Consider the following 243,793-nt stretch of genomic DNA (forward strand, 5'->3'; position numbering starts at 1 on the left):
GCTCTGTATCCTCTGAGAGCAGAGACTTGAGTCGCACTGAGGCCTCAGACCGTGTTGTCCACTGAGAACAAGGAAGGAGAACTTCCCCCTAACCACCCAGCAAAGTCACATCCCACATCTGCACCATCAGGTGGTGATGATGCCAGAGATTCTCTAACCTGCTTCAGAGAAAGAGATTCCTCTTCTCATGTAAAACTGTCAAAAATTTTATACAGAGTGGATGTGGCTTCAAAGATGAGCTCCTTTACTTTTTCCCACATAATCTGATCTTCTCAGAGCCACCACCAAAGAGAACAAGAACATTTGGTCCTATCATGTCATAGCAGACAGTGCTCTACTCAGATTAGCTTCTGATATCAAATGTTTTAAGGCACCTAGCTATCGCCTCTTTTATTCTTACGTGCCTTCTATGTCAAGGTTTAATTTCTTGTAAGGACCCAGATCTCAGACTGTTTTTGTTATAGAGGGCAAGCAGGTGGTATTCAAAACAGCAGAAGAGAAGACTTTTGGTTTCCAGTTCCACAAATATGGGCTTGAAAGTCACCACTGTCCTAACAAGTAGAAATCTGAACAGATGGGAAAAAGAAAAAGTCAACTCTTCCTGAATCCATACTAGGGAGAAAAGAGAGCAAACTGCTGCTCCCTAATTTGGAGAGACAGGTGAATTCAGGGAGTTTATTTATTGAAGCAGAGATTCACAAAGGGGAATACCCAGGGGGTGGGGGGAACCTGAATTGTACTTGACCAATTTCTGGAAGTTGACTACAGACAAGTCTGAGACTAAAGAACTTCAGGGGGACCCAGCCATAAGGAACCCTCACAATTTCACGGCATTTACCTCCAGGAGCTCAACTAGCTTCCTGCAGTAAGAATCTGAGACAATTCCCCCTCCTGTTTCTGGCCAAGGGAGAAGAGGAACCATTTGAAATATCCCACAACATTATGTTCTTCTTAACAAAGCCTGCACTCAGGGAAAACTAATACACCAGAACCTGGCTGGCTGGGGTATTATCTGAGCCTAACTGACCTGAAAGAGAAATACCCAACTCCACTCTAGCCATCATGACCCACCTACAACCTAGAGGGATTGAAAAACAACTGATAAACATGTGTGAACTTCGTAGTTCCAAGGAAAAGGATCGCTGAAACCCTGAGACCTAATCATATGGAATGCTTCTCCCACACCTCACCACATTACCCAAGTCCTATTTACAGCAATTTCTTTTACCCAGTACATGATGTCTATCATTAAAAAATTACAAGGCATACCAAAAGTCGAAATGGCAGAAAAAAACCACATTACTTTTTATATTATCTTCATTATACCTACCTTGTTTTCTTTTATCAATCCCCTGCATGGTATGGTTCCCACCACTTGGGCAGAACCAAAATGACCCTGATTCCTCAATGAACACCAAAATCTACAGAGAAAAATCTACTCCAAATGGCCAATGCATGGGCTCATTGGACTTCAAAGTAGAACTAAATACTCAGGGCACTTTAGCAAAAATAACAAGTCAACAGCGATACTAAGCCAAAAGACACTATAATAACTATTATTAAGGAAAAAAATATGATCCAAAGATTTTATAAAACAATGAACTAACTTTTACAAATATGTCTACAAGCTATTGTTAATACATAAGACTCAGAATACTGCTCCAACAAACCCTTCCTTAGAATCCACTAGAGGACAAGGTTAGAACAACCGAAATGACTGGTAAGATGCCAATATCGAGATTCTTGTCCCGGCCAGGAATTAGTATTAGATACACAGTGCACAGCAAGTACCAGGAAGAAGTGTTTCTATACTAATCACTTGTCTACTGCTCCCCTATAATGACCTAGCTCAGCCTCTGGGTGGCTCCCCAACAGTGGGCTCCCTCTAGAAACTTCTCAGCATGGCCCTTGTCGAACCTTTAGTGCATTCCAGAAGATGCTGCATTGGGTCTTGTAAGAACATGGCAAGAGATTTCACATGTTGTTCATCTTGTGATTAAGCCCAAAGGCTAACATGCACACAGTGAGGAGTCACATTCCTGGGAGAGGCGTAGAAAGGTATGGCATGAAGGAGGCAAAAGAGCCTTACCTCCTCCTCTTGTGTCCTCTTCCTCTAACCACAATACATTACCATGTTGAGGTCATGTCCACATCCCCTCCAGTTCCCTTTTACCATTTTCTCTGTATCCTCTCAGCTGGGCCTCTCATGTGACCTGCAGGGGTAGCCTTGGTATCTCTTCCAGATCACTGCCCCTGGATCATTTGACCTCTTTTGCATGTACACCCAAAGATCCAGATGTGCCTGAAGGGTTCTACTTCTCTCCACCACCGAATAAGGGTATAGTAACTATTGACCATCAGACATACAACTTTGAAAGCCCCATTCCCAACTGAGTGTAGTTTAGTTTTCCTCCATGGGATCCAAGTGAATAATGGAATGCATAGGATTTTTCCAGAGATCAGTCATCCTTGGCTTACCTACAAACTCCTATCCTGCCTCCCCTTTCTTCACTGTTTTCTCCTGGGAATGCTTCTTTAATTACTTCTATACAAATCTCTCCTGGTCTGTTTCTGAAAAGTTCAAACTAAAACTAACACATTTGGTCTCATTTGAGATTCATGACAACTCATAGCATTTTTTGTTTTGGTGATCTACTTCTTGATTTAGTAGTGTTTGAAATTAGACTGGATGTTCCCCTTTATAGTTTCAGGCTTCAGGGAAACCTATTAGAGGAAGACACTGCTCAGTCCAACCCTCCTTAGCCCCTTCCCAATTCCAGGCATAATAGCTCCTGATGATTTGACAGCCAACACAGCCATCGCTTGTGTCTTTGTTGTGGGGGCAAAGAGAGGAAGGGACTGCAGGAAGAGGGCCTGAGGACACAAGGGCCTGGAAATTTATGTTCCCCCAGTTGCAAGCTTTAGTCCAAAAGGGATGGGTGAGATGGTATCAATACTTTTCTTCCTTTTCCCTTGATTGGAACTGAAGTATGACCTATGTTGTCTCCAGCGGTCCTCTGCCATATTGACCTATGTTTGTCATCTGTAGGACTCAACTTGATATTGCACCTTTGCTTCACCTCCTCTTGCCCCTTATACATCTCTACTATCCTATGGAGTTTTACTTGATTGTATATCCTCACTCACAAATTCTCATCTTAGGGTCTGTTTCTACAGAGCCAAGCTTAACACCCATTCAACACTCCTGGCCAGACACTGACCCAGTTAAATCTTTCACAGACAACACCTGCCTCTCACCACAGGCTTCCATGTACTCCAAGGTAGTACCATCAACCCAGAAGATGCCGCCAACCACCTGGTCAGTTTGTATCTGAGCACCCTCTACTGGACTTCTATTTTGACTGCAAGGATATGACCCTAGAAAGCATGAGTCACTTTCTATGGGATCTAGTAGAATAAAGTTGTGAAGACAAGATTCCAAAGACATCCTGAAGTTGCTAAAAGAGTCCATCTGCTGCACCCTCTTCCCAGAATAAATGGAGTCACATCGTGTATGCCAAAGATCTGAACTTTGTCCTCATGGATCCATATACCCCGGATTCTGCAAACCATGAATATGCCCATCCCTGTAGTTACCTGGACCACTACTTCCTGGAGGAGAGGAAAAGGCCTCAGGAAGATATTTGCACCATCTGGTCAGGTGGTCATCTAAGATAAGCCCAGACTAGGTGGGACGTACCTTTGGGAAGCAACCTCAGACATGGCAATGACCACCTGAGCTTAGCAGCCTTCACTACCAGCTTCCCCATGTTGGCTGTCCGTTATCCAGCATCTTAGTGTTTTTGTGTCTTGGACTAATTTGGTATATTTTAGGTGGAGTAAAATCAACCCTTAAATATCTCCAATGTCATTATCACATACATCAAGTTATACTTTAAGTTGAAAAAGAGCCATTATCTAGTATTTTGCCCCAAAGAGCTACAATACTATCTATAATTAATAGGGTGTAATGGTCACAGGAGCCATACTACCCAACAGCCACTTAGGGAAGGGTGCTTCCTGTCCCTACAACTGCAGGGCCTGCAGGATGAGAGGTTCTGATCCCCAGGAGAGTAAGGCTTCCACCGTAAATATAGAATGGGTTCCAGAAAACATAAAGCTACAATTGGTCATGCAAGACACATGGCAGCAGGCAAAGGGAAGAATTACTGATATGGCAGGGGTCGTTGACCCTGAGCATTATAAAAAATAAAAAAATAGGTTTCTGCTAAAAAATGAAGGACTATGACTAGACTTGTGAGGTTGATAGGGTGCCTCTTAGTACCACCATGGATGACAAAATACAAGTATTGCAGCAATAACAACCTGACAAGAACAAGATAACCAGGTGCCCGGACCTCTTATGGTCTGGACACCTTAGTGGTTAAGCATTCCGATCCAAACTATTGATAGAGGCAAAGGGGAATCTAGAATGAGTAAAGAGGGAAATGAATATCCATTACATTACTAAGGATTAGTTTCAGGACAGTAGCTTGTCACACTAATCATCTTATTTTACATTTACTTAAGGTTGATTCAAGATGGTAATCAGTTAAGACAAGTGAACTCAATATGGGGCACAAGCAGATCCAAATGTTTATGACGTAGACTGAGCAGATACCTAGCTCCTCTTGCTTATTTACTCAGCCCACCCAAACTCACCTGCCAATAGTTCTACAAGCCAGTTGCTTTCTGTGTCTCTGCTAGTGTTCTGCCACAGGACCAGCTTGCCAAGAGTGCTAGGGGTGAGTTCCCCAGTGAGAACTCCCAATCAGTGAGGGGAAGGAGTTGGTCCTCTGCCCCCTAGCAGTCTACATAGATCATTCCCCAGAACTATCCCACCAGTGGGTCATCAGGAGAATTGGCCCAAGTTGTCACAGTGGTCACCTACTAATACAGTTTATTGTTGTAAAGCCCTCCCTGTGTCACTTCCCTAAACTCACTGCACTTCCAAGAAATACCTCCTCAGTGAGTTACTGACACCCAAATCCTTTTTTCTGGGTCTGCGTTTTGAAAACCCTGACTAAGCAAGAGTTAAATCTTAATTGGGATGAAGGCTATGCTCAGGTAGAAACAGTCAAAGTAGCTCAAGTAATTGACATTTAACTGGAGCTCAAGAGTTGAGGTCATGTTAGGAAGAGAAAGGATGTAGGATTTTTGTCCACCTCAGCATAAGATAGATTTAGGCATTCTAGACCTGTATGTCTGCTTTTTGCCTCTCATCTGCAAAGGAAAGTCTTAGCCGTTAGGAAAGCTGTGTTGAGGAATTAAAGCAGGAGACTTGATCTTTTTCCTCCTTTTCCTTTTTTGGACTCTATGGAAGCTTCTTTAGAAGTGAATTAAGGAAAGATCTGAAACCCATAATCTGTTTCACCCACAGTGATTTTTCAGTTAAGTTATGCATTTGGTTTTCCATAGAAGAATACCAATTCGGCTTAAAGAGATCAAGGATAGTTTTCCACATACAGCAAGTCAGGAGATGAAACATTATTGATAGTTCTGCTGCTCAGTGGTGTCTTTAAGCACCCACACTTTTTCCATCCTCTCTTCTGTCATCTTTTGAATGCGGAATTGCCAACATGCTTTTAATTTGGGCATAATAATATCCAGCATCACAAGCATACTGCAGGCACAGATACAGAAAATAACTAAAGCCTTTTCTATTTCAACTAAGAAATGACTTTCCAAGAAGCTACTCAGTAGTTATGTTTGGGTCTTAATTCTCACTTTTCTTGGCTCTTTTGAAGCTAAATGTAGCAAATAGGTTTAGTTTACACAGCACTTTAAGGCCGAAAATAAAGGGGTGCAGGGTGTGACTGCTACATTAGCCAACCAATAACGAATACTCATGGAGGATGTGAACCTAATTGGAAAGGCCCAAGTTTAGAGTAGTAGGTTCCAACTCTGCTCCTAGGGCACATAAATCCCTACTCTCATTGCTTAGTAACTTTCTTTGAGGCAAAGAAACCACAAGTGCCACAACGACCTACAGACCAACGTAAGTGGACTCTGGGTGCTGGGGACTAGGCCCAGCACGAGGCACAACATACTCCCTCCCCCTTTTAGCCTCCAAGAGGTCACCTTTGAAGTGCCTGCCCAGAAAGCCCTAGCTCAGAAGAGGAACTCGTTATGCTATCACATGTACTTTGTTTCAACTGACCCCAGACACTTGACCCAGCAAGGCCAGTCACAGCATAGCTCAATTTCCAGGTAACATAATCTTGCCTAAGGATCACGTATGCAAGTACAAAGCCCACACCATGGACTCAGGCTTATCAGAAGGCCCCTGGCAGAAAATAAGAGGAAGTAACTTCCTGCTACTTATCCCCGACTCCTCACCAGGACTGCCTGAGTGTAACCTCATACCCAAGCCTTCTGTTTACATCACTATAGCCTATGAAAAACAGAATACAGAGGGTTTTTCTACTAAACCACGTCCAGACCAAGCAGACAGTCACACACTGCTGATTTACCTGGGTGAGCTACTAAAGATGCTATCAGCCTCAGAGGCCACAACCTGCATAAACACTAGTGTGATGGGTGCTCCATAGGCCCACGCACTCTTGGTGATGTTTCAACAGGAAGTTCTTCAGTTGTAGAATTCCACCTGAACCTGACTTTAGCAGATGTCTGACTACTTCACTCAGAGCCACACTGAGCTCTAAGCCAGCTAGCTAACCTTAGAGGGATGCTAGTGCCCACCATATATCACCATGGGCAGCACCAACATTGTAGACTGCACTCACATGACACCTTTCATGAGCATCTGCCCCTTTACAAGTGGAGATCACTTCCGATAGCCTTCTATAGTAGACAGAATAATAACACCCAAAATGTCTACATGCCAACTCCCAGAACCTGTGAATATATTATGGTTACATGGCAAGGAGGAAATTAAGATTGCAGGTGGAATTAAGGTTGCTAATCAGCTGACCATAGACTAGGAAGATTATACTAGTCCCACTGGGATAATCATAACGGTCCTTAAACGTGGTAAAGGGAGGCAGAAGGGTCAGTGCCAGAGTGATACGATGTAAGAAAGGCTCAGCTAGCCATCACTTGTTTGAGAAGGAAGGCGGCCATAACCAAGGTACATAGGTAGTCTATAGTAACTGAAGAAGTCAAGAAAGTGGATTGAATCTCTCATCTAGAACCTTCAGAAGAGAATGCAGCTCTTTCTACATCTTCTGCCTACGAGATGCATTTCACATTCGACTTCCCAGATTTTAATCTGCTCTTTTAAGCCCCGTTGTTACGTAAGCAATAGGAACCTCCTATCTTCTTTCTATTAGGACTCAACAATCTGTACCAAGAACCTGGCATACAAAGAAAGGCCCATTGAGCTAGAGTTTTTCCTAAGGCATGTCTAGCTCCACTGACTGCATTTCCCAGCAATTCTAAGCTGATGGTTCATTCAGCAGTGGGAAGCTCCATAATTACCACCATGACCACCTTCTGCTCAAAGAGCTTCAGACTCACAAACAAGGACAACATTTAATGAGCCTGAGTGATGCCCTCAATGGACATCTCCCCAAATGCCCAATCCCTCGACCCATACTACCCCAGAAATAGTCTCAAAGAGTCCCTTATACAAACAACTCTGATTTGGATCAGTGTAGATAGTACTCACCAATTTGGTAATTGAAAAGGCAACTCATCCATCAGAAAAAGTTTCAAATCACAAGGAAATGATTTGCATATCAATGAATGGCTCATGTAAGGAAGTGATAAAAACTTGAAGTTGTACAAGTGCATGAGGCCTGTATATATAGTATTTACATTAATACTTGAAGTCCAAAAATAGCACATTTTAAGATCAGTGAAAAGCCCACTAACGCAAGTGTTCCAGATATTGGATAGCTAAACCTCTTCAACTTTTAATAGATATTAGGTTTTTTCACAAAAGCCCCTCAAAACTCAAAGTGGATTCCTTTGTGTTGGGACCGGGTCCAAGAGCAGTAGAACCAGGCTCTCGGTCCCACATGGAAAAGTACTGGCTTGGTTATGTAACCCGCACATGCGCAGGACACATCCCTATGTAAGGACTTATGTAACCAGTCGGCCATCAGCTTTAACCTGTTGGCCATCAGCTATAAAGCTATTGGGGCTGCTCCAGCAAGTGCGGATGCTGGCTTCCTGTGACTCTCCCGGCTGCCTTGAGAATGTAACTGTAGTATGAACCCTCTCTCTATGGCTCCGTTGTCCTCTTTCGGCTTCACTGTGTCCAATGTTCACCTGCCAGGAGCTGAGCTCCTGCATTACACCTGGTGTTACAATGTGGTGTGTTTAGTGCCACAATATTTATACTTTTGTCAGTGATTTTGCTGTTTTAAGGTTGTTTCTCACACTTTGTTAATCCATTTGACACATTTAAGGTGATATTTTCCTTTAGAAATACTATACCAACCCATTTATCAGCTGTGATGGCTTTTTGGGGGGTGTTGACATGGGCAGGCCATAGTCCCCACTTATTCAGACACTACATATTGCTGTGAAGGTATCTTGCAGATGTAAGTAATGCCCGTAAGCAGTTGACTTTAAGGAAGTGTCTTCAACAATCTCATGAGCCTGATGTCATCAGTTGCATCACCTTAAGATCAGGGCTGTGGCTTTCCCTGAAAAAAAGTCCACCTGTGGACAGTAGCTTCACCTGTGCCCATGGGTTCCATCCTGATCATGATTTTCCTTTCCTGATTTCCTGTGGGCAATAGCTTTGTTCTAAACCATTTAGTTCTCAGCCTGCCTGTGGTCTTTTCATCTTGACTTCCTGCCCTAGTGATTCCAGACTTGCTTAGCCAGCCCCCGCAGTCACATAAGCCACTTCCTTTTATATCTATGTAACATTTATACTATATACACATATGCATATGTACACATACACATTCTACTGGTTCTGCTTCTCTGGCTGAAACCTGACTGTGAAAACTCCCAATCTTGAATGGGGCCCTGAAGAGAGGGCTCTGCAACAGGCTCAGGTTGTGAGCCACTATCCTAAACTCAGGTCATGACCAAGAAGAAACAGTGCAGGGAGAGGGCAAAAGTGGTACATTCATGATTGGACTTGTAGTCCAGAGACTAGGCGGAAACAAGAAGCCTGAATACCCTTCCACCTACCTCTCTTGTACCAATTCCTTGCGTTCAGCTCAAACCTATGTGTCTTGGGGATCAGGAGGAAGAGGAGTTTGTCAGGTACCTAAAGGAATAGAATTTGAAGATCAGGAAAAAGTCCAGGTAAGAGGCATGTGCATCTACTCAAGGGAATAAGCACAAAATCTGCATATCACTGACAGTAACTACCATAGAGGCAACACTGATCAGGGAAGCTGAGTAACAACCTTGGACCAACGACTCATTTCAAAGTTAAATGGGTGAGACAATGGACACATAACCATAGTGTCTACTTGTCTTTATGTGTATACACACCCCATCACCTAGAAGCTGATGGCCTTACTGATGGGTCTTCAGGAAGGCATTCCTACAACCTAAGTTGACAGCTTAGTAACAGCCTATGGATCTTGGACACTGTCCTCCAGAATGCCCTCTACAAGTTGAACCAATGGCTACTAAATGGTGCTTTGTTTCCAAACCCATGTGTTATATGTATTGATGACAAAGCAGTAGAAGTCAGTTTAGCCCCTCTCACCCTCACTCCCAATGATCCATGTGAAGTTGTGCTTGAGGCTCTGAGTGATTATATGTGGTTTTCTTTGATGGATTGGAGAGAGCTTCCAGAAGACACAGAGTTCTAATAAACCTAGAGTTAAGCAACTTTTTGATCATTTGGACTCAAACCATTACCCCAGCAGTGAAGGTAAGGGTTTGCTTTACTGACAAGCATCATTAATCCTGATCATCATGAGTTTGGGTACCTGCTATTAAATGTTGGCAGGAATTAGTATGTCCAGAACTCAGAATCACAGGAGAGTGTTCTGATGCTCAGTGAGAACGGACAAACTACAGCAACCACAGCCTGATAGTGAAGGTAACTAGGGGCTCCAATGGGAGGTATGAAAGTGAGTATTCCACCAGGCTAGAAATCTAGTCCTGCATAAATTCTGGCCAAGAATAAGGGGAATCTATAATGAGTGTTAGAAGAGATAAATAATGTCAATTACATCCTGGGACCAACTACAGAAGCACAGAATACAACTTCCAACCAACACTGTTGTTATAGAGATTGTGGCCGGCAACCATCTTGACACACCAGTAACTGACTACACTCAAAGGCAAGACAAAGCAAGGCAAGGCAGGGCATGGATGATCAGCTTTCTTGAAACTTTATCCTTTATCTCCTTGGCCAAGTTAGTCTGCAGCTGAAGTACAGTTCCACCACTTACCATCGGCTTTCTACCTTAGGCACCCACAGCTCCGATTCTCTACCCAAGGGTTTTCTCCAGCACCACGTGAGCTTTCTCAGCCTGTTTACTAGATAGCCTGCTTGCAGAGACAACCATCAGCAAGTGAACAGGAAGACAGTAATTGGGTGATAAGTACTTTAACTTCCCCATGCCTCTGAAGAACAATTCTGAAAAGCATGATTTCACGGTCCCTCTGTCCCCAGTGGGCTGTGCCCCAGTTGCCTATAGCAGTTACCCACTCAGTGTGCCCTTGCTGGCTTTACTCAATCTGCTGTCACTTTCCATACTCCTTCATTTGTTTTCTGCAACCATCCCTCAGATAAGTCACTTAAATCCTCACCTCAGAACCTTCTTTTAGAGAAGTCCACACTAAGGTACTCAAAAACGCAATACAAAAGTCACGTGATTGTTCGTAAATTACTATATAATCACTTATAGTTGTCTTCATGATATTTGAGGACAGGAGTGGGCATAAACTGGAAGCATAAACTATACACACTGAAGGGTGGGCAAAAAGCACTATAGAAATATAGAGATGGATTTTTTTCAGTCCTATCCATTGCTGTTGTCTTGAACAAGTCACTTCAACTTTTCATTTAAAGAGGTAAATTTTATTTTTCTGTGAATTCCCTCTTCAAAAGCTATCTGCAACAAGCATAAAAAAAAAACTTTAATGCTCTAATTTCAACATTTTAGGAACAATAAACTTAGGGATTCATTAACAAGGAAGGTAAGTATGTTATCACTTTCACAGCCATCAATAATGATTTATATTAGCATGTGTAGACCAACAGCTCTGTGCCAGTACCTATTGACTTTGCCACAAAGGCCCTATATGCAAGGCTTGAACCACAGCTGGTATGAGTCTTTGCCGAACACCCCCTGTGGACCAGCTGCAACCGGAGAACATTAAGAGGCATATGAGGAGCATCCCATCACTTCCCCATGTATTAAGGAGGCTGTCATGAGACAGTTGTCCAGTGTCTCCAGGGATTTATTGAAGTATGAACAGTGTTCATGGAAATCAGATTTTACTAAGGAATAGACAAAACCTCAATCAACCAACTCTGAAAAGAGATGGCCTCAGAATGTCAGGTTCACCTCTGTCTTATAGGCTAGAGTCAAACTTAAGAGGCAGAATCAAGAGTATGAGGAGCCAGCATCACCAACCAGTCTAGGTCTCTCGTGAGAGCTATGCTGCTAAAAAGCAGAAAGACTAGTGGGATAAGCCTTGAAGCCCATGGTGCAGGCCCAGATGGAGGTGCGGCAGCTGCACATGTTGGGAATACTCAGTGGCAAGCTTGACTGGTTTGAGTGAAGAATTCCTTGTTATCCAGCCACTGAACATGACGTGCTAAAAGAGGGACAATGCTAAGTTGGCCTCTTCTGATTTGGGAGGCAACATACACCACAATTAGATGTGCTACTTCAATTTGCCAAGTAACCTAAAAGCTTGAGGCCTTGAGAAAGCTTCACAGCAAGTTCAGCTTAGTCTGTCTGCATGTTTTGAAGAATAACCCCTAAAATTTTGTAGGCTCCAATTCAGAGTCACTTTCCCTAATAAGGACAGGCTCCCATGTCAGGTACTTCACAATAATAAATTTGAGGATTCTTCGATTCTCCCTGTAGGAACATGGTTCACAGAAATTATACAAGTAGTGTGACAAGTAGGCCATTTTTTTTTCCTACAAGAATCTTCCAAGAAAAATCAGAGACTAGCCAGTGGTTTGAGTATCAGATCCAAATATGTTCATATCTAAGTAAAGAGTGAAGAACAGAAAAGACAGTGCCTCTCCTGAAGCAGAGGTGAGCACAAGATACACAAGGCAAAGCAATAGAGTAAGCTACATACTTTAAGTAGAGTTTCCCACTGCTGCAGTTGGAATGGAACAGTGCCCTGGCACAGTCTCCTTTTATTTTACCAACATTTCTGTGCCTATTCAGCATAAATATTGCTGGTGATCTATAGCTTCCTGGAGATGTTTGGCTATGCCTAGAGTTCACCTTAATTTTCACTGTTCTTTGGGTGTTCTCCCTGTTTATATTTAATAAGGTTGTCAAGGCTATTTAGTTTCAAGATACTGCTCATGTGGCATTTCAGGTGTTCAGAAGGAAGCCTCACGGAAGCCTGCAAAGTCTCTCTAGGTGACCTTATTGACCCGTTTCTTCTTTCAGCTTTTGAAACCTTTGCTATTGCTAACTACTAACAAATCCCCTCTATTGAACTCCCTGGAATAGGCTCCATTTTACTCACTTGATCCTACCTGATACAGAGTGATGAAATCCACTCATGGAGCACCATAATGCTGGTGTAGAACAGTCCCTTTGAGGGCACAGGGAACTTACTGGTCATGAAGGATTTAAGGGCTCTCCTACCTTGACTCTGGCCACAGCCAAGCCATTTGGGAATTCTAACCCTGTTATTTTTGCCCTTATTTTAACCCAGTCCACTCTAGCATTCCCAGTCCACTCTAGCATTCCCCCTGTTAATGCTGGACACCCCCAAGACCATGGAGGAGGCCAGTCCTTTAGCAGTTTCCTGAACTAGGCTCTGCTGCACTGAGCTTAGTAGAACCCAACTACTCAACATGATGAAAAGGGCTGAATGATGCCTATCTTCATCCTGGAGTAGGCCTGTCCCCAGAGCCATCTCACTAGCCTACCAGAGCTTTAACAAACAGAGCTGAGTAGTGTGCCCGAGTAAGCACCAACACAAAGGCAGGTCTCTATGGCCCTCAGCCCACTGAAGTTGAATCTGGTATAAGGAAAGCAGGTACCTTGAGGCATCCAATGGTAAAAAGTAACATCAAGAAACTAATGGAAAGTTCTTTAAGACTTTTCTTCATGAAAGACAGAGCACCCTACAAAGAGTTCATCCAGAGAAAACTGCCCGTACCTAGAGAAGTGCTATGGTTCTAGTAGTAAGTCTAGGCTGTAGTCTAAGGTGCCCTGCATGTGCCTTTCTCTAGCAGACCCAGTGGTTCTAGAGGTATTTATGATGCATAAAGATTCTCTATCAATTTCTGGGAACACCTAATAGTCAAGTACTTATAGAATGTAGACCCCTTAGGATTCCCGAGTAAGGCCACATCTTCTGCAGAACTACTCTCCATTTGAGAGTATACTACTCTCATGAATTATACTACTGGGCTGTAGTAGAGATTTAGTCTTGAACATGACACTACGTGTTGCCTTACAGCTGCAGAACCGTTTGTTCCCCGTTCCTTTCCCAGGGTTTCACAAGGGAGTGCCTCAGAAAACTGAGACTCGATGGCAAGATATCGATAAAGCTCCTTTGAGGGGAAATCTCAGCAGACTGAGACCCAATGGAATAATTCAGCCCCTCCCCTTCAATAAATGGCGATGCTATCCCTTAAGGTTATGCGTGTGTGTGAAGGTACAGTGTGTGCTGGAGCACAATGGGGACTTTCAGAAAACAGCCAGCAGGCACGTAACTCACAGACTTTGAGATTAACAAGCTTTACTTCCTCATTTGTTAACTAATAAAAGCTGTGCGTTGGCCTGGGGCTCAGTCCTTGAGTCTTGAGTCCCTTAGCCCCGCTTGCACTCTACTCTTGGCTACTGTCTTTCTTAACCCTGTGCCGTCATTCTTGTTTCACACAGCTCTTGTCATGCAGGACGTGACATCTGGCGCCCAACGTGGGGCCCGATTCTGGGGCTCATTTGTGGGGCTCAAGAAGGAAGTTCGACTCCCAGTTGAAATTCAAAGAGGTTTCAAGGCATGGAGCCTGGGAGAGGTGGTGGCAACTACTGCTGGTAGGGTAACTCCCAGAGAATTTAACCAAGGTAAAAGGGGAATTTGTTTCTTTCTATGTGCAAGAGAGTGAATGTGTGAATGTGTGATTATAGTTCCACGGCTAAGGCTACGGAGCTTGCTTGAGCCCTAATCTGCAATTCCGTGGTCCAGTCATAAGGCAAAATGGTGACTTAGCGCCTGACGGCGTTAACCAGGCCTGGGGTTTATACGGGTGAACGATAACCAAGACAGGCTTTAAAGTCCTGAGAAGGACACGGCCAGACGGGCATCTGAATCCATTCAGAGTGAAAGTCTTCTTCCTCTCTATCCTTTTCTCTGTACATAATGGGAAATGTTAATAGCCAATATAGGTCTTATATTTGTTTGCTAAACACCTTCTTAAGGCTGGAGGAGCTCAAGTGTCAGATCAGAAATTAGAGGAGCTTCTCAAAGTAATTGAAACTTATTGTCCTTGGTTCCCAGATTTAGGGACGTTAGATTTAAAAACATGGGGAAAAGTTGGTACAGAACTCCAGGGATTATATCATAAAAGAGTTTCTCTCCCAGTAACCATCTGTTCTATGTGACAATTAATTTGGTCAGTTTTAGAACCTTTACAAGCTGATGAGGAAGATGCTTCCCACAGCTCTTGTCATGCAGGACGCTACAGCCAAGCAATATCTGATCATTGGAACCACCCTTGGTGAGCTGGATTTTATTGAATCTAAATCGTAAGATCAAGTAGAACAATATTTTCTTTTCTTTTTCAAGCAATCTTTATTTCTTTTTACTATAAAGACAATATATGCTGATTATAGAAATTTTAGAGAGTAAAACATGACCAAAACTAAAAATCACTGATTATTTTACTACCCAGAGATACTCAGTGTTAACATGTTAATATACAGTTGACCTTTGAACAGTACAGGTTGGAACTGCATGGAGGACAATAATTTTCTTTCCTTCTAAACTCTAGCATTCTAAGCTCTTCCCTTCAGCCAATGGTACTGCTATGTTCAGGAATGCCCATACTGGAAAGCTGGAAGCTACCTGTGATCTCTTACTTCTAATTCCAACAGTCACTTTTCTACTTGAAATATTGCTATAATGTTGAAGATGCTAGTCTGACCATAACTCTCCCTTGCCTAAAACCACCCAATGTCTTCCCTTATCTTTTAGGTTAGCATTAACACTCATATCTTACAAGAATCTGCTCCTCTCCTCAGCTTGGTACTGGTAATACCAAGCTGCTTGCAGCTCTCCATAAGATTTGTTCTTTTTGTCTAGGTGAAAGACACTTTGTTCTAGACCTCTATCTTTTCATCTGGGCAAATACTTCTCTAGATTTATTTCAGGGCTTTCTTTCCCTGACCCTACCCCCATGACTGACTTTGGTGCCTCTTCTTTACTATTAGCTAGATGATCTCTGGTCATCACCACATTAAACTCATTCCACAACAGTTATCTTTTACCCATTAGGATTATTCATTGCAAGACAATATCAGGCCTTATTCATATTGTTCTTAGTTTCTATGCCCCCAGAAGGAAGATTCTGGTGCCAGGAGCTCTAGAGGTACAGCTGGGGACCAGATCAGTTGGGCAGGCAAAGAGCTCTTGGAAGCAATCTGTTATTACTATAGCTCTTTATTCACATTAATATACACTAAAATGGGGGATTCGAGAACTATCAAAAGTAGGATCTGAGTTGACATTGATTTCTTGAGACCCAAGTATCATGATCCCATGTTAAAGTGTAGACATGTGGTAGGGAGGGGAGTCAGGTCTTAAATGGAGTCCTAGCTGAGCTATAGCTGACAACTGGTCCAATAGATCTGGGAACACACCCAGAAGTTATTAACCCTGTCTGAGTGTGTAGTTGAGATTAACATTCTTGGCATTTAGAATAACCCACATGAGATCCTTGGCATGTAAAGTAAGAGCTATCACAGTGGATAAGGCAAATTGTGAGTTTCTGAAATGTCCCCACCCCAACCAACATATTAAGTCAAAAGTAGTGCATGGGGGATGGCCAAGTTTAGTTTTATGCTTAAGATTCAAGCAAAAAGGTTGGTGGTCCATATATCTCAGTTTAATTCTATTTTCTGGCCCATGAATAAACTGAATGGGTACTGAATAATGACTAAACTACCTCAACTTCAACCAAGTATTAACCCTGGCTCCCAAGTGAGTGAAGTTTCGAGCAGTACATCTAGGTCATCTACTTTGTATGGAGAAGGGGCCTGAGGTGAGAACATACATTAAAATATGGGCAATGGGAAAGGCCTAACCATCTGGTTAGCAGCCTAAAGGGAAGAAGACTGAAACATCAGGGACACAATATTCAGTAGAGGGATAAAGATGGATATAGAAGGATTGGCCCACATTAACACACACCAGAAAGGATTCACCACAGAAGAGGTACTAAATAGCCAAGTAGATACAATGACTGCCACCTGACATTCACCAATCTTTTAGTCACACAGTATTTGGAACAGCAGATATGTGACTGAAGTGGCTACTGTGGCAGAGACAGAGACCAAATATGGGCTCAACATTATGTATGTGCTTTTACCAGCCAGTCTAGCTACTACCACCTATGGATGTCCAACCTGCCCGCAATAGACATCTTGCCACTTTAATCTCTCCTGCCCAGACTTGGCCACAGCAGAAATATTTTTAAAGGGTTTTTATTTCTGCCCTCAATTTATCCCACCCAATTGATATTCCCTCTTATGGCAGAAACCCAAGCCTCTAATACCTTACGGAGGGCCTTTCCTCCAAACAACCCCTGATGTAGACTCTGCTATTATGAGTTCATTTTTGACAGATGCAGTAAGAACTAAATTCAGCATGGGAAAGGAAGCTATGAACACCATCTTCAACTCACACTATCACACATAAAGCTTTTCAATACCCCAAGACCTTATCAGACCAGACCCAACAGATGTCATAGCCTATTCTCCCAAGAGATTATAGACTTAGATGCTTGTCTATCCTGGGAAGCCAGGACCACCATGTTCCCAAACCAGTGTATCTGGGAAGACATGCTTATCCAGAATTTCTATGCAAGAACACATTACAAGAACACTCGACTCACTTTCACATGCAAAAGGAACTGGCTGAGTTCCAGGTCTATCTAATCCCAACTTTACAGTAACTGCCTGGAATAATTTTATCCCCACCGTGTGAAGTAGAGCCTGTCCCTGCTGCTCTGTTGGAGCCACAAATTGTCAGGAGCACCTGGGAGCCTTGAAAACCCAGAGTCTGGCCACAATTCTGCATATCAATGTGGAGCCATGGATAGGAGACCAGCAGCAATGTGTAGCTGATGTGCCTCTCTAAGCTATCTTGTCATGGCATCAACTCAGACCCCAGGCTGGTATTTGCGGTGCCACTCACCTCTCTTTCCCCAGGTAGTTCTGAGCAAATTGAGAACTAACCAAAGTCATAGATTCAGACTACCTTTGTTAGTTACACCGGATCAGAGAACCAAGTTTGGAAGAAATAGTCCCCCTGAATCAGGCTGAATGAACCTTCTGACATAGGTGGAGAAGGCCTGCTTGATTTCACACTCTTCTGCACGAACTGAAGAGGACAGACAGCTCTAAAGTCTCAAGAGAAGGATTCAGCTACATATATCCCATGAATTGTTCCCAGTCTCATTAACCCAATTCTTCTTCTTCCCTTGGATGAGACGTAATAAGGGGAAGAATAAACCATTGAAAGGATGTATTAGCATTCCTCTGGGAAACGTTTCTTTAGAAGTAAAGAAAGGAATGGAAGAAATCTTCCAATGGAACTACACAAAGAAGTCAGGGGTGGGGAGAATATACCTTGCAAATTCAAACCTGTGTCAGAAGAAGCCAAAGAGGAACAGCAGGCTGCAGGTGAACCAAGAATACAAAGAACCTCAGAGGAGGGATCAGAGAAAAAGATCTATGAAAGATGACCACGCCTCCTGTCTACAAAAGACAGCAGTAAGGCAATGAAAGAGTTAGACTTAAGAGATCATTCCTTCATTCCTCTGAACTGCCACAAGTCAACCTTCACTGAGATATCATGGGAGCCTGGTGCCATCAAACCTGGGCACCAAAGGCCTGAAATTAGATGCATACAAGAGACTCTGCTTACCCTAATCAAACGGACATTCCTGTCACAGCAAAGGGGGCCAAGAGTCTGACAAAAATCACAAAGAAAATCAAAGGGGGAAAACGACTCTGGAAAGTTCTGATCCCCCTGAAGTGACTGCTCCCTCTGAGAAGGGACCCCTGCCTTTGAAGGCTCTACCACTCTCCTTGGAGGAGTGGACAATGTTGTCACGACAACTTCTGCCCCGGAAGCTGTGCTTGCCTCTTGGGCCAGAAGTGCAGCCAGGACTGGAAAGATGGAAGGAGTGGAGAGGCCTCTGGCATCAGGTGCCGTGGAGTCCATGGGCAAAGTCTCCTTGCACACACAGAGGGTTAGGTTTACCTACAAGATTTGTGCTGGGCAAGCCTGGGTTTCTGAAAAACAAGGGAGCGCGTGTACACACTTCTTGCTACCTGCCTGCCACTGTCCATCCCCACACCTGCAGGACAACATGTGTTGTGCCCAAATGTGTTCATAAAAAAGGTGTTAATGAAAAGCTTCCAATGAAATTACAATGCTAGGAAAAAGGGTACAGCTATGATTATAATTAATGGTAGAAAGGTGACTATAATCAACTCCTTGGTACCAGCGACAGCTAAAATCTAAGCTGTTCCACAACCTCTATGCTTCCTGCTTACAGGGTACACAGGCTAGTGGGTTGCAGATGTTACTCTCAGACTCACAACAGTCCTGAGGCTTTGTGGGTTGGGGTACAGAGACTCTCATTGTAAAATGGAATCACATTTCACAAGTTAGCATTCATTCTGGTTAATCGAGATGAAAAAGTTGTTTATACTACCAGATGATGACCCTTCTGAAATAGAAGTGACCTCAGCTGTTCTTTTAAAGTGGGAACCTGAGCTGAGCATTGTGAAGGGGATTTCCCGCCTCAGCATTCTGACTTTGTTAGGGGCTGCCGCTTTCTACATCTAAGTTTAACGACTTCAAAGTGTTGAGTATTTTAAGCCAAAGGGAAAGCTGTTCTTCTCTCCACTCCCCAAAACACATTCTTAATATACAAAACATTTTTCAAAGTTTCTTAACCTGAGATGTATAAATGGTGAGTCTCTGGGATAAAGACACAGGGCATTTTGCTGATATTCTTTCCAGTTGTAGCTATTTTGTATACTTTTGCTGCTTAAAATTTTTCAATGTTACTTCTGAGTTGTAAATACATAATATATTTAAATGTGTATAGAAAATAATTCATCTATTGTATTTAGGAAACTATATTCATTGCATGCAAATTATTAATATTCTTATCTCAGTAGAATTAAGCCAAAAAGCATGATTTTCTTAAAACCACTTTACTGAGGTATTATTGACATGCAAAAAGTTGTACACATTTAATTTATACAACTTGAGTTTGATTTGTTTTTAATTTATGTACTTAAGTGTGGGTTTTGGGAAAGATCAAATGTTTTTCACTCATCTTGTGTTTTCATGGTGATTTCCAACATTGTTCTACTGTTATGAATTGTAGGATTATGGGATTTCTCTCCCCTCCAAAATGGACTGGAAGGAGTGGTAGGATTGGAAAGAGACTGACTAAGGAAATAGGGAAGCAGAAACTAGAAAATAACCTTCCTAGTATTTCCAAAAGAATAGAAATTCTATTTCACAGGGACAGACAAGCCACACTGTGAGCCACACTTTTTTTTTTTTTAAAGCAGTAGTCTAACTCACTCACCCAATTCCACTGCCCATTCCAAGGGACCTCTTTAAGGTACTCTAGGTACACATTCCAATGTATTCTGGGAGAGCAAAACTGACTTTACCCACCAATAAAAAATCATCTTTTAATTGAATGTGTCCTTCAAGGAACTAACAGCTGACTCTTACAAAACATTGCAACAAAACTTATATTTGAGTTGTTGTTTTTTGTTTGTTTTTTCATTTGACCAACAATTACTGCTATGGTGGTCCAATACTAGAAACCCTACTGGTCACATTACAGATCCTTACACTCTCTTTCCCCTCTCTTAATATTAATATAAACCTATTAGATAATGCTACTGGGAGCTTTATGCCTACTATATCATTTGGTCATGGCATGGCATGTAAAGATGTAATAAGACTATAGGGAGTCAGCCCTACAAGGAATACATGGCCAAGCAGCTACAGAGTAGCCTTCTTCCCCCCATTTCACTGCTTTCTCCTCAATTCTACATGGTCTTCTGGCACCATGCAAACCAGTGGCCACTGCCTCCATCTTCCCCAGCTCCCATGTGTCTAGTGTTTCACTATTTCACTTCCCAGTTAGTCCAGGAGTCTCACGTCCTTTTTTCCCCTGTAAAAGCAGTGAGACAAGAATTTATTCAGGTAGCCCTTGGCTCCTTGCCTCTCGGGAGTCAGCTAGAGTGAGACAGACCCCGTGAGGATAACTAATGCTGTGTCCCTCCTCTAGCCCCAGTCTGGAACACAAGGCATCCCCTCACCTGAAGGACCTAGGGAACTTTGACCAGCTTAGTCTCAGTTGTCAATTCTGATATTGACCATAATTGTATGCAGGGTTTTTCCACACTTCAATGTTGAAACCTATCTTCAAAGCACAATTTAGAGAAAGCCAACATAGAAGAGATCTAGTCATAGCTGTCCTTATACAGGCACATACCGGAAAGGTCCCAGAGCCCATGGCTAGGCATGCCTTTCAGTTACAATTCATAACCACTGTTTGATCAAAGACCCCTGAGCAAGGTAGAATTACTAAGTTATGACTCTTCATTATAACAAGATGGTACATTACAAGGTCATATCATTACCTGTGATATTTCCATTTACTTTCTTTCCCTGACCTTAAGTCACACCAAAAGAAACCCCAAAGTCAGTCTAATTTTGAGTAGTTGAGAATTTAGATCTAATACCACCCTGTATCCTTATTTTATAGATGATCAAAGTGAACCCCAGAAGCAGCTACCTGCCCAGGTCAGAACTGATTCATGGTCGAGTTCAGTGGTAGAACAAGCTGTGCCAGGATTGGTCAGGACATGGACACTACACAGGGCAGCTATGCCTCCGAGACAGACAATGCATGAGATCACATCGTGCATTGCCACGGACCTGGAAGACTTTGGGATCTAAGCAGGGATCCAGTTCCTGGGGCTGGTGTTCGACATGGGAGCTTAGAAAGCAGGCAAAACAGGAATCGGTCACTAAAAATTTATAAATTTCAGCATAGAACCAGTAGCAGATCTGACAAAGCTGAGGGACCATTACACCATAAGAAATAGAATTGGCTCTAGATCCTGAGTTAGCTGTACAGAGGGAAGATTTCCTGCCCAACTCTGCCTTCCTATTAGCGCTGATTATGTTTAAGAATGACTTTGACCTCCAAGTTTCCCTAGTGTGCAGAATATAGTCTGATATGTACTGCTTTTTTCTAGCAAGTTTTTTCCATCTTCAGAGACATATTCTCCACATAGAACAGACCCTTGAGCAGAACTTCCTACCTATGGAGCCACAGCACAGTGGGTTATACTGATAGGAATATGATACAGATCTCTCATTCTTCAGGACGGCTGGGGCCTGCAGCCATGAGCAGCTTCATCTAGCTTCCCAAAACCCCTCGTATATGTTATACAATTTTTTTCCATGTGGTCCATGACTAAAAGTGATTGGCTATGGGACACTCATTGGTTTAATTTTGTGAACATGTTATAAACATTCCCTTTTTGTACAGGCTCTGGATTTTAGCCACTCTTTCTCACTTCCATTCCTTTTACTATCCAAGAACCTCATCTTAGACAACTATAGTTGCAGACTGAGTCCTGTATCAGGCCAAAAAATAACTCCCCCAACTTCTGAAATAATCCAACTATTTCCTCATCCTATGCAAAATTTCCTCTGTATACTTTGTTTCCAACAACCCTGCTCTCTATTTCTAACCAGACAACTGAAGCTTGGCGAGGATGACCGATTTGCCATAGGTTATACAGCCAGAAGACAGAAGATTGAGAACGCCAGCTCAAGCTAGGCTGCCAAGCCTTGTGTTCTAATCACTAAATTATGTCACCTCCCTGCAAGACTCAGACTATCCCATTGAAAAGCAGCACCTATCTCCAGAATTCTCATATAGGGTGGGCTTAGGGAACGATAGCCTGGTTTGCAAGGAAAAGCAGATCAGGAATCCATTTTGCAAAAAGATAACCATAGCTTTAACTGTAACTGTCTAGCGATGAAAGAGTGAAGGTGTGTTTTTTTAAATACAGCCTTCCTTGATTTATTTTGTCTAAGTTAAATATCTCCAGAGCCTGCTGTGATGGATTCTTCCATTCTGATCAACATACCTATATAAGCCTAGTCTCCCTACGAGAATTATTAAAACAAAACAGTACTCTATGTTATTCCTTGTGAGTAGCATCACTGTCAATCCAACCTAGATTCAATAAATTAAAAGGCAAACTCACGTGTCACATTAAAAATTGAGTGCTTCAAGTATTATTACCAGTATTCATTCTGCATAAGAACATTTAGTGCAATAAATTATACTTCCCATTCTTGATAATACTAACCTATCATTATACAATCATAATTCTTTAAGTCACCTGTTATTCTAATGAATGTAGAATTTATATTTCCTCCTCTTTTGTGCTGATGTTTATCGAATCTAGTGTCATTGTGTATTGCCTAATAGAATCTGGCCTTTATTTTTATGATTCATTTTACTGTATTTTATGAAGCGTTGACCCATGACAGCTTAGAAACTAGTCCTACTCAGATAGTCCAAAATGCACCAGTCAGGGCTACCCCACCCTTATACACTCATTGTATAAAAATGATTAATACTGCCTAGAAAATTAACAGTTTTATTTGTGTCATCTCATTAGCCCCCCAGGTCCTAAAACTCCACCTTAAAATAGGAAGGTATTATTGAGAGGAAAGGTTTTTTGTGTTTTTTTTCCAAGATCAATCAGCAGCTAGGTTCAGGGCCCCGACGGGCCCCAAATTTTTGTTCTGCCCATCTTAAGCAAATGAGAACAAAGCAAATAGCCTTTGGTGGGAGGAATGGAGGGATGGTATTGGTAAATATCAACCCCACGAGCATCAACCTGGGTAAGAGACCCAAACAAGGAACAGTCCCCGACAGTGAAGACTGTGGCAAATACATATCAAAGCAAAGGCATCAGGGGATGACCGAATGGGGTCCAATGTCATTGCTTCACGTTTGCGGATCCTTGGTTTCTATTCAGGGATTACACACAGGATCTTGCTCTTTGATCATTTTAGGGCACAACCACCAATTAGGGCTTTAAACACATCTTCCAACAGGGGGCACTTAGTAACTGTAGGAAAACAGGAAAGCTTTAAGTTGTGAAACCATGACTGCTTTTGCTAACTTGCCTGAATTAAAATATTTGGGCTGAAAGTGTGGATATTATCACTTTTTAGAGGAATTTGATTTACCACAGTGATAGATACAGGAAACATTTTTAGTTGGAGTCCACTAGAAGTTACTTGTTCTTGATTTCACACAATCTTCCAAGAAAGGTGAGCCATGGGTCTCTGCTGAGCTAGTTAGAAATACAGTCACCGAAGCCCTCATTATTAGGACAAGTCATCCAACATAGTTTTGGAACTTTGTCATGTTCAGAGGCCTAATGTCTCGGACTACTTTGGGGAGTTTGTCACATTGAGTCTCATTGTCCTAAGGGCTCTGTATGTCCTGCTGCTAGAGACACAGTCCCAGGACTTAGCCTAGCCTATAGCAGTCAGATACCAGAGACTGATTCAGCAAGATGTCAGTGGGAAGAACCCATCTTAGAGTATGGCACCTACTTAAGTTGGTGAGTTTAGTATAGAAGAACAGGTGAGAATTAGACCAAAACACAAATTTCAACTTCTGCTACATCAATTTGTGGTTATTAATGCATGTTTTACCAACTTATTTATAATCTTTGAAGGCCAAAAAGAAGTTTTTGTTATGAGAACAAAGCAAAAGTAATCTGTTTAAGAGAAGTCTAAGCTTAAGATTGTCCAAAAACCCTGTTTTTCTGGTTTCTCCCCCCTCTTCCCCTCTGCAAGTGTTTGTCAGTAGGGAGAATCAAGTCAGTGATAAGTTTAAGGCATGAATCTACCTTATTCATTCTTTATGACTTAATTACTATTACTTAATTATTCAGTTTATTAATTCATCCAAGCTCTGCCTTTCCAATGTTACAACAGAGTAGATACTTTGATTCATGCCGGGATAAGGTTTATTAGAAAGGCATAACAAATAGAGCTATACGATTACTTGGGAAAGAAAACAAGCTAACAAGGAAATAGAGCCAGCCACTGGAATATTGAAATAAAGTAAAGGATGGTCAACAGACTGGCGGTCCCTATGAAGACACAGAACAATCTTAATAGGACTGAAGTGTGAATAGTTGAATAAGCAAGCTAGAAGATAAGGTCGATGAGTGAAGCAACTGGGTTTGTTATTTGGGAAACAAAGTGCAAGGTATTAATCACCCGTTCATAAAGAAGTAGAGAAGAAGCAATGGACAATAAGGTGAGTCAGGGTATGAGAGAGGCATTACCATAAACATCCCATCACCTTTTCATGTAAAACTAGTATCTGGCTTTGGAAGGAGACCTGGAGTTCAAAATCCCACTACCTCTTATAAGTGAGACTCTGGGCAGTTAGTCTCTCTACACATCACCTATAAAAGTTAATAACTACCTAGGACTGAGTAGTTGAGATTCATTTATCTGGCAGTGAGCCAGTACTTAAATGCTTTCTTGGGAAGTCAATGGAAGTAGAAACTGTTGTAATACGTCAGAGTAAGATTTCTACATCAGTCAGAGTAAGATTTCTACATCAGTCAGAGTAAGATTTCTACATCAGTTCTAGTTTATCAAGTGATGGGTACTGATTGCTTCACCGAATCAGATAAATATTCTGTTAAGGGAATCTAGATTTACTATTAAGTAGGAGAATTAAGTATATGCATGTATTAATCATGTATGCCAAACAGCAGCCCTTAACTGGTTTTATACTGAAACAGCTCAGATCTAGTAGATGGAGTTGAGCCACAAAAAAATAAAGAAACAGCAAGACTTGTTCTACGTTTTTATGACATTTATTTTACCTTTTTATGTCTATTTGGTCATCTAGTCTGATGCAAATGTATACATGACTAAGCTCACGACACTTAACCAGTCACCTTGCCACACCAAAAGCTTCCATTACACATAATGGTGGAAGCCCCATGTTACCCAGAGTTGACATTTGAGTCAGTGTACAAGAGCTGGGTAAGCAAATAGGATTTTGTGATACAGGAAATGACTGTTATTCCCCTAAGACATCTAATTTTCTGCTGAGCAAGGTAGAAATGACATCTACCTGATTATATGTGGGTTTGGTTTATTTTAAAGATTTGGTTTGGTGTTTATGATACTTAACCCATAAGACCAATATTAAGCATTAGGTGAAACATTTGTTCTATAATCATAAAAAGTCATTCTAAGGTCAGTATAATTATACAGATAGGAAATTATTCATTTTAGGTTAAGTGTTTTAGTTGAGAGACTGAGAAATTGACTTAACCTGTGGCTCTGTTTGTTTTTTTTTCCCCTCTATGAAATAATGAAACCACCCTATAAGGTATTTACTAAGGAATAAAGCAACTAGTATATTTAAAGCATTCAGAACAATAGCATCAACTCTTAGTTACCGTTGTTACTATTTCTTGTCCATATTCATGTTTTATAGAGTTAGTTATAACCTTTATTGCTCACATAACCATCACTGTGGTCCTAGATATTTAAGCAATGAACATGTACATACACTAACAATGTATATATACTAAAAATGACATAAGGAAAGGGTAGCCAGAACCATCAATATCCACTAGAAATCAAAGCTAAGTGGTTAAAATGTATTAAGGATACGGAGTACAGTACGAACATAAATGGTCAAGAGAGGTAAGGGGAAACGTGGTATAAAGTTAGGCAAGAGTGTGACTAGTATAAACAAGAGACTGGAATCCGGAAAATACTAAAGAACCCAAACAAAAGTTATCTAGGTTTGTTTTAAAAAAGATCTCTACTTTGAGTGGACCACTAAAGTAGGATAACTTTGTTATGTGAAAACAAACCAGTAGAAAGAAACTTGATGAAAAGCTGCCTTCATTGGGGAATTTATTATGAAGTATACTGAATAGAGATAAACCTGGCTTCCTCGACCTGAAAAGCCTCTCCTGTGATATTCAAAATATTATCACTGCACAGCTTGTATGGGGTGCCCATGGCATTGTTTCAGTAATCCTCCTTTCCAGTTCATCAGGGAACCTGTGTCATCTATTGACCTGATAAATCTCCCTCACCCCTGTGAGATATATGGGAACCTTAAAAAAAAAAAAAAAAAAAAAAATCTAAAATACACCCAATACCAAACAATGGGTGTGGGTGGAAAACAGGAAGACACGCAATAGCTAACACTTTAAAAAACTTCTAAATGCCCCTTCTGATCTAACAGATGGAGCTGTTCATTCAAGTTAGTGTTTCCACAGAACCACAGGAACATGCCAATACCAATCAAGTTGCAAAAGTTCAGGCAGTTCGTTTAGTACCTGATCATAATTGAAAATAAGCCCTGTAAAACGCAATTTCAAGCTTCCAGGTTTATAAACTTCAAGAAAAAGCCCTGTGGTTGGACACCTGAAACTTATGTTATCAAATATTACCTCAGTAAGAAAGTCAATGAAAAAGAAAAAGCACTGTGAATGATGGCTAGGATTTAAAGTATCTATTTGAAGAAATGTATTACCAAACAAGGTCATTACCCATTTGCCCAAATCCCATAGATTCTTGGACAAAGCAAAATATTGACTGGATTTCATCTGTTAGCACTCCCTGAGGTGACAAGCTGGGTATTTGTTTGACAGCTGGAGTGCAGCAAGTTATGTTTCTTTCAGCCTGCCTAGTGTTGAATCAAGTCAGATACCCATCAGTTTCCGCGTGCCTAGGTCCTTTGTCTATTGCTGGGTTTAGGCATTTACATCAAGACAGGTTGTTTCAATAGGCTAGGGCGGTTACATGAGAGTACATGTGTAAGAACTGCCTTCACCATTACGTCACATGTCTCTGGCCCCACTCTTGGATTTCATCTTTCAAAGTAATCACATTACATTACCTCAAGACCATAATTGGTATTGGCAGACATCTTAGACTGGATGTTTTTTTGTTTGTTTTATTGCTGAAGTAGTGACCAAAGCTTAGCTTGGGAAAAAAGCACTCAGTCTTGTCTAAAGATTGGGTAGAGAAGGCCACTTATTTTGTTCTGAGATTTGAACTTTTCCGGATAATTTTTTAAAGGAATACAAAAAGGAAGTGCTGCCAGTAAGAACAGTAACTCCTCAGAGGTAAGTTGTCAAGGCATCAGGTTGTAGGACCCCTTCCAGTTACCATGAGGGATTAGCTGCCTAAGAGCCTAATTGCTGAAGGAAACAGCAAGGTGAAGGAAACAGCCTTGCATCACAATGAACTCTGAGTCACAATTTGGCCCAGTCCATTAGGTAAGCTAACTGGTTAAGAACTCACTCGGAAAGCGTCTTAAGTATCGCACATAATTTAAACACTGACCCAGACAAAGCCACAGCCGTCAATACTTGTGTTGATAGTGAGGGTAGTAAAGAATCTCAACGAGAAACAATTCAGCATCGCAGAGGCAGCACAGTGAGAGGAAAGCCCCTGAGATTCCAGGTCAAATGGAGTTACCAGTGCGTGACAAGGTAAATGGGATTTCAGCTTTCTCAGCTATGAAAGTACAGGCATCTTACGAGCTTAAGAATTCTTAATAGCGATGATATTCAAGGTACAAAGCAACCAAATCAGTGATTTTATAGTAATTCTGCCACCAAGTAATGTAGCATAAGTTATTCAAAACCATTTTAATAACTCCAAGTCAATGAGTTTTATTGTTTTGCTACTAGTAGCTGAATCAAGCTCCTGCCTAGCTATGTATGACTTAACAAAAGCTATTATGTCCAGATGACTTCTCTATTGACCTAATGATCATTAGACCTCTGAAGATTTGTTGCAGAGGGAAGGTGGCTGGGCATTCTGCCCAAGATGTGACGAGGTGCATATCTGCATGCAGTCAACACGAGGTCTAGATTTTAAAGTCTGTACCTCACCACTTGAAAATGCCACCAGTATGCCTCTCCCCTCCCAATGCTGGCAAGTTCCTGAGGATCAGACTGATGCGGCACATGCCCGCTCAGCCACCCCATATATCTCACTGGTGGCCACCTGGACCATCAGCATCTGTACAAACAGCTCCTAGGCACCCATTCCCCAACCTTGGGGCTCCTGCTGGCCAGCATCACTAGGGGACTTGCAGTCATAGCAAGTAGAGAGCTTCTACCAATGAAGTAGTCCCTTAATTAACACAGGCATACAGCATACCGACCTCTGTTTGTTCTATAGCTGCTCAAACATTACCCACAAAAAGCTTTGCATTACGCATTATTGGGGATGTTGTGCCTATGAACTAGGAAACCCCAGTTTGCTCATGTTTCAGCCCCCTAGGACTATAAAGGAGATCACAGTAGTGGCAAAATCCAAATCGTTAGCTCAAATCTTCCCTACTGCATCCTACACCGTGGCCCTATACAGCAGCCCAGCTTGGGCCTAGGGCTCAATCTCTCATGGCCTCAGCCTCACCACAGCCCTCTGAAGCAGATTCAAGGAACAGACACTCCTCTCTTCTCCACCATCCTACTTCCAAGACAAAGGTTCCCCCTTGGCGAAGCATCTGGTGAGTATAAACACCTGGGGAAAGTCAACCCCGTTGTTCTAAATTCCAATCCAGGCTGAATCAGTTTACCTAGAAAGAAGTGTTGAGTCAGGAGTTGTGCTATAAAGACAAGGATCCCCCCACCTACCCTCCAAAGGAGGCTTCATTCTGTTTGATATCCATTTACACGGGTCCTTATACAGGCATATCATCATCTCAGGTCCTCGTCAGGCACCTTCGCAGCTCTATACTCCTGTTGGCTTGCAAGAGGTCTCCTTAACATAGCACACTAAGCCTAAGTTGAGTGTAGCAACAGGAAGAGGCATAGTTCTTCCCCACCAGGAGGAAATGCTGGTATGTGTTTTGGAGTAGGGGGGTGGAGTGAGGTCCTGGCAAGGTAGATACTAAGTGCTTAAATACTTGATCTTTAAGATATTTTCTAACTCAATTTGGAAAACACTTAAAGAGTTACTCGTGGTATTTTTCCAGTGTCCTGTACTTAGGACAGCCATGAAGTACTAAACTAAGCTTTAGGATGTGTGCTTTAAGTATACATGGCAGAAAAAATTCCAGGACAAAGTTTTCCAGCAATAATCAAATAAAGTGATTGCTAGGGGTGTGGAAGATAGCCATATTGCTGATGTAGGATTGTGTGAAACAGAAAGGCAGTCAATTCTGACAAAGTCCAAGTAAATAGCTTAAATGGTTTCAATGTTGTGGTTCCTGGCAATTTCTCTCTTGAAAGGTTTGCACTCAGCTGACAGGGATACTGAAACTACCTTCTATGCAAGTCATTTTAGAGCAAGTCATTTTAGACCAGCAGAGCTCTCTAAAACAGATAGCAAATAAATGTTTAAGAGGAATAGTAGGCCCCAAAGTTACCTTTTCTTTTATCTAGTCCAACTTGACAGCTACTAGCCAATGAACACTTGATATGGGGCTAGGCTGAATTGAGATGTGCTCTAAGTTTAAAATGCATACCAGACTTCACACTACTGAAAATATAATCTCAGTAGTTCTTATTGAATGTTGAAATGATAAACATTTTATCTTTGGGTTAATATTAAGTTCCACATGTGTTTGTTTTTTTTAATGGGGCTACTATAGAACCTAAAATTACATAAGCAGCTTGTATTAGTTTTGCATGATGGGTCTCTTGGACAGCACCATCCTCGAGTTTCCTATAAATTCCCTGTAAAGACAATGTGCAGAGAACTCTGATCTAGAAGCCTTCCGCAAATGCTTTCAGGTAGAAGCTGAAGGTTCTTAGGGATGAAAAACCTTGATTACAGAGACCTAAAGATCACCAAGTTTTTCAGTTCAGACCACATCTCACCTACCTGGGAGTTTTTAGACCCCAGACCCAAAAATGATATTAAATAGAAAGACAAAACAATTAGACGAAATTAGATCTCTTCAGACAACTGTTGCTTGTCCTTTAGTTGACTACGCCGAATCTAAAACATCCTCTAAAATTTTGCCAAACTGCTTCAGAAACCTCACCAGCAGTAGCACAGACCAAAAGCCATCCTGGGCTTTTCCAAACTTCTTTATCTCAAAACTTAGCCTTGCTTCCACCAGGCCATCGCATTAGGGAAGTGAGAGCACACTTCATGGTCATCTGCAGGGCTTTCCTGCTATGGAAGAGAAGCTCCATTCTCCTCCATAATTTTTTTGTAATTTAATTTTTTTAACTTTTTAAACCTAGTTTCAAATATACAAAACAATGTAATAGACATTTATCATTTATATTCCTCACACAGTGATAACCCCCCTCCCCCATCCACTACCCCTCTGACATCACACACAGCCATTATATTTCCACTGTCTCTATTCTTAATGCTGTACTCTGCTTCTTGTAAGTGTATATATAATTGTAGTTGATATTCATTATTGTTTAATTTGGGGAATGTAATCGATAATGTTATAAAGATTTTGTAGGGTATCCGTTGGACACTTGTGTCATTAGGGAGACCACCTCAGGGATGATGTAGATGCCTGATCACTGCACTACACCTGAAGCTGAAACTGAACATTCTCCTCCATATTTAGTAAGTTCTTCTCAAGCACCTTCTGTCACCTAGTTGAATAAGATTGTGCCCGGATTAGACACCAAAATTTAGACATAAAAGGGCATTACAATGAAAAGTTTAGGCCAAAGATGAAGTCCACTCCAGCATCATTTTTAAAGTTACTTCAAAGAAAAGCAGCCAGACTTGAAAGTCAGTTGGAATTCCCAGCCAGCTTTCCCTCCCCCTTTCCTTGGGGAGTTATGCACTGCCATTGATTAAGCGCCTCGTCACAGCTGGGTGTGTGTGTTTCCTCTGAAGCTATGCTGCAGGCTCCTACAGGGGAACAAGGCCTCCCTTCCGAGGATGCTCAGCACGGGGGTGTTGACAGTAATAGTCACCATCACAAGTCTCACATAAAAAGCCAGCTGCAAGGAGTCTTGTTTGCTACCAGCCAGTCACTTGCTTCAGTCACTGGTCTCATGACCATGGCTCTCTTTGGGAGGTGGGGGAAAGGGCAACTGCTTGACCTGCATAACCTCGGGCGACTCTGGCTGTCTCCCACAGGCTTCTAAAGGACTGGTTCCCCCAGAGAGGAAACATGCCAGCCATTCCAGTTAAAAAAAATCAGATGCCTGAAAGGGTTGTTTGCAGGCAAATTGCTTTATGGATCAAAGGACTCAAACCATAGTGAAGGCCCGAGCTCCCCACTGAGCATTCCTCTCCAACTTCACCTCCATCCCACTGAAGATCAGCCATCATGGAAGCCGTAAGACCCAGAGTGATCAATTCTACGTAAGCTTAACTTTGCCACAAGATAGATTAGGGCTAGATAAGGAGTTTTCCTAGAGGCAGCCTGAGAATCTGGAGAAGATAATGTTGTAACCACAGCTGCAAGCTTGAGAGCTTAACAGGGACTGGTTTTTAATACCTAATGGTTGTGTCGCGTTCCGCGACGAGAATTGTGGGGAGCGAGGAGGGCGGCGCAGGGTTAAGAAAAGATAGTAGTCATGAATAGAGTTTAAGCAGACCAAGGGACCCCCAGTCTCAAGGACTGGATGCCCCAAATCGGGCCTAGCATCAGCTTTTATTAGTTCGGTGGGGAAGTAAAGGAGATAAAGCTTGTCAATCTCAAGATCTGTGAATCCTAGACATAGTAGGAAACCGATTTAAGTCAATCACCCTTGCCTTCAGGCAGCTGGATCATAAGTCTCAACTTCCCCAAGGGACAAAAACCTATATGCACATGAATAGATGGAGAGCACATCATTCAAATCACTTCCCTTGCAGGTTTTGGGAAGGAATGCAGCCACAGAGGCAGAGGCTCTCCTTAGCATGAGGAAGGTGCGGGGCTGTGCCCACCTCTGTGAACCCCATGGGTTCTCCTGTTGATCCCCATGTGACTGCGTCTGGCTTGAGTTGTTCCTTCCGTGAGGAATCTTACTCGTCATTGACTGTCCAGTCATCTTTCTGGGACCAAACAGGGAGGCATAAGGTGCAAACACAAAGGTTTAGCAAAGTCCCTGAAAGGATCCGTCTTACAGACTTTTTCTTTGGGGGCACGTTCAAGGAAACAAACGGTTAAGCTGCTGCGTGGTGACAGGTGAGCATCGTCATCAATAAGATCAAGTATTGAAACACTTTCAAGCTGCGTTCCCCAGTACCTTAGATATTCTCTGGGCCTGTTGGGGCAGTAGGCTAGAGAAGGGGTTCTGCATACCTTCTCCCCTGCTGCTCCTACAGCAAGCTTTTTCTTTGTTATGTAAGAATATTACACACATACACACACACACACTCAAAAGCTTCAAAAGACAAAGGCTTGAGTTACAACATCTAATATTGGCTCCCCTACAAGTAGATTTACGGGGATGGTGGGAGTCATAATCACGGAGAGCTACCTTTAACAAATCCCTCCAAAGAAATTAACAGCTTCTCCCAGAGACACAGGTTATAGTTCACCTGGTTCCAACTTCTATCATTGAATTCCCTCACCCTTGACCGTTTTCCTGCTACCCCCTTTTCATTGCTTAGTACTTGTCTGAGTGGCATATTACAATTAAGATATACTTTGATCATAGTTTTAGGTAGATTTGGTGCTAAGAAATACAATATATGGCTACAACCAGAAAATAGCCACTGGACTTTATTGAGCAGCTCTAGGTGAACACTGGATTCTAAGCAGAAAGCTGTAGAATGAACCCAAAGTGGCCTTGGCACACAGAGGAATTTCAGTTAAGGCCACCCTAAAGGTTAGTCAGGGTTTGAACTATTAAGAGCTAGTCAGACAAGTTTTAAGAGAAAATGTAAAGAGGTTCAGGCTGAACTATGCCCAGTGGACAGAAAGCAGGTAGACAGCATTTGAGACCAAAGTTCAGAGGTATCCACACAGGAAATGGCCTAAGGCATGGCCAGATTCCCACTGGCAGAGGGGGATCCTGCACTATCCCATGTCTTGTTCTAAAAGAAAGTTTGCAATTAAGCTTATTATTCCACCTTTTCTCCCACCTCTCCAATTATGGTTTTAGTTATAAACTTGTCTCCTAACCCATCACACCATAGTTTGATATCAAGAGCCATGTGGCTGGCTCTCCAGAAGCCTGTGCAGTAACACCAACTACATATAGCCACCAGTTTTATAAGATTCACCTGCAGCTGAGTCCCTTAATTGATTAGGTGGGTACAAGTAGATGGCAATTGTTTTGCCCTGCATTTCTAAAGTAGGAAAGGTGAACTTTTCAGTGTCTCCACTGTTAGTACTGACTTCTCAATAGAATGCTCTTTTCTTTACCCAATAATCCATTGGGGTATCTTGTAGATTTGAAGTGAAGTTGTATATATAGGTTGGCTTTATTTTATTTTCCTTCATTTTTATAGTGGTTGAACAAATTTACAGAAATGGAAAGGGGTTTAGTACACAAAGGATACCATGCATTATTATTTTAGACTTCACTTAAATTTAACCAAGTTCCTGGTTGACAGGATTAAGTCACTAGTACACCCTCTTTTGGAATTCCTGGAAGCAAAGTTTTGCTATCAGTAAAGCGACACAGTTATAGGTGAGAACACTACAGGATGAGTAATCAGAAAATTTGTTTTTAGTGTTGTTAGGCAGCAATAGAGAAGCAGAGTCACTCACTGTTGCCCCTGGGCTTCATCCTGCAGAATGATGGGTCCCACACCACATGTCTCAGCATCCCAGTTCTAGTTATAACCATTAACTAGCAGGGACTCTCAAGATCCCAAGTCTCATGTGTCAAGTAATTCCATGTCAAACACTGTGGCCCAGAACTATGCATCTTTTGAGCCGGGTATCTACATGAAGCCAAATTCTTTGCTCTTCTCTTTCAATCCTGGTTCTTTCACAAGTACAGTGTAACAAAATAACTCCCCACTGATGGGATGGGGGTGGACAAACTTGCATGTCCTGACTCTTGTACTTTTTCTTCACTTTTCCTGGGTTTTATTTTAACCCCCTTTTCTTCCACCTCCTCCCCCCACTTCGGTTCAAGCCATTGTTTCTCAGTCTAGTTGTGTAGGACGCAGCTCCCTGACCCATGCTGGTATTATGAGCCTTGTATTCCCCCCGGCTGAGGCAGTCACTAGTCATCGGTTGGCCGCTCATAGCAGCTCATGGCAGCTCTCTCCAGCTGCCGGCCACTCACGGTAGCCCACGGCAGCACACAGCAGCCCACAGCTGCTCACGTTGGCTGCCGGCCACTCATGCTGGCCACCGGTGGCTCATGGCAGCACACAGTGGCCCATGGCAGCACACAGCAGCTCACACCAACCTCCGGCTGCTCACAGCAGCCCAGCTCCAGAGAGAGCTGTTGTTCACAATCTTAGCTGTAGAGGGCGCAGCTCACTGGCCGGTGTGAGAATCCAACAGGTGACCTCGGCATTAGAAGCACAGTGGTCCAACCACCTGAGCCACCAGGCCAGCCCTTCCTGGTTTTTCTTAATGCAGGTTGTAATGCAGGGACTCAGCTCCCACTCCCTGCACAAGAACGCAGGATATGGTGAGGCCAAAAAGGAACACCAATGGAGCCATGGATAGGGGTTTCATTCCACTAAATTCTCGATGGCAGCTGGTCAAGACACAAAAGCCAACATCTACCAGCACCCCAACAAGTGGTCTTCCTGCACCCCAGTCTCACTGGTGACCAGTCGAGACACAGGAATTAGGATCAACACGATCCGCCATCCACTTCTCTGCCAACCAACCCCCCAATGCAGTCACAGCAGCCATACCAGTGGCCAATGGCTAACCGGTAACAGCTGACGGCCAACCAGCCACAGCTGATGGCCACCTAATAACTGAGCCAGCACCTTTCCACGTGAGGCCGAGAGCCTGGAAACTGCTCTCTGGGACTCTGTTCCCACACAGGTTGGGTATAGTGTGGTTTTTAAAAGAAACACCTTTGTTTATATAGTTGACATGACAGTTTGCTATATATAGCAAACTGAACCCTTGTGAAATCATCAGTCAGGATAACAAACATATCCATCACATAGTATGCCCTCAATATGTGTCACAAAGATACCATATTATCCCCTTTCCCTATGTCAGACGTTTGTCTCTTATTAAGCACAAGAAGCCTCACCATCCTCAGTACTCTGGGTAACCAGCATCTAACTAGATGAAGTTTCTTCACTATCCCAACTGCAAAAGTTTCTCCCGACCCTTCACCTTCAGAAAAGTGCTTTCAGATGAGCAAATCTGACACCAAATGTAGAGCCCAAAGTGAGGTAATAAATTTCCTCCCCACCTCCACATCCAGGTGGAAAGTGAGCTTCAGCCCACAGGTTTTATATTGTCTTCACATTAGACAGCTGCTTTTCAGAGGAATGTGGTTAAGAGTTTAACTCCTTGGTAAGAGGGCCCAAGATGCTCGAAGTTCATTTTAGTTTTTTCTTCACTATCACAAAGGAAATTTCCCTCCCTCAAAGAAGCCTAATTCAAAAATAGTACATGCTTTCCTCCAATGTTTTCACCCAAGCTGATCCAACCTTTAATCTCTGAAGCAGGGAGGAAAAAAGCTAGTTTTTCCTCATTTTCTGCCATGATTCTAGATAGCAGCTTGTCTCCAACAGAGATTTTAGGATTCCAGCTGAAGGCTAGAAGGTAGACATTTAGAAGCTTTTCATGAAGAAAACAAAATAAAAGTTTGTTTTAAGCTCTAAACTTGTGTATTTCTTTTAAAGGGGGTTTATAAAACTGCAGTAAGTTTTATAAACCTACTAGAAGAGTGATTTTGCTGAAGTATCTTTTATGCTAGAGGCTAACAGAAGTCAATAAAAAGCAGGTGAGTTCTCAGAAAGATTTGAGCAGGAGAGAAGAAAATTCAAGATTTGAATTCCTCAAAATTCAAGATTTGATCTTAAGCTTAAGAACTCCCTTTAGAAACCCCAATAGTTAGAAAGTTTTTTTTCTGTATTTCTAGAAAGAAGACAGGCCTGATAAAGTGATTTCAGGAAGTTGCAGGGACCTCCTATTTTCTGTCTGCACAACACTGGTTTCCCTTCTTTCTAGTTCCTCAATCTGTATAGATTCCCTTTGCCTTTTTTTTGTTGTTCACTTTTCACTTCTAAAGTAAGCTAACCAAAATTTCCCTTGTGATCTATGAAAACTTTGGTTCTTTCCACCCACCCCTCCTCGCCATCAGAGAAATTTGTAGCACGAGAATGCCTGTAAAACTTTGGACTACATCATCCACTGCACAGCCCACACCCAGCACCAACAGAACAATCAACAGCCTACGCACAGCCTTCCTCTTTTTTATACCCAAAGCCCCTCCTTCTTCTTGGGTGCAGACCAATGAGAATGACCAGGAGCTGCTTCAGCTCTACAATTGGTCCTTGACTTCTGGCAGGTGAAAACAAGCCTCTGGATGCCTCGTTGCCCAAGGGCCTTTTTTTTAAGCTAAGCTTCCTATTTTAAAGAGGCACTGCTCCCCTGGCCTGCTTTTTTACTATGTTGTGTAAAGTCTTCTGAGTTGTTAAAGACATATTTTGAGGGAATAGTTTAGAGTCATCTTCAAAAAGTGGCTGAATCAACTTCCCATCTAGCACTTAGTCTTAATAGCTATGAAAGATTTTTAGTGTGCCTTAAGGAATTTCAAAAGGAGACTTATGAGTAGCTATAAGCATACCTCGATTTATTGTGCTTCGCTTCATTGCACTTCACAGGTTTAGTGCTTTTTACACACTGAAGGGAAGACCCTCCACCAGCAAAAAGGTGAGGACTCACTTTATTGTGATACTCATTGTATTACAGTGGTCTAGAACCGAACCGACAATATCTCTGAGGTGTGCCTATATTTGGTCAGATACTGGTATTAGTTTACCCTCAGACAAAACTGATGATCTTTATTGCTCACCTGTGTGGGTCATTCATTTATTATTTCTTTCACAAGTATTATTAAAGCCTATGATTCAAAGGAAGCAAGGAAATGAGCTAGTGGGGCTTGGGTTTTGTCTGTGCTTATCAAACTGCATGCTTGATGTATGAGACACCTCACGATACACATGCTTCTGGAAAGGCAATTCCTCTTGTGGATGTGGGGGTAAAAAGATTGTTTTACATCAAGATAGTAGAATCCAAACTGATATAAATAAATCACTTATTTAATAAATAGGGGAGAAGAGACCAATCTTCTTTACAGAAAAATTTCACAGTGTATGTCTGTACTTCCCCATCCAGGAAGTGGAGTTTCATTCACCTCCCTTTGAGTGTGGTCTGGACTTAGTGACTCATACTTCTAAAGAACAGAATAGGGAAAGGGTAAAATCATAATGTTACAGTGAAGAAACCTGGCAAACACTATGCGGACCAAGTGATCCAGGTGAACACTACCAATGATAAATCGTGTTGCTATTCTGTATCCCCTGATATGAGGTGATAAGAGCACTGGACCCCACGGTATTTCTTCCTCAAAGCCCATAAGTCCAATCTAATCATGAGAAAAACATTAGACAAAAGCAAATTGAGGGACATTTCACAAAATCCTGACCAGTACTCTTCAAAATGGTTCATCAAAGTCATGAAAAAAAAGAAGAGATTGAGAAACTGTCACAGACCACAAGAGAATGAGATCTAACTAAATGCAATGCAGTACCCTAGGTGGAGTCCTGGAACAGAAAAGATATTAGTGGAAAAATTGGTGAAATCCAAATAAAGTTTAGAGTTTATAGTAATATATAAATGTTGATCTTTTAGTTTTGGCAAACATACCAGCGGCATATAAGATGTTAACATTAAGGAAAACTGGGTAAAGGTAATAGGGAACTCTCTTTACTATCCCTGTAACTTTTCTGTAAATCTAAAATTATTCCTAAATAAAACATTCATTTAAAAGAAAAAATAACAAGAAAAGGAAATAATTACGAAATCTGCATGAATTTTTAAGATAAATTGTAAACCTTCAAAGAACTTTTATGCTTATGGAGAACTGTTTTAAACTATGCCCCCACCCCCAGACTTGCTGGAAGCATTTTTCCATTGTTAGGAGTAATTTAGAGCAAAAGTTTGAGAAGCAGCATTTTTAGCAACATAATCCAATAGCTGCTTGGAGAATGGATGCAAGGAGGATAAGACTGGGGACTGAGAGGTCAGCTGAAATCGAGCTGACAGGTAACCATGTTAAGGCAATAAGTGAATAAGCAACTAGGAACAAATTGACTTATTTATTCCTGTGATTGCTACCAGTGCTTCCTGGGAATTTATTAATTCCAGCCATCCATTTTATCTTGAGTATTCACATAGCTGTAATTAGGAGAAAGGAGCTCCTCTTCTAAGGTATCCAGATAGCATCAACAAAAATGCCAAATATGCTGGAGAATAATATATTTTACAAAAACAACCCCTACAAAACAAAACAAACAAAACACAACAACTACGATGGGAGACATGGTAAGTAGTAGTTAAGAACATGGACTTTGGAGGCAGATACACAAACCTGAGGTTAATTCTCAACTCTACTGCTTACTATGTGATCTCACACTAGTTAACCTCTGTGAGCTTCACCTTCCTCATCTGTGAAATGGGGATAAAAAATTGTGTTTACTCATAAGATTGTTGTGAGGATTGATTGATAACATGAATGAAAAGCATCTAGAATCCTGACACAAACCCACTTGCTATTACTCAGATATGTTCTACATGTTATACATATTGACTCACTTAATCCTCACACCAATCCTATTATTAGTCTTTATATTCCACATGAGGACTCTGAGCCACAGGAGGATGAAATCATTAGCCCAAGGCAACACAGCCTATAAGTATTAGAGCTTGATTCAAGCCCAAGTAGTTGGACTCTAGAATACTTGTTTTAGCCGGTGCCCTGAATTGCCTCTTCCATTATTAGAAAAGAAGGAGGAAGAAAAGGGACATGACGTGCTGGGCAGTCCAAAAAAAAAAAAAAAAAAAGGTACCTTATAAAAGGGAAATGGTCATCTTTACTGTGCATTGCAAAGGTGTAAATAATGCCGGAACGAATTGGGAACAATACCAAATTCTTGTCCAAGAGCCAATTGGAATGGTAGCACTTGCTTCTGCAGGCCAAAAAGTCAATGAGAATATTTCTCTGAAAGTCATGTAATAACACTGTAAAAGAAACGCTTACCGAATTAGAGAAGCTCCCTCCCCACATACTTATCCCAGTGTTTTCTCAGTTGATTTCCTGGACAGAAAGCTCAAATACCAGATAGTCTAGATCAAAACTAGATGCATGACAATCCTCACTGTGGAGAAGCCAGCCAACATTCTGGAATTAATCATCATTCTTCAAGGCAAAAGCCAACCCAAGCCTAAGAACGTGTTCTTGAAGAATCCCACTGCCCCCAGCCTAAGGAGATGGCAACCACAAAAGCATAGGCCCAGCTTGGGTGCCTAATTTGACCACCCCATCTCTAATTTACTGTTCAAATATTAAAAGTTACTATTCTTTGCGTCCCTACTCTGAGCCAGGTAATCTACATACGTTGGCTCACTTAATCCACTCTTAACCCCCGTGATATAAATATTGACATTCCCATTTATGAATGAGAAAACTCAGGTTTGGCGGGATTAAGCAACTTTCCTCAAGTTACACGTCTAGCAAGAGGCAGAACCAGGATTTAACCCCAGGTGGTTCAAATTTCAAGGCCCTGCTCTTAATCACCAAGTGCTGCCTTTGGGGTTGTCAAGAAAGTGAGCCTAAAGGGCTGTATGGGGCTGGCAGAGCCAGTAACAACTTGTCATGACCTTATGATTCTTTTTTCCAATGAGAGATCCCAGAAACCTACAAGAGAAGAAAGACAAAAATACTCTTCCTGCCATAAGAACTAGCCTTGGGGGTGGAGGCACAGAGAGGACAGGTGTGGGGAAAGCCATCCAATTTTTATTTCAACAGCTTTATTTCAGTTCTGTGTCTTTTGAGCCAAGGCAAACTGCTACAGAATCATAATCCTATCCATTCTTTTTCTCTTCTGTCTCATTTCCGCACCACCACCCAAAAACCTGAGTTGCTGGAGGAGAAGACAGGGAGGGGAAATAGGGATCATGTAAAAAACAATTCTAGTTTCAGTTTTCTTAACTCAGATTCTGAATGGGACTAATTCACCAGAACTTAATGCCCCTTGCACCACCTTCTGATGTCTGCCTGATTCCTGGGTCTGTTCTTTGAAGAACAAACGCAGCCAGGGGAATACCATCCTCGCCAGCACAGTAGGAAGAACTCTGTGTTGGTGGTCTGCCCTTTGGAAACTTGGATTTGTCACTTATTACTTGGATGGGGCTGGTGGTATCACATATACAGATATATCATGGTATTTATTTGATCTTTTACAACATTAATATGGTTGTGGACTTCAGAATGTACAAGTGTAATTTAGCTTATAAACAGACCTAGAACTTTTCAGTTCCTTGCCTTGCCTATATTTCTCTATGCCCTATCAAAAAGTGAGAAGGCAGCTGCAAGTACTTTTTTAAGAAGCCTACTCAAGTAGACTTTCTCTTGAGTCCCTCCCTCCCCAGTATCTACTCTGCTACTACCCTGGTTTAAGCCCTTATTTCTCACCTGTTCTTTTGCTTTACTCTCCCAACTGTCTTAACTACCTTCAGAGTTCCACTCTCTAGACTATTGTCCACACTGCATCCAGAGAGGTCCTTCTAAAACACAAAAGCCTTCTCCGGTTTTCTATCACATTCAGGATAAAGATAAAATTCCTGCCATGTGGGGAGAGAGAGAGAGAGAGAGAGAGAGAGAGAGAGAGAGAGAGAGAGAGAAGTCAGGTCATTTACTGACTGATCCAGTCTTCCATCAATCACTCAAGTGCCATCCGTACTCTGTCCCCCTCCAGTTGGTCCTTCTAACATTTTTCCAAAGCTGGCCCCTCCTCTAGTTCATCCTCCTCTCTTTTTCACCTTCCCAATCCACCTGGCTAATGCCCACTTATCCTTCAAGGATAGACACAAGTTTTGTCTTCTTCAGAAAGTGTTTCTCTGCTAGACTCCCCAAAGTGAGTTAAGAACCTCCCTTGTGTCCTCTGAGTAAAAATACTAACACATCTCTCATCACAACTCCACCGTCACCATCTGTTCACTTGTCTGTTTCCCTCACCAAAGTCAAGCTCATGGAAAATACATCTTCTTATTCACCTTGTGTCTCAGTCCCTAGACTAGTTCCTGGCCTGAAATCATTACCCAACCATGATATTTGGGGGAATGAAGGACTGAAGGGATGAATAAATGCCTAGGTTGCTGTATCTAGAAACAAAACATACACTCAAATGGTATAATTGAGGAGCATTTACTAAGGGAACTATTTATAACGGTGTGTACACAAGGTAAGGGAAACCCATAAGAGAAAATGAAGCATCCCTGAGATCAGCTACAGCAGGAGCCTGAAAGTGCAAGTAGAGTGTAGCTCCGAGAGAGACAGAGACAGAGAGACAGAGAGACAGAGAGACAGAGAGACAGAGAGACACTGCAGGGGAGGACCAACCGACAAGAGACGTGGCCTTCAGTAGATACACATCCAACCTGCAATGACCTGACATGATGGAAGCAAAGGGATTAAAAAAAAAAAGTCACTCACCTCCCATCCTCCAGCCTCCTGATACTGCCTCTCACTGGCCAAACCAACCAGAAGCCAGACAGCAAGGGAACAAATGATGCAATCACCATGGTCTACCCACCAGGGCACAGAGCAGAGTGGGGAGGGGTTGGGAAGGAGCAAATGGGAAATAGCCAACAGTTTCTCTCCAAGACCAGAATCATTGACAATATTCTAAAGGTTAAGCCTGTCAAGAATAATGATCAGAGAAAAATTTATCTTCTGAGCAGCTGGCAAGAGAATTAATTCTAAAGAGAAATACTTTGCTGAGCCAGTTGTGACAAAGAAGAGAGCAATAGGCTGGCACCTGGGTTTCTTGCAGGAAGCACCTTCCTCTGGATAACAAAGGAAGGAGAATGGGGTTGAGGGAATTCTTGGGGTAAATTTAAGAGGAAGAAGAAAACAATGTCTGAGAACCAGAAAGGAAGAATTGGGAGAAGAGACAAATCTAATGGAAATTTTTCAAATGAAATTGTGGGCACTCTCTGTGATATCTTCGTATGAATTACAAACCCACATTCAGAATAAAGAAAGAAATCACGATATGCTCAGTGTGAATGGATTTCTTGTGGAAGTTAATGAAGAGACTGAGTATACATCAAGATTGGTACTGGGCTGCCAAACACAAGGGTCCAGGAAGAAACGTACATTTCTTAGTTACACAGAGAAGAAACTGGGCTTCAGAGAGTTACAGTGACTGAATGAAGGGGACAATGTTAGAAAAGAGAGCAGGACTCAAACCTGGTCTGTCTGACTCCAACTTTTGGGTATTTTCATCATCTATCAAGCCAACTCCTTCCATTTTGTCTCTGACGCAGAAGAGGAAATGTGGGCATGTGAGAAGACTTATGCCTGCCTGAATATAGAAACTATGGCTAAATAATTCTTAAAGTTTATAAATACATACTAAATAAGGGCTAGACTTTATCGAGTACATACTGTGTGCCAAGAGCTTTATGTGAGTTATCTTGCTTAACTAAAGTAGCCCAAGAAAGCTTTTATTACTATCCTTACAGGTAAGGAACTAGATTAGAAAGATAAAGTAACTTTCCCAAAGTGCACCGTTAGAATTCAGAATTTAAGCTCAGGCAACCTTTATTTCCAAATAATCTCAACAGCTACCCTGAATACATTTACTCATTTTAAGCATTTAAATCAAAACCTACAAATTGAGTTCTTTGGTGAAACTAGGTGGCTACCAGCAACAAAATACTATGAATCTGTTGTCACAAGTATCCCTTAATTTTCAGCCCCAATTCCTACTGCCTTGCATATCACAATAGCTGCTGCCAGTTGTATTTTCCACATTTTCTCTTTGATATGAGACTACTAACAATGGCAGCTTTGGAACCCCACAGAGCTTCCTTGGAACACCATATGTTAGAAGAGATCCCTGCAATGATCCCTGCAGCAGCTCATCTCCGCTCTTGATCCGCTCTCTGCAGGCCGACTTCAGGTCCAGGTGCTCAGAAAAAGCACAGGCTTCTTTCCAAAAAGAAAAGGAAGAGGGAACATTGTTATTCTCTGTGGCTCATGTTCCTAACAGTGTTTTTTCTGGGCACTTAGATTTTGGTAGTATTTAATCCCACTATTACTTCATTCAGTAAGAGTGATGTTCTGCCCGTATCTGGAATGTTCTTGATGAGCACCACGGTCAAAATTGCTGGTTTGACATGTCTTAGATTTTTCCTTAAAACACTTTAGCTATGGACCTTAAAGCATGTGTTTCTATTGTCATTACATTTTACACCATCAGTGAGTTTTGAGAAAGTTCCATGTTATAGACAGTAAGAAAATGTCACACAGAAAAGTAAGTGACTTATTTAAATCATAAGTCACTGGGAAAACTGGGACAGATATCCAGTTTTCCTAACTCCAGATGAGAAAAATTCATCTAAAAATATCTGGGTTTTATTTCTCCATGTGTCCACAGTCACCATTACCTATAGAATAAATACCAGTCCTTTAGTAAGTACCAGTATCTAATAAATAGTACCAGTATCTAATAAATAGTAAGTACCAGTTCTCTCATGCTATATGTTAAAGTAAGAAGCCAGAATCAACCTTCCATTACAACTCTGTAGCCCAGTGGAAAAAAGCATTTGCTTTGGAGTAATAAAGAACAGAATTTGAATCCCAGCTCCATCATTTACTATGAGTTTGGGGGTATATTCCTTCCTTCACATCTTTGAGTCTTGGTTTTTCTATAAGATGGTGGACTCTGCTAGTTGCGTGCCCAATGTTTCTTCCCCTTTCTGTCTTCTACCAGAGACCTGACTTGGTTCAGAGCATCTGTATGCCGGGTAGAAACACTTGCTTCCCCAGATTCCCTCACAGCTAGGGGTGCCCACCACCCATGTGACAAAGTTCTAGGCAATGATTCATAAACTGAGGGTTTCTAGAAAGCTTTGCTTCCCTCAATACATGCCCACCCACTGCCCACCTCTTCTTCCTACTTGGTCCCACTTTCCTTTTTCTTCAATACTTGAATACTCATTTCCATATATATTTCCATTACGTTGTCTCTTGGATGAAACAATCATTTAACTAGTTGAAATGAGAATTCTTCTTCCTTCAACACCAGCCAAAGGTATATTTCCAAACACCCTCCTCAGCACTCCTGGGACAGCCTGCTGAATCCAAGTCTTTCCTGAAAGCCTGAAGATTTTACTTATTTGTGTTTTCAGAATCTCTCAATTTTTAAAGAACAAGTTACACCATCTGCAGATGACCCAGGCCCAGTTTCCTTGCCTCTCTCTTCCTTGTCTTAGTCCTGGAGAGATTCAGCACCGTATCTGCAAAGGGATAAATAAAGAAAAGAATAGGGTATCTTCTCCTTGTCCTTCAGATCCACCCTTGGCTCTTCTCATTGTGCTCTCTACTCACAAACAGAACTGATGGACCACATCAACAGGGCTCTATGCTCTCTGGCTTCTGGCTGGGCCAACGGGGAGCCCTTGCAGAGATTGGAAAGAGGAGGGGGTGTCAGGTCAGGATGTTTATTCCCCTGGTTTCCACCCTCAGGTGAGCTATGCCCCCTCAACCAAAGTCACAGATCATCTCTCAAGTTTTCTACACAACTCTCCTTTTGGTTTCCAGGAAGAATATATCCTCCTTTCATCTCTTTGGGTCTAATTTCGTTACAGCTTTGCTGTTTATGCTCTGGCTCACGACACTACCCCTTGTGATTTTCCTACACTCTACCTTCGCCTTTGAAAATAGTCCTTTTATGAAACCCTTTTCAAATTATCCTAATTTGAGTGTGTCATCTATTTCCCTGAGAGCAGTGACTATACAGATGAGAAAAATCAAAACAGTCCATTTTTGCCTCTAAACAATGTTTCTCAGATTTCTCAGGGGTCCAGGGCCCTCAAAAGGCAGGGACAGATACCCAGAATTCCCTCTACTGCAGCCCAGCAATACCGTATTCTCACCGCATGCTTTCTTCAACCATGTTTAAAATTTAACTATTCTGTATCCTTTCCCCATGACTCTGTCTCCCAATATGACAATTAATGAATTTGCTCATGGGTGCTAATATGTTAATGGAAGAAGGCTGACACAATGTTTAAGAGTCTTCTATTTTAAAAAAAATTGCATCCACTAGACATCTCCCTAGACAGTGCCCATTGGCTTTCATGGTCTGTATAATCCATTGTTGTCCCACAGACTATAAGTAATCAAAGCTGAAGATGCACCTAAGAGGTACAGGATCTCTTTCATTGCTTCACTGCAGAAAAACCAACCAAATAGGTTACAGATTTCAGGTTTTTAGTGTTTTAAAAATTGGTGCTAACTGGGACCTATTGCCTTAGTTTACCCTGGGTTTGAATAAATGTGAGACCTCTTGCTAGGATTGGAAAGCACAAGCTAAGGAAGGATATTAAGTGAATACACACTGTCACCCTTTTCCAGGTTTACTTTAGTTTTTCAGATCCTAAAACTAGTTTTTCAGTGTATTCAGTGAATACTGATTTCACCAGGACTGGTTAACTCTAACCAAAGTAATAAGAAATTGATATGTAAAGCAGAATGCCAACTTAATCATTTATATTAAGATCTATTATATGGAAATTTTTATATATATGCTATAAGTTATGGGAACCAGGCAATGTGTGTATCAGTTAGCTTCAAGTAAAGGGTGGCAGGGAAAAACAATCGATTAAACCATAAAAAATTATGGTTTATACAACAAAAAGAGTCTTATCAAAGTTATCAAGGCACTACATCCTTTAGCATATTTGCTTATGGCCTCATGGGAACAAGATGACTGCCACCCCAGACATCAATACTGCTTTCAAAATCTTAAAACAAATAGCTGGTTGGGGAGGGGAAAATACTTTCTTTTTATAAGGCTTTGTCTTTTTACCCAGTTAGCTTCCCAGAAGCCTCATTGGCCAGAACTGGGTCATGTGATCATTCTAATAGGGAGGCTGGAAAAGCAAGCATCTAACTCTTCAGCCACTATTCTATAGTGAGAGTCACCATGAAATAAGAGATTTGGAAGTGGCTTTGGGTAGTGCGGCAGCTGTGGGAGTGTGTCACACAGATCTTCTTCAAGCGAGCTCACAATTCAGCTTCAAGGAGGGCAGTTGGCTGACAGTTTCTCGCTGCAGTGCCTTCAGGATATACCATGTGTGTAAGTTGAGGCCACGCTCTTCCTAGGTAGCCCCCAGCCACTATTCTGTTCCAGCTGGGAGTACTGGGGTCTGGCCATGTCTGCCCAATGCAGAACTCCTCTATTCTTTGTCCCAGAGCTCCCTATCGAGTTGGTAGAGACTTGTTCAGATCCACAGCACAGTCTGAAGCTCTGCTTGCCCAATTCTGCTTCCTTCCCTTTTCCTTTCAACAGGTGTCAGATCTGCATTGTAGTCTGAAGACTTTTCCTGCCCAATCCTATGTCCTCCCCCTTTATATTACATGGCCATTACTCACATCCACCCCCAATAAATCACTGTCCTCCTAACTCCACCTCAGCATCTGCTTTCTAGAGGAGTTGGATTTACAGCAAAGGGCTACATCAGCATAACTGTTTCCTATAAAGAAATCTCCATGGAAATCAAATATTTGTGCTAAAAGAATATAGTATCAGAACAAGCTAGGCTACTCTGACTAATCTATTTTCACTGTGAGGATATTCCTAAAGTGGGTGTTTTTCTCTCTTATTTCAGAAAGGACATCGACACCCCCAGCCTACACTGGTAAACACTGGCAAAGTTGATTTCTGATTTTCTGACTCCTGTTTTCTGTTTCCATTCAAATCATCCCTGTCCTGTTGGTTTATGCTTCATGTTGATTCCAACATGAAATACTATATAGCCAAGCCCTATTTTCCCCACCTTTGGGCCCAGAAGACATTCTGTTTTCTTTTTTCTTCATTTGTTTACTTGTTTAGTATTATCCTTAAGGAAAATTCTCCAAATACCTGCTCTCTTCCATCCTGTGTTGACTTTACGATTTCAATTCTCAAAGTTCTGAAGAAGCCTCACTGCCACTCCCTTTTACTTTTTATACAGTCCTGCTCTAGTTCTTTGAAATAGCATCAGTTCTAGAGCATAATTTCTTCTGAGGAATCTTCAAGTAGCTTCATTTGTTTATTTGTTCATTCAACCTTCATTTATTAAGTCGCTACTATGTGACAGGATCCCGGTAGGTGCTGGGCTACAACAATAAAGAAGACATAGGCAATCACCCAAGAAATTCATGGAAGCTATTGTTAAGTTAAATGAAGCTAGGAAAAAATCAGGAGAGGTGAGATGTAAGCCAAAAGAAAAACGAGTCACTCATCAGAGCTTTTCTACAACCTAAATATTTTAAGCTTTCCACCCTCCATGGGACACAACTGCAGAGATTTTTCAGACCAGTATAGCTTCTCTAATGCACTGGATATTAAATATGAATGTGGCTATTTTCTGTCAATCTATGCTGCTTATCACTGTCTGGTGCCACCTTCAGATCCCCTCTGCTGATAGGACTGCCTGCCTGAGACGGCTTCTCTCTCACCAGGGCTTGAGAAATAATGGTGTTGCCCAAATGCGGATATTTCTGCACCCGGCACACTTGCAGCATATTTCCTAGTGTGTCTGTGTTAAGGGCATTATCCTTGTCTGGTTTGAGATTGTGTTTGTGTTGAATGTGCTCATTCCTATTCATGAATGCTTATAATTCCATTTTCCCATCATAATTATTTATACAATCATTTATTAGTTCTATTCTTTTAAGTAAAAATGAACAATGCTCAAGACAGACTTGACTGGATGTAACCCAAATCTTAAGACAGACTTAACTGGATCACAGGCTGGATGTAATCTTTAAAAAGATTACAACTAGGAATTATGACAGTCCTGTAGTCTAGGTTTTAAGAAATGCTTTCCCAGAAGACGAGAGACATGAATTGCTTTATCATTTTCTTCTAAGTTTTAGGATGAGAATGGCAAAGCTACAATGGACCTCAAAAAGTTACTTAGCCCAACCCCCTCATTTTATAAAGAGGAAAGTTTTATTCCAGAGCAGTCAGCTTTGACAGATATGGGACTAAAACCCAAGATCCCTTACTCCCCACCCAGGCTCTTTCCGACAGCTCTCCCACACTGAATTTGCCTGGTCTTACCATCTTTCACAGCTAATTCTTCTCCTTCCATATTTTAATCCCCACCACACCCCCTTTTTTTTTTTCATCTTTTCTCCTCTGCCGCTTCCTTTCCTTCCATCTTCTCCCTCCACAGGATGATGTACGTTCCTATGAGTCCTGTGTGTTCCCTCTTCCTGAACCCTTTTATTTTGGGGGTATTTTGTGTGTGTGTGTGTGTCTTTGCTATCAGTAAAGGAAGAAAACCAGCATGCGTGTCTGTCTTTGTATCTTCTACATTTAGTACTAAAAAAAAAAAAAAAAAAAAAGAAAAAGCTTGGTGTATATGGAAATTCTGAACTATCTTTAACATTACAATTCTATAAATACACTATAAAGTCTACTGGAAAAATAATACTACCAAATTCCCAAGACTTAATACCAAAGCACTTCTGGAATGTGGAATGGCAGAGTAGGTTTTGAAACGATTGCTTAAGGGCCCTCAGGACTTCGAGAAAAGATATAAAGTTCCTATAGAGGAATGACAATCTTCTGTACTATGTATGATCAGATCAAAATGTAATGGATGATATTAACTCTCTGTAGTAGCAATGGAAATGAATGACTGAGGAGAGTAAAAAACAAAGTCCCATCACATTAACTGGAGAAAACCGGAGCAAGCTGCTTCACCTTGTCATCCTGTCTGGATGGGACAATGCGCAGAACCAAACCCACTACTTGTTCCCAGTCCATTCCAGTGAACTCTCTGGTTACAATTAGTTTCCCGTCTATGCTGCCAGCAAAGACAGGCATGTTTTTGTTGGCTGACATTCACAGTATAGATCCAAGGAAGGGAAATCCTTTACTATAGATTAATTAGTTGGTGCCCCCATTTCCTTCCGTTAAAGGACTGTTCTAGTCCATGTGTTAGACTCTAGCTCTAGGCCTGCAGAGCTGAGGGTCTGACCTCAAAGTCTGGTGACTCCATGAAAGTGTTGTCACCATGCGCTCTGCCCTAATGTCCAGCCAGCTTCACTCTTTAGCATTTGGGGACCTTTTCTAGCTTCTGCAAGTTGATAAAAACAATATCTATTGACCATAATTACATGGTTTTTACTATGGGAGGTTTTTTGCCCTTAGAAAGTGGACAATCTTGTTGATTTAAACAAACCGTAGTGGGTACTAAAGATTTGAGGAAGTGGGTAATTGGGTCTACTTCCCTCTGTGCCATCTTTTTTCATGTTCTTCTAACAGCATCCAGAAAGGAAGGGGAAGCAATCCTGAGAACCTGCTGGGGCTGGCCCTGGGAATGCAAACACACAGTTTTCTCTGCTCCCCAAAGGAGAAGCACCCCTTGTAGGACCATTTCACTTCTTGCTTAAACCAGCCCTGTCTATTCTCAGAACTCAGAGTCCTGGAAATGGCATAAAGGAGCTATGTCATTGAACCTGAGACAGGGCTCATGCCCTAAGTTCAGACAACAGCTGTTCAGCGTCTGTACCATTGTGTCCTAAGCTGCTTCATGTAGATGCAAAGGAAAAAGGGACTGGCTCTGAAACTATGTGGAAAATGCAAACCCCTGTGACAACAGCTGGCAGGTAACATATATCATGAAGATATTTGTGGCATTAGAATGAACACATAGTGGATGAGCTTTAGATTTGGATTTTAAATTTAGGATAAAAGTTATACACTCAAATCTTTTCAATTTAAGAAAAATTAATAAGGGGAAAAGAGAGAGAGAGAAAGGGGAGAGCCCTGGCAGTTGGTACAACACAGGAATGGAAGCAGGTACAATGTGATTCCCTGTCATCCTCACCTCCTTCCCCCGCCCCGATGCCCCACCCAAAAATAGCATGAAAGGTTTCCTTGGAGCAACCAAGATAAATGTCTGCTTCTGGAGCCAGGCCCCAAGTTCAGGCACAGCACCACTTCTGAGAGTTGGCAGCTTGTCTAGCCTTTGAACACCTTTCCTTCGTGGGACACGTCAATCTTGCTCCTCTTTAATGTACAAGATGGGACAAGAGCTTGGGCCAGGCAGGTATAGCTGCAGGCAGGGCTTTCTCCAACTTTGTGCAGAGAGGCTTGTGCCTGCCCAGGCCCATGGGAGCTGCTACAGTTGCTTGCCTGCCACATCCTATGAAAAGGACTCCTGGCATTCTGGTGCCTTAGGATGAGTGGCGCTGGGACCAAATGGAGGCAGGCAGCAGGTTACTTTCAGTCTATGCTTCTCCCTTAGCCCCTTTAGTGATACCTTCCTCTGAGACTTTTAGGAATTTCATGATCCCATTTGATTTTTCTGAGTCCTTCTCTCCCATCCTCAGCAACATCCTCTGTTGCAGAAATAAGGAAACTGTCATTGGCATGCATTACTGATGCGAGTATAAATCGATATATCCTTTCAGGAGAGCAGGTCAAAAATTTATAAATTTTGAATATATATTCCCTTAGAATAGACCCAGGAATTTCACTTCTAGAAATGTATCCTAAAGAAATTATTGTATGGGTAGGCAAAAATGTACATACAAGAATGTTTATTGATGCTTTTGTTAAAAATACTGAACCATTGGAAACAATGTAAGTATCCATTAGAAGGGGATCTTAAATAAATTATTACATAATCATTCAATGAAACACTCTACAGCCATTAAAAAAAGGTCATAGATCATATCAACTGACACTGACATATACCCCCGTATATTATTAAATGAGAAAGGCAGATTATAAAAGAGTATAGAGTAGGATCACATTTATGTAAAACAAAATGTGTTTTTACTTGCCTGAAAAGAATGAAATGATAAAAATCATTCCATAAACAGTAGTATCTCTGACAGGCAGCGTTGTAGGCATTATCCACCTTCACTATACTGTTTACATTTTTAGAAAGGAGATATATTAACAAAAATATACATATTTCTATGTATTTTTCAAAACCCTCTCTCAGGAAAATATGTGCAATGCCTTCACACTGACAACCACTTGTATTTGTAAAAAGCTTGCAGTTTACAAAATACTTTTGTTTTCTTTATTAGCATGTTCAGCCCTCACAGCCCTGGGGGTAAGAAAAGCAGGTCTTAGGATTGTCAAAGACCAGGAGGAAAAAGAGTTTCGGATGTTCTTTTTTGGTTTTTTGTTTGTTTGTTTTGATTCCGACGTTTTAAAGGGAGAATGAGGATGAAGGGAGGAGAAGCAAGTGAAGACTCAGTGAAAAATTACAGCGAGTTGGTGAGTGTAAAAGTGATAGGCCAGCTGTGTCTACTAGCTGGCAATTAGGGAAGTTAGGATTCCATCTTTACACGGAGACTGGGAGACAGTGGCCCTGTTCTTTCTGATGATTATATTTCAAAGGAATGCCTTTCAGATCCTCGAGAAAGATACTCCTGAGTTATAGGAAATATGTATACATCTCTAAGGGACAGAAAAATATTTCACAATTGTAAGCCCTTTTTAGTAAATGCTCTCAGAAAGAGAGGTCAGGTATTGGCTAGAACAAACAGTAAATTCTGTTGACAGCCCTGAGCTTTTCCAGACAGGAACTCCTAAGGGCACTGGGTTGACCCAGAGATAACCCCCTTAGGCTGCTAGAAGTCCTAACAGTTTGGTCAAGTCTCTTGTGCAGGGGTTTGAATAGAGTGTTCTTGCCAAGAGACAGTTTGACAGTTCTCAATATCTCCCTTTTTCAGACTGAAACTCTAGTTCTCAGAGAAGTTATGGGGTGTAGCACCTTGGAGCTGTACCCCACAAGTCTGCCCCCAGAGAACACCTGCCATTCAGCTGCAATGAGGGCAGGAACCATCAGCCTCCGGCTGCAGCCCTTCCAGGAGCCACCTCAGCCTCCCAGCTGAAGCCATGCTGTTCTTGAATAATCCTCAACCAGCCACGGAGCACTGGGCAGCTAGGCCTGGCTGTGCACCCAGCATGGAGCTCTTCTAATGGGCACCTTGTGCTCCCAGGTCCCAGGTGGTCAGATCTGCATCACAGTCACGGTGCTCTGGTGCTTCTCCCCTCCCCCCTACTTGTTCATTCACAGGCGTCACCCCCAACAAACCTATTGCATTTCTGACTTCATCTCAGGATCTGCTTCCTAGGGTACCCTAAATAACAATGTGGCTTGTCCAAAACCATACTCACAGCGGACAGGTGCTCAACCCCTGACTCCAACTGCAGTTTCTGAATTCCATGGAGGAATTCAGAAAAACCCTGTGGGAGATATCTGCATTTTTACCAGACTCAAAATCTTTAGCTAAAGGAAAGTCTTTCTCGAAATGGGAATGACAGAATGAGCTGGAGGGAAACAAGGATGGAGGGGAACTGGGGAGAGGATGGGCCATGAGGACCTCTCTGAAATCACACCAATGGGTCTTTTAATTCCACCCGGAAGATTAGAGAATCCATGCAGAGGCAGGGTCAGAATACTAACACGGGGCCTCGGACATATTTCTATTACTGTGCTTCGTACATTGCCATAGCAATTGATATGTCTGCCTCTTCCTTTACAGTATGAGCCCCTCAGCCATAAGACCTGTGCTTTGAGTCCTTTTGCATCCTCAGTGCCTAAAATAAAACTCAATACGTCACAGCTTAATAATAGTTGAATAAATAACTCAGTCTTACCTCAGCAGGGAAGGAAGAGAGTAGGGACAAAAGTGAGGTAATAGTTATTATAGCCAGTACTTACTGGGTGCATACCAGGCCTTGTTCCAAATGCTTTATCATGTATTGTCATGTCATTCAGTACACACAGTAACGCTACAAGGCAGTGTTGCAGGTGGTATTGTCAAAGCAGGTTCTGAGAAGTAGTTTAGGGTGCAGGATGTTTAAGAAGCGCCTTTGGATCAACACCCATGGCAGGGAGGGGAAGGATGCAAGGTTGGGTGGAGCGAACGGAGCCACAACACAGGCCCAGGAGCAGCCTCCGCCAACCCCAAGGGGAGCTCTGGAACCAAAATGATCCAGCGCGGTTGTCCTGTATTGAACCAAAGTGACCAAGCCTTTATACTTCCTTCTACCTCAATAGGTCATTAGATGTGGGCTTCCGGGGCAGGGCATGACCTTGGGTCAGGCTGCTCTCTGGGTGGGCAGCCCTGAGGGAGCTGTCAGCTGAAGTCTGTGTACCGAAAGCACCCCAGCAGCCTGGCATCTGGTAACACATTTCTGTATCCATCACAGGTAGCTAATGTTATTGACCCCTTTATACAGATGAAGAAACTGAGACACAAACACTTTAGTTAACAGCCAATCCGGTCAGATAGTGAGTGGCCAAACCAGGATCAAACCCTGACAGCCTGTGTTCCCCGTCACTATATCTTATTCTTGAATAAGGTGCATGATTTTAGCCCTGAACTATGGGCCCCTGTCCGCCCTAGCAATGATTTGGAATCCTAACGTCGGAGAGGGTGAATTCATTCTTGCATGCACGGAAGTTCACCTTTATGCACTATGAATCACTGCAATCAGGAATGAAAAAGATACGGTCAGGTGTGATACATGTAGAAAAAGGTTGACATGCTTTTACCCAACATATGCCAGGCACCTTGAAGGATATAAAGGAAGCAGAATATACGATCTCTTCTCATGAAAAGCTCAGAATTCAGGCAAGGGGATGAACCACAGACACATGAAATAATTACTGGAAAAATCCCAGAACAGCCAATGAGTAAGTGGCAGATGATTGCTACGTTGGATAATAGTGAAACAGGCAAAGAGCTAGCAAGCCTTTGACAACAGTCCTCTATTGTTACAAAGTCCCACCCTCATTAAAACCAAATGACTATGGGCCTTGGAACCCAAGATAATGATAACATACAAACTATAACCTAAGTATAGAAGGAACTAGACATACAAGGGTTGGGAAGGGCTCACAAGCCTGAGTATGAAGAAATTTCCAGGGCAAATTAAAATCCCCAGCTTTTGATGAGGCTTCATCTTTTCTACCACTATACTGCCTTGAATTTGTACATTACCATATGTGGCTCCTGGGTGATTAACTACAATTTCTTAAATTTAATTAAAGTTAATTGGGGTGACATTTGTTAGTAAAGTTACATAGATTTAAGGTGTACAATTCCGTAATACATCATCTATACATCACATTGTGTGTTCACCACACAGAGTCAGTTCTCCTTCCATCACCATATATTTGATTCCCTTTACCCTCATCTACCATGCCCCTCCGGTAACAATGAGCTATTGTCTGTGTCTATGAGTTTCTGTTTCTCATTTGTTTGTCTTGTTCTTTTGTTGTTTTTGGTTTATATACCACATATCAGTGAAATCATGTGGTTCTCTACTTTTTCTGTCTGACTCATTTCACTTAGCATTATAATCTCAAGATCCATCCATGTTGTCGCAAATGGTCCTATTTCATCTTTTCTCATGGCAGAAGAGTATTTCATTGTGTATATATACCACAACTTCTTTATCCATTCATCTATTGAAGGACACTTGGATTGTTTCTATGTCTTGTCCACCGTAAGTAAAGCTGCAATGAACATTGGAGCACCTATGTCTTTATGGATAAATGTTTTCAGATTTTTGGGGTAGATACCCAGGAGAGGGATTGCTGGGTCATATGGCAATTCTATTCTTAATTTTTTGAGGCACCTCCACACTGCCTTCCATCGTGGCTGCACTATTTTGCATTCCCACCAACTGTATACGAGGGTTCCTTTTTCTCCACAGTCTCTCCAACACTTGTTACTATTTGTCTTGTTGATGATAGCCATTCTAACTGGGGTGAGGTGATATCTCATTGTGGTTTTTATTTACATTTCTCTGATGATTAGCGATGTTGAGCATTTTTTTGTATGTCTTTTGGCCATTTGTATGTCCTTTTTGTAGAAATGTCTCGTCAGGTCCTCTGCCCATTTTTTAATTAGATTGTTTTTTGTTGTTGTTGAGTTGTATGAGTTCCTTATATATTTTGGATAGTAGCCCCTTATTGGAGGCATTGTTTGCAAAAATCTTCTCCCATTCAGTTGGTTGCCTCTTTATTTTGTCGATGGTTTCTTTTGCTGTACAGAAGCTTTTCAGTTTGATGTAGTCCCATTCATTTATTTTAGCTTTTACTTCCCTTGCCTTTGGAGTCAAATTCATAAAATGCTCTTTGAACTCAAGGTCCATAAGTTTAGTTCCTGTATTTTCTTCTATGTAGTTTACTGTTTCAGGTCTTATGTTTAGGTATTTAATCCATTTTGAGTTAATTTTCATACATGGTGACAGCAAAGATGAATTTTAACTCTAAATCTAAATCTTAGCCACTTTTTTTTTCTATAGGTGAAAGCACTTAAAAATCAAACAACAGAATACTGTGGTTCGTTTTACAGATATTATGAGTAGAAAAAAAAAGTTCTTTTTTTTATTGTGGAAGAGGAACAGTGTGTACTTCCAGGACTTTTTCCAAGTCAAGTTGTTGTCCTTTCAGTCTTAGTTGAGAAGGGTGCAGTTCAGCTCCAGGTGCAGTTGCCATTGTTAGTTGCAGGGGACGCAGCCCACCATCCCTTGTGGGATTCCAGGAGTCGAACTGGCAACCTTGTGGTTGAGAGCCCGTGCTCCAATCAACTGAGCCATTGGGGAGGCAGCTCAGCTCAAGGTGCTGTGTTCAATTTTAGTTGCAGGGGGCGGAGCCCACCATCCCTTGTGGGAGTTGAGGAGTCAAACCAGCAACCTTGTGGTTGAGAGCCCACTGACCCATGTGGGAAACGAACCGGCAGCCTTCGGAGTTAGGAGCATGGAGCTCCAATCACCTGAGCCACCGGGCCGGCCCTAGAATATTCTTTATAAGAACTTATTTCATTCATTCTACAAACATTTAATGAGTACCATCAACGTTTGGGTAGTAGTTTAGCATTGTGGTTAAGTGTAAGGTTTGCCAGACGGACTTGGTTTGAATTATAGCCCTGCTACCTACTAGATATGCGTCAAAGTACTTCTCTAATCTTTAGTTTCCTCATATGTAAATGAACTAATGGCAGTACTTGTCTTGTGGTGAGGATTAAATAATTCATGTAAAGTGCCTGAAACATATTAAGTGGTCAGTAAACCACTTAGCAGTAACCGCAGGAGAGGAGGAGTTTGGGCCAGATAGTACGTGGGTGCTGGGAACTCAAAAATGAACCAGAATGACAAGCAGCCCCTGCCTTCCCAGGGCAGACAGGCAAGGTAAGCAGACAAGGGAGACAAACAAGGTATTCATTGTTGGATAAGAAAAATATAGAGTTTTATGGAAACATGCAGCACTAACACGGAGAGGAAAGTCAGGGAGTTCCAGAAAGATTTCTTTGGAAAAAGCTCATCACAACCTGAAAAAGTATGTTATTTGCTGTGCATTATTTGGTTCCACCATTAGAATGTTAGTTGCATGACATCGGGGACATTGTTCATTGTGTTTGGTTTTACGTATCAAGCATAGTACGGTCCCTGGCACAGAAGAGGCATTCAAATACTGTGTTTCCCTGAAAATAAGACCTAGCTGGACCAATGGCTCTAATGCAGCTTTTGGAGCAAAAATTAATAAAAGACCGAGTATAATATAATATAATAAATATAATAGTGGGTCTTTTATTAATTTTTGCTCCATAAGAGCTGACGGTCCAGCTAGGTGTTATTTTTGGGGAAACACGGTAGCTGGTGGGTGAATGAATGAGTGAATGAAGTGACTCCTAGAGTGATAAGTAGGAGTTTACTTAAGGAGTATGACAGGGAAGGTTCCAGGTAGGTGAAACAGTGCATGAAGGCACTGAAGTGAGCAAAAGCATGGTGAGTTGGCGGAGGTGAAATATTAGGTTGGTGCAAAAGTAATTGCAGTTTTTGCAATTATTTTTAACCTTTTAAACCGCAATTACTTTTGCACCAACCTAATACAATTGAGCTGGAAAGTGCCATGAGAGAGAAGGTTGAGAAGGGAGCAGGAAACAAATCAAGTAGGCTCTTGTGAGCTATGGTAAGGGGTTTGAACTTGATGCTAGGGAGCAATGGGAAACCATTAAGGATTTTAATCAAAGGAAGTATATAATCAGTGTTTCTAAAAGTTCATTCGTTATTCTGTTAATACACTAATAATTCAAATCAATTTTAGGAGGAAAAAATGGAAACTACAGACAAGCATCGTTAGAAAAAAAATCACCTATAATCTTACCACTCAGATATGACCACCATTTGACTATAAATAACAAGCAAACTTTCTCAGCTATCTATTGCAGTGTAACAAATCATCCCAAAACCTAGTGGCCTAAAACAATGACATCATTTTTCATGAGTCTCTACGTTGACTGAGACCCACTGGGTGGTTCCTCTGCTCTTTGTGGTGTAGCTGAGGATACTCATGCAAACTCATTCATCCAGAAGCTTAGCTGAGGCTGGAACATCCAAGATGGCCTCTTCATCCTCAGGACCCTCTCTTTACATCACCTCTCATCTTTTCAGAAATCCAAGCTGAGCTTTGCAGCATGCTGGCTGGCTTCCAAGAGGGATAAAAGGAAGCTGCCAGTCCTCTTAAAGCCTAGGCTTGGATGCGCACTGAACTTCTTCCACTGCACTTTAATAGCCAAAGCCAGGCACAAGGCCAACTGAAATTCAAGTGTAATAGACTCATCCTCTTAATGGGAAAAGCAGCATGTGTGCACAGAAAAGGGAAGGCTCATTGGCTATTGGGAAAACTATCTACCATACAATCTGATTTGCTGAACACAAAGGCAGTAAGATGTTGCCCATTTCCTATACAAATAATTAGAAAAAATGAGCTCAAAAGTGACAAATGCAAACTACATGGTCTTTGTCCATATAAGACTCTGGTAAGTAGGTTACCTAAATAAGCTGACAATTTGCATGTGTACAAGGGAAGGTGGAAGGCAGCGGGACCATATCTAAAAACTCAGTATTGTAATGAAAGGAATTGGAGGGCACAGTCAGATCCTAGAAAAAGAAAATGGTTTAAAATGTTGCGAGAAGTATTCTGCAACCAATGCCTCTATAGTTAACTCCCTGAGTATTAACTCTGAGGGGGACCGGTGATTAAAACATGTTATTTGTCTAGTCTCACTTTCTGAAAGTCAATTCGGTGGAGACCAGGGACTGGGCAGAGTGAGTGATACTTCAGCATGCACAATGGCAGAAGCAGCAAAGTATACATACCACATCCTGGGAAAGTGCAGAATCAAAACCTGAAAAGCCAAATCTCTTGCCAAGTCAAAGAGTTACCAAAATGGTAGCCATCTCCTCACTCTGCTCTGAATGGGGCAGGAGGCTGAAATCTCAATCTTATTCATCAGTCCTGGGAAAGCCACCTGGTTGAACAGCCTGAGGCGGGCATTACCAGGCTTCTGGACTTGTTTTGTCCGAGTCTCCTGATAATGCCTCCAGAGAACGGATGATGCCTCTCACTTGCCTCCTCTTCCTCGTCCCCACTGCCCCTTAGTTCAGTCCTTCATCACCTCTCTTGGGTTTTTGTAGGACTCCTGACCAGTCTCCCTCCTCAGCTCTACCTGCTCCAGTCCATCTTCTACAAAACTGCCAGAATTACCTTGCTTAACACACATTTCCTAGCTCTAGGAAATGGCAAGGGAAAAAAAAAGCCAAGGACAGGTGTAGTGTTCTGATTAGGAAAAGACTTGTAGGTCATGATAAATTTATCCTGATTGAGGTATCTACTGAGGTATCTATTGAACAATTTTTCAGGAGAGACATACCACATTTGCATATTTCAAAAGGATATCCAGGTGGCAAGGGGATCAGGAGCAAGCCTGGAGGCTGAAAAATCACTGATTGTAGTAACCCTGCTGATAAAGACTGCAGGTCTGAAGGAGGCCAGTAGCAGAAAAGAGGAGACAAAGCAGTTACACAGTATAAATGAAATCATATCAATGATAAATGGTGACCTCCAGCAAAAAGGTGGGAGATGAAAATATCACCTAAGTTTCCAATTTGAGTACCGGGTTTCCCGAAAATAAGATCTAGCCGGATAATCAGCTCCAATGTGTCTTTTGGAGCAAAAATTAATGTAAGATCCAGTCTTCTTTTACTTATTATAGTAAAATGACTGTATCTTATATAAGACTGGGTTTTTAATATAATATAATAAATATAATGTTAATATAATATACTGGGTCTTATATTAACTTTTGCTCCAAAAAAAGCATTAGAGCTGATTGGCTAGATCTTATTTTTGGGGAAACACGGTAGATGGAATACCTTTTCACCAAGATAGGTATACAAGAAGAGCAGGTTTGGGAGTCATCAGAAACCTCCAAGTAGGATGGCCAGTTGTGAATGAACAGGTTGGGAACAAGGTAGAGAGGTCTAGACTAAATGTACTGAAAACAAGAAAGGGGAAGAGATGAAGCCACGTGTGGGCAAATTCATGCAGAAGGTCCAGTAAGAAAAGCAGTGAAACGCTGGAGGAACTGAACATTTCCAGATTTGGAAAGCCACAAGTAACTTTCACATGTCAACAAATCAAAATCTGAAAGCAGAATACATTGTCTACTATTTAGCATAATTATTTAATAAGTGAGGAAGGGTCATCCTGAAGCAGAGATTCTCCACTGGGAGAGTTAGAAAACTTGCCCGTATCTTCAGGGGAGAAGAGATATTACATGAAAACCACATTCAGTATATCTGATTTTCTAACCAACCAGAGAAAACAAAAGTTCTATAAAATCAAACTAGATGGGGAAACCTATGCCAAAAAACAAACAAAAAAAATTCCTACTTGGGAAAGAAGCCAAAGGCTTGGAAAAACAAGTCCACAGAGCCAGAGGCTGGCAGGATCCAGTCAGAACCAATAGCTCTGTAGTGCTTATTCACCAAGCAAATTTCTTTCTTTTTTCTAAGGAGGGCACAGTGGCCCATGTGGGGATCAAACCGGCAACCTTGGTGTTATTAACACCACGCTCTAACCAACCAAGCTAACCAGCCACCCCACCAAGCAATTTTCTGATTAGAATTTGGCTTGTCTGCAGAGATTGTACCGATGGGCCAACCTGAGTATTCTGGTCAACTTAATACCTGTTGCCTTTCACTATGAATTAATAGGCCTTTTGTTTAATATGAATCCACCCCAGAGAGAGGTCAATTCTCAAATGAGATTCGCTTTTGGTATCTCCAAGGCTATGGGCCAAACTGTGGTGGGGAAGTATTACCTAGAGGACTTCTAGTAACCAGAGGGCTTACACTGGAGGCAATCCAGCCTCACTTTGTTTTCCCATTGAAATATGGCAAGCATTTTTTGGATGTGATTGCAAACAAGGAGTACGATTAATATTTTTATTTTGAGTTGTAATCTATTATTACTTCAAAAAGATCCACTTCAGAAAACATACAATGGATGTTGACTTACCATTAAAAAAGTAAGTCATCAATGTAGGGTTTATAATACAGAATACACAATAAATTATATTTACATGCAATGACTAGACTATCACACAAGGTAAAAAAATACAGTATTTTTATGTACATTTTTTCAGATTTACATTTTTATATACAGTTTATAAAGTTAAAAAAATTCCCTGTACCAAACTTCATGTGTACAGTTTATAAATCCCTACTCTTATGGCTGTACCACCATACAGATAAGCTTAAAACTACAATACTACACACACTTAATTTTTTTAACTTCATATTCAATCTTGGCACCCATATACTAATACCACTATTTTTGAAATGTGAACTACAAAGGAAATAAAACGTAATCATGCAGATTTTTAAAGTAAGAAAATGAGATAAAATGTGCTACTAGATCAACATTTATCAATGCCATAGTTACCCAGTTCTGTTCAACTTCCTGCACTGCTTTCATACAGATGCATGCAAAACTAGCAGATCATGGATTGTTTTATAACATTGAAATACTATAGTCTGACAATACTTAGGCATTAGGAATGCAACTATCTAACAACCGTAGCCTGTTGATTATTTCTGCTTCGGCAGAAACCTCAACTAACACATTACATACTAACATTCACAGAAATGGCAGTATTATGCCTAAGTTTATGGTCTGCATCATATAGTAAGTGATCATTTGAAAAACAAAAAAGGTGTTTGACATTTAAGAGTATATTCTCTGTTCTGAGAATGGGGGAGAAGGGGAAATCTGAGATAAACCATTGAAGGATTATCCATTGTCCCTGCTAAGGAAGCACTTGCACACTCCCAATCTGTTTAAATAAAGACACCTGAAGGCTTTATAAAAAGTTTAAGACTAGCTACACTATTCATCTTTAAAATTTCTTGAAAAGTAATAAATTGAAGGTATCAGCACCTTCCCTCCTCCCCCAAGTAGCTAAAGATCAACGAGAAAAATAAAGTGCCAATGTCTAAAGTACTGTTAATTGTTTCATAGGCACTAACCCATTTGATGGCTTAGGATTAAATATGAAAATAAGCCAGATCTGATCTGAATAATAAATAGAAGGTAGGTATTCCAGACTATGCAATTCCTGCCTAGATGGGGGTTGGACCAGAACACTACCTACTCCCCCACTTATTGCTTTGACACCTGTACACACACTTTAAATTCTGACACAAAACAATCAGATGTCTAAGATGGAAAGCACAATTTCTGTGCCACTTTAAAGTTGAAAAAGAAAGTGCTCTCTTGATCACTTGGAGGAGAGCTGCTAAGACTCTCTTCTCCACAACTCATATCTTCACAAGAGTCCTCACTGAAAGGAAAAAAGAGACAAAGAAGAAGATTCCATTATTTAGAATACATTTAAATGTGTTACAGGCAAAATAAAACTGCTTAACGAGTATGTCTAGTCTCAGGATTTTTATCTTCAAAATTAAAGCTTTACAGAGAGAAAATTTAACTTATAAGGACTTCCTAAAGTGAAGTCTATTGTAATCTCCTTAGAAAATACAGATTTTAAGAGATTTAAACAAATTACTATTCGCCAAATTATTATTCTTGGACCAATTAAAAACTATCAGCAACTAAATGTATTCTAAGTATTTTAAGTCCAATAAATGCAGACTGAAGACAACATTTCTCCTATCACATGGTTTTGCTCTTTCTTACATTAATAATTGCATCATGATACTTTCAAGAATCAATGCAAGAAACCAATAAGCTACGAAAATGGAACTTCTGGTCCTTTACCCCTATAGTATAAAATAATCTAACTTAATAAACAGAATAACTCATTTTACAAACAAAAATTAACTCTGAATAAGACAATAGCATTTTACAAAACTGTAAAAATATCTACAGAAACCTGCCACATTAGTGGTGGTGGTTCCCTTTATTTTCCAAGCTCATTTAACTCACTCATAGTTTCTTTCCATGTACATTAGGAATTCATACTAACATTGAAAAGCCCAGAATACTGTTTCACTTTTTTTTTCTTTCTTTTTTAAACTAAACTGTATTTCAAAGAGCAGAGATGAGAAACAACCAGTTTTTTAACAGGGAAGGAGTAATATGTCAGTCAGAGGAAAGACAAATACTGTATGATCTCATTTACATATGCAATCTAAAAACAAAACAACTCAAAAAATACAACTCATAGATGCAGAGAACAGACTGGTAATTGCCACAAAGGAGGTGACTGATGAAAGTGGTCAAAGGGTACAAATTTCCAGTTATAAATCCTGGAGATGTAATGTACAGCATGGTGTTTTGGCTTTCTTTCTTTTTTTTTTTTTAAATAATTAAATTATTACCTATTTTAATAATTAACTACTTCAGGTTAATTTTCTCACCTGAAAAAATGATGCTACTAGAGTAGGGGTTTTCTCCAATGCCTTATGATATTTCCAGGTTCCATTTTGAGCATAAAATCAGTAATACTTAGTCTGGGGAAGTCTAATTAGTCAAGGAACCTGCTTACCTTTCACTTTCATCAAAACAACCCCCCTCTGGTATCGTTGGCAGCTCTGGGACACTATAATAGCTGTTGTGGAGGTTCTGGGCTGTGCGCCTTGAAACAATCCAAACCAATTTCTTAAGATCTGGTTTGCAACATTCAGGAGAAGAATATTCGGCTAGGCATTTAGAAACTAACTCCCTCCAGTAAATGAACTCGGTGTCATTAACCTGGAAAAAAAATAGTTTAAAGAAGAGGTTACAACAGTGGTTCCCAAACCCTACTGCACCTTGAAATCACCCTGTACTCCTTAAAAAAAATACTGATGCCTGATTCCCACCCATAGGTTGCTATTCTTATTTAATTGACATGGGATGTGACCTAAGCATCAAGAGTTCCTAAAGCTCTCCAGATGATTCTAGTGTGCAGTCAAAATTGGGTAACTACTAGTTTAGAAGAGGCGCACCATAGGTATAAAAAATTCACAGGATTCAATACATAGAAAATTTTGCCTATTAAGAAAACACACTGACCTACAAACACTTGGTCTGGTAATAAATCAGTCATCAACGATATTCTTTAATAGTCTCAATGCAAAGGAATTTAACGTAACAGAGCACTGTTTGGATTGCCAAAAATATGCATTTACATTAAGATACCAGACATCCATTAATGGAGAAGTTAGCAGTGTAAGAGGAATTTCCCCCAAACAGGGGTAGTTCCTGCACCACTAGGGAGTGCCCCAATTTAGTTCAAGGAATCACATTTCATTGAAGATGTTTCCAGATAACATTGTTATAAAAGGTGGATTGAAACTAATACATTCATGATCAAACAAAAGCTAAAAGTCACCTGTTAAAAATAAAGTACAAATACTTTCACCACTAACAGAGGATAATTTTTTATCCCCATGGCCTCCATTTCCACCAAATCCAGCTACATCTTGACCCCCTTGCATTCTGGTTTCTATCACTCCCTTCTCCCTCTACTGACATCACCTCCCGGGTATCCAGTGACCCTCTTCAATTCTCATTATACTGCACCTCTTACCAAAATCAATTCTCTTGACGACGTCCTTCTTGAAAACCTCTTCCCAACCTGACTTCCCAAGTACTCTTATTTTTCTAGGAGACCTTCCCTTACTTGGCTCCTACTGGGGAAACTGCCATCCCCCAAAACCCAGAATTTCAACTAATCTCTATGCAAAGGACTCCCACAGGTTTCTTATGGTTTCAACTATTATTTCCTCATAAAAAATTTCAATTCTTGATCTCCAACTATGATTTATCTTCTGAGTTTTTATTCCAGACTGCCAAGTATCTGCTAGACATTTACCTACCTGGAAGGTAAAATCATACTTCTTTGATCACAAACTAAATTCTCTCAAATTTTCTTCAATAGTACCAATATTCTCTCCATCACTAGGTCCAAATCTTGGACATTTGTGACTCCTTGCCCTATTTCCATGCTTGGCTTCGAAAACCACTGTTTAAGTTGGATATCCTCACTCCTGCTTGTGACTATCACCTAGATAGAATATCTGTCTACAAGCCTACCCTAAAATAATTCCCAAACCCTTCTAGTACACCGGCATCCTGGCCATAAGCCTCTGCTTCCCAAACTTCCACTGTCTAAGATTCTTTTGATTCAACCAGGCTCTCAGTCATAGTCTATGCCTCTCTCATAGTTTGCCTCACTTCTCTGCTAACAAAACCCAAAACTACTCCCTATGTTCAGTATTATCCGACACTCAGACACAGAATAATAAATGACAACACACCACCTCATGTTAAGCCCCATATATCTCCAACTAAGCTGTTAGTTTAAGAAAAAGGACTGTGCCTTTTGTTGTTTTATATCTCTTTACGATTACAAAAACTTACTGGGCTGCCCTGAGGGGTTTAAAAAGAAAAACATAGCTGATGTTATTCTGGTAATGCTACTAATGGGATGATTCAGCCTGAAGGCCGCAATGGAACACCATTAGTGCATTTACTAAGTCTACTTCCTAGTATGCATTTTAGAACAGTGTGCATGGGGTAACATAGATAACTGTATTACCGAATGGAAAGAATACTACATCAGAATGCAGAAAGAAGCTAGGCTAAGTGACTGCTTTCCCTTCCAGCTTAATACTGTCTGGGGCAAGGCTGCATTTTGAGAACTTTAACACTTGAGATACAAGAAAAAAATGAGTATAAAAGTTAAGAGCCCCATAAAGTGTTACTTAATTTTTAAGTCACCACAGGGAGAAACATAAAATATTAGGGAGGAAACTTGCTTTAAACAGTAAGAACTGAAGATATTTACCTTGGAATGTTTTTTCACAAGCAGAAGAATTTCCAATAATTCAATAGATTGCAAAGTTTCTACTTCCAAATTGAGAAGGCACAAGGCTAATACAGATGGCTACAAGAAAAAAAAGTCAGAAAAATAAATATATATTTTTTAATTCAAAATAGAAACTGAGACATATGTAAGAAATTGACTTACTTTTGCTTTTGAAAAAGTAAGTCGGCAGTTGCAAGCTTTCAGCTGAGCTTCTAGTTTATCAAGGCTCAGTATTTCTTTCCTATGTAACAAAAAGAAAGGACAAAATATTTATTAAATTTGCAAAGATTTAAAAGATGTTAAAGTCTTGCCATTAAAAGTTGAAAGTCTGGAGATGGTAAAAATATAAATTTCATTGGCATTCCAATTCTTCACTGTTAGCTATAGCAATGCTAAAGTACAAAATTTTTATTTTGAATCCCACTGACCTTTCTGAAGTATGACAAAGTACAATAGTATGGTATAAGTGCAAAAAGTTTAAGGCAGTAGTAGCTTCCAATTCATAGTGCAATTTTTCTGAAATTATTTTTTCCATCCGTTTTATGTCAGAAGCAGTACATTTACATTGACTAATCCGGATTACATCATGAGTGGATGGAATATTGCATTCTTCTTCAACTATTCTAGCAGCCAGCAAAAAACAACAGACTCCAATGCAAGACAAATGTTTAGGTTTCACCTAGAAAACAAAAACAAAAGGCTTCTTCTAACAATTGTCACTTTGATTTAGCAAGCAGACACTTAAAATAATATTGTAATAATGCCCTTCCTGTTAAGGCAGAACACAATCAAGTGGCTTCCCTGTGTTTATCCTTACCCACAATTATATTTAATCATTTTCACAATTTAAACTATCTTAACCTCCCTTTAAAAAAAGGCATTTTGAGCATTTAAATTACTTAATTTAAATGCAGGTAAAAATAATTTTTAATTCAAGTTCAAAATCTAGGTTTCTAAACTGAATATATTTTGAATTTCAAACTTATGAAATTCATAATACAGTAGTACCATCTCCCCCAAAATAACAAAGTTTTCAACACCTAGAAAATATATTACTTTGGATATAAAAACAATACGTTCTTTTTTATCTACTTGTTTTTTTATCTTCTTATCTATTTATGTTTAAGAATCATTCCATACTTTAATGCAAATTTGCCCAAGAGAAATATCGCATCAGTTGTGCAGACTGGAGCGTATGTAAAAACTGCCATGGACAGATGGCTGCCCTTTTCTTTTCAGCGCCCTGAAAACTGACCCAGCAGCTGACATCAATCCTATTGGCAGAAGAATCACCACATTTTTGTAACAGTTGCTGGTAATTGTTAATAAGACTGTGGCTCCCTGCTTTGAAAAGATTTCTCATAGGGCAGGCAGTAGGTCACCTTTAACAGACTGCTATACTTCCACTTATGTTTCAGTATTTAAAACATCTAGCCTCCCACAAAATCATGATGGGACATGAAAATATGAAAACCTTATTTTGAGGACTGTATACATCTATAGAGAATACCTAAAATACAGTAGTCTTCATTTTGTCACATCTTCAAAGAGAAGGTATGTAACAGGTATAACAAAACCTAACTTAAAATACAACAATACATTTAATTTTGTAGTCTCTTAATCTAGCACTCAAGATCACAATTCCAATTATTAAAAGTATTTATATATAGTGACATAATATATTCATTTGCCAAATATTTGTTGAATCCTTCTATAATACACATTGTACTAGGCACTGGGTATAGAAAAATGAAGATGTATTTATAAAAATGATTAAATACCTTCATAAGAGCCAAGAATCTGTCCAAAATATTAACCGCCAGGACAAAAGTTTCAGTGCAAAATCCAAAAAAGTTAGTTAAACTCCTTAAGTCTTCTACTTTGGCATTTCTCAGTCTTGAACACAAAGTGTTATCATTCTGCAATAAAAACCAAGAGCCAAAGTTTATGATTTTCTTAGAACTAAACAGATAATACACTGATTCAAATAATTTTTTCCTTAATCTTCAAGAATACGTAGGAAAGAATGGTATCACTTAACTAAAGTGCTATACTTTTTCAGACACAAAACGTGTATATGTCATTGCTTTTTAAAAATATACATCATAAAAGAGCTTTGGCAATTCGATATAAAGTGAATTGTTGCCAGTGGGTTATAGCAAATATAATTCAATTTCCCTATAATGGACTTGCTCGTTTGGGGGGTGAGGGGTTGTTTGTTTGTAATCATTTAAGAACCTACAATAAATTTTTCACAGGCAGAGGGTATTTCCACAAATGAACTGCTCAATTCCCAGGGAGTCTCCCACCCAGAAGCTGCACTGGGAAGCCACATTGGAAGAAACACTTCTCTAGATTTAGTATCACTCTCATTCTTAAAGCTGGACCCAATATTAAGATTTCTCTTACTACTCCAGGAAGACCAATTTTGGTCTTAAGAAACTTGGGAGCCTTTAGTTTTAGTTTTGATTCAACTGAAAAAAAAAAAAAGCTATATCCTCCCAAGTCCTATCAACTGTTTGAGCAATTTATCTTTTCTGGAAACTTACCTCCGAGGTAGCCTCGATTAAGCTCAACCCCTTTTCTCGAGGTTGGAATCTCTGTTCTTGTTCTAGGTAGAGGTTCAACAATCCGAAAAGCTGGACCTCTTCACGACCCGCCCCCAAATCCTTCATCTGCAGCAAAGACACCAAAGTTAGAGTGCATCTTGGGGGAGGTGTGGGAGGTGAAAAGAGGGCAGAAAAGAGCTGGTGCCAATACCTCCAGCGAGGGGCGCCCCAGCACACCAGGGCGAGGAGCGGGTGAGGGGCTCAGTCACGTCCCAGGGCGAGCCTACCCTACCACCAGGGAGGTGTGGCATGGGGAGGAGCCGCGGTCACGTCCGCGGGCCAGCACTGGGTCAGACCAGCCAGCCCCAACTTCCCTGCCGTTTCACAAACAGGAAACCTCCCCGGGCGGCGGTGTCCTGAGGGCCCGCCCCACCTGAAGCTGCGGGGAAAGGGACTTCTGCCCGGTAGAAAGCACCCGAGCCAACGACTGCAGCGGGTTCTAGAGGTGCGGGCTTTGCACAATAGGGAGGAAGGGAGAGAAAGTCTCGCGACTGAACAAAGAACCGGAGGGAGGAGACTCCGGAGCCCCGCCCCTCCCGGGAGCCCGGCTCCAGAAGCCCCTCTCGCAGGAGTCCAGCCCCCGAGCCTTCCCCATCCGCTTCGGCAGCACCTACTCCGGATGTACCCGAATGACAAAGACCCCGGTCCGAGAGAGCGAAGGGGTGGCGCGGCCCACCCAGTGAAGGACAGAAGATCAGCGTCCCGACAACACCGGTCCAACCACTGATACCGGGTTCCGCAACTGTGCGGAGTCCCGGGGCTGTCAATTCAAGAAGCACCACCCCAGCGAACCGTGGCAAAATGGGGGGGGGGGGGCGGGGGGCAAAGAATTGTCTTGAGCCTCCTCGACTCTCCATCCATCCCACCAGCATGTCCTCAAATCCAGGCGCCCATTCCCCCGAAGCTGGGGCTGAGGGCAAGACCGGAGTCGCTCCAGGGGCTGATGGGTGGGCACTGTATTGCAATCCCAACCCCCAAGTCCTGACCGTGAACAAAGAAACCCCGCGATCCCGGGTGGGCCGACTCACCGTGCCGGAGACGCGCCTCCCCCGACGCCCGCGGCGTCGCGGTCCGGAGGCGACTGGGCGCGGCGGGGGTGTCCGGACCGGTCTCCGAGGTCGAGGACCCGCCGCCTCAGCGGTCCCCCGGGACCAGCATCCGACCCCTTCCCCCCGTCACCGCCGCCGCCGCCGCCTCACAGCCCTGGCTTCATCCCGCTCCCTGCGCGCCCACCTTCAGCTGGAGCGCTGCGCCGGCCCCTCAAGCCCAGCCCCTCTACCGGCACCGCCGCGGCGGCTAACACCGAGGCCCAACCAAACCCCTTGTTTTTGTTTTGAGTTTTCGACACCCCCAAGGGGGCGGGACACGTGACTCCCCGCGGAGGGATCCTTCGCTGCCGCAACAGACTTTGAAAAAGAGTTCCGTCTCTCATCACAGTCCTCAGCCGGTTTTCTAGCCTCATCAGCTCGATGTTACTTTATCGAGCCACTCCTCCTCGCTCTCCATTGCAGGCAGAGGGTGGAATCTGGGCGTCGGCTTTGTTCTTCGATGGATCCCGAGGGGAAAGGAAAGGGAATGATAGGGTTGCGGGGCGGAAGGAGATAGTTTCTGGTCGCTTTGCACCTTTTAAAGGTCCCTGATTTGTTTTGTTTTCTCCGTTTTGAAAAATCCGCCCAAAGTAGCCGGCTCTCCGATTGGATACTGATGGGGGCGAGCAGAATTCTGAGGACGGCTTTCACTCTCGAGTGTGGATTGGCTAACTGATTAGTCTTTAAGCCCTCTGATTGGCTTTAACCGTATCCTGTGCCTCTGTCTTCCTTGGGGCCTTAGCAACGCTGGTGCCTGGATTGCGCATGCCTGGTGGGGGGGCGCCTTGAAGGAATTTATGGACCTGTCCCCGGGGCCTAGTCCTACCCCCTGGCCCCCCAGCCCCACCTCCACCCCCACCACCTCCACCGGTCCCGGAGGAATGCCGTGCTTGGTTCTCATCAGAGCCAGAACAGCTACCGTAGATAACCTTTGACAGTCCCTTCCACCACGGGAGAGTTTTCTACGTTCCTTTTTTTATTTTGTCTTGCGGGCCCATTTTGCGATAATAAATCTAGTTGTTTTAAAATTTTCAGGATGCTTACTGAAATATCTACGTGTAAAATGCTGTCATCTTTGCTATTTGCTTTAAAGTTTTCCCGACCAAGAGGGGAAAAAAATGGAGAGGATAGTTGAAACAAAATTGTAAAAAGTTGAGAAGTTGACGGTGGGGATGGGTACAAGAGGGTTTTTCTACTTGTGTGTACTTGGATATTTTTCCGTAATAAAAAATAAATGTTCACTGAAGGGACTTTAAAAATATATATACTGATGCACATTGACGAGGGCACATAAACGTCTAATAATTATGATAGTGTACCCCAGAGGTTATAATTGTGCCGTTGTTTTAATGAAGGCTCCGTCCAAGAGGCTTGATCCTTGGTCACCATAAATTATCATTTATCGTCTACTTTAATTAGTGTTATTATTGAAAGGTGACACCTCTCCTGGGGCGGGGCAGAAAGCAAAGCAAAGGAGTCCTTAGGCTGGAGAAATTTTCACACGGAATATCTTTGCGGGATGTAGGAAACTCCCCTTCAACATTTATAGTTAACTTTCTTACTTTCTCCCTCCTCACTTCCCCACCGCCATCAGCCAGACACACAAATCAGTAAATAGAACATTCTCTGAGTTCTAATCTAAATCAGATAGCCCCTAGGAACAGATTTCTCTTTTCTGCTCTTGTGCATGTTTTTTGTGAATTGTTTTGTTACTTGTAAAATGAGAGAAGGCACATAAAACATAGCTTTAGCAGCAGCTTTCTCTTCTTTCCAGAGCAGCAAAGGAATTTTTGAAATAGATCCCTTTGCGTATTAGCTGAGACTAGACGCAGGCATCTGGAGCACAGAGCCATGGGGGAGGGGAGCTCAAAGAGCTAATCCTCCTATTTCAGAGAGGTGTGGCCTTGTTCAGGGTTTTGGAAAATAAAATTACATTAACAGACCACTTTGAAGTGATTTACAGGTTGTATAATTCTAGTCAATGCTTGTTTGATCTTTTAAACATTCTTAAAACTTATTTGACATAAATCTCTTGCTAGAAATGTATGCTGAAAAACACAAATGAGGCTGCAACTAACATGGAAAAATGGAGCTAAGATTAGAATTACATAGATGACAGTTCGTTGTACACTGTACAAAGAGGCTCAGTGGACAGAGTCCAGAGAGGGACAGGAAGCAGCTAGATGAAAAACATACACCATGACAGAAAGTTTGTGATGGAAACATAAAGGAGATTGGGGACTTTTTTTCAAGTAGGAAGGCAAAGGTAGAAAAGGAACATAAGATATAAAATAAGTGATATGAAAGAGGAAATGTAAAATTATGTGGTAGAAGATTTTGTTTAAATAATAGAGAAGACAAAAAGGAAAAGATGGAGAAATTGTCCTTTGCTTAGTTCACTAACTGTTATAAAGTTATAAAAAAAAATGTATACTACATATTGCATAAGTAGTATTTTATGTATCTTTAAACAGTCAGCCTCTTGAATGATGAGCAGTTCTCTCAAGAGTAAGAAGAGAAGGCTTTGCAAGTGGTGTTGAATTTCCTGATCCTGGCAGGCCCCGTTCAGTACAGAAGATAATCAAATTGTCCAATATGGAACCCTTTATCCATGTTTGTCCACTTACCTTTTTAAGATAAAGGAAAGCAATCATTAGAAAATATTGGTCCAGTAGTTACATCATCCTTCCCTCCCCCTCCCCGCCCCCACCCCAAAATACCTCCTTTTAAAAATAGTGATATTCTGGGGTAAAAAATGATGCAAGTTTTCTCATTTTACCCTGCTGGTTTGTTTGTTTGTTAATATATCCCTTATTTTTAACCTTTTTAATTAAAAAAAATTTTTAATGACAGTCTTTCTCCAGGCTCTATTTATCTGTCTTTATCACTTTGCTGCAGTTCTAGGTGTTATTTATTAAATAGACATTCTCCCCTAGGCTAATCAGCCTTTACCTGTCAGCTACCTTTCAGCCTTTCCTAAGCTTTCTCCAGGGCAACTTTCATGCATCATGCACATATACAAAATAGGGAATGAGAAACTTGGCAGTCTCCAAAAAAGACTTTGAAGGGATTTATTTCATTATAAGATACTTGGTCTTCTACAGTACCATGATAGGGGCCCAGTGATACTCTGCCTCCAATGACTCCTTGTAAGGCCTGACAGGGAACCTGTTGTCCTCAGTGACATCTGAGACTGTGAAACTAGAAGGTGGGCACAGAGCATGAAATAAGCAGCAGCACACCCACAGAGAAAACAATGCCTTCATTTAGCAAGGATTGAACTCTGAGGAGTGTGCTGGGAACCTACCACACTTGTGCTTCTACCTTGAAAAGAAACTAGGGCATTCCCCAAGCTGCTGCTACAGTGCTTCCCTAAATGCTTTAGACTCGGACTTCCCTGACCTTTGTAAGAAAGGCATCAAAATTCCCTCACAGCTTTCCAGAGACCATCTTCCTCCTCACAGATAGCTTTAGACAACAAATCCTAGCTTTCTATTCAACAGACATTTAATGAATACCCACTAGATGCCAGGCATGGTAGTAGGCCTCGGGGGATACAAAAACAGATACAACACAGTCCCCAAATACACCCTGGTACCTCTGAGATGTAACAGGCAAAAGCTGTAGCTGAGGGATCTGAATGCCTGACGTTGAGTTCCAGCTTTCATCTTTACTAGAGATAGTGCCTTGAATAGCTTGAATAATTTGAATTGCTTTGAGCCTCAGCTTTCTAATCTGAAAAAGCAAGCAAACAAACAAATGCGGCGGGGGGGGGGGGGGGGGGGGGAGGCTCCTTAAGGGGTAGTTGTTTCTACTTCACATGTAAAGATTAAATACAAACATTTGTAAAAGCACTTTTACTTATACTGAAGGTGCCAAAAAAATGTATACACATGACTTGTATTCATCTTTTGTTATCGGTATATATTATTACAATTTTAATACCGCTTTTTCCTTTCTTAAAATGTGTATACATTTTTTTGGCACCCTCTGTGTACACATAGGCCGTTAGGACTTTCACAGTGCTGTGACTTCAAGAAGAGAAAAGAAGGGATCATCCTGATCTCTCAAAGGAATCTGGTGGAGCAGCCCAGAAAGGAAAGAACCTCTGGGTCAAGACTGGTAAAGGTGACGTGATGTTCTACTCCCTCTTCCCCTCAATTTCTGGCTCCCTGCCTAGGCTGTTTTCTGTCGGTAAGGGTTCATCCTACTTAGATGCACCTTGCTAGCAGAACTGCACAGGAGACAGGAATGCGTGTCAGAGAGAGAGCAGCAGGGAAGGCATAACCTAACCCAGAGTGCCACCTTGAAGTGATGCAGATTTTTCAACTAAGAGCTCGTTTTAAAAATTTGAACTTGAAAGAATGAGGCAATTTACATGCAAAATTAATCCCATTCTTCAAGTAATCAGTGACCATCTCATATATTCTCTTTTCTGACCTTCTCCTGGACAAGACCTCAAATCTGAAATTAGCAAATCCAACATTTTACAATTTATTTACTATATAGATATTTTATTGCTGTTGTTGATAATGAAAAAATAGGTCGTTATCTTTCCCAGGGAGTGTTTGTTTATCTATGCAAGGGTTAGTGGTTATTCACAACACAGTTACTTCTCACATATTGATGTGTTCAGCTTTGGAATTGTGGGAATTATCCTCACTGTAGAGACCAAATGAATGACCACAGCAGGCGTTTTTTTTCACCGAGCCAGGTTAGCCTCTCCAAGTTCTACTAGCCTGCAAGTAAATTACCTTCGTGCAAACTATCTCTGAAACAGGAGAACTCAATGCTCATGTGGCCCAACTCCTGACTTCAGTATCCAGAACTCTTTCTGTTACATTAAAAGTCAACGAAATAAATGTAGTATCTTTGATATGGCGTGAAAAGACTGGCTGAGGAAAGTGCAGCTGAGATTATGGTGATTCCTGAAATATGAGCTGATTATCTCAAAACAGTGGGTCTGTCCCAAAGCAAATATAATTTAAGTGGCCCAGACTGCATTCTGGGATATTGTACATTATTATTTACATAACACATTCTTCTTTTATGATGTGTTCCAAGGACCATAACCTAAATCGCATATTTCCTGTCTTTTCTTGACATCACAGTGCTTTGGGAAGTTGACACTGTGGACAAAGAATCATTTAGGAGACATCTGTTGAATATATCATCTTATTTCTGAAGAATGTTTTTTTTCTGGGAAAGTAATTATCTCTTATTTTGACGTCAAATGAAAAGGCAATTGACATTTGAAGTGATATGTATAAGTAACATAAGCTTAAATTTTGCTTTTGTTAACTTTTTAAGTGCGTCCAAATTGAAGTTTTTTAACTTTTGAAAAGAAAAATTGCTTTATTTTACAGATCCTCAGAATTGTTTAATTATATATTATCATGTTTTTCAACCACATTCTGAGCAAGAAATTGGCTAAATGCAGGAGCAGAACTAGATTTGGGGGCAGGGAAAGGATTGAAGGTGGTTGCAGCTTTAATTTTGGAGCAATTCTCTCTAGGAAAAAGAGTAGAATTTACAAATACAAAATTAGATATAAATGTAACTATTTTGATTATTTAATTTTAAATGAGGCAAAGCAAGAAAAATTGTAAATTTTTAAAAGTTGACGTATATTCACTGTTCCAATGATCTATTGTTGTGTAATGAATCACCCAAAACTTAGTGGCTTAAATGACAATAATTTTCTTATCGTCACTCACAGTTGAGTGGTTGGCTGAGCTCAGCTACGGTAAGCAGTCCTTGCTCAGGGTTTTTCATGAAACTGCACTCAGATGGTGGCCGGGGCTGGAGTCATCTTGTGGCTCACTTACTTACATGTCTGGAGATGATGCTCTCCATGGGCTGGGACCTCAGCTGAGCACATGATCTTTCCCCTTCTGCATGGCATGGTGACGAGGATCAAAGAAAACCAGTGACCACTGTATCTCTTTTTATGAACCACCTTTTTGCAGTCACATAGCTTCTATACTAATTTCATATTACTATTATAACAAATGACTACAAATTTAGTGGCTTAAAATGACACAGATTTACTATCTTATACTTCTAGGGATCAGAAGCTTGAAATGGGTTGCACTGGGCTAAACGTAAAGTGTCGGCAGGGCTGCATTCCGTTTGGAAGTTCTATGGCAGGTACATTTCCTTACCTTTTCAGTTCTAGAGACCACCACATTCCTTCACTCATGCCTCCTTCCTTCATCATCAAATCCAGCATCATAGTTTTTCAAACCTTTCTCAACTGTGACTCTTCTGCCTTCCTTTTTCCCACTTGTAAAAAGATCCTCGTGATTACATTGGGCTCACCCAGTGACTCCAGGATAATTTCTCCATCTGAAGGTCATCTGATTCACAACCTTAATTGCATCTGCAATTTTAATTCCCCTTCACTGTGTAACATTACATATCTGTAGGTTCTGGGGATTAGGAGATGGACATCTTTGGGGAGCCATCATTCTGCCTTATTCAGCATTACTTCTGCCTAAGTAGCATGTCTGCTCAGACTCAAGGCTCAAGGAGAGGGAACATAGACTCCACCTCTCATCTAGAAGAGCATGTGGGGTGGGAGATATGCAGGGATCATCTCTGGAAAATAAAATCTTACACTTCACAAACATTAAAAATCTGGGAAATGCCATGATGTTTTTTACTGATAAACTGGCTGACACGTGGCTATACAACTTTATGCCAGTATTTTTGGTTGGAAACTCTTTGATCACCTCTTCATAAGATAGCAATATTGTAATATTTTTCTATAAAGAAGTCTTTTAATTTAATCATTCCTCTAGGATGGCTGATCAAAATTTTTTTTTTTTTTAAATTTTATTGGGGAAGGGGAACAGGACTTTATTGGGGAACAGTGTGTACTTCCAGGACTTGTTTCCAAGTCAAGTTATTGTCCTTTCAATCTTAGTTGTGGAGGGTGACGTTCAGCTTCAAGTTGTTGTCCTTTCAGTCTTAGTTGTGGAGGGCGCAGCTCAGTTCCAGGTCCAGTTGCCGTTGCTAGTTGCAGGGGGCGCAGCCCACCATCCCTTGCGGGAGTCAAGGAATTAAACCGGCAACCTTGTGGTTGAGAGCCCACTGGCCCATGTGGGAATCAAACTGGCAGCCTTCGGAGTTAGGAGCATGGAGCTCCAACCACCTGAGCCACCAGGCCGGCCCTGGCTCATCAAATTTTTTAATTGCTGATATTTAAAAATATTTGTTTCAGTTTTACAACTTCTTATTAATATATTATATTTTAGGGTTGATGTCTAATTTGAAAATATCTTTGCCAAGTTTTTTTCATGTATGAGCTCTGAAAATTCAGGGCATCAGTGAAAACTGGCCATACTCATTAGATAGTTGTCTGTTTATTTGTTGCAGAAGCATATTTTGAGTTTTATATTATCTTTATCAATGTCAGTATTTTGTATCAAATCAGCAAGAAATTTTGATTTTTTTCCAAATGATATTATGATTCCTTTCTCTCCACTAGCTAGGGTATCAAAGAATCTAAGAACCTATTTATTAGTTCTACTAAAAATGTCTCCTCCTTTTAAGGAATCCCTGCTTTAGAATGATCTAGGACAAAAATCTGTTGCAATTTGTTTCTTGATGTCCAAACACATTCCATTGATTTCATCATGCATTTTTATCACTTTTATTTCATATCTCATTAATTTTTTATCAGAATTTTCTCTTCTCTAATAAAAGCACTTATAGATGACAAAGGAATGCACCTTCCTTTTACATCCAAATTAAGAGTCTATAATTCCTCGGTTGTTTTACTGAAACATCCCAAATTGTGTCTCCAAATTTCAGTTGAAATGGTATGTCCCCAAACTCAACTTCCCCTTAGCCAGATCCCAAAAATACAGGTGTACATTCAAGCACCTCCAAACACAAGGGGAAATGGTATAGTGCAATTTGACATGCAGAGAAATAGCAGCCATAACTGATTGCGGTTAAAATGTCTTACTTTTGCAAAACGCAAAAAAAACATATGTAAACACTCTCCCAGGGCCCATATTGAGACTTCAGAAGGAACCTGTGCAAGTGAGGGGCCCTGAAACTAAATTTTATTAGCTTCACAATAAATCCACACTTAGTAATCAGTAATTAACCGTCAAGCATTGTACTAAGTGATTTATATATATTGACATAATTTAATGCCCATAAAACACATAAGTGGTAAGTACTATGTTGCACAGATGCAGAGTGTTTAAGTAACTTGATCCCACAGACAAATAGTGGTGGAATCAGCATTTATTTAATAGAAGACAATCTGACTCTAGGACCCACACTCTTTTTTTAATGAATAAACGCCTTTATTTATTTATTTAAACTTTTTTTTTTTTCCCATTCATTTCAGGTATACAAAACAATGTAATAGTTAGACATTTATCATTTATATCCCTCACACAGTGGTAACCCCCCTCCCCCCTCTACTACCCCTCTGGCATTGCATGCAGTCATTACATTTCCACTGTCTCTATTCCTAATGCTGTACTCCACTTCTTGTAACTATATATATATAATTGTACTTGATATTCATTATTGTTCAGCTTCAGCTTCAGGTGTACAGTGCAGTGATCAGGCATCTACATCATCCCTGAGGTGGCCTCCCTAATGAGACAAGTCTCCATCGGATACCCTACCAAGTCTTTACAACATTATTGATTACATTCACCAAATTGACTTTCTTATCCCCGTGGCCATCTTGTGGCTACTACTTGTGCTTTCTAATCCCTTCACCTTCCCCCTTATGTGCACCACCCCCATCTAGCAACCCTCAGTTTTTCCTCTATGTCTCTGAGACTATTTCTGATTAGTTCATTCATTTATTCTTTTCTTTAGATTCCACATATAAGTGAGATCATACAGTATTTGTCTTTCTCTGTGTGATTTATTTCACTTAGAATAATGTTCTCTAGGTCCATCCATGTTGTTGCAAATGGTACGATTTCATTCTTCTTTATGGCTGCATAATACTCCATTGTATAAATGTACCACAGTTCCTTAATCCAGTCATCTACCGATGGGCATTTCGGTTGTTTCCATGTCTTGGCTATTGTATATAGTGCTGCAATAAACATAGGGGTGCATATATTTTTTCAAATTAGAGTTTTGGATTTCTCCGGATAGATACCTAGGAGTGGAATTGCTGGGTTATAAGGTAGTTCCATTTTCAGATTTTTGAGATACCTCCATACTGATTTCCACAGTGGCTGCACCAATGTGCAATCCCACCAACAGTGCACAAGGGTTCCTAGGACCCACACTCTTAACCACTGTGATTCTGGTGTTCAGGAAGATGAAGGAAAACAAAACTCCAAACTGGACATAAGCTTGATCCATTCGGCTATTATTTCTATTAAATTCCCTCAAAATGGTTGCATCTGTACTTTAGATTAGTCTAAACCAAGGCAATTTGGACTTGGTTGTTTTATTAGGAAATTTCATTAATAAACTATTCACCTGCATAGGATTCGCCTGCCAGGATTAACTGCCTTTGCCCTGAAGTTTGGGATTTACATGTTTCTAACAAAGTAGGCCAATTGTTTCAGCCCAGGAAAGCAATAGGGGGAATAAGGGGTGGGGGAGGGAGGCTCTTTCTTTTCTGCCTTTCTTTAGATAGCACAAAGAAATGTCTTAAAGACTTTTGAAACATCATGTGAGTGTCATACCAGTAGTTTGCAATTACTTAGGTGCCTGAGGGAAATTGGTGCTGTTTACTTATTGAACCTGATAAAGGCTATTTTGCAGATATTTGAGCTGTTTTCCATCTTATGACACAGAAGCTTTTTTTTTTTTTTTGTCTTTATAACAGAAGATTGTAATCAGGAAATACTCTGATTGCCCTACATGGCTGGGCTTGCTCTCCATTTGGACCAGCCAATTGACTTCTGCTTAGCGTAGAAGTCAAGGCCCAGTGATCTCTCACAGGCAAAATCAGCAAGTTAGAGCTCTACAGCCTGCAGTGGACAGACGGGAAGGTGGAGATGGGGAAGGTGGCACAAATAAAATGTGTGGAAGATACTTCTCTTGGCAAGTACCCAAAAGTTACCAATTTATTGTGCTTATTGTGTTGTGCAACGTTTGTCAACTTTTTATGATGGACATAGTAATATCTCTAGAGCTTATATTTAAACATTATAGAAACATATTGAATCACTCTGCATGAAGATTAGCGTCCTAGAATATTCAGTTTTCTGTAGCCATGTATTTTATAAATGTAGCACACATTGCCTTTTGAAACTTTTGCTGCTTCTTTTGTTCAGTTTAATAAACATTGACTGGGCCGCTACTCTATTTGAGACACAATGGTGAAAATAGGAGATACAAAGTGACTATAGTTAGACCCTGCCCACAGGAGTTCAGAGCCTAGTGGAGAAGAGCTGAGTCAACAAATAACAATATAACTATATCTGTGAAACCACAGGAGTGTGTACAAAGTATAACAGTAAAATGGGGAGAGAAGAGTTATCTCAGGAGAGGGAGAGAGATTAGGGAAATCTGTACAGAGGAGGTGGTTCTTGGCTGCTTCTAAAAGAAAAAAGTTGCTTCTACTATGTGACTGTCTTTTCCCTTGAACCCAGATGTTATATTCATTTTTTAAAATTGAGCAGCTTCTGCCCTAAGAACACTCAAGAGTACATGTTGGTAGAACGTCCACCTTCAGGATGTCCTTTTAACACATGTATCTCAGATATTTGTGAAATTCATTTCCTAACTAAAACTACTTCGTTGTATTTTGTCACTTATTTAGGTTAAGTCATTATATTGCCACTTCCCCCATGGATTATTTTAATTGTGAAAATAATAAAAACACATACAGAAAATGTGGACAAAGGAATCACCTATAACCAACCTGTCTAACATAACTAATGTTGTTGGGGTGATGTGAAATCTTCTGGTCTCTTTTCTGATATATTTTTTAGAAATTGTATTGTGAAATATACATACAAGTGAATATATATAGTTTATGTATAATTTAAAGACTATTGATAAAACATGTGATTGTATATCCACCACCTACTATATAGTTTATAGCATACACCTTTGAAACTTCCTCAGACCACATCCCCCACTTTCTCTCCCTACAAGTAGCTCCAGTACCAAATTTTCAGTTAATCATTCCTTTTCTTTTAAAAATAGATTACATGTATCCGTGAGTAATACATTGTGTAGTGTTTGGATTTTATGTAAGTGGAATCACATTGAATGTATTTTTCTATGACTTTCTTTTTCAACATTATGGTTTGTTTCCTTTTTGGGTAGAGGACCTGATTGGGAGCTGCCAGAGAATACTGGGTGCTGTCAGCATTTACTGCCCTGCACCACTTAACACATTGCGTACGGATCACGAGAATCTTCATTTTTTTTTCTGAGCCATGCGTTAAGGACGGATAACGAGAATTCTCGTTTTTACTGTTGACTCTTTACTTTGCATATTTTATTGAATTATTTGTAGAATAATTATTTATAGAATAATTTATTTGTAGAATCTATTATTTATAGAAAAATAATAAATGACATAGAAGCATTTACGCTTTAAAGAGAAGAGTGCATTTTAAAGTAGTTTCTTTTAAAAACCTGCCAGAACGGAGGGGTATGAGGGATTTAAACCCCGCCATACACAACGTGTTAACATTACATTTTGGAGCTTCTTCCATGTTTGCCTATAGCCATAGAAATTTGTATTGCTGTGTAGTATTTCAATGTATGAAAATATCACACTTCATATGTTCATTCTACTGTGGATGGACTTTGGGAATCTTTCCAGTTTATTACTATTACAAAAAATGCTGCAATTCGTGTTTTCCCCCCTCTTTTTTTGCACACATCCAAGAGTTTCTCTGCCATAGATACCTAGAAATAGAACTTCTGGGTCTCAGAGCCTGAGCATCTTCAACCGGACTGAGAAATAATAACATTAATCAGTTTCCAGAGCACTTGAACCAATTTCCACTTTCATCAGCTCTCAGTGAGGGTTCTTGCTACATATACAGCTTTGGTGTAATTAGCACCACGCTCTAGCCAACTGAGCTAACCGGCCAACCCCCACCTGTTTTCATAATACTTCTAAACAAGGGCCAGAATGACATACTGCTGTATCTTCCTCTTTATGTAAAGCTAAATGCAGAGCAGATGCTCAGTAAAAATCTTTTGGTTGTTTGATTTTGAAGAATATATTCAATACAGTTAAAGACTATACTGTACTGAAACATATAATTATTATTTCCATATATAAGTAAAGTCTTTGCTTTTAAAAAAGAAATTAATACATACATACATACATACATAAACATATATTTAGACACATGCACACACAAGGAAACACGTAAATACATAATACATGTTTATTAACACAGGAAGTGGGAGCAAGGAAATCATATTTTTTCAGTTACAAACAGACATTCTGAAAAAAGTTTTTCTTACACATGCACACACACATATGAATGTAGTATGTGTGGGCATGTGTGGGCATGTGTGTATGAGTGTGTGTACTTCCTTAGATATTTGCATCTGAGAATAAAATGGGTTTTAAAACAGTCATTTAAACATAATAATTAACTTCAGAAGCTCTTCATTTGGAAACACTGATTAAAATTCTCAATTGTCAATTTGTGTAGAAATCAAATTAAAAATACATAGTTTAAAGTAAGCTTAAATATGCACCTATCTAAGCAGAAATAGAGCTTCAGTAATTACTTGAAACCCTAAATTTTCCTTTTCTCTATCTGTAACAGATTTTCATCCTTCTACTTCACCCACCAATTTAAAACCACCTTTGTTTTAAAATATAAACGTTTTGTTCATCTGTCAAAGCTATGTCAAGACAAACTTTGAGACTTTTAAAGCTACAAATAGTGTATTTGTGCAATTTAAACATATTTTTTAACCAGCAAAATATAAAAATTTAAATTATAGTTCTAATAAGAGAATGAAGTAATTTCTTATGAGCCAAATACCTAATTTTCATCTAAAATTTAAGTAGTTACTAAATAATAATACATTAAAAAGAGTAGACAAATGTATTTGTTATCTAATAATTTTGAGAATTATTAGGAAAAAATTCTTTTCAGATACTTCAATTGCAGAGAAGTCGTGTTCCATCAGTTAGGAGATAAGTAGCAGAGAATACAAGCTTTTGAAATAAGTAGCAGAGAATATATTGTTATTATAGTCTCTGCTACTTATCTCATTAGGTTTCCTAATGAGATAAGGTATTATATACCAATGAGATAAGGTATTATATACCAATGAGATAAGGTATAATACCAATATAAGGTATTATAATGGGTCTCATATTTAAAATATTACATTTTTTATTGATAATATTTATTTAGGGGTTTAATTTTAATAGGCATAAATGGAGAGGCAGGGCCCTGAAGGGCCTGAAAAATCTGGATAATTATGAAATCTGCATTTCATTTTGTACAGTACAGACTTTAACTTCACAATAAATACACATATACCTGACCTCAGCTGTCTAATAGTTGAAAGACCCTGAAATCTGGAACCAGCACACAGCTTTGAATACGGTCCTTGACACCTGACAGCTACGTGACCTCTCAAAGCCTGCATTCCCACCTCCTGACTATCTCACAAGACTGGGAAGATTAAGGGAAAAACTGTATGCAAAGGCCATTAGTAAACTATAAAATACTGAACAGATGTTTACTACTATTATTACTATTGGTTCAAATTCCAGCTTTATTATTTAATATCTGTATGGCTTATATGGCAAGCTGCTTAACTTTTTGAAGCCTATTTCCTTACCTGAAAATGGCAGTTTATGAGAATTAAATGAGACAATACAAATAGAAAGCTTAAGCACAGAGTAGATGCTAAGGGCTTGGTAAGGGTAACTATTATTTCTTATTGTTACCCATTACCCCTATCAGGAGAAATACTGCTTTAATTCATTCATCCAATAATAATAATAGATTATAGCAAACTTGGAAGAGACCTGAATTGAATAGCACATAGCTATGGCAAAGGAACAAATCTTTTCTCTATATAGAGCTAACTGACCAATGTGAAAACTGACCTTTGTCCTTATTAGGTAACTGGGTGAACCAAACCTGGACACAAACTATATAAACAAATTTCACATGCAAAGAATATTATTGCAAAGCCCATGGATCAGCGTCTACAATCTGATGAGTATTGCACTCATAAAATATTTGGATAAGAATTATCATTGCCTGTTTATTCCTTACAAGGACACTTAAATCATATGACCTATTTTTTTTCTCTTTGCTTTAGTTTTTGTATCACCCTGTCCTTGAAAATCTGTACTCTGTACTTCCTTATCACCCATTTCTGAAACCAAATGCCTTTGGCTGTCTCCACCCAGCTGTCTTTTTTCCATGTTTTTCTGAGAGGTTGAAAAAGTGGGTCACCATGGAGAAAAGTCATGTGCTACCTCTCAGAGGCTTAACTCACTTTCCCCTACAGCCCTTGAGGTCAGATGTCTCCAAAATGTTAATGACCTAAATTCAGATCAGCAACATGCCAGGGAAACCAGACAGCTGTATGGGACAATTCTGGCTCCAAATGATGCTAACTCTTTATGTGATTCCTGTTTTTCGTTTTGGTTTGTTTTTTAAGTGACAGACAGTTGAAAAGTATAAAATTTTTGGTGTATTGCCATAGCACATAGAACAATAGTAATGTAAACCAAGCAGTATTGTTTTATTTCTCCATAAGTATTAATGCATAGCACTGTGTGTTCCCAGGAGCCACTGAATCATGGTAACTTCTGATCTTATCCCAACCAGTTGCACAAGTACTGGAAAACAAACACCTGTTTATTTGTTAATGCAACTGAGGGAACTTGATCATTGGGTTTCAATGACTCTAAAATATATACTCGTATTATATTTCAGACCAAACAATGTATTTCCTTTCATATATAGGTTTGTTGTAATAATCAATTTCTTTTTAGAAAAACTAGTTTCAGGTGTATGAAACAATGTAATAGTTAGACATTTACACCCCTCACAAAGTGATAACCCCTCTCTCCCAATCTACTACCCCTCTAACATCGTATATAGCTGTTACAATTCCATTGACTCTATTCCCTATGCTGTACTCCACATCCCGTGACTATACTCACATATGTATATATATATATATATATATATATATATATATATATATATATACGATTATAGTTGAAATTCAGAATTATTCAGCTTCAGCTTCAGGTGTGCAGCGCAGTGGTCAGGTATCTACACCGTCCATGAAGTGGTCTCCCTAGTAAAACAAATGCCCATCTGACACCCTACCAAATCTTTACAATATTATTGATTATAATCCTCAAACTGCCTGTCATATCCCCATGGCAACATTGTGACTACTAAATTGTACTTTCTAATCCCTTTGCCTTGTCCCTCATTCCTCACCCCACCTCTCATCTAGCAACCATCAGTTTTTTCTCTGTATCTGTGAGTCTGTTTCTGTTTACTTTGCTCATTTATTCTGTTCTTTAGATTCCACATATAAGTGAGATCGTATGGTATTTGTCTTTCTCCATCTGACTTATTTCACTTAGCATAATATTCTCTAGGTCCATCCATGTCATTGCAAATGGTAAGATTTCATTCTTCTTTATGGCCGAGTAATAGTCCATTGTATAAATGTACCACAGCTTCTTTATCCAGTTGTCTATTGATGGGCATTTCAGTTGTTTCCATGTCTTGGCTATTGTGAATAGTGTTGAAATAAACGTAGGGGTGCATATATTTTTTTGAATTAGTGTTTTGGGTTTCTCTGGACAGATACCCAAAAGCGGAATTGCTGGGTCATAAGGTATTTCCATTTTCAATTTTTGAGATACCTCCATACATACAGTTTTTCACAGTGGCTGCACCATCAATTTCCTATTTGATTGATGATCAGGAACTGAACAGGAGATACTATTTTCTATGATTTCATAAGACATATGTGAACCAGAGAATAGGAGATAAACCCCATGAAAATTCAGGGACTCATTGCCCACAGGAAGTTCCTGGGAATCACATGGTATGGAACATCTCAAGGTATCTCCTCCAAAGTGAAAGATAAATTGCTGCACTTTGCACAGTCTTCCACTAAAGGAGAGGGACTAGGTGGACCTTTTAGATTTTAAGGGTAACATATACCACATTTGAGTGTGCTCATCAACCTGATGTCATTGAACACAGAGCTGGAAAGAGAGCCACACAATTGCTCTCATGAGCCAGTACCAGCCAGTGCCAACACACCATTGCCTTATTAAAAAATATTGAAGACCTGAATTTTAGTTTATGTGGATTATATCTATAAATATTTCTAGCATTAGGAATGAGAACTGAGAAATTCTTAAAATTTATTTATTTGTACTATTAAAAATAACAATAACCCCACTACCTAACATAAATATCATTGTTTATAAAACCTAACTATATTTTCCAAAACAAAACAAAACAAAAAACAATTAGTGAGAAGAGGACCATTGTTTTATATTTTGGCAAACCTTTTAATGTCTGGGTTAGTAGAAGACAACTGGATTCTCATATTTCCTTCTACATCATTCTGTTGTGATATGCTGTTTTAAGTACAGTATATGAAGAAAATCTGGTCCCACACAGATATGTTATTAGAAAAGAGAGGAGTGTGTATTTTAGTAGCCATTTTAGATCATTGTAGATATTTTTCTTTAATATTACACTAAAACTCAAAAAGTGGCAGTTTCTTAAAGGTTAGTTATAATGTAGAATCTGAAACCATGTACTGAACTTTTAAACGCTATTACAATAAAGTCCATTGGCCTCTCTTGCATTTTGAGTGGATCTTTTACCCACCATGATTCTATGACATAAAACATTGGTGATTTGGAAAGTATTGCTTCACTGAGTTACGCAAATCTTCCAAATGTTGACATACTTCATTATATAATGTTAAAAATTATATTCACTAATATCACCACCAATCTCACCAGTAAAGTCCTTAAAACTATTGGGAAACTATCAAGCTCACAGTGGTGGATACAAGTTTCCCAAAATCCTAATTTTCATTCCAATTTTTCTCATTGACAATAAACACTGTCAGTTGTTTTCCTTGAAGTAACAGTTTCCCTTCATGAATCTTTAAATAAAATGTTCATCTTCTCAATGTCCAGATCTAAATAACCATCGTTTTCTGTCAGCCATTTTTTCAAGTAAAAAATGATGTTCCATGAGAAAAGCAGCTAATTCAGCACGTAGCTCAATCACCCAGGTGCTTCCACTCAAGACAAATATTGTACTTCTCAGTGTGTAGCCAAAGTGTTTATACATATTTTTCATTTGCTTACATAGAATATTTTAAAAATGCATAATCGAGTGTCAAGATTTAATTAAATTAGTAATTTTACTGCTCCATCCAGGACATTCTTAAGGCAAACTGGCTTTTTACCCTCTGGGGTTTGGTGTTGCCTGCAAGTGCATGAGAGTAAGAAAACACAGTAACTCCTAGTAGTACAATTTGGTGCCACTGTGTTGAGTCATACTGAGATTCCATTTTAACCACATGGCTTCACACCATTAGAGTAAATGTCAGCACACAGAAACAGTGTTATAAGATTGTTCCATTTTAGTATGATAACAAAAATAATTCCGGCCTCACAGACTCCAGAGAGGATCTCCCCAGGGGTCTACGGACCACATTTTGAGAAGTGCTGCACAAGAGAACTGAAAAAATATCCAGCCACACATCCTCTTCTGGGACCTCTGCATACATATAAGGACCATACAAATGTGAAAGATTGAACATTTCTGGAAAGATGTTTCTGCAGGTTACTAGGCTGTAAAGAAAGAAGAGAGGAAGAAAAGGAAAAAAGAAAAGGAAGACTTATTGAGAGCTATATGAAACAAATGTATCATGTCCATAGTCCCTCTTGAGGAGGCAGGTCTAGACTGCCATGATTTACCATGAGACCATATGGCTGTTTCATAACACCCGTCATCCCTGTTACCACGCAGCTGTAACACTGGACTGAAGACATCCAATACAGAGGCGCATAGAAACCGGGATATTATGAGGACGTGAATGAAACAGCTCTTCTGAAACAGAGATTAACTGAGAAATCAGACTGTCTCCAAAATTTAAGAGGGGAAATTTAAAAAGAAAGAAAGAAAAGAGGAAGGGAGGGCTGGAGGGAGGGAGAGCAGGCGGGAGGAAAGGAAGAAGGGAGGGAGGAAGGGAGAAAGAAAGGAAGAATCTGTTAAATGTAGGGGACATAGACGCTAGGAGAGAAAATGACACACAGATAGGAAACCGGGTAGTCAGGGCTATGATAGCTCACAAGCATACAAAAGTTATAATAAGCTGACGTTACAAGGAAGGAGACGTAATGAGTTAGGAAAAACAGTGAGGTAGAGAAAGGGGGCTGAAGAGAGTGTAAGCAAGTTGGTCAGTAGAGGCAGAAGCAGTAAAAGCCGGGACGAAGAGGAACCAAGTCACCATGATGGTCAACAAACTCCTGCTACTGAAAGGCTAACTACAATAGAAAATCCGTTTCTGCCAGGCCTCATCTCTTAGCTGAGATTCCTTTTGTCTATGGACAGCCTTCCAAACACCCACTGTTTGTTGTTGTTGTTGTTTTGAAGTAACTTGAGTAAGTCTTTGTTCCTTGTATCCAACGGAGCCTAATTAACTCCTAACTACTTGGGAAGGCATCATGCTAGGTGTTTTTGCATCATTATCTCAACTTTTTGTTATTTTATTTTATTTATATTTATATATTTTTTATTATTAGTTTCAGTGTACAAAACAATGTAATAGTTAGACATTCATACCCCTCACAAAGTGATAACCCCCCCACCCCCAATCTACTACCCCTCTGACATCGTATACAGCTGTTACAGTTCCACTGTCTCTATTCCTTATACTGTACTCTACATCCTGTGACTATATATATATATAAAATTATAGTTGATATTTATTGTTCAGCTTCAGCTTCAGATGTATAGTGCAGTGGTCAGGCATCTACACTGTCCTTGAAGTGGTCTCCTTAATAAGACAAGTGTCCATCAGATACCGTACAAAATTTTTACATTATTGATTATATTCCCCAAACTGTCTTTCGTATCCCCGTGGTAATCTTGTGGTTGATTGTGCTTTCTAATCCCCTCACCTTCTCCCTCATCCCCACCCCTCCTCATGTAGCAATCTTCAGTTTTTCCTCTATGTCTCTGAGACTGTTTCTGATTAGTTTGTTCATTTATTCTTTTCTTTAGAGTCCACAAATAAGTGAGATCATATGGTATTTGTCTTTCTCCGTCTGACTCATTTCACTTAGCATAATGTTCTCTAGGTCCATCCATACCGTTGCAAATGGTAAGATTTCAGTCTTCTTTATGGCTGTGCAATACTCCATTGTATAAATGTACCACAGTTTCTTAATCCAGTCATCTACCATTTCGGTTGTTTCCATGTCCTGGCTATTGTGAATAGCACTGCAATAAAAAACAGGGATGCATAAATTTTTTCTAATTAGTGTTTTGGATTTCTCTGGTTTGTCATTTTATTTTTAATTATCTCAATTTTAACTGTCTTTCTTGATTTAAGCATATGTACCAACCATGCTCCCACACATCAGGTGCAATGGGAACTCACAAAGTTGACATGATTTTCATGTTCCGTAAGCCGTAAGATACTTAAAATATAGAGGCCACAGGCCAGAGGGAAATGTGTAGTTGAAGAATTTGTTGCTTTTTCTTCCCGGTTCAAAAAGAGAAAAAGAATTGAACTACATAGCAGTAGGTTGTTGATAAGAGAAAAGGGTGTACCCAGTTGGGATTCTCTTAGTTACAAAAACAAATTCAGTTGAATTAAATTCAGCAAACAAGGAGAATTTACTATAAGACTACAGAGGTATCTCACGGAAGCATAAAGAAATGCTCAACCTCAGAAATAGCCACACTTACATCTCCTCTGTGTCTGTTTCTCTAACCTCTGCTTCCTTCTGTCCACGTACCCTAGCTTCCTCTGTTTTCCTCCCTGGCAGAATAAGGAATAAGGCTCCACACAATTCCTGAGTTTGCAGGTCACCGGGCTACCTCACAGGGAAATTGAATCAATCTCTTCCTTCCCTCCTTTCTTCCTTCCCTTTACTCCTCATCCACCTCCATTCCAAATTTATGAGGAAAGTGTTGGTCCAGCTTGGGTCAAATATTCATCGTTGGTACAGTGAACTGCAGATGACAGGCAGAGTCAAGGAACCCATAAAATGGGAATGACGATGGAGTAATAATATGGGGATTAGGGAGTGGTTGATCTTATCAGCTGGGATCAGCAGATTGGGGCAGTTAGGTAAAGGAGGGGTTGGGAGGCTGTTTGTTAATAGTTGGCTAATTCCAAAAGATGTCTACTACACATATATACACCAAGTCAGGCAAAACAACGTTTACGTGATCCCAATGGATGCAGCTCCATCTTGTGACCTTGCGAAAGGACATTCCAGATTTACCACCCTCAAAAAACCCACAAAAATCTGCTGCCCCCCCAGCAATGATGTCAGAATGAGTTTTAAGGAATCTGTCCCTTTGCTGGCCTCCCCCTACCATGTACCTGTGCTTCTCAGAGCCCACTTTGTACCAGACACGCTCAGCCCCCATGCAGTACCCCACATGCCAGACCTGCTCCTTTCCTTTCCTTTCACTCAAGCAAAATCTGTTCCATGTTACAGTCTTTTGCTCCAGGAGAACAGCTGGGAAACTCACCTGTGTTAGAGCTTTCATGGTCTAATACTGTTAACCATTCCAAAGAAGAGTAATGTTTATTAGATATAATTTCATATTTTAGAGGAGGGGTTCTGATGATAGCAACAACCTTCAGCCAATTTGAAAAAAAGAAAAAGTTACTTTAAGAAAGGAGCTCTACCACTGTACTACTTACCATGCAACCATCTCATTTAAAATGTGGGACTTGACCTTTCCTTCTCTTTCCTTTCCAAACTGGCAATCTTGTTTTCCAGACCTACTTTGTAACTGCTGTCTCTGAGTTTTCACATAATAGCCATCATACTGTATTCTTTGCCTAATAAATAACATTATAAATCAAAGGCACTAAATGCAAAATCCTAAGGAGTCTGCATTTGTGCAAAACAGTCTAAAACCATCAAGAATGAACAAATTCAGTTTTTAATGTGCCCTAAGAGAGTTTTCAACGATGAGAGTTTTCTGAAATTTGCAATTTCTCTCCTCTTAGCATGCAAATATACAATTGTCTAGTAAGAATTGTTGTTGTTTTTTAAGGAAACATTGATGTTTACGTGCATTTTAATAAGTATGAACAGTACTTTCAGTTCCCTTTTCATTTAAGATGCTGCAGAAACTGACCTACTTAATCTAAAATTCCGTCTGTAACTATGGTACACTAACTAGTGAGATGAGGTTATAAATTATTCTGTCAGACATTCCAGCTCACTGTCAGCTGAAAAATCTCTACTCAGATCTTAGGCTTTAATTCTCCATAGCTCTTGCACAAAAAGGCCATATGTCTTACTGGTTAGACAATGGATTCACTAACCAGACTTCCTAAGTTTAAATCCTTCAGTCAACAGTTGGGAGACTCTGGGAAAGTTGTTTAAGCTATCTACGCCTCAGTCTCCTTACCTGTAAAATGGGGATATTATCTACTTATATGATTATAAAGATTAAACAAATTAATATCGCAAAGCTCTTAGAATAGCAATTGGCCATACTAAAGGTTAATTATTATTCCACTAAATTTACAACCTCCATTGATTCTTAGTTACTACTGACAAAGACTCTCTCTACTTGACCTAATTTTAACCAGGCTCCTGTGAGCTCTCTGCTGGATCAGGCCAGACCTGTGCTTCCCTCTCTGTCCTTGTAGAATCCATTTGAAGAGGAATCATGCTACACAGTTTAGCAAAAATCCCCCACCCTTGATATCTTATCACCCTGGCCTGCCTTCAGCAAGAATTCTGTTGAGTCTGCTAGCAAAACCCCTCCTTTTCCCTGAGTAATTTTCCATCCACTGACCCCTACCCTCTTCCTTGGCTACAAATCCCCACTTGTTCTTGTTGGAGTCTGAGTTGAGTCAGATCTTTCTACCCCACTACAAAACCCCACTGAGGTGGTCCCCCTTGATTAGTCTGTCTTACTGTCACCAAGTCTTGAATAATTTTTCCTTCAACACTGCCCTGTCTTTGTCTTTAAATGATCATTTCTTGTGCAGAGTGAGAGGAGAAGCATATTTTGGAGATGGCTCTAATGTTTTAATCGTGTCTCTAATAAATTAGCCTAATTTATTAATATTTAAGATGTTGGTAGTGAAATATTTATGTCTTAAGAGAATCATAAGAGAATCAAAAATGAGACTATGATTGCTTTGAGGGACCAGCGTGTGAGACAGGAGAATGGACAGTGGGAGTTGTCCACCATAAAAACTGGTGTTATAATAAAACAATTAATTTTGATAAGGTTTGCATTGGTATTGTTCTTCATCATGCAGTCATGAGCTTACTTGTTGAGATGCATGAGTAAGGAACACAGTACAATAGCTGACACTTCCAGCATCTTACTAGAGCTTTGCTAAGAATTATGGCCTCTACAATAAGACTACCCATTACCCCCTAGATAGTTTTTATTCTACTATTCTGTAAGGATTGTGGGAAAATGTTGTTTGACTGAAATGGATTTTAATGACCACACAATTGTAGGAAAGTGCTGAAACACGTATCATTCACAGAAGGATACATACATATTTACTGTTCTGTTATTCCATTCCCAAAGAATAGGTCTTAAGTGCCAAAAAATATTAACTAAAAGCCCACATTGAAAAACTAGATTGTTTAATCTTTAGAAGAAAAATAGAAGGAACGTGGGGATAGCATGTTAAATGTCCTATAGATAATAGAAAATGTTAGGGTCTGTTAAAGCTTATAGACCTGCATATTGTTATAAATCCTACCCTAGACAATGCATGTAAGGAACTGCTCAGTAACCTAAAGCAACACCAGTTGTCTTAGCTTGGGTTTTGTAGAAGCAGAGCCTAAGAAAGGGGCTGTAGCATTTGTACTTTATTGAGTGAATGCTCTTTAGGAAAAAGCTGCAAGGAGGAGAATAAGCAGGATAGGAAAGAGCTGAGTAAGGATACGGTCGCAAGTAAAAGTTTGGGGAAGAACATAGAAGAGTGGAAATGAGTCATTCCGTGGTTACCCTTGGATAGGGGAGGAAGAGTATAACCTCTCATCAGTCTCAGGAAAGGGCTCCACTTAGTCTCTAGAGAAAGTCTCAGGTACGAGCTCTTAGCCAAGCCACTCACAGCCGCTGAAAGAGGGCTGCCCCAGCCTACACAGGGGGTCTGGGCTGGGCAGCGTCTACTACACATCTCCTCATTGTTCTTCAGTGATGGTTTTTAACACATGACAGTGAGAACTTCATTTTGTGCATTCTTTGTATTCCTGGCACGTATCATGGTACCCAGCAGACGATAGGTTTTTACCAAATTGTTTCTTTCATTTAAATTACACATTGAGAGCCTCCTATTGAATTTACAAAGCAATTTCTTAACAGAACCATCCAAATTCAGATTTTGTCTTGCTAAGTAACATCAAGGTGTTTCCCTTCAAGGCCTTGTGATCACCCCCACCCCCACTGCTTAGGTTTTACATTCTTCTCTGCAGAACAATAGGAGACAAAGGAAATTTGGTCTTGTGGTGGGAAGAGTCGCTTGAAAACCCAGAGACCTCAGCCTTACGCTCTCTTCTGGATGCCCAAGTGAAGTCACTGAACTTACCAAAGCCTCCAGTTTGGGGAAAGGAGAATAGTAAATACTTAAAATAGTCTGTTTTACTTCAGATTAGCCATATTGTTCATACTTCTCTTTTTATGTTTACAGAACATATTCCTGGAATCTTCAAATCCTAAGGTGCTGGGCTTGCACACTCTACTGTGGTTAGAGAAGAGCTATGATAAGCTTGTATTTGCTCATCCACTTTGATGCACATGGGAAAACTGACCTCATTCTGCGTGTGTACGTGCATAGAGGATATGCAAGAGGGATCTGAGGGGTGAAAGCTGATGAGGTTACTCGCAAAGGGACATTGCTCCCTCAATAGAGGGAGCATGGGGCCCCTCCAAATGCCTCTTTAACTCTCCTTTAGATTTCATCCACCTAACCATGAATGCCCACAGAGTGGAGAGCTGGATCATGTCCAAGAAAGCCCCCTAATTTCTTGAGGGGATGGAGATAAGCTGCCCAAAATATCGTGGTATTGAAACCATGTAACCGAAGGCATTAAATCATAGAAAACTAGGGAATAAGGACCAACAAGGAAAGTACAAAGATCTTATTGCAGAGGGTATATAAACCCCAATACTCTAATGGAATTAATAGCCTAATTAAAATGTTTGCTCATAAATTACGTCTGGATTAAATTATGGATTAATAAAAGCTTTTTTATAACCACAAATTATACCCAGTATTTACTTCATGAAAATTCCACTAGATTCCACTAGAGCTGAGGGTGGTTGGACTCGGGGAAAGAAAAGAGGGCCTTTGGAAACTGACTTAGGGAGAAAATTTCTGAATGTCTCTGCATGTGTGTGTTCTCAATGTGTGTGTGGATAACTAAATGTGTGAAGTGGGAGGGAAAGCTGGAGTTAGGAGGCGGGAATAAAAAGGTAAAGGCATACTTTTGGAAGCAAGTAAACAGAAAGTTCGTAACCTCAAAGGATAAATCTTAACTATTTCAAAAAATTTCCTACGTTGTTGTCTATTCTCCTCTCAGAGACTAGGTAGAAATCAGATCCTCCTCTCTAGAAACTGATGCTCATGGGAGAAAATTGCACAATACCCATCGTTACACAGTGGCAGGGCCAGAATGCGAACTCTACTGCCCTATCTATCACACCATGGTAGGGCTGGAGAGTAAATAGGTTTGGGGAAGGGAAGGTTGGTTTCTGCTGGCTTGTCCCTTCTCAAGCATGAGAATCTCACCATTGAGATTTAGTTCCTTTCCATATATCACACCCCCTATCCAAACCCTCTCTTTTTTTAGCCTCTAAAATGCCTCAAAGAGGGTTCGATTAATTTGCTAGAGTAGCTCATAAAACTCAGAGGAATGTTTTACTTACTGGATCACCAGTTTAGTATAAAAAGATATAACCCAGGAACAGCCAGATGGAAGAGATGCGTAGGGCAAGGAATGAGGAAAGGGTGTGTAGCTTCCATGCCCCTTTGTAGTACACCACTCTCCCCAAATCTCCATGTGTTCACCAACCCAGAAGCTCTGTAAACCCTGTCTTTTGGGGGTTTTATGGATGCTTATTACATTAGGCATGATTGATGAAATCATTGACCATTGATGATTCGTTCAACTTCCAGTCTTCCTCCCCACCTGGAAGTCAGGGGGTGGGACTGAAATTTCCAATCCTCTAATCACATGGTTGGCTCCATTGGCAACTGGCCCCCATCCTTAGGTGCTTTCCAAGTCACCTCATTAGCATAACAAAAGATACCTTTGTCACTCTTTGGGATCTGTGAGCTGGAAACTGTGGATGAAGACCAAATATATATAAGAAATATATTTTGTTCACCTGAATGACCAAATACATGTTTCTTGTAAATGACAATATTACATATATGTTGTGAGGACTCTTTCATTAAACCTGAGTAAATATAATGAAGTTAAATTGATCTGAAAGAACAGAACTGTGACTTACTTGGTACTTGAACACAATTCCAACTTATTTTGATAAAACAAGTATTTGGTTTGGGTTCTCCATCTGTTTCTGTATTACATTTTATTATCTCCAAAAATAATTTGAAATTTTTAGGCAAGCCTTCATAAGATTCCCATTGAGGAAAATTGATTCAGTGTCTAGGTTATACATTTTGAACTGATTTGAATAACAAATAATGTTTCTTCCAGGTTTTCTAAGTATTTATTTTTGGAACTAAAATTCCAAAGATTAGATAAACTAATGGGTGTTTTTTTCTTTTTAATTTTATATATCTTAATGTATAACTACTGCATATAAGCATACTGATGGTTTCCCTGTTGCAACTTTAAGTTTTTGTGTTATTTGAGTAGCTTAAAAACCTTCATGAATTTTGGGCAACATGCAATATATTGTAGATGCAAAACACCAGACAATAGGCCCAAAATTGAGTTACTTATGCTAAGCCCCAAATCACTAAACCAAGACTTAACATAATTCCAGTTTCAGCTCTCCCAGAAATGGAATCTTAAACCAGCCAATCAGGAATCGCCAAATCAGCACTAGTGAGGTGATCTGCCTGATACACTCCTGTCATCCCCTAAAGGAAAGTGACCTTCCCATAACCAGTTTGCTTTTTTGTTTAGTATAACTTTCCTGTTTCTGCTCCCTTCTGCCTAGAAAAGTTTTTCATTTTGTACAGCTCCTCAGAGCTCCTTTCTGTCTGCTAGATTGGATGATGCCTGATTCATGAATCATTGAATCAAGTCAGTAAGATCTTTAAAATGTACTCAGTTGACCTTGTTTTTTAAACATAGATTATACCTTGATCTATGTAGTATTATATATATAACCTATACAACAAGAGGCTGCATTATTACAATGTTTAGAATCACATGGAATAACACATGGAGTTATGCAAAAACTTGACTTAGCCTTCCTCCAATATCACATTAATAACCTAAGGTGTTAACTAGGAGGGACAACCAAAGAACTGAGATTTCATTGCCGCTCTGCTCCTCTCTCATGTTGTTTATGAGTGTTAAAGAACAATAAAATGGTCAAAAGGGAGACAGCAAGAGAGAAGTCAGAAGAAACACAGAAGTTGCAAAAAATACAACTTGAATAGCCAGTACCTTTGTAAATTGGTATTAATGGTGTTCACAACTACTGATTAACCAAGCAAATGAATGGGGAAGGAGTTCCTGTTTCAGTTTGTTAGGGCTGTCATAATGAAGTACCATATGCTGGGTGGCTTAAACAACAAACATTTATTTTCTCACTGTTCTGAGGCTAGAAGTCTGAGATCAAGGTGTAGGCAGGGTTGGGTTTTCCTGAGGCCTTTCTCCTTGGCTTGGAGATGGCCATCTTTTCCATGTGTCTTCACATCATCTTCTCGTTTTACATGTCTGTTTCCTAATTTCCTCTTCTAAAAAGAACACTAGTCATATTGGAATAGACCACTCTAATGGCTCATTTTAACTTAGTCACCTATTTAAACACATTATCTTTAAATACAGTCACATTTCAAGGTACTGGGGGTTAAGACTTCAACTTATAAATTTTAGGAGGAACACAATTCAGTCCTTCACGGGGTCCTGACCCAGCCACCTGCTGACAACTGCCAAAAATTCTATATATAACATGCAAAACATCTTCTTAAATGCTTCAAAGAGCTAAGTGGGGAAAAAAAGAAGATATACATACAAGCCAGAAACTTAATAAAGGGAGCAATGAAACTTGTTTCCCTTTTGAGGGCACTATCAAAGCCTGGTGAACTTAAGCCTCAGTTTTTTTATTGCGTTTTTGTTTTTTCTTTAATTCACAGAGAAAAGAGAGCAGGGAATGAAATCCAAGATCTACCCAAAGTAAGGAATCTAAAAAAGCTTCTCCAAACCAAAGAGACAAATACTCAGTGTAAGCATGAGCTAGCTATAAACCCGTCTTCTACTCATACTGCCAAACCATGGGACCACGAGGAACAGCGCCACTCATAAACCATGCCATTGGGTAGAGGGGGAAAAAACAAAATCTCTTGTAATAATTCATAGCTACACACCAGCCCTAAGCAGGTTTGTAGCCTGAATTTATACTACTTTTGTTGCCCCCCAAACGCTAAAGCCTAAAATTTAAGTTGAAGTAGTCTTAGGTTTGTCTTATCCTTAGGTACCTGGCAGAAGTATTCTGGTTATTGATTGCTGAATAAGAACCCATGTTCTCCCAAACTCAGTGTCATAAAATAGCAGGGATATTATTATATCATGGATTCTGTGGGTCCAGAATTGGAAAGGGCACTACAGAGACAACTTGTCTTTACTCCATGTTGTCTGGTGCCTATCTGAGAAGATTCAGGGGCTGGAAGCAGCAATTTTCTGTAAGCTAGCTTACCTGCATATCTGGTCATTGGTGCAGGCTGTTGGCTAGGACTTCAGCTGAGGCTATTGGCGAGAATACCTACATATGGCCTTTCTATGTGGCTGCATGGGCTTTCTCACAGTGTGGTGGCTGGTTCCAAGTGCAAAGCATCCCAAATGAACCAGAGGGGAACTATATTGCCTTTTATCTCCCAGACTTGGAAGTCACATTGAATCACTTCCACTCTAGTCACAAGCCCTCCCAGATTCAAGGAGCAGAAACATAGACCCCCACTTGTCAATGGGAGGAGTGTCAAAATCACATTGTAAGAAGAACATATAGGATGGAGATATTGTTGTCACCAACTTTAGAACATACAATTCGCCATCCAGAAGCAAATGCAAATTCTGAAAGGACATTTTTTTCCACTCAGGCCTCAAAGTATTTCCCCAGATAAAGGTACAAGAAAAGCAGCACAAGAATCACAAAATGCATAAAATTCATAAAGAAAGAAGGCATTTTATGCAATAGCTGGCAGAAACAGAAGAATCAGACCCACAAACCTTCAGGTACTAGCTTATTAGACACAGAAATAAAATAAATATGCCCAATATGTCCAAAGGAATAAAAGAAAGGTTTAAAAATACAAATATGGAAGAAAAGACTATAAAAATAACTAAGCAGATTTGAAAAAGAACCAACCAGAATTTCTACAAATGAAAACTATAAGGATTAAAAGCTAAAGTTTAATGAACAAGCTAAATAGCAGATCGGCCACAGTTAAAGAAAAAAAATCGTGAACTGGAAGATAGACCTGAGGAAATCATGCAGAATGCAGCACAAAGAGTCAAGAAACGGAAAAGAGAGATTAAACAACATGGAGGATGGAGAGAAAAATCTAATAATATACCTACTAAGAGTTCAAAATGGACAAGAGAGAGTGAGGTAAAAGCAATATTTGAAGAGATAAAATCTGATAATTTTTATGAACCATTGAAAGACACCAGTTGACAGTTTTAGAATCATCCATGAATCACAAGCAGGCTATATAAGAGGAAATCCACATCTAGACATATCACAATGAAACTGCAGCAATTCAGAAACAAAGAAAATATTTTAAAATCTATCCTTCCAAGAAGTAACAATTACGCTGACATCAGACTTCTCAACAAATACATGAAAGCCCTAAGGCAGTAGAATAATATCTCCAAAGATGTCAACCTAAAATTATATACCTAACAAAAATGTCATTCAATAATAAGGGTGAAATAAAGGCATTTTCAGAAACAAGAAAATGCAAGAAGAGTTTATTACCAATAGATCTTAACAGAGGATGTTCCAAAAGATTAAAAGCAGGAACGTGATTCAAGGTGGAACGCCTAAATTCAAGGATGAATAGTGAGCAAAGAAAGTAGGTAAAACTAAATAAATATTGACCACATATTATAAATACATATTTATATCTAAACATATTATATTTAGATATAAAACAACAATATCTTATTGTGTTAAAAATACCCCAAAACAATTGCACACAAGTCAGGAGAGGGGTAATTACAGCAAAAGTGTTCCAATGATCCTCCTATTGTTTAAGAGAAAGTTAGACACGATATGATAAATTTCTAAAGTAGCCAGTGAAATAATAGGCAGGGAATGGATAGGATAAGAAAAATTGCTCAAATGATCAAATAGCAGTCATGATAGGAAAAGAAGCATAGAAAATGTGGGACATAAAATAATATCTTAGAAATAAATTACACTAGTAATCTCAATAAATGTGAGTAAATGAGCTAAACATTCCATTAAAAAAAAAAAAAACTATCAGACTGGATAACAACAACAAAATCCAGCTATGAGTTGTTTACATGTGTGAGGGCTTTTCTCCACTCTTGTCAGCCTAGCTATGGGCCCAGCTTTATGCTCTGCAACGCCTGATGTCCTTTGCCTTCTGGTTGCATTTGGCCAATAGCAGAGAGTGGCAGGTGATCACAGGGTGGGAGGAGAGAGAAATAGGGGTATTAATTCCTCCAGTTTTGCTCCCTGCTGGGCCAGAGCTTTTCAGTGGTTGTGTTACCTCTAAGCACAGATCCTACAGGTGCCCTGTCTCCTAGCAACAGCTCATACTGGGTGCTAGTAACACTGCTCCCTCTGTTGACAATTCAGGACTAGGGTATAAATGCTTTTCCTGTTTCTAGTGCCTGAATATTTCACCATCTTTTATTGGTTCCCTTAATGCTGTCTGCACCTCTCTGAAGAATTTCTTCATTAAACTCTCTTCAGTTAACATTTTGAGTGCACTGCCTATTTATATCCTGCCAGGGTCAGGACTCACAAGAGGAGACACACCTAAAATATAAGAATATTGAAAGGTTGCAAATAAAAGGTTGGAAATTTATAGCATGCAAATACCAACCCCCAAAAAGCTGATGTCACTATATTAAAATTTAAGATATTTATACATATATATATATACACACACATATATATATACACACATATATATGATAAAAGAGATACATGATGAACAGTTCACTTCACCAGTATATAACATTACTAATACCACAGCCTCAAAATAGATAAAGTGAAAAAGTTGGAAAAAATTAGACAAATCTATCAAACTAATGGAGAGTAAAAAAGATACTGTGCGATAGAACTGGCTCCATCTTGAAAAGCTGACTCCACTTTAAAACTAACCCACCTGAACCCGACCCCTACCGCTTATCCCCAAGTGGACTGTGGAATGTCTACAGAGGCTCCACATTAATCATGAACTACCATTAATCCTTCCTCCACCATTTACTCCTTCCTCCCAGGCAAGGCGCTGTCAGTGTTATCTATCTTTTAACTGTTCTGGCACCAGCGTCCCCCGTGTGCGGTCCCTTTGTTCCCCCTGTATTAGTCCTGCATTCCTTTCTGACTATGTAGGTCCATTCCTTACTGGGTATAAAACAGGTGTGTGGTGGGGGGGTGAACAGTGTGGGGGTCCATTTGGTCCTGCTATCGCCCAGAACTGTGTTTCTGCATGTTTGGGTACGTTCCCTATTAAAATTCTTTAAACCGACAAGCTGGACTTGTCTGCTTCATTTTTTGGCCTACTGTGTTTCCCGGAAAATAAGCCCTAGAGTGATTTTTCAGGATGACATCCCCTGAACATAAGCCCTAATGTGTCTTTTGGAGCAAACCTTAGAATAAGACCCGGTCTCATTTTGCGGGGAACACGGTAGGGCATTTGGAGGCCACTTTGCATACACAACCTTTTCACGAAACAAGTAAGAATGATCTACAAATTACAGTTTGTTTTTAAAAAGTACACCATATATTTAAATGGCTTTTTATAACAAGCCATTTAGTTTCCTAATTTTGTTTTCTTAGAATAATATTACCCTTAGTTTGCATTTACCTGAGAAGATATTGATTGGCAGCAGAGAAAGACAAGTACAAACGTAGAGGGTGGTCAGAGGAAGCTAATTGTGGTTTAAAAACTAATCTGCCTTGTAGTGAATATGACTAAGAATTGATATCATTAATATATCGATCTAACAAAACTACTAAAATTCCAAAATGTAAATGGACAAGAAAGTAAATAACTTATACAAGAGAAGCTAAAAATGGCTAAATAAACAAATGGAAAAATGTTCAACCTCAGCAAAGAAACAGAAAATGAAACAATACATTATTTTCATCTATAAAATTAACAAAAAAATTTTTAATTAAATATAATATCCAAAGCTGTCTAGGATAAAACACTGTCATATACTGCTGGCGGGAGTAAAAATTAAGACACGTTATTTGGTTTATAACATTTGACCCAGTAACTCCATTTCTGGGAATCTATCCCAGAAAATAATCTGAATTAACGATGAAGATTCAAGTACAAAAAGGAATGTTATTGATAATATATATTTTTTAGAAAGTAGAAATGCTCTTCTCCTTCTCTTTCCCTTTCCTCCTCTTGCTCTCTTTCATTCAGTTGTTTACTTCCTGAGCAATTCAATCCAAATCCCATTAGACTGGGGCTCAGCTAGATAGGTGTCCCCATGGGTGAGTAAGGGAAGAGCCATGGTAGCCCACACGGGATGGCAGACTCTCACTGGAGTGCTAGAGGCATCTCTGCAAGGGAGCTTCTCAGCTCAGGATGCAGGAGCCCAGCAGTGAGAGGAAAGCATCTGGGCGAGGTAGAGGAGTAGCCCGGGGCTGGGTGTCAGAGCCCAATCAAGGTGAGGAGGGCAGCGGTGAGAGAGTAGTGTCAGTTAGAACTGGTTACATACGAGGGATTGATCAAATAAGTAAATATATCGAGGACAGGGGAGTCAGGTTTCTCACTGTGAAAAAAACAAGTTAAAATTGCAGAAAGGGAGACAATAAGAATGAGGTATTGGCTTAGAATTGCAGAGATCGGTGTGGCTTTCAATACAAAGAAATAGAGAAGATAAAACTAAGCATAGATACAAATGTATGCACTATATGTACATATGTCCATTCTGAGGACCTGGGAGCAGTGTCACCCCAATGGAAATGAGCCCACTAGTGCCCAGATGTTGGTTTATAAATATTTTTCTCTGCTAAAAGGAACCAGAACTCTTTGAAGAAATAGCTGATTCCAGGGTAAGGGTTAGGAATGTACGATAAGGCTGGAGCATCTTATGCCAGAAAGTAAGGATAGCTTCAGAGAACAATGGGAACATCTCAAAGAGGACATATAAGTCATTGACTAAACTAGAAGAGCATTAGTCCATACTCACCCACATGATATAAACAAATGGATTAACTGACCATTTGAAAAGGAATGACATTTACATAGTCTCCAAGTATCTCCCTACAAAGTATGTATGTATGTATGTATTATTGTTTTAATTATAAGGGGGGGAAAGAGTAACTGTGCAGTGGAAAAGCCTGGCAGACACCACCGTAAGCAAATGATCAAAGTTAACATCACCAGCGATGGGACAAATTAGAATCACGAATCACCTGATAGGAGACAATGAGAAGAACACAGCATTGCTTCTGTAACCGATCAAAGATGCATGACCTGAATCCAATCATGAGGAAACATCCAACAAACCTACAGGGTGGGGTATTTTACAAAATAACTAACTTACAATCTTTAAAAGGATCAAGGATGTGGAAGTCAGGGAAGGCTGAGGAACTGTCCTAAACTGAAGGAGACTACGGAGACACAACAACTAAGCACAGTGAAATTGAATGGAAGAGGATGGGGTTGTATGTTTAGCATGGGACCTTGGAAGCAAAGATATGGAGCCCTTGAATTGGGTAATTTGAGAAGAGTTTATAGAGTTGTGAGCAAGGATTGGGAAGAACAACATATGCTGCATCACCCCAGGACTAGTAATGGGGGAACTATTACCATCCATAGGCTTGACGAAGCGAAAGGAGCACTTTCTGGAATCCAGGGAAAGCTGTTTGGAGAGGACCACTTTTAGGGAAAAGGACAGAACCAACCTGCAGGGAGCTGGTAAAGAAGGAGCTGGAGGGGGGGATAAGTAATCTGACCTCACTCTCCTCTTGCCCTCTAGCTTTCACCTAAAGCAATTAGCTGAACCCAACTGGAGGCTGCCATGCAAGGGAGCCATATTGTTGCGATTTCATGGACCTGCTTCCTAGAGCACAGAGCAGGTTAGAGAAGATGGAGAATGGATCCAGCATGAGTGTTTAAGAAGAGTTTGAAAAAGGTTTGGCAATGCCATTGTGAGAAAAGGGAAGGGTCGCCAAAAGATGGAAAAGAAGTGCCGAGCTTCTCTAGAAGATCTGGTAGATGTTAGTATTTTAAAATACAAGTGTTTATTTTATCTGCTTACAAGGATCATATATAGTCATTGTAGAACATTTCAGAAGTATTAAAATCAAAGGAGAAAATTAAAATGACCCAAAGTCCCACTCTCCAGTGCTAATTACTTTTACTATTTTTGAACATGCACAAATAAACGTTTTAAAAAACAAAATGAGATTACATTGTACCCGAATCATCTAAGGTTCTTTGGATATAAGCAACAGAAATCAAATCAGATTAACTTATGCATTAATTAATTAATTCAATATTTCTTGACTGCCTACAATGTATAACGAATTTTATAGCATTAATGAAACAGATTAAGTTTATGATTTCATGGAATTTACATTCCAGTGGAGAAATAGACATGATAAGCAAATAAACAAATCATACAATATTTTAGGGAGTCATAAGTGCTGTAAAAAAATAAAGCTAGGTAAAGGGATAGAGGCGGGAGGCTAATGCAATTGTCCAGGTGAGAAACAGCGGTTTGGACGAGGAGGCTAATGAGGGAGGTAGTGAATGAGAGTTGAATTCTGGATATAGCTCAAATTTCAAGGTGGAGCAGACAGATTTGCTGAAGCAGGTGCCTCAGGATTCTCTGATTGCCCCTTTGATCCACTCCCCACTGCCAGCCCTGGCCGGAAGTCTGACCTCCACAGACCACACACCTGGACTCTCCTGTCTTCCTTTAGCTGAGTTCAGACAATGAAATGAACTACAAGGAGATTGGAGGGCCGAGGAGAATAAGCCCAGCATGGGTGTTCTCCTGACTCCTTCCCTGCCAGGCTACAGTTTGCCAATGGCTGCCCTTCTCTACTGTAACTACAGCTCTTGCTGGTTCTGGTAAACCCTCCCCTCCTTTGGCTTCTTCCAGATTACTGGTGGTTACGGCTTGCCACTGACTACCTCTTGGGTGCTTCACCATTTATTAGTTTCCCTTAACCTGACCACATCTTTGTAAATAATGTATTAAATTTTTCTCACATACTTTTTTGGTGTGCTGTCTGTCTGGATCAGCAGTGACACAGGATGTGAAAAGAATGAGGGATCAAAGAGGACTGCAAAGTTTCAGGTCTGAGCAACTGGAAGAATGGAGGTGCTATTTACTGAACTGGGTGGGTAGGGCGGGGAAGATTAATAATGTAAAATGAATTCATTAGAAGGATATGGGTTGGCTCACAGAATAGAATAAAAAGCAGAAACGTAAAGGGGTGGGTTGAAGCTCCAGTCCTGCTGAGAGCTCAGGTTCAGAAGTTGCCAGTGATTAGATCAGACCTCCTAAAGGGCAAATGGGCTCAAAGCATTCTATGTAAGGGAAGGGGGCAGCTCTTATTGCTTGAAAGTGGATATAAAACAAAACAAAACTTGTCAACTGCTGCCTGGGCTATAGCGTTTAGCAAACTTCAGGCCTAGAGGAAACCAGAGATGCTGCTAAACATCCTTCAAAACGCGACAACTCTTTCAACAAAGAATTAGCCCAAAACATCAATAGTGCTGAAGCTGTGAAACCTGCTCTATATGAAGGCTGCTGTGTGCTTCCATTTCTACGTCTCAGAGAACTCTAGACCCAGGGCCTCAGACTCTATTGGAAATCAATTTTAAAAATGATAGTGGCAAATATATGGGTACCGTCCAAAAGAAGCCGTGCAGGAATAGGCACCACATTTGGACATTTTTGTCTGAGAGCCTAGACTTTAACTTTACAACACTATGGAAAAGTGCAACTGCACAAATGAATACAACCCCACTCAGTGCAGCACAGGTTTATTGGTGGTTTAAACAGAGCATTCTGTATGTACTCAAGTTTGCGGCTAAAATTAATAAGGTTGTAAATCATGTTACAGCTTTAAAACTCATTCAGGAACCTTTCCAGGAAGCAGAGAGCTATGGCATTGTCTAATGACAGGTTCTGAAGCAGATCTACAACAGGGCTGCATTCATCTGGCACAACATGCTTTCTGTGTCCCCAGGATTCTCTTGGGACTACTGATTTACCTGGAGGAGGAAATCAAATGCACTGGAGAATGCAGCCTACACTCCAGACGTGCTCCTCGTGAGCACAAAGGTGGAACTGAGAACCTGGGCCTGGCTCAGGGTCAGGGAGGCACCGATAGCAGATGGAGCAAGGAAACTTGGCAAGCGAGCCACAGAGCCTCAGGGCTTGGACAACACAGCTGTTTCCTAACATTCTGGCAGAGAGAAATTTTTCATAAAGTAAGAAAGATTTTTTTTCTTTCCGTTTGGAGCTAGAAAGTTTTGTTTCTAAGATAAACATGACTCATATCTCAAGAAAGCTGTGTTCTAGAGAACTCTGTATCCTTGGCTGATGTACACTTCCCAACCCCCTTAGAATCTGATTTCTGATTCCCAACTCTTGAGGTGATACCTTTGCCCTTTATTTTCAATGTCCAGGAGGACCTGGACCCTCAGGAGGAAAGAGTCTCTGCGGTAGAAATTGTATGGCAAGTCTGTCCCAAGACTTTATGCTCCAATTAGGAGAAAAGGGAGATCATTCTATGGTTTTCCCCACCTAGCTAGTACCTCTGGAAGTCCCCTAAATTTATTTACCAGCATTTCCCTGATTTGACGTTGTAAAATCAGGCTTTTTTTTTTTTTCGTAACTCAGGAATGTTTTAATTGTAAATGTGAATTCCACAGAGATTTTGCTTGAGTACAGCAATTTAGGCTGTTAAATTAGTTTTATGATTTAATTTAGTCAACTCCATTAACTGGTTTTTTCTATCACAAATAAATATGTAGGTAATTACTTCAGATACGTATGTTTTGAACTTTATATTAGCAATAAGTTAATGTGATAAGACCATTAATTCACTCAAAATAGTATTCTTAACTAATAAGATTGACCAAAGTGTATTTATACTATTATTAAATCTGTGTGTGTGCATGCATTATACATGTATCGTGAGCACTTGTGAAACAAATAGAGAATTGTTATAGAATACAATCATTGTGGTATTTGGAGTAATTTTTAAAAGTAAATCTCATTTTAAAAATATATTTATATTCATGTGCTTATTTTTTATGATACAGAAAAATGACATTCATGGGCATTTTCTCCCCCAAATAATGTAAATATCCTGGCAAATATAATGATAGTCATTATTATCTTTTGCAGCTTCTGATTTTCCTTCTCTTCAATGGCTTATTCTTTCTGGTTGTAAAACAGGTAAATAAAAATAGAAGTTGATGACAAATTCCCCTTAAACCTTGCATACAAAATTTGTATTCTTTTTTTCATACAGTGATAATTGGAATCCTTAGTAAATGTACCAAAAAAAATCAATAAAGTCTTACTAATTCACTATAGTGGTCACTTATATTATCTCAAAATGTGGTATTCAGTCTACTTGAGACTGCAGGTGCTAAAAGGTAGATTCAGGACCTCACCTCAAAAATTCTGATTCACTAGGTTGGAAGTAGATTCAGAAATCTGACTCCCCCCCCCCCCAATGTCGGAAGCAAATAACACTCCTACAAACATTTTTTCTTTTTTTTTACATATGTGGGTTTTTTACCAGCTTTTTGAGATATAATTGACAAATAAAAATGTAATATATTTAAAATGTATAATGTGATTTGATATATGTACACATTGTGAAAAGATTCCCAGACTCGAGTTAATTCACACATCCATCACCTCGTATATTTACTTTTTTTTTTGGTGAGAACACTACTCTCTCAGTAAATTTCAATGATACAATACAGTATTATTAACTATAGTGACCATGTTACACATTAGATCTTCAGAGCTTATCCATTTTATAACTGAAAGTTTACACCCTTTCACCAACTTCTCCCCATTTCCCCCACACCCTAGCCTCTGGTAACCACCATTCTACTTTCTGTTTCTATGGGTTTGGATGTTTTCTTTTCTTTTTTTTTTTTTTTTAAGATTCCACATATAAGGGGCACCATGCAGTGTTTGTCTTCTCTGTCTGGCTTATTTCACTTAGCATAGTGCCCTCCAGATTCACCCATGTTATTGCAAATGGCAGGATTCCTTTATTTTTAAGGCTGAATAATGTTGCCATATACAGAGGGTGCCAAAAAAATGTATACATATTTTAAGAAAGGAACAAACTGTATTAAAATTACGCTGATGGTAACCACTGTGAGCACCTCTTGTGGTTGCAGAAGTCAAACGTGACTTGTATTCATCTTTTGTTATCGGTATATATTATTACAATTTTAATAGTTTTCCTTTCTTAAAATGTGTATATTTTTTGTATATATATATAGATATACACACACATACATATATGTAGATATAATTTTTGTATACATATACACACACATACATATATATGTATATATATGTATATATATGTAGGTATAATTTTCTTTACCATCATCTGTTGATGGACACTATGCTGTTTCCAGACTGTGGCTATTGTGACTAATGCTGCAATAAACATATATCTGTTCGAGATAATGATTTTGTTTCCTCTGGATAGATACCCAGAAGTGGGATTGCTAGCTCATATGGTCATTATATTTTTAAATTCTTGAGGAACCTCCATTCTGCTTTCCATAGTGGCTGTACCAATTTGCATTTTCACTAACAGCATACAAGGGTTCCCTTTTCTCCACATCTCACCAGCATTTGTTATCTTGCCTTTTTGACAACAGATATCATAACAGGTATGAGGTGATATCTCATGTGGTTTTGAGTTGCATTCTCCTGGTGATTAGTGATGTTGAGCACCTTTCCATGTACTTGTTGCCCATATGTACATCTTCTTAGGAAAAATGTCTATTTAGGTCCTTTGTTCATTTTTTAATTGGATTAGTTGGTTGTTTTGTTTTGTTCTGCTATTGAGTTCCTTTTGTATTTTGTATATTAACCTCTTATCAGAGATGTGTTTTGCAAGTATTTTCTCCCATTCCATAGGTTGCCTTTTCATTTTGGTAATGGTTTTTGCTGTGCAGCTTTTTAATTTGATGTACTTCCACTTGTTTATTTTTGCTTTTGTTGCCTTTGCTTTTGGTGTCAGATCCAAAACAATCATTGCCAAGACCAATGTCAAAGAGATTTTCCTCCATGTTTTCTTCTTACAGTTTCAGGTCTTACATTCAAGTCTCTAATCCATTTTGAGTTGATTTTTGTGTATGGTGTTAGATAGGAGTCTGGTTTCATTCTTTTGCATATGAATATCCAGTTTTTCCAACACCATTTATTACAGAGACTATCCTTTACCCATTGTACATTCTTGGCACCTTTGTAAAAGAATTAACCATATACGCATAGGTTTATTTCTGGGCTCTCCATTCTGTTCCATTGATCTATGTGTCTGTTTTTATGCCAATACCATACTGTTTTGATTACTATAGCTTTGTAATATAGTTTGAAATCAGGAAGTATGATGTCTCCAGCTTTGTTCTTTCTCAAAATTGCTTTGGCTATTCGGCAATTCTTTTTGTGGTTCTATGCAAATTTTAGGATTGTTTGTTCTATTTCAATGAAAAATACCTTTGGACTTTTGATAGGGATTGCATTCAATTTGTGTATCACTTTGGGTAGTATGGGCATTTTAACAATATTAATTCTTCCAGTATTCCAATACAGAATATCTTTCCATTTATTTGTGTCTTCATCAATTTCTTTCATCAACGTTCTATAGTTTTCAGTGCATAGATCTTTCACTCCTTGGTTAAATTTATTCCTAAGTATTTTATTCTTTTTGACGCTATTATAAATGGGATTGTTTTCTTAATTTCTCTAATAGTTCATTGTTAGTGTATAGAAATGCAACTGATTTTTGTATATTGATTTTGTATCTTAAAACTTTACTGAATTTGTTTATTAGTTATAGCAGGGTTTTTAGTGGAGTCTTTAGGTTTTCTATATATAATATCATATCATCTGCAAATAGAGACCATTTTACTTCCTCCTTTATGATGTGGATGCCTTTTATTTCTTTTTCTTGCCTAATTGCTCTGGCTAGAACTTCCAGGGCTATATTGCATAAAAGTTGTGATAATAAGCCTCCTTGTCTAGGAATCTGTATTTTAATATGATTGCCATGCTATTTTTTTGCCCAAAGAAATTTAAGAACCATTTATTAAAAAGATACCTGTTGTGTTTCTTTTCTCATTTGAAATAGAGAATCAACTTCCCTTTAAGTTTGTCTTGATAATTTTATATTCTTTTTTCTTTAAAAATGTCTCTAAAACTGTATGAGCTTCAAGCCCCACAGAAACCTCAATCTACTTCTTCTGTAGGTCAATTTGTAATGTATATTTTTGTTTCTAAATAATACCCACAGATCACATAATTCAAAGGAATATGATGAGAAACATGAAAGATTTCAAAAAGAGATGTGAAGAAGCTATGTCCACAATAAGAAGGAATCCAGGGGTTTAGATGCACCAGATTTCCAGAAGCTAATACTGCTGTAGAAGAGTCTGAAGCTGCCAATTCTTGAGCGTGAGTGGATGAATGCAAGAGGCAGCAAGTTATATGGTCATGAGAGGGGCTGACCTATAGTGCCCTTTGGGGAATCCACCCCTGGTAACCAGTTATGGTATTTGGTCAGATGGTATTTTGTAACTAACTAGATGTTTAACTGTAACACTATTCCAGGATGAACTCTGCTCATTCCAAATGTGGATTGGGGTTAAAAATATAAAAAGATTCTGTTTATACTGGGTACATCAGTCATCTTCCATTCACAACCCATTCTAAGAGAATCTGCCTTCTCCTCTTTGGTCATGCCTGTTTCAGGTGACTCCACTTTCCTGGCTACAACTGATTGAACCAGGGGTAAACACCAGACTCAGGCTAAGCCAATTAGATTTTCTCATTTCGGAAGTTGGACCAAAATACAGAGAAGCTCTCAGCTATGGAAGCATTGGGACAAACACAACACCATGGCAAATCAAAGCCTCAGGCGAGAATTGAGTGAACCTCAAAAGCCTTGGAAAGATAAAAAAATAGATGGGCTAGAGGAGATGGAACAAATGGACATAACCAGAGAAGCAGAGATGAGAGATCGTCTGATCCCAGAAAGCGTAGCTCTTGAATGACTTTCCACTTTTCTGCGAAATAGGACTCTATATTCTGAAATTATATTCCCTGATATCCCCCAAATCCCTTCAATAAATATCCTTCCACCTACATGCATAGAGATGAGTTGAGGGTGTTTCTGTTCCCATCAGCAGAGAACCTTACCAAGACAACGGTGTACTTATCAGTCACAGCATTCCGAGTAGGAAGGAAGGAAACACATCCTGTGGAATGTGCATAAGACTGAAGGGCTTCCCGTGGGATGCAAGTAGAGTGTTGAAGCTCAGCCTGGTGGGGATCAAAGAAGCAGGAGTTTGAGGGTCAACAGGGCATGAAACTAGGCTGATGAAGACCCCAAACAGGAAGACTCTCTACTGCAAATTATAAAGGGCAAATTATTGAGATTTTAGCTACATAGAAAAGGGGTACATTCCACTTCATAGTTTTACTTGTATTAGTTATATCTTTAATATGTTATAGTATTACTATACATTCAGGGTATGGTGGTCAGAGTCATCATTTGGCTCTTTGTGACACTCCATGCTGAGGTTACACTTTTTGCTGTGACACTATAGGTATACCACTGTACAATGGACTGAAACAGGTCTAAAAACTTTTGTGTTCTTACTACTTCCACCCCCTGCTCCAAATACTAGTAAGAATCTCAAAGGAACTAGGATGGAAGTAATGCATCAGCCAAAGCATCAATTGCTAGTGGTTGCTTTTCAAAAACATTTTTTTAAAGAGATCTGGATCATATAAGTGTGTGGCAGAGTTTGCGAATTGTCCACAAAATATCCTTTATCTCCCAGACTAATAATGGTTTAAGCTAGATCCAAATATGGCATAATAAATGGAATGTAAGCAGACGTAATATATGCAACTTACGGGTCAGGCGCTTCCTTCACTATTTTCCCTTCAAGTGGGCCTGGAATCAGGATGTGGTGGTGAGCCATTTTCAGACACAAAAATGGAGCCAACTCCCTAAGGATGGGAAGCAGCAAGAAGCACAGAGCTGGGTTCTCTGTTATAGAGCCACCACTTTGGTGTCTGTATTTTTCAGGCTATCCTTTCAGCCACCTAGCCAGTATCCTAAATAAAGCCATCATTATGCAGACCTTTCAGATGATACTCTCCATGTATATTGGAACCTGACATAAATATAGGAGAAGAGCACAGAACATGTTTAGAGACGTAACAGATACACCACTGCACAATGAACCTACACCAGGGGCAATCAACAGAGGACTGGGAGGTGAGATAGATCCACTAATATCTTAATAGGATCTTCGAATAAAGGAGAGCATTTAAGAATACTTGGGAAAGTGGAAACTCTAAATATTTCCTAAGAATACCTAGGAAAGTGTGAGGAGAGGTACAATTGTAAATTTGATGTAAGGGGAAATAAGGAGAATAAAAACACAAAATAGTTGACAAGAGACCGAGTTTCTCGATGATAGCATTTTGGTTTTTCCCTTGGGGAAGACATAATTTGGGGGTCTCCAAGAACATAAAACCTAGTAAAGCTGAAAGGCCAAGATCCTAGTTATTAGAAAAGCAGTAGAAAGCATTTGCTCTACTTACGTCAGAAAAATTTCATACCAGACCACTGGAAAATAGTAGATTAGCCTATGTGCTATTGGGCATTTGCTTCCTTTCCACCTGGTCTAGTCCAATCCTGGAGAATTTTAAGCACAAGCCCAGTCTGACATTGGAATAGATTTTAAAAAAAGAAAAAGTCCTCCGAATTAAGAACTCTATGACTTTATGAATAATTTCATTTCAGATGTATACAGAAATTTATAATTTTGTTACACAAAATATTTGCATAGTTTTCCCCAAATTTCCTTTAAAATTTTGATCACTGCTTATTTCCCAATAGGAATACTTGTGTTTATAACATTATCTCCTGGTTTTGTGGTCGTCTTGATATTATAATTCAACCCAAGGCCTTGTACACAGTCAATGCTCGATAAATATTTGGATATTTGTTGAGTCAGAAAGCCTCACATAACTCCAGCTTTTACTAGTAAAGGTGGCTTGCAAACCAACTGATATTATCACCGTCTGTCTGTACTACACAATGTACCACGTTGTGCTTAAATGTGCCTTCGAGAATTGATTGCACTCTGAGTCATAATTTCAAAGTTACTTAAAATTCACTTTTTAAAATGCTTACTCTTGGATTCTTCCCTATTCAGTAGACCCTATTCAAAAGGCATAATTTCATCAACTTACTGGCAAAAACAACATGGAATGATGTTGCTATGGCCAGAATACTTCATCCCAGTTAATAATTCTTCCCAGCTGCTTCTCTGAGGATCCTATTCAGAAAAGAGGCTTGACAAAAAAAGCTATTGAATGGGGTAGCTGGGTGGCTCAGTTGGTTAGAGCGCAGTGCTCATAACACCAAGGTTACCGGTTCGATTCCCAGCTGAGCTGTGCCCTCCACAACTAGATTGCAAACAACAACGTGACTTGGAGCTGAGCTGTGACCCCCACAACTAGATTGAAAAAACAACGACTTGACATTCTGGAAAAACACGCTGTTCCCCAATAAAAAAAAAAAAAAAAGACACAACTTAAAAAAAAAAAGCTATTGAATGATACTGAATAACTGTTTATAAAAACCCAGTTAATTCTGAAAACTGATTTGGTTGATCTAACTAAATACAGAAAGGTTTCTGATAAGAAAAGTAAAACTTAGAAAACGAAATAATAAAGACTGATTTCAAATATAATCTTCAGGTGTAATGCTTTTTCCTTATCTCTTTCTTAACCATATTAAATGAAGAGTTGATTATTTATATTAGTAATTCTATTAACGAATAATTGTAAGTCAATTATAAATAAAATCTTATGTTCCTACTTCTTTTTCAGCAGAATTTTTCTCTTCAAAAATTAAAACTTACATTTAACATGGGAGCTTTCTTTACTTATGCACTTTAGAAAGAAGGCCACCAGAGGCTCTAATGGGGGGGGGGGAGAGAGAGAGAGAGAGAGAGAGAGAGAGAGAGAATGATTACTTTGGAACTCACAATAGTCTCCATAGGAAGGAAACAGGGGAGGCACAGAGGCTGCCCCCTAATTTCTTTGGGGTGACCTAGAGTAGGCAGGGAACTCTGAGTAGGTACAAGTTAAAGAATCCAGACACTTCAGGGGTTGGTTAAGTAGTGTCACATTAAATATTACCTGACCCAGTCCCACAGAAGTTGATGAGAGCATAAGAGCTAAGAACAATAAGGAAATGTGTCAACATAAGATTTAACACTGTGAGCTTTATAAAAATAGAAAGCAAGACTGCTCTGTTTAGGAATTCATTGAAAGGATTGTAACACCAGCAGAGAGAGGTTCCCCATTTCTCTCCACTCCCCTTTTATCTAAAACATCATAGACATTGACAGTCAGGGACCTAATCGAACATCAGCAATGGTGACAGTGATGACTGGTAGGTACAAACTATGAGGCAGTGACCCCCCAGTGCCATGACAAAGTCGTATACATCTGAAGAGCGCCAGCAAAGCAGCTGTGCAAAGCAACCGGGCAGAGAACAAAGATGGAATTTTTTAATGGCTATCAGAGATTGAGTCAACTCTTCTAGGACCCACAGAGGGAAAGGAAGAACTTTGACTGCTGGGAGGATTGGGGGTGCCAGCATTTACACAAGAGGAGGGCCTCAGGGCCAGAAATTCCCATTGTCATAACACTTACCTGTTGGCTATCCCTCATGCTGTGGAAAATGAGAATATGTATTGATTGCAGCAAACTTCACTGAATTTTTAAATGTAAAATGGTTGGCTCAATACAAAGAAGGCCCTCTACTCAAAAAAAATCTTCTGAAAATCTTTCCTAATGTTTGCTTTTATTCTAATTTAACTCTTCTAACATTAGGCATAATTTTAAGATGATGATAAAGGATCCTGGCTTTGTTAGCAGAGGAAATTACATTTTGTCTTGGTTCTGTTTAATGTATATCAAACTAATAAAAGTCAAAATATACCACTTGACATTATCATTTTTATAAATTCAGTTTGAATTCAGTGACTATGAGAACTTAGTGAATAACTATTTGGCTTTTGAACAGTTTTAGGAACAAAAGCAGTAATATATTTTAAAGGTAAAAACAAATAGCAAAATACTACGTGTAACTATGAAAGCAATATTAGTAACATAGCCTTGTTTTATTCATATGGATAAGAACCAGTTTCAATGACCTTAGCTGTAACTTTCTACAATAAGGAATATGGTGCATGTATTATAATGTATGTGGGAGTAGCCGTCAAAGGAAGCCTGTTCTAGTCAACAATTCTCTGGGTGAAGAAAACCAGACTTAGCATTCAGATCAGCCTTTTAATATTCATTATCTATTTATATGTATATTATAAATTCCTGATAGTGGTCAGGAGGGCAAGTTTCAATGGTCCTATAAAAACTGGTCAGTGGCCCTCTCTAAGAGGCAGGATGGAGAGTTATCTGATATTGAAGGAGGAAGGGATGGTCCTGGAGAATACTGCAGATTCTTTGGCATATAGGTTGATTCCTTGCACCGTATTTCTCCAGCATTGTTTTTCCACTGTACCCAACCTTATCCTCAAAGCATTCAGAAGACATTTTGGATTCAGGAATGGAAATTATCATATACTTCAGAGTAGTGGATTTGGGGTTTTTTGGGGTTTTTTTTGCTTTTAAATGTAAGTGATTATAAGTATAAGTGAGATTTAAGTCAAAATTAGCTGATCATTTTCTCTGTCATTGATCGAAAGAGTATTTTGTATGGTTGGATCTTTGGGTCTTAGTTTCTGCTATCACACAGTTCAAATGAATAACATTAAGAATAGCTTCGTGAAATATGCAAAGGAACGCAATCTGAAAAAGGAGATTATTCCTTTGGAATGGATTACTTCAAGAATTTATAGAATACCTCCATAGGCAACCTTTCAAGATAAAATAGGAAAACAATTTGTCCAAGATGGTTTGGGTTTAATTTTATTAAAGACAGAAAGATAAACTATCAAAATCTTCTCCATATCATTGACATACTATTTGTGTCGATATGTTAGAAAATGAAAGAAGCTAGTTTTGGTAAAACCTTTATTTATTCCTTCATGCTATTAATGAAGCCCTTTGCCTGTGGCACTAAAGATGGAAATCACACTAAAGTGAGTTTGTAGGATGATAGGTACAGCAATGGGAGGTGGGTGGAGGGTGGAGGGGAAGGAATGGACGGGAGCTGGAGAGAGAAAGGAACACAGAGTAGCACAGACACATTAAATGTCCTTTTAGGAAACTAGCATTTCCTTTGCATGGCACTGATGTCTTCTTCTTTCACCCACAAAATCTGCTCACCTAATAGAACTCACCAAACCACCTAGTGGTGTTACCCCTCCCACGGATGCTTTGAAACTCACAAATTATATCTTGCTGTTCTTAAGAGGGAAAGCTGAAGATGGGCTATATCCATAGAACTGGCTCCCAAACTCGTGCTATGCTTTACCACCATGTCTCAGCTCCTATTTATGCTACAAGTCCTGTTCTCCTTTCCTTTCCACCTTGTTGTACCTTTTGCTGTATTGGTTTTCTAGATTTTGCTTCCTGCTCTCTCCTGGTAGGGTGTATTCACAGACTTCTATCCAGATCACTTTTGAACGGCCTCACAACACACTCCAGCCGTCTCTTATCTGTGTCTTGTCCTCGGTGGGTACCCAGATGGCAGTGATCAAAAGAAGAGGCTGGAACCCTAGCAACTTTAAATCATGAGGCTCCAAGAAAAATGTTAAGAGTTTCCTGATTTACATAAGCTATCAAGAGAAGTAGGAAGGTTGAAACAGCTTTTCTTTTATGTACCATATGCAAAGAAATGATGCCTAAACAATAATTATTACTTTGGAATCACCAAGTCCAGCTGTTTCCACAAGTCCAGTTTGTAGAAACTGGGTTATTTAGTTCCCACTTACATTGTTGTCTTCCTTCTTAATTTCGTATTTCACTTTGGTAGGAGGCATGGCTAATAGGAAGACTTGAAATAAGGCATCAAAGTGAAAGAAAAAGCTAAGAGAAAAAGATCCAAATAGGAGAGAATAAACAATAGGGAAAAACATTTTTGTAGTGAAAGTCACTGTTTTGAAATACGTGAAAGGCTAATTGCTAAAAATATGTTAACTTGCAAAGGAAAATACTGAAAGCAGAAAATATGTTAATAAAAACCAGATTTGTTATTTGTCAAGACAGGATTGATGATCAAGCACAACAGGCAAATATTCCAAGATACATTCTTTAAAGGAGTTACAATATTCTATGGAAAGACCAATATCAGATGTTCAAAGTCATGTCTCTTAGAGCAACTGGTCAACTTCCGTCAATTTACAAACTGCTTAGTCTGGCATTCAGAGACCTTTGCAATCTGAACCCCAAATTATCACTACTATATAAGGTAGTATGATGGCTAATTTTATGTTATCTTGGCTAGGCCATGGTGCCCAGATATTTGGTCAATAATTATTTTGGATGTTTCTGTGAAGGTGTTCTATTAGATGAGAATTAACATTTATAGTGGTGGACTTTAAGTAGATTACCCTTCATGTGGATGGGCCTCATCCAGTCAGTTGAAGGCCTTAACAAAGACTGACTTTCCCTGAGCAAGAAGGAATTCTGCCAGCACATATCCTTTGGATGCAAACTGCAAATCTTCCCTTCATCTCCAGTCTGTCAATCTACTCTGCAGATTTTGGACTTGCCGAGCCTCCATAATCATGTGAGCCAATTCCTTAAAAGAAATCTCCCTCCCTCTCTCCATATAGATGTAGCTATGGATATAGATATGTATAGACACCTCCTTTTCTATTTTTCTGGATAACCATGCCTAATACAGGTAGTGATAAGATCATGGATTCTATAATCAGAAATATAGGTTCAGGACCTGGATCTGCCATTTCCTAACTGTATATGTCGGGAAAGTTACTTTACCTCTCTAAGCCTCAGTTTCCTCATCTTTAAAATGGGTATAACAATAATCCCCCCAATTCTCTCGCCATGCTAGATTATATGCCATGTAATTTAGTATCTCTAATTCCTGCTTCTGCTCCTCCCTTGCCTGTCATAAATTTGTTCCTTTCTACTTAGTTAAACCTCACTTTTCCTTTCATACCTGTGGTGGTTTTAAAAATATGTTCACAAAATTTTTGACATTCTTCCCTTCAAGTTTAATTCTCCTCCCTTCAGTATAGGCTGGACTCAGTGAGTTGCTTAACATGAATAAAATGTAGCAGAAATGAGAGTACATCATTTCCCAGATTCAATGACTTGCAGCTTCCATCCTGGTGTTTCTCTCTGTCTCTTTCATTACTTGTTATGGAAAAGCCAACTGCCTGGTCATCAGCAGCCCTATGGAAATTCCCAGAGGCAAGGAACTGAAGCCTCCTGCCTACAGCCACATGACTGAACTTGGAAGCAGCTCCTCCAGTTCCTTCACAATTTCAGCTCCAGCCAACAACTTCATTTTAACCTCATGAGACCCTGAACCAGAACCACCCAGCTGAGATCCAGTTCTTGAGCCTCAGAAATTGAGATACTAAAAACTTGTTTTACACAGCTAAGTTTTGAGGCAATTTGTTATACAGCAAATTATTAATGCCACATTTAGTTCAAGTCTATAAAAGACTTCTCTGACCAACCCGCAGAATGTCTCCTTTCTCGGTTTCTCCATAACATTCTGCATATCAGTACCATAAAACTTTTCATGTTATATTAAAAATGTTTATGTTTTGTCTCCCTTGCAAGACTGAGAGCTGCTTGAGGGTGGCCCATCTTTAACTGTATTAAGTGGGGAAAAAATAATCAAAGTAAGCCTGGCACATAAAGGACTCTTATAATAGTTAAGGTGACAATTAGTGTTTCTTATGCGTTATATGTTGTTCTAAGCCTTTTGCAAATGTTATCCTATTTAATCCTCATAAAAACCTAGGAGCTATATTATTACCCTCATTTAACAGATGATGAAACTGAGGTCAGGTTATAGGGAAGCTGATTAAATTGCTCATAGTCACACAATTAGTAAATGTTGCTGAATTAAAGAATGAATGAAAGTGTCTTATAAACAGGACTATATATGATTCACTTAAGAATCTCTTTACAGTGCCTAGTCCAGCATGGCACTGGGTCAAATACCGGGGATGCCAAAAAAATGTATACAAGTGGACACTTTGGTCAATGTTGCTCAAGCAGTAGTTCGTCGTAATCAGAAGTGTGTGGACTCTGATGGTAACTACTTTGAGCACCTCTTGTAATTGCAGAAGTCAAACGTGACTTGAATTCATCTTTTGTTATCGGTATATATTGAGTATTACAATTTTTATACAGTTTTCCTTTCTTAAAATGTGTATATAAATTTTTTGGCACCCTCCGTATTTACTAAATCACTGACTGGTAATAAAAGCAGTTTAGTTATGTGAGAAGGAAGTCTTGGAAACCCTGACTGTGGATAATTTAAATTGATTCCCAAAACATAACTCTTTTCCTTTACCGAGAAGAAATAATGGCTACAGTAAGCGTATGTTGTGAAGAGACTAAAAATACACTTCGGAAGGTATTTACATTTCTCTCCACACCTTCCCCATAAACGCTTGACAAGAAACAGTTTGGTAGTTTGATCACATAAGATGTATAAAAAAATTTTTTTTCTGAATTTACTAAATTTCACGGTCCAAGATTCGAAAGTTTGTGAAAGAGTAAACGGTGTTCTTTTAATGGTGTATTTTTCTTTCAACATCACCAAAAAAGGAACAAAATGTTTCTACTTTTGATTTACAAATTTCCAGTAGGTAGCTCCTATTTGACTTCTGAGGCTCCTCTTAATGAAGCATGAGACCAATGATCCCTCCTGGTGATGTTTTTTCTAAGTAAGTACCTAAATATGAGAAGCATAAAGCCAGTTTACTTTTGGAGTTGGCAAAGTCTAGAAAGTAGCTTGAGACTTCCTATTTTAGAATTTTTGAATTGTTATCTCTGAGTGCTTCCTCCCCACTCAGTAAGTAGGAGGTCTTTGTATTATTTGGCGAATGGAGACTCCTTTTCTCTTGATATCTAGGTATTTGGGATGTTTATTCCTCTTACATTCTGTCTCTGTAGAGACTAATGAAAACAAATATATTTTGGGAGCTGTAAGAAGGATCCTTAGGTGTTGGCAGATGTGAAAGATAAATTATTTTAATGATAATAAATGACTTCCTTTGTTTCGGTAGGCCTTAGTTTTTCTCCTGCAAGTACCTTCATAAATTGTCTGCTGGGAACATTACCCTAAAAATTCCATTTAAGACAAGACTAGAAATTTCTGTTACTAAAGATTAAATAGCCTGGTCTTCTATACTCATAAAAATATAAGCAGTACATTTCTAATTATTTTTCTTGAAAGATTAAGGCTAGCGAACGAATGACTTTGTGTTCATCAACTTGATTCCCTTTCTTTTGTTCTAGACTCCTGGAGGGGGGTCTCAATTTGTCCTATTTTGCATTTCAGAACAGAGTCTTTATTATCACAGCACACTGTTTCTCAGGTGCTTCCTTACTCTGCCACTCTGCAGCTGAAGCAAGGCATGTTTATATTTCAAGATTCAATATTCCAGTCATGAAATAAAATCAGTCTAAAAAAATTCTAATAACCTCTTTTCAAGCAAAAATCAACTCTCTAGAAATGAATATAAACTACTTGCTAAAAATGCCTTTAAAAAAAGAAAATTTGTTCCAAGATTAAAGACAGGCCAAAAATAACCTTAGGATGAGTATTTTTGTTCGAAGATTTAATGCAAGCCAGAAATACCCACCGGGTGAGGCAGTAAAGGGTAGTGATTGAAAGCACACCTGACTCTGGAGGCAGGCAAGCTGGGCTTGAAACCTGGCTGTGCCTCTCCAAGCTGTGTGACCAATCTTGTGGATTTACTTGACCTGTTTATCTTCTGCAAAATGGAGACAACAAAAATACCTTCTGTAGAGAAGTGCTGTGGGGATAAAAATGAAAGAATGCAATAGAAGTGCAACACATGGTACATAGTGAATAAAAAACATATTTTAGTTCTTATTATTCTCAAATGCCATGTAGAAAAGTAGTTTATTTTTACTAATTAGGACATAAGGGAAACATTCCTAAAAATATTTTTAAATGAAGAAATATGAATTCCTTACCAATACATGGATATTAATATGTTTTCTTTATATGCCTCATTTTCTTCCAAGGGAATTTCAAAGGCTTTCCATTTTTTACAACTACAATTCATTTTAAAAGCAATATTACAGTTACTAAGAAAAAAGAGAGAGTGATCAAAAGTAAGGTCTTATAAGTGAATAGTGAAGAAAAACAATGTCCTTTTTTTTTTTTAGGACAACTGGAACTTGTTCCTTATCACCTATTAATTGCTTGTAATTATACTTATAGTATTGTAGATTACATTGTCACTGGCAATCTCATAGGCAGTAAGATAGTTTTAATAAAACTAAACTTCAAACATGGTAAGTATATAATGAAGTGGGAGCTCTTAAATATTCTGTTACATTTTAATTGGTTCAACTCCTCTGCCTAACAATTTGGTAAACTGGTAGTCACCAAAAGCCTTAAAACTGTAAATACCATTACACCCAGGAATATTCCAGAAAGGTTATGCATGAAGATATTAATTGTATTTTTTTCATTTTTGGGGTAACATTTAAAGTGTACAACTCAGTGGATTTTAGTATATTTAGAATTGTGCAACCATCACCACAATCGATTTTAGGACATTTTCTTCCAAAAGAAACCCAACAAACACTCTTTAACTATCATCCCCCATCTCATCTCTGCCCCCAGTCCTAAAACAACCACTAACCTACTTTCTGTCTCTACAGATTTGCCTATTCTGAACATTTCATATAAATAAAATCATTATTGTAAGTAAAAGAAACCAGTAACAAAAGACTGCACATTATATGTTGTCAGGTTTCATCCATGGTACCCCATGTATCAGTATCTCCTTTTAAATGGCCAAATAATATCCCACTATATAGACAGATATACCATATTTAATTTGTGCATTCATCAGCTGGTGGACATTTGTGTTGTTTCACCTTTTGACTATTATGAATAATGCTGTTGTAAACAAACATTCATGTACAAATTTTTGCGTGGACATGTTTTCATTTCTCTTGGCTACATATCTAGGAGTGGAATTTATATTAATTATTATTGGATTGAAAATCATGGTCCTATAATGTAATTATGCTATACTCTCAAAAGCAGTATGCAGAAATGCCACACTTTCAAGAGTATTATGCAGGAAAATGTCGGTTATATAGAAGACCACATTGCAATACGGAAAAAGGCTACATGAAGTGAAAAAAGCAGAATACAACCAACCCACTTAAAATCCTTCTTGGGCGTCTCATACCCTGCTCTGTCCTATGGCCCTATGGACCTCCGCTCTCACTCCCTCAAGTTCTCTTTCAGAGATTTTTAGACCGAGTCAACTTCAGAGCCTTTGCACATGTTGTTTCCTATGCCTGTATCACTCTTTCCCTGCTTCTTTGCCCAGTGGTTTCAAATCTCATCTTAAATGTCACTTCCTCAAAGAAACCTTCTCTGATACCCCTAACTAGCTAGGGTTAAGGTTTCCATAGCAGCCTGCAATTTTCCATCTTAATACTTTTGATACTGATAATTGTTTATTCAGTCAGTAATGAAATACTGAGAGCCTTTTACATGGAGGGATACATGGTGAAACAAAACATGGAAGATCCGTGCAATCCTAGACTTTATATTCTATGGAGGGAATACAATGTACAAGTAAACAAATCAATATATTGGGTAATTTTAGATAGTGATAATTAGCTGAATGTTTATTCTGTTTGGATTGTAAATACCGTGAAGATAGGAGTCATTTCTGTCTGTTACTTCCAGTTCGGTAGAGCTTAGCACTGGGTCTGGCCCACTGAATAAAGCTCAACACATTTTTTAACTTTCCGTAATTCTACGTATTTATAATTGAAACAATTAAAAGACGAGCAAAAATTACTCGTGAGTAAAAGAGCCCCCAAATAAAACACATTTATATAATACTACAAAGTCGTTAAAGACTTGGCAATAAAATCTGGTCTGAAAAACTCATATGTGTTGGTTAAGTGGATAGAATCCCCCTGGCGCATTACCAAGCAGGTTCCTGGCCATCAGCAGTATAATTTACCGTTTTAAAAGAGGCCTTAAGCAAAAAGGTGCTTAAGGATACAACCCCCCCCCCCCCAATTTCCCTATTTTTAAAACGCTTTAGAATCTCCCTGCACCCAGGACGTGGCAGAGAAAACACCGCAATTCTTTTTACACGTCAATGGTAAGAAGAGAACACATAATTTTTTCCGAGGTCAACAAAGGATACAAGATTTTACACAGCAGATCGCCAGCCCCTTCCCAATAAATCCTCCTACCAGCCCTAGAGACAAGTAGGTTGGATAAAACCGGGTAGGTAGCTCTAGATTTCGGCCAGAGGAGCATCCTGACAGACCACCACCCCCGAGCGAACCGCTCAGCCGCCTTTCATCCCCGGGGCGCATGCGCAGCGCACTCTCCGGCCACCGCACGCCTCTTCCAGGGAGCTGACGGGGCGCTTACGTCACCGTGCGGGTCATACGGCCCCTTCCGCTCCCCCAAGGAAAATGAGTCCACGCACCTTGGCTTTTCTTAACCCACAGAAAATGTCTTGTTTTTCTACCCCAATGTCAAAGCCTTCTCCATCCCGTCTCCCATAGCCCACCTTTTGGCCGGATTTCCCTGTACGTTCGTTGGCCGGGGAAGGCAGAGGGGAGGAACCAGGCTAGGGTGAGAGAGACCAACTCAGCGTTGTTTACAAGGCTAACTACTCTAGGAATCGGTCCGCGAGGGCGGAGCCGAAGAAGCCGGCACTTCTTCCTTCCCCCTCCTCCCTAGACTTCCCCGCGAGCGGACGCGGTAGCGCCTCTGTCTCGCTTTTTCTTATTTTCTCCCCTTTCCCCTTCCTTTTTTTTTTTTCTTTTTTCCTTTTTCCCCCTTCCTCCCTTTCACCATTTCCCCTCGGAGGTGCATCCCCCGGGCAGGGGCAGAGCCGGTCTCACCCCCCGCCTCTCCCCGGCCCCCGCCGCCCTATGGCGAAAGGGAGCCCCCTCCCCACCCGGGCACAAGTGGCGGTGGTTGGAGGAGCGGGACTGGCGGTGGCGGCCTCAGGTTCACAGTCGTCATGGAACTAATTCGCTGACCCCCCGGCTGCAGCCGTGCGTCCCGCTCCAGCGCCAGCGCCCGCGCCACCCGGCCCGGTTTCCCCTCTTCTGCCTCCTCAATCGGTCCGGTCCTCGTCCTGCGCGTCCCGCCGCCGCGCGCTGAGGAAAATGAGGTGGTAACGGGCTCCCGGATGACCCCGCGTCACCACTGTGAGGCCTACAGCTCTGCCTGGGAGGAGGAGGAGGAGGAGGAGGAGGAAGAGGAGGAGGAGAAGGTGAGCGAGCGGGGGCGGGGGGCTCGACGCGTCCCCGCGACCCGCGCGCGCCGCCCAAAGGGAAGCGCCGGAGCCGCGCGCTCCAAGGCCCGCCCCCCGCATCTGCCCCCTGCGCATCCTCCTCTGAGGGGAACCTTCCTGCCGCCTGCGCGCCCCCGCCACCAGTACAGCAACGCACCTGCCCAGTTTGAAACGGCTCTGCTGAGTTCCCTTTCGGTCCAGTTTTTCTGTCTGCGACTAACTTTTTTGTGGGAACAGCAGATCGAGCCTGTATCCTACACAAAGAAGGGGACACACTCCCACCCTTAGACGTCAGCGCGCCTGCGGGAGCTACAGGAAGATGATTTGCTTGGCCAAACGGAGGGAATGCCACATGAATGGGGTGAACCGCCAGTGCTGCGGGGACTCGGTGAAGGGGAACGTTATCCAGGGGTGGGGGAAATTGGAGGGGAGGGGAGATTTGAGTTGCAATCTGACGGGCAGATTTAAAAAGAGCGAAATTTTGTAAAGAGGGCAGAAGGGCCTCTGCTGAGCTCGAGGTTCCATTGCAGATCATTCTGGCAGGAGTTAGAATTGGGTAGCAGAATAGTGGAAGGGATCTCTTGGGAGGTAGGATGAAATCAGACTGAAGATTTCTGAATGCCAAGCTCAACAGCCTTTATTCTGTTAAGGCTGGGGAGTGGGGAGACACTCAACGTTTGAGGAGCAGAGTGTGACCCTATGATGTTAATAGTACCTGTTGAACCATATCTGACAGGTATTGTTCTAAGTGGTCTGCAGCTCATTGAATCCTGCACGTAGTTCAGGAGTCTCGTTGTACAGATGAGGAAAACAGGCTTCACAAAAGAAAGTAATTTCTTCCTTGGATAACACAGAATCTGCTGGCCAGAATTCAAACCCTAGCAATGTGTGACTATGCTATATGTATAGTCTTTGTCCCAAAAATGTATTTGTTGAAAAGATTAACAATAGTGTTACCTGCTTCCTAGCTTTTCCAGGTCATTTGGTGGCAGATGAAATAGAAGGGAATGGACAGGATTTAGATTCTCTAATCTGGGACCACATGGGTGAGACATTCTGAGCTTCTAGACTAGGAAAACTTTCTTAAATACTGGTAAAGAGCAGTTAGTAGAATCAGCGAGTGTTGGGAAGGTGCAGTAGAGGTGATTTGTAATTACAGTTAATTGACTTGATGGGGCAGTGTGACATTCCAGTAGGTTAGAATGGAACTCCAGAATGTTTCTTGGTCAAGATTGGAAGCTAAGAGTGTATGTACATGTTTTATTCTGATTTTATAATACTTTCAAAATGAAAAATATTAACTTTTCTGTGCATGTTTCTTCATTTTTTAAACGGGCTTAATAATAATACCAACTTCATAAGGTTGTATGAGGATTAAATGAGTTAACATGGCATAGCACTCTGAACAATACCTGGCCAAGTAGTAAACACTCATTGCTTTCATTTGTTAAGCACTTAAGTGTAAGCTATTATTATTATTTATTAGGCCTAGTGTTAACTCAGACTATTTGCCATCTACAAATAATTATCACTGAGCAATTAAATGGAAAAGTAGAGTTATGTCCAAGTACAAATGTAGGAAGGCAGGGTACCATTCTCTGATTGATGTAAATGACAGCTCTGTAGGAAGGGAAGTGTGAGCTAGAGAAGACATTTCAAGTTGAAAGAACAGTGTATGGAAAGGCATAGAGATTGGAAAAGAGCAGCCTGTTTTGGAATTACAAGTATCTGTAGTTCATTGTTAGCTTAGGGGCATAAATTTAGTCAAGGAGGTAATATTAGAACATGAGGTTAATAAATCCATCTTACTTGGAAGAGGAACTTAAGATCCAGAAGTCAACACCAGTACAGAATTATTAAAAGGGTTGGTGTTATGACGATAAATGTAGTAATTTCATATTAATGAAGGTTTTTCTGTTGTATACCTAGCACTTCAGCACTTCCTCAGATGAGCAGAAAGCTGTCTATGTAGATTTATAATATAGTTTATGCTGTACAGTAAGGATTTTATAAGCTTCACTCAGACATTAAGCTATTTGATAAACAAGCAGAAGTAGCAATTGCAAGGATGAGAGGAGAAATGTGAAACTATCATAGTTAGGAGTGTGTGAAATTTGCCAACCAAAATACAGTATTTTTGTTTTTAGTTCCTAAAGACTCTTCTGTCTGTGCATTCAAAATTCTGGCTGTAATCAACAATTGGCATAAAATAACAAGATACGACTATAACTTTCTATTTAAAACAGTAAAATTATATTTTAAGTGTTTGTATTTTATTCATTAGCAGGATTCATTATTCATCTAACTTAAATATTCTGTTTTATACATTAGAAAATAGGCTTGTGTTCTGTCAATAAAAGAAGTAAAACTCAAGCCAGTGCTTTCTCCAGTGTGTCATATTATGTGTCTTATTAGAAACATAAAAAAAGAATGTAAAAAATACTCTGATAATATAATCATTTGTCATTCCTCCCCACCCCATATATACATATGTGTGTGTGTATAAGTTGCATACATTATGGCCCTTTCTAAATTGCTTAGTGTGTATTTCCTAAGAATAGGGATAGTCTCTTACAGAATCACAGTAAAGTTATCAACTTTAGTAAATTTAACATTGATGCATTTACTCTAACCTATCCTTTGTCCATGTTCCCCTTATGTCAATCGACCTGTTTAATGACCTTTATAGCATTTATCTCCCTCCAGGATCCAGTCTAGGGTCAGATATTGCACTTTCATTTTTCTCTAGCCTCATTTAATCTGGAATATCCCCACAGGTGTTCTCTCTCCTTTTTGTCTTTCACTTGCATTATTTATATCTCAACTTTTAAAATTTAAGACAGTTTGAACTTTTGCCTATGCTACATTTCCCTAGTGTGAGCAAAAAATGATTCCTTTTTTTTCTTCTGTTGATATGGTACATTATATTAATTGATTTCTGAATGTTAAACCATCTTTACATTCCCAGGCTAAATCACATTTGGCTATGTTGTATAATTCTTTTTATGTTGCAGGATTCAATTTGCTAGTATTTTGTTGAGTTCTGTGTCTATATTTAGAAGAGATATTGAGCATAGTTTTCTAGTGCTGTTGCTTTGTTTGGTTTTGGTAGCAGGTTACTAACTGGCCATGAGTTGAGAAGTGTTGAGAAGTGTTCCTCCTCTTTACTCTTTGGAAGTTTGTGAAGAATTTGTATTACTTTTTCTGTAAATTTTGCAGTGAAGCAAGCCATTTGGGCATAGGCTTTTCTTTGATAATAGTTTGTGTACGAATTCAAATTCAATCTTTTTAGTTATATGGGTTATTCAGCTTTTCTGTTTCTTAAGTCAGTTTTGGTAGTTTGTGGTTCTAGGTATTTGTCTATTTCATCTCAGTTGTCCAATTTATTTGTATACAGTTCATAAAATTCCTTTATAATCCCTTTTGTTTCTGTAATGTAGGTAGTCATGTTCCCTCTTTATTCCTGATTTTAGTAGTTTAGCCTCTGTTTTTTTCTTGGTCAGTGTAGCTAATGGTTTGATAATTTTGTTGATATTTTCAAAGAACCAACTTGTGGTTTTATAGGTTTTTCTGTATTTTTTTATTCTCTGTTAATCTCCTCTCTAATATTTTTTTCTTCTGGCTTGCTTTGGGTAGAGTTTGCTCTACTTTTTCCAGTGTCTTCAGGTAGAACATTAAGGCATTGATTTGAACTCTTTTTTTAATATAAGCATTTACAGGTTTTAATTTCTCTCTAAACACTGCTTTCATTGCATCCAGTACGTTTTGGTATGTTAGGTTGTATTTTTCATTCATCTCAAAGTAAAATTTCTCATTGCTCTTGTGATTTTTTCTTTGACCCAGATTTCTTTGTTTTGAACAAGTTGATAAAGGATCTAAATATTTGAAAGTCTGCTAAGGACCTTAATTGTAGGAGATTGGAGAACAGGAATCCTTTAAACCTGAGATTACTCTTCTTTACATGATTGTATCCTATATGTCCTTGTGTTCCCCCTAAAAGTAATCTTCAAAGAAAACCTTGCAGGGAAAGAGTCATCACTTGGGGCAGCCAGCCATTGGAGTCTGTTGAGAAGGCTGGAATCCTGGTGAGCTACCTTGGGTGTAGCTAGCTAATGCAGTGAGATAGAGATAATTAGTGAAATAATGTTGAAGTACTGACAAAAAAAGTTAATAAATTACAGACTAAAGTTAGGTTTAGAAGAACTTAGAATATATGAAGTTCAGTTTCCATCCAATATAGGTGTTTCTTCTAAATATCTCTTGACAGATGGTCATCTATTTTATACTTCATTTCTAAGGTTATTATTCATTTCTAAGGTTAATATTTATATCTGCTTTAGGTGAAATTATAGTGAGTCTGTTCATTTAATTGTGGAGAATCTGAGAAAAGTACCAAGGCAACAAAATTGGAATCTTAGAACATCTCAGCAGAATATAACAGTAGATGAAATCTAATAAGATAACTTTTTTTTTTTTTTTTAAGAAAATACATTTAAGGTCCTAAACAAGAATGTATGAAAGACATCAAAACCCCACACACAGTTGGGTGGGACAGGTGGAGGGAGCGTTTGCCTAAGAGTGTAACTTAGAAAGTCTTAAGAGTTTTTCAGTTGACCATAGATTCTACCTGAATTGATAGTGTTGTGTGGTCTCCAAAAATATAGCTAATGATCTTAGACTCCGTTAATAGTTAAACTGGTGCTAATTTAGAACAGCAAAAATTGTGTCATATGAGGAACCTTGAACAGTTTTTCAGCTATAGAAAAGACGAATTGGTGTTATCATTAGCAGCCTTCAAACATTTGAAGGATTGGCTTGCTAAAGATAGATTAAATTTGGGTTTGTTTTGTTTTCTTCTGTTTTGGGTTGTTTTTGTTTTGAGCCCCAAAGGTTGAAAGGAACCTTTGGTTGAGTCCCTATTTCATCAGGATACTGTGCTGTGAGCACAGTGAGTGATAGATAAAAAGATGACATTGGTAGATGTGACCACAAAGGAATTTATAGGAGGAGAGATAGTGGGCAGCTGCTTTCAGGAGGGAGAGAAATCACACCAGATTAGAGAATCAAGAGTTGGAAGAAATTATTAATACCTGAAATGGGCCCGTCAGGGTAGTTATTATTTTTTTCCCCTCTGTAAGTTATTTACCTTTTTTCTGCTTAGTACGTAAAGTACACTGTGCTCATAGAAAATTGGCAAAAACTCAGAAGTTTAAAGAAGCAAAAAAAAAAATCATAATCCAGTTAACTAGAGGTAGTCTGCAGTAGATCGAGTAGCAAGTAGGTGAAGTATGTGAAGTAATAGTACAGGAAAGAAGAGAAGTAGCTAGAGTTGGGGGATGTGGAAATTGAAAAAGAGGTTTGTTATTTTTTTACCAAATTTTACATTTTTATCAAAAATTTGGAACTTTGCACATGTTAATTCTAGACATTTAATTTTTTTTTTAAGCCCATGAATCTGAAGCACGTATACATGCAGGTATGCAGTTGAGAACGTGAAATAGTTATATGAGGTTTATAATGAAAAACAGTATTCCCCTGCTGCAGGCCTTCCTTACCCTTTTCTCACTCCCTAGAGGTTAACTACTCTCAGCTCTTAACCTGTTTCTCTTGTTATTCAAGATCATATTTTCAAATAACTTGCTTTACTGTTTTTTTTTTTTTTTTATGTTTTAGTTTTAGGTACTAATTATGATTTTCCTACTATGAACGTAAAGGTGCTCTCATTCTGCGGTCTCCCAACACCCTTCATGGTCCCAATATTTGTTGAAATCCCTATTTAGTATTTTCATTATTATTGCTATGTAAATACTGTGGTTTTTATATTTACCTTCTTGCATAATTTTTCTGAAGTTAATTACCTTTTCAGTTGCTTAGCTTTCATCAAATCTAGTTAAGTCTTTTGACATTTTACATAAGTTTGATCCAATTTTCTGCACATAGTCGTAACCCTCAAATCTGTAATTTCCTTTTTTTAAAACTCAGAGATCTCTCTCTTGGACTCGCAGTTGCCTTTCACAGATGTAGACTGTGGTTTTTAGACCTGTGCTCCTTTTAAAGTGCTGGTCACCTTACTTTTGAGTTTTCTTATCACGCTGTTCAATAGAACTTCTGCGTTGATTCCGATATTCCTCTTCTGCACTGTCCAATGCAATGTCCACCAGCTACACGCAGCTGCTGAGCACTTGCAATGGAGCTGTTGTGACTGAGTTATATTTTAACTTTATTCAATTCTCATATAAATGGCCACATGTGAGGCTAGTGGACAGACACTGTATTGGAAGCTCATTTCAAGATGCTTTCATACTGTTTATGCTTTTTGTACATATTTTTGAACCATGAGAATGTATTAATGAAAAAAACAAATAAAACTTTTAAAATGGAAAAAAGATGATTTCATACTTAGGGGGATGGTTTCATACTGATTAAGTGGGAACAGGTAGGATTTAATATAATTGATGTAACTTTAATGAAGAAAAAGGTTAACAGCCCATACTGATTAGATTTTAAGGGGAATATTTGGGACAACTACTTCTAAGAATTCCTAGTATAAACAACTCATGACTTAAAAATTTTTTATATAATAATGTCTTGATCAGAGTCCAAATAGTCTATCAGTTATATGGCCGTGTTTTTATTCTCTTTATAACTGAGTTTTAAATTTAAAGTGAGAATGTTTTAGATAACTTATTGTAACATTTTAATATGTATTTTAAAGAGCTATAAAATCCTATACTGCCTTGTAACATTCTTATTTTGTTTTATGAATTGCTTAATAAGAACCAACATATTTATGCATTGTGACACTTATTCTATAATTAAATAAAGAGCATTGTTTTATATTTGATTTTGTAGGTAGCTACATCAAGCTGGGAGGCAGGCAGATCCAAAGGATATCATGAAGTTTCCAGGGCCTTTGGAAAACCAGAGGTTTTATTTCCTGTTGGAAATGGCAATCTCTAGGGAAGCCCAGATGTGGAAGGTAAATGTGCCGAAAATGCCCACAAACCAGGTAATGATTTTTCTCTTCACTTTAGATAGACGACTTTTATTAGAAATAAGTGTGTACTACTGTAATATATAGTTGTATCTTGATAGGTACTGGAGAAACATACCATGGAAGGCATGCTGTATTCTTTGTTAGAGAAACATCTTGTTTTCTGAAACTAGGAATGAACTGTTATTGTTTGCTTGTTTTTTGTTTGTTTGTTTTCTACGTTACAGCTTTAGGAAAATAAATATCTATTGTCTTTCCTCATAATCCAGTACTAACAATAGTAAGTCACTTTTATTTCTACATACATCATGGTCTTTAGGGAACACAAATTGCTCTATCTTTCTTGAATATCTATAAGGAGTTTAAACTACTAAGGTAATGCCAATGTTGGAAGCTTCTAGGAAGATACCCAACTGACCTCTTAATTACTATTGGTCATATGCCTTTCAGGAATTTTTATACTTCTATTATATCATTTATTTTTTACAAATAACTATGAGGTTTATTCACTCCAAAAGCTTACTGTATAAGATGTCTTACACATATTTTTATCCCTATTATCTAGCACTGTGCTTGGGATAAAGAATGTGGCCAAGAAATTTTTGATATGTGTAAGTGAATGAATAGCAAATATCTAAGTTCCTCCTGTGCTGGTTTAGGTTAACCTTTGTTCATAGGTTATTGCTTTTACTAACTCTAGCCTGCTTCTTTCATTCTTGCCCACAAGCTGAAAAATGTTTTCCATTTACTGTTACTTATTTGTCATTTAGCAAATTGAGGATTCGTTAACTTGAATGAATAGCTTTTATGCGAGGAGCGTTTATGTGTGCTGTTACACTTAGTATCACACTTTATCCTTTGAAATAGACAATAGTCCCAATTTGCTCAACACTAGCTAATAAATACCCAGTAGAGTTATACTTTGGGCCTGAGGCAGTTTTCTTCCCATTATTCTTTGTTTTCCATTTTTTATTTTCATGTGCTTGTGTAATTTTTAGTATACTTAGGGATTCAGTTGTTCAGTCAGTACATATTTATTACGTATCTGCTACATTCCATACACTATTCTAGGCATTGGGGAAAACAGAAAAACAGAAATTCCTGTCTTTATGTTCCAACATTCTAGTAAGCCGCAAAGCTTTATTACAGCTGCCCTTAAGAACCATTCCTTTCCTCCTCCTCCTGAGTCGGCATGTAACCAACAATGACGTATTTTTGCAGCATGGTCTTTGAAGGTGATATTCTAAGAAGTTTGTAGTATGTTATTGCTATATTGTCATTTAATCTGTCCTGTTTCTATAGGTGATTTAACAAATATTACTGAGGTAATACCAGAAAACAGAACAGTATCAACTTCTAAGAGGGATATACTTAAGGATTTGCCTTTAGAAGCCATACTTAATTCTTGTGAAATGTGGGTGGGCTTGGCCTGGTGGGGTAGGAGATAATAAGATAGGGATGGGACTAAAGAGCTATAGGGGCTTGAGCTTTTTGCTAGCGTAACCCCCTGGACACTTCTGTATTCTAGTTCTAATTCCTTTGTTTTCTTCTGCCATTCTCAGGGACTGGCTTCTCTACCTCTCTTTCCACTATTGCTTCTAACCATTTCCTTTCTTCTTGATTCTTTGCGGAAGAGAAACACAGTCTTGCCTCTAAACTATACACGTATCTTTTCCAACTTTTCTAATTTTTTTTTCATTATTTGCTTCTGTTGTTTGTGTAATTTGCTGTCTTCAGTTCTAGAATTTTCCTTTGTATTTTTTTATAGGTTTCATTACTGTAGTGAAGTTCTTCATGTTTTTATTTTTCTTCTTTTCCTGTATTTTCTTGTATATTAAGTCTTTTTCTGATAACTCAAAGATCTAGACCTTTTTGTCCCCCTCCGTTTTTTCTCTTGATTTCAGTCATTTCGGTTTTTTCTCATGTCATACCTGCTAATTATTGATTGGATGCTGGACATTATGGAAAATTGTAGAGGCTCTAGAGCAGGGGTGTCAAAACTGCGGCCCGCGATCCATTGTTAATTGGCTCGCAGCAAATTCCAAAAATGTATTTAGTTTACTTAAATAAACCAGGTGAGGCAATACGTACTTCACCTCGAGTGAGTGGCCCGGCTGTTTGTATATTTTACCACATATGGCCCTTGGTAAAAAACATTGAAAAAAGTTTGGACACCCTGCTCTCGAGTTACCTTTCCGCAGGAAGGTTCAGTGTTCCCTCTAGTGGGCAAACTGAGTAGGATATTAATATCTAATCCAGTGAGGGATTGTGCTGATTGGAGGCTGGTTTGCAGTTGGGTATGACTTCATCTACCTTTGGCTTGCCTCAACTCCTAGATTGTAGCCAAGGATTCCAGCTGAGAGCCTGGAGTCCTCACTAGGACCCCTTGTTCCTGAAAGGCGCTGAACTCATTCTTGCTTTTCAGAGGTTTTCTGCTTAGCTTCTTAGATCCGTATCCTTCCCAACCTCAAAATTTCACTCAGAAAATGTGTAAGGGGAAAATCTACTGAGTGTCACATTCATTCAGATCTCTGACCCTAATCCTCCCTACTAGGTTCTTGACTCCTCAAGTCTCCAAATTTTGTCTCTAGCCTTGTAAGACTCCCAAAAGCCCGTATTCAGCCTCTTGCCATACTCACAGGATGGGCAAATGCCCTGAAAGAAAAGCTGCTGCAGAATGTGGACTCATCTATTCTTGTCACCTCCTCTCCGGAATCTAGGCTCCTTAAGGTCTGGTTGTCCTAGCGGTTCTGGTGCCTTTAACACAGGTTTTGATTTTTGTTGTTGTTAATAGTTATTCTAGTTGTTTTCAGCTGGAGTGTAGGTTTGCTGCTACCTACTCCATCATAGCCAAAAGCAGAAATGTAATTTAAGAAAAAAAATGTTGAACTTAACAGGTGTGACAAGAGATCTGTGGGGACACAGGAAGGTACTTAGCCTAACTTGAGTTATCAGGGAAAGTATCTGGTGGGGAGTGACCACTGAAATAATGAAGGATACGTAATAAGGCAGGTAAAAGAGAGGGAAGTGTATTCCAATCAGAGGGAACAGTATGAGCAAAGGAACAGTGACGTAAAATAGCATGGTAGGAGCAAGGAAGAACCATAAATACAAGTACTACTCTTCCAGTATGAATTTCAGGGCCAAAAGTGATGAAGGTGAGTGATGGTGGCGTTAGGTCGTAGAGGGACTTATGCCGCGCCTGGGGGATTGTACTTCCTCTGTCAGGTGATGGTGAACATTGTAGTGTTTAAAGTTGGAGAAGATTTATCTTTTAATGATCAAAGTAATAGCATTTAGCGTATAAAACCTGGGGTTTTCTATGTTGAGTCAATTCTGTTCGGGAATAGTTGTTAATGAACTTAATGAAGCATCCTAACCCTAGCTGAGCAGTCCATTATAAGAGAAAGCAGATCCCCTGACTAGGACATACAATACTGCCGGCGTTAGCAGGCGGGTAGGCGGTAGGCCACCTGGCCTCCCTCCCTGCCGTCCTCCTGAAGGGCATTGCTTAGGCACAGAATTCAACTTTCATAAATCTATTCTGAAAATATTACTGCTTTTTTAGTACATGTTTGAATTGATTTGAAAAAGTGATCTTAGAATCATTATCAGTTTACTAAGAGTGAGTCTTCTCAAACTATTAGCTTGTGCATGTTTTTTGTTGTTGTTATTGTTAGTTTTGGCTCCTGATGGTAATACTAGCCACGCAGGAATGCTTTCTTGTCCCTATTCTCAAATTTTAACATCAGGTATATTAAAGTTCAAAGATATTGTTATGATCTCTTTCGTAACTATTGAATTGGTTTAAAAGAATTATTTACATGTAATATTTCATAAATTTGTTTTTTCTGGCATTATTAGAGCATCACGTATTTTTAGAGGTGGAAAAAGACAAGACTAACATCTGAGTACCTTTTGTATTCTGTTTGCGATTTACATAATTTACATCATTTAGTTATAACTATGATATGGAAATCTCTATATAACTCTATTCCCTTGTGTCATATACACTTATAGCACATTACGCCCATCTTTTGTGACACTTCTTACAATCCTATGTTTATGTTTTTGTTTAATGTGAGACACCAAATAGTCACATTATGTAATGCAATCTGTCATTTAGGGGTGTTTGTGTTCTATACCCATCTGACCTAAAGGTGGAATTAATGGTGTTCTTGTTCCTCATTGCTGCTCTAGATCATTGTTCTCTTGCCTCCCGGAAAGCCTCTCTAGTTTCATTAGATTATATCACCATTTACCTCTCCTTTTGTGAATTTATTTTCTTGTCATTGATTTGTTTGGATGGCTTAGTTAACATTTTTCTTACTTGTTTTGGCATTTTAGATATAAACTCATCTTGGTAGGAATTTTATTTCTCTTGAATGCTTAACTTTCTTCATCTAGAAGTTTTGTGACTGCCTTCACTTGGGGCCTTTAGAGACCCTTAGTCAAGAACTAGATCTTAAAGTAGCAGCACAGGGCTGTATGGAAAATGGGATATTGTAGAACCAATGGCCATGCTAACTAACAGCTGCTTTACCCAGGGCCTACCTGTAGGGCTGTGTCGGCTGCCTCTCACCTTCCTGGAGAGGCCATAGCTTCAAGTAGCAGTGTTTTACTGCCTTTTTCAGACTCTTTGTAGAGGGAGAATCCAACTCCTGGCTGTAGTAGCCTAACTCCAGTTTCCTCTGTCATGCTGAACAACGGTCTCTGCTGGACATAAATTTCCCTGCTACCCTCTGCTCCCAGAACCTGTTAGACTCACAACTTCAGTCCCATGAGCCTCTCTGTGTTTCTTTTTGATTTGTGCAATTGTATCACTGAGTTTCAGAGTATGGTTTCTAGCATCTTTTCCACCCACCTTAGTTTTAGTTGGAAGTTGGAGGAGTTTAACAATAGGTTATTTATTGCTTCCAGGTTGATACCATTCCTATCCTTCAGAGTAAAGTTCAGACTCAAAAATGTGGTTCTTTCCTTGCTGTGCAAAATACTATTCCTTCCCCTTTTTCACTTTAAGATTCAAGTTAGTTGCTGTCTCCTCTAAGCTTTCACTCTACTCCCAGCACTGGGCCAAGTGCTCTTTCAGGGTATATCCCGAGCGCCCGGTGCATACCTCTGTTTTAACATTTCCCGTAGTTCTTTTCACATTTTCTGATTGTTTGCCTCACCATGAGACTTTAAGTTTTGAAGTTTAAACGGGGAGTTTTCATTCATCGTATTCCCAGGACCTGTCATATGACAGACACTTAATGTTTATTAATGTGAACTGAATTAAATGTTGATTGCCAGATGTTTTCAGATTATTGTTCATAGTCTTAACACTAGCTTAATGGTGAGATGTTAATATAAGAGGTTGTAAACCATCTTTAGCTCATTTTCTTGTCAGTATTTCTTGTGCAGTATTCTAGGGTCAGTCTTTATTTGACAAAAGGAACTGACCAGAAGGTGAATGTGAGATGTAAAAATTATATGTGTGAGTAGTTGGTTTGGCCAATATAAAGAAACACTACCTTGTTGTGCCAAAGCTAAAAAGTGACAGAGGACTTGGGATAAGATAAGAAGACAAATTAGCCCATGGAACGGCAGAGATTATAATGAGCAAGTCATATATTCCTCACAACATTAAAGAAATCCAAAAGGAAGGAGAGAAGAAATTCCAACTGAAATACCTGTTTGAGGAGATACATTGTCAAGATATACAGCCCTTCATGCTTTACTATCTCTTAATGCCCCCCTCTGTGATAGGAACTAGTAATAATTTCATAAAGTTGATCCTGACTGATCAGGAAAAAGGTTTAAGCTATGGTCTCTATTTTCTAAAGAATGGTGTAAGTCATATATTTTTTTAAGTTTTCCATAAATGGTTTTGAGTGCAGACCTTGGATTAAACCTTTACTTGTTTAGAGCCTTCACTGAAAATATTCTTCCACTGCTCAGAGTAATTTCTGTACTTTGTTGTGTTTACCTGGCTGAAGTACTGGTAGTACTCATACGGCTCTGTTTCATTTACTATTAGTAGATTAAGTATTATTAGGTTTGTTTTGTTTTATTTTTATAGTGCCTGCAAAACTCAAGAGTAAAGGTATCTGGATCATCATTGCTTTAAAGTGTGTACTTTCTGAAAATTAAGCCTCCACTCAGCAGTTAAAAATAATATGTAGGAAGATTAAGACAACAATAACGTTTTATGTTTGTGTAATAATCTCTCCAGTGGTTAAGTTAGTTCAGATGAATTTTCCCTTTCAGTATTCTTTAAATGTGTAATTTGTCTTTTGTTTATTCCTGTTGACTTTAGTTTTGTTTTTAATGGGCTTTCATTTTGTTATCATAGTCCATTTATATTTCCTAAGATTGTTTAATGGCTGTTTGCTGCCTTAGAAAGTCACAATATTTTCTTATTCTCAAGAATTAGGAGAACTTAATTCCAAAATTACTATCAGTTGATAACAGTGTAACGTAAACTTTAAAATGTTATATTCCCTGAACACCTCAATTTAATTAAAGTATAAATAAATGGTGAGATGACATAGTGAAGGTTTTATTTGGTAAAGAATGAGAATATTGGATATTGATATTAAATGCTACAACCAGTACATAAAGTTTTATCTTCATATATCTCATTTGATATGTTTTGAATAAACATTAAAACATTTTTTTAACATATGAATATGTATTCCATAGCATTTACTAACCTTTTATAAGAGAGAGTTCTAAACATATTCTTGATGATAACTTGAAACTTTACTTGTTCTCTTTTAATTTTATCTTTCAATTGTTCCTTTACAGAATGTTTCTCCGTCCCAAAGAGATGAAGTAATTCAGTGGCTGGCCAAACTCAAGTATCAGTTCAACCTTTACCCAGAAACATTTGCTCTGGCTAGCAGTCTTTTGGACAGGTTTTTAGCTACTGTAAAGGTAAATATTTCAGGATACACTTAAACATAACCTCTTGTGTGAGGGTTTATGTGCTAAACCAGGTGCCCTTAGTAAACATTCTATAAGATGGAAAGAAGTGGAAAATCTTCGTGGACATGATATATGTACCTACGAGAAGACATGATGTCTTCAACTGCTTCAAATCTTCAGAAATGTTTCTAATTGTAGTCTGTTATTTATTTTTTTGCTACAGGTATTCATAACTTTATATTTAACCTGTAAAGTTTTTTATCTGATTTTAGTACAAGCCATATAGCATTGTTTAGTCATCTTCTAGATGTGGACAGTCAGTCAGGCTAGAGAAGTATAAGCTATTGCACATTTTTCTCTGTCACTTCCTATTTATTGAATATTGTGTGGTTTTCTGGAGAATGTGTAAATACTTTCTAGAGATATACATTTGGAGTATAACAAGATGAACTGAACTGTCATAAACTAACTGGTATGTTTTTGTTGAATGGTAGCATACAAATATGTGAATAAGTTTTATATTATTCCTGTTGGTATATTGATGGTTGTATTATGCAAAATGAGTCACAGTAGACCCTCAACAGATTTCAAACAGAAAGTCAGCATTTATTTAATGGCAAGGCATGAAAAAGTAGAAAAGCAATTCAGTTGTCATTTTGTACACCTAGGAATATGTGAACTGGGAGAACTATGGCTCTGCTCTTTGTTATTCAGTATAAAAAATAGAAGCCATAGAATTTGGATAGCTGTTCAGTTACCTTTTTATGTTTCAAACTTCTACTTTTAAGAGACCTAAAGAGCCCTTCATTATAATGATGCTGATTGCCTGAAATCTGGGTTATTTGAGATGCCCACTTTTATCTCTGTCAAGTCCCTCCCCTCCTCTCCAGCCCCCTACGACAGCTAGCCTTCCTTTCACAGAGAAAGATAAAGATGCGTTTAAGGTCAGTCCTTCTCTTGGGTTATTGTTCAAAAATTATTAATGAACTTATTGTAGCTTCTATCAAAAAAGATTGTTACTTACCTTAATATTAAACATTTTAAACAGATTTGGGCAAGTTTCTAAAACAATTAGAGAATTTAGCCAAGTATAATCTCATTTTTTCATATTTCTTAATGGGTCCTGTCATGTTATTAGCATCAGATACTCTTACTTAGGCATAGTCTATATTGAAACACAGAATGTAGTCATAGTTTAAATAAAGACACTTCAAGAGGACCATGAAAGAGCTCCAACAGTGAATGGAGCCTCACTCCTAACTGCACAATAAAGTGCTATGAAGCTCTTTCAAAGTGTTGACTCTGAGCCCTGTCCCAGACCCAATGAATCTGAATCTCTAGGAGGTGAAATCTGGGCGTCTGTATTTAAAGAATACATCCTGATGTATATTCAGGACTGAGAACTACTGTTTATTTTTTTAAAAAAACATCGCACACTTGCTATTTGGATTCTTTTTACTAAATTTATTGTGCCCCTGGTTTAGGGGTTGCATTGCCTACCCAAAGTTGTTAACTCTTGGGCTCTGTTCTTTGTAATGAAATCTGATTACCTCTGGATTTTGGGTTTGATGTGTTGTATTCCTGGGGAAATAAGGGAGCCTAGAAAACTAGCTTAGCAACAAGTCTGACTCACTTCCTAGATTACTTGTGTGGTGTCCCTTAACTTCTGAGACTTTTCTCAGCTGTAAAAGGAAGACATAATAGACATGACAATATTTATGGAAGTACTTTCTAAACTGTAATGTTTTTATTAGCATTAATGGTTATTTTAAAATTAATAGTCTTGAGCCAGCTTTTATTATCTAATACAAATAGAGGATTGTAAATATTCCTAGACAGTGTGCCACTTACACTGCGGCAATGGTCCTTGGCATGTTTACTAAATAAGTTAATTAATCAAGGCTGTACTGTAGTTATCAGAAGGCTTCTCCAGTTTCACAGGAATTAATGTAATATTTAAATAGAAAATACATGTTGAAACAGGTTTTCTTTGTGTTATATAACTTAACCTCTGTGTCACTCAATATAATTGGACTAAATTGTTCTGATTATTTAAAACTGGATGCTGATGCTGGATTGGCAAACCCTTATTCTATCAATAAGGTAGAAAGTGGGCCAGTCTTATTGTAGATAAAGAAAAACAGGTAAATAAATTCAAACCCTCCTGTTGGTGTCAAACTCAAGAACTTTTTTCTCCATTAATTGATTCTGTATATATTTAGGAGCATTTTGTTTTTACCATGGAACTTTAATAAATAATTTTTTTGTGTGTGGGACACTTAATTAGAAAGTTTCTACTCATCTACTTTCATCCTATAATTTTTAAATCATTTTAGATATATTAATAACCTTTTTATATCTCTTCTTTCTGTTTAATTCCACTAATACCTAGTATGTTAATCTTACTGATACAATACGTAAAGGGAATAAAACTAGCTTAAAAATAAAAAATACACATACACACACATATATTTTTTATTTGGGGGATTTTATTTATTAAATTAAAAATTGTTTTCTAGAATCAAGCTCTTCTCTGCTGGATAGAAATGATCTTTGGCTACTTAGCATTGGTTGAACTTCCAGTAATGGAATGATCCTAGTATTTCCATAGAATATAGTTAGGGTTGTAAAGTTAAAAGTTAGCTCTGATCTTAGAAAGCAATGGGTGGGAATCTGATTAATTGAATTCTGTTGAATGTATGCATACTTGTGTCATCTGCATATCTGGTTTTTCAAAATAAACTTTTAACTTTTTGAAGAATCACTGAAGTTGCTTTTTCCCCCTCTTCAAAATTTTAGGCCCACCCGAAATACTTGAGTTGTATTGCAATCAGCTGTTTTTTCCTAGCCGCCAAGACTGTGGAGGAGGATGAGGTAAATATTTCCTTTAAAGATTAGTTATGTCTCTTTTTTGAGAATTTCTCTCCATTTATTAATTTGCTTTTTGTTTACCAAAACAAAAATTAAAAATGAGTTTATTTTTTTCTGTGCTTTCATCCCTGCCCCATTATCCTTTGCTTTGGATAGAGAATTCCAGTACTGAAGGTGTTGGCAAGAGACAGTTTCTGTGGATGTTCTTCATCTGAAATTCTGAGGATGGAGAGAATTATTCTGGATAAATTGAATTGGGATCTTCACACAGCCACACCATTGGATTTTCTTCACATTGTAAATATACCTGAAGTCTTATTTGAAAAGTAGTCCTTTTCACCAAATACACAAATTTGTTCCTTATTTCCTAACTTGGAAAGTAGATTGCCTGCTCATTTGTTTTGTTCCGATTTTTAGGAAAAGGGAAATTATTGCAATTAGCCAAGGAAAAATTAGAAATTAGGATATATGTCAAATCACTGAAGCTAAAATTGCAAACTTAAAAATTGAGTAATACCTGAGGTTACATCAATTTCTATACATACTTTATGTAAACATATAAGTAAAACCAGAATGATCTTGAGATTTTTTTCCCTCCCTCCAGTTCCATGCCATTGCAGTGTCAACTAGGCCTCAGTTACTGTTTAGTCTGCACAAAGCGAGCCCATCTCAACATTTGGCAGTCCTCACCAAGCAACTACTTCACTGTATGGCCTGCAACCAACTTCTGCAATTCAAAGGATCCATGCTGGCTCTGGCCATGGTTAGTTTGGAAATGGAGAAACTCATTCCTGATTGGCTTCCTTTTACAATTGAACTGCTTCAGAAAGCACAGGTAGGTGTCAGTTTAATTAGTGTTCATTTTAAGTGTATCTCTTATTAGATACATAGGATTCACCAGATAGTTATAAAATTATGACACATTTCTAATCTTGCAATGGCAAACTTTTTAAGAGTAAAGAGTAAAGTAAATGTACACTTTAAATTTACAGGCTAGTCGTCCTTTCTCTTGTAAAGCTTAGATATTTTCTTGATTCTTTCCAACCCTTTTATATTACTTAAAACCTTTAAGAATCTAGAAAAATTAGTATGATTCTCAATAATATATTCGTTAGTTTTGTATGAACAAACTTCCTAGCTACATATGTAGGTTTCATTATAGTACTTCTATACTTCACTCATTTTGTGGAAGATAAGTCAAAAACACAAATTGCAAGAAGTTACTTTTCAGATAAGCAATCATTTAGTGTTGACTAGAAAGTGAAGTATTTGTATCAGAATTTGGCAAGTAGAAGCTATCTTTCTGAAAGAGGTTTTGTCCTGGTAGTTCCTATAGTTGCCTGAGATTAGTCCATAACTTGTATTTGCAAATTGATGTAAAATGTTATGGGTCAGTTGGATTTTTATCAACTATCTATATAAAATGTAAGGGTTTAGAGGAGAAAATTCTCATTCACATGGAAAGTTAGTAATGATATTATATGTTAGCAACTACTTTGAGAGCATTCTTGTTGGTTCTATTCTTGTCACCAAATAGAACTTAAAAGTTTAAATCTGCAAACTGTACGCTGCAAACTGAATCCATAGAAGATTTATGGATTTACTTTCCCTTTATCTGTCTCTGTTTATTCTCATTTGTCAGTAGTGATTCTGATTTGTTTCATTGGATTTTAGAGAAAAGGCTTAAATTCTGAGCTTAAAAACAGTTTGTAATATAAAAAGACCTAATTTTAGCAAAGAGCTGCAGTTTGAATAAATAAAACTTAGAATACTATGAAAGAAAAATGAGAATAATACTTGAATTTGGTGTTTTGTAAGATAGTTATAATTGATGATCTTATAGATGCGACCTATAATAGTTAGTAGACATACAAGAAGTACCTTAGTGCTATACCTCTCAGCTCTGAGAATTTCAGACCCTGGTTTGTAAGCAGAAAAGGACTGAGAGACTTTTTCTAAAAAGGATAATGATCAGGGCAATATATTAGTTTCCCCGAAAATAAGACTTAGCTGGACAATCAGCTCTAATGCGTCTTTTGGAGCAAAAACTACTATAAGGCCCGGTCTTGTATTATATAAGACCCGGTCTTATATATATGACCAGGCCTTACCGGTCTTATATATATAAGACCGGGCCTTATATTAATTTTTGCCCCAAAAGACGCATTAGAGCTGATTGTCCGGCTAGGTCTCCCCCCCCCCTTTCTTCCACTCCCCCACCCCCACTCCGGTTCAAGCCGTTGTTTCTCTCTGTAGTTGTGTAGGACACAGCTCCCTGGCCCATGCTGGTATTATGAGCCTTGCGCTCCCCCCGGCTGAGGTAGTCGGTCACCAGTCGTCGGTTGGCTGCTCACAGCAGCTCATGGCAGCTCTCACCAGTTGCCGGCCACTCATGGTAGCCCACGGCAGCACACAGCAGCTCACGCCAGCCTCCAGCTGCTCACGGCAGCCCAGCTCCAGAGAGAGCCATTGTTCACGATCTTAGCTGTAGAAGGCGCAGCTCACTGGCCCATATGGGAATCAAACTGGTGACCTTGGCATTAGGAGCACAGCGCTCCAACCACCTGAGCCACCGGGCCGGCCCTGGCTAGGTCTTATTTTCAGGGAAACACGGTAGATGGAGCCCCATCCCTCTTCTCTGTGCTTTATTCCACTGTTTTTAGCATGGTTCAGTTTCTTTTACATCCCTGGGACATATGACATTAATGTAACACAGTCATTTCTCCTTTGTAAGGGATATATGTTCTTTTAATAGCATATCTTAGATTGAAATAATTGAGAGGTGTTTCTTTCCATTGAAATAAGTGCTGTAATGAAAATAAATCCTAGGAGATAGTTGCTAGTATTGTTTTGCCTACCTAGAGTCTTGGAAAATGAAGTTGAGTATTAATCATTACATTACATTAGACCGGAAGTGGGGGAAGGGACATTAATAGAAAACTTCCTACATTATGTTTTTCATTTTCTTATTGGTACAGATGACATATCTCTAAATGCCTCCTGACTTGGTCTGTGCCTGTTCCCTTGTTATATGAAGTATCACTGTTACAGAGAAAGGACAGACCGAAGCGTCAGTAATAAGAATGTTGTAAATAGCGTGTGTATTCTGTAGCTTTGAGGGCTTGTTCTCTATAGAAGAACGCGGGAGAACCTGCTCATCTCTCGTAAGTCTCCTGGTGCTAGAAGAAAGAAGTGTTCACTAAGAAGAAAACGTTCACTGAAACGTGTTTCTCCCTTTACTGAAGGAGTATCACACACTTGGAATTTGAAGGAATCTTAGAAATCATTGAATTCAACTCCTTTATTTTATACCTGCAGTCCAGGGAACTCGAGGCTTTCCCAGAGACACACAGGACTACTTAGCAGTAAAGAAAACAGAAGAGAACCAGTGCTTTTTCCATACCAACTTTAAAGCTGCTAGTCAGTGTTTTTTGGAGTTTCTTTTAAAACTAGAACCCTCCCTCACCCCCGACAAAACCTTGTACACACACAATCCCAGAATACAAAGTAGAAAAACATTAGTGAAATACTTGGGGCAGAGTCCTGCTCAACATGGCCTCTTTCCTTCCATAAGCTGTTTGGACATAGTTTGAAAACCACTGTTCCATTCTCTTAAATAATATGTAAATAATTATATTCAGAAACATTTATTGAGAAATCTATGATCTAGGCACCAGGATACAGTAATTGTAAAAAAAAAAAGGTCTCTGCCCCATGTAGTATTCCAGTTATAATGGGGAAGATAGTTAAAAACAAGGAAGTTTACAAAACTAGAGATTTTTGGTCTTAGCAGTTTTCTAAACCTCCTGGGTTTCTGATTCTGTGAGGGGGCCACAGTCACTAGCTCTGCCTCTGTGCCCTCTGGACTTCAAAAGACAGGACAGTGAGTGTCCCCTGGTTTGAAAGGTAACGTCCTCTTGTCCTTCCTAGTTGCCCACCCCCCCCCAACCCTGCTTGGCCTTGTGCTGCCTGTTGGCCACGACTCTGGGTCAGCTAAACCTTTTCCTCTCCTTACCCCTTCTCTCATTGCTCTACTTCCGTGGCTGTACTCATGGCCTCCTCCTTTTGACGGCTGTGGCCACCCTGATAACCTCAGGATGCTAGCCCTGCCCAGATGAGTGCGGTAGTCTCGCTAGTCACTAGCCAGGCAGTGGTCACATTTGATGATCCCTGCTGTGGTGTAACTTAAAATTAGAGTAGGGAGTTAGAGAAGCAGCCCTGCTCACCAGGGTCTCCCAGTTCTTCTTGAAGGTGCCTAAGGTCAGACTACTGAGGTAGGTTTCTCAGTGCTTCATGCTGTCCAGTGAACCTGGGTCCATCTGAACCTATCACTTATGTCATGTTATTCTGTTCCCCCTTCCCATCAGTAACCTATTTGAATGTCTTCCTTTTAAACGTTCAGTGTTTAATCTCCAGTGCCTCTCTAGCTCTGTCATTTTTCACTAGTCCTCACCTCTAAAATACTAACTCCCTATTTACTTACTTTTTTCACAGAGAAAGATTATAGTGACATAAATAGGCTTTTACTTGAAATGCATGCCTTTTGCCCCCAGGATTCGGCTGTGGTATTATGCCTTATGACCAAGGCATTAGAATATTTGTGGTGATACTTTGTTTTTCTAGGTCACTAAGTATCATTCATTTGCTAAAGAACAGTTTATTAAATTAGGTACTTTTTAGAAATAATTTTAATAGCCTTCTGTAGTTGCCTAAAATAATAGCCTTCTTTTCACTTCCCAGTTTCTGTCTTTCATTTCTGTTATCTCTTTTGTAGGCTTTTTGAAGTGTACTGGCTAGGGTATCAATCGTCTTAACTGTGAAGCCCTATCCCTCTTCTGTGTGCTTTGTTCCACTGTTTTCTTGAGTTACAAGAATGAATATATTTAGAGATAAAAATAATTTTGTGACCAAATGTGTTTTTGCAGAGCATGTTGTTTTCCTTTGGTATTGCAGATAGTCATGCTGTGTGCTGCAGGTTATATACGTGTGAATAAGACTTGGTTAAGAAATGTTCAAAACTGCTTATGAAATACACAAGACGAGAAAGTGATCCCTGTATAGTTAAACAGTCAAGATAGGCTTCCTGGAGGGTGGTGGCAGTTAGCCCAACCGGGAATGAATAGTTAATACAACTTCAATAAGTAGAAAAAGGGTGAGCGAGGATAAAGTAGAAAGGGCAAGGATTGTACAGAATAGAGAGCAGGCCAGTTTGGCAGGAATGTGGAGCACAAATTGAGATACGCTAGAGAGAAGGCTGGAAACGGTGGTGGGGTCACATTGTGGAGCCTTATTATCAAGGTTAGCTAGCTTCGGGCTGGTAGGCATTGGGGTGCCACTGAGAAATTTGAATAAGGGAGAAATCTATGTCGCTAGAGTAAGAGTATTTTGACTGCAGCTATAATTACAGGGAGAGGAGAACAGCGAGACTAGAATAATTAGACTCTTTACCAGAGGTAAGATTTTAAAGGCCTTCCATGTACAGTCATTATGCTAGAAACCTAAGGAATAAAAATGAATGTGAAATAATCCTACCTCTTAGGATCTTGTAGTCTATAATGGAAAAGCTAAATGTTTAAATAGATTGTTCTAATATAACGTGGTAAGTTTGATGACCAGTTCATATAGAAACAGATGACCCTGGACTTTGGGTGTGTAGGAGTGAAGGGTGGCTTTAGAAAGGATGGATACCTGAACTAGTCTAAAGGACAACATGGAATTAGTGTAACCCCAAAATTAAGCAAAAACATTTCTTAGTATTGTGAAGCCTGCTGTCTTCTACAAAAACGATTTACCAAAAGTTCTCATTTTCCGTTTTATTCTAAAGGCCAGACAGCCTTCCCTATCCCTTATTTAAATTTTTTCTTGCCTCTGGCTTCTTCCTTAAATTCTTAGTGAAGTTTGTGTTTATCTGTACTTTGGTCTTCACTGAAGAGACTAGAAGAGGCAAAATATGTGGGTTGAAGGTCCTCCTATACAGGGGGACTAGACTGAACAAAAGCAAACGTTGGACATATACATAGCAGTGAACAGAAGAGTTTCTGCCTGCATGAGGATGTTCAGCATGCAAATGCAAATACAGAATTCAAGTTCCAAAGAGATTTACATTAGAAATACAGATTTGGACATAACTCCTAAGGCTGGAGGAATAGATGAGTTTGAGGTAGGAGATAGGGGGTGGATAAAAAGAAACGGGGCACCGGGAGGGAAAATGGCCAGCAGATGACAGCGCAGCCCACATTAATCATCCCTTCTCCCCTTCCCAGATGGATAGCTCCCAGTTGATCCACTGTCGGGAGCTTGTGGCACATCACCTTTCTACTCTGCAGTCTTCCCTGCCTCTAAATTCCGTTTATGTCTACCGTCCCCTCAAGCACACCTTGGTGACCTGTGACAAAGGAGTGTTCAGATTACATCCCTCCTCTGTCCCAGGCCCAGATTTCTCCAAGGACAACAGCAAACCAGAAGTGCCAGTCAGAAGTACAGCAGCCTTCTGTCATCATCTCCCAGCTGCCAGTGGGTGCAAACACACCTCTGCTAAACGCAAAGTAGAGGAAATGGAAGTGGATGACTTCTATGATGGAATCAAACGGCTCTATAACGAAGATAATGCTTCAGAAAATGTGGGTTCTGTGTGTGGCACTGATTTATCAAGGCAGGAGGGGCATGCTTCCCCGTGTCCACCTTTGCAGCCTGTGTCTGTCATGTAGCTTCAGGTGTCACTACTCTGCGATGGGAACGTGGAAAACCAGGGAAGGCTGTATAAAGGTATATACCTTACGGGCTGATGTGAAGTGAGCCAGGAATAAAAAAACCAATTACTTGTGTGGCTAATTATAATTCAATGTTATTTAAGCATTTAAAGACCAAAAGAGTGTAAAATTCAAAAGATCCAACAATTTTTTTAAAGTAAAAAATTTTTTTTATATTTTTCAGTTCCACCCTTCTCTGCTAAAATGTAATGTAGATTGCCCCCAAGTCAAAAATTCATTCAGTGCTTTTTTAAAAAAAACAAAAAACTCCCAAAATTCTTAGCTAGCAAACCCAATCCCCAGTGTCCTGACTTAATTTTCCTCTTGCTTTTGCTTCTTCATTGAATACTTAAATGAATTTTATGCATGTCGATCTATAGCCTGACTTCCACTGATTAGGAAACCCTTGAAATTATTTTTTAGCAATTTAGTGAACATATTATTTCAGTTTGACAGCCATGTTTTAATCCATGATTCAAATTCAAATTAATCTGAAAGGGTACTTCAAAATTGCCCCATATGAATTAGAGGTGGTTAATATAAAAAGGACTCACATTACCACGTTGATTTTTGTGTTTGTCTTATTTCAGTATCTAGAGTTTGGAAACAAAATTGTTTTTATCTTAAACTGAAGCTTAAAAGTGTCATGTAATTAGGACACTCAGATTTGTTGAAAGCATTTTTGACATTTATACTAAAATTTGTGATAAAGTTAATATATCCAGGTGCTCACCAAAGAAACACGTAACAAGTAAAATTTGATTTTTTTATTTTTTGGGTAACTGCTCAGCTCCTTTTCACACTATAATCAGTAGGAGGGCCGGTCTAGATGTTAGGGCAGCTCTGTGATCTGGGTCTCTAACATGTAATAACTGAATTCAGTGCCCTCGTTTTATGTTAAGCTATTAGGATTTTCTCGATAAAAGTCATTCCCTCTGTCTCCCGAGCCTGTCTGTATTTCTCTTACTGACTTCTGGATCCTGAGCTTCCTGTGCAGTCTGAATAAGGTATTGCAATCAGAACCAACCATGTGCTAATGATAAAAGCCTCTGGTAGCAATAAACGTTGTCCTTAACTGTTGTGTGTCTCATTTTTTCCTGCTTGTGAAGAGGTGCAAGTTCCTGATTGCTTAGGCACTGCAGTTTAAACTGGGGGAAATGATAAAAATCCTAAGAACGTGCTTTACAGAAAATAAAACATGAAGACAAAGGAATGGAATTAAATGTGAGGGGTGCAGGTTTTGACATGAGGATTTTTCCTTTATTTTCTCACTGGTGGACTGTGGACCTTCCAAACAGTAAATTCTCATCTAAATGGAACTGTGTGTGAGGGCAGGCACAGACCCCCATCTAGGTAACTTAGCATTTTTAACTTACTGATTTCGTTCCGCTGTAACGGAGTATTCTCAGGTCAGCTTTCTTGAAATTCTTGGTAGGGTTGGCTCCCTTTACCTGCTTACAACCTTACAATCCAATCAAAAAGAAAACCTTTACTTACATATAAGTGAAGAGAAGATAAAAGAATGAACTGTTTTACAGTGAAGGTAGTAGCAAGAGACTAGCTTTGTAGACACACATTTAAAAGTCCCGCTTACCCTAATCTTCCTCTGGTTCTGTTTCTTAATTCTCAGTTGTGGGAGCTTCAGGGAGTCCATATGTTCATTTCCATAAAGTAAATGGCACTTGATTCCCACCCATTTATCAGATGAGTAACAGTTATGTGAAAAGCTAATGATACAATTGAGTTTAGGGCCAGAATACTTCATTTGTAGTTCAGGAGCTACAGAATGAACAGACGTTAGGACAGGGATTTGAATTCCTTGATCTTGAGGTTTTTCTGAATTTACCGGTTGGTAACATAGTGTTCTTTTCATGGGAAACTGAATTGAGGTGGTTGGGCTGCTAGCAAGCCTGCCTCAGTAAAGCTCACTTAACGCATAGTTCGGTGACGTGATAGCACTTTGGGAGACCAGACCTGAGCACTGCCCCGGGGCCTGAGCTACCTGGGGCTCTTGGAGAACTTTGGCTCTGAGGGGCCTGAACTCATGGGGCTGAAACAGAGAAAGCGCAGTTAATTCTTGAACAGTGCACACCTTTTCATGATTATGTGCCTGCTCTTCAGTTAGATCCTGCTTTGCCTGAAACTATTCTCAGTAGCCTGTCCCAAGTTACTTGACTTAAATCTTGGCACACATCACAAACTATTCAAGGTTTAGAAATTTGACTTTCAAGGATCCCAATTGTTCCTGCTGGTGGTTAGAAAACCTGTCATTCCATGAAGCGCCCCACAAACGCAAGGGCATAAATTATCCTAATCATTCAACAGAAAAGGTGACCGTGCATGTGCTGAATCTTGAAGATTAGACTAAAAGCTAAATACTTCATTCTCTGCAAGATTGGTATGAAGTTGGTCATCTGGAGACTTGAATATTTTTCTACAGATGTCTTATAGTAAAGTGGGGGGGTTCTAGAATGGGGAGTGCCCCCAAATGTTGCCTACAACACTTATCAGCAATGTTCCTGACACTGTGCCTTTGGCTCTGAAGGAAGCTAGACTGTGGCTCTTCACTCAGCCAAACTGATGAGAATCTGAACCTCCATCCCCCGCCACTGAGGGAATTAAGACACTGGTGCCTGTTCCGCCCCCCAAAACCAATTTCTTTTCTGTTAGAATCTACACATAAGTATGTCCTCTGTACTTGTTCTTTACATGCCTGGATTTTCAACCTTTTTAATTTACTTTGAAACTACCGTGTTTCCCCGAAAATAAGACCTAACTGGACCATCAGCTCTAATGCGTCTTTTGGAGCAAAAATTAATATAAGACCCGGTCTTACATAACACCGGGTCTTATTTTACTATAAGATCGGGTGTTTTTTGTTTTTTTTTAAGTAATTGTGGTTTTTTGCAATTATTTTTAACCTTTTAAACCGCAATTATTTTAATTTTATTGGGGGACGGTGTATTTTTCCAGAGGCCATCAGCTCCAAGTCGTCCTTCAATCTAGCTGTGGAGGGTGCAGCTCACTGGCCCATGTGGGAATCGAACCAGCAACCCTGTTGTCCAGAGCTCATGCTCTAACCAACTGAGCCACCTGGCTGCCCCAAGACTGGGTCTTATATTAATTTTTGCTCCAAAAGACGCATTAGAGGTGATGGTCCAGCTAGGTCTTATGTTCGGGGAAACAGTAAGTTGTGCTTGAGCATTACTACCCAAAGCAGCACATGGCCTTTCAATTCAAATGTGATTTAAGTCACTGATGCTTGGCCAACGTGGTAGAGAGCTTATATTCATCCTTAAGGTAGTTTGTACATTTTCAACTGGAAAAGGAAAATACTGTGCGTGCCAAATGTTCACACAGCCACCCTGGGAGACAGCAAGCCTGGCGTATATTAACAAGTTGAGGGTTAGAGGATTGTCCAGTGCCATATAGTTAAGAATTTTTAACAAGGTTCAAATTCTACCTCATCTCAAATCTTCACCCTTTATATTTGATATCTTGAAGTTTTGCCTAACAAGTAATTGTTACTTCTAAAGCCACCAAAAATTCTTGAAGTTAGCTTTTACTATGCTTGTTACTGTTTTGAGCTTTGGCCACTAGATGGTGCTTCTAGGAAAATGAAGCATCTTTTTAAGTTTCTGGGAAAAATTGGGTGGTTTGGGCTTACTCTATGGGAATGAAGAATTGAACGCCCATCTCTTGTTGCTAAGCAATACATCAGCATCATTTGTAGTTACCAGTTCATGTCACTTAAGGCACAGGAGGTCTGCATGCGGGACTGAGGGAAAAGGAGCAGGATCTGCCACGTTGTGGCGCAGGTGGTAGCTAGACAGGTCTCATACCAAAAACAACAATCCAGTTTTACAAATTAAAACCTTGATGCTTTCACTTTTAGTTGGATTTTACCAATCATTAGGTCAAAAAAGATGAAGTGCTTAATGTCAAGGAATTAAAAGCTTTCCCTCACCACCAGAGTTTAGCGGTTTTTACGACATACTAATATGTAACACCCATGTGTAAGAGACACAACTCTCCCTTTGACATCTCTTGATTATTGAAAAGGTATAAGAGGTAACCTAGAGTGTATTTATCTGAGAAATTTGAGAAGAGCTCATAACTCTAGTTCCCGGGAGCTTCTGAGTTAAGGATGAAATGAGAATCTCTCCCTTTGTCCTGACTTTTAAAAAGTACAACTTCCATAGCAGATCAATTGCTAGATTGTTGACATTGTGTTGCACAACAGTGGGGCAGTAGAAAACCATAGGCCCAGTGGATTGACTTCTCATTCCTCAGAAACAGCTTATTTTGTTAGGCAAGAGGACACTGCAGAATGAAAGGCAACTTTAAGCCACCACTGAAAAGCAACTTGCGGGGGGGAGGGGAGGATTGCTTTTCAGGTTACAATCTATAGCAATTGAGCACAGAAAGGGCTTAGCTTTTCATTTACTCCAAAAATGTGCTGTGCTTATGCGTTCTACACACAAAGACAATTGCAATTCACAGTTCATGGCTATGTCACCAGCGCCTCATGTTGGCCTGGTGAAGTACATAGAATAAAAAAGTATTGGGAAAGAGCAGGAAAGGGTGAGTGAGAGAAGGTGGATGGATGGATATGAAGGACAAGAGCGCTAGAACTGCAACTCTTCAGAGGTCTAAAGCCTGGTGTAGAGAATGCACAGTTGAACCAAGCTTTGTAGGACGTTATTCTGCACCTTCGCCTGTACATACTTTGTGGGACAGGGCCCAACCTCGTTATAATAGCCTCTAGCTCCTCTGCTCTAGGTGCCATGATTTTCAGTTTCCACAGTGAACTGAAATGCCATTCAACTCCACACTACAAGTACATAACTGATGTGAGCCAGATGGGAAATCGTCTGTACCTCAGCTGGATGCTGTCATTTACATACTTGTACAGCTACCTGTCAGAGTAGAAAGGTTGGAAGGGGAGGCGAGTGGATACCTAGACTCAGTCTCCAAATTAACAGTCAATCCTTTCATCAGCCCCAGGGATGCCGGTTGCTTGTTAGAGATTGATCTGAAAGCCAGATGGTGTCACAAAGACTAAATGCCACGCTCTCTTAAGAATTCAAGTACAAGGGTATTCAAAGTGAGCCACGTTGCCGACACTGGCAGTCTCCCAGGGTGGAAATATGGCAGTCATCAGCAAAGCAGAAAGCTTTGTATAGAAACGTCATGTGAAGAGAGTAAAATTCTGTACTTAGTTTTTCAGATATCCAGAATTATCCATAAGCTGGGCCAATGATAGGTAAAAATACGTAACTAACATACCTAAGAAGGAAGTTTCATTTTATAGAGACAGTTGATGGGAAGATGACCTAATTTTATCTGCTCCCACTCAGTGCATACTGACCAGATGGGACCTTCCCTTCATACGAGTGCTGTGCCAGTATCAAGCAGATCATCTAGACTACACCTGTGGCAATAAGGCAATAAGGCAGCGTCTGTATCTGAAATCAAGTAATATTTTTTAAAAAAATGAATGCAAAATAAGCCTGTTGCCTGTTACCCATGGAAAGAAGTTCAGATGGCTCAATTCTCCTTGCTTTTCTTTTCCAGTCTGCTTTGGGAAAAGTCATTTTTTATTATTGATGATAATTAGCCCTGGGATGTTTTCATATCTCTAGTCGATCAGCCAGGAGGACTTGAGAACCTACCAGTTTTATCGACACTTGAGAACAAGAATCACTTGAAGTAAAATGCCGAGTCAACAGAGATGGCCGTGCATTTGACCGCAATCAGCTTTCCCCAGGTACCTGAACAGAGGTCCACCTACTTAGAACAGCCTGTCCCCGCCCCCATTCAGATTCCTACTACACTTCCTCTGACCTGGGGACTAATGAGGGGAAGAAATGGAATAGCAGCAATAGACTACATCCTTATCCACTGAACATAATTCTGCCTAATTTCATTTTGAATACTGCTCCAAAAATGTCTACAACCTGATCCAGAATTTGTTTTTAAAATGAGTGACAGGGTAAAGCTGATACAAAAAATGAGTTTAAAACTAAATCCAATTATACTTAATGATTACAGTAGTTTCATACACAATAGGTTAACTGATATAATTTGTAACGCTGTGGCATCAGTTGAGGAGTCAATACTCAACCACGCCCGCCCACCCCACCCCCCCAACCACTGGTCATGTCACTAGCAGATTTCTATCCTTACAGACTGTACTGGAAGGGATGGCTCTTGACCCATATTTTGATCATTTAATGGCTCAGATGAACCTGATCATTGCATTTAATCAGTATCTAAGTAAAGAACGCCTCTTGCCAGTGTGCTCTAAACAACCTCTTTCCAAGAATCAAATGATTCAGGAGGCGGGCTGGCCTGGAAGCTCAGGCGGTTGGAGCTCAGTGCTCCTAACACCGAAGGCTGTCGGTTTGATTCCCACATGGGCCAGTGAGCTGCGCCCTCTACAGCTAAGATTGTGAACAACAGCTCTCCCTGGAGCAGGGCTGCCTTGAGCAGCCAGAGGTTGGAGTGACCTGCCGTGGGCTACTGTGTGCCGCTATGAGTGGCCAGTGGCCAGTGTGAGTGGCCGGCAGCCGGCGAGGGGAGCGCAAGGTTCATAATACCAGCATGGGCCAGGGAGCTGGGTCCTACAACTAGACTGAGAAACAACGGCTTGAACCGGAGTGGGGGGGCAGTGGGGGAAGGAAGGCGGAAGGGGAAGAAAAAAAAATGATTCAAGAAGCACAGACTGTTGCTTAATCATTTCACCTTTTGACAGAAGCCTATATGACGATTATGAAATAGAGGGGACACTTCTAAGGATCTTCACCAAATGCAACTCATGCCACCAATAGTATTTTTGTGACCTACCTACTATGTGGCTGAAAAACGATGGAAATAAGCAAAGGCTAGACAAGTAACGAAATTAAAAGGTAACTTAAAATGCATGTTCATGCTCTAAAATAGAAATGAAATTGAAAACTCTCCCTTAACTATGAAAACCACCCCTAAAAGGTGACTGCTGATAAAGTAATCTAGCCTGTCAAAAACCGGTCTCCAAATTAACCTTCAGACCCATTAGAAATCACAAACTCCAGTGGCAGAAGTCTGTGTGTTCGTATGTGGGTGTATGTTAAGTGATTCCTAGATGTTTTTGCAGACATAGTGGAGAAAGCCACGTGGTAACCCTGAGAAGACCGTGTGGACAGAACCACTGCTAATGACCCTGTTGTCTGGCACAGGATGTGTACTTGTTTGAGGTTTGTTTCCCGTGGTCTATGCACAACTCTGGACACAAACTAAAGCAGAGCTTCACAATAAATAAAAAGGCAGGGATGGGCCAGAAAGTTATTTGAAGATACCTTTAAATATAAATTGAGTCCCAGAGGCAGAAAAATCATCTATCCAAAACTGGCACATTTTAAACATGATTTAAGACTGGTAGGTCAAAACCCCAGTGACAGGAAAGGGATTTTTTTGGGTTGTGTCTGAGATGATGAGAGCATTTTAAACAGAATTGTGACTTAAAACTTCATTGAGCTTCCCCTTGAGCTTAACACTGGCTTAATTTTGATAACCAAAATTAAGTTTGAATAACCAATACATAAAACAGAACTGGCTAACTGGAAATATCATTTTTCCAAAACAATCCACAACCCCAAACAACTATATAAAGGATGCAGGTAACAGAAAAAGAGTCAAAACAACAATGGTTCCTGAATTTAAAGGAAGGATGCCCACTTCTCTCTCTCAAGAGGCAGATGGTCAGCTGAAAAATAAAAACATTGTATCAATAGAACACTCCAAATTAAAAAAAAAAATGTAGCCATCTCTGTTCATGCAATACCAAATGTTTAAAAAAAAAATTCCCAAACTCCAAAACAACCCAAAAAATTAACAGAAAGGAAGGAAAATGTTGCCCAGATCTTATGACCTGATTGATGGTTGAGGGTCCTGAGGGGGCTGCTCAGAATGTCGCTCATAGGACAGAGAGGTCTGGAGTTAACATGACATCAAGCTTGTGGACCCTGGGGGTGGCTGGTGGCCACCTCAGATTACGGTACATGCTGTCTTCAGTCTGGGAGTTCTTGGATCCCAACACATGGCTGGCTATCTTGGGTCTTGGCCCAAGTTCTCTGTTTCACTCAATTTCCTTTGTAGTAGTAGTAAATACTACTCTTTTTGGTAGTGAGAAGTCATGTTAGTAACCACAAATGGGGAGTGGTTTGTAAACAGACATTGACAGATACAAACAGCAGTGCAATATTTGACCCAGACTATAAAAGGAAAGGAGGCGATGGTGGAAATGAGGTAACTCTTCCCCAACACGTGTGAACAGACAGCTCCTGCTCTTCTAATGCTTTATGTCCATTAGGAGAGAGTAGGGCTTGTCAACAGGATGGTTACATAAAGAAGAAGCTACAGAAGAGAAAAAAAGAAAGGTTCAGATTCAAATTGGATTCTTAAAGGCTTAAAAAAGAAAAAAAAAGGAGCTTCTCTACAATGAACTGGGAAAGAACAGCAGTGTGTCAGTTACAGGGCTGACTCCTCAGCAGCAGTGTCTGGGGAAGACGACGACGCCTCGTCTGGACGTAGGGCAGTGGTGTGCCAGGGACACCAATCAGGACAGAGGGTATGGGAATGGGTAGGGGAGAAAGGTGGCAGAGACAGTCTGTGAAGTACAGGACGCCACATGGTAAGTATCTTGGAGAAACTGGTGCTGCCCAGAGGGTAGCATTCCAAGACCACCAGACAAGGCAGGAAAGCATGAGACTCTTTCTTCCCTATTTCTTTTATCCAGTATAATCAGCATGGGCACATATGCATATCAAACAGTGATTGAAAAGAACTCACAAAAGGGCACACGATGTTTGGGTAAAAATATATTTTCCCCCACTTTATGTCTTGGCACTAGTGATATATGCATAGATTACCTGTCCACCACTCTCCTACCTGAACAGACACCAAATTACTGAGCATGTTTGCTCAGTGATTACTTTCATACTTGAAAATAAAAAAATGGTATGCTTTAGATCAATACAATTATTTTCATTTTTAAAAAAAGACACGTGTCTAACATGCAGCTTACATATATGACAATTCTGCATTACTAAAAGTAGATTACACAACAGTTTTAGAAACACATTGGTTATTTTCAAACAGCAAAATGACAATAATCTACAACTACAGTTTAAGGCAAATCAGCATATTTTAAAATTAAGAAATAGACAAAGTTCTAACGCTGTTCACAGCTTAAGTTTTCAATTCATTTTAAAAATTCCCTTCATACCTACATATAATCTAGGCTTTGTAGGCCATAATTTCCACTAAAGGGTCATCACATATGTATCCTGTCAATGGAACCAAGACTTCTGGCAGCTGAGACTCGACAATTTCAGACACTTGCAAATGGCAAAGCAAAGGGATCTGAATGGACAGTTTCGGCAGGACCACACAGAGACAGTATGATGTGGGTTGGGAACAGCTGAAAAATCTGACTCAACAGTTCGTATGTGAAACACTTATGTCAAGACAGGGAGGAGACCAAGTCTGTTTGTTAGGAAGCATGTTATTGCCGGTGAGATTACAAAGCAGAGGAGGAAGATAATAAGTAACCTGTGTCTAGTTTTACATTAATGTCCCCCTGGTTGAGATGCCCTTTCTGGACAAAATCTTGGCCAATTTGTTAAGAGCCTAAGCTGGAAAACATAGTCTCTGAACTGCCAATAAATGCTCATAGGTGTTTTTCCCTCACATCCTACTTCATGTACAAGTACAAGGGTTATGGGTGTCTAAGTCTGGAAGAAGCAAAAAGATGGTCATTATGGTTGAACAAGAGATGTGGGGAGAGGCCAGGCCAGCTAGAGCTGTCTCACAAAAACAAAAAAAGGGGAAAATGATCACTGCCAGCAGTTAGCACCAGGGCAAGACCATTAAACCAAGATGACCACAAAAATTCGGCAGTCTAGAGGCAGCCTAGCATAAAAAGTTTTTCCTCTTGATTTTATCCAGTGGAAGGTAGTAGTTTCTCATTCGAGCTTTATTGACACAGTCAGAACCAAGGACGCTCTGTAACACCCAGTGAAACCCATGACATTGTGTGGACACAGACTGGGATTGGTAATTTCTCACTTCCACACTGAGATCAAGGAAAAATTGAATTTACATGTTTCTTGTGAAAAAGATATAAATGTGGCCATTTTAAATATATGTAATTTTTATTTTTAAACCAAAAGCTACTCAAACCATTACCTCCTTACCCCCCTCCAAAAATAAAACCAAATCCATCTATCCCAGTTATTTCTCTAATTTTCAAAAGTCAAAGATCTCAAAGGTTTCTTACTAGCGTACTTACATGCAAAGGCGAAAGCATATCCAATTAGATTGGAGGGTATCATTTATTCCGTGCAGAGCCAAGGACTACTGTGAAAAAAGGCACAGATACAGAAAGAAGGGCAGCAATAACAAACTAAACGGGGCCGGGAGCAGGGGTAGAAAAAAGTTCAGAAGCAACGCATTTGAAAAAAGCTTCTATATGCTTGATATTTCTTTGGATGTTTTATTCCCTGACTCTCCATGTGATTTATTTGACAGTGAAAAATTTAATGGAAAAAAGATCAATCCAATTAATCAATAATCTTGGAACCAGAAAGTCAGCTGGATGCCTTCCATGGCTCAGCTCACTTTAAAGAGGCTTTAGGAAGCATTAAAAATGAACATTTTAAAGTGATGCGTTTTTAGAATTTAAAAGTCTTTTCTGTTTCAAGGCACAAAAAAGCTCACACAGGCAGTGGTTGGGACAAGCACACAACACGCACTCAAGCTCTGTATGGTGCACAGCGTCCGAGCAAACTCAGCCCATGGTGAGAAATCAGCATGCCACACTCGGCTGCTCCATGGCTAGCGTCACACTAGAATCATTAAAACACAAAAGCAAAAACAAAAACCCTGGTCCCGTTACTGAACCTGTCCTTAGACCACTATCGCTGCTCCTCGTTTGCTGTTTCTGTTTTGGCTTAGTTTGGGCTTCAATGAAACTGATTTCTTACTTCGCCTAATTAGGCCTAAATTAGCTCATGGAAGACCATTCCTTCTTTCCTGTAAGAGTATGTTTGAGGATGAGGAGAAGGAAAAAAAAATCTTTACTGAAATCATCTACAGATTTATTAATTTTTTAAAAAATGTGTTTGTGTGTGTTGGGGAGGTACAGGTATTGTATCCCATTGACTTCATTGTATGACTAGTGAAGGCCAGAAGGAAATGCAGAAGTATCAGGTCCATGAGAAACGTTAGTCTTTCAAGTACGTGTAAGAAACAAGAGACTACAGAGTTAGAGAGGAAACAAGGAAGACCTTGTTAGTGGGGGGGCGGGGGGAATCAAGATTAACATCAATAAGCCTCACAAAGGAAGAGTACAGAAAAGAGATTAAATATGCTCCTTCCCATATACATGTGGGGTGTAGTCTATGTCCTGACGTATGGGTTACCCTGATCTTCATTGTTAGAGCGATGGGCCTTGGATGTAAAGAACAGGTGGAGCTAGCTGTGTTGAGAGGAAAGGTGAGGAAATTCCTTCAGGACAACTGGATTTGAAAAATGGATTGCTCTATTTCTTCTTTCCTTTATCGCCAGTATAGAAAGGACTCTATGCAAGGAGGCTGGGTGTGAAGCTCCATTTCTGTTTTCGTAGACTTGGGTTTGTGTTACGTTCCTTCCCATTTCCACCTGAAATTGACATGGTCCCCTCAAATTTGTGTTGCAGTTTACAACCAATTCTCTATTTGAAGGATTTCTGAAAATTTTTCTCATGATTATTGAAAAATATTATTAGAAGTACCGATATCCTGGCACCAGTCATGAGCCCCTCCCTCTCAGCCCAATGAGAACAAATTTAGGTGTTTTTGAAAGGTTGCTAATTGTCAGTAGTAAGGAGATTATGGAAAGCCCAACCTCCTTAGTAGATTTTTCTACCAAGCAATGTTGTATTATTCAACCTTTGAGACTTCTATCTGTGAGAGGATCAAGGTCGCAATGATAAAAGTGAACGCAACCATAGTTTTCTTATTATGTCCAACTTGGCCAGAATTTGAGATAGGGGTTCAGAAACATTTTTAAAACCATAAGAGGAGACAGTCAGTCTGAACAGACCTACAACCTAGGCCAAATAATGTTGTTATAATAATAAATCCATGCATGTATAAAAGTCATATAAAGCTTACCTACTGTTCTGCCTACATACAAAGCTACGTTGGGTTTGGAGCAGGTGCGGAGAAGAGATAGAGTGAGTTCAGGGCTCTTGCCATCACGGAGATGAATAATCAAGAAAAGCAAGTTGTTGTCATAACTACTCGGGTTTATAGTTTAGCTGCTGAGGTGGTGAGAAGTTTTCCTGTCAAACATACATGTAGCAATTTCCCCTCCTTCCCTCAGTCCAAAGCAACATACAAGTAACAGGCATGCTTCCTGCTGCCACTAGGAACAGGCACAAAAGGCAAATCATGTACTTTCCAGAAACAAAGTCCAGCTGCACACAGCTTTTGCTGTTATTCCCTTGTTCTATTATTTTCCACCATCCAACAACATTCAGCAAAATGAGTTAATAGTTATTGGTGTCTGGGGGAGGGTAAAAAAAACAAACAAACAAAAGGACACAGATGGCAGAGATACAATATTACTGCAAAAGCAGGTGAATGCGGAACGATCCTTGGCTTGCCAGGCTTTATGTGAAGTTTGCACTGCAAGTTAAAAAACAAAACAAAAAAGTTAGAAATAATAATAAATAAAAAAGAAAGGAAAATTAGGAGCGCCAGCACCAGCATTCGGTGATGGTAAATGCTCATGCAATGATTATGGAATTGACAGAAATTAAAACCAAAAATTTGAGTAAGCTCTTCTACATGACAAGCAAAAGCAACATTATTTAATACTGAATTAAAGAACACGTGGTTAGTTTCTGTTTGCACGGAACTGAGAATTCACAAGTGAGTTCTTGAAACCACTGCATGTTCTAGTGGAAGGATTTATGGTTTGATTTTTAATTTCTCCAAAAACACAAAACCATTATGTATTAGATTTGGTCATCTCATTGGTACTGAATAGGGGTTGCATCTTCCATTTCTGAGCTGCCGGAGTCAGAGAATAAATATACGGTAAATGACTTGGAACCAGAGAATAAATATACGATAAATTACTTGGAACCATGAACTTGGGGATTGGAATACAGTGGATGGGGGACATGCTATTAATCTACTTGGGGAGGGGAAAAAAAGGACAATCATGACGTGGTTATCGCTATAGTAATGCCAGGAGTTTTCCCCCTCTTTTAGGTTCAAGGCCGTGCCAAATCCGAGATCCACATGTCTAACTGGAGACAAGTCCAAAATATGCAACTTCATTCCTTAGCAAAACACAGATTTATTTCTTTTTTTCAAAGATGAGTGGATGATTGTGTAAACTATAGTTATCAGATGGCAGGTACAATTTTAAATGCTGGATTTTAAAACTTTCTTCTGGGATGGATGCATCTTAACCAGCAAATGCCTGCTGGCAGTTGTGCAAAGTGTTCAAAAAAGATGAACGCTGTCCACGGAACAACTCACCCTCAGGCATTGCCACCACTGTGGTGTAGCCACAAACAAGGAAAGTGACTTGGTGGCCAGAGATGGCAGGAGGTGGGGTCCAGCTAATGGCAGTGCCAGGGTTAGTTCTACTTTGCAATCTTAGAAAATGTTATATGTTCTCATGCCACACTACCGGTCAAGGAGAAGTATAAAAGCCTTACCTACATTAGAAAGGGAGCATGTCATTAAAATAGAAAAAAACAAAATTTAAATCTATTAGAAAAACTAAGTTAAGCTCTGACGTGGAAACATAGCAGACAAATAAATAAGCACCTCTCTCTCTTTCTCTTTTTTTTTTTTAAATTTTCTCTCTAGAACAAAGCCTACGTGGCATGTATGGTGACTCCAGCATCTCCCCCAGCTACGTGAGGAGGGAAGAGTCTCCCGTTTATTTTCAAAGTGCTGTTCTGGTTACCCTGGTTACTGTCTGTCTGTGGTCCTCTCTAACCAAAACTCTCCCCTGGCTGCACGAGGAGTGGCGGGGTTTTTTTCGTTTGTTTGTTTTGCTTTTTTTTACTTTTACACTTCAGGACTCCAACTGGCAATTGTTTTCACTGTTCAAATGGGCAAGTGTGGAAAAGAAGTTGCCAAAAAATATGTGCCATTGTCAGGCACAAAACCTGGTGAGTATGTACCAAATTCAGTCTAATTCCATTAATAAAAAAATGAGAAGGTATAAATAAGGCTAGAACAGAACTCACACATCCTTCACATAACTTGAAAAGCATTATACATTGCTAAGGCCCAAAGTAGGGAAGAAACTAACCTAAAATGTTCAAACGGGCAAGGAAAAACATCCCTACACGGGAACATCTGTCACTAGAGAGACTTTGTAAAATGGAGGCACAGTACTGATCAGCTCTGGGAATTTTTATTGCTTAAAGGCACATCCAGTAACAAGAAATCTCCTGGGAACATTGCTGGTCTTCTATCAACATTTTCAGTTTTAAAATATGTACCTTTATGTATTCGAGTGCTTCCGGGTACGAAAAACTTGACTTTGGGTTTCCTCAGCTGTGAGTCAGCAGCCTTTTCTGTTTCATTCATGCCTAGAGATGTGCCCACGCACACACACACACCTATTTTTATCTTGGGTGAGTTTATATCAACAAGAGTATGATGCCAAATGGCTTTCATTTTGTCTTCAGTGGGGGAGTCACTGCACTCTGAATCTCTGCATGGAGAACGTCACCAGTAGTGACCGATGCTTTCCCAACCTGTGCAGCTACAACGTGCTTTCTTGAACTGGGTTATAATCTAGGCAATTGTTACTCTCAAAATTAATCCAGAATAACTAAATTTTTGGCCCTTGTAGTTCTTTGATCACTTGGGTCTGGACTAACCCCATTAAAATCACACCTCACCTCCACCAACTACTTTCGATTGCCTATAAAATGAGCCTGCTCCTTGGCTCTCATTTTCTGCTGTCTCGGAGCTTGTAAAGTCCGTCAAGTATCATTTAAACCTCTTCTCCCTGTGTGACTGTAGTAGTGCATTTTGCTTTCTCCCACAGGCAATGTAACAGGATTCCTCAGGGGTGAGCCTGCGCGTTCCCTCAGACGAAGCGAACGCCACCCTGGGGCTCACTTCCCCGTGACAGGTCTCAGTTAATGTGCAGATGCAATCCTGTCGGCTATGTTTTTTAAGAATGCAACTCTTTGCCTGCTTGAGTGCCAACATTTTTATTGTTTACTGAGTTGTCAGCATTCCCCCTAGAACCTTAGCATCTCAGGATGAGCCATGTTCAGCTGCCTTGTTGCTGCCCTAAGAGCACGACACGTTCAATAGACAGAGGAGTGCAGCCTCCGTGGGCTCCCCATCTGGTCACCACAGTGGTTTTCTTTCCTCAAAGGTGTCTTACCCACCACTGTGCTTCCTGTCGAACCAACAGCGATTGCCATAAAACTGCACTCTCTAGTCTTTACGGTGATTTGATACAGCACTTCAAATACCAGGAGAATGTCAACGGAAACCCGTCTCCCAATGGACTCAGGCAACTGCCAGGGGAGCCTCATCGGAAGTGACCACCACAGGAGCAGAATCTGACCCTTCGGCACATTAAATCAAGGCCATATTTTAAAATGGTATTTGTGTGTGCGGGGTGGTGGAGGTGGAGGTGTACAGGTGTGTCTTGAGGGTCGTAGGGGTGTCTTTACTGGATGTGATTGTGATCCCATTCTCACAATAAAACAATTCATCCTCTTGTTGAATTTAGAGGAAAACTAGTGGCACTTCTTTCACATCTTTCATTTGGGAACAATGGCTGGCTTATTATAAGGCTTATTATAACACAGAGTAGAAAAATAATTTTAACAATCATAATTTTAGGATGCTCTTTACCAGGAGTTATGAGGACTGTCTCCAAAGAGTAGTGAAGAGAAATAAACTTTCTTCTCAAAAGTCCTAGTACTGGTGCAGAAGACGCTACTGGAGACGACACATTACTCCAGTGCTGACTGCTTGATCATGTGGTCAAGTTTTATAAATTAATGTTAGTGTACCCTTTAGAAATACTTCAAAAACCTTTAGCATCTTCCCTGCACTGTAGAGGAAATACTTGGTTTTATCCTTCTGGTAACAGACCAGTTTCCAGTCTGTAAATGGGAAAAGTGGAGACATACATGCAAGAGGAATAAATTGTTAGAAGGCCCCCATCCATGGGGGTGACACCCGCTTACTTTTTCTTATCCTTGTCTTTCTTGGTTTGCTGGGCCCCAGACTGCTGGGCCTGGGACTGTAGGAGCTGAGCTGCTGCTTTCTTCTTCTGGAAATTGTTCACCTCCTCCTCCAGCTCCTTCTTCTTGTCTTCTACTTTCTTCTTCTCTTCTTGGTGTGTCCGCTTTAGGAGGTCAAACTTCTCGTGGAGCTGGAGAGAAAAAGAAGAGAACAACCTTGGTGAAGGCAACGAAAAGTGTCCAGGCATCGGGTTATTTGGATCTGTTCAAAACAAAACCCGAGCCGTGCTGCTGCACACGCCTGAAGGACAGCAGTGTCGCGGTGTCTGGTGCTCCTGGAGGAGCCAAGCAGAGATGGGAAGACTGTCCTTTTCAACCCCATACTCCTTTGGGACTTGGACCCCTTGGCACTAAAGGGAGTCTCTTGCACACTTTTTCTGATAATAAAATACATATGCACTGCAAAAAGCTCAAACAAGAAAATAAAAATCATCCATGTTTCTAATAAGAAATTCAGCCTAGTGATAAGAGTAGTTCTTTATAAAATGTATAATATACATTTATTTAGAGACATGCACAGTGACTGTGTGTGTGTATGTGTGTATATTTAAATAATATGATAAGAAATTTCTGACCCTTGACAAAATTGAATTTAGAAAATTATCACAATGCAGAAACAAAAACTGAAAGGAAGGGAGGAAGGAAAATATTCTTACTAGGTATTCTAGATTTTCACCCAGCATTCACTTGGTACTTAAAGCCAATAGCAAATAAGGCTCAACTTTCCTTTCATTGCAGCAAAACTGTATTGAGTGCTTAGCTATTTAAATAACCTCTCAGTTTCAGCAGTCATTATACAGATAAATTAAAAGGGGATGGTGAGGAAATGATTTAGACCATTTCATTTGGAAATGTATTGTGCTATAGGTCAAGCACTTGAGTTACCCACTATCTACCTCAGAGGCAAACATTACATACACACTCTCTCTCAACTGGATGAGTGTTACAGAAGAAATCCACGTGAACTGCTAAGAAGCGGTTAACTTGGCCAGGGCATGGGGAACAAGATGGAGTCGGAGGGATGATGGAGCAGAGATTGCATGACCTCGAAGGGGGAGTGTGAGCACAGACCTGGTGCACAGAGCCCGCCGCCCATCACATGGTGCTGACGGGCCCCCACTGTTTAGCTCACTGAGTTGGCTGATAGACTAAGATAATAATAGCCCCAGAATCCCAAATCTCACATTTTAAGGAAATACAGACTTACAAAGAACATAGGACCAGGTCTGGAGACCTAAGACTTAGTTTTTAGTCTCAGCCTTGCGACTAACTAGGCATGTGACTGCATTAATCACTTAACCTTTATGACTTTGTTTTATCATCTATAAAATGGGGATAAAAATATATGACCTACTTTTCTTGCCAGGTTAGTATGCCACACATGTGAGTAAATGTATGGAGACAGTACGTAGGATGGCATGGAGTCCTATACAGTGTGAAGCATTAATAAAATATCTCGCTTATTTCTCTTCCTTGAAGAAGGACAAACAGATGGCTCACCTCTTTCTCTGCCTCTTTAAGCTCAGCTTCTTTCTCCTTCACTCTCATAACAAACATTTGTCTCATTTCTTCCTCTTTCTTCTGAAGTTCTCCCAGAAATTCATTCCTTTTTGCTTCGTACGTCTCCTGAAGACTATTCAAAAGCCACAAACAAGGACAGTGTCACAAAGTTGCATGATAAGAAATTCTAATTCACAGAATTTCTACACATCCTCTTTCAAAAAACAGATAAGGCCGCCACTTACCATATTACAAGACACATAAAATGGCACCATCTTCTTTTTAGCTGTGCAGTGATCAGAAAGACAAGCGCATCAAGAACCAGAGATGAGGCAGTGAGCAGAGAGCAGCACTACCGGGGTGGGATGTCTCCGATTGGCCACGTTCTAAGCGGTGCGTATTCACACAGGGAAAGCCTGGGCTGGGCTGGCTGGTACCCTCCAGGGCAGCACACCAGGCAGACACTGAACATATGACTCAGAAGTTTAGAAGATGGAGATTGTAGGGCCCGGGCCCACAGGCAGATGTGCGGCAGACAGTCAAGGTCTCCTGGCTCCTAGGGACGCTTGTGTATGACAGCAGGCCTGCAGGGCCTCCTGGATGATGGCTCCCACAGAATGCTCTTTGTTTTGCTGGACCTATCGAACCATGATTCTTCTCTGCCCGAGTATGGCTCTACCCCCTGGCCAGCCGCCACCAGACACTCTCCCCAGTCTGTAAGTCTCAATAAACCTATGTCTCCCACTCAGCCACCTGGTGTGTCCTTTGGACTTTAGGCTTCGCAGGCACAAATCTCGGAACAACTTGGACTCAGTCCGAATAGAGGTGGTATTGTGTAGGGAGCAAAATGCATAGGTACTGGAGCCAGACAGATCAGGCTTCGGATTCTGGCCATAGCAACTGACTTACTGATCTTGGCAAGGGCACCGTTGAGCGTCAGTGCTTTCGGAGAGGATGTGGGTACAGTAACACTTACCTTCCAGGGAAATGAGTATGGGAAATAAATGGGGGCGAAGTGAGTAAAGCACTCAGTGCTAATCAAATGTTACCCTCCCCCACTCGTGCTCCTTCAGTCCCCAACTCAGGAAACACACTCAGTGAACCAGCTAGAGACAACAGTGTATATATAAAGATGTTACAGAAAATTGCTACTTTTCAAGTTCTAGTACCACCTGTAAGTAGAGCAGGGAGGAGTTTTATTTTTATTTTAAACTGCATCCCACTCCTAATTGTCTATAAAGCTTAATCAAATGCCACAACTCAGCATCTCTAAGTCAGAACAAATACATTTATAGAAATATTACCTTTGGTAGAACAACTGACACACACACCCATACAAAGAGAGACACATTTGGGGATGTTGTATGAGGTGCTATTTCTATTTCTCCCTTGCAGTTTCCCTAGAACAAGTTGTCTCAGTAACACGTGTCTGCAGGGTTATCCACCTTTACTCGTGGACCAAATTCATGTGAACTGCTGACTCCCAGGTGGGTGGCACCTATGGAGCCACCCCCAACACTCACACTTGTCCTGTTAGGAGGAGAAAAGGGACGTTCAGGTGGTAGGAGTGCACGTGCGTGTAGATATACAAAGAACGAAACAATGAGAAAGTGTCTTCATTAGGATTGTTTCTACTTCTACAATCAACACTTCTATTGGTTGGTTAAAAGTAAGCTCTCCTGCCCTCACAAGTATCAGCACTCCCTGTTCATAAACATCACGGGTTTTGAGTTTCCAGAGGTGTATTTAGCTTTCACATGACACTAAAACAAGCTTGGCCAATGTTAATGTTGGCCAATATTAATAGCAATATTTGGACTTGAAAACTTAAGATATATAGCCAGAGAGATACAGAAATATGTTGCTAATCGAATGATGAAATAATTCATGAATTTTATTTTGCTTGTTAGCTCCCAACACACTCTCCGTCACCAATCATTTGGGTCAGAATTGCCAAAGGCAGAAGATGACTTGTCCCTTCTATGAAATTTCGGGGGAAACTCGGTTTCTGAGGATTTCAGGATAATGAATACATCTCCCTCTTCTTTCTAGTAAGCAGTGGAACACATGTTACAGAAAGATTACCAAGAAACACTACCCAAAATGTGTTTCAGAGATCCTTAGTTCATGAGATCTTCAAAAAAAGGGGTTCCCGAGTCTAAAGAGTAAAGGGAAAACGCCATGTGTGACCTCCCTTCAGGAGAGACCCAGGGCACGGTAGCTCCCAAAGCCAACAGCACGTCAGGACTGCCTGGGCACGTGTCAATGGACTTGATTCTAAATACGTTTCCTGACGTCATTCCTGGAGATGCTGATTAAGGCTCAGACAAGATAACCTGTACTTTTAAAATGCTTCCCAGGTGACTTGCTATAACTGGTTTGCCATCCACTGCTTGTCTTAAATGCTCTGAGAAGTCCTTCACTAAAGAACCTGTTCAAGTTGACTGAGAGCTCCCCCAATTTTTTTAATCATGGAAATTTTTTTAAAAAGAACCCCCCAGAGAGAGTGGACTGTGGGTAATGCTACCCACCATACTGGGAACACCCAAGATGGCTCTGTCTCTAGTCCCAGCCACCACGTGGCTTCGGCTCCAGTTTCTGGAGCTATGTTTTCAAACAATGGGTCACGACCCCATCGAGGGTCTTAACCAATATGTTAAAAGAAAAAGTATAAGAGAATAGGACAGACAATAAGACAGTGCAGTGCAAACAATATGAGTTAAGTATTACATCATGAAATGTGTACACCGGATCATGACGTAGAACATACTTTATGGTGAAGGTTGCAGCCCAAAGTTGGAAAGCCCACGTCCTAGAGAAAGACTGAGGACCAGCGTTGCCACTGGCCAGGCGGCGTCAGCCAGGAGTCTGGTAGCAGTTTGACACCCTGGGCCAGAACAGGAAAAGGGGCTCAACTAATACTCCTTATTAGATCACTGTGTCCTAGGATGTGAACCAGCTTTTGAACTCTCACACTGGAAATGATAAGTGACGTATAGGAAAGAAATAATAAAACCTTATTCCAAGGAGTCACAACTACAGTAAGTTCCTTAGAAATGACTCAGAACCACCCAGCAGTCACAGCACCATATTCCCCGGGCACCGCTGCCAATCAGATTGTAAACGGGACACCAGAAACCCTCGCTAATGCTTCCAGTCGGTGAACAGCAGTCCAGAAGGAACGGACTCCGTACTGTCCACCCATAGACACCTAAAGTGATGCTGTCTTTTGCTACTTTTCATTTTTCCAACTTAATTTTTAATTGTAGTTATTAACAACCTTTTCTAAGTGAGAAATACAGTTTTTCATGAGGCTTTAGTCCGGTTTGAAACTAAGGATATTATCTCTTATTTTCTCTGAACAGCCTCCTTAGTAGAGGCAGGTGTTGCTCATGGAAGTCAAGGGAAGGGAAACGAGTCTAGTCCACCCTTCATTCTGGTAATTCACGCAGCATAATTCTCTCTGCTACAACCTCCTGGAACCAACCAGTGGAGGGCACACCAGAGTATAACACCAGGCTTTATGGAGCAATTTATGGGTGAGAATTCATTAATTCTTACAACAACCTGATAAGGTAGGTATTAGCATCACCTCCCACTTTACAGATGGAGAAATTTGGACACAGAGGTGCTTAGTAATCTGCTCAGTTCACATAATGAAGATGTGACAGAGCTGGGATTTGGACCCAGGCCATCTAGCTCAGATGGGAGCTCTTCTCACTGCCCTGCCATGCCCTGCATGGCTGGTGACCCGAGTGAAGCCTACATGCTCCTAAAAACACATGAGCCTCATGGGCCTGAAAACTGTGTGATCTTGCGAGAATAGTGGTAACTGCGCTTTCTGTCATCTCACAGGTAGAGTCTAGAAGGTGGTATTCTGAGATGAAGGAGCAGTTCAGATAGGGACTGTTGGGCAAAGGGCAGCGGTGTCTGAGGAGACAAGCAGGGCCAAGACCAGTGCCCACTCACGCCCAACATCCCTCCCCTCTTCTACCCCAAAGACCAGCCAGAAGAGGGCAAAGTGAGGGAATGGGTCCAGGAAGGCATGCACTCTGGCTGGGTTACTATCTGCCCCATTAAACAAAAAGTCCTTGTGTTAGATCTGACTGTCCCCTGACCTAGCCCCGCTCCTCGTTTTACAGATGAAGAAACTGAGGCCCAGGAAGGCTGAGGAGTTGAGTAATGGCAGCGCCACGCCTGAGCCCAGACCACTGACTCTTGCCCAGTACACTTCAACACGGTCTGAGCTGAATGAGGGAGAGGCCCAAGTGAGTTCGATTTTACTGTAGTGTTTTTGTTCCATCTCTATGCATGAAAGAAAGAAAAAAAAAAAAACTCTAAGAGAAAAATAAAGATAGCCTCTCCCACGCAAAAAACTATTTTTATCAGGTTTAATAACCACAGAGTAGGCCTGATTTTGTAGGGACTATTTTTCGGTCAACGCATTTCAAGGTTCAGTTGGTTAAACCTGTGTGCACAAACAGGCATCCCTGCCTTGCCTCAGAAAGCGGCATTTCATGTGGATGAAGAGGGCCAGTTTTACAAGCCCCCAGGGCAGGGCTAAATGATGCGAACTTGGCTAGAAGTTAACTTCTGAGTTAGAAGCCTTCTGTTAGGTTCTCCACTTGTGCTCACCAATGTTCTCACACATGCTCACAGCACTCCCCAGTAGCACTGTAACCAGGAAACCAGCCCAGACTTTATACCAAACTATCTCTAAAGCAATTCTAAGAAAATAAACCCCCTCCCACGCCAATGGCAGCTCAGATCCAAGGGTCAGAGTCTGCTGCATCACGCACAGGTTGCCTCAGGCGTTATTACCTGGCAGCTCCCACACCTCAGTGAGTTAGAGGGCTAGCCACAAAAGAGGAAAACAGGATCTTCCAAGGACCCGTGGCCTCTAGTCAATAGAGGCACCGAGCCCAGACACACCTCACATCTGTATTAAGAAACTGCAAGGGCTGTCTGGACAAAGCGATCCTCTCTTGTACCTGGAGGCGGCGAGGCTGGCCTGGCAGCCTCACCTGCCACTTCTGGCTCACAGGTCAAGTACCCTGCCCTCGCCGACCCTTCCCCACCACTGGCTCTGAGGGCCTGGGCCTTTCCCAGGTCATTAATTCTACATTAATTTTGATATTTTCCCCTTCACATTTTGCCTCTTCATCTCTATTCATCAATGATCTGGGGAAATCCATTAAAAAGTTTATGTAAGTTATCCCCTTTCCTACTCAGTCATTGTTAGAATGGTACTGCACCACTGAAAGCCAGTAAGAGCGCTTCAAAAAGCAAGAGCCTTGGGAAGTCAAACCTGTTTGGCAAAAATGAATGAGACAAAGTATAAGGAGCAGCCACACCTTTGTAAATGCCTGGACCAGGCTCTGTGCCTCTGAGGGGGTTCCAAACACCCCCATCGCTTCCTACTTGTAGGACCTTAGGCAGGTTGTTTGCACTTTCAGTGCATTAGTTTCCTCATCTGTGAAATGAGGATGATGATAATGACATCAACTACACTGGTCAGTCGAGATAAGGCAAACAAAGTGGTTATCGCGTCTATGCTACTACCGGTCCCCCAGCAGCAGCCTCCCCCTTCCCGACACCGCAATCCAACAGGCATTTATTTCTGTGATGCGCCAACACACCACCCTCGCCGCTGTCTGGGGAACACCTGATTGCTAGGTGGCTTCATACCTGAAGGGCTTGCTGTCAGGGTCAGTGTCCTTGAACCCCATCTCCTCGAGCTTACAGCGCCGATACAATTCGTAATGGCGGGTGTGAGTCTGCTCTCGCAAATCTTCCATGTTCACACGAATCAGCATCTCCCGAAGTTTCACAAAATCACAGTGGTTTTCATTCTCAACTGCAAGAGATGAGGTGGGCAGTTGGGGGTGGGGGGAGTGGGAGGAGGGCTAACAGCAATCATGTCCCTGAAAATCTGAAGTGATGTTTCCAAGATGTTGTCACCATCACTCCTGAAATCTGAATGCCATCTGAACGCCCTTTACTGGATTTACTTTGCTTGCCTAATGAAGACAAGATTTCTGACACCACTGCCCATGATGCTGACAACTGCCTATGGCCTGCTCAGCGCAGGGGACTATGGGAGGAGCTTCCAAACACTGTCTTCAGCCTTCATGGTAATTCTGCCGAGCAGGCATCGTGACTCCGGCTCTGTACATGCAGAATCATGGCTTTGCCCATACAGGGAGCAGAGGCTACATTCCAACACAGTGACATCCGGCTCCAAAGCCAGGCCTGCTTCTGCTGTCTGGAGCTGTACAAGGCAGTTTTTATGTGAGTTATCCCACCGCCTTCGATTTTGTCAACGCCACGATAAAGAACATCTTGTTGTAGAGAAATGGGTAAGATTCATAATAATGATAGTTTTCCTAGGCATCTCAACGGTACCGTTCCTTCTCACTTTTCACAGATTGATTGCCTTTATTCAGAGCAAAGGAAAAGGAGGCCGGATGTATCTCAAACCAATGAAGGAATTTTCTGGACCCATCCTACTTACTCCATAGCATTGGACACCCGCCTTCAGAACACGTGAGGGCAGGTAATAGAGTCAAAGTGGTACAGGGAAAGCCTCTCAGGTCAGCGACTGTGGTCACGTCCCACAGTGCTAAGTACAGGTCACATATCCTCATAATTCTCAGATATTAACTGAGGTAACATTTAATTGGAAAACAAATTTTCAAGAGATAATGAAGAAACGCATCCTCTTGTTTCCAAGAAACTCTTTTCAGCTTTCTTAGATTTTGCTGATGAAACAGGTTCAGACTCGTAGGGAAGAACTCTTTTCTATCAGGAATTTAGACTGAATTACCCGCACAAGCCAACATTCTGGAGAGGCTGTCTCGCTGCCACTAGGGCTTTGCAGCCACTTCTCTCTGTTGCCTACCTGCCTGCTCACCATTTCTGCCCCACATCCACGACTGTCAGAGCTACAGCCCCGCTGCTCCCTTCCACACGCCCGCCCCCGACTGCGGACTCCCAAACATGGTGCAGAGGGAGGAAACATGGTTGGTCACCACGGGGGTTCAAGGCGAAGATCCAATCCCTTCCCCAAGATGCACACATACCCTGCACCACACCCCAGGGGTACTGCCTGGCCTTGGCCATCTTGTTGCCAATCTTCACCTCTTCAGTGCTGCCGACCACTGCAAATGGCAGATGGACCTGCCAAGTAACAAGGGCAGAGAGTACAATAAGTCCTCACTTAACGTTGATGACAGGTTCTTGGAAACTGCAATGTGAAGTGAAACGACTATAGAATGAAATCATTTAATTATAGTCTAATCAATATAACCAAGAGTTAAGTTCCTATGGCTTATTTCTGGTCACAAAAATATCACCAAACTTCTCAAGACCCTAAACACTTCTAATATTAAATATGGAAATACATGAGAGCTATACATACATTTAAGAAAGATTAATACAAGTCAGATCATTACTTTCTAACCCACTGATTCCAGCTCATGGTCGAGGGTGGCCAGAGCCCCTCCCCGCAGCTCAGAGCGCCAGGTGGACCCCACCTTGGACAGGACACCCTTCCATCGCAGGGCACATCACACCCACACACACACTCAGACTAAGACAATCAGACATGCCAATTCACCTCACAGGCACATCTTTGGGATATGAGAGGAAACCGGACAGAGTCCCTAGAGAAAACCCACGGGGGACATGGGGAGAACATGTAAACTCCACACAGACAGTGACCCCAGCCAGACACCAATCAACGTTATAAGGAAACAACATTGAACAAAACGAAATCATTTGAAGACCTGCTGTAGTTATCTTCCCCAGCTCTGGCAAAGACTGGTTCTCTACCTGCCTCTATACTTTCCCTACTTCTGCGGGCCTCTACTGAGTGGCAAGAAACAACGGCAATGGTAGAAGAGGGCGGCGTCTCGGCAGTCCAGTGGGGGTGGGCTTCATGTATTCTATCCCTCCCACAACCAAATTCTGAGTATTTGGTATGAGTTACACTCCAGGGGAAAGTGTATGGGTTTTTGCAACTACACACTAAGCTTTGGATGCAAATACAATAGCCACTAAGACATATGTCTCTAGAGAACTTGAAGTGGGGCTTGTGGGATCAAGAAACTGAATTTCACTTTGCTCAAGCTCAGATCTTCTAAAAAGAGGAGAACCAGTTTTGTCAATGTAGATGCAAAAGTAAAATTATCTTTTTGGTACTTATTTTATATTGAAAGACTTTCAAGTATGTTAAGAGTAACTGGTATGCATCCAAGTTGGGATGTGCTATAGTTATAAATATACTTTGGATTTCAAAGACTTATCATGAAAATATCTCATTAACAAATTTTATATTGATTATGTTATGATGCTAATATATTGGCTATATTGGGCCAAATAAGTTCTTAAAATTAATTTCACGTTTCTTTTCACTTTTTTAAATGTGGCTACTAGAAAATTTTAAATTACTTATGAAATTCATATTATATTTCTATTCAACTGCTTTAGACAGTTGATCATTGCAGAAATACACTGTAGCCCATATCACTGGCCCAAGCCCAAGCCTTGCACCCAGACTTATCTCAAGCAGAGATGGTGTTTAAGACAACTGACTGTTCCCCGTTGGTTTATTTGGTAGCTATGGCTACATTCTGGGGGGAATCAGTAATTCTATCTTTTTTTCTATAACATATAAGAATATGAAGATTTGAAATGGCTGCTCTGAGAATTATATTCAGGGTTCCCTGATCCAGTGTTCTTCTATTCCAGATAAGCCGAGAAAGATGAGAAAGTTTTGAAGCCAAATCCCCTCCCACAGAGACCTTGGCATAACTCTTAGCCTAGGCTGATCAAGTGGTATTTTGTCTGTTACTCAAGATATTTATATTTTCTAGTTCATCTCACACTCCACAGGAAGGATAGAAAGCACATCTCTTTCTCAAACTCTAAGCCTAGAACTGAAATGTGTTTCCTGAAGTTGAGGCGCAACAGGCCCTTCCAGCCAACCTTTTGGGGTAACGACCAAGGAACCTGCTTTCTCCTCGCAAACTGGGTAACAAAAGCAACCACTAGTGAAGTCTGTTTTCCACATATCATATGGAATTTCATCACCAGGAACTGTCTGCAAAGAAAATTTCTTGATAAAGAGCAAGATTAATTTGGAATGTCAAAGATCTTCAGTTTTATAAATCTGTTAAAGAGAGAAAGAGAGCAAAGGTTCATGGGTATTTTCTTCCCAAGAAAGTCAACACAAATTTAGTTTCATGATGATGCAAAATGATTTAGAAGGATAGGAAGGGACATAAAGAGAAAATTAGACGATATTCAGTCATGGTGCTTCCTGAATCCCACACTGACACCCAAATTGCAGTGCTACAGCAGAATAAACAAATGTCATCTGAGCCTGAGTCTTTGACAACGGGATGAATAAGCACCCTGCTCTGCTTAGGGAGCAGTGAGCACAAAGGGAGAGTGTCGGCTGAGCCAGGGGCCTGTGTTCAAATCCTACCTCCACTACCAACAGCTGCAACCTTACGTAGGTGCCAGGCTGCAGTTTCCGCACATGTGAGGTAGAAACAATAGTACTTCACCATAGGAGAATTGTGAAGATTAAGTATAAAGCCTCAAACCGTGCCTGGTGCACAATAAATGCTCCATTAAATGTCAAAAATGGGAGGTGCTACTATTATTATGAAGCCTTCAATACCCAGAACCAGATAATTATAGAAGTAGAAGAAACCTTACATATTATCCAGTTCAGTCCTGGATAGGGAATCCCTCCACGGTATCTCGCTTAAGTGAGCTGAAACAGAATCTGTTGTCCACCTTTCATTACTTCAGTAAGGGGTTCGTTGCGCTGTGGTGGAGCTGAGGTCAAAGTTTATAAGTACTGGGCCAAACCCCTCACTGCTCTTTTGCCCATTAGTTGTCATTCTGTCTTTTGAAAAAGTCCCGTCACTCTCCTTTAAGGCAACCTTTCACACCTCCTCATGCCTGTTTCCCAAGAAGAATCTGCTCTCCAGTTTCTTCCAGTTTACTGTCCCGGCCACAGGAGGATGACAGCCAGCCTGGGTCACACAGCTCAGAGTGTGACCAGACCCGGGCAGAGTGGAGCTGGACTATCGCTGCATTATTGAGATCCCTAAATTTTAAATTCATACAATAGCAGCCCTAGAGAGAGGGAAAGCTACATTTGCTTTCAAAGTCGTACTCATTTTGAGATTAATTTAAGGAAGAAATCCTCCCTACACGAAAAGAGCCTATACAGCAAAGTCCAGAGGCTGGACTGAAAAAACCAGAAGCAGTTTTGTGGTGTAACTCTGATCTCCTAAATGTAGATGGCAAACAACATAAGACTGGGGACCAGTGGGCTGGGTTGAAATGTCAGTGCTGCTATTAACTAGATGGCTTTGACCAATTCATTTCATTCTGTGGATGAACCTCAGTATGACTCCCTTTATATGAAATGTCCAGAACTGGCATATCTACAAACAAGAAAGTAGATTAGTGGCTGCCTATAGCTGGAATGATTTGAGAATTAACAGCTAACAGGTACATGGTTTCTTTTGGGGATGATGAAAATGTTCTAAAATTGATTGTGACAATGGTTGTGCAATTTTGTGAATATACTAGAAACCACTGAATTGTCAGTATATCAACTGTACCAAGAAAGCTGTTAAATTTTAAAGTGTCAGTGCATTTAACAATGGCTTATTAGACACAACTTTTCACGATCAGATCTTCTAACAAAAGTAGAACATACTTCAACCTACTACAAACTGAAAAATTTAGACTGATTTCTGCTACCACTAGCACACTTCTGAATTAATTTTGTGCATGTATTCAGTAAGGTCAAGCTATTGAATAACTTCTAATTACATTTCACTGAAGCTGAACTTACAATTTTAGGAATTCCAAAAAACCGTCATTGGGCATCAACTATGGGCAAAGAATGCTGCTTTTACAGAAGTTATGCATTCCCAAATGAAAAAAGATATGTAGTGATTGTGACCCAGAGATGAGCCATGGCTCTGAGATACAAAAAGGAGCGGCGGGGACGATTCGGATATCAACTGGCAGGATGGAGGCTTCTATCACAGGCAGCTTGGTCTGCTGAAGCTTTAATCAATTTATCTCCTGACCAGTTCCTCCCTGTGACTTGGAAATTATACACTCAACTGCCAATTTACCTAATGATTTAGTAAAGGGTGAGAAAAATTTTTAAAAAGGGAAAGACAGGAACTAATCACCTAAGCAAAAGTGAGACAGTAGACATATTTCTGCCAACACTGACAGAAGCAGAGACCTAATTCCATTAAGCTGCTTTATGTGAAAAAGTGCGGGGATGGCATTCCCTCCCCACAAGGTCTGCTATAGAAATCATCATTGTTAGAGTGGGAAGGAAGTTGGAAATCATCTCAGTTAACGCTCCCATTTGAGAGATGGGAAAACTAAGGAGCAGGGTGCTTAAGAGACTTCAAATAGTGACTCCACTGAAGACATCCGATTCCCCGTCCAGTGTTCTAGCGGCTCTACAACGCTGCTCCTAACAAAGGCTTTCAGGAAAATCACTGATTGGTCCTTTCTTACTTGATGACTTACACTCATTGTTGCATTAATCTCTGCCACTGTTTCTTCATCTGTGGGGAACTGATATATCTGGACTCCATTGCTGACTAGTTCACTCATGATCTTACTCTTGAATTTGTGCAACTCGTTCTTGGCGATGGTGTCAGCTTTTGCAATTATTGGAATGATGTTCACCTACAAAACAAACACATGCAGTTTTACACAATTCCAACGTTAAGAAAAATAATTAGACAAATGAATAGAAGGTAGCAAACAGACTAATAAAAATGGTAAAACTTCACTTAAAAATTGAGATGATATTAAAAACAGGACTTTCTACCTCGATGCAGAATTAAGAAGACATGGGATAATCTTTTAGTTCCATCTGTGAACACTTTTACTTCCTCCCATCTGGCACTGAAAGCATACTTGTAATTTCCTCTCCTGTGCTACCTCATTTTTCTTCACAGAGTAAAAGGAAGTGCCTACTCCATGACAAATAGCAATAACAAAGAAGAGTATTCGTTGAAGAACCAACCACTCCTTTTATGCCCCTCCCAGCTATTTAGGAACTTGATTTTTGCATGCGCCAAACATTGTAATAACAAAGTTTTTGTCAGTTGGAATAGAGGAATATTCAGCTCTACACAGGATAACATCCTTTCTTTCTTCTGATAACCTGAAAACTTCAAGAAGTGAAGAATCTAAGTATTAACCAAAACAAAAATGGTTTCACCTACTTTCTAATTCTTCACAATCACACCAACTAACTCTTTTGAAAGTCAGCTTCTATCACATTACTCCTTTATGCCAGAGCGAGACCTAGTGCCAAAGGCCAGGCTGACTTTCAGAGCATCGGTTACAAAAAGCAGGGAGCCCTCAGAGTTTGATAACAATGGCAGAAAGCCCAGAAGAAGAGCCCAGGATGTCCTCCAGCACAAGCCCCAGACCCTGAGGCCAGGCATTCTTCTCTCAGCTTCCGCCAGCATGGTCCACAGGACACATTTTTTAAAATTCTTTGTGTTGTTTTTTGTGTGTGTGTGTGTGTTTTTTAAAAGACGTTTCTATCCCCTTTCTTTGGGACTTGCTTTTTTTAAAAAAAAAAAAACACTTTATTTAAGTGTGTTTTTCCAGGACCCATCAGCTCCAAGTCAAGTAGTTGTTTCAATCTAGTTGTGGAGGGCACAGCTCAGAGTGGCCCATGTGGGGATCGAACCGGCAACCTTGCTGTTAAGAGCACCATGCTCTAACCAACTGAGCTAACCGGCCACCCTAAAATTCACTTTTAAGATCAACTTTCTTCCACTCCCTAGTAGGTACAGAGGTTTCAATAAGATGCTAATGACATTCCACACCTGGGACCAGGCTCTCTACGCAGCTCAGGGGAAAAGGGAACAACTCAGTGAGAAAGCAGTCTTAGCCAAAGAGGAGTTTTTAGGGAGGTTTTCCAGGTCACAGCTGCATTCCTTTGCTTCTCCTTTTATCCCAAGAGCCAAATCAAAAATCCCTGATAAACCAGAATGAGATGACATCCTGACAGAAAAATCTATTCCTTGACCAACTCCTATCTCCTCATGCTTGGGTTTCCTTCAGCAAGCGACAGACTGAAAACACATCACTGACGGTGGGGGGCAATGTTTGGATCAGGGGCTGAGGAACAGAAAACTTCCCAGTTGTTCATATTGGCTACCTTTCGTACACATTTAGTATTCAGTTAATATTCACATAGACAAAATGGCAGGGGGTCATCGTTTCCTGGCCAATTTGACCAGAGCCAGAGACAAACCAGGCAATTAAGATTTAAAGTCTATGTTTCCTCAGTGGCAGGTACTTGCAAATCTTTTCTGAAATTATTATGTTTGCCTTAACTCTTCACTGTACTTGTATAAACAAACCTGACAAAACCGTGTTCAGACGCTACCTAACACTAACTACAACAAGCCCAGTTCTTTGAAAGCAGTTTAACCTGCTTTGCGGCGACATTTTTTTTTTTTTTAAGCGTTTTTTTTTTTTTTTTTTTTTTAAAGCTGTTTGTTTGGCCTTATTTTCTTTTCCTTTTTCAATCAACCGCACTAAACAGAATCCTATGATGGATGTTAGCCTGCCTTGGTCTGTACACTTGGCCTCGGTGAGGACGCCACCTCCCTCTTCACCCTTCCCCAGCTCTGCTTTCCAGCACATGACAGCACAGAGAAGGGGCCTCACTGCCCAGGACACCCCCACCGCTGATGGCTAACTGCAGCTGAAACAAGTGAGATGAAGAAGGGTTTCTATGTATTCTCCCAACAGTATTCTAGCTGCAATAATCGTTTCAGGCTGTTAGAATATTTTTCTGTAAACCAGGGCTAGAAGCCCAAGGAGCCTGGCCCAGCTTCACCCACTGCAGGTGTTTTGTGTGCGGGATCAGACAGGCCTTAGGGACAGGCTGAGCTTCTCAGCGTTCTCTCACTTTTATGTCTCTCTGGAGAGAAAGCATCTTTCATACAGTGGTGTGTGGACAAAAAATAACACCTAACAAAGCCATCCAAGTATAAGATTTTTTATTGAAGTCAAGAGGAGGTTAGAATCTAGGAGAAAATACCATAGCTTCGTGTTGTGGTTGTTCTCATTGCCATTTGCTGCTGCTCTATTTCAGAACATATTGTCTGCCATTTATCTCAAATTGGAAAATAAAATTAATTGTAAAGTAGATCACCTAATGTGATCAAACTTATCAGTCCCTTCCTTCCAATGTGGTGAAACAGAGGACAGGTCAAACTGAAACTAAGACTTTAACTTCTTTTGAACATATGGGTATAGTAAAATCTAAGAAGCTGGACCATCCTTGTCACATAGAAAAAAAATTAACTTTTTTTCATTCTAAACTTCAAATTAAAGACAAACCTTTTAAAGGATTTAGAGAAAGCTTTTTAAGAAAATAAACAAATCATGAATTTATGTTTCAATCTCCCTAAATTTAACCCTTCCTATGACTGTTCTGGTGTCTCCATTATATAATTCCTAACCCTCATCAGAGCATACACTGATACTAATTTAAGAAATAAACATACTATGTAACGAAGCTGCATGGTTTGGTTTGTTTGTTTTGTTTCGTTTTCTCCTAACATCCAGAGAGGTTTTGAAGCATTTTTCTCATATTGCTAAAAACCCTATGGTTCTGTAAACCAGAAAACACAAATTACAGGGTTGGGGAGGGAGGGATAGAGGGATGAACAGGCAAAGCAGAGAGGATTTTTAGGGCAGTGAAAAAACTCTGCATGATACTATGATGGATACATGTCATTACACTTGATTCAAACCCACAGAATGTACAACACCAAGAGTGAGCCCTACTGTAAACTACTGACTTTGGGTGATAACGATGTGTCAATGTAGGCTCATTAGTTCTAACAAACATACTACTCCGGTGGGGATGGTGGTAACTGGGAAGGCTACACATGAGTGAGGGCAGGGGATACATGAGAACTCTCGGTACCTTCCTCTTAATTTTGCTGTGAACCTAATACTGCTCTAAAAAATAGTCTTTAAAACAAAACACCACTAAATTACACTGAAAGCAGAGACTAAATTGGGGCCTTTGGATAAAGAGGCTCTAAAAGGAGAGTGGAGGGTAACCAGAGTGACAGTGAGTACCTTACTGTCCAGCTTTTTCATGGTGACCAGGTCCAGGGACTTCAGTGAATGTCCAGTAGGTGCAATGAAGTAGAGGCATGCGTGGATCCTGGTGTCGTGGTAGTTGAAGAGAGAACGTTTGATCTTCAATTCCTCTTGCAAGTAGGCCTCAAACTGGGCATCGATATATTCCACTATCGGCTTATAGCTAGAATGCGGAAGAACGTTCTCTGAAACACATTTTCAAGTCAGCGTGTTCCTAGTCTCAAACCTCTTTCTCAGTTCAGCATGGTACCATCCTCCAAGAAGATTTCATTCGTTCCCTCTCCTCTAAGAGCCAAAGCCCAAGCTCCTTGGCATCCCAGGCCTTCCGTCTTCAGGTCCCAGAACATTTCCCCAGGCTCTGCTCTCCCACGCCCCTGGCTCACCCTCGCTTTCCGCCCCACCACACACAACAAGCTCTGCCTCCAGTCTTCAGCTCATTTAGCCGCTCTACCTGGGCAGTCTTCTCCCCGCTCTTCTCCTGGCTACCATTCTTCCTTCAACACGGAGAGTAGAAACATGTGGAGCATGCTGCCCCTGCCCCATGGCACCCATGAGGATATTCTCAAATGACTCTTTCTTATTGGGCCAAAGCTGAGCCTCAAAATCTATCCCAACAAACCGATTTTGATAGCTTCTACCACCTGATTGGCACTGGTGCACAGAATAAAACTGGTGTGTGATTTCAGGGTACAGCAGCACATCCTGCTGGGAGCTCTTTCTGTGCCCTTTGCCCCATTCCTCCAGAGTGTTAGGGGTTCTCCGTGCCCTGAGTACATCCCATAACTTCAGCTATAAACTGAAGTGCCTGGACCGTTAGGAGCTTCAAGATTCTTTCCAACTCCAAAATGTTATGATTTGAAGGTAAACTTTATAATCCTCTCTTCTCATTAAATCATAGTTCAAATCTGTTTTGGATAATTATGCATAATTCTATTAACTGACCCTAAGCACAATCATTAGTAGCGTATTGGGAACACATATTCAATAAACCATATGTTCTCTGGAGATTAAGTACATGAGGTCAGTGTGGAAAAGACATGAACTCTTACAGGTCTCCAAGGGGACAGCTCAGGAAAAGTTAGTGTCAGCAGCAATGAGACTTGTCTATTAGGAATACAATGGGCTAATTCTCCCCAAACTTACTACCGTGCTGAGGAATGATTTCAGCTTTAAGAAAAACAAAAACCTTCCAATATTCAACTCCCAGGCCCATAAAATGAACTAAAATCTTTGAAAGGGAACTACAAATCTTTCATAAGGAGGATGACAGCTGACACTGTAAGAGAAAAAACAAACAAAAAACAAAATAAAAATAAAGCAAAAAAAAAAAATTTATGACTAAAACCGAAGTCATCAGATAAAAGCTTTTTGATATTTTTCCTTGGTAATTTATGACACACCATTGGTTCACTTAAAGCAGACAAAATCTCTAAAGGTTTAAAGAAAAAGTATAATGTACTTCAGCAATAATAAAGTTCTAAATCATGACAAGCAAAATTCCAATGAAAAGGATGAGAAAGTGGTAAGATTCTTCTCTGTTTTCCCATTTAAAAATATAGGCAGGTATTACATAACAATAGTAACAATCATTATTATTATTATAGGATAGTTATATAGGACATGGGTTAGAAGCATAGATTCAAGCTAGACCTCCTAAGACCAAAATCTAGCTCTACAACTTGCTAGATGTGTGACTTCGGACAAGTTACTAAACCTCTCTGTGTCTGTTTCCTCATAAGTAAATCAAGAACAAAAATAGTACCGATACCAGAGAGCTATTGTGACAAATAAGTGAGCTAATATATGTAAAGGCCTAGAAGATAAAAGTAATATATAATATAATAAACAACAAATAAGAGATAAGCAATCCTGACTTTTTTAAAAGACAGGAAGAAAACAACAAAACAGGGAATTTCACCCTCACCCAATTCCAGGGCCACTGTCCTGCTCCTGAGCTCACGCCAGGCGGGGAAGAGGACCAGATCCCCCCCACGAAGCCACTAGGCCCTGTCAGTCCAGGGCCCGATCCTTCCATCTCCTGACACCGAAGCATGTGTTTTGGGAATCAGCGTCCTCCCCGAGAACGCTCTGAGCCCCAAGGAGAGGAAAAGCAGCTCACAGCAGTTATTCCTTTCTCCCTAGTTCCTGATGTTTAACTTCTCAGCACCTCCTCCAAGCATGTTCCGCTTTCTATTAATTTCCCTTTCAGCCTCTGGTTTGGATTCTGACCCTCCAAGATTGTAAGAGGCAGGACATCGCTCCTTCTCCGGTGAGGAATGCTTTCGGCCCTGGGTTCAATGTATCCAAAGAAGTCTACCGCTCTCCTCTTACATCTCAGGCCTCCTGCCTTCCTGCTACGGAGTCCTGGCCAGTCTTTGGATCTCATTCTTTGCCCTGTATGTGGTCTCCCTGAAAAGAAAACCATATTCGTTCCTGTTTCACTTGCCATCTACCTGATGACTCACAGGTCTCTGCTGCCTTCACCTGAGCTTCCGATTCCTCCTTCCAACTGCTCACCAGGTATTGCCATTCGCTTTCTAACTAAGTATGTCCAAAATCAAACTCTCCATCTTGCCCCCAAACCCATATATTCCCATATTCCTCAGCACGGCGAATGGCACCTCCATCCACACCGCGGGCCAAGACAGAAACCTGGGATTCAACCCAGAAATCTCCTTCCCCTCCTACCTCTCACATGAAATCCCATCCATTTTGTGTATTATTATAAACCGATTAAAAACTGTATGCCAGGAGAACTCTTCACCAAAGTCACTATCGCCTGTGGAAGATTGAATTATGTTGATGAAATAGTTTCCTTTTGATGCATAACAAGCCACGCAAGGGCTTTGTCCTCCCTTTCACAATCTTTCAAACCAATTCTCTGTCCCTCACTCCTACTCCTTTCCACTTCTTGTTATCTACATGCACAGGCATAAAGACAAGGAAGCTTAATCCCTGTTTTGTCTTTTGCTAGTTTCCAGTCTTAAAGAAAAGGACACCTATTTATATTCTATTTAGCCAATTCAAACTTCTCTGGATTGTAGCCACATAAATGGGGGGTGTGTGTGAATCATATCTAGCCCTTACATTTTCGCACAATTTCCTTTTAAGGCATGGGGATATTCCCTTTTACCCACAACTCATTTTTTTCATTTACCTCCAGCCATTAAAACAACAATAAAATGACAAAGGTTGACCCTAAAACTGATGCAAAAAATGTTTTATACAATGTTTTCTATCTACCCAAGCTACCCACTGATTATTTTTGCAAAATAGCCAATGCCATCATTCAGGGACTGACTCTCCATTTTATATATGACTAGATGCCTACCACGCATTCTTCTCTATACTGCTGTTAGCCAAAGCCAATTTTCCTTATGCCTCAACTATCTCTAACAGAAAATGTGGAAAAAAAAAAAAAACCTTATAATTTAAAGACAAAACAGTCCACTTCAATTCCATTTTTATAACTTTGGTGAAGATTTGGTGAGTTGGAGGATTCTCTCTCAGTGGATTTCAATCATCTGTGCTTTTCAGGGCTGATGATCAGGTTAATTAATGATATGCCATTGACAGTCTAACTCCCACCTCTCAAGGGTAGGGCTAACTAATTCTTCAATTTCCAGTTCTATAGTAAAACTGAGTTTCCCTTCTTCAGACCCCTTTCTTTCTTCACCGAAGAGTACAGACAACTAAACAAGGAAGTCCTTAAACCACAAAGAGTTAATCATGCTATTAACCATAACAGGAAACCTTACTAGATCTCTCTTCCTGCCTCCTTCTAGCTAGCCTGGTCCCAGGCAGATAATGATGTAGGAATGCTGACATGTCCGAAGCCTACATAAACAAACTGGGACATTCTTAAAGCCTTGCATCGATGGCAGAAAGGCTTGCCTAATCCCCAAAGTAGTAAAATAATCATGGGTTTAGAGAAACGGCACATCCCTCTCTTCCCATATGGTTACAGACCGATGCAAAAATGCACAGCCCACTTCCAATTTCTTGATGGATGCAGGGCCTATCTGAATAACTATTTTAAACAATAGTCATTTGGGTTTATAATCAACAGTGTCACTCAGACCTTCTGGGGCACAGAGTTCTAAATGCCATTTAAAGAGCTTATGCAACAACAGCTGTCAAGAAATTTCAGAAGAAAAAAAAATTTGGTATCTAGGTTAGGTTAGTATCACACTTCCTCTCTTCTAAATCTCCTTGGAAACTATTATCTGACCCAAATGAGTCAGATAACTTCTTAAAGAAGCCTCCAGCTGCAAAGAGGAGGCTCAGCATTGTACTAGCCACTTTGTTCAGTGCTGGCAAGTGCAAACCCACCAGCCTGAGGGCAAGTCCCGTTTAGGGGAGAGGCAAGAAGTCAGCGGCAGTGCTCAGGCAACGACTCTGGGCTGGAACAGCACATGGAATCTGAGAGGCAAGATGCTGGAAGACAGTTCTCATTTCTGAAGGAAGAGACCCTAAAAGGTCCAGGTGCTGCCCTCCAATCATGGAATATCTAAGCATGACTTTCTATAACCCCAGGGAGAAACCTGTGCGGGTCAGAGAGATGGAGCCACGTCTTGCCCTGAGTGTGTACTATAATCAGTGATGGAGCCCCCAGCTCTCTCCAGTATCCCACAATGCACCTGTGCACTTTTTCTTATCACCAGGGCTTTCTCTTCATCCATTCTACTTGGCATTGCAAACAGCCTCTCCATCATTCCTTGGCATTGAGGTCAGAAATTAAGAGCAACTGCTCAGCTGCAGGGTGTGAGCTCAGCTGTCCCCCACCCCAACACAATGTACAGATAGTGCATTTTGACCAGATGCAAAATAAAATCTTTCTCACTAGATCTAACAATTGCTCCTGTTATTAGAGGACAATGTTTATTAAAGAGCATTTAAATTGCTCTATAGCTAAAACAGAGCTCAGTGCTCAGCTACATAATGAATTAAGTATTTCTCTGTCATCACTATGGTGCTCATATGTATCAGAGGGTTAAAATATATATACAGGCAACACACATTTCTAGATAAAAATAGTTCAAGCTCCTCTTTATAAAACACATGCATATAATATACACAGTTTTGAGGCAAATGAAAACACAAACAAAAAACCCTGGTACTAACGGCATTTCTGAACCCTGAGCAAACACCATAATTTATTGACTTGGTGTTTTATTCCCATACTGCTGTCACAGCTCAAAAACATATCTGGAAGCCCCGTTCGGAAATCATCTTTGGGTGGGCCTGCGATAGTTTTATTTTCACTTTATCAAACTTCTTTTAAGAATGAATGTAATATTTAAAATAGCCAGAAATTAGCTAATATTTTTCCAACAGATCTTTCATAACAATGTTTTCTTCACTTTGGGGTTTTAGGAGCAACACAAGGCAGAAGCCACACAAGGAAAAGGGCTCTTCTCACAAGCCATGGTGAAGGCATTCAGTTACCTGGGACAGAGCTGGTGGACGTTCTAGATAGAGACCTGCCCCAGGGTCACAGGTACCAACTACATGAGGTGGTTGGTGGCAGGGGTTTCTGCTAACTGTGCAGTATGGGGGTAGGGGGTGGAGGATGTTTCTCTAGATTGATTTTCCTGATGGGAAAGCCCCGAACCTGGTTCCATGGCCATCCTGGAAAAATGCCATCCGTGAGCTTATTCCTCGTAACAAATTCCTTTTCTGCTTACATTAGCTGGAATCAATTCCACTAGCTGATTCTGACCTGAAGAAGATTTCTCAGAGAACAAGAATGTCTTATCATTTAGGCGATAGAGTTGGACCACGCCCCATCACCAGTGAACACGTAGTCTTTGAATTTCCTGGGGATGAGTCCTGCTAGCTCTTCATCCATTTACATCCCCTCAGAATCCCAAGATATACCTGTCATCTTTATTGATCTGATCTCCAAATCCCACAGTGTCCACAATGGTGAGCTTCAGCCGGACATTGCTTTCCTGAAGCTCATAACTTCTGGCTTTTAACCGGACACCTGGTTCATTATGAGTAGCTGGGTCACTTTCAAATTTGGTGTTGAATAAAGTGTCCATTAACGTAGATTTGCCGATGCCCGTCTCACCTACATGACCACAAGAGAGAAATCAGAGAACGTGTCAATGCCTCTTAGTTATCAGAGCCCTTCGTCAGGAGCTTTGCATAATCACCTTTGTAGAATTGTTTAAAAAGTCACCAGAAGTCCCTCCACAAAAAGAGAACGAGTCAATTTTTTTCTATGAGTGATCTATCGAATACCTTCCTATAAGTGTCTTAATGGATTTCAGAAACTATTTTGCAGAATAGATCTTGAACTTACAGATCAAGATACTCTTCTTTCCCTCTGGTGAGAGAAACAGAACGTGTAAGCTTGCCTAGGGTCAGTGTGTACATTACAAAAACAAAGTGTATCTCTTCCTCTCCTAATTGTTGGTGTATGAAACTACATTACTTAAAGTATATTACTAAGTTTCTATTACTAGGAAAAAAAGAAAGACTTATTCCATTTATACTGAATTATCTGATATAATCTAACGTTGTCAAAAAGAATTACATTTTTCAAAACAACACTCTTGACAGTAATAGCAATAATAACAAACCCCGCTGATGTTACTGAGCGCTTATCATGCGCCCGGCCCGGGGGCAAGAGCTTCCAGTGCATCATCTCTTTTCAACCCTATTCCTCACCTCCAAGAAACGAACAGGGGCTCCTGTTTCCTCCATTTTACAGGTGGTGCACTGAGGCTTAGATAAGGTTAAGTGACTTGGCTAAAGTCATACTGTTAAGAGGCAGACCAAAGGTTCCAACCCAAGTTTGTGTGATTCTAACACCTACACTCAACCAACAAAGCATCCTGACTTGACTATTACAGAAAAAAAACCAACTGCCTAACATTTTCCATTTAGTTATAGTTACGAATGTGTGCAAATCTTCCATATTATCCCCATTTTCTTTCCCTATTCGTCTGGAGTCAAGATGGCAAACATTTGTTGGTTTTCCCAGTTTCAGGGTGATGTCCATGACAATGCAACTGAATCATGTTACATGACCTGCAACACTTATTAATTCACATTGATGATTCAAGTCAATAAATGTTTACTGAGGCCCTAATTAGTGCACAGCAGAGTAGCAGGTACCTGGTATCACTATCTGAATCAAATGGTAAGACCCAAATATGGAGCCACCAAGAACTTTAGCCAGACCTTCATAAGACCAAGCAAAACTCTCTTTAATTGTAATTCTTATATTGAATCAAAAATAGTTGCTAATGAGAAAGAACCCAGCCTTGTCACTGGTGGTGGTAGTGGTAGTGATTGAATGTGTGATGGTGAAAAGAGGGGAGTAGAAATCAAAGATCATCCATAGGAATGTCTTTTTTTCTTTTTTAATCTGGAAAATTTCCCAAATAGATTTCCAGCTAATTTAAACATACCAATATGTTACAGCCCTTTTAACAAATCCCAGGAACAGTTTCTCTTCTAGAGAATTGGTATAATGACTTTTAGGATGGTGACAATTCCATGGGGGGAAAAACAGCTCTGGGATTTGTAGCCTTAGGGCAACTCTCCCTCTGTAATGACAAAATCCACTTACTAATTAGGTCTGTATTACTCATTGCTTTTCGACATAGTGCAAAAGTGAAGTAGGATGGAGTCTTTTTGGAGTTGAGCTTTCTCTAATCAGAAGCCTTACATGCTTTACAATGATTCACTCAGAGGATAAGAGTTGTTCAAGTATGTTTGCCTTACTCTTTAACCTTTCCCATTGGGCCCCTGATACTTCTAAGATCAAAGAATTTCCTTTCATCAGCCTTCATTCAGCCAGTATTTTTCAAGTGTCTACTACTGTGTCCCCCCCAAAAATAAGGCCTACCCAGACAATCAGCTCTAATGCATCTTTTGGAGCAATAATTAATATTAAACCCGGTCTTATAGTAAAATAAGTCTTATATTATGGTAAAATCATATTAGACCCGGTCTTATGTTATAGTAAATAGTCTTTATAATATAATATAATATAATATAATATAATATAATATAATATAATATAATATAATATAATATAATACCAGGTCTTATATTAATTTTTGCTCCCAAAGATGCGTTAGAACTGATTGTCTGGCTAGGTCTTATTTTCGGGGAAACAGGGTATGTACCAAACTCGGTGCCAAGTTCTGGGAATACAACAGTGAACTAGCCTGCTGTGGTATTCTCCCATAACCTAGAATCTGACCTAGAACATGACCAATCAGACTCTAACTTATTATTATGGGGATGTTATTTTAAGCTCCTGACATAACCACACTCCTCTTAAGAGCAAGACCATACTTTATACCTGTGACCTTGCTAATGACCACAGGTAACTTGACCAGGGATGGCCTCTGACAAAGGTACCCATAGAAGTCTGATTACTATGCTCAGAAAAAGTGCTCCATACTGGACAGTGACCTATGTATCCAATCAGAACTTCTCTCTTCAGGAGTTTCAATAAAGAGGCATACAGTCTGCACACAAGGTGATGGCATGGAAAAAAAAAAGATATACAGAGAGAAGGGAATAAGCAGAAGCTATGAGGCAGCAAAGGCTTTAGGTAAATCGAAGACATGTTTTTGACAGACCATTAGCAGGGAATACAGTACAAACAGAACAGACATACAGTACAGCTTACTATTTGAAATTCATTCACTAATAATACTTGAGTATTTCTTATGTGACAAGCACAGGTGCTGGGGATAAAATGATGAACAAAAACAGACAACAGACACAGCTTGAACTTCTGTAATACACTGAACGTCATTCCAGATTTCCATGAAGTCTGGCCGTGTAGCAGTTGAGACTATTTCCTATCTTCCTTACCTTCCTGAAAATTACAAGAAAAAGGCCCATCAATAAAAGTAATCTAAACTAGTCTTTGCTTCCTAACATAATAGAGCTCAACAAGCTCACATAAAAAAAGCTTTAAACAAAACAAAGTTACTATGTAATGGATATAGAAACAAAACAGGGTTCTCAAGATACTTAGACTCTGGTAGGCAATTCAATTCTGTAAGTACTCCAGGCATTTTAAGTACCTGCTACATATGTAACTTTCTCAAGTGCAGCAGACTTCTTTTCAGGATTTATGTATTTTCAGACCATGGACAAAGAATGACAGCAGAATTACCTTATAAAGGTCTCTCTGTATCCATTCAGTTTTCATCGTTGCCCCCCAAAACAGCAATAAAGACGTCAATGTCCCTGGCAAGAATTCCAGGTTACCTGTATTGGACTGAAATTACCATCTCATTTTGCTAGGTTGAGAATTAGTTAAGCACATGTGAATCAGGAACACCATGTTTTTTGTTTTTTGTTTTTTTAAAGGAAAGGTAATTTTAATTATCATTTACATTAAGGTGGAAATTATGAACAATTAGCATTCCAGGCCCTACTTATAGCACAGGGTTAATCAATGGGTAGGAAAAACCACTGTTCCTCTAAATTTTGGAGTTCTTTACTTTCCTTTTCTATACTCTGTGCTTTTAAGAGACATAATTAGACACAGCTACTCTAGCAGCAGTGTGATTCACCAAAAGCAGTTCAGTAAAAATAACAGCTTTTGGAATAAAAGTCATGCTAGAACTAGGGGAGTTTTTTGATGCATTAGTTTTTGAGGCCTCTGTTTAGCCCCAGAAAGAAGGATATTTTCTATACTTTTGAGGACCCATAAGAATAAAAGGGCTGCTTTCTAACCAAGTAACTGAAAGCCTACCAGGCATAGGTTCCAATTCCAACTAAACAACTATAACAGTATTTTGAGAAAATGAACGATTACCACTAATTCTGAAGCCTTTCAGAATGCCCTCACAGAGTGCCGGATGCAGAGTAGGCATTTATTAAAAGTTAATTGAGAAGGAAAATGATCCTGATGATCATTTATACTGAGATTTGCCACTTCGGTGGATTTTTCAGTTTGTTGTTTATTCTATTATAAATTCACCTGCCTAACCCTTGGTTGTTTGAATCATTAGAGAATTGCTCTTGAAGCATGGTCTGTGGCTTCTGTTTGTCCTGCTCCTGCCAGCGCTGGTGACCATGACACCCACATCACACCGGAAAGCAGTCCTACCTCTTCCATTCTATTCTCAGGCTTATTTAATCTGCAAGCTCTAAGTTGGACATTAAACCAACAAGCAAACAGGAACTGTATTATTAATCAGAAGGTAACTGTAGATTGCTCAAATAGCTGATCTATAATTCAGCATCTTTTACTCTGATTTCTAAGACTGACTAGTTGAATGATTACCCAAGTAACTGTGTAGGAATGTCTGCCTCCCTCCTCTAAATATTCGAGATTTTATTCTTGGAAGGAGCCAGAGAACCACAGAGCTATGTGCCTAAGCTGTGTTGTTTTAACTCCTCAGAGAATTGCCTGTGATGAAACACGCTTTGGGCGAACCCCAGCGGCCTGCGTGAAGGACTTCAAAGAACAGCACATGACACCTGGTATCGCATGGATTGATTGCGCTGACTTAGAAAGTGCTCAGGAACCTCGACCTAGATGTGGGGACATTCACCCTTATCTCATCTCGGAAAATCATGGGAGAAAGTCTAGGTGAAACTGTGTTTCATCTGGAGCAACTATTTTGTTTCTACTTTATAGATACTGTAAATCTGTCATTATTAAACTTTTAACGTGTAATTGGCGTGTAATATGTGCTCAGTAAATATCTGTTGAATGAATGGATTCCCGCCAGCTCCTGGCTGAAAGACCAATGTATTCCTGATAGAACTGATTGCTACAGGCAGGCCTGCCTGATGGCACTGAGATCTGACTCTTTCCCTGGGTTTACTTTATTTTCGGGGGTTAATTTTATCTTTATTTCTTTACTCATTCATTTCACCTTGTAAACCCTTTATATCCTTTCCTGGAAAAGTAAGATGGGATAAAAATGTTTAAGATTTGACTGTAAAATCCTACAGTCTCTATTGACATGACAGGCTTGGCTGAAATGATTTTTACACTTGTCTGTCTTCTGCTCCTCTTCTGTCATCTCCTCAAAACAATTATGGCTGAGTTATTTTTAAAATGTCTGTTTTTCAAAATGTATTATTAATGTACTTTAACACTACTATTGAACAGGTTCCTCTTCAAAAGCAGGGGTGTTGCAGTATTTTATCCATCTTTGTATGTGCACAAAGCACCAACGTACAGCTGTATCAGTGCTGAAGTTTCTTGCAGAGCTAGTGTCATTTTGGGAAATGGATGTAAAAGATATTTAAATTTAAAATTGCGAAAAAAGGCTGAATACTAATTTAGATTCTCTGGAGAAATACAGCATGAGCAAGACAGAAAAGGCTTTATTTAAACTAAAGTGCAGCTATGGGGTGATTTAGCGTGTTGTAAACAAGATGGAGAATGGGGGAACTATAAACTCCTGGGTGTTCTGGTACCCAATTTAGCATCAAGAATTCTCTTCCGGGTTAAGTGAACACTACTGTCTCACTCTTTATTTCATTTCTTTCCAAGACTCAACAGAGATGGGTTCTAATACCAGACATTTACTGCAGTGCCTCTAAAACTAGACTAAGCTCATGCCAGGATTAGTTTCTGCCCTGGTTTGTACCCTCTGTTTGCAATCTATGTGCCTAGCCACAAACGGAAATTATAATTCTAAGACCTTTTTGATAAACATCATCTGCTTCCTTACTAGGATCATAACAGTTTTTAATCCTCAATTCCCTCCCATGTTTATCACATGAAAATATATTAATGATGCTATAAACACCACACATATACATACTGTGTAAAAAACTACAAATAGACAGTAGGATGACAAGGAGAAAAGCAAGTACCATGGATAGTTTTAAGCTAAATATGACACCTACTCCTCGAAGTGGCTGTCAAAATGTTTTGATCAACTAGAACGCTTTTTCATAGACTCTTGGTTTAGAAATAGATGGACCAATAATTGACAGTGAGAGTTGTTTTCTTATACACATATTTTGCTGTAAAATATTTATGGTAAAAAGATTTGATGTGCTCTACCATCTAAGGATAAGTATGCATAATACTTAATGCTGATACCCATCTCCCAAAGAGCTAATGCTGGCTCTAACCACAGAGTTCCAAAGAGTTATGGAAAAGAACCTGTTGGCTTGATACACTGAAAACAAAAAAATACTTATATAACTGTGAGAGAGCTGTTATGGTCTATCCAGTGTGTGCTTCTCCCACGTCCAGTCTCCTTTCTGATCAAGTCTTCTTTCTTATAAGGAATCTCCCACCCTGAGTGGGCCTATGACTTAGGCCTGGTCAACCAGAGACATCCTGTGACTATTCAATGAGACTTGTCAGGAATGGCTTCTTCTTTCCTTTGGGATTGCTAAGCTGACAGCACTGCTTCCGTGAAGAAAAAGCCTGAACATGAAGCCAAACAGAAGCAAGCAGGATGAAGAAGCAGAGACAGAGCCCTGAAGACACTCTTTGCATTCCTAGGGTCAGCTGCTCTTAATTACATGATTCAGTATAGTTATTTTTTAGTGCATTGGGGGCTTGAGAAAGAGTCTTAATGGAGTTGAAACTTGATTTCACCAATTCTCTGTGGAAAATTTCCTAATACAAGAACAGTCAGAGACAGATAGTGTTGCTGGCTTGGAAGATGGAGGAAAGAGTCCAAGAGCCAAGGAAGGCAGGTAGCCTCTAGCAGCTAGAAAAGGCAAGGAAAACAGATTCCGCTAGAGGTTCTGGAAAGGAACACAGCTCTGTGGATGCCTTAATTTTTGCCCAGTGAGACACACTTCTACAGGACTGCAAGGCAATAAACTGGTGTTGTTTTAAGCCACCAAAAATAATTTCCGGATACAGAAAGACACAGACAGTTTCTAGAAGGCTTCTGCAGTGTTATTTCTGTGGAATGGAAATGAGGGTGAAATAGGAAAAGGGAGGGGATACCTTTTATAAACAATAAATATGTATTATTTTCGTCAGTTTGAAAAAATGACTTTAAATGTTTAAGAATGGAACCAGAATAAAAACCTAAGAACCATACGTCTCATCACCTACCCAGGAGAGTCAGAATAGTAGCTGTTAAAATCCAACAGGGCAGCATGGATGTGGCTTGTGAGGAATTACAACTAGCATCATAATTGTGCTATTTAATACAAGGGGTCAGCCAACATACCCCACTGCACAGCACACCCCTGGTCCAGCAGCCCAGTCCCCCTGGAAAGCTTTCCCCTACTTACAGGGGCCAGGACATAACTCTAGCACGTATTCTTGAAGCTGATTTTAGAGACAGGGCTGGGAGAAGCAGGGAAGAGAAGCCAGAATAGTAATTAGCCTACAATTTAGCACATTTTTCAATAGAAAAATCAACAAATTGCCAACAAATCGCTATGCTAATGAAGAATTGCCCTGCTCTGCAATGAGCACTTACTGGGAGAGAAAAAAACAACTTATTTATGCCACTCTGTAGAACTAGCGGCCATTCAGGAGGTCCCCTGCTGAATTTTAAATGGCTCCATGCAGGGAATAGTAGAAAGAATGAGAGCTGGCTGCCCTGGTCATGTTTCTCTCTTATCTACTGCTAAAGACGGAATGCCAGAGAGGAAGCTGGTCTACTGTGCAAGTCAATTGTGGCTTTCTGCTAATGAATGTCCAGTGCAGCAGCTACATTCAGTATATTCAAATAGTTTTGAAAAGGGAAATGTCTGCCCCTCCCCCCAATAGCTAACAAATAAAATGGTAGTTCTTACATGGAGCACACACCTTTTCTAAATTTATTTAATTTTACTCAGATTAATACTGGTGCATTCTGCCAAGCCTGGGGGAAGGATAGTCCATTTGACTACATACAGAAATACAGAATTCTTTTGGTCTATCTCAGAGTGATGTCTCAGAAGTATATGCCCAGGGGACAATGGCAACAAAACAATGCAGCCCAAACCACTTCACTGCTGTCAGCTGGTCATTCATCAGGAGGGACAGTGAGGGCGAGGGAAAGGCCATTATCTGCTCCAGGGACAAGACTGCTTCAAACCAAAGGATTTCAATTTCTATTTTCCTCTTTTTCTACCTTCTTTTCTACCTTCCTCCTCTTAGTTTGAAAGGTATATGAGTAGAGAGAAGAACAAAAATGCCAGTGCCAGAGGCCTAGGCTAATGAGAAATGTTTAAAGGACATGAATAAAACACACTGAGGACATACAGAGAAGTAAGATCTCTTTGGCCTTTGTTGTTTATCTGCCAGGAATAAACTAAGGACAATATTAGATTCCAACTTAAGGACAAAAGGTTAATTTGACAATTCAGGCAAAAAATGGATTTCAAATATGAAACAGAATTTTAAAATTGTCTTCTGCGCTCTAAAAGCAAACATTTAAGACATTATAAGTTTATTAAAATAGAATAGCTTCAGATTTCACTTTCTGTAGATAGAATTCCTTTTAAAAGATGTCAGTAGAGGTTATTATTGCATTGTAGTCAGAGAGCCCAGGAACAAATTCTTAAAAGGCTTGTGAGTAATCATTACATGGCACATCTCAGTTCCTTCTTTCACCTTCTATAATCTATAGTTAGGGTCTAAATCACTACCCCCATCAAAAATTAAAATACATGTTTTAATAGCAGCATTAAACTGACCACTTACTTGATTGAGTGACACAAATAAAAATAACAATTTGAGTAACACCACAAAGCTTACAAAGCATTTACCCAAATACAAGTCTTAATCTTTGTAACTGTGTGCCAAAGTGGGTATTACTGCCCTACTTTACTGATTAAAAAAAGAAGAAGAAAAAAAAAAGAGTAAAAATACTATTCCCCTTATTTTTTGAAAATGTGCCCCCTCTGACTGTCACCTGCCAATTAAGGGTCAGATTTGTTGCTCAGCAGCAAGTGATGAGTCACTTACCAACACACAGGATGTTGAAACAGAATCCTTGAGAAGTAGATTTGTTGACCAACTGGTCAGGAAGACTGTCAAATCCAACATGGCCAGAAAGGGACAAGTTTCGAAGCTCTTCATTCTGGAATTTCAGAGGGGGAACATTTGAGAATCCGTGAACTTTGCCACCTGGGTATCACACGTTACGCACATTACTCTCTCCCTTCCTGTCTTCTTGACATGTACCCACACCCTCCTCGGCGTCTATACAACTGAAGGTTCTACACAACAACTCCAAAGCCTCACTCTTTCCACAGAATCACACTGACTCCCAAAGTACACTATCTCCCAAGGGACCTCATTCCTTGTTACACGTGTACTGATGCAGGGAAAATGGAGCTTCTAGAGGTGGCTAGTTCAGATACGCATTCAGAGACATAAAAAAATGCCAACCATTTTGATAGCTTTGAACACTCAAGAAAAACTTTCAAATTACTTTCAACCCAGAGTATAAAATAAATAAAACTCTTCTAGATACACAAAGGAGCTTTGAGAAGCTCCCAGTGGAGGATACATACTTGTTAACAATTATGGAAATTCTGTAACCACCATAATGTAACATATTTAAAATGACTCAACACATCAGTTGGTCCCATCTGCTCCATTAGCCGTCCAGGCTCCTTGGGGCTTTCTTGCTCTGCCCTACACATCTCCTGGCACAGGCCCTTCGCCCAGCCTCTCAGGATTACTGACGGAGACTGGGTTAGGTAGTTATCAGACATTTCAAAAGTTGGGTGAGTCATGCTGTTTTATAAGATGGTGCTGACTGCCTCCATGACTTTGAAGGCATCCAATGGGTGTTGGAAATAATCTGTGAAACATTTTTTCCCCCCAGGAAAACAGAGGTCACCTATGGTCCTTCAATTACAGTACCACGGTTATGGTTTGGGATTCCAGAAACCAGATAGTGAAAGCCTTCTTGAAAACAAGACTGCTGACCTTCTGGCTATGTTGCCAATGAACTTTCTATTCAAAATACTGAAGTCTGGGTGAGAAAAAGAGCCTCAAAGTTACATTTTTTTTAATAAAAAAGAAAATGACTTTGCACAGGAACACTTATATTTTTAAATACTCATTTTCATTATTCTCCTATCTGTGTTATATAATGATGAGAGTGATCTCTTTTAATCAAGGACTGAGACTTCATTTCAAATCACTATGGTTACTATATAGGCAGAGAAATGTGACTCCCTACATGCAGTGATTTTAATGGAATGTTTTATGAACAATACAATGTCTAAGGTCCTTGCCAGCTCTAAAATTCTGATTCTGTGAAAGAAGACTAAAAATCATCACACTGCCTTAATACCATGGTGGCAGCTGCAGGTTTGAGGTCAATGGGACAGAGAACAGATGCCTCGTCTATGAATAGTTTCCTTGAAACCTGCCAACAGGGAATATGAGCCTCAAGAGGAGGCACTTATCCTTGAACAGGATGGCACGGTCGACAGCTCACCAAACAGCTTCCGGAGCAGACCCGGGTGGGCAGCAGTCCTGGTAGCGGGCCAGGGCTCCCAAAACACCACACGGCCCTATTTCTACTACCTGCCCCTTCCTCTTCAGATACCTCAAAGGCTCAGACAGCAGGTATTTTTAGGGTGTTTACCACATCCGGGAAGACTTGGGGGAGGAGGATTTGAAATGAGTCTGGGTTATATTTAGAAGTCTCTCCATCACAGCTGTGCAGTGGCTGTTGTGCAGGAGGGTAGGAGAAGCTACACCAGCCTTCGTTTCACTCGCGTCACTGACTTAAACAGTCAGCGATGGGCATGAAAGGAGACAAGACAAGAAAGGACCATCATCGCACATTCCCTCTCTTCTCTACCACAATAATTCTTTTAATTTGGGGGTGGGGGCAGGGGCAGGAGGGGGCTCGAGATTTATTGCTTTGGGCTCTGGATTGTTGGGTTTTTAGAGTCAGATATCTACCCATGAGCCAATCCTGGGAAAGAATCAAAGTTAGTAATTACAGCTCTCATCCCAGTACCCAATGCTCAGCAGCTCATATTCTCACCATTTCCAAAACACGAGAAACCACCCACACACCCACTGAGTATTTTTATACCCACTGAAAACCACATACGAAATGAAGGGTTATAAAACAGTTTGGTCTTGAAATGTTTTTAATTTGAAGTTATGTCTTTCGAGTCTGTCTTCTAACTTTGTAATATAAAATATGTACATTTTATAATGCCATTTTAAAATTCCACAATCTTAGCCTTATTCTCTGCCCAGTATTAAAGGAATCTTGAGAGTTATTGCCCATTAGTATGTGATGGGGAAAAAAGGGAAATAGGAAATTTCTCGTTGGGTCCATGAACAGGCTTAAAAACTGGGAAGCACTAAAGAAAATGGGAGGCGCGGCTCTAACTCACACATGGCCGCTGAGTCGAGTTCCTACCCTCCAGCATTTGATAGTCCCATGTTTATTGCTTCATTCCTTAGCTGTCTCTATCTGAAGAATGTGGGGTCTCTTTTGAGTTTATAGGCGTGGGCTCAGGGAATCTCATATGTCCTCACGACTTTAGCACTCGCAGAATCGACTCTGAAACTTTACCTCTGAAACTGACCTCTGCCTGCGTTCCAGTTCTGAATTTCTATCAAACAGGTAGTTCTCTTGGGTTGTCCTATCTGTACCTCAAACTGACATTCACCAAACTGAAACCATAGCCCTTTATCCTAAACTCCCCCCACTCTAGAGTTCCCCATTTTCCTATTAATGGCACTTATCTGTGCTTGAGACCCAACTCCCTGCACAAATTCTAACGTACTGTTGATGCCACGTCCTCTTCTGTTTCTACAACTCGACAGCCTTGCAGCTGGTGTCCTTGCCTCGATCCCATTCCCTCTCATCATCTCCCAACCTGGCTGCCAAAGGGATGTTGGTACTCAAAGGCCCTAAGCCCCACCCCCAGCCTGCCATCTCAGAACCGCTATGGGCTAAACCCAAACCTCCATTCTTCCTGGATCACCCACTTGTCCCCAGGGAGCACCTTACACTGCAGTTAAACGGAGTTACTTACCTTTCCTGGGGCAATCCCAGGATTCTCCCCATCAGAGTTGACTTAAACTATTTCCTTTACCTAGAAGGGTCAATGTATACCTATCCAAACCTTCCAGATCCCACTGAAATTGTATCTCCATCATTGACTTTTTTATAAAAATCTCAGGGAAAGTTTCAGTAAGCATTCCTCTTACCAATAAAAGAAAATAATTGGATAAAGCTATTTGGTATTCCACGACCATCATCACAATAGCTAACATTGATTGACCATTTCCAATGTTCTGGAAAAGCCCTCCACACGAATGGACTAGTTAACTTATCCTAACAATTGTATGAGGTAGTTCCTAGTCTTACCCAATCTCAACTTACAGATGAGAAAGCAGGGCACGGAAGTTTGGTAACTTGCCCAAAGGCACACAGCTCGTTAGATGAGTTGAAACGGGAACCTAGGAAGTCGGGTCCAAGTCCGAGGCCCTCAGAGCAGTCACTGCCACCTCGTGAGGATGGAAATTCCCAGGGAGCCCCAGACCACGCATGAGGTCAGCATTATAAAAATCCAGTATGTTAAAAGAGAAAGAAAAGAATTCTCTAAAATTTTAATTGCTTGGCAGCCCTAAAAGGTGGACGTCAAGAATTAGAACTGGTAAAGTTGCTCCAAACATATTTTCCTTGGTCCTGGCAATGAAAAGACACTGATTTTTGCAGCTATGTCACATGAAAGCAGTAACATAAGGCTCAGTTTTCACCTTTTTTTGAGACGAACGTGCTAATATGGAGCCACTAAGTAAGAAGACCTTAACTGAGTTAGTCTCCCACTTGCCAGTCTACTCTAGGGTTTGTACTTAGATGATTTCTAGGCCCCCTCTATCTAGAAATGGGTTATGACTAAATTCTGCTGTATAAGATAACCAGTCTTTAACTTGACAATCTCATTTTTCTCTTTCCAGGACATCTCCACATGGATACATTTATTTTTTTGTTCATTCAAAAACACTCACCGATCAAAGCACTAAGGGAATAAGATACATTATTTTTGTTATTCGTCAATAAACGCTCTTCCTGCCTGTAGGAGGTTTACAGTGTAGCGCTAGAGACAGGACATAAGCAAATGTGCTACTATTAAGGAGAAAAGTGATAAACATCGTGACTTGAGCTCTGGGAGGATATGGAGGAGCAGTACCTGCTGGTTAGGGAGGTTCAGTGGGGCACCATTTACGAAGACTGGACTTCCCCCCTCTACCAGGGTATCAAAAGTCCAGCTCGCAGAAGCCTTGTAGACAAATGCTATCTATGCCCAAAGGGTCACTTTATTATGAATGTTTATACTCCGAAGTTTAAAATCAACAAGTTTTTCATCAGCTGCCTAGTTGACTGCATTATTGAAATAATGACCAAACAAGTTATATAAGATGAGCACCCACACCCACATTCTGAGTGCTGCTTTAAAACACGTTCCACAATTCCATCTCTCGCTTACCCAGAAGCAGGCTGGCAAAAGGCCTGGACTCAGACAGCCATAAGTATAAACCCCAATTTTGCTTCCTACTTGCTTTGGTCTCTGCTCCTCCATCAGTACAAACGGAACACTTGGCAGGGTGGTTGGGGGGAGCTAAGGAAACGGCATGTGTGAGAGGGCCTAGCATTCAACAGGTCGTGGGGAAACCTGGGTTTCCTTTCCCTCAGGTAGGCAGGAGGAAGAGACAATGATAATTTCAAAATCTGAAATGAATGAGGAGCTCTCCAGTGGCTGCTGAACGTGCCAGGAGAAGCTGCTGAGCAGCAAAGCCCTAGGACTAGCCAAGAAAGAAAAATCACAAAGGGAAAAACAGAATGAAACACAAAGGAAGTGGAAGAGTGAATGAGAATTCTAGCCTAAGAAAATCCACCCTAAATAGGAAACTCATTTACAAAGCTGGGGGAAAAGCCATAGAATCCCATTCCTGCTGGCAGGCCTAAGAATCCTCCCCTGCCGGCCGGAAACCAGTCTGGATTCCCCATCTTCATTTTTGCTTCTATTTTAATCCACCACATAGCCTCTTGAAATTAACCCGCTGGCTAATTTCAATAGAACGCAGATGGATTCTATTCACCACACTCAAAAGTAAAGCGCTACCCCATTTCTTTACTTTGAACACTGAAGGCCTCAGTCGGTGCGGTTAGGTCATACTTACCAGCCAGGGGAAACTAGAACGTGTTACCAAGTTGATGTGTGTTTTAACTTATGCTGAAAACAATCGGACTTAATTTTTACCTTTAATGACAGACATTACAACTTAAGTTTAGAAAGATTTTTGCCCCTTTAAATTTTTAATTATCTTTTAATTTAAAAGATAATTTCTTTTGTGCATTTGTTTAGAGAGCTGGACATTTTTGTTGACAAGAGGTGCTGATTCTATTCTCTTCAACTCCTCATTTTGTAAGTGTATCGATCCAAATCACTTACTTCCCAGGCTTACGTTTTCTCATCTGTAAAATGAGGAGATTTAACCAGATGACCTCTAAGCAAAGTCTTTGGTTCTAATGCTAATTCAAGGTTTTTTGAATCTGGAAGTCAGAGATGCATAAATCTACATCTGTCATTTTGCTTGAGGAAAGCCGACACGGGTGAAAAATTCCTGGTAGTATTTTCTCTTGCCAGATCAAGATGGCTCCATTTTTCAATGACCCATGAAAGGGAGTTTCTATCAGTTACCCTGGGAAACTCCAAACCTAATAGAAATCTGTGTGCACACCTGATCTTTTCATTTTTGCTTAACTATAATAACTAGGACTTGGTTAGGGGAAAAAAAAAGTTATGAACCACCCTCGACAACTGCCCTGCTTAAAAAAACATTCTTTTCCCTTCCTCTCTATCTGCAGCCTTCCACAAGATTTTTCAAAAGTGGATTTATAGCCTCAAAACAAAACAGGAAATAACTCCTCTGTGTAAGTTAATCATCTGTCTTCAAGAAGAAAAGTAAATATTCATGCTTTCATTCATTCGACAAATATTTATTGAATACCAACATGTGCTGGATAAATGCTGAGAAGAGGATGGTGAGAAAACAAAGCATGACTAAGTCATGGGGCATATAGTCTAGTGGGACACACAGATGTTAATCAAGTAGACACACCCCGGGGGGGCCAAAAATGTACACAAGTGGACACTTTGGTCAGCGCTGGTCAAGCAGTAGTTTGCCGTAATCAGAAGTGTCTGGACGCTGATGGTAACCACTTTGAGCACCTCTTCTAATTGCAGAAGTCAAACGTGACTTGTATTCATCTTTTGTTATTGGTATGTATTGAGTATGACAATTTTAATACAGTTTTCCTTTCTTAAAATATGTATACTTTGGAGCACACGTGTCTTTATGTATAAATGTTTTCATATTTTTGGGATAGATACCCAGGAGAGGATTGCTGGGTCATATGGTAATTCTATTCGTAATTTTTTGAGGAACCTCCACACTGCGGGTGGGAGATGAGGGTAAGGGGGATCAAACATATGGTGATGGAAGGAGAACTGACTCTGGGTGGTGAACACACAATGGGATTTATAGATGATGTAATACAGAATTGTACACTTGAAATCTATGTAATTTTACTAACAATTGTCACCCCAATAAATTTTAAAAAAATGTGTACACTTTTTTTGGCACCCTCTGTATATGTGCGTAACCATAAGCTATCCAAGGTATAGGATGCAATGCAGCCTTATAAGTCATGTGATTAACTGGCCGTCCTTGCAGGGAATTTGCCAGCCTATCTAGGATGTAAGAACGTGTATTAGTCTGCAGCATTGTCAGATATTAGTTTGGTAGATAGCTCCTGGGCACAGGTGATACGCAGATTTTATATATGCAGATGAAAACAAAGAGTCTTTCTGACCAGCAGCACTGCCTGATGGGAGGAGACAGACCTGAGTAAAACACAAGTCTTAAGAAAACAAATGTCCAATTTTAATGGAGCTGAGATGGAACCATGGGGCATACTCCCTTTGCTCTCTGTCTTTTCCCCATAAAGAAGATGCCCACTTGGAGAAGAGGTACATAGCCCTGCTTTAGCTTACGTTGTGTCTTTCTTTGAGGTCTTGTTTCAGTAATGCAGATGCTGAAGAGAGGCAAAGAGAAGAATACACTATTTCTCACACGAAATCCTTAACTGACCACTGGCCACTTCCCAGTATTTGGAGAAATTCTAGATTCACAAAATGTCCAAGAAGTAAGTTTTACCCAAGTGCCTGATTGATCATTTTTGTAAGCACATACTCTTATCTAACTACATCTTAGAGAGCATGGCTGGTTTCACATTCTCTTTTAAAGAAAGTTAAGTTGGTGGGAAGATGGGAAACGCCCTCAGCTCCCATGCAAAAGGGAAAACACTGGAATGCAAAGTATCAACCCAAACCACAACTATGAAGCCTGCATCAGGATGTTTCCAAGGCTGGGCATTGCTGGGGTAACTTTCATAACATAAATGTCTGAAGCATCTCATTACCAATGAGCATCACGTTCTTTAAGGATGACTTGGACAGCCTCTGCTACTCTGCTCGTCATCTATACCATGAAATCCCAAGGCTGAAGCCAAGAAAAACCCCCCAAGGAAATTGTCTCACATAAGCAACAGAATAGAGAGAGCCAGGAAGAAGAGGAGAACAGTTAGGAGGAAAACCATATGAGGAAAGAACTTGAGTGCAGCCCAGCTGGAGGCTGGGACTGAGAAGAAGGGGCATCCCGGGGCCAGCCCCCACGTCACAAAGCCGGGGACATCAGCTCTGACTGCCAAACCCAGGGAGCCACCCTCGTAAACACCACCACACAACCAGAAAAGATCTTGATTAACATTGTGTAACTGCCCCAATTTCAAGTGCCATCTCTCAGGAACTCTCTCCAAAAGACTCCCAGCAAAAGAAAAAAATTTATTTTTCCAGATCCTTGCAAAAATAATGTGGTATGGGGGTTTTCTTAGGCATTTGCTGGAAAATTTTACTTCCTAATTGTTACATTTCTGTAATTTTGAATTATTACCGCCCCCCCCTAAAAAAGCATACTTTTTAATAGAAAATAAAAGATTTAAAAAATCATGGAATGCTAATAACAATAATAGTAAATAAATACTAATAAATATTTTACAGGAGGGAAGCCAGCAATTTTTATTGCAGCTAATAGATGAGTGATAGTATAAAATATATGAGCAAAATATGAGTTTTTCTAACAACAGAACCAAGTCACGGTGGTAAGAGTAAGCAGAAGAGCAGTAAAGAAGAGTACAGTAGAAAGTGCTTGACACAGAAAGTCAGAGAACTCCGGGCAGCTCTATCATTACTTAGGCAAAAGAAGTCACGTAACACTCAGCATCAGTTCTGTCCATTTTAAAAGAAACCATCTCATAGGGCTGTTGCAAGAATTAGCATCGTTCTCTATCCCCGGCGCGTGTGATATTTTCCTTAGATGACCTGATCTGTGCCCATGACTTCCGCGACCAGCCGTCAGCTAACAACCCACAGTCATAACCCGCAGCCCTCCCCCCTCCCTGCATCCATGGCTCAGGCAGCTCTCAGCCAACATCTCCTAGTGGAACCTACCCAATCCCCATTCTGAATACAAATCTGTTCTTCCTCCCATTTTCTTATGTGAAATGGCAACAGCACTTACTTCAAGGTATCAGAGTTCCCTAGAATAGCATCAATTGGCATTCATATTGCTAAAAATCTGCATAAACTTACAGGCCTCTGCCCTCTGGCAGAAGGAAAGATGGCGCACAGTTTAATCATCTCACTCCCTCCTCTGTGGTCTGAATCGGACAGTGAGGAGTTCTGGATGACATCCGTACCGGGTTAGCTTTTCTCCTCTGCGCCTAGATGTAATAACCGTCCATCACACCTTTTTTCGATTGCCCTTTCCGATCCAACCTTCTTAATTGACATACGAAGTGCACCCAGTGTAACGGCTGATTTCCATATTACTGGGCCTGGAAAACCCATAAGTTGGGTATATTCCTCTTTTCCTAACACTATCCTCATGAGACCTCACCAAAATTTATATCCAGTGTGATGATGTTTCCCAGAATTCAATTTGTCTCCAACCTCCCCGTTCTCAGCTAAGGAGGCAGGTGCAGTAGCTGGCTCGCTTTCCCTGTGCACAGAGCAGGCCACCAGGAACACCCTGCGCCGAGGGGCCTGGTCCTGCCGCCTCTCCGTTACCCTCCATTACCCGTGGCCGGCCTCAGAGGTAAGAATTCGTATTGGCTGCTGAGTGAAGCCTGATACCCAAGGCCTGAAAACACCTTGCTGCTTCAGTTCTTGCTCTTCCACCCACGCCCCCAGATTGGTCTTCCGTCTTTTTTACATCCCAGTTTCACAGAAAACAGTAACTGCCCACACTTCCTCCAAGAACTCACTGGTTTGTCTGATCCGAGTTCACCTTTGTCCCACAGATACTAGATTCCTCACATAACAATGAGGAAAACATACTGTTTAAAAGGAGTCCACAGAAATGGGTATCTGAAGTGAACAGTGCCCCAGCTGCTGCTTACAACCCCAGATCCTGGGGGGTGGGGGAGTCAGGAGGAGGGTTCTGGGTTATTAGTAAAACAGCCTTTCAGCAAATCACCATACCAAGAATGACATCCAAAAATTGTAAAAAAGTGGGAGTACTTTTTTCTAACAAATGGAATGTTTTTCTAAAGTCGGTAGAAATACTGAGAAGTGAAATCTAATTGGATGCTACGAATGAACAACAACAACAACAACACAAAAGACATTTTCTTAAGTTTCCAAAGACCAGTCTTTTTATTTGAGTCCAAGTAACTACTGCCTGTAACAGCTTAATGTTACAAAGTGCTGATGAGCAGAAACTCTCATGTTTGGGAATGACAAGGCCCACATGTACATTCCAGGGACTCTTGCAAATTTTGCAGTACTCAGAAGAAGACAGGGGTGGGAGGGAAGCAATGTGACAAATAGGCAAGAAATATTTATAAAGGCACAATCCGATTAGAAACAGATGCTACCACGTTCTCTCACACCGCGACATCACAGGGCTGGAGAAAGCCCTTCACTGGGCCAGGCACCGCGGAGAACTGATGACACAGCCATGAAGGAGGGTCACTAATGAGTTAAAAAAACCTGACTCATTACAACTCGACTCCATTTCAAACATATCACCTATCTTGCAGGAGAAAACCACCCAAATTTTCACAGTTGCTCATTTGGGTCACTTTGATCCCTGTTGCCCTGCCTGTATGGTGCGGTATATGTTTCAGACAAGCTGTTTCGAACGTGATGAATAGGAGGAGGTCAAAGATCATTAAGGGGCCTCTATCAGCTGGAAGTCTTTTCCTTGACTTTTTATGTAAGTTCTCCTCCTCAGAGTCACACATCAATTCCTCAGTGCTTCCGATCTGAGAAATATTGTGGCTCAGTTCATATATTTCTATTCACCGAATGCATTAATCAGCAAATAATGAAACACGGATGGGACATTTCCTGCCCTATGCCACCATTTCTATCACAGGATATAAATTAGCCACTTCCTTTCTGAAAGATATTGTTTATTTCTGTCCGTTTCTGAAAATGGAAGGGGCTTTCAGTGACTGCTATAAACTTGTAATGATAATCTCTGAGAAAGAAGAAAAAATCCCAACCAGCTCTAAGGCAGCCGCAAACAAAAGTACCAGGGATGCTGCTCTCACAACCAGCCACTTTCTCCCCCCAAAGCATATTCAGTTCCTCGGCCAGACGGATCTAGAACAGCTTTGAGTACAGGGGTCCATTTCTTGCACCTGAAAATTGGAGGACTACACCCCAAATGCCAAAGCCATGGGAAATACATTCTTAGGAAATAAATATACAAATTAACAATTGACATCACTCTGTAAATGCCACTAAACAATCCCGAAAAAACAACCAAGCCTTCCTAAGATGAGAGTTGCAGTGCATCTTAATCTCAGCCCTGGCTGAGACACTCATGATAGAATAGAGGTTAAACACGTAGATTTGGGGTATGTTTTAATTTTCTATTGCCATGTAACAAATGACCACAAACTTGGTGGCTGCAACACCTATTCATTAGCTCTTGGTTCTATAGGTCAGAAGTCTGGGCAGGGCAGGGCTGGGATCTGCACTCAGCATATCACAAGGCTGAAACCAAGGCGCTGGCCAGGCTGTTCTCACCGGAAAGCTCTGGCGGAAAATTCTGCTTCAAGCTCATTCAGGTAGTTGGCCGAATTTCATTCCTTGCAGTTGTAGGACTGAGGTCTGCCTCTTCTTGCTGGCTGTCAGCCAGAGGCTGCACTCAGCTCCAAAATGTCACCCACAGTTCCCAGCTATATGGCCACCTCATCTTCATAGGAAGCAGAGAATCCCTCATGCCCCTCCCACATATCAAATCTCTTCTTCAGGAAGTCTAGTCTCTTTTAAGGGACTGAAGAGGCCAGGTCCAGCCAGGATAATCCTATCCGGAAGTCAACTGTGCCAGAACACAATCTAATCAAGGAGTGACTGTCCCATCATATTCACAAGTTCAGAGGATATAAAGCGCTAAGGCACCGGGGGCTAATACTTCTGGCCATATTAGGATTCCCCCTCCACAATTTACACTATAATATTGCTATATTCTCCTGGGTAACTTTAGGCTAGAATACAATATTAGTATTTTTTAACTCAAACAAGACTAAGTCTCCAGGTAAAAAAAAAAAAAAAAGACAGAAATTAATAAAAGCATAGTAAACAAGGTCTCTCTCAAGTTACCAAGGCATTTGCACCCCGTTTTATACCAAATTTGATATGGCAGCTAACAATTTAACTAGCTAAAGGTCACTTTGCCTTTGGAGGAAGTCTTCCAATAAAGTAAGTTGCAAATATTTAGGTGCCTCCTGTGGAACAAGAATTCTAGGAAATGCAAAAGCTTCTTGAGGAACTTATGCCATATTAGGGAGAAAAGTCACTGAGATAAAACAGAAGACAAATGCAAAATGTTCGATGATGAAATATAGTATAGAGGTGATCAGGGTAAGACAATGGGACCATAGCAAAAAAGTAAGGTTTTCTCAGGGGGAGTCAGATCTGAGTCAGGTCATGATAAGGTGAAACAGATTTGGGTAGCTGCAGAGGAGGAATATTGATGGGAGGAGAGAAAGAAGGAGAGTCTGTCAAGAGAGGCAGCAGGAAAAGAAGGAGGTCCAAAGGGCACGGAAGTCAATGGACTGGAAAAACTGAAGAATAATTAAGGGTGGAAGATATGACTTTAAAACTGGTTCACATTTCAATTTACTGGAAATATTCCTTAAAGTGAAGCGGGACAATGACCCATATAAGCAAAGCAACACACAACTAAACACTCACAAGCCCAGGCTCTGCCCCTGGGTGTTGCAGTGCTGAGTGAGGCCGAGATGTAGGAGCAATCCCTGAGCAGTCACATCAGAAAGAGTTTTCTGTGTCCTATTACCCAGTGCTCTCATAAACAGATCTCCCCACCAGAGCAGCAGCCCAAAGGATCTACAGTATAGAATTGCTTTCTAGCCAAGGTTTTAACCCAGATTACCAGCCTGGGCAACAATCCAAATGGTAAGCCATTTGATGCAAACTTCCTTCACAGCATTAAAAAAAAATAAATAAATAAATAAAATGCATATCTTGCAGAGAACCTAATAGACTGACTCCATTAGTTGTGGCTACAATTTCTGCCATTCTAATCAAGCTACAGCTTTCTTATTTCTTCCTTACTTCATTCTTCTCAAAAAATAGAACCAGTTAACCCTTAAAAAAAAGGAAATGCTCCCACTAGCAGAACAGACAACTTTCTGTCTTACAGAAGATTAATTGCCCATCACAGAAGCCTCCATCTAACTGTAAGAGAACATTGGTTTAGGGGTTTTCTCACATACATTGGTGTGCTTAGGAAAGCAGACCCAAGAGACTATATTACAATTTCCCTCTATTCTCAAATGTTTCCTATTGATGGGTGATTTTAGACGCTGGCTTTCTTGTCTAGATCAGCTAATGCAAAACAAACCTTCTTTTCACATGCTGTCACAAAAGAATGTTCCCACAGTCCCCTCCACCCCTCCACTGTCTCTTAAAGAGGCAGTATCATTATTATCATTGGTATTTCTGCATAATCAAGTAGGGCCCAAGTAGGACACTGGGAAACCTCTGTTACATACAACAATCTGTTATAAAATCCCATCAGCTCTCAAAAATAGATGATGAAATATGTGCAACAAACAAGAGGTTACATTTTCATGCATGGCGTTTCCACAAAACACAAAGGGGTTTGAGCAGCAGCCCAGACTTCTCATAAGATGGAGTTCAGTTCTACCTCCATGCTCCTAGATTAAGAGTTATGGGATATGTGAATGGGAATATGTTCCTGACAGCCTTTGACAGCATGATTACAGGGAAGCATTAAGCTGAAATTGAAATTTGAAAGATTATATAGCTTGGCAAGAGATTTTGTTATAATTCGTACATTTGTAGGAAGGAGAAACTGAGAAAGCTAAGTGAGACCCAGGGTGAAAGAAAGAACAGAATTAGCAAGTCTTAGGCAATGACCCAATGAGCTGCCATTTAACTTTCCCAAAGCCAAATGGTTCATTAGAATAATTATCATTCGCCCAGTGAAAAATGAAGGACGGGCAGGAGGAAATAAGTGATAATTGCGTTGGCAAAAACAAGAACAACTTTGGCCATTTGGATTTGAGAAAAATCCAAGCCTCAAATCCATCCCACATACAGAGGGTCAGACCATATATCTTACTGTAATCATGGCTACACGGAGTTAAACCCCTTTGGCCACAATTGCACCAACTCGACATACTAGGTTGCTTATTACCAGGAGTGGGTTTTGTGCAATGTGTCAAATGCAACCACCGATGTAAGGAAATAAGGCTTGGCAGCTATCCCCCCAGATTCCTGCTCAGTCCAACTTCCGACACACTCTTTAGCCCAGACATTAATAATTCGGAAGGCAGTGTGACGGCCGTGAGTCATCTGACTGCTCGCTTACACAAACATTCAAGGAACAATCCCTGTAAAACCAGGTATATTTGGACAGAGAAATTAGTGAAGCGTCACTCCTCATGGAGAATAGTACATTAACAAGTATTCTTCCTATTTCACCTCCTGCTCTGCGATCAAGGTGGAAAGTAAATTGGTATCTTTTAAAAGCATCAACTCAAAGTTGCCCGGGGTACCTGAATAATGAAGGTTAAACTCTTCAGAGCAGGGAAAAGAAGGAACAGGCTCTACCACTTCCTTAGCCATAGAAGTAAAAAGAGAGGGATCGAACGTTTCCCTTGATCACTCAACCAAAAAGCAATCACTGAACATTTATGTGAAGACCACAGTGCCAAGTGCAGTTTAGCAAAAACGAACAAGATTTCCCAAGACTGCCATGCTTGGTCTGCCCTTCAAGCCTTTCAATACTTGACTCCTTCCACCACAACCATCACATAAATAATAGTTTACTGGGCACTTCTGTGCCAAGCACCGTACCTGGACCTTTAAAAAATCTTCCTATGGAAATCTTATAACCCTGTGAAGTAGATATTATTGGCTCCATTTTACAGATGAAGAAACCAAAGCCTAATTAAATGGCAGAGGCAGCATTCAAACCAGTTTTGCCAGATTCCAGTCCGTCACCACCCATACCTTAAGCTGGACAATTGATTTTTCAAAGTACACCCACCTCTGCACAGAGAATGCCTTCATGGTCAACTCTATCTGTTAAATCCTACTCATTCTTACAATTCCAGGCAAAATGCTACCTTCTTCATTAAGCCTTCCCTAGTCCCTAAAATTAGACACCATTGCTTTCTATTTTATAGATGTTCACTGTAGTATTTGGGCCACTTGTCACATCCTGCACCTAGTAGTACACTTAGGTCCCTAGAAGAATGTAAATTTCTTGAGGACAGAAACCTGTCAAATAAACTCAAAGAGAGTCTGGACGTTTTGGATAGAAATTATAAAGATTAATTCAAGGGTCTTAGGGTTTGCAAACGGGAAACAAACACACGTAGGCAAAAACCCAGAAGTGTTCCAAAGAAGAAAGAAAAGTTAAGAATTCTTAAAGCAAAAAGTGCATTCTGAGAATAATCAGTCCTGCATTCTCAGTCCTAGGGTTGGCCCAGGACAGTTGTCAGTCAGACCTCAGGCAGTATGGGTGACGGGTGCCAGGTGGTCTGGAGGACGGCCACCCAGAGATCTGGTCACGTCAGGTAGTCTGGACACATGCGTCCTTCAGGGGGTAATTGGAGGGTTATCTGGAGGTCGAATGCATATCCAGACGTTGACCCAGTTCTCAAGCCAGTTAAAACAAGAATAGAATCATTTCCTCATACCTCAACCTACTTGATTTTAGTAACTGAGCAGCTTGACGATAACGACTCCATTTTATTTCTTCACTCTATTCCTCAAACCCTACCTACTCATCTTACTTTGAACTTTACTTACCATAATGTCACATGTAGCCAGTGCTGTATGTTTAGGGTGAATGAGAGACTCAGTTCTCACAGAGTGAAGTCTCCCCACTTCCACCCCCAGTGAAAAACAAGTACCATACAGAGAGAGAATTCATTATGAGCTAAACTGTCCACGGTGTAAACACACCTTGATGGAGGAGATGAGGTGTAAGAGGGCCCTTGTAACATAAAGAAGATGGAGCCGTGAATGTTCTAGCCACACACTTTGGTAAGAGCCCGTCCCAATACTTAGTGGTAACCAGCTGTGCCTAGTTAGAGGTCAAACATCCCAGGAAATGATTATTCTGCTGAAGTTATTTGTGTACATATGAATGTATGTACGTATGTACTCGTATGTGTGAAGTCTGACAGTTGTGTGTATTAATGAATGTACAGTCACGTACCGCACAACACCTCAATCAATGACGGACGCATATACGACGATGGTCCCATACGATTATCACGGAGCCGGAAAATTCCCACCGCCTATTGATGTCATAGACATTGTACTGTCTTAGCGCCTACAATATTCAGTACGGTAACATACTGGACAGGTTTGTAGCCTAGGAGCTGTAGGGGAACAGAAGTTATCACCCCCAAATATGTCTTTTTGTCATAAGGATGATTTTAGACTGATTAAAAAAAAGAAAAAAGCAGACCCGGGAGAAGTTCCAAAAACTAAGCAGAAGTTACCCTTTGTAGAAGACATTTCTATTTATACGAGAAATCTCCACTTGTGAGGGTGTCTGCCTCCCGGTACCATGGAGAAGGAGGGATGACCTTATCTCTAGAAACTTACCAGCGCAGAAGACAACCATTTATCTCCATAACAACCTTCCCCTTGTTGCTTTTCCTGGTAACCTCCTGTAACTGACCCCCCAACCCCCCACCCCAACATCTTCTTTAGCCTTCAGCGAAAGATGGTATTTAAGGGGGTGGCTTCAGCCATTTTAACGAGTTCCTCAGTTTTCCTGCATCTCTCCCTTGCACACAAGAGGTATACATGTTATTGAACTTTCGTTTTTCTCCTGTTAATCTTTTATTACAGGGATGTCTCAGCTAAGAAACCAGAAGGATAGAGGGAAAATGATGTTTCCTGGCCTGCAGAGCAGTAAGCTACACCGTACGGCCTCGGTGTGCAGTGGGCTTTACCATTTAGGTTTGTGTAAGTGCATCTATGATGTTTACTCAGCAATGAAATCACCTCACGATGTATTTCTCAGAACCCGTCCCCATCACTAAGCTGCACGTGGCTGTGAGAGTGTGTGTGTGTGTGTGTGTGTGTGTGCGCGCGCGCGTGTGTGAGATTCATTCCAGGCACTATCCTGGGTGCTTTACATTGAACTCACTTATCTTTCACCACCACCTCTGAGATGTGTACTATTATTGCTCCCATTGTATAGTTCAAGGTAACTGAAACTCAGAAACTGAGCTGCTCAGAGACATGCAGCAAATAAGCAGTGGTTCAAAGCCAGGCAGGCAGCCTTCAAAGCCCTTGTCAGCACATTCGGAAGGCCTGAGAGCCTAAAAAGCTACTTCTAGCCAACCTTGTACAAACCACCAAGTGATCGTGTGTTGGCCCTGTGGGACATCCACACACCCACATGAGTGCATTACTGTACAGGGGTCACCGTCTCCCCATGTCAGAAACAGTAGGAGAGGTAGCGCTGCCATGCACACAGGCGCTACGCCACCATGTGGGAACACGTAAGGAAAGTAAGGTGGGTGATCAGGGGAGTGGGGAAAGCAGAAAGCAAGAGGAGGCAGAATGTGAGAAGAGATGCATTTCTATCACCAACTACTGTAGTGGATTTCCTGTATTTCTCACCCCGAAGTAACAAGTCTAACCTACAGATTACAGGTTCAAGTTGAGAAGCCTACAGCCTATACTCACTCATGTAAAAAGATGATCAAGCCTCCTTTCTTGGTTCTCTCTGGCAAAGCTATGAAAACCAGCTGCAGAGAAAAATCAACCAAAGCTCACACAGAAGATGCAAAGAAAATGCATCAGAGAGAAGACGGTGCAGTTAGCGGTCCTGACTGCTTAAAACCACATGACCTACCACATCAGAAATTCCTATCACTTCCTCCTCTGCTTCTCATAGATCACTGAGGAGCAATATGGCTGTATTCCAAAATAAAGAAACAAACAAAAACTTTTGGTAGTAAGGGCTAGGGAAGAAGAAATATTTTCTGTACCCCTCTCTACTAGTATCATGTGCAAGGATCTGGCAAGCCATTTTATCAACTCAATTATTCTAAAATAAAAAAATGCATCTTTTGGGATGAGAGAACACCTCGCTTCATTCCTTCAACCTACCTAGCGGAGAAGGGCTAAAGAGGTTTAGCACTATAGATATTTAAGTTTAAACTAAAGAGAAAATAGCTATTGATTTACTGATGGAACACCATTATCCACTTTTCTTTGAGCTCATATTAAAAAATAAACCTTTTAAAGCTGGTAATATTTTCACCTTCAGGGAAACTAACGTGCAGAATTTCTGACGCCTGCCCTGAGTGAGGCACTCGCTGTCTCACTACGTTGTTTCACTTAATGCATCTCTGACGGCATTTGAGTTGGACTCACATCCCTTTACATGTACTTCTCTGCAGCTTGATACTTGGAGCAGATGTTCAAACCACCAGCTTCTGTGGCACCAACACAAAATACCTGTTTATTTTTTTGTTTTTGTTTTTGGGTTTCCTAACAATCCAGGAGGCAATTACAACTAGTTTACTCAGGCATGTGGAAAACATATTCAAGTGTCATCTATCTAGGCAATAATATTTCTGCAAGTGCAACAAATGGCAAAGCATTCTAAAATCAAACTTTAATAAATTTAAAGTCACATATTATTTAATACCATTTTCTCCTCCTCTAATAAAAATTGGTAGTTGCTTCCTCCTGAGCTTCTTCCTATGGTCTAAATTTCCCTCCCACCAAACATGATTTTTTTTAAGAGTACTATACTCTTTTCTCCACCTAGTCCATATTATATTGTGTAGCTGGACTAATCTACCTTAAAACAAATAAGCACACACACATACAAAGCTCCTTTAGCCATCACATTCCATAGCTAAAAATCCTCCAGGGCTTCCAACCCTATTTCTTCTTTAAATGACAGGCACTACCACTTCTCTGGGCTTGTTTCACCATCTGTAACACAGATGAGAGGAGAGGGGTGGTGGAGGAAGGGTACATAAATAATCTCTAGCTCTTAAATGATGGGATTCCATCACTCACAAACGGGGAAGAGGAGACATGTTGCCAGCGCCTACATTGGAATGGCTAGCAGACTTCAACTAAAACCTTACCAGAAGTATTCAGTCATCAAAGCAGAAGTATAAAATACTTAAGCCAAATGAGAAGACACAACAGAGGACTGGATCCAAATGCAAATCAATTGTGGGTTACCCTGTCCAAGAAGCATTACTTAATATAGTTTTGAGACCACAAAGCCACCCTATTATCTAGTAGAAAGCAAAACAACCAACCAGCCCATCTGGGCCTGAACCAAAGTGACACAGAAAGCTCAGAACGGTGGGAGGTCACTGTCACCAGACCATCCCCACCCCAAGAGATCTCGTGATTCTAGCCCCATACTTGAGCTTAAGAGTCTCCTATTTTGTTTTTTCGTACAACAGTGAGAGAATCACAAGCCTTACATTATATGCTAACACAGTACAGGAAGTGAAAAATGACCATGATGGATATAGCCGTTACTCACGTATCCAAACAGGTGTTTTGGATTTGAATCCTAAAAAGATTCAAGAGCTCCAAGCCAAAAAAAGCAGAAAAGATTGAATGAGGAAAAAAACAGATTCACTATTTCTCCTAATACAAGAAACCAGAGCTCTCTTTAACTATGAGTGTCGTAACGTCCTTTACCATGTAAAGAAAACAGCACAGATACCCTTTTACCATACCCACCACGCAGCCCAAGAAACAGAACGTTACCCAACGCTCTGAAGCCCCGAGTACCCTGCCTGATGGCATCCCTTTCCCTCAGGCCCACCTCCAGGGGCAAACACTTGTCCAAATTTGCATTAAATCATTTTCTTGTTTGTCTTTAGAGTATTACCTTATACACTGCCGTCAGCACACAGTCACTAAGAATTCTAACGTCAGAATAATAGAAGTGTTCCCGTCCTCCTCCACACCATCTATCTGGAAACTCAATGCTCCTCGGTGGGGGAAATAGTGGGGATTCAAAGGCGAGGACGGTTACTTTAAAGGAGTTCTCAAGTGAGCTCAGAGGTTCCCTGGGACCTCCTCGGGAAGCTTTCAGGGCTGCACAAGTCCCTCCTTTTCCAACCACATACCTGTGAGGCTGGATCAGCATCAGAGCGAATGAGAAGCAGCTCTGAAGACCCAGCGATCTTCTGTTAAGTCAGACATTAAAAAGATTCGTAAAAAAAAAAAAGATTCGTAAAAATGTAAAACAATGCATCTCATCTCACTGACTTTGTATTTTGAAAAATGTAGTTATAGCTCATAAAACTGTTATTTATATTGACATGTAATGAGATTACTGATATTTTTAATGAGTTAATAAGGAAGTATTTTTAAAATTTCATAATAGAAGTGGATTTAAATTTCAACAAAAAATCCACGGCAACGGCTATCGGAAGTACTTTGTTTTGGTATAAAGTGTACCAACTACCGAAAAATGTCCCAAACTGACACTGTGATAGTAAACACTTTGGGATGGCAGAGAGGCCTTTCACATGGTCTTCTGTTTTGTCTGTAAGGTGATGGTCATTCTTTAGTCCACAGGCGAGAGGTGCACACACAGGTGGCACCAAGAGTAGCCTTGAACAAGAGCTTATATTTTATGCAAAGGGCGGTTCATATAAATATCCACCTGTCCTGAAAACCTGTTAAACTTGATTCATTCCATCTACAACCCACCTCCAAAACTGTTAAAAGATGTTTTTCACCATAAATTAGTCAGTGACTAGGGTCCTAAACATGAGATAAGCGACTGGCAGGGTAGTTGGGGTTTTCTCCGGTGGGCAACGGGAAACCAGCAAAGATGTGCCGACAAACCACCTATCCAGAACGTCTCAGTCCCGCTGTCCTGGGATTTGTAGTAGAAGCAAAAGTCAGGGGATTTGGCGCCAGGTCTGAGTCTGTGGGATGTAAGCAGGTCACTTACTCTCCTGGGTCTTGGCTTCCTTCTCTGAAAAATGAAAGAGCTAGATGGATGACATGATTTCTTTAAGTCTTTCCTTCTCGACAATCTATGAAAACCCCAAGCAACAAAAACCACAAGTGGTGTTCACTTTGCCTCCAAAGTATCTCGTATAGGGCATGGCAGAGTATCACCATGGGTTCCTGAGCTATAAACAGTCAACAAGCACCACAGCTACAAGGTAACTAAGGAGGAAGAGGGGAACAGGAAGAGGAAGTAGAAAAGTCCAACACAGGACACCCAGGATGTGTTAGTCCAGATTTCAGCGGCCACAAGTAGAACTTATGAACACCACCAACACGAAAAGAGAGAGAACCTAATTCTTTAGGTTTAAAGGACAGGACTACAGCTGAGTGATCAAAGGAAAGGTGGCCAGGGTGAAAAAGGACAGACCCAAAGCCAGAAGCAGTATTCCTGGGGCTCAAACAAACTCTACTTCTCTACAGACCACAGAAATGCCTTCATGTACCAAGGCAGCTAAAAGTGATATCAATTCACCAAAACTGTTAGAGATAATGATATAAAAAGGCCCGTGAAGTGCACTGAAATAGTACCAGGACCACCGTCCGGAACAGCAGCTTATCGCTTTAAATCTATACAGAACTAGCTCACATTCATAAGATTCTACTCATATGCCACGCAGTATTCTAAGTGCTTTGCATGCCTTAAAGTTTACACCCTCACAACCCTGCATGATAGGTAGTATCACCCTCATTTTACAGATGTAGAAATTAAGTCACAGAGATATAAAGAAACTTGCCCAAGGTCTCAGAGAAAGGAAATAACAATACCTGGACTTTTAACCCACTCTAACACGATGTCAGTGATTCACCTCAGCATTTTTTCCATATGAACACATTTTAGTTTCTGTCCTGTTTGCTTGCCATGTGTCACATTTTCACTAAAGTGGAAGGGTAGATGTGGGACAGTCTGATGAAATATAATACGTGCTGAGATGGGGAGTCGCACTGTTGATGGCGGAGCCCTGGAGAGATGTCCTGCTCTGAGCATCGGCAAGCAGGATGCTTCCCTCATGCACGCTTTGTGTGGCCATCTCATACTCACATGCGTGTATGTCTCATGTACACACTCACTGACAAGGTCCATCTAATCCCCTCACGCCACAGCAACATGCAGGTTCACCTGTGACCTGACCGAAGGAAGGGCTGCTGGAGAGCAAGGCCAGAGCTTAGAAGGAGAGGCTGACCCATTCCTCACCCTGGCAGACTGAAGCAAAGCCAGAGTAGAAAAGCAAGGACCCCAGGAGGGAAGGGGGTTTTTGTTTGTTTGTTTGTTTTAAGGATTTCAACTGTAAAGTCTTGCAAAAACTTCTCACATCCATTAAGAGCAACTAACTCAGGGCATGTCCGCAGATGCTTAATTTTAAAGCAGAACAGGCACTGATTTCAAGGACTCATCACTCGGTACCGTCACAGATACATTTTATTTTTAAAATGTGTAACAGTCACATTTAGGTGGCTCTGAGGTCAGAAAAAATGGATATCCTGGTATTAGTTACTTACCATGTGTGTGACTTTGCGCAAGTTATTTAATCTTCTTGAGCCTGTTTTTCATTTGTAAAATGACATAATACCACCTACCCCTAAGTTTGTTGACAGAATGCATATAAAGCGCTTAGGCAAAAAAAAAAAAAAGCACTTAGGCACAGCACCTGCTGTATAGTGAATATTCAATGTTATCACTTATTATTATCAATAAAAGAACATTACTTTGATCTATAAACCTGGAAATAACCCAATTGAAATGAGTGTTAAAATGGGATCTCTGACCCCAAACAATAAATGTCTAACTCAGTTAAAGACCCAATTGCTAATTCAAGGGATGCCTTGTTTATCTTCCATCCAGCACAGTGTGTACTCATATGCTGATTACAAGTTAGGTGTTAATTATCTCATAAAAGTTTCTTCAGATCACAAAGCATTAAATGCTTGTGCCCCAGTAAAGGGCTGGATTTTTTAAGCTCTGTTCCTTTTCATGTCCTGGGTTCCAAGCTCTTCCCTTTCTGTCTCCGCGTTAAGTTGTTTCAAAATTTATTAGTTCAGGACATCTCCCACAGGAGGAATGGACTCTGTTTCTTAACAGTTGCTACATTCTTGTCTCCTTTAAATCACTGAACAAAAGACAAAACAGCTGTAAAACTTAATGAAATGAACTGCAGTGAAGAGTGAACTACTTTTCCAAAAAAAGACACCAAAACTAAGATGGCACATTTAAAGCTTCTCTACAGCAAGACACCAAAGACAAAAGTAGAGATACACAGCAGACTGAGAGAAGAATGAATATAAAAAGAATGAATGTCAATAAGATAGAAAGAAGAAGTCCAGTTGGGAGTAGAGGGAGGGAAAGCAGGGATGTGAGTAGGTTACTCACAGAGAAATACATACAAATTGCCAGTAACCATATGAAAAGATGGCCAACCTCACTATGATTACAGTAAGTTAAGTATCTTAACCACATAGAAGTTGTTGTATCTTGTGGAGCCATCGGCCATCTTTACTTCAGAATTACTTTAGAAAAGTAATTTCTGTTCCCATATTTCAAAAGCTGGACAGAAAAGTCACTGTGACAATCACCTGGCATTTCATACGCAGTCTCTCACTGGTTCATTCTGATCTTTTACGATGACCAGTACATCACTAAATAGCCCCAAAATTGTCTCCATTTTAAGGTAGTTTCTTTTCCCCACTTTCTCAAGTGAATACTAACTACCCACTTCCAAGAAGCTCATAAAAGTCTTGGCATATTCGCAAGAGTTGTGTTACACCCAGACAAGATTCAAAGATCATAATTAAGACGTATTTAGCTAAAACAACCACTACAATATTCTGTTCTAGAACACTGCATATAGTGATTTAAATTTTAAAAATAATTAGTGTTACCTTTCACCAACACACATTTCAGACAGGTCTGCATGAAATCTGCGGTGCTGTTTTTAAATTTTATATTTAAATATCAGTATCTTAAGTGACAGACTTGAAAAAAAATCCCTCTGTAATTAATACGAAAAATAAAGTAGCATGGAATAGTGTTGTAAGCATTGGCTACAAGTTAGTCAGGAGTAAAAGTTTCAGCTCTGCTTTTGAGCTGAATAACTTTGGGGCAGGTTACTTCTAAGTCTCTCTCTTTTTTTTAATTGTAAAGGGAGGATAATATCTCTAGCATAGGTTTGATACAGTTTCAACTGAGATAATAGAAAGCACCTGGTGTGGTATTTCCCATATCAAGCAATTTCATAATGGACAATATTTTATGTTTTAATTTTTTCTCTATCAATTCAATGTCAGTTCTGCTAGGCATTTAAGTATGTTTGTATAAGATACACATATAGATATCATATATTAACTTTTAAAATGTAAATACTTAGTCTTCCCATGAATCCTACAGCCTCACTTCCACAGGACATGGATGTCTATGAATAACCACTTCTCACACTATTATTTCTAGAACCTTCTCCAAGCATGTTGTCAGCTATCTGAAAGGTAATAAGTAATGAAAATGAAAATACTGAAAGCACAACCCTAATTTTCACACAGAATAGCTTCAGGAATCATTGCTATATATATATAATTTCAATAATTAGGAAAAATAAGCCCAGAGGAAGGTCTTGAATACAGCATCAGAGAGAACTACCTACCTATACCACAACTGACTGAAGCTGCCTGACCTCGTCACACTGCGGTATTTCTCATGGACAGGAATAAATTCATTATGCTCTGTCAACTCTAGTTGGAATGGTCTGACCAACCCAGGGCTGAGACAAGAAACAGGTGAAATAAAACACTGAAATCTTCAGCCCATGGCATTTGTGGTCACTTCTCAGCTGTCCAAAGCTCCCTCTGTCATGTGCTCAACCGTTCTATTATGATAACTGAGAATTCCTGCGGAAAATTTAGCAGATCGTTAAGTTCTTGTTTGTTCCATAAGCTCCTTCGAGGATGTTATGCCACCATCATTTTTACTGATTAAGTCTTTCTACATAGACGGAAACCTTGGCCTGTTACTGCAGTTATTTTCTAAGCATTTATTGAGAAACTTCTTGCTGCCAGGAACTATTCTTTGTTGTACTTAAGAAACAAAAGTTAATAAGGCATGAAAACTATCATGGTACAACAAAATATCTGTTCATTACAGGAACCTAAGATAAATGGGAATTCAGAAATCTAGTCCTCCTAACTGCCTTGGTGAGGGGAAAGCTAAGAGACCTGGAGAGTCTTGAAGGATGAGGAGGTGTAGTGAGTGAGAAGCCAGGAGAAAGTGACGTGCAGAAACGGAAGTGTGACGGGCACAGGGCCCTGCAAGGAGCAGAATGGCGATTATGGAAAGAAAGGTGTCAAGTCACCGAAGAGCGAGAACTGGAGAAGTGTGCTTTGATCTTGAAGAGAACAGATGATAGAAGGACATTTTTGCAGAAATATATTAAGGGGAGGGGAGACAGATTCAGTCTCAATACTTTTCTCCTTTGGAAAGCCTTTTAGCCCAATAAAAAGGCCCTTTAGTTCTAGTTTGTACACAAATACTATGAAATGCTTTTTAAGAACTGGAGTAAGCACTGGAATTTTAAACTAATAGTCAAAATGGGCCTGAAATATCGGAAGTGAATTTCTAACTAACCCTCTGGTTCAAAGTAGTACAGAAAGCTCCCATTGCCAAGTAGCTGTTTGTGATGGCTCTTTAGTTGTATTTATTCAGCTGGAGTACAATCTGATCTTTACGAACCACATAGTTGGTAGGGTTTGGCTTTCTTCTATGAATTGGATTTGGGGTAGATTTCTTTTTTCTAATTTTGTAGGAAAAATGAGAATGCATATTTTTATTGTGAATTCCCTTGATGCCTAAAGTCAAAAGATGTATTCTATTTGATTAGGGGTCTGAAATATGATTCGGAGGTCATAACATCTCTCAAATAAACATTTCCCTGTCAGAGCTGAGCTCAAATGTCTCTTATTTTTATAACCCCCAAAATACGAAAATGCCACGTCTACAAAAGTTTGTTGGACAAAGCCAATATTCAGTGGATTCAATTCAGAAAACTAGCAGAACAAAAGATCTCAAGTTTACGACACTGCTTTCTGTGGGCCCATCTGCCCCATCACCACTGCCACCACCACCAAATCAGAATTAGGATTCAATTACAATGACAGGGTAATGTTTTCAAGAGTTTCAGATCCTCATTACAAGGTGTAATACTAATATACCTGCATATCAAACTACTGGGCTTTGACCAAGACTTCCATTCCGACTTGCTTCTGTTGGCCTGAAAAAGTAGAAACAAATCCAGCCTCGGACTTTGGCGGTCGTCTTCCTTTTCTTCAAGGCTGGGCTTCTGAAGCCAAACATAACACGTGGGAGGAAGACTGTTCCACGTGCGCATTTCTCAGTAAAAATGCTCCAGCATAACAGTGTTTGAACAGGATAAATTGAGAAAGCCTGAGTGATCAAATGACCACATAAAATAAAATGCCAAGGATGTCTTTAGAAGAATAGGAAGAAACCCCAATACTCCTTACTACCCTTTTGCTCAAGCTAGTATTTTGAATCATAAAACTACCATTTTTGTAGTTCAGAAATAGCTGAAATCAACTACTTTGTGTAATTCAACCTACCACTTGGAAATTCTGCAGAACTAAAGGTAATTTTGCCACATTTTTTTCTGTTGAAGATCTAACCAGTTTTTTGCTTCTTAAAAACATTATGGAAGAGTAGGCTTTTGGAAAGAAGGGTATCAAAACTCATACAAAAAGAAAAACAGAAATTTAACCTATAAAAAACGTTCTAACAATTAGAAAAAAGCTAAATCAACCTCTTACGAAGATGTTTTCTAAATAGTCTGTTTACTAAATATCTGCTTTTATTGTTTTCCCAAGACTCTCTAATCATCACAAATTTTTCCTAGAAAATACATTTTTCTATAGACAGGAAGAAAAGAGGAAAGAAAGGGAGAGTGCTGGGCTCCTGCTGGACAGGAAAAGGTTAATGAGAAATTTAAGCCTGGGCTCAATTCCTTGGGCCTCAGCTTCCTCATTGCAAAGGAAGGCCCTTGATCAGGTGATCTCTAGCTCCAGCACTAACAATTTATTGCAATTTGGGGTAACAGACCATATTCTACCTATATCCACTTGCATTTTATATCATCCCACTGCCAGCTCATAAATAATTTCACAGCCTGTAAGGAATAGCCATTAACTGTTATTGGACCTCAACCAAAAAGATAAAAATCCAACCCCCTTCAATATACATAGCATATGTTTTTGGAGAGGGACATTTGCACGGGCTAGCACACACTCAAAAATTCCTCTGCTCCTCTCCTGTGGGTCCTAGTCACACCATACAACAGTCAACTTTGGTTCTACTTCTCCCAGTTTGATCTCCTACAGCGCAAATCTGTTTGGAGATGTCCTGTTAAAGGAAACAATTGAAAAGTTTGGGTGCTGCCCTTAAACAATCTATACACTCTCATCTCAGAGTTCAAGCAATTGCTTCACTTCTATTTTAAAAACAAGCACATTCTGCACAAAAAGTGCTTTTAAATGTTCAAATGTCAAAGCATTCTAAAAGGCATACCAAAAAAAAAAAAAAAAAGCAACAACAAAAAAACCCGTTAATGGTTTCTTTATTCAAATACAAAAAAATAAATGAATTATTTCCAATGGAAATCAAATTGCAAATTGGCAGTCTCGACCCACAAACATGTTTATATGGCCCACACAGTATTTTAAAAATATTTGGTCTGGTTGCCTGCATTTTCAGATGGGGAAATTTCACTTCAAACTCTAAATGTCCATCTTCTCCTGAAAAACTGGAAACGATGGCACCATGAAGGTCCTCATTTCACCAGTAAGAGCCTGTGCTTGCCCATTTACAGCAGTTTGAAGATCTGAGCGCTGTCCCTTTTGGTATTTTTCTCCCTCAAATAAATAAGCGAAATGATCACGCTCACCCAAGTCAAAGATGGTTTCTGGATTTCTCTTCCTAACTCTTACCATGCCACAACTCATTCAACCAGAACCAAACTGAAGCCTTCCAAAGCCGTGTGAGAAACCATCGACCATGAACTATCTTAAAGATAAGGGAAACTTCTATCTCTTATTAACGTTATGGCTATACCAAGTTAAGCATTTTTCCAACTGCAATAAAGTGGAAACATTAATTGAGATCTAGATGATATGAATTTTTTATTTTATTTTTCAAGATGTGTTATGGCTAAATTTAAATTTTGTCTAAATCTGTAAACTTAATACATTGAAAAACCCGGCTACCATGTTTCCCCGAAAATAAGGCCTAACCAGAAAATAAGCCCTAGCATGATTTTTAAGGATGACATCCACCGAACATAAGCCCTAATGCGTCTTTTGGAGCAAAAATTAATATAAGACCCGGTATTATTTCCGGAGAAACATGGTACTCTATTACTACTCTTGTACCCTCTTTGCTGAAAATAATTGCTATCATTTCCTAATAAGGTCATAGTCATTTCAAAAGCCTCAGTAGTTTCTTGTCTCTACCTTGCATGAAAAGGACTGAGCAACTGATTTGACAAAACACCTTCCTAAATCTTGTTCTCAGCCCCACCATGGATTCAAATACCGCTTGTCAAGTGGAGTTAAGAAGGCTCATTTCAAGGGAGTATTATTAGCAAAAATGGCATAAATCTTGAGTCCTGGTAGCATTAACAGGGAGAGTGTTACCCAGCTGTACACTATCTCCATGGTCCATGGAATAAAAGCAAATGGAACTAAACTGCAATGTAGATGAGAAGATTACACAGAGCTCTTCCCTCGCTCCCAGGACTGCGGCTAACAGAAGACAAGGGAACACAAAGGGCAGACGCTACTGGAGACTTGGCCACGGAAAAGAAACAACATCCTGTTGCAACTATAGGTTTGCCATTGTTCAGAATGTTGCTGAAATTTGTAATGGCTCTTCTTCTAAAGTATATTATCTTTTCCATCAATAGGATAGCTGAGCCAAGGCCTGGGAGCTTTTCTGATGATACAAGATCCTTTTACCATCACAAATTCATTCCCCTTAGAACCTGAGATCCTAAGTATAGGGTCCCAAATTTAGAATATACGTATTCTGCACTCTATCATAAGGAAGAAAATCATTATTAGCTCCTAAAGTCAACCACAAAAGCACAGCAACCATTTTGCTTTATGTTATGAAAAAATAAAAAAAGGTATTTTTAAATATCATGGTGCAAGCATTATTTCCCTCAGTGTGTCCACATGACCAAAATGTGCTTGCTACAAGAGTTTCTTTTATAAAGAGAAATACAGAAAACAAACAGGCATTTCCTATAATAATCTACACCAGTAATAGGCATAAATTCTCAGCCCAAAAGATAACATTTCATAAATGACTTCTTTATACTGGTTAATTATAAAAACATTTCTCTCCAACATGAATATTTATAATACCACAAGTAGACTTAGAAATAACATCTCTGCTCTAAAAGAGGTCATGAGAATCTGCCATTTTAAAACCTAGGTAGGAGTGACGTAGAGCTGCAAGTTTTAACTCAGCCAGTCCGTCAACCTGGCACGTGTGGTAGAGCAGAAACCACAGGGCCACTCAGTGTGTGCTCAAATCCAGCTACTACTCTCCAGAAATAAGTGTTCCAAGGAGATTGGGCTACAAATGAGCCTCAGCTTGCTTTCTACTCTTTAAAATTCCTACGACTCTATAGCACTGCTGACATTCAGTAAAGCTCGATCATAAATACTGCATATGGATAATGTTTAAATGTTTAAATTATCCATGAACCCAAAGTTCAATATAAGCACAAATAAGCGAGGCCTGGCATAGTAACTGTTACATCTCTGGGCTCAAGCTGGACTTTTTATTATGAGGATGATGGCGATGAAATATTTCAAGCACACAGAATATCACTCATCTATGTACTCACTACTTATGGTCAAACCGTATCTTTTACCATCCATATACTATACTTCAAGGCTTTATTTTAATCACAAATACATTTGAAGATCCCTGAATACCTCTCCCTGGTGCCATTCCGCTCCCTCCCCCAGCTCCCCAGCTTACCTCCTAAAACAAAATAAGATAAGAATGTGCTGGGATTTACTTCAAAATAATATGGAGGGGAGGGTGGAAAGTGGAGACAGGTTGGAGAGAAGGTAAATAGAAGACGTAACATTGGGTTGGGTGGGGATGTAGGATATAGCATAGGGAATACAGTTAATAATATTGTAATAACTATGTCTGGTGTCAGCTGGGGACTAGACTTCCCAGGTGATTAGTCTGTATAGAATATAAATGTCTAATCGCTATGTTGTAACCCTGAAACTAATATAATATTGTATGTCAACTGTAATTGAAAAATAATTTTTCTAAAAACATTTTTAAAAAGATTGGACTAGGTAATATGATAGAAGTGTTCACTATACGTTCTCTCTACTCTTGTGTATGTTTGGAATTTTCCTTAATAAAAAAGTTTTTCTAAAAAAGGCGAGAGAGAGAGAGAGAGAGAGAGAGAGAGAGAGAAGGAGATCAGATTATATCTACTTCCAGACTATACCCCTAAAGCGTCACTATACAATATGGTAGCCATCAGCCACATGTGACTATTTAAATTTAAATGCAAATTAATTAAAATTAAAGAAGATGAAACACTTAATTCTATAGTTGCATCAGCCACATTTCAAGTGTTCAATAGCCACATACGGCTGGTGGCTGCTACCATGTTGGACAATGCAGTAGTAAAACATTTCTATCACCACAAAAAGTTCTATCTGACAGTGCTGCTCTCCATTTGGTAAGAAGAGGATCTACCCAATAGTCAGAAGACTTGGCCTGAAGATCTGCACTTTTCATCTTGGGCAAGTCTTGAGTGTGGATGATCAAATAAGTGCTGAAGGGGTTGGGTGAAGAAGAACATCTAATCAAAGCACCTCGGTTATTATGAAGATCAACGTCACCCACCGAAATCTAATCATGGAAAGTATGTGGATCGCACAACTTCAGTGAGGACATCACTGCAGGGTGTGCCATGAGTTTAGTGGCCAAACCAATGTGCAAATTAGCAGGAACGTACCAAATGTGTATTTAAAGACAAGAAAAAAAATCCTCAAAAATAATTCCAGTTTTAGTTTGAGAAATGGAGTAGTCACATATTTCAGGTTCCAATTTGTTAAGTTTTCTCCTCCCACTTCTTTTATTTTGGAATAGAAAAACAACTTTCTACTTATTTTTTTTAACACTCAATTTTCTCACAGTTGGGATTAAAAATTAAATCCAATTGCTGATGGGAGATTATCTAAGGATAGCTGGAATGAACCATTTGAGCCCAAAAGTCAACGCACATGAATACAAATACCCAGGCAGGCAGGCTATGAAGACTGTGGCCCAAGTTTGCATCTACATCTAATGAAACAGTTTCTCTTTTCCAGACAGATTGAGTCCATCCTTGAATAACACATACCTCGTGTGTGTGTGTGTGTGTGTGTGTGTGTCCTTGTGTATACCTCAGAGAGAATGTAAAAGATCACAAAATAACCTTGACTTTCCAAAATGAGATTATTTTGCTATACAAAATCATATTCTGGACTAAGAGAAACTGATGAAACACGCAATGTTTCTAGCATCCTTTCATCTCTTTGAAATCGGGGGGGGGGGGGGAACAACACCTAATAACCATTTACAGCAGGTATAAAAGAAGTTAAATATGTCAAGTGAGTTAACTCTCCCAGAAACATCTGTATCTCAATTCAGGAAAAACCAGTTAATTCTCAACCTCTTTTTCCCCATCTACCCGTGTGGGATAGCTATCTATACACAATGCTTCTCAGGCAGAGAACCCATGTATTAGAATATAGGAATAGGGGAGCAGAAATTGGGGTGAAGGATTGTTTTGTGACAAAGTCCCTTTACCCAAGGCTATTAGGAACAGGTGTTGAATAATTTATCTAAAAAGGCATTTAAAGACTGGGATTTTAAAAACAATAGTATAACCTACACATTTTATTTCACCTTAAAACATATAAACATAGGTTATTTTCATCATAGTGGATCAGAGGAATTCCAATTGGAGGTGTCTTTCTAGCAGAAACCCATAGGCATCACCCATAATGTCCAGTTTGTTTCTTTCAAGTGGAGCCAGAATTTAAAAGAATTTCATTGCAAAAAATTTTCTCCAACTTTTAACAATTATCTTATCATATTCACAGCAGTTTCATTGTAGCAAAATTTTCACCTTTATTAAATCTTTCCAAAGCATCTAATTTAGAAGCAACTTTATTTTTGTACTTCTATTTCATAAATTTACATAACATTATATTAAATTATGCAATTAGGATGATTACTACACTGGCATAAGCAGGGTTGGAAAAAAACAAATGCCCCAACAAGCATGGGTACTTGCTTCCTGATCCAGTAAACATGGTGGGCACAGAAATGCATGTGTCCTAGTCCACTCGTCAAAAGCATTTGGCATATTGTGGGCCGTCGTATGCTTTGAAGAGGGAATGGAGTGCACATATTAATCTGGCAGAGATTTCGAAAACATTCCCTCCAGATTCTGATAAAATTTTTCAATTTCCTTTTGTGTGCCCTTCTTATCCCAACCGTAAGCCAAAAGAATACATTTTTTAACTGTAGTTTAGGAGGAAAGAAAGTGGGGTTATCTTTATAGCACTCCTCAAATTACACTGTAAAAAGGGAAGAGAATGGAAATAAAATGGGTCCTACTCTCCAAATTCTGAATTAAGTTCCCGATATTGACTAAGAAAAAGGGGAGGGCAGAACAGTGGTGAGAAGAGCCTGCCTGACCAGACCCTCCCCATCATGGCAGTGGAGCATTATCTGAATCTCAGACCTCTCTCTGCACCTAAATTGTCGGCTTCTTAACAGGAGGAGCTAGGTCTGATACTTCCGTAATTCCAACAACACGGAGCACACTAGAAACACTGAAGGCCCTAAAATATCCGATGGGTTGATTATGCGCCATCTTGAACAAGGCTGCTAGACTCACAGTGAGAATGACAAACATGACTTGGTAACTCACGGCTGATCTCAAAACTATTCCAAGAATTTGAACCTTAGTGAGAAGGAGATTCATGTGCCCAAAAGTAGATTTGGTTCTAGTTTGGTTTGGTGGCGAAGGAGAAGGAATATGGTTTAGACATCTTCACACATGCATGGTGCTGGCTGGCGCCCAATGCTTGTTGAGTTAAAGAATGGGAAAGAGGAAAACGCTTTCAGGACTAAGAATACAAGTTCTTCAAGAAAGAGATTTAGCAATATGTAGCCGTGATTCTCACTCCACAATATGCCTACATGAAGTCCCCGAGAGTCCTCATCACCCTCAGCCTTGATTGGGTTATGAAACCCAACTTAGACTCCAGGTCCCTTCCACACAGCTTAAAAGCCAGCACTGGAACAGCAGCGAGCGGCAGCAAATGAATTCTTAGTCATTTCAATAGCTGAAACCTTATCTAAATTAATTTTTCAGCCTTAAGGTCATAAAATACCTTAGAATTTTGGTTTCTGAATGGGGCAAATTTGATTACCAACAACTAAAAGATTTGCTTAGAGGGCTCCGAGGTAAAACTGTGCTTCAACTGAGGCCCATTCAACATTCCCCGGGAGAGAAGTGATTAAGAGGTTGACTAAGGATGGGAAAGTATTTGAAAAGGACGAGGTATGTAATAGATAAACAATTGAATCATTCCAGCAGGCGGAGGTATAGTCTTAGATTACCCACCCCCACTAAAAGTCAAGCCAAACTTTAAGGGGTAGAGCAAAGGTGACAAATTTGGAGGGAACTGGAGAAATGAATCAGTTTGGTTTATGCAGTTTCTGAGGTTCCCTGCTACACTATTAGAAGCTGCCTCTGGGCTAGGCTCATACAAAGTGAACAGATGATTTGAACAATTATCCTAAGAACTCTCAGGCAAATATTTAAATTAATCTGGGCCCTTAAAATTGCTTACTATTATTAGTTAATTAATATTGTTTCAAGACTTATTACCTCATTTTTTCTAATCTATGCAGATAGTGTACGCCACAAAATTTCTCTGATTTTTCTCAAAACAGTTTTAAGCTTTGGCCCAAGTTCACAGCTCATGTATCAAAAACATATTTCCCCCCATATTCTGTGTATCTAGTTTCTAAGATATAGAATACATAACTGACTTGAAATGGTTAAGTTAAATAAGTTCTAGAACAAACTAGGCACTAGGTACTAAGCACTCAGAAACAAGCACTTCCATCCTGAGAGAATGTGAGAGTTCTATGCCACAGAACTAGAAATGAAAATTATAGAAAAGTTTAGGTGATGTGTCCAGCTTTTTCTTTTCTGAGTCTAATTTTTACAACAATTTAAGTCTGCCCTCCAGTAAGTTGTAAAAACCTGATAAAAGGTCAGTTTGTTCTGAGCATATGTTTTTAATGTGCAGAGTAACTTGGTATGTTACAAAAGTAACATTCATGCTCCCTCATTTGCATCAAAGAAGCGTCCCAAACCAGGAAACAACGTGTTCTCACCTACAGTCCCCCAAAATGCAGGGGCCTGAGACAAGGACATGCACACGCGTAGCTATTTTGGGAATCGATCCAGAGGGACGGGAGTGGGGACGGGGCCCAGTGAACGAGGGAAGGACACACGGCCATCCTAAGGGTAGCTACGGAGCTACCCCCTGGGGGCTGGAGCCCATTTGGGACCCTCTGAGGAGCCATACAGACTCTGCATTGCAACTCTCCAACTTTGTGACCAAAGAGAGTATTTATCCACCAGCTTCCAGCCCGTCAGTCTAGGGTTGGCCCACGGGATGGTAACTCCCTTGGACATCCAGATATCTACATAGGTCAGAAGAGCGAAGCAGAACCCAAGTGGTAACAGAAGAGACGCCTGGCACAGAAAACTGTAGACAGGTAGACACCTGCCTAAAATTTGCATGGCAATAGCTAGACCAAAAGGTAGACTGAGAAGACGTGGGCCAGCACAAGTCTTATCCAACTGATCCCAAGGGTCAATTTCCACCCATCCAACCAGATGTTTATCAGTGGTGGGTACACAACAGTCCCCTCCCTGAAATCTGTGATAGAGGCTGAGGACATACGCACGTGCGCAAGGCTAGCAGAACATACTCGTACTGCTGATGGTAATGACATTCACAATTATATTTGATAATCCCTTTTTATTTAAAAAACAAATTAAAGAAAAAGGCAGGGGTGGGGGCATCACTGCTACAGGAACTCAAAAACAGGAATTCAAAAAATTCAAAGAGTGGAGGCTTCGAGAAGAGAGTATATTTGGTCTGCAACTAGAAAAAGGGAAGACTGTGCATTTCACATGTGGGAGGGGAGAAGGGGCAAATGCTAACTTCCTCCTGGGTGGGGTGGGATGGCAGTTCTGTTTTGAGCCCAGTCTTTGGTAGAATGCCATGAGTATTTCAGTATTTGTTTCCCTTACACGGAGGACAAATATTTCCTGCATCATTGTAAGCACTTTGTATCCTAACTCATTTAATCCAGTGAATCTTTGAGGAAGGTACTGTTATTATTTTACAGATGAGGAATGTGAGGTCCACAAGGTTAAGTCACTTGCCTAAGGCCCCAAAGGAGCTTACATGGCAGAGATGATACCCTAGAACCCCAGCAGTCTGGCTCCAGAGCCCACATTCTTGACCAAAATGCTATATATTACAGCCTCTCAGTGGAGAGAAAACAAAGCACGGAAAAGAAGGGTACCATCTGATGTGTCTGCCTTTAGGAACAGACGGGCTGGGAAAGCACTGATTTGGAAACTTCCCAAGGGAAATAATTCTGTCACGCAGCTGGAAGTCCTAATGGCCTCAAAACCATTTCCCAGAGAGGACAGTCCCAGAGCTGGGGCCAAAGCGAGCAGCACAGAAGGTCTTCCCGAAGGTCACCACCCATCACTTACTTGGTGCTGATGCTACTGCAAGCTCATTGTGAGTGAACAGTAGGAATAATCATACTCTGCCTTCTATTCATTCAGGCGCTCTGTCTCTCTGTCTCTCTGTCTCTCTCTCTCTGTCTCTCTCTCTCTGTCTCTCTCTCTCTCTCTCATTCTGCCATGTCTAGCTGGAATCAGAATAGGACAATTAGAGTGAGAAAATTCATTACAAACAGGGAGACAGTTTTAAAACATAGTAAAGACCTCTGGCTCTATAGTAGGTTCCCTGACTAGGAAGGTATGGTGAACTCTTACTATTCAACATATTCCCTACCCCTCCCTAGGGAAGGATTTACTTCCCAATCCTGTGGCCCTCAAGCTTGGTCAAGTGACTGGCAGAGCCACTCTTTGTAGAAGGATGATTATCCACCTCCATCCTCTTGAATTTGAGTGGCCATTTGCTTTGGCCAGTGAAGTTTGTATGGGAGTGACCCACAGAAGCTGGAAAAGTCAGCTCAGGGTTTAGCGTCTCTTTTTCCTCTGCCACCAGACTGTCAATGTCCAGAGAGAGAATGCTCCCTCAGCCTGGGTCGTGAGGGCTCTCAGCGTGGAAAAGAGCTCAGAGGACTGAGTGAGAAATAAACTGCTGTGTAAGCCACCAAAACTTGGGGCCAACCTGTTACCTCAGCATAACTTATACCAACTGACAGATACAGATGGTAGGTCTGTATGCAACTGGTTCCAGAGCCATTGCTTCTAAAGCCTCTCTCTCCCACTAACTGGCTGTACCAAAGTAGGTAGGTGACAACTTTTTTGTGTCTCAGTTTCCTTCTCTATATTATTTACTTCTCAGGAATGTTTTGAGGATAAACTGAAATAACTGTCTTGATAGTAACTGAAATAGAAAAAAATGTAAAACCAAGCAAGATGCTGAGCAGACTTCCCGTGCATAGAGGTTTTTGGTCAAGGCTTTTCCTTCCAACAGTAGGTCTGAGGAAATTTAATGTGCACCCTTCATGAGACCGGTGAAATTTATATTGGCCTGATAACAGTACAAAGGGATGAGATGCATAAAAAAGGTGTTAAGTCTTAAGAGAAGCCTGGCTTATAACAGACTTTTCTCCTACTTTCATAGAAGCCAATGGATTTAAAATTTTCTTTATAGACAATAATGACTAGCATTTGCAGTCCAAGGTGGGAGGAACCCAGCCATTCTCCCCCTCAGCCCCAACCTTGAGGACTCTGTTGCTTCAGTGTCTAAGAAAATAAGAATTTCTAGTCCTACATCTTGAGGCAGCGCTCAATACAGAAGCCTGGCAGAGGAAGACCTTGGCTGGGGCTGCCGTCACTGGACCTGTCCTCCTTCTCTCTGTGTAGGTCCTCAGTCTTCACTTCCCCCATCCTTCAAGGGCCCCATTTGGCCACGAAAGGAATCAGCTCCCCTTAGCCTTTGTCTTCTCCCCTCTACTCTCCTGAATTCTGAAGAATTATACTCGGCAGATTTTCAGGGTTTTCTATCAACCAATTGCAAGAATCTGAGATAGTCTAAGTTGAAGGGCAAAGGGGACAGAATATAAAATGTGTAAAGAGCTGTGTGGTAAATATGCGTATGTCTTGAAGAACGCACTGCATTCTGCTCTCTCCCCACACGCCCCGCCGCATGTCTGTCCACTCTCTCGCCCCCTCCAGAACGCGACGTTACAGCCACACCAGATTTCCTCTGGAGGCTCGGCCGCACTTCCAGAGCTGTGCATATGCTGTTCCCTTGACTTGGAACACTTTCCCACCTTGCTTTCCTTCCTAAGTTCTATTGCTTACGCATCCTTCAGAGAAATCTGATGACAGCAGCAGTGATGGCAGCTCAAATACTCAACCTCATAACCTCCGCACCTGCACACAGACAGTGCACAGAAATATCCGATAAAGCGGATGGATTAAAAAGTCAAGAATGATGATCAATGTATGAAGCTATTGAGGGTTGTTCTGTTCTTAAATTTCTAAACTACCTACATTATGATTCTTCTATAAGAAAAAAAAAAAACAGAAAAGTAAAAAAATCAAATTCTTCCCAAAGGAATGTTACTTAATTATCAAAAACAGGGAAATACATTTTATGTTATACATATTTTTATTACAACTTTTTTAAATGCAAAGAAAAAGAAAGGCAGGAGCAAAGCTCCCTCTTGGGTACCAAAGACATACTTTTTGAAGCATGAAGCCCACCTCTCCACCGCGGCCCGTCCTTCCATCAACATATCACACTGTCCACATGGTCATAGCTCAGCAGGTGGACAGAATTCATCCACACAACTCACCTTCCTGTGTCCTCTGACATGAGCGAGGAACACCCTCATTGGCCCAGATCCTTAAAAGGTGGCTCTAATGCCGTGGCTCTGGTCATATCAGGGAACAGACGCCTGATTTTTCACCACAGGCCACACCACAGACGATGCAAATTGGATTTTAGATCACCCAGCAAATTCTTTTTAGAAGCCCGTCTGTGTCACCTTAGCCCAACTACTGTTTTTATGTTCAACAGCAGCTGCATTGATGGGCTGCCAGCAGGCCTGAGTGGGTCAGGAGAGGTATTGTTTAGCTGGAAGGGAGTTTTCTGTCAATCTGGATTTTAAAAAGGGGGGTATCAATTATATTGTAAAGTAGGTCTCCTTGGGGAAAAGGATAGAAGCTGCAGATCTGCTGGGTCTTTGTTTAAATCATGGTTGGGCTTCACTTACCCCAATTGAGACAGGTCTGGCTGTGGCTATGAAAGACAGTTCCCAATAAATGATAAACTCCAAGAGCAGCTGCTACCCCCCACCTCCGCCCCAACCAAGTTTAAGGTCCTAGAAAGAGAAACACAGACAAAAACCTCTGATTGTAGCCTGCTCCCCAAGGAGTCTAAGCTCTAAGATCATTATCAGCTGTGGCATCATCAGTGGGTATAAACACTGGGTCTGGTGGCAATCGATCAAAGTAGGCCATCCAAATCATTCGTTCCATTGTCTGGACAGACACGGAGTGGTCCCTTCGAATCTGTTTCCTTCATTATATGAGTGTCCAAACAGTCAGACAGGGTCCACCCAGGCACACAGTTTGGTTTCTAAGTAGCAGTTTATTTGAGATGGGTTAAGCTTGCTGGTATAAACCTCCAAAAGTTGATGAAAATACACTAGCAACCTAAGAGCTGTTATATCAGGCTAGTGATATGGGTAGTTTTATTCTTTTAATCAATTCCTAAGGTCTATATTTCACTGTGATATAGACACCTCATTTTTAAAGAAGATATTTTAAAAGATAAAAAAAAAATAATAATCTACATCTTTGAAAAGATTTAAAAAGCAGAGATTACTGCCCGTCAAACACTTCTCGGATTCCTTAATAATTGCTTATAGAGCCCCAGTGCATATAATTTATATCAGTGATTAAAGAGTTTTAAGCTTTAACAATCTCCCCTAGATGGCAACCCCTTTATCATCTGGATGGCCATCTCCTGGACCTTTTTAAGCTCCACTAATCTTTCTCCAGGTACAACAGCCAGAACCCTTCGGGTGGGGGCCACATCCTCAAGTCTAGAAATGGCACTTTCACAACAAGGGAAAACAACATTTCACTGTCAGTCCCTACTTGACTCCTGCTAAATACAAACCATATCTTCAGGAACAGTCTACAATGATCCTCAGACAGATAAGATCCTTTACCAGCATCATAACTGTCGACTCAGCAATAGGGACCTAATTCCCTTTATCCCTAAATGGCTTACATATGCCACTGAAGTTTGTCACTTTAATACACACGGACAGTAAATCTCTCAGAAAATAAAACCTCCAGGTAAGAAGGGAATTTCTCTCTTGTGCATAGATATATCCCCAGCGCCTGGTGGGAGGTGCTCAATAGTGTTAACTGAGCGAATGAATGAACTTGGTTTTCCATTTCTTTTGGCTCAACAGATAAAACAATTAAACATGCTTCCTGAAGTATATCACAGAGGAATCTCCACCACTGGAAAAGTTTAAACACATACTTTCTTAGGGATAAAGTAGGAAAGATTTCTGCACAGAGGAAGAGACTGAACCAAATGAACTCTAAAAGTCTCTTTCAACTCCTAAATTCCATGATTGGAGGAACACCACACTTTAAGAGAGAGTGGATCAGCTACATAAAGGCTGATTCCCAGGTAGAATAAATTATCATTCTCTTTTAAAATAAAGATAATAGCTGTCCTGGGACTTGGATGCAAAAATACTAACTCAATCCAAAATGTGGACACATCCCTAGGGGACAAATGCTCTTGCTAATCACCAGTTACACTCTGGAAACCGCAGATGTGCTTCACCGTCTTCTCAGAGCCAATCCCCAAAACCATGGGAAAATGGAGAAGCTGGGGTTCGAGATTAAATGGAAACAAACAGTATCACACTAAACTGAAGCTTTTATTTTCCAGTCAACAACAAATCCATTTAAGAACCATCTGAATTTAGCCTTGAGGTTTAAGTGGTTATAACTGATATTACTAGGCGCCCCCTTATCTGAGGGGTTACCCTCTGAGACACCCGGTGGCTGCCTGAAACCTCGGGTAGTACATATATGCCTATGATACAGCTTAACTTATAAATTAGGCACAGGAAGAGATGAACAATAATAACTAATAATAAAATAGAGTAAGAATATACTATGATAAAAGTTATGTAAATATGGTCTCCCAGCAAACTAGCATGAATTTCTTTTTCCTTCTTCACAGTTTCATGGGTAGAAGATTCGTTCTTACCATAAATCTTAACAACCTCTGCATAAGGTTTTTGTCTTTTCCTTATTAAGTCAAGAACTTCTACCTTTCCACTTAAAGGAATCACTTTATTGTTTCTCTTTGGCATACTCCAATTGCTAGCATCACTAATCTTGAGCTTTAAGGCCATTATTAAGAAAAATGAGGGCTACTTGAACACAAGAGCTGTGCTACCAACAGTTGATCTGATAACCCACATGGCTGCTAAGTGACGAATGGGCAGCAGTGTATACAGCCTAGATACGCTAGACAAAGGGGGACAAAGGAATGATTCACATCCCAGGGTGGGACTGAGCAAATGGCTCATCATGCTTCTCAGAATGGCGCGTAATTTAAAACGGATTGTTTATTTCTGGAATTTTCCATTTAATCATTTCAGACAGAGATTGACCATGGGTAACTGAAATCTCAGAAAGTGAAACTGTGGATAAGGGAGGACTATTATAACCACTTCATAAAATAGAAAATACTGCATTTGACATGTAAGGATTTTTGCCCAGTAAAATATCATATTTACCCAAAATATCACATTAAGATGTTCAAATTCAAGAACATCTAAAATTGAAGGCAAATTATCTTGATTGAACTGTCCTTCAGTCTGGACGGGAGAAGCACTTTGTAGGGAAAGGAGACATGCTCATGTTTCCCTAAACAATGTTTTAAAAAATCTAATGCTAAAGGAATAACTAGGGAAACTCCACTCACACATAAATCAACCTTGAAGTGATTCTCTTCTCTCCACAACCTTTCTTCCTTTTGTTCTAATCAGTAGATCTGGTAACAGGAGATGCAGAGAATTCTAACTGTGAAGGATGCAGCAGAGATCCTTTGGAGCTATGTTTGGAGAATCTGCATTTACTGGAATTGTTTTGAAGACAAATTGCAGACACCACACTTGAGGCAGTAACCCAGTGAACAAAGTGAAACAGTGCAGCAATTCCTTGGAAATGTATGAAAAGACTTTTCAACTTCGTAGTCAATTCCTGATTACCCATACCACAACTCAAAGAAAGTCTTCTGTTTTTCAACTGTAAGTAATTTAATTTTAATTCCAGTGACAACAGGGAATGTGCAGAGAAAGCAGTTACCTCCTCTGTACACACACTTTAAAAAATCTCCCCTATTATTTCAATGAGAGGTCTTAGACAAGAATTCTGTGGGATTAAGCTCACATCTGGTTGGCAGACCTGGTGTTGGATATGATTATGACCACACAACTAAATCTTAAATCCACATACTGTTCCTATTTAACTGACATATATGAACTAACTAATTTATAGAAAATGTGCAGCAAATTATTTCTTCCACCTCCCCCATGCCTCAAGAATGCACCAGCAATAGGTATTACTGAAAAAGACACCCCCCAACACACACACACATTTGCATTCCCAGATGCTCTTCAGTTATCTAAAGTAGATGTTATTTCAGTTATCTGAATCTGTACCCTGGAAATAAGTATTTTGGGGGGTGATTTAACCAGATAAACTTGACCTCTCGGGACCTCAATTTTCTCACCAGAAAAAAAAAAAAAAGAAGAAGAAATTTAGCCCAGAGACTACAAATTCCCTCAGTAACAACACTCTGACCACTAATTATCAAGAGCATAATTTGTGTGCGAGAGAAGATCTGAATTCTTAAGAGTATGTCATTAAATATTAGAGTTTAAAACGCCTGAAAGACCCACAGTTAGACTTCAATATGACCACTGCACATTTTCTGACCACGGAGGTCTCTGAAAACACCTCGGCAGCAAAGCATCAAACTGAGTTAGAACACCCAGAGAAACCCCGCGAACTGCTCGGGGCGGCGCAGGTTGGGGGGGCGGGCCGGCGGCCGTGTCTGGGGAGGAGTTAGGAGGAAGAGCCCGGAGTCTGAGAGCACAGCCTGCAGGCTGTTGCACCTCTGGGGTTTCCGTGCTTCCAGTATCTCCGAAGGACTTTCGTCTATATCTACAAAATCTCTCAAGCCGCCACCTGCAGCTATACAGTTGTGGGAAGGGGAAGAAAAGGAAAAGGAAAAAGAGTGGATAGAGCGAGCAGAACCTCGCTTGAGGCGCCCCCAAAGCCGATGGGGCGAAAGTGGACTTTGAACTTCGACAAAGAAATGGGGAAAGAGAAAGAAAGAGGACTCCGCCTTTCCCACCCGGCTCTAGTCCTTTCACTAAGAAGGAAAGGCCGCCGCCTCCCCTCCCCTCCGCCTTTCACCGCGGGATGCGGAGCCCAGACTGAAACCGCACCCTGGAAGTCCCGCCGGGTCTGAGTAGCGCACAGTCTTGCACCCCAGGAGCGGCGGCCCCTGCCCCGCCCGCAAACTCAGGGCGGGAGCATCGCCCTCCCTCTCTCCCTCGCTCCCCGCCGAGGGGCAGCCGATTCTCCACGCACCGCCCTCCCTTCCTCTTCCTACCGTCCCCGCCTCCCCGGCCCGCCGCCCCCGGCCTTCCAGCCACCGAGCATTTTAATACCTCCACCCACCCCGACAAGGGGGCCTTTTGAAAACTTTGTCCACATCCTGGGCAGGGCCCGGTCACCCGAGTGGGTGCCTGAGGGTGTCCGGAATCTCACAATGCACTGGGAAACCACCACGGAAATCCCACCCCTTTATGTTTGACCCGCTTCTACAACCGAGTGACACACAGGGTTTGGGCTAACCATTCCCATGCCCCAGTTGCCCCTCGCACGCGGGAGCCGGGAGGAAACCCCCGCACCCGGCGCCTTTCTCGACTGTCACGAGAGAAAAGGTGTGCGCGGGGAAGAGAAGCAGCCGAGAAACATCGTGGCTAAAAGAATCCTTTTAAAAGGAAAATAGGAGAGGGGTCCTGTTTCTCCCACATCCCTGGAATCGGGGCGCAACGAGGCGGCGATACACTGTTGCAGCACGTAATAGCCGACCCTGGGGGTTCCTCGCCTTCCCCTCAGTCCCAGACGCGCGCCCAAATTCATGCACACACCCACACCCACAGCCGTCACAGTCCGGAGCCCCCGCCCGGGTCCCCCAGACTCCCCCGGCACCCGCCCGAAAGTGGGGAACCACCCAGCGCCGGAGGAGCAGCGGGCGAGGGAAGCGAGGCCCCAGCACTCACAGACGGTCTCCCCACGGCCACGGCCATCGCGGCTGCGGCTCCGGCTTTGGCTGCGCCCGAGTGCTCTCCGCCAACACTGGCTCCTGCTCTGGCTCTGGCTCCGGCTCCGGCTCCGGCTCGCCTCCCCCGCGCCTCCCTAGCGGCTGCGCTCTGCTAGCACCAGGCTCCCGCACGCTGCCAGCGGCATCTGCTACCCCCCACGCCACCGCCCCTCCAGCTTTATTAGAGCAACATGGCCTCCCGCCTGGAAGGGACCATTTGCTTCCCCAGAAAGGGGTGTGAGACTGCGCGCCTGAGCTGAGGCGGTGGGAGGGAGGATGGTGGGTGGGCCTCCAGCCAGGGTCAGCAGGCTCAGGCCTGAGGGCTTGTCCTCCCGGAATGTGGCTGTCGGCCCCTAAGCGACCCTCTCCGGTGCCATCGAGACGCCCCCTGCCTATGCCCTGCCCGCCACCCCCAGCTCCACCATGTACTGGAGTCCAAGTAAAAGCCGGGGCGCGGAGGAACCAGCCCCGGGTCCCGCCACGCGCTTCGCGAAGCGAGCTGCTAGAGGAGTAAGAGACACTGGGGCAACACAGGTCCGCGGGGACAGCATCTCGCGGAAAGTTAGCCCCGGGCAAGTACGCCCCACCCGGACGAACCGGCTTGAAAGGGGTGCGGGCCATCAGGGAGAGCGGTGGGCGACTATGGTGGGGGCTGGGCCGACCCCAACTAGGGAAGAGTCGCCCCTACACGGTTCTCTTCTTAAGGGAGAAACTGAAAGGCCGGCAGCTGGAAGCTGTCACTGAAGCGCGAGGCCGGGTGGGGGACCACAATGTAGAGGAAGCGGCCGTAGTAGCTGCTGCTGTACCAACCACCGTCTGCTTGAGAGGAAGAAGAGGACGTCCCCGCTGGAGAATTAGAGCAGCTGTGGACTGCCCCCGAGCGTGGGGGCCGCGGCCTCCTCGGGTGTAAAGAGAACCCGGCGGTCGCACGTGGGGACTTAGCTGATTTTATTTGATCGCTGGAGACAGACCCAGCGACCCAGAGGCACGCGCGCGGGGTTGCAGCTGGGGCGCGCGGCTGTGGCCCCAGGCGGGTGACTGTGGAGTCGGTGTGACTCCGGGCGCGTGGGACTGGGAAGCTCCTCCGCTGTGGGGAAGGATTTTTCCAGCAGATGCTGGGGTGTGACTGTTTGGCCCGCCGAATGGCAGGGTCAGGGTGCTTGCCGGTTGGCGCAGCGCAGGGGCAAAGGCTGGGCGGCTAGGTGTGTCAGAGGTGCTGTAGATTCCCGCGGCCCTTCTTGGGGCCGGGGAGGAGGTTTACGACGAAAAGGTAATTGAGGATAGCGACCGGTCGGGGGCGGGGAACCAACTGGAGTGCAGAGTGTGGGGAGGCGGTAAAGGGCTGTGATCAGCCCACCTGATTGCGCGCTCAGGGAAAACCCCGGCCTATTGAATTAGGTAAAAGACAAACTGCGTCTTTAGACTGGGGCGCCTTAGAATCTGACCTGAGACTGCCAGCAACCAGGTTTCTTTGGGTCTTGCGTTTGCCCCTCCCGCCGTCTCTGCCCGCGTGGAACTCAGGATTCGAACGCGCCTTTGGCCTTTGGCTAAGAGTGAGTGGCTTCTTGGCGCGGGTCTGACAGCTGTGAGGCAGACTCTGGGTTGCCCCAGGAGGGATCGAGGAGCTCGAGGCCACCCAGGCTTAATTCCACGGAAAGGACGCGGGTGGAACCACCAGGGATGAGAGTATGATGAAAGTATTCTGAGTGAAAGAAAGACGAGGGGCTACGAATTGGGGACCTCTTGAGTCTGGACAAACCCAGACTCGCAGGACACTAACCTCTTCAGTTTTGACCAATTACTGCCCCCTAGACATCAGGTGTTTTGAAGACAGGGACCACCATTTTATGACAAGCATACAGTAGGTACTCAGTAACCACTGAATGAAGATTACTAGGTGAATGGATGCTATGTAAAGGGTGTGGAGAGAGAAAAATACTTGGATCTGCTGCTTTCTGTATCTGGACATTCTTCTGTTCCTTCTGTTCCATAGGGAGGATTAGACAGCGGTACTGCCCAGGGACATGAGGTCTCAGGTAAACCCTATGAAACGACTGTTCCACAGGCTGCCAACCCGATGTAAGGACAATTGCAATCCAACTCTACATTTTGTGTTATATTGACCGGGCCAGACTGCAGGATTTAATTGCTTCATTTTTATTTACTTATTTTGTTTGTAAATGCTTATGCTGAAAACAGCCTATTAAATTATAAGAATGTGAATTCCTTACCTTTCTGGGTAGGTTAATTTATTCTCATTACAAAAGCTTAAAGTCACTTATTCCACGATCTCATCTGTTTGAGGAAATACTTTTAGGACAAAATTGTTACAGTTTATCCAGTTTCTGCTTGAATTTTTTCACCAACTAGTAGCAATGCCTTAAATTCCCACTTCCTTGTCTTTTGGGGGCAGGTAGGCATAGATATGTTTAATAAAAATACAATGTAATTACTTTGGGCCAACCAAGGCTATTTCAAAGTGTCAGTTTTCATTCTGAAGTTATTTATCATTCTACAACTAGTTTACCTAGATTTCAAACCCTGGCTTTACCCTTTCACAGCAGTGTGACGACTTTGGGCAAATTACTTAACCTTTCAGTGCTTCAGTTTTCTCGTTAAAAATCTGTTTAATAACAGTTCCTCCCTAATAGGGTTGCTAAGGGATTAGATTCTCTTTCTAACTCTGTATCGGCACTGTGCTAGGAACTAAAAATGTTTAAATGAGGATGCCTCCCTGACTCTTAACCAACCAGTGCACCATCTGCTGAAAGACAGATGTTTAGGCAATGCTGATAAATAAGCCAAATCCTAGAATAGATATATGAATTATGGGATTTTTAAAGCACAGTAGAAGGAGCTACTCACTCTGCCTGTCAGAACAGGAAAGGCTTCATGGAGGTGGAACAGGGGAGAGAGCAAGGAGGACATTCCACACAAGAGCATAGAATGAGCCATCTTTATTCCGTGGTTTCCAGGATGATGATGTGGGAATGAAGGGTGCTCTGGCACTGCTAGAGTACAGGAGCCTTAGAGGTAGCCTCCTGGGACGGGGAGAGCACAGAACTTCAACTCCGGATTATCACTTATTAGCTATGCAACATTGCGCAGGTTAGCCTGTCCTCATCTCATCTTTTTCTGTTGTAAAATAGGGTAGTAACAGTGACTCCTGATGGACGACATCTGTTTGCCAGATCCATTCTTCATCCTCCTTTCTGCCTCTGGCAGCCTGAACTCAAAGGGCTTTTTTTCCTTTAGTTGTCAGTTGGGTTCAGGCAGTGGGGAGTAACAGCAGTACATCAAAGAGAGGAGTATTGGTATTTATTCCCCCAGGTTTCCTTGCGATGGCACCATTGCAGGCTGGCTGCATAAGGTCATGGTTATTCCCCTCAGATAATCCAGGGTAAACTCCTTGTGGTTTTTCTACATTTGGCCCCCACCTTTGCAAATGGTCTTTTTATTAAACTCTACTCAAATTACCCATTAGGAATATATTAGGTTAGTGCAAAAGTAATGGCATTTTTTGCAATTGTTTTTAACATTTTAAACAGCAATTACTTTTGCACCAACCTAATACCATCTCATTCCTGCTAGGACTTTAACAAATTCAATCCTTCACAGAATTTTTCTTTTCTTTTCTTTTTTGCTCTGAGTTAACTAAGAAAACATAGATATGCTATTATTAGAGTGACCTATAATGTATTGTTTAAACTTAGAAACTTTTGAGATTGAAAAAAGACGGTTGGTGCACTAAGACAATAGGCAAAAGCCAGGACATATGGTCACCCGAGCAATTATTATAAGACAAGTCAGGCAGTTGAGAGGTGATAATGATATACATGTTTACTAGGCTTTGAGTGTCTCAAGGCAGAGTACTTTTTTGTGTTTCAGCTCACAGCCCAAGGTCTGATATAGTCAATAAATGTTGAGCTGCATTGGAATAGAGACGAGGCTAGGGGCTAGGTTAGAAAAACCTTTATTATCATGCTCCAGATGTATGACTTGATCTTGTGGGAAATGAAGAATCCAGGAGGTTAAGCACAGAACATGATATTTGCATTTTAGAAAAGCTGTCTAGTGAATATTTGACATTGTTAGTAATACAGGATATATTCCCTTTTTAATGGAACCCCTATTTATTTGGGGAGATTTTCCAATGAATGTTCCACCTTGGCAGAAAGTAAATGCCTCTACAAAAGGGGTTCCTAAAGTTACTTTCCATCAAATCCTTTTACCACCAAAATATACCCAAAAGAGCATGTAATCTAAGTTTAGCCAATCAGACACTGTTAAGTTTGATTCTTGAGTCTAGTTCCACAAAAACAGGCCACTCAATGGGGAAAGAATAATCTTTTCAACAAATGGTGCTGGGATAACTGTATAGGCAGATGCAATAGAATAAATTCAGATCCTTCTATCATATCCAAAAATTATTTCAAAATATATCAAAGACCTAAAATAAATGTAATAGCTAAAACTATAAAACTCTTAGAAGAAAAATATAGAGGTAAATTTTCATGACCTTAGATTTGGCAACGGATTCTTAGATATGACCCCAAAAGCACAAGCAAGAAAAGAAAACATTAGATTTCATCAAAATTAAAAACTCTTGTGCTTCAAAGGACACTATCAATAAAGTGAAACAACAACCTACACAATAGGAAATATTGGCAAATCCTATATCTGATAAGGGACTTGTATCTCAAATATGTAAAGACTTCATACAACTCAATAATAAAAGACAACTCAATTTTTTAAATGGTTAAAGGATTTGAAGAAACATTTCTCCAAAGAAGATATTACAAATGGCCAATACGCACATGAAAAGATTCTTGACATTATTAGAAGGAGATGCTACTTCATACCCACTAGGATGCCTATAATAAAAGTTTTTTTAAAATTGGGTAACAAGTATCATTGAGGATGTGGAGAAATTGGATCCCTCATATACTGTTGTTGAGTGTCAAATAGTACAGCCACTTTGGAAAACAGTTTGGCATTTCCTCAAACAGTTAAACATAGCGTTACCATATGACTCCA

General features: G+C 40.5%; 3 protein-coding genes, 2 long non-coding RNA genes and 1 pseudogene across 18 annotated transcripts; 4 read left to right on the forward strand and 2 right to left on the reverse strand.

The window, feature by feature from the left end:
- Positions 1–6,260: 6,260 nt before the first annotated feature.
- LOC109439552 (developmental pluripotency-associated protein 4) lies at positions 6,261–18,764 on the forward strand (annotated as a pseudogene).
- Positions 18,765–60,883: 42,119 nt separating this feature from the next.
- CCNG2 (cyclin G2) lies at positions 60,884–69,720 on the reverse strand. 2 transcript variants are annotated; one of them, XM_019720264.2, is made up of 8 exons: positions 69,406–69,720; positions 68,318–68,443; positions 67,550–67,687; positions 66,197–66,447; positions 65,931–66,009; positions 65,748–65,846; positions 63,462–63,667; positions 60,884–62,294 (listed from the first exon to the last, which is right to left on the reverse strand). In XM_019720264.2, the coding sequence occupies exons 2-8, from the start codon at positions 68,441–68,443 to the stop codon at positions 62,171–62,173; spliced, it is 1,023 nt and encodes a 340-aa protein (XP_019575823.1). In that variant the 5' UTR covers positions 69,406–69,720; the 3' UTR covers positions 60,884–62,170. The 2 variants fall into 2 exon arrangements, with proteins under 2 accessions (XP_019575823.1, XP_019575831.1); XM_019720272.2 differs by lacking the exon at positions 69,406–69,720 and adding an exon at positions 68,529–68,668.
- Positions 69,721–85,808: 16,088 nt separating this feature from the next.
- SEPTIN11 (septin 11) lies at positions 85,809–238,931 on the reverse strand. Of its 11 annotated transcripts, none has more exons than XR_012493680.1 (11): positions 238,716–238,914; positions 195,285–195,399; positions 186,284–186,479; positions 180,380–180,566; positions 176,780–176,941; positions 172,279–172,375; positions 170,885–171,053; positions 165,197–165,329; positions 163,640–163,827; positions 157,697–160,076; positions 154,689–155,110 (listed from the first exon to the last, which is right to left on the reverse strand). XR_012493680.1 is itself a non-coding variant. In XM_074324425.1 (11 exons), exons 1-10 carry the CDS (start codon positions 238,740–238,742, stop codon positions 157,740–157,742), a joined length of 1,296 nt encoding a protein of 431 aa, XP_074180526.1. In that variant the 5' UTR covers positions 238,743–238,914; the 3' UTR covers positions 154,689–155,110; positions 157,697–157,739. The 11 variants fall into 11 exon arrangements, 9 of the variants coding, with proteins under 9 accessions (XP_074180525.1, XP_074180526.1, XP_019575848.1 ...); XM_074324425.1 differs by having other exon boundaries at positions 157,697–157,761; XM_019720289.2 differs by having other exon boundaries at positions 157,697–157,764.
- Positions 94,142–113,211, forward strand: LOC141569959 (uncharacterized). Of its 2 annotated transcripts, none has more exons than XR_012493682.1 (3): positions 94,142–105,528; positions 106,451–106,501; positions 109,602–113,211. It is a non-coding gene; the product is annotated as an uncharacterized LOC141569959 (long non-coding RNA). The 2 variants fall into 2 exon arrangements; XR_012493683.1 differs by having other exon boundaries at positions 94,142–97,036; positions 97,957–106,501.
- CCNI (cyclin I) lies at positions 123,257–148,438 on the forward strand. 2 transcript variants are annotated; one of them, XM_019720337.2, is made up of 7 exons: positions 123,258–123,819; positions 130,693–130,849; positions 137,624–137,752; positions 140,543–140,617; positions 140,771–140,911; positions 141,219–141,449; positions 146,878–148,438. In XM_019720337.2, exons 2-7 carry the CDS (start codon positions 130,736–130,738, stop codon positions 147,319–147,321), a joined length of 1,134 nt encoding a protein of 377 aa, XP_019575896.1. In that variant the 5' UTR covers positions 123,258–123,819; positions 130,693–130,735; the 3' UTR covers positions 147,322–148,438. The 2 variants fall into 2 exon arrangements, with proteins under 2 accessions (XP_074180529.1, XP_019575896.1); XM_074324428.1 differs by lacking the exon at positions 130,693–130,849 and having other exon boundaries at positions 123,257–123,819.
- A 133-nt stretch (positions 238,932–239,064) lies between the features above and the next one.
- Positions 239,065–241,228, forward strand: LOC141569960 (uncharacterized). The gene is made up of 2 exons (XR_012493684.1): positions 239,065–240,309; positions 240,750–241,228. It is a non-coding gene; the product is annotated as an uncharacterized LOC141569960 (long non-coding RNA).
- Positions 241,229–243,793: the final 2,565 nt, after the last annotated feature.

This window comes from Rhinolophus sinicus, linkage group LG02 (genome assembly GCF_036562045.2).
Source record: "Rhinolophus sinicus isolate RSC01 linkage group LG02, ASM3656204v1, whole genome shotgun sequence".
NCBI classification, from domain to species: Eukaryota; Metazoa; Chordata; class Mammalia; order Chiroptera; family Rhinolophidae; genus Rhinolophus; species Rhinolophus sinicus.

Excerpts from the sequence above, each read along its gene's own strand:
- CCNG2 (XM_019720264.2), bottom strand. The coding sequence starts at position 68,443 with ATGAAGGATTTGGGGGCGGGTCGTGAAGAGGTCCAGCTTTTCGGATTG. Across the intron at positions 67,688-68,317 it reads TAATCGAGGCTACCTCGGAG|AATGATAACACTTTGTGTTC; the intron begins GTAAGTTTCCAG and ends TTTTTATTGCAG. Across the intron at positions 65,847-65,930 it reads TTACTTTTTCAAAAGCAAAA|CCATCTGTATTAGCCTTGTG; the intron begins GTAAGTCAATTT and ends TTTTTCTTGTAG.
- CCNI (XM_019720337.2), top strand. The coding sequence starts at position 130,736 with ATGAAGTTTCCAGGGCCTTTGGAAAACCAGAGGTTTTATTTCCTGTTG. Across the intron at positions 137,753-140,542 it reads GGTTTTTAGCTACTGTAAAG|GCCCACCCGAAATACTTGAG; the intron begins GTAAATATTTCA and ends TCAAAATTTTAG. Across the intron at positions 141,450-146,877 it reads AACTGCTTCAGAAAGCACAG|ATGGATAGCTCCCAGTTGAT; the intron begins GTAGGTGTCAGT and ends TCCCCTTCCCAG.
- SEPTIN11 (XM_074324424.1), bottom strand. The coding sequence starts at position 238,742 with ATGGCCGTGGCCGTGGGGAGACCGTCT. Across the intron at positions 172,376-176,779 it reads AGATTAATGCAACAATGAGT|GTCCATCTGCCATTTGCAGT; the intron begins GTAAGTCATCAA and ends GTTACTTGGCAG. Across the intron at positions 165,330-170,884 it reads CCTGACAGCAAGCCCTTCAG|TCTTCAGGAGACGTACGAAG; the intron begins GTATGAAGCCAC and ends GCTTTTGAATAG.